This window comes from Mytilus galloprovincialis, chromosome 14, assembly GCF_965363235.1.
Source record: "Mytilus galloprovincialis chromosome 14, xbMytGall1.hap1.1, whole genome shotgun sequence".
Taxonomy (NCBI): Eukaryota; Metazoa; Mollusca; class Bivalvia; order Mytilida; family Mytilidae; genus Mytilus; species Mytilus galloprovincialis.
The window spans coordinates 20774141-21062498 of record NC_134851.1 but is presented as its reverse complement, the minus strand read 5'-3'; the positions used below and the strand labels follow the sequence as shown (position 1 = coordinate 21062498).

General features: G+C 31.8%; 4 protein-coding genes and 3 long non-coding RNA genes across 8 annotated transcripts; 2 read left to right on the top strand and 5 right to left on the bottom strand.

Moving 5' to 3' along the window:
- Positions 1-4232: 4232 nt before the first annotated feature.
- On the top strand, positions 4233-13478 carry LOC143058628 (uncharacterized). Its single transcript, XM_076232102.1, has 6 exons — positions 4233-4510; positions 5285-5759; positions 7586-7747; positions 9684-9899; positions 11687-11878; positions 12918-13478. Exons 1-6 carry the CDS (start codon positions 4296-4298, stop codon positions 13449-13451), a joined length of 1794 nt encoding a protein of 597 aa, XP_076088217.1. The 5' UTR covers positions 4233-4295; the 3' UTR covers positions 13452-13478.
- A 62043-nt stretch (positions 13479-75521) lies between these two features.
- LOC143058576 (uncharacterized) lies at positions 75522-79116 on the bottom strand. Its single transcript, XR_012973129.1, has 3 exons — positions 78835-79116; positions 77025-77668; positions 75522-75852 (listed from the first exon to the last, which is right to left on the bottom strand). It is a non-coding gene; the product is annotated as an uncharacterized LOC143058576 (long non-coding RNA).
- A 19647-nt stretch (positions 79117-98763) lies between these two features.
- LOC143058947 (uncharacterized) lies at positions 98764-108165 on the bottom strand. The gene is made up of 3 exons (XR_012973303.1): positions 107821-108165; positions 104608-105252; positions 98764-98948 (listed from the first exon to the last, which is right to left on the bottom strand). It is a non-coding gene; the product is annotated as an uncharacterized LOC143058947 (long non-coding RNA).
- A 20991-nt stretch (positions 108166-129156) lies between these two features.
- LOC143058416 (uncharacterized) lies at positions 129157-133320 on the bottom strand. Its single transcript, XR_012973051.1, has 2 exons — positions 132582-133320; positions 129157-129722 (listed from the first exon to the last, which is right to left on the bottom strand). It is a non-coding gene; the product is annotated as an uncharacterized LOC143058416 (long non-coding RNA).
- An 8514-nt stretch (positions 133321-141834) lies between these two features.
- On the bottom strand, positions 141835-202049 carry LOC143059392 (ADAM 17-like protease). Its single transcript, XM_076232883.1, has 22 exons — positions 201935-202049; positions 200475-200598; positions 199800-199933; positions 198419-198507; positions 196730-196845; positions 195668-195750; positions 193034-193167; positions 191685-191768; positions 187430-187519; positions 183390-183528; positions 181160-181270; positions 179185-179306; positions 167811-167880; positions 166072-166207; positions 165085-165186; positions 163632-163697; positions 162515-162591; positions 153487-153605; positions 152761-152839; positions 150724-150812; positions 148260-148313; positions 141835-146352 (listed from the first exon to the last, which is right to left on the bottom strand). Exons 1-22 carry the CDS (start codon positions 201993-201995, stop codon positions 146110-146112), a joined length of 2322 nt encoding a protein of 773 aa, XP_076088998.1. The 5' UTR covers positions 201996-202049; the 3' UTR covers positions 141835-146109.
- LOC143059634 (complement C1q-like protein 3) lies at positions 184735-186928 on the top strand. The gene is made up of 3 exons (XM_076233150.1): positions 184735-184857; positions 185632-185682; positions 186500-186928. Exons 1-3 carry the CDS (start codon positions 184770-184772, stop codon positions 186913-186915), a joined length of 555 nt encoding a protein of 184 aa, XP_076089265.1. The 5' UTR covers positions 184735-184769; the 3' UTR covers positions 186916-186928.
- A 13154-nt stretch (positions 202050-215203) lies between the features above and the next one.
- Positions 215204-265512, bottom strand: LOC143059537 (innexin unc-9-like). 2 transcript variants are annotated; one of them, XM_076233054.1, is made up of 3 exons: positions 234857-235077; positions 224438-224498; positions 215204-223108 (listed from the first exon to the last, which is right to left on the bottom strand). In XM_076233054.1, the coding sequence occupies exons 2-3, from the start codon at positions 224494-224496 to the stop codon at positions 221899-221901; spliced, it is 1269 nt and encodes a 422-aa protein (XP_076089169.1). In that variant the 5' UTR covers positions 224497-224498; positions 234857-235077; the 3' UTR covers positions 215204-221898. The 2 variants fall into 2 exon arrangements, with proteins under 2 accessions (XP_076089169.1, XP_076089170.1); XM_076233055.1 differs by lacking the exons at positions 224438-224498; positions 234857-235077 and adding an exon at positions 265301-265512.
- Positions 265513-288358: the final 22846 nt, after the last annotated feature.

Below are 288358 nucleotides of genomic sequence, written 5' to 3'. Positions count from 1 at the left end.
AAAAAATACGGTCATCTTTTGGGTTACACTAAAGACCTGAAAGTGGACCTGAAAAGACCTGAAAAGACCTGAAAATATACGATTAAAACTATTCAAATTGCAATAATTTTTTTATTGTTAGATGGAATTTCTTCAAATTGGAATTTTATTAATTGTTAATATCCATATTTAATTAAAATTTAAATGTTTTAAATTAAAAAGAAATTTTTGATGCTAAAAGTTGGACCTGAACGGAGAAATGAAAAGACCTGAAGGGACCTAAAAATCTATGGTCGGACTAATTCTAACTTCAATAACTTTTTTATTATTCAGTGGATTTCTTTCAACTTTTGATTTTGTGAAACAAAGGGTGCAATATAATGATAATATTAAAAAAAAATATTGAAAAAATATTGTTGGAGTGTCAAAACTCGGACCTGAACGGAAAATTAAAAATCTGAATGAGCCTTAAATTCCGCTAAAAAAAATTTAAACGAAAAACAATAACATAGACCAAGGATTTGTCTAACTATACAATTCATTGCAAAGACAAAAAATATGGTTGTAAACTTTTCATGTTCGATGTCATTTTGTCTCTTGTGGAGATCTGTCTCATAGCCGGGATCACACCCCATCTTCTTTTTAATTTTTAATTGACAGAAGAGAATAAAGAATAAAATTGTTTACTATAGTGTCACATATTGATTGAAACAAGACATTCACAAAATATTCATATACACACAAACAACAATCAATATCCAGCCAAAAAATTACTGAGACACTGATCCTTAAAACCAAAATATATACAAAATATACTATTTAAACTTGTATTGCGTCTCTAAATAACATATAGTTTACTGGGGAAGCAATACTATTATTTTCATTTTTATGTTTAAGACCTGCTTTAATACATATTAAAGCAGTTTAAGCAAGTTGAATTAGTTTGAACAGAGACATATAATACTATTTATTATATGTCTCTGGTTTGAATAATTTCAACGGGCAATCTTCTTTTTTTTTCATCATCAAAAAGGTATTTTGTATTCAAATATGTTTCTGTATAAATATAAAGTCATTCGTTCTCGTCAATAGACTTTTGTCTAAAACGAAATAAATAGAAAAAAACAATGTTGTACGAATTTAAATACATCTACCCCTGTGATCTATTCATGTCTTTTACTTCCCCGACAAGGTCCGAATTTTGTAACTCAACCATTATATTTATTAATTTCGATAAAATTCTTTATCATTTCAATGATATATTATACCTTTCCTATAACAAAGTTCATATTTCAAGGAGATTGATCGAAAACAGTTAAAAAAACTTGAATAAATCTGACCACAGGCTTTTCAAGCAAATTTATGTTATTTAATTTTCCGTTCAGGTCCGAGTTTTTACACCTCGACGATATTTTTTCAATATTTTGTTTTAATATTATCATTATACTGAATTTTTTGTTTAGTTGAAAGATAAACAATGAGCCTTAAAAAAGTTATTGAAGTTAACATTAGTCCGACCATAGATTTTCAGGTCCCTTCAGGTCTTTTCATTTCTCCGTTCAGGTCCAACTTTTAGCATCAAAAAAATGTTTTTGATTTAAAATATTTAAATTTTAATGAAATATGGATATTCAAAATTAATAAAATTTCAACTTGAAGAAATTCTATCCAATAATAAAAAAGTTATTGCAATCTGAATAATTTTAATCGTATATTTTCAGGTCTTTTCAGGTCTTTTCAGGTCCACTTTCAGGTCTTTAGTGTAACCCTCATCTTTTACATATATATCTATATGTACGAAGCTTATATTTTGAAAGATGTGTAAAGTAAGTAAGAACATAACACAAAGCAGTAGTTTTTGTGTATTTGATGTCCAAAAGGTAACTCGTGGAAGACGAGACATATGATCTATGGTCCACAAATAGTCAAAAAATAACATAAGGACCTAAGAGCTACGGTTCCGCAGCTAGAATGACTCTTCTTATTTTTAATTTCTTATGCTATATACAGTTTAATACAGCTTCATCTATATATAGTCAGAGATTACTCAAACATCCATTGGACGTCACAGTAATCTCTAGCTGCGGTATCGTAGCTCTTTAGGTCCTTTTGTTATTTTTTGACTATTTGCGGACCATATAGTCAAAAAATAACAAAAGGACCTAAGGAGCTACGATACCGCACCTAAGTAATCTCGGACTGCATCTATAAAAGACTAAATTGAAGATTACGAACTGTTGCATGCACGGAGTTAGACATATGATTAAAACTATATATAAACAAAAAAATATTTTTGATTGATAAATAAAACGCAGGAACTTTGTGGGTGTCAACATAGAACTGTCAGGTATACATGTATGTACAAGTGCACGTGCTTTTAGTTCAATGAAAACCCGCAATTTAACATTACACTGGAAATTAGGGATACACTGGAAAGACAGGCAAAATACCTTCGTTATCCAAAAAAAAACACCTTGAAAGCTGCGATTGTACAGTGGCATCCATGTACATTCTGTATCAGGATTAATGGAGATGTGTCACTAACAGAAATGTATATATACGACAAGTATTCTTAAATTTCAAGGACAATCAATGCCCACCCAAAACAAAGGGAGTGATAGGACACCGGGCAGTCTGTTATTATGTAGTCCGAGATTACTCTGACATCTAACGGCTGTTTTGCCAGACAAGCTGGGGCCGGGTCCCACGGCCCCAGCTTGTCTGGCAAAACAGCCTTCGGATGTCAGAGTAATCTCTGACTAGTTATTATGGTGCAGGAGCCGAATCACCTGGCCACTAGGCGGAAACAGACAAACCAGAGAGATATCAGAAGATTGATCTCCAGGTCAAAGTATGGGACAACTTTGACCATCCGGGCCCTCAAATTACCCATTTAAGTTTAAATTCCGGTCTTGGTACCAGAGATGTGTGTGAGAGGGTGAAAATTGCCCTTCTGATGTACCAATATTTTTAGTACCCCTCGTGAGAATCAAACTCTGGACCTTCAGCACTACAGCCATCGGTCTCAACCACTAGACCAAGCACTCACATAAACACAGGTTGGGAAAAAAAATTAAACTGGACCCCTGTTGTGTTCACTTTTTTTTCACTAACAACTGGTACATGTATGATATAATCTAGTGATCAGCTTATAGTTTACATGTCTTTTAATAATTTAGATGAAACTTACATGTCTTTTAATAATTTAGATGAGACTAGTGCATCATTGTGATGTAATGTGTTTATATACATTATAAGTGATATGGTTTGCTTCTGTGGAACCCCCTACAGATTTATAAAGGGTTAGTAAAATCCATAAAGGATGAGGCAGTTACGGCCAAATCTCCTATCAATTTTATTCACCCTTAATGGTCTTTAAGGGGTCAGTAGTAAACAGTATACCGAATTTATCACACAGAAGACTTTTTCTGCTGGGTCGTTATGTTATGTAGAAAAATAAACAATATATTATACATCAACATTATATTTTATAGATGACATCACTATTAACAAAAGACGTGAGATCACGAATCCCCTATGAAGTTTACTACACTCCTTCTGGACCAGAAGGGGTCCACATGTGACCTAGTCTGTTTCCTGGCCGTGATTGAAATTCATGGCAATGCTTGTCAAGAATTTCAGTAACGGCGGGACCACAGAATAAACTGATACTTATTTAATTTGCAGCATCACAGTATTAACATTTGAGGTCAAGTTGTCATAAGTTTCTGTCAATATAGGTAGTCAATTTCATAATATTTATATTAAATTTGTAAAACTCCAATTATGGCTCCAACCTGTTCCTTCAGTGCAGAAATTGAGATGGAATGGTTTCAGAGGACTAGTTTTTATAAAAAAGAAGATGTGGTATAATTGCCAGTGAGACAACTCTCCACAAGCTGTTACAGTCTCTTCAAAAACTCTTTGACTTATCATATTATCTTCAAAGACATACAATGACATGTTATATTCATCATGTTCATGATATTGTTGTACAGAAGATTATCAATGGAATTTTTTATTATTTTGAACCAGATTTATCAATAAAATCAAAAACCTGGCAATAATTTCTAAACATTTTAGATGATTGTAAAAAGTAGCACTCTGATTTTTGTCTTATTAAAATCAAACAAATTTACATAAATATACAAACATGATCATGATGATACATGTACATTATACAAGCATTATTTATATTGTTTATTTATTGTTTTAGAAAGTCCAAGTTCTGACAAGAAGATGCAAGATTGAAAGCTGTACATACGTGACATAGATGACACAGATGACAAGCACATTGTGTATCTACAATACTATCCATGTCATTTTACCTAGAACCTCCTAGTGGAACAATATCGCTGCAAAATTTGGAGAGGTTTGCCGAAAAGAGACTTGACTTCCTAATAAAGATTTACAAGGCCAGGAATGACAGAGTGAGACTGTTTGATGTGGTCCATGATGCTGGCAATGTTGTTGATTCTGAATGTTTGATTGATGGGACAAAGAAAGATGCAATATCTCATTTCATTTTGAGGTACATTGATCATAATTGGTCAATTTCTTCTACTAACATACATGACATAACTAACATGACTAATGGGGGTTACCCGGTTATTATATGTATACAGATACAAGTACTCCTTATACAATGTTATATATAACATATAAAAAAGAAGATGTGGTATGATTGCCAATGAGACAGCTGTTCACAAGAGACCAAATGACACAGAATCTAACAAGTATAGGTCACCCTACGGTGTACATGTAAACATGGTAAACATGTAGGTTTCAAATGTTTATTCAATGATGAACATGATGAAGATGCATGTGTTATGTGGAAAATTTTTAATTTTCAATGCTTAAGCAGAAATATTAGATTAACTTTTTATCAAAACAATAATGTTAAAGTAAAAAGATATATTATTGTGACAATGCGTTATCCATTATTATTCTATAATTATAAAAAATCTCACTTTATATGAATGATTTTTAAAACAAATAACGGATTAATTTTTACGTACGGTACAGTACTGTCATGTCTGTATTTTTTTTTAGTTTATATAGATATTTCAAGATGTGGTATGAGTGCAAATGAGACATCTGTCCATCCAAGTCACAATTTTTAGAAAGTAAACCATTTAACACAAATGTTTAAGGTCAAAGTACGGCCTTCAACATGGAGGAAAACCGATGCCAGGTCTAATCAACATAAAAAAGAGAAACAATAATCACTTATCAACCACATCATCAAATTACAACAGATGAACATCAATCACTAATATTAATGTTTTGCCTATTTATTTTTCAGGTTGGCTTTATGTAAAGACATTGACACAGCTGACTTTCTCGTTGCTGCTGAAACTTCACTGTTTGAATTTAGATTCTTATGTATGAACGAAGATGAATTGAGAGAGCTGTTCAGAAGAACTGAAAACATGATTAGTTGTGTTGCCTTGGAAACTAAGTCTAAAATTTCAAAACTGTTAAATCTTTTTCAATTGCTTCACAGACAGATAAAAAGCTGGAGAAAAGTTGTTAGATTATATTTAAAGGGAGATGACAGTCAATGTTTTTATGTTCCATTTTCAAATGTATTTAATTTGGTTGCTAAGAGACATGTTGTATTGACCAATGGAATTGCTGCAGTACCTTTCCCAAAGCTTCGAGAAGTTGTGACAGATATTTTTAGAGAAGTTTTAAAAGAAGGGCTTAAGATTGCACAAGAAAAGAGGTTATTAGACCAAGTGGATTTTCGATTTAGAAAATTAATGGCTAAATTAGTGGTAGGTTTAATTTCTTAGTATATTATATTAGTATTTTTTAGATCTATTAATAATGATAGCAATAAGCTTATTCATATTCTCTGTTTTATTTGAAGGAATGAAATTGTAAAAAAAAATATTATCATATTAAAAGTTATTGTACGTGAAGAATTTTCAAATGTGATGACACCAAAAGTTTGAAAAACCACAGTTAGTCAGGGGTATAACTTATACAAGTGTTTATTATTTACTGGTACAGGGAAATTATTTAAGAAGTAAAGTTTTATTCCAAAGATATTCAGATTGTGTTTACTTTTTCAAGTAGAAAAGTCTTATAGTTTCTCCTTCTCTCAAATATATTTCTTTACTTAGTTCTTGTGATAAAAGGTTTAGAATTAATAAGAAAACCAGAAAAAATCTGATTTGGCACGTTTTGGCCTCCCAAAACATGAGAAAAAAAAATTGAAATTAGTAACTTTTTGGGAAATGGTTAACATGGTTAAGGGGAGATAATTCAAAACTTGAAAATACAATAGAAATCTTACAAGTTTACTTATAAAAGTAATAGTGACTTGTACATCTTCTAGTAACTAAAAATGACTAGTATATATAAGCCCTGACTGACAGCTAAAAATACCAGACCGAAAACTTAAGCCATTTGATATTTTAGTATTTGGCCACAATAAAAATTTGTAAAGGTAATCATTTTGTTGTCAGCTTCTTAAATTTTTAGCACTTCTGTTTTGTGTTTCCTTTTACACATACAAAAATGTATATGTATATAATATCCGTCACTTGTATGGATTAGAGGGGTCTCACATTAACTACAGAGCTCATTGCTGTAACTCACTTCAGGTGATGAAATTTTTATGTTTTATTATGGGCATTATGTTTTTCAGTCTCTATGTCCGTCTGTCTCTTCATCTGTTTATCCTGCTTCAAATTAAAGTTTTCGGTCAAGGTAGTTTTTGATGAAGTTGAAGTCCAATCAACTTGAAAGTTAGTACACATGTTCCCTATTATAAAATTATGACCTTTCTAATTTAAATGCCATATATAAGAGTTTTGACCCCATTTTCACATTCTACTGAACAAAGTAAAGGATAGTGCAAGTGGGTGATAAGTGTGCTATGGACACATTCTTGTTTTATCATTTGTTAAATTATCATTTGTTAAATTATCATTTGTTAAATTATCATTTCTCAAATATATGCATGTACATGTATGAAGTTCATTATCACTGTACTAGTATTTTTAGGGGCCAGCTGAAGGACATCTACGGGTGCGGGAATTCTCGCTACATTGAAGACCCATTGGTGGCCTTCGGCTGTTGTCTGCTCTATGGTCGGGTTGTTGTCACTTTGACACATTCCCCATTTCCTTTCTCAATTTTACTTTATAAGAATATAGAACTCAGAAATAAGGAGATCTTGCCAATTAGTCTACTATTCACTTTGATCATAGTGTGATTATTGATACAAAGAGTTACATAATGTTGTTAAACAGGCTAAAGGATTTTCTCTAATCTTGTCTTTTTACCTTTTGTCAGATATTCTTATCATCTAGTTTTATCCACATATAGTGCTCACAATTTTTTCCCCTGCTAACCCTAGCGGAATAACAGAGCCAATGCTAAATGTTTGGGAAATCTAGTGGAAATCATATCCCGCCAAATTTTAAACGGCTCATAAATCTAAAAAAAAAAAGGACACAAACCTTAATTTTTTTTCTGGATTTTTGGTTCATGTACATGATGTAGATACCTAACTTATATATACTATCATTTTTTTTATACAGATCACCGCCTGTCTTTGAAATACTTATTTTATATAATGATTATTTTGTAGAAAAAACTACGAGATCAATATAGACCATTTGCTGAAAACAGTCATCTTCATACCAGTTTGTCACATGAAACGGTTCCTAGGGAAACAAAACTGTTCCCACCATGCATGTACAACTTACAAAGAGTATTACAAAACAGACATAGGTTAAAGCATCACTCAAGGGTAAGTACTCAGGTCCGTAGCCAGGAATTTCCAAGGGGGGGGTTCGTTGGACTCACAAACTCGACTTTAACAGTCACAATTCGAACAGAACATTGACTTTAACAGTGCTTAATTGTTTTCAAGGGGGGGTTCGTCCGAACCCCCCAAACCCCCCCTGGCTACGGGTATGGTACTTTCTACTTGTTACTGTAAATTCAAAAATTATTACGATGTTTTTATTATTGCGAAAAATGTGAAAGAGTTACGTATTGCAATAAATTAAACTCACTTTTTAATTTTTTTTATATGAATTAAGAGAGGATTCTAATATGACGTGCTTCTTTAGCTTTGTAAACAACACTGTGATAAAATTCTCGATAAAATATACTTAGTGCAGACTCAGAGATATGCATAATAATGGCTGTTACAATATACTTCCCACGTAAATTTACATGTACTGGAACCTATTTGCAGATCCTTTGCCGATTTTATTGTTTTAAAAAGTGCAATTAAAAAAGACAAAATAACTTTTATTCTTATTCGTATGCATAATAAAAAGAATGCACAAGAGCTCGGAAAAATCAGCAAAATAAAAATTAAATAAAATTCCGCGAAAGTCTATTAATCTTTTTGGCGCATTTAAGTCATTTCAAAACATGACGTCATACAAATGAAACCGCTAAACTTGAAAGTTTTCTGTTACGTGAACCATCTTAATTCGTATGATATTGTATTAAAACTGATTTTTTGAGGTAGGTTTTGTTTTATTTTCTATTCTATTGCATTATTCGCATATTTACCCATTTCGGCAAGTCAACATGGCGGCTCCTTAGTTACAAAATGTCAACTTTTGATTTGACGGAAGCTTACAAGAAAAACATGTAAATTAAAAATGACAAATGTTGGGTTTGAGAACTAGCAGTTATTCTCGAAATAACCTACGCAAGTTACATATTTATAAAGATATTTGAGCTTTATCTAACAGGGAGTAAGAAAGAACAGCCACATACACAGCATACCCACCCTCGCTTCAGTTTTTTAATGACCGTATTTGTCCTATTAGAATCGAAATAATTCATGGAAGCCATAGATTGTTGGAAATTTACACATGTTGCTAACGCTCAGGATAAAATTCGAATATCACGGCCCAGGCCATGTGTAAATTTCCAACAATCTATGGCTTCCATGAATTATTTCTTAATTTTTTTTTCAATATCGCAAAATTTTCAATTGTATTTTAGTCCAAAATTACAAAATTGCTAAAATTAATGCATGCAATAATTTCTGAATTTGATGTATTTTATGTGAAATTTTGAATTACAAAATGGGATCATGGGCAATCAGTCTTTCCTGTTTCTTGGAAATATAATACAATGTCATCATAAATATTATAACATTGAAGATAGAAATGTATGACAGAGGAATGGGAACGAATAGATATGGTGTACCAGTTTTTGATACAACATGTCACTAAATGCATATAAAAAAACCACACAAAAGCAAAAAAAACCAAAAAAAAACCACTTATATTGCTGTTATTCATCTTAATGTCACAGTGAGGCCTTCAACATGTATAAAAAAAACTAACTTCACTTTGTGATGTGTTTCTACATAAAGGCATAACACAACAGCCAAGTTTGTTTTAAGATAGAAAATTATAAATTGCATCACTTAGAAACATCTAGATCTATGCATGCTGTGGTTATATACAGTGCAAATATCCTGAATATATTTAAACAAAATAGATGTATGTTGAAATGACCATTTTACAAAGAAAAATCAGATTTAAAAATCCACACATATTAGACTTCTTTGATGTTTTTATCAATTACTTTAAAATCTATATATCATCAAGATTCATAGCCATGTATACATTAAAATCTAATAAATGTCACAGAAAGAAGCTAGTACAAGGAAAATTCTAACTTATTAAAACTGTAATTGTATTTTTTTTTAGATTCAGCTGACATTGTTTTTTAAAGAGATTGGAATGCCAATTCATGAAGCTCTTATGTACTGGAGAAAGGAATACTCTATTGATGTTGACAACAAAGGTGGCTGCCATCAAAATTGGAAAGACAATGAGAAACGTTATGTATATAATATCCGTCATTTGTATGGATTAGAGGGGTCTCACATTAACTACAGAGCTCATTGCTGTAGCTCACTTCAGGTGATGAACTTTTTATGCACCATTTATGGGCATTATGTTTTTCAGTCTCTGCATCCGTCCATCTCTACGTCGGTCTGTCCCACTTCAGGTTAAAGTTTTTGGTCAAGGTAGTTTTTGATGAAGTTGAAGTCCAATCAACTTAAAAATTAGTACACATGTTCCCTATCATATGACATTTCTAATTTAATTGCCAAACCATTAGAGTTTTTACCCCCTTTTTAAATTCCACTGAACAAAGAAAATGATAGTGCAAGTGTGTCATTTGTGTGCTATGGACACATTCTTGTTAAATTATCATTTCTCAAATATATGCATATATATGTATGAAGTTTCATGTTTACAAACACCCCACATTAAAAAAAAAATTTTTAAAAATCGCCTTTTCAGAATCTGAAGGACTATGGGTAATCTCATTGTTTGTACACCAAAATGAAAATAACTTTATGCCATTGATTGATTTTCTATTGATTAGTATGTTTAAACCAATCCTAACGTTTTGGTGTACGCTTTTGGAAATATTACCCAGAATGCATAAGATATAAGATTATGAAACGGCAAAATTGCATATATACATGTACATAGATATATAGGAAGATGTGGTATGAGTGCCAATTAGACAATTCTCCATCCAAGTCACAATTTATAAAAGTAAACCACTATAATTCAAGGTACAATCTTAAACACATAGCCTAGGCTCATGTATAAGACTTTGATTAATTTTTGAACATTCACATACGAAATAAAAGATGATTTTGTCACTGTTTTATAGGGTTCTTATATCAACCATGACAATTGTGAAAAATGACAATCTGAGGAAATAGTTAAGTTACAAGTTTTTTTCTTGAATCTTGGATTTTGAATAGTTGTTTCATTACATCTACATGCCGATGTCAGGTAAAGTTAAGGAAAATTGTCCACATATTTAAATAAAACTAAAAATATGGGGGCTGGAAAGGATGAAAATTGATGTTTAAGCTTCTCAAAATTTATTCCTGGTTTTTCGAACTCCTACTTTTGAAACACATATATCCAATGATTTAAATCTCATGCAGAAATTTCTGACTTGCAATAAAAGCAAATTACTTATTCTGTTCCATGATTAATGGTGTTGGGGTTGGGAGTCATATAATGTTGATGTATAGGGGTATTTCAAACAAGTTTCCACAAAAAAAACATAAATTTTTAATTCATGATTCAGAATAGACCATTATTATCAGAAAGTGCATCGTAAACCTATTTGGCTGGCTGATTATTTTGTATTTTGATACATATTTGTTTATTCAGGTTGCACTTTAATTCTTCTTTTTCCTCTTCTATATGGGAAAAAAGTGCATTGAGCCCCTACATTTAATTTTGGAATAAACTTTATGATCATGATGATTCAATGTATTTGCTATTTGTAAGATAACAGATTTTCATATTTGTATATAAGTGTTGAAATGGGGGTTCCTTCATCACGTTTATGACAAAAAATGGAAAAAAATCTAGCTAAATGACCTTGACTGTAATTTTTGGTGCATAAAAATAAAATGTACCTTGTTTTTTAAATACAGATTAAAATGCAGAATAAAATGTTTTTTACTCCATTTTGTACTCAGGTGTCAAAAAAATATGGAACAAATTGAAAACAAGTATGTAACAGATTGAAAAAACATGAATAATTGAGGTCATGCTTTTCACAATATATCTGTACAAAGCCTTTAGAAAATTGTTATTTGTTGAACATGTTCTCATTTTCACCATACAATCTAAGTCAATCTTGAAAATAAATCTATTTTTTATTTCAGAGTTTCACACCATTTACAGGAGAAGTAGGAGGCTGTCCTTTAAAACATTTCGACAGGGAACATTTGAACTGGTTACTTAGTGATATGGGGTTACCAGATATAGATATACAGATGGTAGAAACATTGGTGAAGTTCCAGAAATATACTCAAGCTTGTGGTACAGTTCTACACAGTAAGATGGCCTGTGTGAAGGTACTATCACTCATATTTTAAAAGTATTCATTTTTCTTTACCAGTTGCATATTTCAACACATGGTGTCTCTTCATTGGTGCTTTAGAACAAAATATTGGAAAATCTAATGTGATTATTATTATACCCTTTGAATTATACCTACGCTTTGATATTTTACCGGTGTCTGTCTATCCATCCATCCATCATTCCATTAGTATGTCCGTCCCATGAATATTTTTGTCACAATTTTTTTCAGGAACTACAATACAAGGATTTCTGAAATATGGTTTCAGGGTTTATATAAGTCTGCTATACCGTGTGATGCCTTTTCAGATTTATCACTGGACAACTTTCTGTTTACCTAACACTTGTATGATTTTACACGATAGCTAAGTTGAAAATTTTCGTCACATTTTTCCTAGGAACTACAATACAAGGATTTCTGAAATTTGGTTTCAGGGTTTATATAAGTCAGCTATACCGTGTGATGCGTTTTCAGATTCATCTCTGTACAATTTCCTGTTTACAGATTACTCTCATATTTTTACACTATTAAAATTAATTATCCACTTGCAGTGAGCAATAGCTCACAGTTTCACTTGTTATTTTTACTATACTGAGAAAAACCCACGCCATTTATCATGTTCTTATAAAAAAAATATCAAAATGCATATTTAAACTATTGCAAATACTACCCTGTCGCATTTTTCATAATAATGAATCATTTCAAATAGTTTCTTATTTAAATCAATAAAAGATATTCATGTATCTAAGACTATACTGAGGATTCATCAGTATTTATGAGAGTTATCAATTATTATAATCTAGTACATATAGTAGGGAGTCCCAATGAGGCCCCCTTAGTAGCTATAGGTAAGGGTAAACTACAGACTTAAATGCAGAACATAATTCTATAGGGTTGTGTGGAGGCTTAACCAAAAATTCAGAAATCAAATTTACACAAAAATATCTCAATCCACTAAAAAATTAGAACCCAAGTTTTATTGCAATTATTTTTTGTATTTTTACCATGACATTAATTCTAGTATTTTATTCCAGGGGGTGGCTGATCCTCAAACCAAGGAGATTTTAATAGACAGTTCTATAGATGGACAGGACACTTCATTTTCTCAGTCAAATTTGTGTAAAGGGTGCAGTCACAGCTGTGGTCAGAAACAACATGTTTTATCTGAACAAACAGAGTGCTCAAGTTTGTCTGAGTTACACAAGGAACATGAAAAATATTATTCAAAAGGAGATAAAACTTTAATTAGTGATAAAACCAAACCTAAAAAAAATCATAATTCATTGGTGTGTTCTGAGCATGACATACGAACAACCTGTAATAATGCAAAATCTGATATAGTGCCAAAAAATGAAATAACATTGGATTTACCTCAAAGCAGGAATACTACATGTACTGATAAGGATGATAAAAACTGTTCAATTAATGTTATGTGTTACAATGAAGAAAGAAAACAGTGTATATCGTCAGATTGTGTTGATGGCAGTAGTTTAAAAACTGAAAGTCCTTTTAATCTCCAAAAACCTTCAGATTTTTATTTTTGGTTTAGAAAATGCTCTGTTGATTGATGAATTATTATAAAGAATGTATATTTATTATTGTTATTGTACCCGTAAGCAAAACTTCTGGTTAATTGAACGGAAATGCTTGTTTTGCAAATGTCCTGATAATATTCATGTCTTAATATGTTAAAAATAACTTTATATTGCCTAAAAATAGGAAACACTAGACCGAGAAATAGGCAGCATAACTGAACAAGGTCATGCATTTTTCAGACGTAGACAGATAAAACTTAGGTTTGAGACAATATACTTTAATTCTGCTTATTTCATATAGCATCCTGGTTAACAAAGAAAATTTGAAATACCATCTTGTTTATAAAAATTAAAACGTCACATCCATATTAATCGATGAACAAATTAAAGTCAGATAGCACCACATTCAAGAAACGAATATATATAGTATATGTTACCATGATACAAAAAGCCCTTAGGAGATCACTGATGCTCATTCTCTTCCGTTAAAATTGACACTTATAAATGTATTCAATATATAAAAAAGGATGTGGTAAGACTGCTAATGAGACAACCCTCCACAAGAGACCAAATGACACAGAAGTTTTAAAGAACTATAGATCACCTTACCACCTTCAGTAATGAGTAAAACACATACCACATAGTAAGTTACAAAATGTCCAATATGATAAATGTAAAACAATTCAAATAAGAAAACTAACGTCCTGATTTATATTCTAAAAAAACACAATTATACTGGAACAAACATCAACCTCTTAATTACCGGCCCCTAACTTACAAAGACAGGCACATACAGAATGTGGCAGAGTTAAACTAGTTTGAACAAGACTTGAGAATCAAGAAGAAGAGGGAACATTTGGAGGATTTACACTTTCATGCATGTTTGAGACGGGGACAAATAGAATAGTTGCATTAGACAATGCATGGTTTTTCTCTTCACTTGAAATTAACACTTATACCAGGTTTACTTTTATTTTGACAGCCTGTTTTAATGTGGTACCTAACACTTCAGGGAGATAACTCTGTAAAATCAGCTAAACGTTTTAATTACGTTGTGTTGTTCAGGGAATATTAAGCTTCTCAATGATCAAAATTGGTGTTTGTCAAACTGCTATATAACCATGATAACCAGTGTATTTTTTCTGATAAATTGGTTGATTCAAATTTTTTTTAAATATTATATTTTTGTCAAAGGGCCAAAGTAAATACTTTGTCAAAATTTTATGAAAATTAAACAAGCCAAATTAATTTTAGTAAAAGTGTTGGGTACCACCTTAATCCATAAATAATCATTATCAATTATGAATGTTAGTAACTCTATCTTCTAATGAGTACATTACTGAATATGGTTAGAAAAGGGTTGTGAAAATAGACCATTGGTTCTTTTTCTACAAGGGCTTAGTTTATAAGTTATAGTTACAAAAGTGCTAGGTTTACTGTAGTTTTGACAACCTTTTTTGTCGAGCCTGCAACTTTTGTTGCAGAAAGCTCGACATAGGGATAGTGATCCGGCGGCGGCGGCTATGGCGGCGGTGGTGGCGGTGTTAGCTCACTTTTAAAAAGCTTTATATTTTAGAAGGTGGAAGACCTGGATGCTTCATACTTTGTATATAGATGCTTCATGTTACAAAGTGTCCGTCAGTCACATGTCCAATGTCCTTGACCTCATTTTCATAGTCCAGTGACCACTTGAAAAAAAAGTTCAAATTTTTTGTAATGTTGAATTCTCTCTTATTATAAGTAATAGGATAACTATATTTGATATGTGCGTACCTTGCAAGGTCCTCATGTCTGTCAGACAGTTTTCACTTGACCTCGACCTCATTTCATGGATCAGTGAACAAGGTTAAGTTTTGGTGGTCAAGTCCATATCTCAGATACTATAAGCAATAGGGCTAGTATATTCGGTGTATGGAAGGACTGTAAGGTGTACATGTCCAACTGGCAGGTGTCATCTGACCTTGACCTCATTTTCATGGTTCAGTGGTTATAGTTAAATTTTCGTGTTTTGGTCTGTTTTTCTCATACTATATGCAATAGGTCTACTATATTTGTTGTATGGAATGATTGTAAGGGGTACATGTCTAGCGGGCAGATGTCATGTGACCCTGACCTCATTTTCATGGTTCAGTGGTCAAAGTTAAGTTTTGAGTTTTGGGCTTTTTATCTAATACTATATGCCATAGGTCAACTATATTTTGTGTATGGAAATATTTTATGATCTTTATGTCAGTCGCGCAGGTTTTATTTGACCGTGACCTCATTTTCACGGTTCAGTGCACAGTGTTAAGTTTTTGTGTTTTGGTCTATTTTTCTTAAACTATAAGTAATGGGTCAACTATATATGTTGTATAGAAGCATTGTTAGCTGTACATGTCTGCCTGGCATATTTCATCTGACCTTGACCTCATTTTCTTTGTCTTTGTTTAGTTATCTTGGTTAATGTTAAGTTTATGTGACAGTTGTAATAAAGCTTAGCTTTATACCTAGGATTATCAACATAATATCAATGATTAGTATAGAAGGCGAGACATTTCAGCGTGTGCACTCTTGTTAATGCATGAATAATTTATCAGATGGAGGAGATGGTTTTTTGGGTGACAGATGACATGTAACACAGGGAGACACAAATGCATTGTATTCAACCATCTACTAGCATACATTGATTATATAGCCCTTTGCAAACCAATCTATAATGAAGTCACCATCACTTGTACAAACATTGTAAACTTGTCAATATAGTAATATTTTAAGGTTATATCTAAACTAAACCTTGACTTACATGGTGTTAGTAATTGTCACCTAGAAAGATATAGGATTACCTCAAAAACGTTAGCCCTTGATGTGGACATCGGCAAAATATGTTTATGCATACTTCTTTCAAAATTTATAGGTTGTAAGTGAGAAACGGATATTGACAAAGAGATATTAAATAATGATACAAATTAATTAAGTAACTTTTCGCCTGACCCATTATTTCTACCTTTACCTTTACCTATCCTGTATTTGCCACCTCTGTCAGATGAACCACTGTCATTGTTGTCTTTTGTCAGTGTGAATTAAATTATTTAAAATCCATGAATTGTCACTTCATATTGTATATACATACACGGTCACAATAACAACGGTGCACTGATAAAATCGGTTAGTTAAAAATATATTGAACCAATACTTTGTACACTGTACATATCCCACCAACAATTTATCTACACAGTTACAGTTCTCATTTCTAATTATCATTTATATTTCCATGTCACAGGCATTTTGTTCACTTTTCTAACATTGATGACCGCTTTTGATGTAGGCTAAAGCATAGTCCAGCACTGATTTTCTCAATGTGAACGTGTTGTTGATTTGTTAAGAAATGAAACTTCGAACAGTCAATAATTAATTGTAGCAAGTTGTTATTTCTCTGAAATAATTCCTCAAATAGAATTCCACTAGCAATGTCTTTAATATAACATCTGAGTTTGTCGATGAACGGAGACCTAACTTCCTCCAATACTTTGCACTTGATTATAAAGTGTTCACGATCTTCAGGTTCATGCTTACATAGTTGACAAATTGGACTCACGGATTGCCTGCTAAATTTAGCTCTGTCTTGTTGAAGTGTGTATGTTCCACAAGCGAGTTTGGATTTTATGTTACAACGTTTGACAGCAAATGGCTCAGCTCCCCGCTAAACCAAATGTTATGAGTTTTTCCAATAATTGTATCCTCAATATTAAGTAGTTTTAGAGTTGATTTTTCTTTTGCGTCAGTTTTTAGTTTGTCCAGCCAGGAAAAGTTAACAACTTTCGATACCAGTTTTTTCCATTTATATTTACACGGAGGATTGACTAATAACTCGTGAGGAGATGGTAGTTCATATTTGTCAGCAAGCTCAACAATTCTTATAAACCAACGCTTAGAGTCCTTGCTTTTGATAGCTAATTGTCTATTGGCAATATTATATTCAACAGAGTTTTTGTTCGCAACAATGTTTCTAAAAGTACATAACATTCGCTTATGAACAACAGCTTCAATTGGGATCTGACCTAGTAGCAATAGAGTACCAGTATTAGCAGTTCTTTCTGGCAGGTGCTGTATTTGCTTCATGAGTTTAATGAAATAAGTACTAAGGTTTTTAATATCTTTTGCTGACAGACAAATCACATCCAATCCATACAATAACCTTGGGATTACATAACAGTTAATGAGATGAAGAGACACTTTTGGATTTATACCGTTAAGGCCATGGAGGCCTGCACCCATTAGAGCATAGACAGTTTTGCGTGCAGTTTGAATTCTGTCGGGTACAACTTCTTTTGTGCCAGTTTTTGACCCATTATCTCGTTTAATTCCCAGATGAGTTGCTGTATCCGGAGTTTTTAGAGTTTGACCATTGATATTCCAGCTGTGAGTTTCATTGTTTTTTCTTTGAAGAACACATGATTTTTGACTACTGATAATGTATCTTTGTTTATTTGCATGAAACATTTGGATATCGAGCATAGATTGTAATTCAAACGGATCATTAGAGACAAGGGTCACATCATCTGCTACCGTTGGGACTCCACAGTAAACTGAGCCTATACGTGCACCTAGTTGTTCAGTTTCATAAATTTTTAATAAAGAGTTAATAAATATTTTGTATGCAGCAGGGGACCATACACCTCCCTGTCTCACCCCTTGCAATTCTGGAAAAGTATGTGAAAATTGTCCTTGCCACTTGATTTTTGTTTGAACGTTGTTGTACCATTCTTTAAAAAGTAGCCAGTTATCACCCACTATATTGCATTTAAACATTTCTCTAAACAGTCCGTCATGCCAAACTATATCGAATGCTTTCTGTGCGTCTGTTAAGGCAAAAAATATGTTTCTGTTGGTTTCAATAGCCTCAATAAATAGTTCTGTCAAAATTAATCCAGCTATCGCAGGGCACTCTCCTTCTGTAAATCCTTTTTGTAAAATACTTTGGATTTTACTAATAGTTTTGCTGTTTCTAGATAAATGTAGTTTTTCTATCATTTTTCCTATAGGATTGGTTACAGTGATCTTTCTGTAAGAGTTAGGATTGTCTATTGGTTTACCACCACTTTTAAATATTGGACAAGCTATGCCATTCTTGAGAACAGTTGGAATGTGTATATTTTGAAATATAAAGTTCACAAGGATTGTAAGTATGAATATAAGATTTTGACCTCCATGTTTAAGGTGTTCGCTAGTTACTCTTGTCTCATCGGAAGATTTTCCATTTTTAAATGAGAATATGCATTTCGATACTTCATCTTCATTTACCCTCTGAAGTGGGTCTCTATTTGTAGAATAAATCTCATGCAATAAACAATTGTCATTTTCAACACGGGTCTTATATTCATTATCAAAACATGGGTTATTAACTGGGGTGGAAAGATCTTCAAAATAATCAGCCCATGTTTCCAAAATATCTTCATCACAATCTGCAACATTGTCATTATATTTCAAAATTGAGGTAGACGAGGATCCTTGTCTTCTTTGATGTTTTACCAATGTGTAAAATTGTTTATCATTTGTTTCACTTAGTGTCATTATTTCTGACATTTTATTTTGACGCTTATTTGCTTCATGCCTCCTCTGGACAGAACGTAGATTTTTCTTTATTGATCTCATTTTTCTATAATTTTCACTGTTCCTGTTTTTATTATCCTCCATTTTCCATTTCCAATGATAGAAATTTGCATCTTTAGCAAGATTTGACATTTGAGGCGTCCATTCTCGTTTCCTTTTAACAGACTTGTTTTTTCTTGGCTGTAGTTTTTCTGCTGTTGAAACTATTGTGTTACATATAGATGACATAAATGAGTTTATATTATTCACTGTTAAAGTTTCAGATTCATTTATCTTCTTTTTCATCTCAATGTCAACCAATTTCTCATACTCAGAAGTATCCATTTTGTTCCATTTAATTCTATGAACATGTACTTTTTCATTTAGTGTCTTAACAGCCTGCATATCTCTATGTATTAGTATCATTACAGGGTCATGACAGGATGTATTAAGAGGTTCTCTCTGAAATGTTATGTAAAGTTCCACAATCTCGTTGTTTTTTATAAAATAATCAATTTGGGATTCATCCCTATTGTTAAAATGATAAAAAGTATTTTGTACAGGACACATAGCTGGTACTTTCAATTTATTTTCAAGTAGAAATTTTTTAAAGTCATTATCTCTAACATTTATAGAACTACGATGTAAGGACGCGTTTACATCTCCTCCAATCAATATATCACATGATTGTCTATATTTTAAAATAATTTCAACTAGCTCATCAAGTACAGCTACGTAGTCATCTCTCGTAATCTTGTTTCCACGAGTTGGTAAATATACACAAATTAAAATAACAGGCTTTGCTGAGTTTATTCGGATAGCTATTACTCTATTTCCACCATCGTTTAATTTTTCCACACAATTTGCAATTTCTTTTTTGTAGCAAATGGCTACCCCAGCGTGTCCACGTTTACGTTCAAGTGGGTCCATAATAATTTCATCATCATAGCATTTTATGTGACTTATAAAATTTAAATTGTCCATAAAGTCTTCAATTTTATTCTTTTCCCAACTATGTACCCAGTGCTCTTGCATAAAAATAATGTCGGCTCTTTTAGACAAGTTTTCTAAATATAGTTTGTTTGATGTAAATCCTTCAATGTTAAAAGATAAAATAGTAATTGGCTTTTTGTTGTGGCCTTTTAAATCATGGCTTTCACAAGTTAGTTTCTTCGAGTTTGGTTGATTTGACTGTACATTCGCATCATTGGAGGCAGATGTTGTTTTGGTTGGAATGGATATAGATGTTGAGGCACATGTTGAATTGGTGTTATCGTTGGAGGAATTATTGGTGGTATATTGAGTAGAGTGTGCTGGTTTGGGTAATGGCTCTGATGAGATGTTAAGCTTGGAGGCGGTTGATATATAGGTTGATTCGGATACGTTTGTTGTATTACAAGAGGTTTCTTGATTGGAGTATGTACATTTGGGTTCATTGGCCGTTTTCGTTTTATCGGTATTTGATTTTCTTTCATCCGTGCATGTTTCTTCTGGCCTTGTTTGTCTAAAAAATCAAGGCTAGCTCCAGATTGTGAGTCAGGTATTTCATCTGCTCTTAGGCAAAATTCTTCTTCCATTAAATGATCACTGTTATTTGTACATGAATTTATATTGTCATTACCAGGCTCATTTATTTCATTATTGTGTCTGTTGGATCGTTTTTGTCTATGTGGCCGACGAGAATGGTTGCCATGAGACATTAAATCGATTTTCAAATCCATTAGTTTATCACTTAAATTGCCAATTTTGTTGTCCTGCTTAATTGCATCAAATTCTAATGTTTTTATTCTTTGTTCTAAAACCCATGACTTTAAGTCCTCATTTTGATCTCTCGCATATTCAACTCCATTATAGCTTTCCTTTCTTGTATATACACCATTTTTTTGTTTTTGGATTCTGAGTGACGTTTCTAAATCAATAATGTCCTGTTCTAGTTTTACTGTGTATGCTCTATTTGTTGCAAGCTCCTTCTTTAAAGTGTTCATTTCTGAGTCAAGTTTACAAAATTGGCTATCTTTAGTTTTCAAAAGTTTTTCACTACGAGCTAGTTTTGTTTTCAAGTGACTGATTTCCTCATCTTGTATTGAGCTAGAGTTTTGGATGTTACACTTTGACGGACTAGACTGTTTTTGTGCTTGTACCTTCACTGGACTCTTATCTGTCGACTGAGTGGGTAGTTTAGTAACCTTCAGTGGAATATTTCTCTTTACATGTGTGTTGGGGGAGTGCATAGTTTTTTCATCACTTTTCTTGTTACTGTTATCAGCAATATTCATACATGTACTCGTATCATTGTGTAAAGTTTGTATTGACACTATTTGATTGCTTGCACTATTGTTAAGAGCAGAGTACGTTTTAGTAACAGTTTTTGGAGTCTGATTGATAATGGCATGATCATTTCTAAGTTTTACACACCCCTTACAAATATACTCAATTGTGCTATTTTCTTCTAGATGTTTAATTTCTTCTAACGTGATATTTTCACACTCATAATGTACCCAAAAGGAGCAGGAATCACATTCTACAGCCTTTGAGTCGGTTTCACACAATAATAGGCATGTTGGGCATATTGAATTTTCATCATTTTCATTATCGCTGCAATTAATATCATTTGTTATTGACAGACCAGAGTAACAAGCAGAGGGTGCTGGGTCACAGTCTTTCATTGATTCTATATTTGTATCTTGACATTTACTTTTATTGAGGAAGCATTTGCAATACTCTCTAATTTTGGCATTTAAGTTCATAAAGTCTTTATTACGATCTAATATCAGTAGAATGTCAGTTAGTTGTGAAGATACGAAGTCAATTATATGATTCTGATTTCCATTCAAAAGTACTCTAGAAGTTGAATTGTAGAAGTTTAGTACAAATATCTTTTTTCTACTCTTTGTAACATTTAGAGATTCCGAGACAATCGCTCCAGATTTATCAGTAGTATTAGTCTGATTTATATGCAAGTCTGAACTCAAGAGGACATTTTTTGTGACTATTCGGAATTCTTCATAAGCTGCCGCAGAGAATGTTAAAACCAAGTTACCACTTTTATACTCTGGAACAACCGTAAGGGTTCTCTCGGAAGCTTCTAGTTTATTTGACATGGCTTTGTTTTTATTCAGTTCATAGTCAACATATATCTTTGAAGTTTTTGTATTGCCTTTACACTGATTGTTTATAACTTTGACAGGTGTGTAGACCATTTTCTTTGATTTAACCCTATTACTACGCCTTCTCATTTCAACTAGACTCATATTGAATTGTTTATGTTGGTTGGATGGTATGATGCAGACTCGCTTGCAAGGGATAATGTACAGTGCACGGGTATATTTACCAGAATACAATTAAAATGTTCATAAAAATCTTTTAGTAAAATATAAAATGAGGTGCTGGAATACCCGGGAGGTAATAAAATATTACTTTGTTTTATATTTCCAAGATGGCGGCAAAATATAGCCGGCGACAAGGCGCACTTTGAACAGGCCTAGTCCTGATTTAAAACAATGTTTTTAACTAAAATAACAGTTTGTGGCGGTGAAGTGAATGTTTCTATACAGTTATATACACATGTGCATTAAAACAAACGGTTTAAAACGTGCTTGCAAATAAAAATATATCAGGAGCTAAAAAGCGTGTCAGCCATCTTTTCCTCAACCGGAAGGCGACATCCTATCTTTTTATCAAGAAAGAATCTTAGCTGGACTGTTTTTTTTTCTTCAATTTTTTTGGTTCTGCCGTGATGTAATGAATCAGCCCACCCAACTGATGGTAGAATCGATTATCAAAGAAATTCTTTATAAAAACGGCAACTACAATGAAATAATTGTTTTCAATTTAGCTGCTTATATTTATGATATTTGTCATCAAACATAGCAAACGCAGAATACGTACCACGTGTGACACCTTCCTTTGAAGTATATAATATATATATACAACTTAAAAAAAACTTATTTCAAGTGATCATTGGTAATCACGTTGATTCTTCTAAACTTACAGTTTTATACACACTTTGAATGTTAAAACAGAATAATTTCGACGACGTTAATTTTCCTCGTCTCTTCAGACACTTTATTGAGCTGTGGACAACACCTTTTTAGCACATTTTAGGGGTGGGGGAATACTCGCAAAGCCCCTGTCTGAATCTGCCCCTGTTTACATCTTCTTTGTAGCCAATTCCTGTTTGTCGGAGGCTTGACATTGATCAACACAACCAAAGGTTCGTCAAAATGTATCTGCATTAGAGATGATCAGATGACAAACTTAATCAATTTGAATATTTCTTTAGTAACTTTCGCCTCTCTTTGACGTGTAACAAAGCAGAACCGAACCCGATATTGGTCTTGTTTATATATGAAATGCACAACAACATCAACAAGTTCTAAGCAACAACCTCGGACATTGTGAATAAAACGAAACTTATGATAATACTATCTACGGCGACATATAAAAAATCGAGGAGCAAGTGATGAGAACTTATTTTAATAAGATTGGTTTTTACTAAGTTTTGTTTTTTCTGGTTCAAGAAATTCATTTATTTTGTGGTTACAGCTATCGGTATGAATATAATCGTTCTTAAAAATTCCTTGTAGAAAATGCCAAAGTATAAAGATATACACAATGGATATTGTTATACTTGGAATTATATCTTGTGACAAAAAACTGTACCGGAAGTTGATAATCCAACTTATTGGACTCAAGAACCAAATCACAAACATCATTAACACTAAGATGTACCGTTGTACCATCATATTATTGTCACACGTCATACACTGCTGGTGGTGCTGGTCTGAAAGAGACAATCATGATTAGCATAGACTATAATTTGTTTGTCCGTTTTAAGTTTTTAATTCATTTGTCTCTTATGATAAGTCCTTTGTATACTAAACGATTGTTAGGCGTACTAAAGTTATGATGGGTTACTGTATCAACATATACCATTCTGTGTATATATGAGTCTGCATATAACGAATAAACGAATAAAGAGTCACATGTCTCTATTATCAGCATGAAAACATAAGATGGATTTGCTGGTGGAGTTTTTATTCTAGGCTAACACCAGCCCAGTAGTCAGCATCTCTGTGACATGAATTATCATTGCTATAAATTAACTGTTAACAAAAACTTTGATTTTTTGAAATACTAACCTAAATGCTTTTCTATCTCAGGAAAAGATAACCTTAGCTGTATTTGGCAAAATATTTTGGATTTTTGGTCATGAATGTCTCTTTAACTGCGTACTTTTTTGGGATTTTTTAACTTTTTTATCCAAGCGTCATTGATAAATCTTTTTGTCGCATATACAAAATATCAATCCTGGTAACTGTGATGAGTTTATTTGATTATTGTCCTGACTTAAGAATAACGTGGAATCTGCTAGTGTCGATGGCATCAACAATATGTGTCAGTTTTAGGACATTTGTGTTACATTAGCAAAATTGCTCTAAGGCGAGACATAGGTCTGTGTCATCAGTTTATTAATTCATTAAACCTAGGATTCACGTGCACACAATATTTTCTGAATATAACATATTTTTTCAGTGACTATATGCATATTTCTAATCGATCCTAAACATATTAGATATAATTACAGGTTAATGACTGTTATTGATAATAAAATTGAGAATGGAAATGGGGAATGTGCCAAAGAGACAACAACCCGACCATAGAAAAAAAAACAACAGCAGAAGGTCACCAACAGGTCTTCAATGTAGCGGGAAATTCCCGCACCCGGAGGCGTCCTTCAGCTGGCCCCTAAACAAATATTATAAATATTATAAATATTAAATATATAATATGACGGTAACATGTTTTTTGTTTGACCTACATAAATCGAATTAAAACAAATGTATGTAAGTATCTTCTGTGTGTAATTTTGATATCATCATGGCAATGTTGAAATGCATTTAACATCAATGGCCATGACTGAGGGGAACATGATCAAATAAAATCCATGAAAAAGACTTAATATCGCAAGCTGGTCCTATTGAAACGTCATAGTCACATAGTTGTACAATCGTTGACTCCGCCGTCGCTTTGTTTCCCTGTTCCCGTGAGGGCAATTTTTCAAGCTGTTCAAATTATCACTGGAAAAAGCCTGAATTTTCAAATTGGTACTTTTCACATAAAAAACCACATTGGTAGCCTTGGTATGTTTACTGCTTTTTTATTGGGTTGATGTTTCTTTGATACAATATCCTTTTCCATTCTATAGAAAGAGTATAGACACAAAGAACTTTTCAACAAGAATCCCAATTTACTGAAATCCAACTTCATATATACGAATACAAACATAAATCCCGCCACATTCTGTATGTATGTGTCTGTCCCAAGTCAGGAGCCTGTAAATTAATGGTTGTTTGTTGTTGTGTTACATATTTGTTTCGTTAATTTTTTACATTAATTAGGCCGTTATTTTCTCGTTCTAAATGATTAACGATTGTCTTTCCGGGCCCTTTATAGATGACTATATGTGGTATAGGCTTTCCTTATTGTTGAAGGCCATACATCAACATATAGATTTTTTTGTCATTTGGTATCTTTTGAAGAGTTGTCATATTGGCAATCAATCACATCTTTTTTATATGATTTTCTTTTAGTCTGAAATATCAATCATTACATCTCTATCAGATTTAGCGTAAGGATGCAATAGCAGCATGGGAAAAGCATAAGCATGATAATGTCAAACTACATATGACCCTACGATTTAAACTGGATGACAATTCACACTTTTTAGTTAACTATTAAAAAACTAAAATCCATGTTATAACTGAAATGGAGAATATTCAAAGATCTTTCCATATTCATATTAGATTAATAGCATTTACAGATAAGTTTACTCAAACGATCTGTACATATGTATCGTTTTCTTAATACAGGAACTATTTAAACATGTTAAACAAACGAATCTTAAAGAAAGGGAAACGTCATGCCGTTTGAAATCAGAATTATAAATGAACTGCCGTACTTCTAAACAAAATGGTTGTATTTACAATTAAGAATTCAAAGAGAGTTCAGTTTCTGTTTCCTGTGTTCTGATTTGTCTGATATTTATACAAAAAACTTAAAAGTATTAACCAACTGCGAGTATATCATCACATACAGGGGCGTAGCTAGGCAATTTTGATGTGTACGCAATGCCGGAAAAGGTAGTCATACGGCCGGGGGTCTGGGGTAAATGGTGAAAAATCCTGCATTCTCGCAATTTCCGAGGACTTAAAATGACCTCACAGAAATTTTACTTTCAGGAGAAACAAGTCAACTTTGGAAATAAATAATCAGAGAAAAACAAAGAAACCCGTACTGTTGGGCTTAACAATTTGTTTTTTCTTTTCTTATGTGTAGTGGGTTAAAATGGCTTGATTAGGTATATTTTATTTGTTACCAAATCATGCTGAACCCACTTTACATTAGACAAGAGTGCACACACTGAAATGTCTCGCCTTCTTTACTAATCATTGATATTATGTTGATAGTCCTAAGTATAAAGCGTTATTACAACTGTCACATAAACTTAACATTAAACAAGATAGTTAAACAAAGACCAATGAACCATGAAAATGAGGTCAAGGTCAGATGAACCATGCCAGGCAGACATGTACAGCTAACAATCCTTCCATACAACTTATATAGTTGACCTGATTACTTATAGTTTAAGAAAAATAGACCAAAACACAAAAACTTAACACTGTCCAATGAACCGTGCAATTGAGGTCATGGTCAAATAAAACCTGCGGGACTGACATATAGATCATAATATATTTCAATACACCAAATATAGTTGACCTTTGGCATATGATATGAGAAAAACAGACCAAAACACTGAAACTTAACTATAACCACTGAACCATGAAAATGAGGTCAAGGTCAGATGACACCTGCCAGTTGGACATGTACACCTTCGAGTCCTTCCATACACCAAATAAACTAGCCCTATTGCTTATAGTATCTGAGATATGGACTTGACAACCAAAACTTAACCTTGTTAACTGATCCATGAAATGAGGTTGAGGTCAAGTGAAAACTTGCAAGATACGCACCTACCAAATATAGTTATCCTATTACTTATAGTAAGAGAGAATTCAACATTACAAAAAATCTGAACTTTTTTTTCAAGTGGTCACTGAACCATGAAAATGAGGTCAAGGACAATGGACATGTGACTGACGGAAACTTTGTAACATGAGGCATCTATATACAAAATATGAAGCATCCAGGTCTTCCACCTTCTAAAATATATAGCTTTTAAGAAGTGAGCTAACACCGCCGCCGCTGCCGCCGGATCACTATCCCTATGTCGATCTTTCTGCAACAAAAGTTGCAGGCTCGACAAAAACAAATTAATTTCTAACCCAACACTGTGCAACTTAAATGGTATTTTTCTTATTGAGATAATACATAAATAAAAATTCGAATCAGACACATATCTTTATGTTTTATTTTATGAGTGAACAAGCAGTGTTTTTCAGCTTTTTTTTTTTCTCTCAAAGTTAATTCTGAAAAATCAATGCTCATTTCCTTTCTTTTTTCTACTAAAGATGTCCAAAACCGTGTCTGTTTTAAATTTTTTTTTCTTAGTATATGTTCAAAAGACCGAGTCCAGATAAACGATTCGTTTTCATTGTATTTGATTTTCTCAACTAGGTCTTCACTCTTCTCATGGTACTATAGAACCGTTCTGCCCGCGTTTCCTTCGAGACCGGCATACATGCAAATACATTAAGTATCTGAAAAATTCCCGGGTATCTTTGGTTTATAACATTTAATGTTTCCTGCAGCTTGTTAGGAATGTTATCAAAATATCCAGTCCATTTTGTTAACCATCTCCGAATTTCGATCTTGAAATTCGTCTTTTGTAACATGGGCATCATCTGCATTTCATTAAAGATTATGTTTCCAACAGCTAAAGTAAGTTGGTCAATGTTTTTTTAGAATTAACTTTTGTGCGACATAACGTGGCTCTGCTGTCAAAGTCTTGTGTTCAACTCTGCTATCAAATGATCGACGAAAGGTAGATACATGTTCAGATTCATAAGAATGAATTGATGTCCATGGTCCTTTAAGAATGTCATATTTTATTTCATTAGTTATTTTGGAATCTTCAGAAAAGATGTCAGGGTAAGGAGGCATAGAAGACGTGACAATTGTGTTTTGACACCCGGAGGACTTAAGCTATTTTAAATTGTTTGTATCAGCAACAGAATCACGATGCTGATTTCGTAAATGAAAAGGGAAGACTAGTTATCGGAAAGGAATATAGCTACAAAGTGATCATTAACATATATTTTTTTTATTAACTTCATTACTTTAGTTTAATTCTTACTAGATTTACCATATTTTTATTTTTGTGAGATTTTCGATGTGTACGCAACTGCGTTTTTGCGTACGGGTTGCTACGCGCCTGACATATTTCTGATTTTATACCGTCTGAAAAAATAAAAATATCAATAAGACTGATTAGTATAATCGGAAATCTCTACAAATACGGTATAATTTACTAAGTTACCTTGTTGACGACTGGACACGCATTTCTTATCGTTCCAGAGCTTCATAAAAGAGACAGGAGCATAAACTAAAGCATATTCCAATACACAATATACAAACGAACTGTTATTGCATTTCCATACAGCTACTAGTCTTGTCAGCATATTCTCATATGACAAATCTGTTTGTTTAACTTCGTCATCAATAAACGAAAAGTCAGACTTGTAGAACTCAGCGTTGTCATGTTGGCTGCTAAAGCTGTTTACAACTCCCACTCCGATAGCTAGTAGCAAAATCATAGATATGTAAATTCCATAAACAAATATTCTTCTTCTTAATTCCTTCTTGGAAAGTTCTGTCATAAATACTACGCCAAGTGTAAGTATGAAACAGGCGACTGGTAATGTATAGCTATCCAACACGAATGAACTAATCACATAAAACTGATAAGTTGAGCCAGGAAATGGACGCAAAGCTCTCATGAAAAAATCCGATACACAAAACAAGAAATAAACTTTTTGAAAGTTTATGATCAAACTTCAAGAATTTCGTTGGAAGAACTATTAGGATCATTATTCCAAATAACAGGTTCATAGTAATGCCGATTAGTTGAACACATTGAAGGACGTTTCTGGAAGACATTATTGATGGAAAGACAAACCTTTCAAACCTTCTCTTTTCTTGTCTTCACTAGTACTTTTCTTTTCTTTTGTTATGAACTAATTATTGATATAATTTCACCTAATTGTACAAATATTTAGAACATGGGCATGCGAGTACAAATGTTTACACACTGACAAATTTAATATCCAGCTTACAGTAACATGCCGTCTTACAGTTTTGTGACATTTCATCAATAAACAACTTCCAATCATATTCTACATCAAGTGTTGTTCCATTTTTATAATGCAACAGGTTTTATTACATCGAAGGATCAAAAATATATTGATCATTAAAACATTTGAAATTAGAACGTTGATGAAAAATAATTTATAAATAATGGGTTAAAACAACCCTATTATTTCAAGATATCAAAAGGTGTAACTTTGATGTTTTTATTGCTTTGTCAACGATGGTGATGCAAATCCTTTTGTTCAATATCAAGGGTGAATACTACATAAATAAATTATCAGGACAAGAAAATGTTACTGTATTATAAACCAATGCTTAAACTGGGTTAAATATACTTGATTAATTAAAAAATGCTATCTAGAGTTGTTTCCATGCAAAATGTTTAGAATCATTCACATGGAACCCTTCAGCTAGAGTTGATATCACTTGTAATACATGTAATAGTGACAAACTTTTCACTGATATCATTACGATTATCAACTAGTGTTCATATCACGTGTAATGTTGACACTTTTTACTGATACCATTACGAATGACATATGGGTTCATACCACGTGTGATATTGGCACACTTTTCACTGACACCTTTACGAATGACAGCTAAAGTTGTTACCACGTGTGCTATTGACACACTTTTCACTGATACCATTACGAATGATAGCTAGAGTTCATATCACGTGTAATATTGACACGTTTCTCTGATACCATTACGAATGGCAACTAAAGTTGATATCACGTGTAATATTGACACATTTCACTGACACCATTCCGAATGACAGCTTGAGTTCATACCACGTGTGATATGGGCAGACTTTTCATTGATACCCTTACGAATGACAGCTAAAGTTGTTACCACGTGTGCTATTGACACACTTATCACTGATACCATTACGAACAATAGCTAGATTTGAAACCACGTGTGCTATTGGCACATTTTCACGGATACCATTTATAATGATAGCTAGAGTTCATATCACGTGTGATATTGACACACTTTTCACTGATATCGTTAAAAATGACAGTTAGAGTTGATACTACATGTTATATTGACACACTTTTCACTGAAACCATTACGAATGACAGATGTATCGAATACCACATGTTATATTGACACATATTTCGCTGATACCATTACGAATGACAGTTAGAGTTGATATCACTTGTGATATTGCTACTCTTTTCAGTGATATCATTACGAATGACAGCTATAGAGTTTACATCACGTTTGATATTGACACACTGATACCATATGTATTATGGATGACAACTGGAGTTGATTGATACTTCGTGTGATATTGACACACTATTCACTGATATCATTACGAATGACAGCTAGAGTTGATACCACGTGTTATTGACAGACTTTTCACGTCGTGGATTATGATCCTGAATATTCATAGCATATTTCCCTCCAGCTAATAGATATATATATCATGTATTTTAATGCATAATATTCAGAAAGTGCCTGTACCAAGTCAGTTATATGGCAGTTGTTATCCATTCGTTTCATGTGTTTGATTTTGCCATTTGATTAGGGGCTTTCAGTTTTTAATTTTCCTCGGAGTTCAGTATTTGTGTTATTTTTTTTTAAATGATGATTCACGTGATTTACGTTAAAAAAAAAGAATTATCGAATTTCTATTGTTGATTGTATTTGTACCACCTTACTGTTTTGAATAGAAAAGAGATAAAGAAAAAAAAAAGATCCTAAATTAAAAAACTATTTTAGCATTTAGTAAATTATAAAATCCAACCAGTCAACATTGAGAAATAACATCAGCTAGAGGAAGATGATGGTACATGGTTATTAAACTAGATTGATAAAGTAGTAACTAAAACGTGACATAAACACCATATGGTTATAGGTTGGTAAGCAGGTGATTATCGCATATCTCTTGCAAAGAAATCATAATCTCGGTCACACCGACAGAGTGAAAACCAGTATTAATTTGTATGAGGAGAGACCATTTAAGCAGACATACATAAGAATACCAGCATCCGTGTATAAAGAATTTATGTCACAATTGCATCAGATTCGTTTCAGTTAAATGTTGTCAAGTAGAAATTAGGAGCATTAAAAAGGTGCGTTGATTATTCTAAGTTACAAAACTAAATGGGACAATTATGCTATTCCACGTATAGAGGAATTACTGAAGATCAATATGCCATTTACAGATCTTATTCTAATACCACATAAGAAGACAACAAGCAAAATCAAGAGCGACAAGGACAGGATATCGAATGAAGCCAAAGATAAGGCATTTAAGATGTTAAAAGGAACATCTTAATTCCGTACCTGTACATAGATATGCAGGCATGTTTCTTCCTTAAGAGTTACACACAATGATGCGTGTAAGTGAGGAACTTTGAACTCTACTACGCCAGGATCAGGGAGTTCAGAATCAGCGATACCATTTGTGGTTCGTTGTTTTATTTTAGCTTTAATTTAGGTCCAATAAGATCTGATTTCCTTCTTAAAGTTTGTATTAAAGTTTTGGTTTCCTATATATCGGTCACGATCATCTACAGTTTTCACCGACAACAATCGGGTAACGTATGTTTTGACTACCGCCAATATGAATACAACATGACCCACTGATTGGAAGCACTAACAGCATTACTCTTTGATATCCATTCTTGACCAGACGGATAAATGGTGTTGCAGGTGACGAAAACAATTACAATTGAGACAGACAATACAAGCTATATGTAAATCTGCTGTACTTTTAAATGTGGAATCACAGACTTGTTCACCTGATGTGATACTTGATGACATATATAGATTCAAGGGGAACAAGCCAGTACTAACAAGATGGGTAAATGAAATAAAACTGAAAATATGAATACAAGTAATGTTATGGAATAGTTCAAGATCAAACAGAAACCACCAAGAAAGAATGTTGGAACAAAATCAACTACACTGTATTATGACAGTTTAACCATTTGAATTTGATAGATGGTGTACTTCATTGGAGTGACATCAAATGATTATTATCCAGTGCTTCGACCCTATAAGAGACCCTACACACTGACTTTGGTTATCATAGAAGGGATAGAACTGTGTATTTGATACGGAATTGTTTTTTTTTGACCGAAATGTATCAATACGCTACGATCTTGATTGCTGAATGTGGCAAATTTACTCGAGTATGATCACCAATCAACCAAAACATCAGCCAGCTGTAGGACGTCTCCGGGTGTGGGAGTTTCTCGTTCATTGAACACCTGTTGGTGACCTTCTGCTGTTGTCTGTTTTATGGTTGGGTTAATTGTTGTTGTCTCTTTGACACATTCCCCATTTCCATTCTCAATTTTATCCCAGGGGGCATTTGCTAGTCATCACAGACCCGTTCTTCAAGATATGTTATGACTTTACAAACACAGATCCAATAAACATGTGCAATTAATGTGGAGTCGGATGAACCTGCACGAGCGGAATCGAACTCAAAATTTCAGTGTCGACTTGCTAATGATTATAGTAGTAGATCTATAAAGACCACTTGGCCACAAAGGCACCTTGGAATGAAATGACGGACCAGTTTAACTGCACATTTTTAAATATGCCAGACTCATTTCAACCATATCCATGATATATGAAGACTAACTGGAAGGTATTTTTCACTTCACACGCCCATGCCTATACCTGCAATTGGCAGGTTTTGCACTAACCAGTCATCGTTTATATACTTGTATTTGGAAGGAATACCAAGCTTCCGATTGATAGTTTTTGGCTTGTGGGGGAATGAAAATTGGGCTCAGTACCACTTACTAAGAATATGGATATGCTGATGATTCTACTAATACCGACTATCATTGACCAGTCAATGGCGGGTCCAAAAAACTAATTCATCTAAAATAAGAAGAAGTATTAAAGGCAACAGACCACTGATGGGTTCCAATTAATTACATATGAATGCATTGTTGTCAACGATGCTGTTCACGATATCGTCGGAAACAGTATACCTTAGATAGCTTTTTGACATCGTCAAGGCGAGACTATTAAATGCTTTAAGATCAGTCTAGCTAAATGAATAATTTAAATTTAGATATTCTAAAGCAATAGAGGAAGTGATATAATACAAAAAACATGAATGTGTCCAAAGTACACGAATGCTATCATAAGGAACATGTGTATTAAGTTTCAAGTTGATTGGATGGACTTTAACTTCATCAAAAACTATCTTGACCAAAAACTTTAACTTGAAACTTGCCCTATCATTTTTTTTGTTAAGTGTACCGTGAAATGGGGCCAACAATCTAAATTGGCATTAAAATAAGAAAATCCATATCATAATGTACTAAGTTCCAAGTTGATCTGACTTCAACATCATCAACAAATACCTTGACCAAAAACTTCAACCTGAAACGGTACAGACGAACGAACGAACGATCCGGACACACGGACCAGAACACATAATGTTCCTTTTCTATCGTAGTTGGGACATATATTACCGGAGTAATTAAATAGTTACATATTCCTTTAAAACATCTGAAGTAAAAGATTTTTGTATATTTATTATTTGTACATAGCATACGGTTTTATTGTACACATTAAACACGCTAGTTATAAACTCTTATTGATCATCAGTATTCTATGTATTTTATTTTGCTGCAGTTTAGAGTTTATGTTTGTACACTGTTTTGCTCTTATAGTAGATTTGTTTCCCTGGGATTTAGTTTGTAACCCGAATTGGTTATCGTGTAATCGATGGGTGCGTTTTAACGGCGATATGTATACTACTGTTGCATTTGATATAATTTAGGTGATTTAACCATGACGTGATTGGTGTTGGTATAAGCATGTAATCTTTTAATCTTGAAATTAGCATTTGAGGTAGCACTGTTGTATAGTTTATGTATATAATTGAGGCTGTAATTTGATTATTTTCCCCAATACAAATTGCGACAAGTATACACTGCAGGTAGACACTGTAAAGATGTACTATTTATCTTCATTAAAAAATATTTATCAATTCATTAGGAATGTTTTGTTGGTGTTATTATCATAGTTTCTATTACAATTATGCTAATGAGATGTATTTTTAGTTACATAGTGTGCTAGTGACCTAATACGGTAAATATCGGGTCAGCAAATTCTATATGGGATGAGTCAATAGTGCACTATGTAACGAATTTATCTTACCGACTATCTTAACATGTTGCATTAGTCTAGTGACCTATCATAGTGAGCAAGTCTTCAATACCGTAAGCATTAACTAACTATACTTCCAATGATCATTCAAAAACGAATGCCAACAATAACCGTGTGTTGAAAAACCCCGCCTACCTACTAACCTAATATGGAATATACACGGTCTCCTAGAAATGTATAGGAGGTAAGATAATTGTGTATACATCTCATTAGCATAATTGTAACAATTATCTTACCTCCTATACATTTTTAGGAATATGATTGGTTAAAAACAACCTCGTGGAGACCGTGTATATTCCATACTAGGTTAGTAGGTAGGCGAGGTTTTGCAATACACGGTTAGTAGAGGTGTTACGTCCTTTTATAAAAGCACAACGGTACTGAGAAAAAAATTGTGCCTTTAATGTATTTCGCTTCTCTCTTTTTAACATATACCCACCTGAAAAATGTATAAAACAACATTTACATCCCTACATACTTGATCAACTTCCTTAAAAGCCAAAGATACGAACAAAAATCAACCAAACAGTTTACACACTATTCAACCTCTTGTTCATGGACCTCTTTTAAAAAGTGCTTATGAATGTAATGTTATTGTAACGTGCAGGGGGTCCTACACGCCAGATGGTACTTTATGTACCCGTAGATCCGTACCAGATTTACTTACCTGGATTTGATGTGTATCGTTGGCTAACCCTTACAAATGGTAACGTGTTTCCTGAACTAATTCGACCATAGATATAAAAGCCTAACAACAATTAACAAAAGATTACCGGTAAGTACACAAAATGGAAGAACCCTTACATAACAATGGAGTACAACACACGGGACGCTTAATTAGAACTGTGACTTAACCTTAATTCAAAATTAGATGTATGACTATTAACCTATTTGCCTTACAGTACTTTAGTTCTTTGTTTCAAAGGTAATATGGAAATATAGTTTCCAGTGCGCCCAACGTCCTTATTCAGGGCCAAGGTGTCACTGGTCCAAAGGAACAGTATCACGTTGTCACCTTAATTAAATACCACAGGACAATATGTAACCACCTTATTCAGATAGTGCAATTGGCTCTTGCTTATAAAAATTTAACCAAAGGTCCTTGGTAAGCTACGTCTTAATCAGAAATAGTTATAATTACATTTTCTTTAGTCTTCACTCTAGGAGCTCTGTCGACCAAACTGATTAACGTTGCGAGAAACTCTACTTATATACTAGAATAATCTAACCAAAATGCATATGTATATAATCTCTAAACAGAAATAAATATATTCCGTATTACTGTTACGTTTTGATATAACGCCTATAGTAATTTAATATCAAGTACTTAATTTTCAACTAGAAAGGATCGGAACCAGTACCAAAACTTCGGAAATTGGAAATCGTTTTCCGTATTACAACCGTAATTGGCGTACTTCATTGAGAAACGAAAGTGAAAGAATTTAAACATTTGCCGACTTTATAACAGATACGCTTAGAACTTCCTAATATCATTAAGGTAACTGAATGATTTTCGTCACATTATCAAGAAAACTTTCCAGGACATCGGACTCGGACTTCTCTTAAAACGAGTTTTACTGTGCGTTCTGTTGTGCGTACTTGGCTAGAGGTATAGGGGGGGGGGGGTTGAAATCTCAAAAAACATGTTTAACCCCGCCGAATGTTTTGCGCCTGTCCCAAATTCAGGAAACTCTGGCCTTGTATCATTTTTAATTTTAGTTTCTTGTGTATAATGCAGAGGTTATTGTGACATCTATTATCACTCAACTAGTATACATATTAGTTAAGTGGCCAGCTCAAGGACGCCTCCGGTTGGGGGAGTTTCTCGCTGCATTGAAGACCCATTGGTGGCCTTCGGTTGTTGCCTGCTTTATGGTCGGGTTGTTGGCTCTTTGACAAATTCTCCATTTCCATTTTTAATTTTATTATTCTCTTTGGTAAAATTCAAGACAATACATTGTTCCTATATTCTGCATCCCAACTGTATGTACTATTAGTTAAAAAATGTGCTACCAAAATTTTAAGGAGTCACTGACGTTCAAAAAGACAAAGAATGAATCAAAACGTTCACACGAGAGAGAAGAATTTCTATGTCTAGCTTTGGCGACTTTGGTAGCAGACTAGAAATGTTTTTTTTTTTTATTTTATGTAATGACTTTTAAATTACTTTATAACTTTTTTAAAATCATTTCGGATTTAAGACATCATTGTATGCAATTGATACGAGAGCATTGCATTCGATCCCTTCTTAAGTTTCATTTCATTACACAATCATTCAAATATTTTTGAAAAGATGTTGATTCTTAAAAACATTAGTCATTGCTTATGCATGTATACATTCATTTATCTTACATAAATGTATCTTAAACATTTATTTTTATATCAAACATGAAATACTTCATAATAATATATGATTTTTTACATTTCACATTGTCTTGTTATAATTTAAAAAAGGGGGCATCTTATCGTCCATAACTATCATCCAGTATTTTGTGATTAGAACAAAAATCACGTTTTGTTTTTACTTGCTATTATAGTAGAGAGCAAAAGATCATAGTTTGAACTTTAATACATTTGATAAATAATTGTTAAGAGTTGTCACCGTGTCTTTATAAAAAAGAAGATGTGGTATGATGGCCAATAAAACAACTCTCCACAAGAGACCAAATGACACCATATCGGTTCAACGTACGGCCTTCAACAATGAGCAAAGCCCACACCCCTTAGTTAGGTATACAAGGCCCCAACATAACAATGTAAAACAAATTCAAACGAGAAATCTAACGGCCTGGTTTATGTTTGTTTGCTTCATTATTTTTTCAGTAAGTTTTCTGACATTTTCTTTTTCATATTTTGCTGTTTGTTACAGGCTATGTTACATTTGATACGCGAATAGTTTGTCCTATTAATGTGTACAAGTCTTTTTGAAAGGTGTAACTTTTTTTCTATTTTGTTTATCAGATAATTCGGATTATTTGTCAATATTCAATTCCAATCATTAAAACAGTATTTTATTTATTTCATGTTTTAGTTTATATGTGCTGCCTGGATTACATTAAAAAAACGACAAACAAACAAAAAAATGGAAACAGAATGCGGAGTTGCATGCTATTTTCACACAGCCCAACAAGCTACAATGACTAGAGAGAAAAAAGAATAGAGAATAACGCCAATAACGGGGTTTTTAAATTATAAAAGATAGGAAATAATGGGCAAAATTTGAATAGATTACATGTATAGAGCAAATGGCGGAAAATAAAGAATGTAGAAATGTAGAATCCCGATTCACATTATGATATATCTCAAATAATGATTCATTTTAAATTATATTCCATGATAAAAACAACGGTGAATTTTTATAGCTATTTTTCCAAATTGTCCAGTGACATGTAGTTCATGCATATTGAGGGTGAGATAAGCTTGCAGGGTTTGAATACCAATAAGAAAGTCTTAGATTGCTTGTTTTACCACCCCTGAAGAAGTACATGTATGATAGATACATGCCGATCATGTGACTATTTAACCATGGAAACTATAAAATTATTACAACAATACATTAGTTACTTGCAGAGAGCGTGATATTCATCGTACACAGAGATGGATTTTATAATTTATTGATCATACTATGTGGTAGTTTTCAAGTTGTAAATATTACATACACATTCTAGACTAGAAAATTTTTAATACAAGGATAATTGGGCCCCCAAACCAGTAAAAGATTGAAGTAGGGCACGTGAGAACTATTTGAAATAACGATATAACTATGTAGTTCAATCAGTGGAGTCCTTGGCACTCTACCCCTAAACCTCCTCTGATTTTATGAAGAACAAGGACTATGGTCTACCGTTGTCGGAAGTAAATCCAAACATTTCCACTTCCAACTTGACATTCTATGGTCTGCTGATGTCGGCAGTTTGTCTTTTGAGCAGGACCAAACACTTTTACTTGACATTTATGGACTCCTGAAGTAGTTTTCGTCAGGAAATGATTATTAATAAGTTATACATATATTAAATTCCGGGAGCCGTTTTAAAAAAAAGATATTTCGCAGGTAAGTTCGTATTTGAAAGTTCCATTGGAACAGTATATACATGTACCAATCATCTTCTGACATCAGACTCGTACTTCTCTTGAACTGAATTTTAATGTGCGTATTGTTATGCGTTTACTTTTCTACATTGGCTAGAGGTATAGGGGGAGGGTTGATATCTCATAAACATGTTTTACCTCGCCGCATTTTTGCGCCTGTCCCAAGTCAGGAGCCTCTGGTCTTTGTTAGTCTTGTATTATTTTTAATTTTAGTTTCTTGTGTACAATTTGGAGTTTAGTATGGCGTTCTTTATCACTGAACTAATATATATAGTTGTTTAGGGGGCAGCTGAAGGACGCCTCCGGATGCGGGAATTTCTCGCTGCATTTAAGAGATGTGGTGACCTTCTGCTTTTGTCTGTAGTCTTGTCGGGTTGTTGTCTCTTTGGCACATTCCCAATTTCCATTCTCAATTTTAGGTTGTTAAACATATATCTAGTAAAGAAATGATTTAAGTCCTTCTTATTTAGAATGTTTGTTCTTTACTATGTATTGTGTCCGTAGGCTACCTTTTCTCGAATTGATCAAAAAGTTAATTGATCAAAACGGCTGTGGTCAAATGAATGTTGTGAGTAGTTTTAGTGTCGAGGGTGTGTCTTGTTCTGTGTGTTTTCATTGGTTTGATGTTTTTCGATCCTCAATGTTTTTAAATAGCCATGCAAGCCAGCCATGTTTTTAAGAAGAAACAGATTGATGTTAAATTTGAAACATTTCGAACAACCACATATACAATGTACAAGGTAGATATTTATTTCGTTCATTTTTTCCAAGATTATTTCATTTTATGTTATATATGAAAAAACGCGGCTTTTTAAATCTTTTCTCATTTTCACTTGAATATTGGATATGTCACAGAAAATTATCTGATATTGAATTTTTCGACGAAGTTATGACTTGGATTATAATAGATATGATATAATGCACTCTATTAATGTGGATTTAAGACATGCGTACAAGGCTCAAATTATTTAATTTTGTGATTTTGAAAGTTTGAAAGACACAATATTTTAGATTCCACGATCCTTGAAAAAATATTTCAAATACTAAATTCAAAGTTTCTCGTGTTAATCATTGATTTATTTATTCATCTAAATCTGTATTTAAGTTTTTAAAAGTAGCGACTGATGAAATTTGTGAGGCAGGTTCGTGTTAGACATTTGAATGGATAAACGGAAGATCTTCAATAGGTTATTATATAGAAAAGGCCAATAGCTTATACTAATGAAACACTAGAATACTTATATCATTATAGGTCAATGAGAGTCAAAATAACTTGGCAGTCACAAGTATTAGTTGATACTTTTAAAGTGGCAACAGCCTTAAAAATATATAATTTAAAACGCATAGCTTAAATTTTACCCAATCAGGGAGGGAGGGTGGCGAAGAGCAAATGTCCTATTCATTGTCGGAGGTGCTTTATAGTACATTTTAATTGTTGATTTGTAGGCGAGTTCCTTTCTGAAAAATAATTTCTCCGACGGAGGTTTTATGTCTCTATTGCATTGACCGTCCTGATTGTGCACGAAGTCTTTACCACAGAGAGTAAAGCAAAACATCAATCAATCTATTAATGAGAAATGTTATTTATTATTAATCATTTAAATCGTTTGTCCTATTTTCCGAAACCAATGGCAAATTAACTGAGAGATGCTATAATTTTTAAAGGTTTACCCCCCCCCCCCCCCCGTTGAACATATATAAGGAATACCTGTGGAGCTACAGTCTTGTCCGTCGACCCCCCCCCCCCCCCCGCTATTGACCATTGACAAGGACTAGTTATCAAAGGTACCAGGCTTATACTTTCGTCAAATGGGCGTTTCGTCTACGTAAGACTCATCAGTGACGCTCAGATCAAAATAGGTAGAAAGCAAAAACAAGTACAAAGTTGAAGAACATTGTGGCTCCAAAGTTCATAAAAGTTGTGCCAAATACGGAACTATTGTTAAAACAGCATTTTAGAAATTTGAAACCGATATTTGGAATACAGTTGTGTAATATAAAAAAGAAGATGTGGTATGATTGCCAATGAGACAACTGTCCACAAGAGATTAGGTCAGTTTAAGGGACCAGTTATGATTTGTAAACTATATGTGGTACGCAGTTGTATAAGCATTGGTATTTCGTGTAAAGGCCCTGTACACTCAGCCATGAGTCGCTGATTTCGAATATTTCATATTATACATTTGTATATTAGAAGAATTGCTATTTTTATTTCAACATTTGCGTGTAACTTTCAAAATTACCATTAGACGAAAAGAGGAGCGAATCATACCAGAGGAACAGTCAAATGCATACATCGAAAATAACTGACAACGCCATGGTTAGAAATGAAAAAGACAAACAAACAAATAATTTTACTAGGAACAACACAGCTTTCTAGAATTTTTATTTGTTGGTTAATTTTTTTTGTTTTTTTTTTTGTTTTAGTTTTAAAAGGATTATATATTTACTTTTTTCTTTTTGTTTGTTTGCTGCAATGAATACAATATAACACTAAGAGTAGTTTAAAACGATGCCCCTATATATTATTATTTTTCATGGTACACAGCTACTTTTGCATACTATTATGTACCACAAATCTGTAGTACTGGAATAAAATTGAGAATGGAAATGGGGAATGTGTCAAAGATACAACAACCCGACCAAATAAAAAACAACAGCAGAGGGTCACCAACAGGTCTTCAATGTAGCGTGAAATTCCCGCACCCGGAGGCGTCCTTCAGCTGGCCCCTAAACAAATATATACTAGTCCAGTGATAATGAACGCCATACTAATTTCCAAATTGTACACAAGAAACTAAAATTAAAATAATACAAGACTAACAAAGGCCAGAGGCTCCTGACTTGGGACAGGCGCAAAAATGCGGCGGGGTTAAACATGTTTGTGAGATCTCAACCCTCCCCCTATACCTCTAACCAATGTAGTAAAGTAAACGCATAACAATACGCACATTAAAATTCAGTTCAAGAGAAATCCGAGTCTGATGTCAGAAGATGTAACCAAAGAAAATAAACAAAATGACAATAATACATAAATAACAACAGACTACTAGCAGTTAACTGACATGCCAGCTCCAGACTTCAATTAAACTGACTGAAAGATTATGATTTCATCATATGAACATCAGGCACAATCCTTCCCGTTAGGGGTTTAGTATCATACCATCATAACATATATGAGAAGAACATAACCCGTGTCATGCCAACAACTGTTTTTAAAAAAATAATGTGTTTAGTTCCGATGCAAAGACCTTATCAGTGACTCAATATTAACGCCAAAATATGCAATCTTTAATGACTTGACAACAGTATCGTAATTATATCCCTTCTTAATAAGTCTATTCAAAGGTTTTGTAAGTTTCTGAGGTGAATACTGACACCTTTGTGCTTTATAAAGAATATTACCATAAAAAATTGGATGTGAAATACCTGAACGTATTAGAAGTCTTCATGTTGAGCTATATTTACGAATGATGTCTTTATACCGATGATAAAATTTAGTAAATGTTTTGACTAGTTTGTGATCTTAAAATCTACTTTTAATATTCAGTACTATTGTGTTACTTACGAATTATTGTAATATTTAAGTACCTGTATTTTACAGTACTTGATTTGTACTTGAAATTTAAGTACTACATATTTTTGGTTGCACGGTTACATTTTCAGCATTTTGAACGTTTGTCTTTTTTCAAATCTCATGAAATTATAATGTTCAAACATTGAATACTGTGATCATTGTTGGTATCATTTTTGTACTAATATTTTGATAAAGTACTGGAAAATACAAGTACCTAAATGTTACAATAATTTTAAAGTAAAGAAATAGTACTAAATATTACATGTAAATTTCCAGTACTACAGATTTTAAGTACAGAAATAGTACCTATGCAAAAGTAGCTGTGTATGAGTAGGGGTTGGAGCTACATGTAGAACATATTGAATAAGATGAAATTCATAGTTTAGACTTGGAGGATCAATTAAAGTCGGATGGTAATTCTAATTGTAATTTCAGATCACAACATTTTATTTACTTAGGAAATAGGTCTTCTTTTATCATATTTTGAATCGCAAGGTTTAATATTGTGTTAGTGAAAAATGTTTGAAATATCTGAATGAGGCCAAAAATATAATTAAGATTGTTTGATGTTACCTACCTACCCACCTGAAAAGGGTTCCTTGCAAGGGCAACGTGTCTGTCAGACAAGGTTAACATAACATCGTCCTCATATGTTTTCGTAGTCAAATTTATAGCTCAGATACTATAAGTGATAAGTGAAATATTTTAATGTATGGAATGATTGTAAGGTGAACATGTCAGACTGACAGGGTTCTTTAACCTTGACCCCATTTTTATGGAATATTGAAAAAATATTAGTTTTCGTGTTTTTGTCTAGTTTTAAGTTACTATTAGCAAAAAGGCCACTATATTTAGTGTGTAGAATGATTGTAAGTTATACATTGTACATATCTGTCTGACAGATTCATATGAATTTGACCTTCAGCTCTCAATTCATTGGACAGTGAAAAGTTTTCATGATTTTGTCTCACACTAATGCATTGTTGAAGCCGCCGCCGTCGCCGGAAACAGCATACCTATGTCTTGCTTGACGGAGTCAAAAAGTGAGACATGGGCGTTTTTCAATAAAAGCGTTCCTTTCAGACCTAAAAAAAAAATGGAAAATCAACTAGTCTAAAATTTATTTTCAAGAGTTATTTTGAATAACTCTATTATAGACCTGTTTGTAAACAAAAAGTGCAATCTTAAATACTCTTTAAAATGATATTATTTTCATAATTTGTGTACTGTTTCAAAGTCCCCTACGAAACTGCTTCTAAACACACATATTTTTGCAGTTTTAAATGTTTCCTATAGACATTCCAGTTTGTTTACGTTATATACTAGAAAAATCTAAATTTTTTTTTCTGAATTGGAGCACCATTTTTTATTGATAAAGATTAGACAGTACTTCACATATGAAGGTACAACTCATGTTACGTAGTGGACATTTTGATGCGTTTCGTAGTTGACAAAACCGTTTCGTAGTGGACAAAAAGTTTCGTAGTTGACATCAACCCTAATCTATGTTAATAAAAACATAATAAAATTACATGAAACTAACCTTTGTTATTTGCTTTGCACGATATAATTGAAAAAAGAGTAAAAAAAGACTGCATGGTAGTTGTAGTGTCCACTACGAAACGTTTTTCTCCCAAACTTGTTTCGTAGGGGACCGTTTCGTAGGGGACGTATTCACATGTGTTATTTTTTTCTCACAACCCCAATATTGCAATAGTAACAAGACTGACTTCATTCATCAAAGCGTTATTAAGCTGTACACTGATATTTTTTTCATAATTTTAAAACCAGTTACTGAAGGAGATTTGACCCGTTTCGTAGTGGACATTTACAAAAATACGGTATCATTCTGGTCCATTTGATGTGCTCAATTTTTCTTACCAACAGTTTAATTGCCGTTATTAAAGCATCACTTCTTTTGTAAGACCCTAATGTCTATATCTCTTGCAAACAAAAAATTACATTGATTTTATAAAACTATTTATGAGCAAGTTTTAATGACTTCGTTTCGTACTGGACATTGTGTTAGGGACACACCTTCTAAAATAAAAAATCCTATGTTAAAAGCTGTTTATTAAAATATGTTGGCTCTAAACATACTTTTGAATTATTAAAGACTTTATTTTAAGTAAAATTAATATTCAATTTATTCATTTTTTTACGATATTTGAGAGTATGAATGTTGAACAGGCGGTCTAGGGACATGCCATTTTGGTTGTTTTGGACCATTCAGGAATCAATATCTTATCAATCTCTCTAAAAAATAAACTGTTTCTTTGCTTAAAAATGTTATATCTAATTCAATGTACTGACTGCACAAAAAATTACTTTTAAACATCAAACACATTTTTTTTTAAAGTGGCTAGGACAAGAAAGTACGTTTTTATTGAAAAACGCCCACATAGGTATGCTGTTTCCGGCGACGGCGGCGGCTTCAACAATGCATTAGTTTGTGATAAGGTCTAGTTTATGGTGAACAACTAGTGGTGAGTCAAAGATATTTGGTATGCAGTTGTATTAGTATTGGCACATCTCATTACCACAGAGATTATTTGTCCCCGCCCCCTTAGTTACAATCTATTGACTTTGAAACTTTTGCTTAGTTTTCATGTATTATTTTGTGATGAGGTCACTTTATATAAGGAAGTGGTGAGTTAATAATAATTGGTATGCAGTTGTATAAGCATTGACATATCTCATTTCCATGGAGATTATTTGGCCCCGCCCCCTCAGTCATGGTTGATTGACTTTGAAACATTTGCTTAGTGTTTATGTATTAGTTTGTGATTAGGTCGGTTTATGGGGGGAACCACTAGTGGTGTGTCAATGGTATTTGGTACGCATTTGCTTTAGCATGGGTACATCTCATTTCACCGGAGATTGTTCAGCCATGTGCCTTCAGTTATGGTTTAATGACTTTGAACATTTGCAAAAATTATATGTTCAAGTGTTGCTATTTTAATTTCAAAATTTGCATTTTCAAAATTACAAAAAAGCGAGACATATCTTTGGATAACAGTTTATGTCAGTTAACTCAGCTTTAAGCAATACTTAAACTATAGTTGGTCAATGTATGGAATAATTGTTAGGTATATACATGCATATGTCTGTTTGGTAGGGCTCATATGACTTTGACATAAATTTTTTGTCCGTAAATTTTAATGGTTCATTGGTCAATGTTTAATATTTTCATATTGATCTCTTTCTCGTGTACTTATGATGAGCAATCGAACCAGGATATTTGGTGTACGGATTGATTGAAAGGTATTCGCAAGACTCAACCTCTTTTTCAAAATCCTAAATCGGCATCTGTCACCTCTACGTCTAGCAAGGTTAATCTGACTGCGACCTCATTTTCATGATCTTTTTGTGGATAATGATAATGTTAATGATGGAATGACTAATATTATTGAAATCTGACTTCGCTACTTCGTAAAAGTAAAAGTAAATTAACTTAAAATGTTTAAGGGGGATGCATTTTTGTGATTTATCAAGATGATATTAGTTCTTGCTTTCAGTATTGGTTAAGTTCCAGAGATGATTGATAATCATTAATCACATAAAAAAGTTCTATTCCAGAAAATGTCTGAAGGATTCCAGCAGGATTTAAAATATTGCCATTACTAAATTGAGTTTAAGAATCATGTAAAAACATTAACTGATAAAGAAAATTGCTTTGCATTTGTATATATGATTTGTTATTTGTAGCACATGGACTTACAGTACTGCTTAGAGAGGAGCTGACATAAACAGAATAACTCATGATGACAAAAGAACACAAGACTAAGAATAAGACATTTGGTTGCTTGGTTACTGAATGGTATGTAATTTTATTCTTTCAGTGTATGTTCACTTGTTTGTGTTAATATGTCTTTCGATTAAGTTAAGCCATTTAAATTGATATTTTAAAGTGCGTTACTCTACTTTGTGATGTTACATAATTGTTTGAGGCTAGGGAGAAGGTTGGTACCTATTAAAACGTTTGAATGCTGATCATTTGTTTACATCTGTCCTAGGTCAGAAACCTGTTATTCAGTGGTTGATGTGGTTTATAAGTGATATTTTTTATATAGATTAGACCGTTTTGTTTTCTGTATGAATGGTTTGACTCTAGTCCGCTTTGTGGCTCTTTATAGATTGCTGTTCGTTAAAACACCCCATAGAAATTAAATCAGAAAATGTGTTCTAACAAAACATTGACGTCTTCGTCGACTTGTAAAGTTTATGTTGACTAGTTAAGCTTCAAACCATCGCACCTTAGCATGTACTTCGTGGTTCGTGAACCGCATGGCGGGTTATATTCGCGGTTGTAAAATTTCTCGATTTTCATTGAAAAGGTTATACGATATGTTTTGGCGGTTATTATTTTGGAGTATTCAAAAATATTTATCAATTCCTTTGCTTGTATACTTTCAAATGGACGGAATTTATTTTGGCGATTTTGTTCCATTCACGATAATGTATACCCCGTGAAAATAACCCCTTATACGGTACTATCACGGTTCCGAGTCTCATATATAACGTGACCTACCCCAAAACCTATTAAAAAAAATATGAAAATACTGATCAAATCAAGAAATGTTCTGGAGATTTACCCGAATTTAATTAATTGTTACTACTCGGCCACTCATGCTACGCTGATAATAGCACGCCTAAACTATAATACACCTCCATTATAGCACGCCTATAATAGCGCACCTACACTATAGTACGTATATATTAGCACGCCTACACTATAGCACGCCTATATGAGCACGCCTACACTATAGCACGCATATATTAGCACGCCTACACTATAGCACGCATATAATAGAACGCCTAAACTATTGTAGGCGTAGCGTGAATGGCCAAGTAATTAGATTGCCACTTATTAGAATTATTCACAATGAAAGCATAGAAAGAGGAGTTCAAGGAGACGACGAGAAATGTAATATTAAACAGATATATCATGTTAAGGAGGGGTATTTGCGAAAATACCAGTCGAGAGAATGTTAAATTTCGCGAGCTGTAAGGCGAGGGAAATTCATTCTCAAGACTGGTATTTTTGCAAATACCCCTCAAGAACATGCTATATCTGTTTAATTACACCTAATGTTAATGTTCAAAAACGCGTTGATGATCGTGACGTTACAAGCGTCCAGTCGGATAGAGTATTTTTTGGCAAATACCACGACAGGGAGGGTAAAAAAGGCATATCCTTTTGTAAAATACAACGGCGGCGTTAAAAAATAAACGATATTCATTTGATAACAATAAATTGGTGAAAAATACACTAGCTGTCAACCAATCAAAATCCAGGATTTTTACATAAGGCGTAATTAGATGAAAAATTGTCTGATTTCTTTTTAAGAGGAGGAAGGTATTTCAATTTCTGAATTTTAAACAAGAACCAATATTGTTTAAATGATTTGGCACTAGTACCAATGATTTCAGTCTCAAACGGTCATTTAGCACTTGTAACAAGATTTCAGTCTGAAACGCTCATGTAGCACTAGTAACAAGATTTTAGTCTGAAACGGTCATTAAACACTAGTAACAAGATTTCAATCAGAAACGATCATGTAGCACTAGTAACAAGATTTTAGTCTGAAACGGTCATTAAGCATTAGTAAAAAGATTTCAATCTAAAGCGATCATTTAGCACTAGTAACAAGATCTTAGTTTGAAACGATCATTAAGCACTATTCAAAAGATTTCAGTCTGAAACGGTCATTAACATTATTAAGCACCAGTGAAAAGATTTCAGTCTGAACCGATCATTTAGCATTTGTAACAAGATATCAGTCTACAATAGTCATTTAACACTAGAAGAAAAAAGATTTCAGTCTGAAACGGTCGTTAGGCACTAGTAAAAAGATTCAGTCTGAAACGATTATTTAACACTAGTAACAAGATTTCAATCAGAAACGGTCATTTAGCACCAGTAACAAGATATCAGTCTACAATGGTCATTTTGCACTAGTTACAAGATTTCAATCTGAAACGGTTATTAAGCACTAGTAAAAAGATTTCAATCTAAAGCGATCATTTAGCACTAGTAACAAGATTTTAGGCTGAAACAGTCATTAAGCACTAGTAACAAGATTTCAATCAGAAACGATCATGTAGCACTGGTAACAAGATTTCAGTCTGATAAGGTCATTAAACACTAGTAACAAGATTTCAATCAGAAAGGATCATGTAGCACTAGTAACAAGATTTCAGTCTGAAACCGTCATTAAGCACTAGTAAAAAGATTTCAATCTAAAACGATAATTTAGCACTAGTAAAAAGATTTCAGTCTGAAACGATTATTTAGCACTAGTAACAAGATTTTAATCTGAAACGGTCATTTAGCACTAGTAACAAGATTTCAATCAGAAACGATCATGAAGCACTAGTAACAAGATTTTAGGCTGAAACAGTCATTAAGCACAAGTAAAAAGATTTCAATCTGAAAGGATCATTTAGCACTAGTATCAAGATTTCAGTCTGATAGGTCATTAAGCACTAGTAAAATGATTTCAGTCTGAAACGGTTATGTAGCACTAGTAAAAAGATTTCAGTCTGAAACGGTTATTAAGCACTAGTATCAAGATTTCAATCAGAAACGATCATGAAGCACTAGTAAAATGATTTCAGTCTGAAACGGTTATGTAGCACTAGTCAAAAGATTTCAGTCTGGAACGTTTATTTAGCACTAGTATCAAGATTTCAACCAGAAACGATCATGAAGCATTAGTAACAAAATTACATTCTGATACGGTCATTAAGCACTAGTAACAAGATTTCAGGTCTATAATTACCTACTCAGAAGTAAGTTTATCATAAATTCACAACAACAATTCGTTCATGCAACACGTCATATGAACAATAAAGTGACAAATTATCTTTTTATCTATAAGATTTGTCTTGGTTATTTGAAAAAAACACAACAGCAAGGATAACAATGGATAATATATTATTCAGACCTTAATCAGATGAATTAAAAGCTATAAATTAACACTAGAAATGGAACCATATTCTGATATTAAAAGCTTTACCCTTACATAGTCAGATGTAGATGAGACTTCTGGGGGTCTCAAGCTGATCTATAAGAAGATATACCATATCTAAAGCACATTGATTTGTACATCGCACAACACTAAGTTTTAACTTAAAAATACATCTAAGTACATTATAATATATCACTAAAGACATTCGTATTAAATAACACTTGATAAATTCTAAAAATATAATATTCAAACATTAATCAGATAGATAAGATGACGTGCCCTTGCTTAAGAAAATGTAAATAGTACTGGAACCATATTTTGATATGCAAAGCCGTTCCCTTACTTGGTCAGATGCCTCTGGGACAACTCCACCGTAAACCATACAGCCACTTATGATGTATTTATTCTCAATCACATTTATGAGAAGGTGTATTCTACATGCTGTACCCATATTTTGACTATTTCATTTATTATGTCTGTTAAGTTCACGCATCATCGTAAATAATGCACTATGCATACGTACTTTCTTATTAGATACAATTATGTGCATTATATTAACATAAGAATAAGTACATTCTTATAAGATACCGCAGGAGCGGATCACGGAATTTGAAAAGGTGGGGCGAAGTTCTTAAGTTTTGCCGAGGGGAGCGAGGCGAATCATTTTTGGGATTTTTTGTGGGCTAAAAAAACATGAAATAAGCGTGAAACGCACTTTTTAAACGGAACCTAGCGTGGCCCATGTATATTCTATAGTTGCTGTAAAGTGTAAGGGTTGGATATGTTTTATGCTGTATTTTCCCTATTAATTGTCTATCATAAAGTGATAGTATGGATCCAAAGCTATGTATTTATATATTTGACGTGGGACTTGTCAATAAAAGGTATGCATGAAACATTCTCGTCTGTTGTATATTAAGTTAACATAATCTCACAAACAAAAAATACGTCGGGCTATTCGATGAAATTAACAATACGACCGACACAAGTTAAAAAAGTAAAACAAACAATCTTTATCCAAATGTTTGGTTGATATGTTTCACCCAACAAAATTAAGTAACGTGAGGGTTACCAAAATCAACCTATGTCTACGAAAGAGTCTGAAATGACAACGAATTTATGATTGACGGTCGACAAATTGAGACAACAAGGCCTCAGTCAGAAGCCAGGTTGCAGTCTGGTCTTGAAAAAAGTATTCAATATATCAGTTCGGCGAAACAGACGTTCCAGTCAGACAAGCAAACCCCAGACTAAAATAAATGCGCCAATATTTTATTCATCATGTTCAGTTAAAGCTAATTAACTCAGCTGGACATTTCCGTTTCTATTAGCACAAAAGTGGACAAGATTATTGTTTTCAATCCAGATACGGCCAGAATTCTTTTTTAAAGCAAAAATCAGTGTCAGATTTTTTCTCTCTCTCAAATACCTTTGACTACCTCCTCAAATCAAATATAGACTTAAAATCTATCTAGAGCTTATATTGACTGGGGGTCATTATTCAGGTCTAGATAGATTTTAAGTCTATATTTGATTCTCTCTCTCAAATACCTTTGACTACCTCCTCAAATCAAATATAAACTTAAAATCTATCTAGAGCTTATATTGACTGGGGGTCATTATTCAGCTATCATGTCCTTTTAAAATAGGCTAGGGCGTTTGGTGTTAAGCACGTTTTCGTAGGTAATTAATACTGCTGTGGAATTTTTTCATGAGAGTGTTATTTTTTTGGGGTTGAATTGTGAAATAGAAGTCACTACGTTTTTGCTCAATTCTGCGTCGCTTTGTACATGTAGGTATCATGGTTGTCATCCGTAGCCTAATCACTGTGTAACTATAATTTGAATTTCAAAATGAATGAGTGACGTTTTTTTGACGTTCTGGTCAACTCCTGACCAAAGCGTATCACATGACTTTCACCTAATCAGTAAATACCAGCGACAACATCTTTTTAAGTAAAGAATTGTCGCATAAAAATTAGCTACACGGGAAATGGCAAAGTTCAGGAAGTCTAGTCTGGTTAATCATTTAACCCCCCAAAAAAGGTCCAAGAAAAAGGGGGGGACGTACACCCTCTTCGCCCCCCTCTGGATCCGCCACTGATTTAAATAGTATTCATTCATACTTTATTCAGATGAATTAGAAGCTGTACTCTATAAACTGTAGATTAGACTGGAACTATGATCTGATATGCAAAGCTGTTCCCTTACTCATTCAGATGCATTTAAGACAAGCTTGGGATCTCAAGCAGCTGTTTGAGAAAGCTTCACCCTTTGCCATATAGACAAATATGATGAATCTTTTCTCAATATTATGTATGAGAAGGTTAACTTTAACTTATTTCGTTAAAGATACATTGTTAAAGCATAGCACTAAGTACATTCTTATAACATAACACAAGACAAATTCTGAACTTTATAGCTGTAGTACTCAATCAGATGAATACAAACCTGTACACTTACTCAATAACATGTACATTTGTATAGCAAAGCACTTTGTTCTTTCTCAAAACATTTATAACACTGGGTACATTATATAAACATAAGATTAAGTACAAATGTATATTCTTGTTAGATACTACTAGGACAATATAATAACATTATATTCAGACCTTAATCAGATGTACAATTACTCAATAAACTGTAGATTAAACTGGAACCATATTCTGATATGAAAAGCTCTGCCCTTACTCATTTAGATACATTTAAGACAAGCTTGGGATCTCAAGCAGATGCTTGTTAAAGCTTTACCCTAAGCCATACATACTTATATGATGTATCTTTACATATGAATCCTCACATATATATGAGAAGATGCATTCATTCTTTCTTATTTCGTAAAGCATTCCACAAGATACATTCTTACAGCAAAGCACTAAGTACATTATTATAGCATAGCACTTAGTTCATTATTTTATCATAACACTAAGTACATTCTTAAAACAAAACACAAGACACATTTTGAACCTTATAGGTTTAGTACTCAATCAAATAAATTACAAAACTCTACACGTAATCAATAAAACGTACATTCTTAAGGCATAGCACTAAGTTCCTTCTTCAAAACATAACACAAAGTATCTTATACTATCAGAAGTTTCAGAAAATTCTTGTTAGATACCGCTAGTTACAATAAAATAACATAGCATTTAACATTAATCAGATGAAGGAGAACTTGTACACTTACTCAATAAACTGATTAGACTGGAACCATATTCTGATATGTTTGCAAAGCTGTACCATTACTCAATCAGATGCATTTGAGACAAGCTTGGGATCTCAGGCAGATGTTTGGGAAAGCTCCACCCTAAGCCATACAGACACATATGATGTATCCTTTCTCAATCTTATGTATGAGAAGTTGTATTCTTACTTATTTGGTTGAAGATTTTGCAAGATGCATTCGTATAGCATAGCACTAAGCACATTCTTATAACATAACTCAAGACAAGACACACTCTGAACTTTATAGCTTTAGTACTCAATCAGATGAATAAAAAAGTATATACTTACTCAATAAAACGTACATTCTAATAGTATAGCACTTTGTTCTTACTTTAAAACATAACACTATGTAAACATACGATTAAGTACATTCTTGTTAGATACCACTAAATATAATATAATAACATAGTATTTAAACCTTAATCAGATGAATGAGGAACTGTATAATTATTCAATAAACTGTATATTAGACTGGAACCATATTCTGGTATTTGCAAAGCTGTCCCCTTACTCATTCAGATGCATTTGAGACAAGCTTGGGATCTCAGACAGATGTTTGAGAAAGCTTCACCCTAAGCCATACAGACACATATGATGTATCCTTTCTAAAACATACGTATGAGAAGATGCATTCATACTTACTTATTTCGTAAAGCATTGCACAAGATACCTACTTATAGCATAGCACTAAGTACATTATTATAGCATATCACTAAGTTCATTATTTTATCATAACACTAAGTACATCATTATAACAAAACACAAGACAAATTCTGAACTTTATAGGTTTAGTACTCAATCAGATAAATTACAAAACTGTACACGTACTCAATAAAACGTACATTTTAAAGCATGCACTAAGTTCTTACTTCGAAACATAACACAAAGTACCTTACATTATCTGAAGATTAAGTGAAATTATTGTTAGATACCACTAGTTACAATAAAATAACATAGCATTTAAACATTAATCAGATGAATGAGAACTTGTACAATTACTCAATAAACTGTAGATTAGACTGGAACCATATTCTGATATGTTTGCAAAGCTGTGCCCTCTCTCATTCAGATGCATTTGAGACAAGCTTGGGATCTCAGGCAGATGTTTGGGAAAGCTCCACCCTAAGCCATACAGACACATATGATGTATCCTTTCTCAATCTTATGTATGAGAAGTTGTATTCTTACTTATTTGGTTGAAGATTTTGCAAGATGCATTCGTATAGCATAGCACTAAATACATTCTTATAACATAACTCAAGACAACACACATTCTGAACTTTATAGCTTTAGTACTCAATCAGATGAATAAAAAAGTATACACTTACTCAATAAAACGTACATTCTAATAGTATAGCAATTTGTTCTTACTTTAAAACATAACACTATGTAAACATACGATTAAGTACATTCTTGTTAGATACCACTAAATATAATATAATAACATAGTATTTAAACCTTAATCAGATGAATGAGGAACTGTATAATTATTCAATAAACTGTATATTAGACTGGAACCATATTCTGGTATTTGCAAAGCTGTCCCCTTACTCATTCAGATGCATTTGAGACAAGCTTGGGATCTCAGGCAGATGTTTGAGAAAGCTTCACCCTAAGCCATACAGACACATATGATGTATCCTTTCTCAAACATACGTATGAGAAGATGCATTCATTCTTACTTATTTCGTAAAGCATTGCACAAGATACCTTTTTATAGCATAGCACTAAGTACATTATTATAGCATATCACTAAGTTCATTATTTTATCATAACACTAAGTACATTATTATAACAAAACACAAGACACATTCTGAACTTTATCGGTTTAGTACTCAATCAGATAAATTACAAACCTGTACACGTACTCAATAAAACGTTCATTCTTAAAGCATGCACTAAGTTCTTACTTCGAAACATAACACAAAGTACCTTACATTATCTGAAGATTAAGTGAAATTATTGTTAGATACCACTAGTTACAATAAAATAACATAGCATTTAAACATTAATCAGATGAATGAGAACTTGTACAATTACTTAATAAACTGTAGATTAGACTGGAACCATATTCTGATATGTTTGCAAAGCTGTGCCCTCTCTCATTCAGATACATTTGAGACAAGCTTGGGATCTCAGGCAGATGTTTGGAAAAGCTCCACCCTAAGCCATACAGACACATATGATGTATCCTTTCTCAATCTTATGTATGAGCACTTATTTCGTTGAAGATTTTGCAAGATGCATTCGTATAGCATAGCACTAAACACATTCTTATAACATAACTCAAGACAAGACACATTCTGAACTTTATAGCTTTAGTACTCAATCAGATGAATAAAAAAGTATACACTTACTCAATAAAACGTACATTCTAATAGTATAGCACTTTGTTCTTACTTTAAAACATGACACTATATTAACATACGATTAAGTTCATTCTTGTTAGATACCACTAAATACAATATAACAACATAGGATTTAAACCTTAATCAGATGAATGAGGAACTGTATAATTACTCCATTAACTGTATATTAGACTGGAATCATATTCTGGTATTTTTGCAAAGCTGTCCCCTTACTCATTCAGATGCATTTGAGACAAGCTTGGGATCTCAGGCAGATGTTAATTTGAGAAAGCTTCACCCTAAGCCATACAGACACATATGATGTATCCTTTCTCAAACATACGTATGAGAAGATGCATTCATTCTTACTTATTTCGTAAAGCATTGCACAAGATACCTTCTTATAGCATAGCACTAAGTACATTATTATAGCATATCACTAAGTTCATTATTTTATCATAACACTAAGTACATTATTATAACAAAACACAAGACACATTCTGAACTTTATAGGTTTAGTACTCAATCAGATAAATTACAAACCTGTACACGTACTCAATAAAACGTACATTCTTAAAGCATGCACTAAGTTCTTACTTCGAAACATAACACAAAGTACCTTACATTATCTGAAGATTAAGTGAAATTATTGTTAGATACCACTAGTTACAATAAAATAACATAGCATTTAAACATTAATCAGATGAATGAGAACTTGTACAATTACTCAATAAACTGTAGATTAGACTGGAACCATATTCTGATATGTTTGCAAAGCTGTGCCCTCTCTCATTCAGATGCATTTGAGACAAGCTTGGGATCTCAGGCAGATGTTTGGGAAAGCTCCACCCTAAGCCATACAGATACATATGTTGTATCCTTTCTCAATCTTATGTATGAGAAGTTGTATTCTTACTTATTTCGTTGAAGATTTTGCAAGATGCATTCGTATAGCATAGCACTAAACACATTCTTATAACATAACTCAAGACAAGACACATTCTGAACTTTATAGCTTTAGTACTCAATCAGATGAATAAAAACGTATACACTTACTCAATAAAACGTACATTCTAATAGTATAGCAATTTTTTCTTACTTTAAAACATAACACTATATTAACATACGATTAAGTTCATTCTTGTTAGATACCACTAAATACAATATAACAACATAGGATTTAAACCTTAATCAGATGAATGAGGAACTGTATAATTACTCCATTAACTGTATATTAGACTGGAACCATATTCTGGTATTTTTGCAAAGCTGTCCCCTTACTCATTCAGATGCATTTGAGACAAGCTTGGGATCTCAGGCAGATGTTAATTTGAGAAAGCTTCACCCTAAGCCATACAGACACATATGATGTATCCTTTCTCAAACATACGTATGAGAAGATGCATTCATTCTTACTTATTTCGTAAAGCATTGCACAAGATACCTTCTTATAGCATAGCACTAAGTACATTATTATAGCATATCACTAAGTTCATTATTTTATCATAACACTAAGTACATTATTATAACAAAACACAAGACACATTCTGAACTTTATAGGTTTAGTACTCAATCAGATAAATTACAAACCTGTACACGTACTCAATAAAACGTACATTCTTAAAGCATGCATTAAGTTCTTACTTCGAAACATAACACAAAGTACCTTACATTATCTGAAGATTAAGTGAAATTATTGTTAGATACCACTAGTTACAATAAAATAACATAGCATTTAAACATAAATCAGATGAATGAGAACTTGTACAATTACTCAATAAACTGTAGATTAGACTGGAACCATATTCTGATATGTTTGCAAAGCTGTGCCCTCTCTCATTCAGATGCATTTGAGACAAGCTTGGGATCTCAGGCAGATGTTTGGGAAAGCTCCACCCTAAGCCATACAGACACATATGTTGTATCCTTTCTCAATCTTATGTATGAGAAGTTGTATTTTTACTTATTTCGTTGAAGATTTTGCAAGATGCATTCGTATAGCATAGTACTGAACACATTCTTATAACGTAACTCAAGACAAGACACATTCTGAACTTTATAGCTTTAGTACTCAATCAGATGAATAAAAAAGTATACACTGACTCAAAAAAACGTACATTCTTATAGTATAGCACTTTGTTCTTACTTTAAAACATAACACTATATTAACATACGATTAAGTTCATTCTTGCTAGATACCACTAAATACAATATAACAACAAAGGATTTAGACCTTAATCAGAGGAATGAGGAACTGTATAATTACTCCATTAACTGTATATTAGACTGGAACCATATTCTGGTATTTTTGCAAAGCTGTCCCCTTACTCATTCAGATGCATTTGAGACAAGCTTGGGATCTCAGGCAGATGTTTGAGAAAGCTTCACCCTAAGCCATACAGACACATATGATGTATCCTTTCTCAAACATACGTATGAAAAGATGCATTCATTCTAACTTATTTCGTAAAGCATTGCACAAGATACCTTCTTATAGCATAGCACTAAGTACATTATTATAGCATATCACTAAGTTCATTATTTTATCATAACACTAAGTACATTATTATAACAAAACACAAGACACATTCTGAACTTTATAGGTTTAGTACTCAATCAGATAAATTACAAACCTGTACACGTACTCAATAAAACGTACATTCTTAAAGCATGCACTAAGTTCTCACTTCGAAACATAACACAAAGTACCTTACATTATCTGAAGATTAAGTGAAATTATTGTTAGTTACCACTAGTAACAATAAAATAACATAGCATTTAAACATTAATCAGATGAATGAGAACTTGTACAATTACTCAATAAACTGTAGATTAGACTGGAACCATATTCTGATATGTTTGCAAAGCTGTGCCCTCTCTCATTCAGATGCATTTGAGACAAGCTTGGGATCTCAGGCAGATGTTTGGGAAAAAAGCTCCACCCTAAGCCATACAGATACATATGTTGTATCCTTTCTCAATCTTATGTATGAGAAGTTGTATTCTTACTTATTTCGTTGAAGATTTTGCAAGATGCATTCGTATAGCATAGCACTAAACACATTCTTATAACATAACTCAAGACAAGACACATTCTGAACTTTATAGCTTTAGTACTCAATCAGATTAATAAAAAAGTATACACTTACTCTATAAAACGTACATTCTAATAGTATAGCAATTTTTTCTTACTTTAAAACATAACACTATATTAACATACGATTAAGTTCATTCTTGTTAGATACCACTAAATACAATATAACAACATAGGATTTAAACCTTAATCAGATGAATGAGGAACTGTATAATTACTCCATTAACTGTATATTAGACTGGAACCATATTCTGGTATTTTTGCAAAGCTGTCCCCTTACTCATTCAGATGCATTTGAGACAAGCTTGGGATCTCAGGCAGATGTTAATTTGAGAAAGCTTCACCCTAAGCCATACAGACACATATGATGTATCCTTTCTCAAACATACGTATGAGAAGATGCATTCATTCTTACTTATTTCGTAAAGCATTGCACTAGATACCTTCTTATAGCATAGCACTAAGTACATTATTATAGCATATCACTTAGTTCATTATTTTATCATAACACTAAGTACATTATTATAACAAAACACAAGACACATTCTGAACTTTATCGGTTTAGTACTCAATCAGATAAATTACAAACCTGTACACGTACTCAATAAAACGTACATTCTTAAAGCATGCACTAAGTTCTCACTTCGAAACATAACACAAAGTACCTTACATTATCTGAAGATTAAGTGAAATTATTGTTAGATACCACTAGTAACAATAAAATAACATAGCATTTAAACATTAATCAGATGAATGAGAACTTGTACAATTACTCAATAAACTGTAGATTAGACTGGAACCATATTCTGGTATGTTTGCAAAGCTGTCCCCTTACTCAATCAGATGCATTTGAGACAAGCTTGGGATCTCAGGCAGATGTTTGGGAAAGCTCCACCCTAAGCCATACAGACACATATGTTGTATCCTTTCTCAATCTTATGTATAAGAAGTTGTATTCTTACTTATTTCGTTGAAGATTTTGCAAGATGCATTCGTATAGCATAGCACTAAACACATTCTTATAACATAACTCAAGACAAGACACATTCTGAACTTTATAGCTTTAGTACTCAATCAGATGAATAAAAAAGTATACACTTACTCAATAAAACGTACATTCTTATAGTATAGCACTTTGTTCTTACTTTAAAACATAACACTATATTAACATACGATTAAGTTCATTCTTCTTAGATACCACTAAATACAATATAACAACATAGGATTTAGACCTTAATCAGATGAATGAGGAACTGTATAATTACTCCATTAACTGTATATTAGACGGCAACCATATTCTGGTATTTTTGCAAAGCTGTCCCCTTACTCATTCAGATGCATTTGAGACAAGCTTGGGATCTCAGGCAGATGTTTGAGAAAGCTTCACCCTAAGCCATACAGACACATATGATGTATCCTTTCTCAAACATATGTATGAGAAGATGCATTCATTCTTACTTATTTCGTAAAGCATTGCACACGATACCTTCTTATAGCATAGCACTAAGTACATTATTATAGCATATCACTAAGTTCATTATTTTATCATAACACTAAGCACTAAGTACATTATTATAGCATAGCACTAAGTTCATTATTTTATCATAACATTAAGTACATTCTGATAACAAAACACAAGACACATTCTGAACTTTATAGGTTTAGTACTCAATCAGATAAATTACAAAACTGTACACGTACTCAATAAAACGTACATTCTTAAAGGATAGCACTAAGTTCTTACTTCAAAACATAACACAAAATACCTTATATTATCAGAAGATTAAGTAAATTCTTGTTAGATACCACTATTTACAATAAAATAACATAGCATTTAAACATTAATCAGACGAATGAGAACTTGCACAATTACTCAATAAACTTTAGATTAGACTGGAACCGTATTCTGATATGTTTGCAAAGCTGTGCCCTTACTCATTCAGATGCATTTGAGACAAGCTTGGGATCTCAGGCAGATGGTTGAGAAAGCTTCACCCTAAGCCATACAGACACATATGATGTATCCTTTCTCAAACATACGTATGAGGAGATGCATTCATTGTTACTTATTTCGTAAAGCATTGCACAAGATACCTTCTTATAGCATAGCACTAAGTACATTATTATAGCATATCACTAAGTTCATTATTTTATAACACTAAGTACATTATTATAACATAACACAAGACACATTCTGAACTTTATAGGTTTAGTACTCAATCAGATAAATTACAAACCTCTACACGTACTCAATAAAACGTACATTCTTAAAGCATGCACTAAGTTCTTCCTTCTTCAAAACATAACACAAAGTACCTTACATTATCTGAAGATTAAGTGAAATTATTGTTAGATACCACTAGTTACAATAAAATAACATAGCATTTAAACATTAATCAGATGAATGAGAACTTGTACAATTACTCAATAAACTGTAGATTAGACTGGAACCATATTCTGATATGTTTGCAAAGCTGTGCCCTCTCTCATTCAGATGCATTTGAGACAAGCTTGGGATCTCAGGCAGATGTTTGGGAAAGCTCCACCCTAAGCCATACAGACACATATGATGTATCCTTTCTCAATCTTATGTATGAGAAGTTGTATTCTTACTTATTTCGTTGAAGATTTTGCAAGATGCATTCGTATAGCATAGCACTAAACACATTCTTATAACATAACTCAAGACAAGACACATTCTGAACTTTATAGCTTTAGTACTCAATCAGATGAATAAAAAAGTATACACTTACTCAATAAAACTTACATTCTAATAGTATAGCACTTTGTTCTTACTTTAAAACATAACACTATATAAACATACGATCTAGTACATTCTTGTTAGATACCACTAAATATAATATAATAACATAGTATTTAAACCTTAATCAGATGAATGAGGAACTGTATAATTATTCAATAAACTGTATATTAGACTGGAACCATATTCTGGTATGTTTACAAAGCTGTCCCCTTACTCATTCAGATGCATTTGAGACAAGCTTGGGATCTCAGGCAGATGTTTGAGAAAGCTTCACCCTAAGCCATACAGACACATATGATGTACCCTTTCTCAAACATATGTATGAGAAGATGCATTCATTCTTACTTATTTCGTAAAGCATTGCACAGGATACCTTCTTATAGCATAGCACTAAGTACATTATTATAGCATATCACTAAGTTCATTATTTTATCATAACACTAAGTACATTATTATAACAAAACACAAGACACATTCTGAACTTTATAGGTTGAGTACTCAATCAGATAAATTACAAAACTGTACACGTACTCAATAAAACGTACATTCTTAAAGCATGCACTAAGTTCTTACTTCGAAACATAACACAAAGTACCTTACATTATCTGAGGATTAAGTGAAATTATTGTTAGATACCACTAGTTACAATAAAATAACATAGCATTTAAACATTAATCAGATGAATGAGAACTTGTACAATTACTCAATAAACTGTAGATTAGACTGGAACCATATTCTGATATGTTTGCAAAGCTGTGCCCTCTCTCATTCAGATGCATATGAGACAAGCTTGGGATCTCAGGCAGATGTTTGGGAAAGCTCCACCCTAAGCCATACAGACACATGTGATGTATCCTTTCTCAATCTTATGTATGAGAAGTTGTATTCTTACTTATTCCGTTGAAGATTTTGCAAGATGCATTCGTATAGCATAGCACTAAACACATTCTTATAAGATAAATCAAGACAAGACACATTCTGAACTTTATAGCTTTAGTACTCAATCAGATGAATAAAAAAGTATACACTTACTCAATAAAACGTACATTCTAATAGTATAGCACTTTGTTCTTACTTTAAAACATAACACTATATTAACATACGATTAAGTTCATTCTTGTTAGATACCACTAAATACAATATAACAACATAGGATTTAGACCTTAATCAGATGAATGAGGAACTGTATAATTACTCCATTAACTGTATATTAGACTGGAACCATATTCTGGTATTTTTGCAAAGCTGTCCCCTTACTCATTCAGATGCATTTGAGACAAGCTTGGGATCTCTGGCAGATGTTTGAGAAAGCTTCACCCTAAGCCATACAGACACATATGATGTATCCTTTCTCAAACATACGTATGAGAAGATGCATTCATTCTTACCTATTTCGTAAAGCATTGCACAAGATACCTTCTTATAGCATAGCACTAAGTACATTATTATAGCATATCACTAAGTTCATTATTTTATCATAACACTCAGTACATTATTATAACAAAACACAAGACACATTCTGAACTTTATAGGTTTAGTACTCTATCAGATAAATTACAAAACTGTACACGTACTCAATAAAACGTACATTCTTAAAACATGCACTAAGTTCTTACTTCGAAACATAACACAAAGTACCTTATATTATCTGAAGATTTAGTGAAATTATTGTTAGATACCACTAGTTACAATAAAATAACATAGCATTTAAACATTAATCAGATGAATGAGAACTTGTACAATTACTCAATAAACTGTAGATTAGACTGGAACCATATTCTGATATGTTTGCAAAGCTGTGCCCTCTCTCATTCAGATGCATTTGAGACAAGCTTGGGATCTCAGGCAGATGTTTGGGAAAGCTCCACCCTAAGCCATACAGACACATATGATGTATCCTTTCTCAATCTTATGTATGAGAAGTTGTATTCTTACTTATTTCGTTGAAGACTTGGCAAGATGCATTCGTATAGCATAGCACTAAACACATTCTTATAACATAACTCAAGACAAGACACATTCTGAACTTTATAGCTTTAGTACTCAATCAGATGAATAAAAAAGTATACACTTACTCAATAAAACGTACATTCTAATAGTATAGCACTTTGTTCTTACTTTAAAACATAACACTATATAAACATACGGTTAAGTACATTCTTGTTAGATACCACTAAATATAATATAATAACATAGTATTTAAACCTTAATCAGATGAATGAAGAACTGTATAATTACTCCATTAAATGTATATTAGACTGGAACCATATTCTGGTATTTTTGCAAAGCTGTCCCCTTACTCATTCAGATGCATTTGAGACAAGCTTGGGATCTCAGGCAGATGTTTGAGAAAGCTTCACCCTAAGCCATACAGACACATATGATGTATACTTTCTCAAACATACGTATGAGAAGATGCATTCATTCTTACTTATTTCGTAAAGCATTGCACAAGAAACCTTCTTATAGCATAGCACTAAGTACATTATTATAGCATATCACTAAGTTCATTATTTTATCATAACACTAAGTACATTATTATAACAAAACACAAGACACATTCTGAACTTTATAGGTTTAGTACTCAATCAGATAAATTACAAAACTGTACTCGTACTCAATAAAACGTACATTCTTAAAGCATGCACTAAGTTCTTACTTCGAAACATAACACAAAGTACCTTACATTATCTGAAGATTAAGTGAAATCATTGTTAGATACCACTAGTTACAATAAAATAACATAGCATTTAAACATTAATCAGATGAATGAGAACTTGTACAATTACTCAATAAACTGTAGATTAGACTGGAACCATATTCTGATATGTTTGCAAAGCTGTGCCCTCTCTCATTCAGATGCATTTGAGACAAGCTTGGGATCTCAGGCAGATGTTTGGGAAAGCTCCACCCTAAGCCATACAGACACATATGATGTATCCTTTCTCAATCTTATGTATGAGAAAATGTATTCTTACTTATTTCGTTGAAGAGTTTGCAAGATGCATTCGTATAGCATAGCACTAAACACATTCTTATAACATAACTCAAGACAAGACACATTCTGAACTTTATACCTTTAGTACTCAATCAGATGAATAAAAAAGTATACACTTACTCAATAAAACGTACATTCTAATAGTATAGCACTTTGTTCTTACTTTAAAACATAACACTATATAAACATACGATTAAGTTCATTCTTGTTAGATACCACTAAATATAATATAATAACATAGGATTTAGACCTTAATCAGATGAATGAGGAACTGTATAATTATTCAATAAACTGTATATTAGACTGGAACCATATTCTGGTATTTTTGCAAAGCTGTCCCTTACTCATTCAGATGCATTTGAGACTAGCTTGGGATCTCAGGCAGATGTTTGAGAAAGCTTCACCCTAAGCCATACGGACACATATGATGTATCCTTTCTCAAACATACGTATGAGAAGATGCATTCATTCTTACTTATTTCGTAAAGCATTGCACAAGATACCTTCTTATAGCATAGCACTAAGTACATTATTATAGCATATCACTAAGTTCATTATTTTATCATAACACTAAGTACATTATTATAACAAAACACAAGACACATTCTGAACTTTATAGGTTTAGTACTCAATCAGATAAATTACAAAACTGTACACGTACTCAATAAAACGTACATTCTTAAAGCATGCACTAAGTTCTTACTTCGAAACATAACACAAAGTACCTTACATTATCTGAAGATTAAGTGAAATCATTGTTAGATACCACTAGTTACAATAAAATATTATAGCATTTAAACATTAATCAGATGAATGAGAACTTGTACAATTACTCAATAAACTGTAGATTAGACTGGAACCATATTCTGATATGTTTGCAAAGCTGTGCCCTCTCTCATTCAGATGCATTTGAGACAAGCTTGGGATCTCAGGCAGATGTTTGGGAAAGCTCCACCCTAAGCCATACAGAAACATATGATGTATCCTTTCTCAATCTTATGTATGAGAAGTTGTATTCTTACTTATTTCGTTGAAGATTTTGCAAGATGCATTCGTATAGCATAGCACTAAGCACATTCTTATAACATAACTCAAGAAAAGACACATTCTGAACTTTATAGCTTTAGTACTCAATCAGATGAATAAAAAAGTATACACTTACTCAATAAAACGTACATTCTAATAGTATAGCACTTTGTTCTTACTTTAAAACATAACGCTATATAAACATACGATTTAGTACATTCTTGTTAGATACCAATAAATATAATATAATAACATAGTATTCAAACCCTAATCAGATGAATGAGGAACTGTATAATTATTCAATAAACTGTATATTAGACTGGAACCATATTCTGGTATTTTTGCAAAGCTGTCCCTTACTCATTCAGATGCATTTGAGACTAGCTTGGGATCTCAGGCAGATGTTTGAGAAAGCTTCACCCTAAGCCATACGGACACATATGATGTATCCTTTCTCAAACATACGTATGAGAAGATGCATTCATTCTTACTTATTTCGTAAAGCATTGCACAAGATACCTTCTTATAGCATAGCACTAAGTACATTATTATAGCATATCACTAAGTTCATTATTTTATCATAACACAAAGTACATCATTATAACAAAACACAAGACACATTCTGAACTTTATAGGTTTAGTACTCAATCAGATAAATTACAAAACTGTACACGTACTCAATAAAACGTACATTCTTAAAGCATGCACTAAGTTCTTACTTCGAAACATAACACAAAGTACCTTACATTATCTGAAGATTAAGTGAAATTATTGTTAGATACCACTAGTTACAATAAAATAACATAGCATTTAAACATTAATCAGATGAATGAGAACTTGTACAATTACTCAATAAACTGTAGATTAGACTGGAACCATATTCTGATATGTTTGCAAAGCTGTGCCCTCTCTCATTCAGATGCATTTGAGACAAGCTTGGGATCTCAGGCAGATGTTTGGGAAAGCTCCACCCTAAGCCATACAGACACATATGATGTATCCTTTCTCAATCGTATGTATGAGAAGTTGTATTCTTACTTATTTCGTTGAAGATTTTGCAAGATGCATTCGTATAGCATAGCACTAAACACATTCTTATAACATAACTCAAGACAAGACACATTCTGAACTTTATAGCTTTAGTACTCAATCAGATGAATAAAAAAGTATACACTTACTCAATAAAACGTACATTCTAATAGTATAGCACTTTGTTCTTACTTTAAAACATAACACTATATTAACATACGATTAAGTTCATTCTTGTTAGATACCACTAAATACAATATAACAACATAGGATTTAGACCTTAATCAGATGAATGAGGAACTGTATAATTACTCCATTAACTGTATATTAGACTGGAACCATATTCTGGTATTTTTGCAAAGCTGTCCCCTTACTCATTCAGATGCATTTGAGACAAGCTTGGGATCTCAGGCAGATGCTTGAGAAAGCTTCACCCTAAGCCATACAGACACATATGATGTATCCTTTCTCAAACATACGTATGAGAAGATGCATTCATTCTTACTTATTTCGTAAAGCATTGCACAAGATACCTACTTATAGCATAGCACTAAGTACATTATTATAGCATATCAATAAGTTCATTATTTTATCATAACACTAAGTACATTATTATAACAAAACACAAGACACATTCTGAACTTTATAGGTTTAGTACTCAATCAGATAAATTACAAACCTGTACACGTACTCAATAAAACGTACATTCTTAAAGCATGCACTAAGTTCTTACTTCGAAACATAACACAAAGTACCTTACATTATCTGAAGATTAAGTGAAATTATTGTTAGATACCACTAGTTACAATAAAATAACATAGCATTTAAACATTAATCAGATGAATGAGAACTTGTACAATTACTCAATAAACTGTAGATTAGACTGGAACCATATTCTGATATGTTTCCAAAGCTGTGCCCTTACTCATTCGGATGCATTTGAGACAAGCTTGGGATCTCAGGCAGATGTTTGAGAAAGCTTCACCCTAAGCCATACAGACACATATGATGTATCCTTTCTCAATCTTATGTATGAGAAGTTGTATTCTTACTTATTTCGTTGAAGATTTTGCAAGATGCATTCGTATAGCATAGCACTAAACACATTCTTATAACATAACTCAAGACAAGACACATTCTGAACTTTATAGCTTTAGTACTCAATCAGATGAATAAAAAAATAAACACTTACTCAATAAAACGTACATTCTAATAGTATAGCACTTTGTTCTTACTTTAAAACATAACACTATATTAACATACGATTAAGTTCATTCTTGTTAGATACCACTAAATACAATATAACAACATAAGATTTAGACCTTAATCAGATGAATGAGGAACTGTATAATTACTCCATTAACTGTATATTAGACTGGAACCATATTCTGGTATTTTTGCAAAGCTGTCCCTTACTCATTCAGATGCATTTGAGACTAGCTTGGGATCTCAGGCAGATGTTTGAGAAAGCTTCACCCTAAGCCATACGGACACATATGATGTATCCTTTCTCAAACATACGTATGAGAAGATGCATTCATTCTTACTTATTTCGTAAAGCATTGCACAAGATACCTTCTTATAGCATAGCACTAAGTACATTATTATAGCATATCACTAAGTTCATTATTTTATCATAACACTAAGTACATTATTATAACAAAACACAAGACACATTCTGAACTTTATAGGTTTAGTACTCAATCAGATAAATTACAAAACTGTACACGTACTCAATAAAACGTACATTCTTAAAGCATGCACTAAGTTCTTACTTCAAAACATAACACAAAGTACCTTACATTATCTGAAGATTAAGTGAAATTATTGTTAGATACCACTAGTTACAATAAAATAACATAGCATTTAAACATTAATCAGATGAATGAGAACTTGTACAATTACTCAATAAACTGTAGATTAGACTGGAACCATATTCTGATATGTTTGCAAAGCTGTGCCCTCCCTCATTCAGATGCATTTGAGACAAGCTTGGGATCTCAGGCAGATGTTTGGGAAAGCTCCACCCTAAGCCATACAGACACATATGATGTATCCTTTCTCAATCTTATGTATGAGCAGTTGTATTCTTGCTTATTTCGTTGAAAATTTTGCAAGATGCATTCGTATAGCATAGCACTAAACACATTCTTATAACATAACTCAAGACAACACACATTCTAAACTTTATAGCTTTAGTACTCAATCAGATGAATAAAAAAGTATACACTTACTCAATAAAACGTACATTCTAATAGTATAGCACTTTGTTCTTACTTTAAAACATAACACTATATAAACATACGATTAAGTACATTCTTGTTAGATACCACTAAATATAATATAATAACATAGGATTTATACCTTAATCAGATGTATGAGGAACTGTATAATTACTCCATTAAATGTATATTAGACTGGAACCATATTCTGGTATGTTTTCAAAGCTGTCCCCTTACTCATTCAGATGCATTTGAGACAAGCTTGGGATCTCAGGCGGATGTTTGAGAAAGCTTCATCCTAAGCCATACAGACACATATGATGTATCCTTTCTCAAACATATGTATGAGAAGATGCATTCATTCTTACTTATTTCGTAAAGCATTGCACACGATACCTTCTTATAGCATAGCACTAAGTACATTATTATAGCATATCACTAAGTTCATTATTTTATCATAACACTAAGCACTAAGTACATTATTATAGCATAGCACTAAGTTCATTATTTTATCATAACATTAAGTACATTCTTATAACAAAACACAAGACACATTCTGAACTTGATAGGTTTAGTACTCAATCAGATAAATTACAAAACTGTACACGTACTCAATAAAACGTACATTCTTAAAGGATAGCACTAAGTTCTTACTTCAAAACATAACACAAAATACCTTATATTATCAGAAGACTATGTAAATTCTTGTTAGATACCACTATTTACAATAAAATAACATAGCATTTAAACATTAATCAGACGAATGAGAACTTGCACAATTACTCAATAAACTTTAGATTAGACTGGAACCGTATTCTGATATGTTTGCAAAGCTGTGCCCTTACTCATTCAAATGCATTTGAGACAAGCTTGGGATCTCAAGCAGATACTTGAGATAGCTTCACCCTAAGCCATACAGACACATATGATGTATCCTTTCTCAATCTTATGTATGAGAAGTTGTTTCGTTAAAGATTTTGCAAAATACATTCTTTTAGCAATGCACTAAGTACATTATTAAGTACATTCTGATAACATAACACAAGACACATGCCTTTATATATTATGATGTATTTTTTTTCAATCTTATGTATGAGAAGTTGTATTCCTATTTATTTCGTTAAAGATTTTGCAAGATACATTCTTATAGGCTAGTACTTAGTACATTATTATATTATAACTAATATATTTTATAACATAACACACCATATGGAATTTGCTGACCCCATATATACCGTATTAGGTCACTAGCACACTATGTTACTAATAATACGTCAGATTTATCTTTCTCTGTACTAGTGTTTCTAGTAAATTATGGTGTGTATTTTAATAGTCTTTTGCTGTAGATTGTCCTCTGAGACCTTTAATTAATGAACTTTAATGCAACTGAATGTTAGTTATGCATATTGACCTTTTATCACATAGATTGAAAAAAAAAATGCATATGTGATTTCAGTAGTTCTTGTAAATATTTGTCTTAGATGTTCTCTTATTCATTTGTATTGTAGTCCTCTAATATTATGTTGTCATTTTAATGTTATATTAAACATTGCCATTAAAGTACGAGGTTTGGCATGCCACAAAACCAGGTTCAACCCACCATATATTTCTTTAAAAATGTCCTGTACCAAGTAAGGAATATGGCTATTGTTATATTATAGTCCGTTTCTATGTGTGTTACATTTTAACGTTGTGTTTCCGTTGTGTCGTTTGTTTTCTCTTGTGTTTGAGTGTGTGAATTCACATTACCATAAGATGTGTCACGGTACTTTTCTATCTCAAATTCGTGTATTTGGTTTTGATGTTACATGCCAGCTTTAGCTGGATCGTATGGTAGAAGCATCGTTTTGGAATAAAGAATTATTTTTTTGTTAAAATCAAACTAAGTTTAATTTTGGACCCTTTGGACCTTGATGTAGACCAATTTGAAACCAGGACCAAAAATTGAGAATTAAGAATCTAAATACACGGTTAGATTTGGCATATCAAAGAACCCCAATAATTAATTTTTTGATGAAATCAAACAAAGTTTAATTTTGGACCCTTTTGGCCCCTAATTCCTGAACTGTTGGAACCAAAACTCACAAAATCAATCCCGACCTTCCTTTTGTGGTAATAAACCTTGTGTTAAAATTTCTACTTATACTAAAGTTATAGTGCGAAAATCAAATGTCTTCGGACAACGACAACGACGCCAACGTTATACCAATATACGACCATTTAAAAAATTTCAATTTTTGCGGTCTTTTAAAAAACTTCTGCAAGCAATACATTTCGGGATTTATTTTTTATAATGGCCATGCGATAATGCGGCATGCAAGGTAAACTCTGTTGCACTGGTTGACCATGACTGCTTATGTTCATCTGCCACATAATTCACCATAATACGGAACAGTGATAATGACGTTGGTTATACTGTTGAATGAGATCACGGTTATTCATGTAGAGTCCACAGACTAATTCGAAACTTAACAAAAGTTTAAAACAAAAACCAAAATATTCAAGAAATTCACAATCTTCTAATTCTGTACTTCCTTTGGCAAACTCCCAACAAATGTTTTCACTAAATATGTCACATATCAGATATCTACCGTATACAGTCTCAGGAGATGGAAACTGTTTTGTTTTCTCTCTCTAAGTTTAATCATAAAAGGAGACTTGAGTCTGAGTAGTACATTTAAGTATAGACTGTATATATTGTATACCCCCATATTGTCCAAATTTGGATTTTATGGGAAGATGGAGTTATGATAACCCATGATAATACCATGACTTTGATAGGTATATACAGAGCATGTTACTTGGAAGTATGTGGGCTACATCCTTAAAAAATCAAGCTGCAGCAGTTCCTGTATATTGTATGCGTCAGTTTAAACCTGATGAAAACATTTCCACTCTACCTAGTACTTATTTCAAACTATTTAGCAATACACACTTATGGTTATATAACATCACAGTACCACAATTGCACTCAGTAACCAAATTGCATCTATTCAACAGAAAAAGCGGCCGAAATCTTACAAGTTTTTTTCACCATGTGAAGTTTTCTAATTATCGTATTCTTAAAATGGCCAAATTAAATTTGTTACCAGCATCCGTTTTTTTCAAAAAATAGTAGTTGAAGCATGGAAATGTCAAATTGATCGAAATATTTGAAGAAATAAAACAAAACATCTGTTTATATTCCAGTTTTAAGGATTTGAAAATAAACATGTAATGATGTATGAAATTTAGGTACTGACCTCATTACATAATCAGTTAAAGTTCAAACCTATTTTTCTATGACTCTAAATGTACTCAAAATTAAATTGGTGTAACTATATTGTAAACAAGGATAGTCTACAAAATAAGCACAGAATGGACTTTTGTCTGGTTCATAAAAAAAAAATTGGTGAAAAAACTGACAATATAGACCTGTGTTATTTGGGCACTCTTATGTTTGCAACTTCACAACTACAAATTTATTTGCATAACGAAAAAAAAAAGTACAAACCTAAGGGCAATAAAAATGCTTGATTTACCACGCACAGCCTGATACAACCACAGATGTATATTTAGCATATAAAAACACCAAATTGTTTATGTCAATTGAAATTAAACATATTTTAATTTAGGAACCTTCAAACTTCAATATGGACTAATTTGAAAACAGGTATCAGGTGAACCCAAACATTTCAATTTTGAAAATGTGTACTTTTGATTTTTTTTCTAGCTTCTCTCATCATGCTCATGTAAAAGCGGTACCTTTTTGGTCACTATTTATGTGTTGCGTCTAAATAAGAATTGTAACACTTTATAGTGACTGAACAGGTTGAACAAATACTTCTCAATGAACAGAAAAAGAAGACAACTTGGAACAGCACAAGCCATGCCAGTATATGTATGAATAAAAACTCAGATCAGAATAGCATTGACGATATGTCCTTGTGAATATATAGTGAGGAAAGTTATCAATAACTCTGCAGATAATGCAAATTTATCAAGTGTTTTGTACATTTTCTGTTAAAATTTTCACACAATCAGTGAAACATTCAAAAAGGCTAAACTAAATTTTTATTACTGAAAGTTTCAAATAATTACAAGTATTTATGCCCGCGTCACACTGTCCCGATTTTTACTCCGATGGCAACACGATTATGGAAATTTTCAAAATCGGGACTGATCGTATCCAGATCGGGCTATTCGTAGTGCCATCTTTAACCATCGTAGAACCATCGGCCACTCTTTTTATAGCCTTCGGGGACAACTTCGGGAAGGGTTCTAAATTTTTTAATCTTCCCCGAAGGTGCGTCCGATGTTGAGGGTTCTTCTTGAGTTCGTATCACCATCCTCACCATCGTAATGTCACCGGGAATGCATGTTTGAACATCGTATTGCATTCGTGTTATCATCGTTTCCATCGGGCAGTTTTGACATTACGATGTCTACACGAATGAATCACGAAGCTACCCGAAGGTCTTACGATGGCAACACGACTTCGTGAAGACCTCGTAATCCCGTCGTGTTGCCATCGAATAAAAGTACGAAGGCGACAAGATGGAACTACGACGGCAATAAATCCAGCTAAATGTAAGTTAATTTTCGCTCTAAAATACATTTAAAGTGCCATGCGCGATATGCGCTGGTCAGTCTAATACGACAGTTAAGAAAGACGTTCACAAAACATGGAGCTCATATCATATGATTCTATGAAAACAAGAAAGGCGACAGCGTTGTTTCTATTAATTCAAATGGAACAAGAAGAGCAGCTATTTCTGGCTCAGGATTTACTTTTACAAGTAAAATATTATTTTTTTGTCAATTTGTCATATCAAGTAACCTAATGAAAATCATAAACGCGCCTCGTACACCAACACTGCAGGTACACGTATATAGGGAAACCAACTTTTTCTTCACTATTCTGATTTTTTATGTATCGTATGAGTTGTTGTCACACGAATGTTTACTCCATAGCCATTTTTTTTATATGTCATATTTTGCCGCATTTGTTACTTTTCCCACACCCTTCCTTTTGTCTATATTATTATGCTATACTCCTGGAAAGAGCTCTTTTTGAATAAAAGGGATCAACGAACCCATTACCTTACCTTTAAGGTAGATCAGTAAACATGGGCATAAATATGGGTGATTATTCAGACTAGGGCACACATTTTACAGTTCAAACAAGGCAATGCCGAGCGTGGAACCCCCTCGTATGTAACATATCGGGGACTAATATGGACACTATGTTTGTATATGACACATGCAGAAAATGGTTAATTTAATATGCATATTTGATACATAAACTATTTTTTTTTAGAAATCAACCAAAACAAACAGTAACTGGAAATACCTTTAATATTGTCTTTAGAACCAGCAGGTAAAAAAATGAGCAACCAATTTCCTGTGTATTATGCTATTTCAAGGAGAAAAAACAAGTCCATCTGCATGACCTTGACCTTTGGCCTTGAACGTAAAAAATGTCGAATCATTACAAGGAAGAACAATATACCAAATGTGGTTAAAATCTTTTGAATCATATTGGTTTTAGAGTGTCCACAAGGGTGATATTGCCTTGTATTACAACTTCTACTGTGACCTTGACCTTTGAACTTTAAAGTCAATAGCGCTTAAGATATTAACGAGTAACACCATACCAAGTTTTGAGCATTTTGGTTCTAGAGTGTCCATAACAATTTATCTACACGCAACTTACATGTAGTAGGCGAGGGGATAATAAACTAAGTTTTATAAGAATTAGACAAAAAGATCGATTTCCTGTCTATAATTCAAATGCATCGTAAGCTGTACACGACGTCTTTTAGAAATCGTGTAGCCTTCGTAATCCATCGTGTAGCCTTCGTGATCCATCGTGTAGGCTTCGGCTGAGATATGAAGCTTAAATACCCGTCTTCGGTTAACCTTCGTATGTCCATCTTTTGCTATCGTATATAATTTCGGCACCATTGTAAAGACTTCGTTATTCATCATACTTGCTTAGGTCATTTTTTGGTATTTTAACGAGATCGGGACCAACTTCGTACGAACTTACAATTTTCGCATTCGGGTGTCCATCGTATATAAAAATCGAAACAGTGTGACGCGGACATTACCAAAATGAAATAACTCTTGTGTTTCTATGAGGGGAAAAAATCATGTGCAATTTTGGGAATTAAAGGGAAAAAAATCCTTAAGCGGCGGACTGGCGCATGTCAATTGTGAAATTACTTACCAAATATATTTTCTTTATCATGATACTGACGTCGACATTATCAAGGAGTACACATCGTAGGAAAAATACACAAATTACAGACAAAATAATTAAACCACCATATTTTATGTGCATATCCTGCCAAATCAGTATTTGTTACATCTATATATACTTGATGAGTAATAATCAATGTAAATATGGTAAATATTTGAAGAAAAACCCAATATTTTGTAAAAAAAAAAAACACCCCCAAAAATGTTTTACCATAACCCCAAAATCAATTCTAATCTACCTTTTGTGTATTGAACCTTCTAGTACAATTTCATAGAGATCCATTCACTTATGATAGAGTTATTGTCTGGAAGCAAAATGTGTCTTCCTGAAAACAACTACGACATGATTAAGCATTACTCGAAAGCAAATATTTTCCATTTCCATTCTCAATTTTATTTTGCTGTCATATAAAAACTTGAAAAGTAAGCTAAACAAAAAAAAAATATATATAAGAGAAATGACTTAAAACCGACTCTGAGTTAGTACATGAAATTGATCTAGAACCCACAAACTGAAGGTGATCAGGAATACAAATGCTTTTTTGTTCGAGTCAGATTTTTTTCACCGAGGCCCTTCAGCGCTATCAATTAAAATTATTTACTCAAAATTTAACACTAGTATTAAGGTTCATCATAACAAATTGGCAAAAACGGCCGTATTTTCACCTAAAAAACTGTTGTGTACAGACTTACCTGTGCGGTTCGGGAAGTTTTAAAGGTTTTAAGATATATATAGGACTTTTAAAAGTTAAATTTATTTTGCAGGTCTGAAAGATAAAATCGTTTTTGGTGGAGATTTGGATTCAAAATATTTTTTTGTCCTCTAGATCTGCTTGAACAGATTTTTGTCATCAATTTGGGAATTGAGAATATATTTTTTTCATGAAAAACAAAATACCATACCCCCCCCCTCCTGCCTTTTGAAGTTCAATTATCGTTCCCTAAACATTTTCCATCTGAACTTATTTAAGACAAAAACTTTATGTTAATGTAGCCTAGGACATTCGTCCTGAACATGAAGTATTTGCCACTGGACGTTAAGCAACCAACAACCAATCAATATACTGGACATCGTCTTAGTATAAAGCTGGCATTTAAGGTAGCGCCTTCCTCATATTATTTGTTATTCTCATCGGATTTTGTCTAATGCTTAATCCGTTTCTGTGTGTGTTACATTTTGATATTGTGTCGTTGTTCTCCTCTTACATGTCTTATATTTAATGCGTTTTGAACAGCGGTATACTACTGTTGCCTTTATATGTCATATTACATTAATCTAAACTTAACACTCCAGAGTGAAGATGAAGAATTTAGCATGTTTAGAATAAAATATGTTTCTCAATATTTAAACATTTGTATCAGTTAACGGTTTCTGTGTGATGTTCCACATGCACTTATATTACAATTGTAATCTTTATCTGGCTTGTTTTAAAACCATAAGCAAGAATATATAATGACAAAAACAAATCAGCTGATAAGAATTCTTTACTTTTGTTTCTTGTATGTAAAAATGTATAAATAAAAAAAAACAATGTTGTTTTTATGGCTGTAACAAAATTCTATGACATCCTACATAAAAAGTCCCTTAATTGGTATATTCCAAAATCCCAAAGTAAATAAATATAAACCATACAAACAGTCATGCTAGGAATAAAATCTTGTGTAATTACACTGAAATGAAAGTCTATAATCCAAAAACATGGTCTAACGATCCAAATCACAAACATCATAAAAATTAATACATATCGTTGTACCATAATATTATTATCACACGTCATACACTGCTCGTGATGTAATCCTGAAAAAAGTAAATATTGATTACTATAAGGAATAAAATGCGAAGACGAAAAAACACAAAGTAGATGTAGATTAATACGACAAAATATTCGTTTTAAATACAGATTTCTTTTATCCTTCGGACATGTTCAAATAGGCAGAATCGAGTTATTTACTTCGTTTTTATATAGAAACACATGAATGTTTCAGTATTTTTTATTTTTTTATATATATATTTTTTATTGAATCTGAAAAAAGTCCAAGCATGTGTATACAGATGTACATAAATGCAAACTTAATTCATAATATAAGTATCAATATTAAGTTTTTCAATAGAATTCATAAGCTTAAATGTTGGGTAAATTTGTTATGCATATATATCGGTTTGTAGAGAGAAAGTGTAGGTGCAAGTATCACAGAATTGGTGCATATAGAATATTGGGAACACAATTTTGCTTGATATGATATTCGCGCCAGTTTTTAATACAGATTTCTTTAATCCCTCGGACATATTCAAATTAGCAGAATCGAGTTATTTATTTATATATCTGTTGTTTCGTTGTTTTCCTCCCACTTATTGTGTTAACTTCAGTTTGAGCTTGTAATCCAGATTTGTTTTTTCTCAATCGATTTATGACCTTCGAACAGCGGTATACCACTGTTGCCTTTATTTACCTTGTTTTCATGTATAAGGAAACACAAGAACGTTTCCGTTACTTTTCTCTTTTTTTTTTATTGTATTTGAAAAATATTAAGATGGTTCATAGCTACTTTAGAACAAGTAATCTTGATGAACAGTTCTAGAGATGCATATTAAATGTACATCTGTAAAGCTGCAAATAAACTTTATTGCTGTAAAGCTGTATAAGAACTGTACATCTGTAAAACTGTATATAAACTGTACATTTTTAAAGCTGTATATAAACTGCAACTCTGTAAAATTGTACATTAACTGCACATTGTTAAATCTGTGTATAAGCTACACATATAGATACTACCACTGCACCTTGTGTAATACGATATCTATCCACAGTTTATATAAAGCTTTACATGTGTACAGTTTATATACAGTTTTACAGATGTATATTTGATATGCATCTTTAGAATTGTTCATCAAGATTACTTGTACAAAAGTAGCTATGTACCATCTAGACCTTCATATATATACGTATAAAGAAATCGACATATATTTACCTTTTTGATCTTTAATGAGAACACATCCCTTCATGTTCCAGAGCAGAATCACAGTAAGTGGAGCAAAAACTAACACATATTCTAAAGCATAACTCACGATTGTTATCATATTGCCTAATTCAGGTTTGTTAAACTTTACTTGGCTATAATTTGCATCTTGGTTATTGAAACCGTAAACACCAATTCCAAAAACTAGCAACAAAACCGTTGAAATGAAAACTCCATTTTGGAATATTTTTGTTCTAAACTCCTCTTTTGAAATTTCAGTCATACACACCACTCCAAAAGTCAATATAAAACAGGCAACAGGAAAAGTGTACCAATCGAACACGAACTCAGTAATTCCATCTAGATGATATGTTGATTTTAGCCAGTTCATTGACACAAAACTTTGCTGAATGAATCCGATAAACAAAGCGAGGAATAAACTGTGTGAATTTGTGTGGTCATACTTTAAGAATGTCGATAGAAATAATATAAGAATGAGCATTCCCAAAACCAGAAAAAGTAATATGCAGGACAGATGTACATTTTCAACGAAACTTTCAGAAAAGTTGAATGAAAAAATGTCGAACATCATTCACTCGTGCTGGCTTTCTTGTCTTTCACTTCTGTTCTGACTCGATGATTCATCGGTTCATCAGCTATAGTAAATAACAAAAATGATACAGTTTAAGTTCAATTTGTAACAAACTGCAATACTTGTAATACAATTTAAGATTCCAGTTCGATTTTGTATTGGTTGATACAATCAGCGCAAAAATTTGGTTTGTGAGACGCCATAATATTTTCGGTAATATATATATATGTCTGCAAGTGACTGTTACCCACACAGGTATATGTGTTCCATTTTGATGAGAAAAGTACTCCATGATGGTTTGTTCAGTTTCACACAAAGATAAGTGGTTTTAAATGTGTGTAGTGGATCGATCTAGTAAAACACAAGGTATAATAATATTATGTAGTCTTGAATATGCATGACATTTAACCTCTGGACGACAGGAAGTGTCCGGGTAGGTTAAATGTCTTGCAGTGACCGTTTGCCGTTCAAGACAATCACCGACACATAGATCATATCCGTTCCAATCTAAATTTCGTTACATTTTCTTGGTTTTAGGTTGGCCTTATGTGTTCCCAAGGCGCGTGTGGAAAATCAACTATGAAGCGCTGTGATTAGATGTAAGAGTATAATTATTATTTTTATTTATTGATGAATGTATGCAGTGTGTATTTTTGCTGTATTAATTTTAAAACTCATTGAAAAAGTTTCTTGGGAAATTATTTGAAAAGGTTTCACAATTGTTATAAATTTGATGTATACGACAGTGGCCATGGATACTTTAAACAATCAATCATTCGACTTCAATGCAATTTCTAAAATAGAATAATTATGTATTTAGATCACACATATCTGTTTTGTGATGTATAATTATAAAAAGGGGCAAATGAAGAAAATATTCGATTATTAAGTGAAGTCTTGCGAAGCATTTACGAAAGAAGATAACTCTGTGACGGAGATTGATTGTGCGATAGCACGTTGACAAGCCTCCGGGGGCGCCATAACTATTCCGAACGTACCTTTCATGTTTATATGTTGTCGTCTAGGATATGTATGAAATATTAACTGTTGAACGTAAACGTATCGAAACAGGTTGAAATTTCTTACAGTGAGCTATTACCTTGTTAAATTGCATGTTTTAAATCAGATTCATGTTGCGTGTCGGTTTATTACAACAAGTTGTTTATTTAAATGATTTCTTATATACACATCATGTGATGTCTCTTTTTTATGCATTATTAATATACTTACCCCTAGACGTCACGAAAGGTTGAAATGTGTTCCAGTGCAAAATCCCCTTGTGCGAGAGAACATAAATATTTGACTTGTGTAGTGTCTCGCTCTAGTGAAGTACATTCCGCAGAAACTATTAACCCATTATATCGTCCTCAATTAGTATAAAACATAATCCACTGGACATTAACCAATGATCCCACAGTCAATCAAATCATTTTCACATGTTTTCTTAAAGTACAAATCTGTATAAATGGTGATATTTACATTAGTCGATTGCAAGATTTACATGAATAAATAACCTACCGTTTTAAACATCTAGGTGTTATAAATAACTTAAAATCAATTCTTTATTCACTAGTTTTTTCCCCCATTGTGCTAAATATGCATCAGACTGTGACGTTTAGATCGATGTAGCATGGGATTTATTCACATTAAAAATTATAACTTTAAACATAAATATGGAATGAAGTAAAAATGTTTTCGGAAGGATGATTTTATAATAACGAAAAAATGTTTATAAATAAACTGAAAACACAGTCGAAGCGGTCGGTTTACACGGATATCTATTTACCGTCTATTGACATATATGAGGGTATGGGTGGGGGTACTTTATATCATTATTCTATATATTTAGACAATTTTTCTCTATCCTTTATTTATTTCGCCTATTACGCTCTATTTTTTATATTTTATAACCACACTTCTCTATTCTTTGCCTCTTTTTTCTAGTCTTTATTCTAAATGCTGTGAGCTTATGGTAGAAGTAGCATATGTCAATGTTAAGGTCTTTTATTTAATCTGGCAACGACAAGTCATTGCTTTTACCTCTATAATGACGCATGAATAGCGGCGAAGCAGGACATACCAAATTTAAAATCTTTGGTTTGACCCGCTACGTCTTGTCGCACTGGAGGAAATCATATTACTATGAGACCTCAGGAGCGAGTGATTTAATTGGAAATTGTTCTCTATATTATTTCCTTGCAATACTAACTCAAGCTTGGTATTAATTGTGTCAGTCGAGTTTAGTAAATAACGCAGTGAACACTTTTTTGTTGAAAATTTTCCAGTAACTATGAAATATATCTTAAACATTTAAAACATTTTGAATACCATTTAAGATATTTAAATATAAATGGTCGAAAGTTCTAGTATTTTTTTATGTACATAATGCAATGTGAACATGATTATGTAATAAAAAAAATCATTTAACCAAAATTTTTAATCTATTTTGGGAATATTATACTAATCCCAGATTTATTACATCATATTTGTTTAATCCGACCAGAAATCACGTTCTTTGATCACCTTTTTTTAATTTCTATTTTAAAGGTGATATACCTTGTATATATATTGTGATGATGATAATATTATGCTTTTAGTTTCAATGCTATATTAAATACATTTTGGATTTCAAACTGTTGTTAAAATATCTAGCCAAAGGAAATAACTGTTGTTGAAATTAGTTCATAAATTGATGAGATACAGACATAGGTCAAGGTTGGTTAAGACTTGGTCAAATATGGTTCGGACTAGGTCAAGTATGGTTCAAACTAGGTCGAGTATGGTTCAGACTTGATCGAGTATGGTTCAAACACATGGTTAAGTACTGGTCGAGTAAAGGTTGAGTACAAGTTCAGACTGTTAAGTATGGTTAAGACTACAGTCGAGTAATATCGAGTAAATTTCAGACCAATTCAGACTGGTCGAATAAAAATCAGTACAGTCGAGTACAGATATAGGCCATTCCACCGTACGGTGACCTATAGTTGTTAATGTCTGTGTCCTGTTGGTCTCTTGTGGACAGTTGTCTCATTGGCAATCATACCACATCTTCTTTTTTACATTTCAGACTTTTACTGGTTTGTAGTGAATAGATTATAATGAAGTGAAAAAAATTAAAACAGAAAGAAAGCGTTTTCGTGTGTAGAAATAAGTAGTTTTAAATGCTAATTCTTATAACCTTTTTTTTAGCATCTAAGGGAAAATATTTTGTATGTTTATTATGTGTTTATATTATGAGGTCATATGTTAAACACTAAACACAGTAGTGATAAATTCTTATTTATTTTCAGGGTAGTATTTGATGATGTTACCATGAAATGATTGATCTAGATATTTGCATATAATCGTTTGCCTTTCAAATTAGCAGTGTACTTGAGTTAAGCGAATAGTTGTGTTTTGTAGTTTATTATTTAGTTAGTAATTTGCTTATTTTGCTTTCTAGACTATTCATAGTTGCTGCATGTAGATATTTTAATACTATATTTTTTTGCTTCATTTACTAATATTTATGAATTCATGTAGAATTATGAATATGGATCGGAACAGAATATGTATTGCAATTAAGTTGATGAGATGCATAAACAAATACAGGTAAGACAGAAAATATAGATGTGCATGACAATGACAATATCATTATACTTAGAATGTTATATTGTACAAAAGTACTTGTTCATAGACATGTCAGAGTTATCGTTCTTTGTACTTGCATTTATAGTAGTTTATGATTGTGTATAATATTGTAAGCTATTTATGTTATGACTACGTCGTTATGTTGATTGTTATCTGAGACCTTAAATTAAAGAACCTATATTCAACCGAGTGTTCGTTATCCTCATTGGCATATTTTCACCTAGATTCAAACACTTTTTCGTATATGAATTGATTAATTGCAAAAAGTACTTGTATATCTGTGTCTTATATGTCAAATGGCATTGACCTCATCTTAACACTCCAGTGTAGCGGTTAGATATTTAGCATGTATAGAATAGGGCCTGTTTTTGAATATCTATGCATTATATGTAAACAATAGTTGGCATTTGGTGAAAAGGTAATCCATCCGACATATTATTTCAACTTGATCTAAATATCACACTTCAACGATCAGTTACAGGTTTCTGGATGGAGTTCCACATACAGTAATATTGCAGCTGTAAATTTTAATGAGACAAATCTTGTTTTGTTACTTAAAAAAAACATATGAAGGAATGTATAAACATTGATAAAGAAAAAGAAAAAAACAACTGAAAAAAATAGTTTTTTCTTTCTGTTTCTAAAATGTAAAGCCGTATCGATTAAGATAAAGATTTGTTTTTCGTGTTTTTTTTCGTTTAAAAAACTCTTTGAACCTATGTTTATGCTAGGAATAAAATCTTGACACACAAAATTTTAATGAAAGTTAATAATCCTCCAAAAAAAAATGATCTCACGATCCAAATCACAGAAAACATAAACATTTAACATTGCCTGAGTTCTTCAAAGGCCATCAGTAAAATCTCGGACGAAATGATGGAAACTATAAAAACAAAAACTGTTTTTTCTTTCTTATTAATATATAATTGATAGGTTTACATACATATTGGGGTTTCTTGCTTTTCTGATCAAAGAAAGTCATTGAATCTGTGTTTATAGCTATGATGAATGGAATCTTTCTTAAAAGAAACCTTGCTGTAGAAAATACCAAAGCATAGGAATATACAAAATGTACATTGTAACGCTTGGAACTATATCTTGTGACCAAAAAAAATCCAACAAATTGGTCTCACAATCCAAATCACAAACATCATAAACATTAAGATGTATCGCTGCACCATACTATTATTGTCACACGTCATACACTGCTCGTGATGCTCGTCTGAAAATAAAGTATCTCAAGATTATCATTAAGAAGAAAATTGTACAAAGAAGAAACATATAGTAGATATATATTGAAGATTTTTGCTACTTTAACATTTTCAAGAATAAGGTCTTCTGTCGAGTTTGCAACATTTTGTCGATAAACCGAACATAACAATCTTAAAATACGTTGTAAGTGCTTTATTGTTAATCTTCATAACATGTTATGAAACTTTAGCAGAAGCTTCTCCAATAGCATCTGAAAGACAAATTCGATCTAAATAAAAAAATGTGTATTTTACTCATAACTGGACTTAGTTTTAGTTGTCAACATTACACATTACACTTTTGCACTTACAACAGCAATTTTAGGCAAGACACTGGCTCCAAGAAACGCTTTACAAAGGGCGAAATGCACTTTCGCGCGGATGCAAAATTTGCAGAAGGATCTGTTTACCCTTCCAAAGCACCTGAGATCATTCCCGTTTCTAGGCGAGGTTTTTGTTGCTCAATCTATAATTCTCTATGTTATGTTTTGTATACTGTTGTTTGTTTGTTTGTTTGTTTGTCGTTTTCCATTCTTTACCATGGTATTGTCAGTTTGCGTTCGACTTATGAGTTTGAATATCCCATTGGTATCTTTCGCCTCTCGCTTAGCAATTGAAACATTGTAACTGAACCTTGATGAAAAATACATTTTTGTTTTGTATTCTCCGAAACTATAGAGCTAAATTAAACATAATGCATGATAGTTCCTTTGACAAAAACACCATCATTTTGATGGGATTGTACAATGTGTGAAAAACAAGGCACTTCAAGGAAATTTCTGCAAAAGCAAAATCTAGATGATTAAGGTACCATTTGCTAAGATTATTCAGTTTTTTGTTTTTCTGGTATAATGCATAATGCATGATACAATTGATGGGAAACTTTCGAGGAGGTTTATTTCATTGGTTTTTGAATGTGGCAATGCCGCACTATAGCCCAAATAAGACCTAAATTTATTGATACACAATATATTGATTTCATGAAGCCCGTTTCTGGATTTACCTGCACCAGGAACGTTAACAGCCGAATAGCTGAATGCTAAGGATGTATAAGAACCGAAACAGGTGAAGAGCTATATTACTAAACAGGACATAAAAAATAGCCCAATCCATTTAAGGTCAACTTTGCCTGAGGGAGTTGAAACCTTGGTAAGTAAATGTCTTTTATCTGTCTAATCATAGTTGTTTTTGTGCAAAATTTCCAATTCATTGATTGCTGAATTTTGCTACATTCATTTAATTTCAAAATACCCTCATAATTTCTCTAAATAAAGTCTGCTAATAATATAAAAACATATCACATCCACAATGCGTAAAATTTTTATTATTATCGGATTTTCCGTTTTGCCCCTTTTACAGTAGTAGGATGGGATTATGCTTCTGATAAGTCCATTCTCAGGATAGTCGTTTCCATTTCAGGTTAATGTTTTCTGTTTTAAAAGAATCTTACTCTGAAGTTGTGGTCAATTTGTTTTTTTCATTATTATGTGAACTTTTAAGGTCAACTATAGCTGGTGTCTTAAACATTTGTAATATGTACATGTCTGTCCAGCACGTTTCATCTAGCCTTGACCTCAATTTAGGGTTCATTTATAAATGTATAGATTTCATGATAAGGTTTGTTTCACACAATCTATTAGTAGTAGGTCAACTTTATGGTGTGCATAAAATTATCGTTAGGTGTGTATGTCCATCTGACAGGGTTCATCTGTCTTTATTTTTGTGGTTCGTTGGTCAATTTTAAGTTTTCATGATTTTGTCAGTATCTAGGTTACCATAGCTGCTCTTCAACTTCGTCCTTTATTTTGCCCTTTGGACATTTTTATTTATTTTATTCTCAGATACTTTTATCAATAGGTCTACTATATTTGATGTATGGGATAAGTTTAATATGTCATGTCTAGTCCACAGTGTTCGTCTTACCATTACTTCATTTTCATATTTTCATTGTTCCAATGGTCAACATCAAGTTTTCTTGTTTATGTCAGTTTCTATGATACTATAAACAGTACGTCAACAACATTCGGAGTATAGAATGAGTTTTAGGTGTACATGTCAAATTTGCAGTATTCATCTGACATTGACCTCATTTTTATAGTTCACTGATGGATATGTAGTTTCCGATTAGGTCCGTTTATCAGATACAATAAGCAGTAGGTCAATGATATTGAATAGTTGCTAGATGTATATGTCCAGTTGGCAGGGTTATATGACCTTGATATCGTTTTCCTGGTCCTTTGTCAATTTCATTTTTCGTAATAAGTGTCTCAGATACTATAAGAGGTAGGTAAACTATATTTGGCGTATACATATTTGTGAGATGTACAAGATTTATGTGTCAACAGATAACCTTCTCTTAATATATGTTTGCATTAAATAAATTAAGAGTAACATGTATATATGACTAGTATGACAAATACAATTGACTTCAAAGTTGATCCCTGTCTCGCCTCATCGAATCTATCAAGGTATGTTCCGGCAGTGGCGGTGGCGTCAACGATTTATTTCAGGTTGTTAAAGGTCAGTTTTAGAAAAACCACCATGGTAAAGTCATGAGATTTGGTGTTCCGTTGTTGTATATTCTATCTCCCGAAGATTATATAACCAAGACCTCTCGCTAATGGTTCGTTGACTTTGACATTTTCGCATAATTTCTTTGTTTGGTCAGTTTTAGGGTAATTTTTTACAACAAAAAATAATACATGGTATGCAGTTATATTCATACCATCGACATATCTCAATTTGATTGAGATTATTTGGTCATGCACCCTCAGTCATGGTTTACTGACATTGTAGGTTTTGCTTAGTTTACATTGGTTACTATAATATCTAATAGTGTTGCCTTTTAATTTCAACAGTTATATTACACTATCAAATATACATCAAGGCGGAACATAGTTCTGTGTCAACACTTCATTATTTTAGTATACCTAGGATTAACCGCATGATTTTTAAACTCATAATATTTCCATTTTTCCACGTTTCGAAGTATAGAGGAAAATTATAATTGTACTAACGGTTCTTTCAATATATGTATGGACACGTGATATTAATTGTAGTATCACGTGAATGGTCATTTTTCGCGGAATAATTTCCCTATCAGACCATTCTCTCGCCAACTTCGAACTGGTCAAGTTCAGATTTAATGTTGGTGCATTTTTGTTTGATTTTTTCTTGTTTTTGTACTATATATTGGTATTTTTGTTTGCTATTACACATTTTGATGATATTTTGTTTATGTAAACATAAGCTAACTTTAAGTATTGTCCAAGTACACCTCTCGAGACGAGCTTTCGAGCATTAGGGTTTGGACACAGGTTTCCATATCGACTAAGGTAACTTGGTTGTTGGTTTTTCCTGGTCGGCGGGTTCGTTTATGACGGAGTCAATGTTTTCATTTTGTATTGAAAGCATTGCTTATATGTCTATATATATTATTGCAAAATATAACAAAACAAAATATAGACTGTGTGAAAGTTTGTGATTATGCTTCAAAAATTTCAGCGGAAGTGCTATCAATATCAGCATTCCAAAAACAAGAGTCAAAGCAATGCCGGACAGTTGAAAACATTGAAAGACGCTTCTGGACGATAGGATTGATGAAAAGATGAACATTTTAAATCTGTTGTTCTTTCAATCCCCCTCTTGATCTAATTTCAACTTATTTATACTATAAGTCAGAGCACAGTTATATCAGTACAAATTGTAACACACTGACACGTTTTATATCCAGCTTACGGAAACTCTTGCTGGTTGATTAATTTAGAACGTCGGTAACAGTTAAGTTAAATTTGGTTAGTTTGGAGCAAACACGTTAAAAATCCACAGTTAGCTTTCAGTCTAGTACAAAGTACGGTATATTGATATGATATTGTTCTGAATATACACCATATGAGATATGTTCTGCTAGACGTTAGGAAGTGTTCGGTGAAAACTATTCCATTGAACTTTTACCGTGAAAAAGCAAGTTTTAAAAATCAAATTTAGGCATCGTCTTTCTCTAGTTAAATGTATTCTTATAGTATTAACACGTTATCTTCCTACATATGCATGACATCCTCACAACAGGATGTCAGGCAATTCACAATCAGTCATTTACATTATTTTATGATAAAAAAAAATGGATTGATCGTATGCCAGATCAACAAAGTTATGTAACTTGCGTTTTAAACAGTTCTGCGATCTTTCATCCATGAATAAATTCAAATTATATTTTACGTTAATTTACTGATTTTTATAATCCAACAGCTTTGTTACATCGATGGAGCGAGGAATTTATTGATCATATATGGTAGCTTAAGACCTACATATAAGTGTGTTATAAAAATAATTGTGAAGGATAATTTTTATATACATTTTGTAATTGGTAAAATATTTATAGAAATAAGAAGATGTGGTATGAGGGCCAATAAAACAACTCTCCATGTACATGATGTAAGTCACAATGTGTAAAAAGTAAACAGTTATAGGTCAAGGTACGGCCTTCAACGTGGAGCCTTAGCTCACACCGAATAACAAGCTATAAAGGGCCCCAAAACGACTAGTGTAAAACAATTCAAACAGGGAATATGTATATAAAAAAGAGAAACGAGAAACACTTAAGAACCACATCAACAAATGACAACCACTGAAACAGGTTCCTGACTTGGGACAGGTGCAAACAAATGCGGCGGTGTTAAACGTTTTAACAGGCGCCAACCTTTACCCTAACCTGAAATAGTTGTGTAACATTACAACATAGAAAGACACACTATAAAATATAAATTGAAATGTCTTGACTCAATCAAAATGAATATACATGAATTTGAACACAACAAAAGCGATACGTTTTACGTTGATATCTTTATTGCTTGGTCAACGAAAACGATGACGATATTATTGTTTAATATCAAATGGCAAATATATATAATGCATATATTATCTTGACGAGAAAATGTAAGTGTAATGTGAACCTATGCTTTTGCGATGGTCCTTGATTGATTTAGAAATGGCATTTAAAATTGATTCCGTGCAATAAGTTGAAAACTATTCATCCATAATTTTTCATTGATATCATTACTAGAGATGACGACAGAGTTGAGATTTAGTGTGATATTGGCATACTTTTCAGATCGGGGTTAAGATCCGTCATTGCGTTAACTAATAACTGTAATAAACAGCTTGTTTGTTATAATTGTGACGAACCTCTTGGCTCTGGATTATACATATAACATACTTTATTTCAAACTTACATAAATCATGTATTTAAAATGACATGTGAACTTAAAACATGTTAGATTATTCAATTTTCTACTTCATTATTATTTCTGAATCTGCTAATTGTGTGGAATAGAAATCAGACAAAATGAAACAGAAAAAAAATCTCAAATTTTTGTATTGAATAAAAAGTGGCTTCTAGTATCATTTGCATATAAAACTGGATATTTAAGCATAAAAGAATCATGACAAGACGTGTTAATGTCGATTTCAGCTGACAAAGGAGGTGATATTTCAATTTACTATGAGTTTAAGGTTTATTGAACGTTTAAGTCTTGGAAAGTTTTTTGTTTGGTTTTATGATTTGATTTGGTCACGACAAGTCTTTCCCTTTTCCTCTATAATGACGCATTTGTAGCGAAGAAGGAGCACATACCAATTTTAAAGTCTTTGGTTTGACCCACTACGCCCTCTAGCACTCTTGATACTCTTGGGAACACTTAAACCTGTGCTTATAATTTTAATATGTTGTTACTACATGTATTGAAGAAATTAAGGTCAAGTTTGATTTTGACGATTTTTACCTTTTTCTTTTTCAAACGTTATGGTCCTTGTGTGATTGAAAAGGGAAACTTCAACTCGTTTCTCTGCAATACAATGAGAATGTTCCTTCATGAATTTTTAAACTTTGATCTATATTTACTGGTGACAAACCTTACTATTGCGGTTCGAGAGTTATTTTTCTTGTTTGCTTCAAATTGACTTAAATAATGTATTAAGAACCCGGTTATCTGTTCTTTTGACAGCCTCTGTTTTTGAAGGATAAAACGAGTTACTGTTCCAATGAATAGGTTGATAAAAATTAAGTTTTCCGTTTGTGCTTCTTTGGTCAGTATGTAAATAAAAGTTACATATTTGTAGAGTAGAATATAACTAAAGGAGTAAAAGGATGTATGATTTATTCACTTCATAAAGGTTCTTTTCTGCCTTTGAAGTGAAATATGAACCTATCTTTGATGTCTGACGTCACAAACAAGTTCTTAAAATGCCATTCTACATAAGAGCAATGTCGGACTAAATGTTGGAAAGTATAAAAACAAAAAACTGCCTTTTCTTTACCTTTAATATATTCCTGCTTTTTTATCCAAGAAAGTCATGTGATCTGTGCTTACCGCTATGATGAATGAAATCAGTGTACACTGTAAGGCTTGGAATTAAATCATGTGACAAAAAAGTGAAACGAAAGTTGATGATCCAACAAATTGGTCTCACAATCCAAAGAACAAACATCATAATTATTAAGATGTACCGTTGTGCATCGGATATGTTCATTACGTCGTAACTACAATCCCCTTCCCTTTCATGAATGTGACCTACCGAATTGGACTATTTACCGGATTTGTTATCACATAAGCAACACGACGGGTGCCACATGTGAAGTAGGATCTGCTTACCCTTCCAGAGCACCTGAGATCACCCCTAGTTTGTGGTTGGGTTCGTGTTGTTTATTCTTTAGTTATCTATGTTGTGTCATGTGTACTATTGTTTGTCTGTTTGTCTTTTTCATTTTTAGCCATGGCGTTGTCAGTTTATTTTAGATTATTGAGTTTGACTGTCCCTTTGGTATCTTTCGTCCCTCTTTTATACCATAACATTATTGTCACACGTCAGCCATAGATTGTATCTGGAACATGTCTGTCTAGCACGATTCATCCTGCCTTGACCTCAATTCAGGGCTCATTTATAAATTATATAGATTTCATGATAAGGTTGGTTACTCACAATCTATTAGCAGTAGATTTACTTTATTCTGTGCATTAAAATTTTTTAGGGTGTGCATGTCCATTTGACAGCGTTCATCTGGCTGCATTATCATGGTTCATTTGTCAAGTTTTCATGATTAGGCAAGTATCTAGATTACCTTAGCTGTATTTGGCAAAACCTTTCGGAACTTTTGGTCCTTTCTGCTCTCCAACTTCGTACTTTATTTTGGCCTTTTAAACCTGTTTAACTTTTTTGATTTTATTGTCAGATACTTTTATCAATAGGTCTACTATTTTGTGGTGTTTGGGATAAGTTTAATGTGTCATGTATAGTCCACAGTGTTAATCTTACCATTACTTCAATTTCATTATTGCAATAATCAACATCAATTTTTCTTGATTAGATCAGTTTCCCTAATTCTTTAAGAAGTACGTCAACTACATATGGTATATGCAATCAGTGTGAGTTGTACATTTCAAGCATGTAGTGTTCATCTGACCTTGACCTCATTGTTATGGTTCACTGGTAAATATTTAGTTTCCCGATTAGTCCCGTTTATCGGATACAGTAACCAGTAGGTCAGCTATATGGAATGATTTCTAGTTGTACATGACCAGTTGACAGGGTTATTTGACGTCATGTTCATGGTTCTTTGTCAGTGTGATATTTTCGTGAATAGTTGTTTGTCTTAGATACTATAAGCAATAGGTAATATGTATTTGGCGTATGCAAAAATTGTGAGGTGTATAAGATTGATGTATCAACATATCACATTATGCTAATATTTTTTTGCATTAAATAAATTAAAAGTAATATGTTTATTTCACAAGTGTGAACAAATACAAAGGTTTTGATCCTTGTCTTTCCTCAACAAAAAACATGGAAGCCGGTTTCCGGTGGGAGCGATGGCGTCAACAGTATTTAACAGTTTGTGATAGTCAGTTTTGGGAAATCATTAATGGAAAATTAATGATATTTGGTTTTATGTTGTATTGGTGTTGCACATATCATTTCCATGAAGATTTAATAACCCAGTCCCTCGCTCATGGTTCCTTGAATTTGAAACTATTGCATAATTAACATGAAGGGTCAGTTCTGGGGTAGTCTCTTACAATAATATATAATATGCATTTATATTCATATCATCGAAATATCCACGTTTTATGAAGATTAGTTTATCATATTCATCTACTTTGTAGGTTTTGCATAATTTATATCTAACAGGGTTGGTCTTTTGATTTTAATATTTTATTACACTTTCAAAATTACCTGAAGGCGAAACATAATTCTGTGTCAACGGCTCCTTAATTCAGTGTACAAAGGATTTACAATATATTTTCTGTATATGAAATATACTTTTATTTCTAATCGATTCTAAACATAGAATACATTACATTAAAATTATTGGTATTGATCAGTACTTCGGCAACATCGGTTGTGTATGACGTACAGAAAATAAACTCTAATTCTATTAATAACACAGTGTTCATATTTTTTATCAAATGTTACATAATATAACGTATATAAGTTCCTCCTGTGTGTAATTTCAATATAATCATAGAAAAGTTAAATTTAACTCAACGTCAAATGACCTTGACTGAGGGTAAAGAACGACTATGTGAAAGGACCAACTAATCTCCATGAAAATAAGCGGGTCAATGCTACTTATTAATGACTTAATTGGTTCCCATTTAGCAGACACAATCTCATATTCCTACAATCGTTGAATCCACAAAACTCCTTAGTCTTTTATCACATGTCAGTGAACTATCCCCCTTCCCAGCTCCCCATATTAACTGTGAACAGTGGTTTATTAACCCAATAAAAGAAAAAAATGTTAAAATCATAGCTGAAAAAACATGACTCTTTAGAGGTAATGAAAACCATAAAAGGCTGAAGATATTAAAATTCAATAAGTAAACATCGAATAGCGAAAAAAATAAATAAATACAAAGACGTTTGCCTTTTCCAATTGAAAGAAACCCCACTATCAATATTTGAAGGCTTTTATGAATTCTGATAAGTCCAATAATTATACACATTAAGTGTTTAACAAATTGCGAGCAAGTCATGAACATATTTCTGACATCACAGAACTCGGAATAATACACTAATTTACCTTGTTGACCACTGGTCACCCATTTCTTTACGTTCCAGAGCAGGATTACAGTGACAAGAGCATAAACTAAAACATATTCCAATGTATAACACACAAAGGAGCTGTTATATTTCAACACATATAATAGTTCTGTCAGCATCTTGTCAAATGACCAACCTTTTCGTTTTACTTCGTAATCAGTAAAGAAAAGGTTAGATTTGTGGAACTTCACGCTGTGGTGTGCATGTTGGTTAACAATTCCTATTTCAAAATCTAGTAGCAAAACCATAGATATGTAAACTCCATATACAAACGTACTTGTTCGTAATTCCTCTTTTGAACATTCTGTCATGGACATTACACCAAGTGTTAATATAAAACAGGCGACAGGGGTGTAGCTATCGAACATGAAAGGACTAATGTCATATAAATGATATGTTGATTTTAGCCAGGTCATGGACGCAAAGCTTTCATGAAAAAATCTGATTAACAAAACAAGAAATGAACTGTTTGAAAGTTTGTGCTTATGCGTAAAAAAATTCAACGGAAGAACTATCAATATCAGCAATCCAAAAACCAGAGTCAAAGCAATGACAAACAGTTGAAAATATTGAAAGATGCTTCTGAACAAGATGACAGATGAAAATATGAACATTTTTAAATCTGTTGTACTTTTAAACCTAACTATTGCGGTCTAAGAGTTACTTCCCTTCTTGGCGTTCAATTGATTTTACGAGGAATAAGAACACGGTGTGTTGCCATCTTAACAGCCTCTGTTTCAGAATATTAATACGAGTAGTATCTTTAATGAGTAGGTTGATGCAAATACAGTTTTTGTGCTTCAGGGATCAGTATACAAATAAAAGATACATATTCGCAGATTAATTTCAGTATTGCAATGCTGTATGATGCTTCTACTTCACGAAGGATAATTTTCCACATTTTTAGTTTAATTTGAACTTATCTCTGGCGTCACTAAGTGACAAACAAGTTCGTATAAGTCCATTAGACGTCAAAGCAACCTCTGACTATATTTTGGAAAGTGTAAAAATAAAAACTATTCTTTTTTTTAATTTTTAATATACAATTGATAGGTTTATATAAGGATCGGATGTTTTTGCTTTTCTGATCCAAACAAGTCATTTAATCTGTGATTGCAGCTATGATCGATGCGATTGTTTTTATCAAACCCTTCTTGTAGATAATGCCATAGTAAAGTCATATACACAATGTACATTGTAATGCTTGGAATTATATCTTGTGACAAAAACGTGTACCGGAAGTTGATAATCCAAACAATTGGTCTCACGATCCAAATAACACACATCATGAATAACAAGACGTATCTGTGTACCATAACATTATTGTCACACGTCATACACTGATGGTGATGCGGGCCTGAAAGAGGTCAATCAAGATAAGCATAAAGTAATGAAGTGTACAATGGGGACATACATTGTAGTTGTATATATATTTGCTGGTGGAAAATTAGTAAACATAAGTCTTTTGCCGATCTTGCAACATATTTGGTCGCGGATGTGATGTGTATAAGATTCACGTATCAACATTTTGTTAATACATGTTTCATGTAATAAATTTAGAAGAACATGTATATATTACTTGTATGAAAAAAGAAATATAAAAGACTTGCCCATAGTCTCGCCTCAACGAGAATGTGAACTTCAATGCATTTGTATTACACTATCAAAATCATAAAAAAACGCGAGGTGTAGTTTTTGGTATAAAGTATATTAAAAAGAAAAATCACTAACAAAAACTCGGTGGAAACTTCAAAAAGGAAAGTCCGTAATCAAATGGCAAAATCAAAAGCTAAAACTCATTAAACAAATAGATATTAACTGTCATATTCTCGACTTGGTACAGGCATTTTCTATGTAGGAAATGGTAGATATAAGCAGTATATCTCGAATTCACAATATATTTTTTGAATATAACATACATACATAGATATCTAATCGATTCTAAACAGTAAGAAACACATTACTGTTATTGATCAGCCCAAACGGAAACAGCAGTTGTGTTTGACCTACATAACGTAAACATTTATTCTATGAACACAGTGTGTTCATTTCTTTTATTAAAGTTGACAGTTAATCATTTGAGTTCTCTCAATATTATCATAAAAAAAAATATATCAAACGTCACAAGTCCTTGACAAAGGACCAAATAATATCTATGAAAATAAGTGCGTCAGTGCTACTATCAGTGACTACTTTTTAACTTAAGCAGTTCCATTTACCCGACACAATCACACATTCAACAACCGTTGTCGCCAGCGGCACGTTTGCCGGAAACCAAAATCCTTAGTTTTTTCTCACATGCTAGTGGACTATCCCCTTTTCAGCTTGCCATATTAACTGTGAACAGTGATCAATTAACCAAATACAAAAACAAAACTTTTTTAAATGATCACTGGAAGAGGCATAACTTACTTGTCAGATCAGTGTTAAGTTCGGTATATTTGTGGCTAATATGGATTGTCAAGATAATGGAATTTCAAACGACCGTCACACAAATGAATGGTTTAGTTAGCTATCAAACCCGGTCTTATCCGCCATTTTCTACATAAGACATGCATGTACCAAGTAAGGAATGTATTACAGTTGTTATTCATTCGTTTGACATGTTTGAGCCTTTGCTTTTGCCATTTGAAAAGGGACTTTCCCTTTTAAATTTTCATCGGAGTTCGTTTTTTGTGTGTGCTTTTTTTTTTAAAATTTTAACGTTATTTACGAACTTTAAAAACAATATGTAACACTTAGATAGGCTAAACTGTTTGTAATCAGACTAAGTGTCTTATTTAAAACAAAATTTAGTTTCTGCATGAATAAAAACAAAAGTGTATGCATTTTTTGTAATTTTTTGTAATTGGTTTAAAGGCTGAAAGTTTTGAAGTTCAACATGTAAACATCGCATTGTTTAAAGGAAATGCAAAGACGTATGCCTTTTCCCGTTGAAGTAAGTCCTTTTATCAGTATGTTAAGGCCTTTGTGGATTATCAGAACAATTTACTCATTAGGTTTTATCAAATAATGAGCGAGTAATCAACCTCACAAAACTTGGAGAATGCTTTTAAAGGCTACGCATGTTGCTCAATCCCTTTCATATCTTCAGGGCATAAGATACATTTACAAGGGAGGTAATGACGTTGCTAACGTAAAATGTTATTTTGGCGACGTCAAACTGTGACGTCGGGAAAAGATGCATTTTTCCACTGAATTTCATCATTCAAACTGATTTAATTTGAAAACGAGTGCATGGACCCCCATTTTTTAAAACAATATTTTGTTTCATTTTGCAGGGAGATTATGTGGACTCAATTTTATAAAACTGTAAATAGCGCAATTTTTTTTATTTTGATAAATATACAGCAAAAAATGACGTTTTTTTCCTAAATTCACGACCGTTTGAAAATATGAGTTATTTCTGAATAAAAAATGCCTAAATTTCTAGGATACTTATAAAATAAAAAATTACAAATTATTTAACAAAAATACAATTTGTATTTATCTTTTAAAACAAAAAAAGTTTTGGCTTTCTTTCGAAAATGAAAATACGGCCACAAATTCAAATTTTGAGCAAATATACAAAATTTCGACCTCATTTAACTCAAAAAGTAGCACATGAAAGTATATATTTTTATTACATATTTAATTTAATCATGCAAAAAATAGCCTATATGGAAATTTTCATCAAACTGTAAATACGGGATCAAAACTGTATCGTATGCCCTTAATGAATAAAATATGTTTTAAATCAAAATCACAAAACTCGGAATTATACACTAAGTTACCTTGTTGTCCACTAGGCACGCATGTCGTTACGTTCCAGAGCAGGATAAAGGTGACAGGAGCATAAACTAAACCATATTCCAAAACACAGCATACAAAACAACTGTTGTATTTAACCATAAATAAAAGTCCTCTCAGTATATTCTCATCTGTTTGTTTTACAGCGTATTCAGAATAGAATAAGTCAGACTTGTGGAACTCAATGTTGTGATGATGGCTGCTAAAGCTGTGACAAACTCCCATTATGATAACTAGAAGCAATACTAAAGATATGTAAACTCCATATATAAATGTTCTGAGTCTGGTTCTTACTTCCTCTTTTGACCATTCTGTCATAGATATTACGCTAAGTGTAAGAACAAAACAGGCGACGGGAAATGAGTAGCTATCTAATACGAATGGACTGATTCCATATAATTGATATGTTGATTTAAGCCAGGTCATGAACGCAAAGCTTTCATGAAAAAATCCAAATAACAAAACAAGAAATAAACTGTTTGAAAATTTGTGATTTTGCTTCAAAAATTTGATCGGAAGTGCTATCAATATGATTATTCCAAATACCATAGTCAAAGCAATACTCGACAGTTGGAAATATTGAAAGACACTACTGGACGAGATGATTGATGAAAAATCGGACATTTTTTTCTTTTCCCTCTTGTTATGGCTTGAATACTGATATAATTTCACTTTAATAAGACAATAAGTCAGAACTCAGTTATATCAGTAGAGATTTCAAGACCCTGAAAATTTTAATATCCAGATCACGGAACCTCTTGCCGTTTGATTACCTTAGAACGTTCATAACTCGTCACAACTCGGCTGATTCCGTACCTTGATACAGACGGAGAGTACCGGATTCACCCGAGGATTGCTGATTGGTTCATTACAGTCAAAGTAACATTTTGAAAAGTTTGGAGTAAGACTAATGTGTCAGCTAATAAGTCGATTCCAATATTTCCCGGAGAATTATTATCTAGTAAGCAAACACATTGAAAATCCACAGTAATTTTTCGATCAAGTACAAAGTACGAAATTATAATATGTTGTTGTCTTGAATATACACGATTTGAGATTGATCGTACTGGACATTAAGATGTATAGATTCCAGTCTCCCTGGTACCGTGAAAAAGGAAGTGTTCAAAATCCAATTCAAGCATAGAGTTTTCTAGTTAAATTTATTTGTATTGTTACTACACGTTAGATTAATAAATGTCATAAATTTTTTATGCACAATATTTTACCCATTGTGCATGTTGTATGTCAAGCAATTATCAACCGGGATCTCACATAAATTTTACTATTTTATATAAAAAAGAATATTTGTGATGTGTCAGGTTTACAACATTGTATAACCTGCCGTCTTAAATCAGTTTTATAATCATATTCTACAAAAAGTTTTTTTTTTTTTTCATTTTCATTATGTAACAGGTTTCGGTACATCGACGAATTTATTGATCATGCAGTTGACGCTTAAGACTTACATGCATATAAATTATATGTAATAAAAATGTTTATAATGAATATTTTTTGAATAAAATGTATACATAAATTTGAACACAACAAAAGCAATTGTCTAATAACTTTGATGTGTTTATTGCTTGGTCAATGATGATGATGATGATATTATGGTTTATGGTCAAGTGGCAAATATTACATGCATAGATTATCAGAACAGGAAATTATAAATATACAAATGTAATATATCTATGCTTTTGTAAAGGTAAAGGTCCTTGTACGACTTTGCCCCCCGCAGAGCTGAAGAAAAACAGTACATTAACGGGTGTTACACGGACTCTTTTAAGATGACACACGGACTCTTTTTAGTTGTTACACGGACACTTTTTATGAATAGAATCACTCGTGCATGATCAGTGAGTTCATGGGCACTTTAACTTTCAATTAGATTTGAACTTTTTGGTTAACCGACATATTTCCTGTATTTTTATTGAACAAAATATTTACGTTAGCATTAATATCTTTTTTCAAACATTTCCAGTAAAATACTATTCATATCAGTACACTAAGGGATTAGACATTTAACTTCAAAAAAGGGGGGGTATGGCTATCTCCTAAAAAAGATATTTTGATCCCAAATTGTATGAGAAAAAAATTAGTATGGTCAGGCAGATGACAAATTAATGTTTTGCACGATTCCTAATTTTCCGAATACCGTAAATAGTGATAATTTAAACAAAAAAAAATTGGGGGATGGCTTTGAAAAGTAAATAGTTAATATTCTCAAAATAGAACATACCGCCCCCTTTATGAAAAAAATATTCGGTCAATAAATGTTTTCTTCAATATATGGATATGAATAGTATTTTGGACAATGTTGAAAGTAAAGAAATTATGATACTGACGTGTTTTTAATATTCTACTCGTAGGTAAAAGTAAAGAAAATTATTCATCCAGTTCATTTATAAGATTTTAGTTTGGGACAACTAAACGTGTACGATTTTTTTTTTTTTTGATAGTTTGGTTAAGAAGAAATATCGACATAGCTAGATAATACAATTAATTATCTAATTTCTAACACAATTCTCTATTAAGTAAATTATCATTGTTGTATTATAAATCAAATACCATAATAACAACTCTGATATCAACAGTTTAAAAATTACCTGTGAAAAAAAGTAAATCACAAAAATACTGAACTCAGAGGAAAATAATTTCGGAAAGTCCATAATCACATGGCAAGATCAAAAAACAAAACGCATCCAAAACGAATGGACACGAACTGTCATATTCATGACTTGGTACAGACATTTTTAAATGTAGAAAATGGTTGATTAAACCTGGTTTGATAGCGCTAAACCTCTCACTTTGATGACAGTCTCATCGAATTTCGTTATATTTACAAAGATGCGTTAACTAAAAAGACACAATAAATAAAATAGTCAAAATATGGGTACAGCAGTCATCATCTGATAACAATTTTAAAAGGAACAATTTAACAGAAAACAAAAACATCTATCTACAAACACATTCATTGATTTGCGTGTCTGACGCCAGAAAATGTTATACGTCACATATATTTGTCGTTCAATGTTCATACAAAAAAAATTAAAATTTCACATAGGCAATGTTAGCATACAGGGTTAAAAAATCAAAAGTATGTAAGTATAAATTTCAGAAATAGACCGAGATTTAAAATAGTCCAAAAGTTATATAGAATTAAGTGACGTCACTTTTGTACCGTATCTAGTCAATGACAATGCATGCTTATTTTGTGCTGTTTAATGTGCTGTTTAATGTGCTGTCCTATTTTGTTTAATGTGGTTTTGGTTTTTTATTCTGTATGAAAGGTTACTAAAGGTTAGACAAATCTGTATTAATAGTTATCAAAGGTACCAGGATTATAATTTAATACGCCTTACGCTCGTTTCATCTACATAAGACTCAAGAGTAAAAAAATATACACCATATACAGTGTCATGCTTGGAATATAATCTTGAGTAAAATAATTGTAATAAAAGTTTATAGTCCAAAGAATTGGTCTCGCGATCCAAATCACAAACAAAATAAATATTAAGATATATCGTTGCACCATATTATTATTATCACACGTCATACACTGCTCGTCATGATTACCTGAAAAATATTAAAAAAGTACAAATCTAATTGAAAGTTAAAGTGCCCATGAACTCACTGATCATGCACGAGTGATTCTATTCATAAAAAGTGTCCGTGTAACAACTAAAAAGAGTCTGTGTGTCATCTTAAAAGAGTCCGTGTAACACCCGTTAATGTACTGTTTTTCTTCAGCTCTGCGGGGGGCAAAGTCGTACAAGGACCTTTACCTTTACAAAAGCATAGATATATTACATTTGTATATTTATAATTTCCTGTTCTGTTAATCTATGCATGTAATATTTGCCACTTGACCATAAACCATAATATCATCATCATCATCATTGACCAAGCAATAAACACATCAAAGTTATTAGACGAATTGCTTTTGTTGTGTTCAAATTTATGTATACATTTTATTCAAAAAATATTCATTATAAACATTTTTATTACATATAATTTATATGCATGTAAGTCTTAAGCGTCAACTGCATGATCAATAAATTCGTCGATGTACCGAAACCTGTTACATTATGAAAATGAAAAAAAAAAAAACTTTTTGTAGAATATGATTATAAAACTGATTTAAGACGGCAGGTTATACAATGTTGTAAACCTGACACATCACAAATATTCTTTTTTATATAAAATAGTAAAATTTATGTGAGATCCCGGTTGATAATTGCTTGACATACAACATGCACAATGGGTAAAATATTGTGCATAAAAAATTTATGACATTTATTAATCTAACGTGTAGTAACAATACAAATAAATTTAACTAGAAAACTCTATGCTTGAATTGGATTTTGAACACTTCCTTTTTCACGGTACCAGGGAGACTGGAATCTATACATCTTAATGTCCAGTACGATCAATCTCAAATCGTGTATATTCAAGACAACAACATATTATAATTTCGTACTTTGTACTTGATCGAAAAATTACTGTGGATTTTCAATGTGTTTGCTTACTAGATAATAATTCTCCGGGAAATATTGGAATCGACTTATTAGCTGACACATTAGTCTTACTCCAAACTTTTCAAAATGTTACTTTGACTGTAATGAACCAATCAGCAATCCTCGGGTGAATCCGGTACTCTCCGTCTGTATCAAGGTACGGAATCAGCCGAGTTGTGACGAATGTGTATGAACGTTCTAAGGTAATCAAACGGCAAGAGGTTCCGTGATCTGGATATTAAAATTTTCAGGGTCTTGAAATCTCTACTGATATAACTGAGTTCTGACTTATTGTCTTATTAAAGTGAAATTATATCAGTATTCAAGCCATAACAAGAGGGAAAAGAAAAAAAATGTCCGATTTTTCATCAATCATCTCGTCCAGTAGTGTCTTTCAATATTTCCAACTGTCGAGTATTGCTTTGACTATGGTATTTGGAATAATCATATTGATAGCACTTCCGATCAAATTTTTGAAGCAAAATCACAAATTTTCAAACAGTTTATTTCTTGTTTTGTTATTTGGATTTTTTCATGAAAGCTTTGCGTTCATGACCTGGCTTAAATCAACATATCAATTATATGGAATCAGTCCATTCGTATTAGATAGCTACTCATTTCCCGTCGCCTGTTTTGTTCTTACACTTAGCGTAATATCTATGACAGAATGGTCAAAAGAGGAAGTAAGAACCAGACTCAGAACATTTATATATGGAGTTTACATATCTTTAGTATTGCTTCTAGTTATCATAATGGGAGTTTGTCACAGCTTTAGCAGCCATCATCACAACATTGAGTTCCACAAGTCTGACTTATTCTATTCTGAATACGCTGTAAAACAAACAGATGAGAATATACTGAGAGGACTTTTATTTATGGTTAAATACAACAGTTGTTTTGTATGCGGTGTTTTGGAATATGGTTTAGTTTATGCTCCTGTCACCTTTATCCTGCTCTGGAACGTAACGACATGCGTGCCTAGTGGACAACAAGGTAACTTAGTGTATAATTCCGAGTTTTGTGATTTTGATTTAAAACATATTTTATTCATTAAGGGCATACGATACAGTTTTGATCCCGTATTTACAGTTTGATGAAAATTTCCATATAGGCTATTTTTTGCATGATTAAATTAAATATGTAATAAAAATATATACTTTCATGTGCTACTTTTTGAGTTAAATGAGGTCGAAATTTTGTATATTTGCTCAAAATTTGAATTTGTGGCCGTATTTTTATTTTCGAAAGAAAGCCAAAACTTTTTTTGTTTTAAAAGATAAATACAAATTGTATTTTTGTTAAATAATTTGTAATTTTTTATTTTATAAGTATCCTAGAAATTTATGCATTTTTTATTCAGAAATAACTCATATTTTCAAACGGTCGTGAATTTAGGAAACTTTTTGGTTAACCGACATATTTCCTGTATTTTTATTGAACAAAATATTTACGTTAGCATTAATATCTTTTTTCAAACATTTCCAGTAAAATACTATTCATATCAGTACACTAAGGGATTAGACATTTAACTTCAAAAAAGGGGGGGGGGGTATGGCTATCTCCTAAAAAAAGATATTTTGATCCCAAATTGTATGAGAAAAAAATTAGTATGGTCAAGCAGATGACAAATTAATGTTTTGCACGATTCCTAATTTTCCGAATACCGTAAATAGTGATAATTTAAACAAAAAAAAATTGGGGGATGGCTTTGAAAAGTAAATAGTTAATATTCTCAAAATAGAACATACCGCCCCCTTTATGAAAAAAATATTCGGTCAATAAATGTTTTCTTCAATATATGGATATGAATAGTATTTTGGACAATGTTGAAAGTAAAGAAATTATGATACTGACGTGTATATTTCAATAAAAATAAGACAAGAAATAAGTAAATAAAAATCAAATCTTTTCAAAAGATAAAATCCCTATCAACTCACCAAAACACGATTGATCCTATAAACAAAAAGTGTTCATGTAATACACGTCAAAATAAGCTGCAAATCTAGAAGAAAATCATTCAACTAAGTCATGAATTTTGGGCGGTAAGCTGCGATTTGATCATAATGTAACACGTGTTTATTCCCGATCAACACTTGCAGATCTAGAGACGAGCATGAATTAAAAAAAAAATTAAAGTATATGCCCAAATATAATATTAAGATAAAATCCAAACACAAAATCCATTTTTTCATAAACATTTCATTCACTAATGAAGAAGGAAATTCATTCTTTTGATACATTAAAAAAGTGAAATAAAATCTAAAGGAGAAGACATATACAGTAGATGGATATTAATACGACAGATATTTTGCGTTATTTTTAATACTTTTTGGAATTTTGGGTCCTCATTGCTCTTCATTTTGTACCTGTTTGGATTTATAACTATTTTGATCTGAGCGTCACTGATGCGTCTTATGTAGACGAAACGCGCTTCTTGTGTATTAAACTATAATCCTGGAACCTTTGATAACTATTTACACCACTGGGTCAATGCCACTGCTGTTGGACGTTTTGTCCCCAAGGGTATCACCAGTACAGTAGTCAGCACTTCGGTGTTGACATGAATATCAATTATATGGTCATTTTTTTTATTAATAATTTCCTGCTACAAAACTTTGAATTTTTCGAAAAACTATGGAATTTCTTATCCCAGTAATAGATTACCTGGGCCGTATTTGGCACAACTTTTTGGAATTTTGGATCCTCAATGCTCTTTAACTTTGTATTTGTTTTGCTTCATAACTCTGTTGATCTGAGCGTCACTAATGAGTCTTATAATTACAACTATGAAATGTTTATTTCAAACTGAAATTGAATAATTATCGTGTTAGTTTACGTAATCTGGATTGTACTGCAACAAGTTTTTATTTATTTCCTAAATATAGTAACACAGATATATTTGGTGCAATGTCGATTTCATCATGGAACACTTTCTCCACAATCAGAGGTTCCTTAAAGGATAAAAATAAGTTTAAAATTAATTTTACAATTTAAAAAGCTATTAACGTAAGATTTAAGATGCAGTTTAAAGACAATATTAGGTCAATGTCAAAAAAATATAAACCTTTATGTATTGTGCGCAAAAATGAATCTCGCCCTTTTACATTTTCGAATCCTCATACAAAAAAGTTTATACTTTTCTGACATTTACCTTATATTGTATATGTATATGAAATAATGTGTAAAATATTCTGTTCGCATTAATCAAATTAAAACAAGTTATAAGCAAAAGAAAACCAAGTAGAAACCCTCCCGTTAGGGGTTTATTAACATACCATCAAAAAATATATCAGAAGAACATATCATGCCAAGAATCGATGTGTTTATTTCCGATGCAAAGACCCTATGAGTGAATCATCATTAATACTAAAAAATTCAATCTTTAATAACGGTATCGTAACTTTATCCTTTTCAAATAAGTCTGTTCAAAGGTTTAGTTAGCTTTGGGGTGAAAACCGATATTTTTCGGCTTTATAAAGAATATTTACATAAAATATTGGATGTGAAATACCTGATTGTATAAGATAGTCTGCATGTTGATTTATATTTACGAATGAAGTCCGTGTAATGATGATAAATGCAAACCTAATTTATAATATAAGTATCAATATTAAGTTTTTCAATAGAATTCTTAAGCTTATATGCTGGGTAAATAGTTATCAAAGGTACCAGGATTATAATTTAATACGCCAGACGCGCGTTTCGTCTACATAAGACTCATCAGTAACGCTCAGATCAAAACAGTTAAAAAGCCAAACAAATACAAAGTTGAAGAGCATTGAGGACCCAAAATTCAAAAAAGTTGTGCCAAATACGGCTAAGGTAATCTACTAAATCTGGGGGTAAGAAAATCCTTAAATTTGTTATGCATATATATCGGTTTGTAGGGGAAAAGTGTTAGTGTAAGTTTCACAGAATTTGGTGCATATAGAATATTGGGAACAAAATTTGCTTGATATTATATTTGCGCTAGTTTTTAATACAGATTTCTTTAATCCGTCGGACATATTCAAATAAGCAAAATCGAGTTATTTACTTATATATATGTTGTTTCGTTGTTTCCCTTGCTTTTATTGTTGATGTGTTTACTTCAGTTTTAGATTGTAACCCAGGTTTGTTTTCTCTCAATCGATTTGCGACCTTCGAACAGCGGCATACTACTGTTGCTTTATTTACCTTGTTTTCATGTATAAAGAAACACAAGAACCTTTCTGTTACTTTTCTCTTCTTTTTTTATTGTATTTGAAAAACATTAAGATGGTTCACAGATACTTTAGAACAAGTAATCTTGATGAACAGTTCTAGAGATGCATATCAAATGTACATCTGTAAAGCTATATATAAACTGTATAGCTGTAAAGCTGTATAAGAACTGTACATATGTAAAGAGGTATATAAACTGTACATATGTTAAGCTGTAGATAAACTATACATCTGGAAAACTGTATATAAACTGTACATTTTTAAAGCTGTATATAAACTCTGGAAAAATGTACATTTACTGCAAAATTTTAAATCTGTGTATAAGCTAAACATATAGATACTACCACTCCACCTTGTGTAATACGATATCTATCCACAGTTTATATACAGCTTTACAGGTGAATATTTGATATGCATCTTTAGAATTGTTCATCAAGATTACTTGTACAAAAGTAGCTGTGTACCATCTAGACCTTTATATATATATGCGTCTAAAGAAATTGACATATAATTACCTTTTTGATCTTTGATGAGAACACATCCCTTCATGTTCCAAAGCAGGATCACAGTAAGTGGAGCATAAACTAGCACATATTCTAAAGCATAACTCACAATTGTTATCATATTGCTTAATTCCGGTTTGTTAAACTTTACTTGGCTATAAATTGCATCTTGGTGTTTGAAACCGTAAAGACCAATTCCAAAAACTAGCAATAAAACAGTTGAAATGAAACTTCCATTTTGAAATATTTTTGTTCTAAACTCCTCTTTTGTAAATTCAGTCATACACACCACTCCAAAAGTCAATATAAAACAGGCAACAGGAAAAGTGTACCGATCGAACACGAACTCAGTTATTCCATCTAGATGATATGTTGATTTTAGCCAGTTCATTGACACAAAACTTTGATGAATGAATCCGATAAACAAAGCGAGGAATAAACCGTGAGAGTTGGTGTGGTCATACTTCAAGAATATCGATAGAAATAATAGAAATATGAGTATTCCCAAAACCAGAAAAAGTAATATGCAGGACAGATGAGCATTTTGAACGAAACTTTCAGAAAAGTTGAATGAAAAAATATCGAACATCATTCACTCGTGCTGGCTTTCTTGTATTTCCACTTCTGTTCTGACTTCCTGATTCATCGGCTTTTCACCTACATTAAATAAAGATATGAGAAAATGATTTTATGAATACAAACTTAAGACAAACGGAAACACTTGTCATTCGGTTCTATTCTACTTTGTTGATTTTTTACTTAGTATGATGTATAAACCAGCACCGACTCTCTTTTGAAGAAGCCAGATTAATATATCAGTAAGATTTAAATGTCTTCATGCGACTGTTAAAGATATTTCAATTTTGTGTTTGAATGAATCCGATTAATAAAGCGAGGAATAAACTGTGTGAATTTGTGTGGTTCCTACTTTTAGAATGTTGATAGAAATAATAGAATTATGAGTATTCCCAAAACCAGAAACTATAATATGCAGGACAAATGAACATATTCAACAAAACTTTCAGAAAAGTTGAATGAAAAAATGTCAAACATCATTCAATCGTGATTGCTTTCTTTTATTTTCAATTCTGTTCTGACTTCCTGATTCATCGGTTCATCAGCTACATTAAAACAATGAGACGGTTTTAGTTCAATTTGTAACAAACTGCAACACTTGTCATACAATTTAACATTCCAGTTCGATTTTGTATTGGTTATTACGATCAGCGCAAATAGTTGGTTTGTGAGAATCCATAATATTGTTGGTAAAATGTATATGTGTGTTCCATTTTGATGAGAAAAGAACTCCATGTTTTTTTTTTTTTTCAGTTACACAAAAAAAATACAAAAAAAGTGGTTTTTAACGTGTGTAGTGTATTGATCTTGTAAAACACAAGGTATATATTAATTTTTTTTTAATATAAACTAGAACACACCCGTCATATCGCGGGTCCGTGACTGAATTAAAGTACATAACTATGCGTAATCCTTATTTTAGTATTAGTATTGTCATCTGATAAAGTCATGCCGATTATAAGATACACAGTTTTCTCTGCTTTCAAACTCTTCCTGTCTGAACCAGTCGACCTTGAACTTATCAATATTAATTATTTGGAAAACAAAAGGTCCTGGAATGGAGTATCTTTTAATCAACAGCAGTGTCCTATATAAGTATGAATAAGTTGAATTCTTTGAATCGCTGTTTTACGTTATGCCCGCTAACAAATTGAAAACTGTACCTATACGCCTTATTTAAGTCCAGATTTTACTTGAAGTATTAATTCGTATTGTTATCTTAGAAAGTCTTACTGATTAAAATACTACAATAGGGAACAATTTGACAATGATTGAATGTAGTAGTGTCAACCCTGTGATTATGACCCGTGTATATAGCAAAATCCTAAATACACCGTTAAACTTTGACGGTGCACATGTCAGATGCGGAACGTACAGATAAGATAATAGGTAACAGGTGAATATACTATTGGTATCGGTATCGGATTCGACCCGGAACTTGTTAATTATTGGCAATATTAATTATGTGGAAAAGAACAGGGTCTGAAGTGGTGTAATTTTTAATCTACACCATTATCCTATATTAGCTATATATAAAGTTCAATTCTTTGATTTGTCGTTTTTACCCGATGACGGCTGATAGATTGGACCTCGTTATTTTACTATTATAGATAAAGCCTTTAGTTTTCTCGTTTGAATTGTTTTACATTGTCAATTCGGGACCTTTTTTACTTTTTTAGCTGACTATGCGGTATGATCTTCGCTCATTTTTGAAGGCCGTATGGCGACCTATAGTTGTTAATTTCTGTGTTATTTTGGCCTCTTGTGGAAGGATGTCTCATTGGCAATCATACTACATCTTCCTTTTCATATAATAATATTATGCAGTCTTGAATATGTATGACATTGTACCACTGGACGACAAGAAGTGTCTTGCAGTGACCGTTTGCATTTCAAGACAAACTTCGACACATAATTCATATCCGTTCCGATCCATACTTCGTTTTACTGCAAGTATTAAAGTAGTATTACAAATTCTTGGCTTGGGGTTGGCCTTATATGTTCCTAAGGCGTGTGTGGGAAATCAACTATGAAGCGATGGGATTAAATGTAAGAGTATATATTTCTTTTATTATTGATGATGAATGCAGTGTGTATTTTTACAGTATTAATTTTAAAACACATTGAAATAGTTTCTTTGGAAATTATTCGAAAAAGTTTCACAATTGTCACAAATTTGATGTTTACGACAGTGGCCATGGATACTTTAAACAATCAATAATTTGACTTCAATTTCTTAAACAGAATAATGAACACATTTCTGTTTTTTGATGTTTTATTATATAAAGTGGCAAATGTAGAAAATGTTCGATTATTAAAGTGAAGTCTTGCGAAGCATTTACGAAAGAATATAACTCTGTGACGGAGATTGTTTGTGCGATATCACGTTGAAAAGCCTCTAGGGGCGCCGTAACCGTTCCGAATATTCCTTCATGTGCTGTCGTCTAGGATATGTATGATATGTTAACTTTTGAACGTCAAGACGTAACAGGTTGAAATTTCTTACAATGAACTATTACCTTGTTAAATTGCATGTCAAAATCAGAATCATGCTGCGTGTCGGTCTAGTGCAACATGTTGTCTATTTAATTGATTTCTTAAATACGCATCATGTGATGTCTCTTTTTTATGCATTATTAATATACTTACCCCTAGGCGTCACCAAAAATTGAAATGTGTTCCAGTGCAATATTCCAGTGTGAGAGAGAATATAAATATTTGATTTGTGTAGTGTCTCGTTCTATTGGAGTACATTCCGCAAAAACTATTAACCCATTATATCGTCCTCAATTGGTATAAAACATAATCCTATGAACGTTAAGCAGTAATCCCTCAGTCAATGAAATCATTTTCACATTTTTTCTTAAAGTACAAATCTGTATAAATGGTGATATTTACATTAATCAGTTTCAAGTTTTAGATAAATAAATAACCTGTTAAAAATAACTTTAAATCAATTCTTTGTTCACTAGTTTTTTCCCCATTATGTTTAGTCTGTACTAGACCGTGACGTTTAAATCGATGTAGCATGGAATTTATTCACCTACAGATTTTTAAGCAAAAATATATTTATAAAAATATAATAATAATTTTTTCGGGTGAATGATCTTATAGAATGTTTAGAAATGACTTAAATTACACGAAAAATGTTATTTTTGTTTTACATTGATATACATTTTACCATCTATTGGCATGTATGAGGGCCTCCGTGGGGTACTTATTAATAATGTTTTTAATTTTTAAGACAATTTTTCACTATTCTCAATTTTGCTTTTCCCATTACCTCTATTCTTTTTTGAGAACCCAACATCTCTATTGTTTGCCTACTTTTTTCTTTTGATATTTTGTTGCAACTTTACTCTGCTCATGTAGTGTGCACGCCCATTATTCTAGGTTATTTAAATCCAATTAAAACCCGACTAAAATTTATGCATATTAGGTACAATAACTTATATATATATATATACTAATGTTATATAAATATGAACCCTGTTTCATACCTGGATAGTTTAAAGCAATTGTGCATAAAGTAAAATAATGTTCTGCAATGAGCCATTTCACTCTTATATGTCCTATAATGCTTTTCTTGATAGAGGGCTGCTGCTCAAAAAGAAGCTATTAAACCAAGAGTTTCAAATGGTGAAGTTGAAATCGTCCCTTTGTTATTTTTACGGACGCCATCACGAGTTCGTTGACCGTTATGGAATAAATCTTTCACAAATGATATAGGATACATTCCTTATGTCGTAACTACAATCCTGTTCCCTTTTCACGAATGTGACCTACCGAATTAGACTATTTACCGGATTTGTAATAACATAAACAACACGATAAGTGCCTCATGTGGAGCAGGATCTACTTACCATTCCGGAGGACATGAGATCACCCCAAGTTTTTGGTGGGGTTCGTGTTGTTTAGTCTTCAGTTTTCTATGTTGTGTCTTGTGTACTTTTACTTGTCTGGTTGTCTTTTTCTTTTTAAGCCATGTCGCTGTCAGTTTATTTTCAATCTATGAGTTTGACTGTCCCTTTGGTATCTTTCACCCCTCTTCTACACGGGTTTATTCCCCATTGTCCCACTTTTTAAAATTCTAGAGTTCTGATTGTCCCACATACAAAACTCTGATTGTCCCACATTATTTTATGTAGTAAAATGTTCTTAGATAAACAAGTTAACTGTTGTTTGTTTTGCTAAATAAACAAGAATTAATTATTGCACATTCAATATTAAATCATTAGATTGATATATTTATACACTTTTGATTAAAAAAATATAATATTCCTGATTTATGAAATATATCTTTTAAGGTCTTGAAATTTTTTTTTAACCTGATTTTTGGGTTTTTTTATGACTCTAGAAAAAAAATTGGTGTCGATAGAATCATATGGTGGTGCACTTTATTTTGCTACGGCCATTTGAAAGTACCTAATTCTGATGATTTTCCTAGTTTTCATCACATTTTACCATTTGTTTGCCTATTATCATGAAAAAAACACAGTTTTACAATTAGACTTTTTTTCATACTTTCAATAAAGATAGAATGGGACCAATCTCAATAGATCTAACTTGAAATACTAGAAGTAGGTGTTAATATAAGAAAGTTTTATAGAATTTTACTGCTTTTTGTGACAAATTGACTATGCTGTCATTTTTTGTCTATTTTAGATTTTTCTCTTTTTTAGAACAAAAATCTTTTTTATTCAACTTCTTTGTTACAAATGATTGAATAAATACATATAAGAGAACTTTGAAAAGAAAAAAATTGAATGCTTTTGGTAACATCATTTCTGGTATCCGCACCCATTTTCTGTAAATTTGCTGCTGTCTGGAATTTTGCCAGATCCTTTCCAAGAAGCACTATTTAAGGCTGTTTTTCCAATTTTACCATTGTTTTTGCAGTCCACAGGACTCTTCCCCAACTATAAAGAAGAGCAAACTTCCATAAAAAAATAAGATGTGGTATGATTGCCAATGAGACAACTCTCCGAAAGAGACCAAAATGACACATAAACTAACAATTATAGGTCACCATATGGCCTTCAACAATGAGGAAATACCATACCACATAGGTAAAAAAAGCCACAAAATGACGAATTTAAAACAATTCAAATGAGAAAACTTATAGCATTATTAATGTACAAAATATTGAACGAAAAACAAATATGTTACACAGCAACAAACTACCACCACTGAAATAAAGATTCCTGACTTGTGACATCACCACAACAAAGACACTAAGTACAGATCTGAGAGTACTTGCAGTTACTGACCGCTTATTCAACGCCAATACAAACTACATAGAAAACAAAACATGCATCTAAGACTATTTTTTTTAAAAACTTCATATACTATTATATAATATTATATAATATTATATGATACTTCAATTGATCCTACTACGAGTAAAATAAAATATGTAAATATTATTTGTTCTTATTTTTATTATATTTTATAATTTACATTGATCATGTTGATTAATAACTTTTGATTAGTTTCAAAACCCTATAAAACCAATTTAATCACTTTAGAAACAGCTCCAATTGTCCCACATTTAAACTTCCTAATTATCCCACAAACATATTTCTGATTGTCCCACATAATGTCATTACTTTTTCACCTGTAATTTTAAAATGTGGGACAATGGGAAGGACACCTCTATACAAAGGAATATTCAGATTCCGATCCGAACATTCCTAAACGCTGCATTGCGATGGTAGAAGAAGCCGATACCATGTGTTTGATGAGTTCTATCATTGGATTTTGCCATTTTATGAGGGACTCTCCGTTTTGAATTTTCCTCGGAGTTCAGTACTTTTATTATTTACATTTATAAAAACATTATTGATTTGATTTGTGCACGATACACCCCTCCTTTTACATCACTAATGACACACAGCACATTCCGATTTTCGGGTATTTGGTTTGTCCAAATACGCCCTTTCACACTTGAAGATCATACTAGCATGAGATCACAAAGGCGATTGATTTAATTGGAATAGGTTCTTCTTTTTCTCCAGCAGTATCTCATGAATCGTCGAACTTGTGACAATTAATCTATTATGTTGTTACTATTGACATAATTGAGGTCAAGTTTGATATTGACGATTTTCACTTTTTTTCTCGTAGTAGGTTTTTTTTTGAAAAGGAAAAATTTTCAAATTCGGATTAGTTTTTACTGATGATAAACCTAACTATTGCGGTCCAAGAGTTATTTCCCTTCTTGGCGTTCAATTGATTTTAAGAGGAATGAGAACACGGTGTGTTGCCATCTGTACAGCCTCTGTTTCATAATATTAATACGAGTATAGTATCTTTAATGAGTAGATTGATGCAAATACAGTGTTTGTGCTTCAGGGATCAGGATACAAATAAAAGTTACATATTCCCAGATTAATTTCAGTATTCAAATAATGTATGATGCTTCTACTTCTCGAAGGATAGTTTTCCACATTTTTAGTTTGATTTGAACTGATCTCTAGCGTCATTAAGAGACAAACAAGTTCGTAAAAGTCCATAAGACGTCAAAGCAACCTCTGACTAAATTTTGGAAAGTGTAAAAATAAAAACTACAATTTTTTTTTTATATTTTTAATATACAATTGATAGGTTTATATAAGGATCGGATGTTTTTGCTTTTCTAATCCAAACAAGTCATTTAATCTGTGATTGCAGCTATGATCGATGCCATTGATTTTATCAAACCCTTCTTGTAGAAAATGCCATAGTATAGTCATATACACAATGTACATTGTAATGCTTGGAATTATATCTTGTGACAAAAAAGTGTATCGGAAGTTAATAATCCAAACAGTTGGTCTCACGATCCAAATAACACACATCATGAATAACAAGGTGTATCTGTGTACCATATTATTATTGTCACACGTCATACACTGATGGTGATGCGGGCCTGAAAGAGGTCAATCAAGATAAACATAAAGTACAGAAGTGTACAATGGGGACATACATTGTAGTTGTATATATATTTGCTGGTGGAAAATTAGTAAACATAAGTCTTTTGACGATCTTGCAACATATTTTGTCGCGGATGTGATGTGTACAAGATTCACGTATCAACATTATGTTAATACATGTTTCATGTAATAAATTTAGAAGAACATGTATATTTATATTATGTTGCTGAAACTTTTAATGATAATTTTGATACTTTAGATGATAATCAAAAGTTAGTGTTTTTATTCTCAGATGTAAATATGATACGTGAGTGTGCCAAAACCTGTCATTTGATTTTAAAAAGACGTAGAAATTTTATATATAATTGTAAATAGGATTTTATTTCATATTGTGTATTATATCTATGCATTTTAATAGTCTCTTATAATTCTGTATAGAATGGCTCTCATTTTATTTAGTGTTATTTTACAATGTATAAAGATTGATTGTACTTGTTGAGAGATGAGACTTTAATAAATCATTGAATTGAATTGTATATATTACTTGAATGAAAAAGAAATATAAAAGACTTGACCATAGTTTCGCCTCAACGAGAACGTAAACTTCCATGCATTTGTATTACACTATCAAAATCACAAAAAAAAAAAGCGAAGTGTAGTTTTTGGTACATTTGTATCAAGTTCATTGAAAAGTAAAAAACAAAAACTCGGTGGAAACTTCAAAAAGAAAGGTCCTTAATAAAATGGCAAAATCAAAAGCTAAAACTCATTAAGCGAATAGATATTAACTGTCATATTCTTGACTTGGTACAGGTATTTTCCTATGTATAAAATTGTAGATACAAGCAGTATATCTCGGATTCACAATATATTTTCTAAATATAAAATATACATTTATTCCTTATCGATTCTAAACAGGAGGAAACAAATTACTGTTATTGATCAGTACAACGGAAACAGCGGTTATGTTTGACCAACATAACGTAAACAGCGGTTGTGTTTGATCTACATAACGTAAACTCTTCTTCTATTAACACAGTGTGTTCATTTCTTTTATTAAAGTTTACAGTTAATCATATGAGTTCTCTCAATATTATCATAAAAAATAAATATATTAAACGTCACAAGACCTTGACAAAGGACCAAATAACCTCCATGAAAATAAGTGCATCAGTGCTACTATCAGTGACTATTTTTAACTTAAGCAGTTCCATTTATGCGACACAAACACACATTCAACAACCGTTGTCGCCAGCGGCACGTTTGCCGGAAACCAAAATCCTTAGTTTTTTCTCACATGCTAGTGGACTATCCCTTTTCTAGCTTGCCGTATAAGCTGTGAACAGTGATCAAATAACCAAATACAAAAACAAAACTTTTTTAAATGATCACTGGAATAGGCATGACTTATTTGTTAGATCAGTGTTAAGTTCGTTTTTTTCTTTTTTGTGGTTTTACTTTTTAGTCAATGGATCTATATGTTTATATGGATTGTCAAGATAATGGAATTTCATACGACCGTCACACAAATGAATGGTTTAGTTAGCTATACAACCCGGTCTTATCCCCCATTTTCTACATAAGACATGCCTGTACCAAGTAAGGAATATATTACAGTTGTTATCCTTCATTTGACATGTTTGAGCCTTTGCTTTTGCCATTTGATAAGGGACTTTCCCTTTTAAGTTTTCCTCGGAGTTCGTTTTGTGTGTGTGTGTGTTTTTTTATGATTTTAACGTTATTTACGAACTTTAAAAACAACATGTAACAATTAAATAGGCTAAACTGTTTGTAATCAGATTACTTCACGAAGTGTCTTATTTAAAACAAAATTTAGTTTCTGCATGAATAAAAAAAAGTGTATGTTTTTTTTGTATTTTTTTTGTAATTGGTTTTGAGGCTAAAAGTTTTAAAGTTCAACATGTAACCATCACATAGTTTAAAGGAAATGCAAAGATGTATGCCTTTTCCAATTGAAGGAAGCCCCTTTATTAGTATGTAAAGTCCTTTGTGGATTATCAGAAAAATTTATCAAATTATGAGCGAGTCATCAACCTAACAAAACTTGGGGAGTGCTTTTATAGGCTGCGCATGCTGCTCAATCCCTTTCATATTTTAATGAATAAAATATGTTTTAAATCAAAATCACAAAACTCGTAATTATACACTAAGTTACCTTGTTGACCACTAGGCACGCATATCGTTACGTTCCAGAGCAGGATAAAGGTGACAGGAGCATAAACTAAAACATATTCCAAAACACAGCATACAAAACAACTGTTGTATTTAACCATAGATACAAGTCCTCTCAGAATATTCTCATTTGTTTGTCTTACAGCGTATTCAGAATAGAATAAGTCAGACTTGAGAAACTCAATGTTGTGATGCTGGCTGCTAAAGCTGTGACAAACTCCCATTACGATAACTAGAAGCAATACTAAAGATATGCAAACTCCATATATAAATGTACTGAGTCTGGTTCTTAATTCCTCTTTTGACCATTCTGTCATAGATATTACGCCAAGTGTAAGAATAAAACAGGCGACGGGAAATGAGTAGCTATCTAATACGAATGGACTGATTCCATATAATTGATATGTTGATTTAAGCCAATTCATGAACGCAAAGCTTTCATGAAAAAATCCAATTAACAAAACAAGAAATAAACTGTTTGAAAATTTGTGATTTTGCTTCAAAAATTTAATCGGAAGTGCTATCAATATGATTATTCCAAATACCATAGTCAAAACAATACTCGATAGTTGGAAATATTGAAAGACACTACTGGACGAGATGATTGATGAAAAGTCGGACATTTTTTTTCTTTTCCCTCTTGTTATGGCTTGAATACCGATCTAATTTCACTTTAATAAGACAATAAGTCAGAACTTACAGTGGAGATTTCAAGACTCTGAAAATTTTAATATCCAGCTCACGGAAACTCTTGCCGTTTGATTACTTTAGAACGTTCATACACATTCGTCACAACTCGGCTGATTCCGTACCTTGATACAGACGGAGAGTACCGGATTCATCCGAGGATTGCCGATTGGTTCATTACAGTCAAAGTAACATTTTGAAAAGTTTGGAGTAAGACTAATGTGTCAGCTAGTAAGTAGATTCCAATATTTCCCGGAGAATTATTATCTTGTAAGCAAACACATTGAAAATCCACAGTAATCTTTCGATCTAGTACAAATTACGAAATAATAATATAGTGTTGTCTTGAATATGCACGATTTGAGATTGATCGTACTGGACATTAAGATGTATAGATTCCAGTATCCCTGGTACCGTGAAAAAGGAAGTGTTCAAAATCAAATTCAAGCATAGAGTTTTCTAGTTAAATTTATTTGTATGGTTACTACACGTTAGATTAATAAATGTTATATATGTATGCACAACATTGTATCCATTGTGCATGTTGTGTGTTGAAGATACGATGTGTAGATTCCAGTATCCCTGTTATCGTGAAAAAGGAAGTGTAAAAAATCCCAATCAAGCATAACCTTTTTTTTTTTGTTACTACACGTTATCTTAATAAATGTCATAAATATGTATGCACAATATTTTATCCATTGTGCATGTTGTATGTCAAACAATTATCAACCGGGATCTCACATAAATTTTACTATTTTATATAAAAAAGAGTATTTGTGATGTGTCAGGTTTACAACATTGTCTAACTTGCCGTCTTAAATCAGTTTTATGATCATATTCTACAAAAAGTTGTTTTCCTCATTTTCATAATGTAACAGGTTTCGGTACATCGAGGAATTTATTGATCACGCAGTTGAACGCTTAAGACCTTCATATATATAAATTGTATGTTATAAAAATGTTTATGATGAATATTTTTTGAATAAAATGTATACATAAATTTGAACACAACAAAATAATAACTTTGATGTGTTTATTGCTTGGTCAATGATGATGATGACGATATTATGGTTTATGGTCAAGTGGCAAATATTACATGCATAGATTATCAGAACAGGAAATTATAAATATACAAAATAAATGTAGTATATATCTATGCTGTTGTAAAGGTAAAGGTCCTTAATTGATTTCAAAATTACATTCAAAGTTGTTAACGTGCAATAATTTAACAACTGTTCACCCATAACGTTTCAATGATCTCAATTCTACAGGTGAAGACAGGGCTGTCAAAGGTAGTATTGAGTGTGTTATTGACCCAGTTTTCATTTCACTGGTTAAGCTACTTTATCGCTTTAACAATAAAACCAATAACTGTACCACGTTTTCATATACACAATATAAAATAAACTAGCTATTAGAACGTTGGTTTTCCTGTTTGAATGGTTTTACATTAGTAATTTTGGGGCCTTTTATAGCTTGTTGTTCGGTGTGAGCCAAGGCTCCGTGTTGAAGGCCATACATTGAACTATAATGGTTTACTTTTATAAATTGTTTTTTGGATGGAGAGTTTTCTCATTGCCACTCACACCAAATCTTCCTATATCTAGCTAGCATGATTATGTATTAAATTTCAGTTTGAAATATATATTTTCTGCAAAAGTTTAAAAACACAAATTCAAAAATTCAAAAAATCTTATTTCTTGTGATATTTTTAATTGGAAAAAAGATAAATAACTCGATTTTGTCTTATTTTTAATATGTTATGAAAGATTACTAAAGATAATACAGTCTACACGAAAAATTGCACGTATTACATCTTTCTTCTTCTTTACATCTAAATTTACTCATTATAATAATCAATATCTACTTTTTTGTTGTAATTGTTACAGATTGTTGGCTCAGAATTATGCATAACATATTTCATTTCAATTTACATAATATGTCATATATGTAAAAAGAAACTTGTACTTAACAAGCAGTTAAATTACTCAGTTTAATATTTCTGAAACGTTTCCAAATCAGCTGAAAAAAGTACAATCACAAAAATACTGAACTAAGAGAAAAATTCAAAACGGAAAGTCCCTATTCAAACGGCAAAATCAAATGATAAAACACTTTAAACAAATGGACAACAACTGTCAAATAATATTTATCTTGAAATGAATAAATCATGTAAATAGTGCTTTTATTTGTCTTATAATTTTATTTATTATATATTTTACTAAACTTTATTTAATGCATATTTAACTACATGTAATAATTTTATTTATTAATAATATATATTTTAATTATAATTTTATTGATTATTAATATATATTTAACTAATAATTTTATTTATTAATAATATATATTTAACTAATAATTTTATTTATTTACAATATATATTTAACTAATAATTTTATTTATCAATAATATATATTTAACTAATAATATTATGTAACATGTTTGATATATATTTGACAAATAATATTATTCAATAAATGTTTAAATAATATGATTAATCATATATATTTAACTAAGCAAACAACCACATAACACGGGAGTGGGTATGTTAACTTTTATATCATGCATGTCGAATGCATTTCGAATGTTTTGGCAACAAAAAATATATTAGTTTCAATGTATGAATGTGCGAGTATACGCAGATCACAAATAGTGTTTCATATCAGAACATTGTTCATATCATATAGCGGTTAATAACATAACGCACCTCGGATTAAACAAACAATTGAATAGAGGCAAATGCCATGACATCATATTTACACTTGTTTGTGTGAACATTTAAGTACAATTGTATTAGATCAGTTCCTCAACAATGAATTATTGTAGTCAACACTTATCTGGTATTTGAATTTGTTGATTGCTAGAAGAACACGTAAGTGAATATGAATAGTTTCTCAAGTAGAAGATACTAAAATCCAAGAGTAAAAAAATATGCACCATACACAGTGTCATGCTTGGAATATAATCTTGAGTAAAATAATTGTAATAAAAGTTTATAGTCCAAAGAATTGGTCTCGCGATCCAAATCACAAACAACATAAATATTAAGATATATCGTTGCACCATATTATTATTATCACACGTCATACACTGCTCGTCATGATCATCTGGAAAAGAGTAAAAAAGTAAAATAAAAACTAAAGGAGAAGACATATACAGTAGGTGGATACTAATACGACAGATATTTTGCGTTATTTTCAATACTTTTTGGAATTTTTGGGTCCTCATTGTACCTGTTTGGTTTTATAACTATTTTGATCTGAGCGTCACTGATGCGTCTTATGTAGACGAAAAGCGCGTCTTGCGTATTAAACTAATATGAGGCAGGCATTACCTGTGAATGGGGACGAAGTTTGTTTAAATTAATTTTTTTGTAACTTAAATATTTGTTAAAAAAAAGAAACGGAAATATCGTAACGTTTCCGACTTTGGTTCTGTTGTTAGGGATTTTACTTGTGACGTTATTTAAGTTATGACGTCATGTTCAATGTAAACAAAGAAACGCAATGCATCAGGTAACGTTTATTCATACCAAAGACAAAGAATGATTAAAAATGAAATATTGGAATTGTGTTCCTTGAGTTCCTATATTTTACTAGACTAATCAAAGACTCACGACAACAAGACCGGAAGAAGGAAGTAGAGTTATGTGTTCTGCGCAGATCCGGAAATTAAAAAACGCGACAAAAAAAAATTGAACGATTTTGAGTTCATTAGTACAATGAAAAATTCGGGATATTTTCCCGATTTTTTTTTTATTATTGAATTTTCTACTGTAATAGGGGACTTCGTCCCCATATAATCCTGGTACCTTTGATAACTATTTACACCACTGGGTCGATGCCACTGCTGTTGGACGTTTCGTCCCGGAGGGTATCACCAGTACAGTAGTCAGCACTTCGGTGTTGACATGAATATCAATTATATGGTCATTTTTTATAAATTTCCTGCTACAAAACTTTGAATATTTCGAAAAACTAAGGAATTTCTTATCCCAGGAATAGATTACCTTAGCCGTATTTGGCACAACTTTTTGGAATTTTGGGTCCTCAATGCTCTTCAACTTTGTACTTGTTTGGCTTAATAACTATTTTGATCTGAGCGTCACTGATAAGTCTTATGTAGACGAAACGCACGTCTGACGTATTAAATTATAATCCTGGTACCTTTGATAACTATTAGTACGGATTTTTTTTAACCTTTAGTAACCTTTCATACAGAATAAAAAAAGAACACCATATAAACAAAATAGGACAGCACACAAAATAAGAATGCATTGTCACCGACTAGATACGCTACAAAAGTGACAACACTTTATTTATCTATATAACTTTTGGACTATTTTAAATCTCGGTCTATTTCTGAAATTTATACTTACATACTTTTGATTTTGTAACCCTGTATGTTAACATTGCCTATGTGCAATTTTAAAATTGTTTGTATGTACATTGAACGACAAATATATGTGACGTATAAAATTTTCTGACGTCAGACACGCAAATCAATGAATATGTTTGTAGATAGATGTTTTTGTGTTCTGTTAAATTGTTCCTTTTAAAATTGTTACACGATGATGACTGCTGTACCCATATTTTGACTATTTTACTTATTGTGTCTGTTAACGCATCATTGTAAATATAACAGACTTTGATGAGACTGTCATCAAAGTGAGAGGGTAAGCGCTGTAAAACCAGATTTAATCCACCATTTTCTACATTTGAAAATGCCTTTACCAAGTAAGGAATATGACAGTTCTTGTCCATTCGTTTTTGATGCGTTTTGTTATTTGATTTTGCCATGTGATTATGGACTTTCCGAATTGAGTTTCCCCTGAGTTCAGTATTTTTGTGATTTTACTTTTTTTTCACATGTAAATTTTTAAAATGTTGATATCAGCTTTGTAACTATGGTATTTAATACAACAATAATAATTTACTTAATATAGAATTGTGTCAGTAATTAGATAATTAATTGTAGTATCTAGCTATGTCGATATTTCTTCTAAACCAAACTATAAAAAACAACCGTATACGTTAAGTTGACCCAAACTAAAATCTTATAAATGAACTGGATGAATAATTATCTTTACTTTAACCTACGAGTAGAATATTAAAAAAAAATAGAATAACAACTATGAAATGTTTATTATTAACTGAAATTGAATAAATAATCGTGCTAGTTTTACATAATCTGATTTATACTGCAACTAGCTTTGTTTATTTCCTAAATATAGTAACACAGCTATATTTTGTGCAATGTCAATTTCATCATGGGTAACTTTTCCCACAATCAGGGGTTCCTTAAAGGATGAAAATAAGTTTAAAATTATTTTTACATTTTAATTAGCTATCAATGTAAAATTTAAGATGCAGTTTAAAGACAATATTAGGTCAATGTCAGAAAAATATAAACCTTTATGTATTGTGCGCAAAAATGAACCCCGCCCTTTTACATTTTCGAAGCCTCATACAAAAATGTATATGAAATAATGTGTAAAATATTCTGTTCGCATAATCAAATTTAAACAAGTTATATGCAAAAGAAAACCAAGTACAAGCCATCCCGTTAGGGGTTCATTTACATACCATAAAAAAATATATGAGAAGAACATATCATGCCAACAACTGGTTTAAGAATAGATGTGTTTATTTCCGATGCAAAGACCCTATGAGTGAATCATTATCAATATCAAAATATTCAATCTTTAATAACAGTATCGTAACTATATCCTTTTCAAATAAGTCTGTTTAAAGGTTTAGTTAGCTTTGGGGTGAAAACCGATATTTTTCGGCTTTATACAGAATATTAACATAAGATATTATAGTTTTGACTTGTTTGTGATATTGAAATCCTGGTGTAATAAGTTTTCAGAAATACAGAGAATTCTTTGGTTGAAATCAAATAAGTTGTTACATACACGAGCTAATCGAACAAGTTGAGACATTTAAACAGCATAAAATGTGACAAGGGAACTTCACCATCTTAAAATGGATGATTAACAATAGGAAATGAAAAATCGTCTCTTTTATCATAAATTTTGGTATTAAGCTTACTATATTAGATATTAAGATCCAGGAAAGGACAGTGTTCATTATTATTAGTATTAGCTTTAAGTCAGTTCGGAAGGACAAATCTCTTAAGTGTACATACTGAAGTCGTCATTATTAAGAGCCAATATATAATCTAAATATCTAAAAGTGTTTTTTTAATCAGATGTTGTTACGATTGGTCTTTGCAAAAAATGAGAAAGAAAATAAAAGAAATTAACATATAAAGGACAGACAGTATTGGGGTACTCATATATCAAGAATAGAGATGGGATATAAATAACAGAATAGAGAATTATGGCATATAAATAACAGAATAGAGAATTATGGCATATAAATAACAGAATACAGATATGAGTACCTCACATCGAGACCCTTATACTTGTATAACGAAGAATATATACATTACCTTGTTGACCGTTAATAAGCACACATTCCTTCCTATTCCAGAGCAGGGTCACAGAAACTGGAGCATAGACCAAAAGATATTCAAAGGCAAAACTCACGAGTGTAGTCTTATTGTCTACAAATACAGCTTTGTGAAACTTCAAGTTATAATAATTCATGTAATTGGCATGTTGGTTACTGATTCCATGAATTCCCATTCCAAAACCTAATAGTAAAACCAAGGAAATGAAGGCACCATACGTATATATTTTTGTTTTAGACTCATCTTTTGAACATTCTTCGAGGAACAACACACCAATAGTCAATATCAAACAGGCGACAGGAACAGTGTACCAATCGGTCACGAACACAGTTATTCCATTTAGATTACATGTTGATTTTAGCCAGTTCGCCGACAAAAAACATTGATGAACAAATCCGATTATTAAAGCAAAAAATAAACCAACTGAATTTTTGTGATCATACTTCAAGAATACCGATACAAATACATGTAATATTATTATGAGTATTCCAAAAGCCAGTAAAATTAAAATACAAGACAGGTGAACCTTTTCAAATACGCTTCCAGACAAAATGATTAAAACAAAGTCGAACATCTTTACACTTGCTGGTTTTCTTGATTTCTGCCTCTGTTTTGACTTACGGATTCGTAGTTTTTTACCTACAGTAAATAAAAATATGAGAAAATGATTTTATGAATACAATTTTAAACACACTGAAACACTTGTCATTCGGTCCGATTCTAGTTAGTAAATTTTTCAGTTGGTATGATATATAAACCAGCGCAAACACTGTTTTTTGAAAGCCAGATTAATATGTCAGTAAGATTTAAATGTCTTCATGGGACAGTTACAGGTATTTCAAAAAGGATTAAAATCTCTCCAGTGAAACGACATCTTGTGAGGTTGAAAGATAAATATCGGACACGTGTCTATCTCTTGTAAGGTATATACATAAAACTATATTGACACAAATGTTTTGTCATATCTACCGTTGAACATAAAAACAATGATCATTGTATTAAATCCTTTCTTGTTTTCTTCAAATATCGATCTTTTTATACTGCAACTAGTTGTGTTTATTTCCTAATTATAGTAACATAGCTATATTTTGTATAATGTCAATTTCATCATGGAACACTTTCTCCACAATCAGATGTCTATAAAGGTATCAAAATAAGTTTGACATTTGTGTTACGATATTAAAAGCTATCAATGTATTAATTTAAATTACAGTATAAAAACAATATTAGGTCAATGTCATAAAAGTATAAACTTTTTTGTACTCGGCGCAAAACTGTGGAAGAACCTCGCCCCCCCCCCCCCTCCCAAGTTTCTCAGCCTCATACAAAAAGGTCTATATTTTTTTGACATTGACGTAATATTATATACTAGTACATGCATGACAGGAATTCAATAAATCAGTTGCATGTTGTTAGGTTTGTTCATCGTAGTTCAAAAAATTAACAAAATTTGTCGGTCAAAGCTTAATAATACCGAACGTTGTGTCGATGGAGGTGCTTTTCTCCAAAGAATAAAATAAAACTGGTTCCGTCACACTTAATGCATTTATAGAATAGAATATAATAGAATATTTTAAAATTAAAGTGCAACCTCAATTATAACAAACAATTACATTCATACATACAAGTAATTTTCAGCCAGCCAAATAGGCTTATGATGCACTGTACATTGTGTATCAGTATTGCAAATAAAATAAATAAATAAATATAGTTCAAATTTACACGCAAATTATAGCAAGGCACGTTATCAGTTGGTCACAGATTGTCTGATGGTATAACAGTTCAAAATAAAGTTAGAAACATGCTTGCTGTAATTACAAAATGAATGTTTTAATTTGATGTTCGCTGGTAGCGTAGTTACGTTTATGTTGTACTTATCTCGGATATCATAAAATAATGTTGTTCGTAATTGTTCATAGCGTTCACAAAACAAAGAGATGGGATTCGTCCTCTATTGATTGAGACTTGCACATTTTACAAAGTCGTTGGTCAAGTGGCACATTAAGAAATCTAAGTGTTTTCATCAAACATAAAATCGAACCAAGATATGGAATACACATACACATAGGATATGATTAGGTTACAATCTGTAATGGGAAATAAACTTAAAACAGTTTAGAACCATCGATGAGATGTCAATTATAACTTAATGTCAAGCACAACTTTAACAATTAGAGATGAACATATATTGGTGTGTATATATCACAGACGGACGGACGTGAAAAGAGATGATACTGTGGATTCATTTAATTTCGTGGGTATCTATTTTCAAGGGTTCATAAACTATTGCATTTTCGTGGATACTTAATTTCGTTATTTAGCTTAAGTATGCATATAAGTGTATATTCTATTGAACATTTAAATCTGTGATTCAACTTTACCCACGAAATCTACAAAAAATTGATATCCCACGAATATTAATGATTACAGCTTTTGACAAGTAATTGCATTTTTAATATATGTATTTTAAAGTCTTTTGTTTAAAATAAAATGTAAAATAACGAATACTAAGGAAAATTGAAAAGGTAAAGCTCCTAATCAAATGATTTATTCGTTGAACGTTGAATTCGTGGTTTTCCTGTAACCTCGAAATCCACGAATATTAGTATCCATTGAATATTTATGAACGTACAGTGTGTGTTGATGTTGTACCTCTACCCAAATGGGAAACAGTAAAATAAATTGCTTTGATACGCTAAGTGCTATTTTGATCATAATAGCTTTTTACACCATCTTCCTCGGAACCCGATATCACCTTTTTTTTTCAGACGGGAACGCCATCCTCCTAAATTTCTTCAAGACAATTACGTTCAATTTAATTGAGAGAAAAAAAAATTGTATACTGATATAACTAGTATGGACAATAAGCTCAAAAATATGTTGCGTTGGAATAGCAAATTTTAACTAGTATTTGTTGGATAGATTGGGCAGAATAATCCCCGATATCACTTGTGGGCAGTCTACCCTATAAAACTCAAAAACATTCGATGTTTTTGTCAGACGTGTCTTATTTTTTGTTATTCTATTCTTTACAGAGAGTAAATCAAAATGGTCGAAAAAAATACGGGTCCCGGACCATTTAAGCTAAAAATTTTACTTTTTTAAACAGGTATGCAAAAGGGATCATTTTTCAATGAAATGATAGGGAAAAAAGAGGTGTTGGCATATTTTTATCGGAATACCAAAAGAACTGTCTGTAACACTTGGTCCAAAACTGTAATATTAAAGCTAAAATTTGGCGTCAAAAATTAAGCAATAAAAAAATATAGGTCACCGATAGAAAAAAAAAGATTTTGCCTAAAAACACACTATTTTGGCGGGAAAAGGGTGAAATTATGTAAAATATCATTATGAGCCTTTCACAGATACACATAATAACGATAGTAATTTTTTAATGACAAAAATACAATAATTCAACATATTTTTAATCAATCAAAATATTAAAACAAGAGTGCACACTCTAAAATATCTTGCCTTCTTTACTTATCATTGATATTATGTTGATAGTTCTATATAAAGCTTTATTACAACTGTCACATAAACTTAACATTAACCAAGAAAACTGCATATTAACCAATGAACCATGAAAAGAGGGTCAAGGTCAGATGAACCATACCAGGCAGACATGTACAGTTACCAATTCTTCCATACAAAAAATGAAGTTGACCTATTGATTATAGTAAAAGAAAAACAGACCAAAACACAAACACTTAACTCTGAGCAATGAACCATGAAAATGAGGTCAAGGTCAAATAAAACCTGCACGAATGACATATAGATCTTAAAATATTTCAATACACCAAATATAGTTGACCTATTGAATATGATATTAGACAAACTCAAAAACTTAACTTTGACCACTGAACCATGAAAATGAGGTCAAGGATAGTTGACACCTGCCAGCTAGACAGGTACACCTTACAATAATTTCATACACTAAATATAGCAGACATCTTGCATACAGCATGAGAAAAACAGACCAAAACAACATAAAAAACTAAAGTATAAACACTAAACCATGAAAATAAGGTCACGGTCAGATGACACCTGCAAGTTGGCCATGTACACTTTTCAGTCCATCAATACACCAAATATACTAGACCTATTGCTTATAGTAAAACGTGACCACCAAAACTCAATCTTGCTCTGAAGAAAAAGAAATGGAACGATCATATGCCAGATTAACAAACTTATATAACTTGCCGTTTTAAACAGTTCTGCGATCTTTCATCCACATGATCCATGAACAAATTCAAATCATATTTTACGTTAATTTCCTAATTTTTATAATCCAACAGCTTTGTTACATCGATGGAGCGAGGAATTTATTGATCATAAATTTTGTAGCTTAAGACCTACATATAAACATGATAAAGTGTTATAAAAATAATTGTGAAGGATAATTTTTATATAATTGGTAAAATATTTATAGAAGTAAGAAGATGTGGTATGAGTGCCAATAAAACAACTCTCCATGTACATGATGTAAGTCACAATGTGTAAAAAATAAACAATTATAGGTCAAAGTACGGTCTTCAACATGGAGCCGTAGCTCACACAGAACAGCAAGTTATAAAGGGCCCCAAAATGACTAGGTGCAAACAAATCCAGCGGTTTTTAATGTTTAACAGGCGCCAACCTTTACCCTTACCTGAAATAGTAGTGTAACATTACAACATAGAAAGCCACACTATAAGATATAAATTGAAATGTCTTGACTCAATCAGAATGAATATACAGGAGTTTGAACACAACAAAAGCGATACGTTTAACTTTGATATCTTTATTGCTTGGTCAACGATGACGATATTATTGTTTAATGTCAAGTGACAAATATGTTATGCATATATCATCCGGACGAGAAAATTTAAATGTAAAGTGAACTTATGCTTTTGTGATGGTCCTTGATTGATTTAGCAATGGCATTTAAATATGATTCCGTGCAATAAGTTGAAAATTATTCATCCATATTTTTTCATTGATATCATTACTAGAGATGACGACAGAGTTGAAATTAAGTGTGATATTGGCACACTTTTCTGATCGGGGTTGAGATCCTTCATTGCTTTAACAATGACATTAATAACTGTAATAAACAGCTTGTTTGTTATAATTGTGACAACCTCTTGGCTCTGGATTATACATATAACATATTTCGTTTCAAACTTAAATCATGTATTTAAAATGACATGTGTACTTAAAACATGTTATATGATTTAATTTTCTATTTTATAATTGTTTCTGAATCTGCTAATTGTGTGGAATAGAAACAAGACAAAATGAAACAGAAAAAAAATCTCAAATTGTAGAACATTTTTGTATTGAATAAAAAGTGGCTTCTAGTATCATTTGCATATAAAACTGGATATTTCAGCTTAAAAGAATCATGACAAGACGTGTTAATGTCGATTTCAGCTGACAAAGGAGGTGCTATTTCAATTTACTATGAGTTTAATGTTTATTGAACGTTTAAGTCTTGTAAAGTTTTTTGTTTGGTTTTAGATATGTCATGATTTGGATGTTAAGAAATATGTTGTTGCCGGTTTGATTTACTGCTATAAGTGGCTGCCAGCTTCTAGCTGGTGAAATATACAGCTAGTACATGAATAAGTAAAATAACAAAAAATAGCGAACTCCAAGGAAAATTCAAAACGGAAAGTTAATTATCAAATGGCAAAATCAAAAGCTCAAACACATCAAATGACTGGAAAACAACTGTCTTGAACTTGAACTGCGTCAATAATAATTGAGGAATGTATCCGTCACCAGACAAACTTTTGCAGTTTTGATCTCATTTGTCCAGTTGTAATTACAACCCTAAAAGTTAAAGAATTTCACCTTGTTTATATAAATATAATACAGAAGTTGACCTGATTATTTGTATGAATAAAACGAAATGAGGTCTATATGGTGTGTACTTGCATTATAATGATAACTTTTGGATTGGAGTTTTAATTTGTAAATTTTTAGCTTGAATATTTTAGTCAATTATTGCCTCCATCCAAATCTTCTTGTAACACATGGAGTAAAATAAGTGCAAAATATGCCAAAAGGATATACAAACTCATACGTCGAACACGGACTGACAATGCAATAGCCAAAAACAAAAAAACTATTAAAAGACAAATCCTACACAAGATAAAAAACTGAAGACATAGCAACACGAACCCTACAAAAATTCGGGGGTGATCTCAGGTGCACCGGAAGGGTATGCAGATCATGCTGCACATATTATGGTTTATGGTCAAATGGCAAATATTACATGCATAGATTATCAGAACAGGAAATTATAAATATACAAAATAAATGTAATACATATCTATGCTTTTGTAAAGGTAAAGGTCCTTAATTGATTTCAAAATTACATTCAAAGTTGTTAACGTGCAATAATTTAACAACTGTTCACCTATAAAGTTTCAATGATCTCAATTCTACAGGTGAAGACAGGGCTGTCAAAGGTAGTATTGAGTGTGTTATTGACCCAGTTTTCATTTCACTGGTTAAGCTACTTTATCGCTTTAACAAAAAAGCCAATAACTGTACCACGTTTTCATATACACAATATAAAATAAACTAGCTATTAGACCGTTGGTTTTCCCGTTTGATTGGTTTAACATTAGTAATTTTGGGGCCTTTTATAGCTTGTTGTTCGGTGTGAGCCAAGGCTCCGTGTTGAAGGCCATACATTGAACTATAATGGTTTACTTTTATAAATTGTTATTTGGATGGAGAGTTTTCTCATTGCCACTCACACCAAATCTTTCTATATCTAGCTAGCATGATTATGTATTAAATTTCAGTTTGAAATATATATTTTCTGCAAAAGTTTAAAAACACGAATTCAAAAATTCAAAAAATCTTATTTCTTGTGATATTTTTAATTGGAAAAAAGATAAATAACTCGATTTTGTTTTATTTTTTAATATGTTATGAAAGATTACTAAAGATGATACAGTCTACACGAAAAATTGCACGTATTACATCTTTCTTCTTCTTTACATCTCAATTTACTCATTATAATAATCAATATCTACTTTTTTGTTGTAATTGTTACAGATTGTTGGCTCAGAATTATGCATAACATATTTCATTTCAATTTACATAATATGTCATATATGTAAAAAGAAACTTGTACTTAACAAGCAGTTAAATTACTCAGTTTAATATTTCTGAAACGTTTCCAAATCAGCTGAAAAAAGTACAATCACAAAAATACTGAACTAAGAGAAAAATTCAAAACGGAAAGTCCCTATTCAAATGGCAAAATCAAATGATAAAACACTTTAAACAAATGGACAACAACTGTCAAATAATATTTATTTTGAAATGAATAAATCATGTAAATAGTGCTTTTATTTGTCTTATAATTTTATTTATTATATATTTTACTAAACTTTATTTAATGCATATTTAACTACATGTAATAATTTTGTTTATTAATAATATATATTTTAATTATAATTTTATTGATTATTAATATATATTTAACTAATAATTTCAATTATTAATAATATATATTTAACTAATAATTTTATTTATTTACAATATATATTTAACTAATAATTTTATTTATCAATAATATATATTTAACTAATAATATTATGTAACATGTTTGATATATATTTGACAAATAATATTATTCAATAAATGTTTAAATAATATGATTAATCATATATATTTAACTAAGCAAGCAACCACATAACACGGGAGTGGGTATGTTAACTTTTATATCATGCATGTCGAATGCATTTCGAATGTTTTGGCAACAAAAACTATATTAGTTTCAATGTATGAATGTGCGAGTATACGCAGCTCACAAATAGTGTTTCAAATCAGAACATTGTTCATATCATATAGCAGTAAATAAAATAACGCACCTCGGATTAAACACACAATTGAATAGAGGCAAATCACATTACATCATATTTACACTTGCTCGTGTGAAGATTTAAGTACATTTGTATTAGATCAGTTCCTCAACAATGAATTATTGTAGTCAACACTTCTCTGGTATTTGAATTTGTCGATTCCTAGAGTTACATGTAAATGAATATGAAAAGTTCTTCAAGTAGAAGATACCAAAATCCAAGAGTAAAAAAATATACACCATACACAGTGTCATGCTTGGAATATAATCTTGAGTAAAATAATTGTAATAAAAGTTTATAGTGCAAAGAATTGGTCTCGCGATCCAAATCACAAACAACATAAATATTAAGATATATCGTTGCACCATATTATTATTATCACACGTGATACACTGCTCGTCATGATTACCTGAAAAAATTAAAAAAGTAAAATGAAATCTAAAGGAGAAGACATATACAGTAGATGGATATTAATACGACAGATATTTTGCGTTATTTTTAATACTTTTTGGAATTTTGGGTCCTCATTGCTCTTCATTTTGTACCTGTTTGGATTTATAACTATTTTGATCTGAGCGTCACTGATGCGTCTTATGTAGACGAAACGCGCTTCTTGCGTATTAAACTATAATACTGGTACCTTTGATAACTATTTACACCACTGGGTCAATGTCACTGCTGATGGACGTTTTGTCCCCAAGGGTATCACCAGTACGGTATTCAGCACTTCGGTGTTGACATGAATATCAATTATATGGTCATTTTTATAAATTTCCTGCTACAAAACTTTGAATTTTATGAAAAATTAAGGAATTTCTTATCCCAGGAATAGATTACCTTAGCCGTATTTGGCACAACTTTTTGGAATTTTGGGTCCTCAATGCTCTTCAACTTTGTACTTGTTTGGCTTTATAACTATTTTGATCTGAGCGTCACTGATGTGTCTTATGTAGAAGAAACGCGTGTCAGGCGTATTAAATTATAATCCTGTTACATTTGATAACTATTAATACAGAGTTTTTTTAACCTTGAGTAGCCTTTCATACAGAATAAAAAACGAACACCACGTTAAACAGCACAAAATAATCATGATAGATAGATACGCTACAAAAGTGAAGTCACTTTATTCTATATAACTTTTGGACTATTTTAAATCTCGGTCTATTTCTGAAATTTATTTTTACATACTTTTGATTTTTTAACCCTGTATGCTAACATTGCCTATGTGAAATGTTAAAATTGTTTGTATGTATATTGAACGACAAATATATGTGACGTATAAAATGTTCAGCCGACAGACACGCAAATCAATGAATGTGTTTGTGGATAAATGTTTTTGTGTTCTGATAAATTGTTCCTTTTGAAATTGTTACACGATGATGACTGATGTACCAATATTTTGACTATTTTATATATTGTGTCTGTTTAGTTGACGCATCATTGTAAATATAACGGAATTTGATGAGACTGTCATCAAATGAGAGGGTTAGCGCTATAATTCAGGTTTAATCCACCATTTTCTACATTTGAAAATGCCTGTACCAAGTCAGGAATATGACAGCTATTGTCCATTCGTTTTTTATGCGTTTTCTTATTTGATTTTGCCATGTGATTATGGACTTTCCGAATTGATTTTCCTCTGAGTTTAGTATTTTTGTGATTTTACTTTTTTTTCACAGGTAAATTTTTAAAGTGTTGATATCAGGTTTGAAATTATGGTATTTAATGTATAATACAACAATAATAATTTACTTAATTTAGAACTGTGTTAGTAATTAGATAATTAATGGTATTATCTAGCTATGTCGATATTTCTTCTAAACCAAACTATAAAAAAAATCGTACACGTTAAGTTGTCCCAAACTAAAATCTTATAAATGAACTGGAGAAATAATTATCTTTACTTTTACCTACGAGTAGAATATTAAAAAATAGAATTACAACTATGAAATGTTTATTCAAACTGAAATTGAATATATAGTCGTGCTATTTTTACATAATCTGGTTTATACTGCAACTAGTTTTGTTTATTTCCTAAATATAGTAACACAGCTATATGTTGTGCAATGGATCAGTTTTCCCACAAACAGGGGATCCTTAAAGGATAAAAATAAGTTTAAACTGAATTTTACAATTTAAATATCTATCAACGTATTTATTCAAGATGCAGTTTAAAGACAATATTAGCTCAATGTCAGAAAAATATAAACCTTTGTGTACTGTGTGCAAAAATGAACCACGCCCTTGTACATTTTCGAAGTCTCATACAAAAAAGTATACTTTTCTGACATTCACCTTATATTGTATATGTATATGACATAATGTGTAAAATATTCTGTTCGCATTAATCAAATTTAAACAAGTTACATGCAAAAGAAAACCAAGTACAAACCCTCCCGTTAGGGGTTTATTAACATACCATAAAAAATATATGAGAAGAACATATCATGCCAACAACATGAACAACTGGTTTAAGAATAGATGTGTTTATTTCCGATGCAAAGACCCTATGAGTGAATCATTATTAATACCAAAATATTTAATCTTTGATAACAGTATCGTAACTATATAAATAAGTCTGTTCAAAGGTTTAGTTAGCTTTGGGGTGAAAACCGATATTTTCGGCTTGATACAGAATATTAACATAAGATATTATAGTTTTGACTTGTTTGTGATATTGAAATCCTGGTGTAATAAGTTTTCAGAAATACAGAGAATTCTTTGGTTGAAATCAAATAAGTTGTTACATACACGAGCTAATCGAACAAGTTGAGACATTTAAACAGCATAAAATGTGACAAGGGAACTTAACCATCTTAAAATGGATGATTAACAATAGGAAATGAAAAATCGTCTCTTTTATCATAAATTTTGGTATTAAGCTTACTATATTAGATATTAAGATCCAGGAAAGGACAGTGTTCATTATTATTAGTATTAGCTTTAAGTCAGTTCGGAAGGACAAATCTCTTAAGTGTACATACTGAAGTCGTCATTATTAAGAGCCAATATATAATCTAAATATCTAAAAGTGTTATTTAATGTTTGAATCAGATGTTGTTACGATTGGTCTTTGCAAAAAATGAGAAAGAAAATAAAAGAAATTAACATATAAAGGACAGACAGTATTGGGGTACTCATATATCAAGAATAGAGATGGGATATAAATAACAGAATAGAGAATTATGGCATATAAATAACAGAATACAGATATGAGTACCTCACATCGAGACCCTTATACTTGTATAACAAAGAATATATACATTACCTTGTTGACCGTTAATAAGCACGCATTCCTTCCTATTCCAGAGCAGGGTCACAGAAACTGGAGCATAGACCAAAAGATATTCCAAAGCAAAACTCACGAGTGAAGTCTTATTGTCTACAAATACAGCTTTGTGAAACTTCAAGTTATAATAATTCATGTAATTGGCATGTTGGTTACTGATGCCATGAATTCCCATTCCAAAACCTAATAGTAAAACCAAGGAAATGAAGGCACCATACGTATATATTTTTGTTTTAGACTCATCTTTTGAACATTCTTCGAGGAACAACACACCAATAGTCAATATCAAACAGACGACAGGAACAGTGTACCAATCGGTCACGAACACAGTTATTCCATTTAGATTACATGTTGATTTTAGCCAGTTCGCCGACAAAAAACATTGATGAACAAATCCGATTATTAAAGCAAAAAATAAACCAACTGAATTTTTGTGATCATACTTCAAGAATACCGATACAAATACATGTAATATTATTATGAGTATTCCAAAAGCCAGTAAAAATAAAATACAAGACAGGTGAACCTTTTCAAATACGCTTCCAGACAAAATGATTAAAACAAAGTCGAACATCTTTACACTTGCTGGTTTTCTTGATTTCTACCTCTGTTTTGACTTACGGATTCGTAGTTTTTTACCTACAGTAAATAAAAATATGAGAAAATGATTTTATGAATACAATTTTAAACACACGGAAACACTTGTCATTCGGTCCGATTCTAGTTAGTAAATTTTTCAGTTGGTATGATATATAAACCAGCGCAAACACTGTTTTTTGAAAGTCAGATTAATATGTCAGTAAGATTTAAATGTCTTCATGGGACAGTTACAGGTATTTCAATTTTGTGTTTCAAGATTCTGATTCATTAGGTTGAAATATCTTGAATTGAAATGTTCCCCTGTAAAATGCATATGGCTCGTTACAAATCGAAAATCGTGGAGCATGTCGGTCTAATACAATTAAATCATGGTATATTAATATATAATGTCCTGAATATGCATTATTTAATACGATTAGCGCTAGACATCAAGAAGGATTAAAATCTCTCCAGTGAAACGACATCTTGTGAGGTTGAAAGATAAATATCTGACACGTGTCTATCTCTGGTAAGGTATATACATAAAACTATATTGACACAAATGTTTTGTCATATCTACCGTTGAACATAAAAACAATGATCATTGTATTAAATCCTTTCTTGTTTTCTTCAAATATCGATCTTTTTATACTGCAACTAGTTGTGTTTATTTCCTAATTATAGTAACATAGCTATATTTTGTATAATGTCAATTTCATCATGGAACACTTTCTCCACAATCAGAGGTCCATTAAGGTATCAAACTAAGTTTGACATTTGTGTTACGATATTAAAAGCTATCAATGTATTAATTTAAGTTGCAGTATAAAAAAACAATATCAGGTCAATGTCATTCAAATATAAACTTGTTTTGTACTCGGCGCAAAACTGTGGAAGAACCTCGCCCTCCCCAAGTTTCTCAGTCTCATACAAAAAGGTTTATATTTCCTGACGTTGCCGTAATATTATATATGAGATGCCGAAGAAGGCCATTTGTTGAGCCGAAATATTTGTCAGCACGATTTAATAACAACATTTTCGTATTATAACATCTTATATCAGTACCGTTGTGCAAATCTTTAGACTGATATAATTTTTTCCTTATCTGCATAGTATCGCCTATTCTAGACGATCCGGTACATAGTAAATTTGCTGGTTGGTCGTTTTTATAGACTTTTATATATATATATATACATGTATAACAGGAATTCAATAAATCAGTTGCATGATGAACACCAATACTTAGTATATAACTTACCGTTTTAAACTTCTAGTCGTTATTACATTTTACAATATATTTGTTCAATAGGTATGCATCACACTGACTGACTAAATCAGTCTAGCATGGAACTTATTCGTTTTTATTTTTAGAAGTTAATAACTTTCAACATTAATATAGAAAATAATAAAATTTTAATAAGATATCTGACGAATTCAGATGTGAGAAGTTAAGTCTATGTTGTACTTATCTCGGATAAAATCATGTTGTTCGTAATTGTTCATAGCGTTCACAAAACAGCAAGAGATGGGATTCGTCCTCTATTGATTGAGACTTGCACATTTTAAAAGATGTTGGTCAAGTGGCACATTACGAAATCTAAGTATTTTTAAACAAACATAAAATCGAACCAAGATATGGAATACACATACACATAAGATATGATTAGGTTACAATCTGTAATCGGAAAACAACTTAAAACAGTTTAGAACCATCGATGAGATGTCAATTATAACTATATGTCAAGCACAACTTCTTAGGAAGAAAGATAAGAAGTTAGCAATATCCTTTAACTCTACTTTCCGCTATATAAATGATGTTCTTTCACTAAATAATTCAAAATTTGGTGACTATGTAGAACGCATCTATCCCATCGAGCTAGAAATAAAGAATACTACAGATACAGTTAAGTCGGCCTCATATCTTGACTTACATCTATAAATTGACACTGAGGGTCGGTTGAAAATAAAACTTTACGACAAAAGAGATGATTTCAGCTTTCCAATTGTGAACTTTCCATTTCTAAGTAGCAACATTCCAGCAGCACGGGGTATACATCTTCCAATTGATACGATATTCCCGTGCTTGCATTTCCTATCATGATTTTCTTTATAGAGGGTTGCTGCTCACCAGGAAGCTATTAAACCAAGAGTTCCGAATGGTGAAGTTGAAATCATCCCTTCGTAAATTTTACGGACGCCATCACGAGTTGGTTGACCGTTATGCAATAACCGTTTCACAAATGATATCGGATATGTTCCTTACGTCGTAACTACAATCCCCTTCCCGTTCATGGATGTGACCTACCGAATTAGACTATCTACCGGATTTGTTATCACATAAGCAACACGACGGGTGCCACATGTGGAGCAGGATCTGCGTACCCTTCCGGAGCACCTGAGATCACCCCTAGTTTTTTAGGTGGGGTTCGTGTTGTTTATTTTTTAGTTTTCTATGTTGTGTCATGTGTGCTGTTGTTTGTTTGTCTTTTTATTTTTAGCCATGGCGTTGTCAGTTTGTTTTAGATTGATGAGTTTGACTGCCCCTTTGGTATCTTTCGTCCCTCTTTTTAAACAATTAGCGATAAACATATGTTAGTGTGTATATATCACAGACGGACGGACGTAAAAAGAGATGATACTGTGGATTCATTTAATTTCGTGGGTCTCTATTTTCGTGGATTCATTAACTATTGCATTTTCGTGGATATTTAATTTCGTTGTTTAGGTTAAGTATGCATATAAGTCTATATTTTATTGAACATTTAAATCCGTGATTCAACTTTACCCACGAAATCCACAAAACTTGATATCCCACGAATATTAATGAATAAAGCTTTTGACAAGTAATTGCATTTTTGATATGTGTATTTTAAAGTGTTTTGTTTAAAACAAAATGTAAAATAAAGAATACTAAGGAAAATTGAAAAGGTAAAGCTCCTAATCAAATGACAAAATAAAAAAATCCAAATAAATGGAAAACAATTGTGATATTTTGACTTGATAAAGGTATTTTTTATGTAGAAAAAGATGGGTAAAACCTGTTTTTATAGCTAGCTAAAAACCTCACATGTATAACAGTCGAATAAAATTTCATTATACCGACGTCAATGTGTGAAACACTGTATCCTTAATTACATTTATCTAAAAATCAAAGACAGCCAGGCTGAAATAAATATCAGATACAATCGTTGGTAATTTCATGTATACTGTGGATTCATTCATTTTCCTGGATACCAATTTTCGTGGATTGAGAAAAACTAGCGTTTTCCTGGGTATTTACATTCGTGGTTTTAACATACATTCCTTCATATAAATTGTTATTCGTTGAACGTTAATTTCGTGGTTTCCCTGTACCCTCGAAATCCACGAAAATTAGTATCCATTGAATATTTATAGTTTATTGATGTTTATTGAATATTAATGCACATTTTTACCCATATGGGTTGAAGTCATACATACATGTAAATCAACATAATAATTTTACAATACATCATACAGAAAAAAAACCAACAAAAGAACAAAACATTATATACATATATGTATCTATCATGCAGCTGTGAGTCCACCCTCCTCAGTGATCATGACTTTTTAACAAATTATACAGCATACTGCATAATTGACGGACAAGAAAGACATAAAACCAATTTATCTAAATTATCCATATTATCTATATTGGAATAGATATTTCTAACTTTCTGTAAAAATTCAAATCTCAAATCTTTATTTTTTGTACATGTAAATAAAAAATGCTCCTCATCATCTATTTTATTTAGACAACAATGTTGACATAAACGTTCTTCCCTTTTTATATTTTTGTATCTACCCCTTTCAATTTCCAAAATATGGTCACTCACCCTTAATTTAGTGAATTTTTTCCTTATTTCAAAGTAATTCTCTTTAAGTAAATAAGGCTCAGTTTCATATTTCTTTTTGAATTAACTATAGATAAATAATTTATTATTTTCTGTTAAAGAATTTATTTTTTTAAAGAACAGCTTTTTATAGTTTTCTTGCATAATCTCTTTCATGTGTTTATTTATTTTATATTTTTCTTTTATAAAGTCCATATTTTGTATATCAGATATATTTAAATTATTTTCATGGGTGATATTTTTTACATAGGTATACCAAGAATAGGTTCCTGTTTCATCCAACAGTTTAGATGTGCAATATGCATCATATAACAACGGATTAATTTCGGTGTTAGATACTCTTGCCATATATTTTAGTGCTTGAACCTTTACATATACCTCTATTGGATATTGTCCTAACTCTGCCCTTGATGCAATGTTTACTGGTTTTTTTACTTAAACATAGAATTAATTTGCAAAATTTTAAATTCACCTTTTCAATAAAGCTATTATCAATTGATGTTAGTAAATCAAAATCTTTATGATTATTTAATGCTCTACTCTGAGATCTTAATTTTTTTTTATAGTAGTCCATTTACCAAATTTCTGAGTTATACATTAACATTGGTTTTATTAAAGATTCAAACAGTTTTTTTATGTATATTTATAGGTATATTTTCTATATTATTCAAATATTTAAACAAACTGAATAGAACTTTTGTGCCTTTTTTTTATAGTTCCATATGTGCTGTATGGAATTTATCAGAAGCCTCTATAATATTACCTAAATACTTATATTTTAATACTTTTTCTAATTTATAACCATCCAAAGTAAACTCTTAATGAACGTACAGTGTGTGTTGATGTTGTACCTCTACCCAAATAGAAAACATTAAAAGAAATTGCTTTAATACGCTAAGTCTTAAAGTGTTATTTTGATCATAACAGCTTTTTACACCATCTTCCTCGGAACCCCGATATCACACTTGCTGTGTAAATTCGACTGATATTTCTAAATACGTAATATAATATAGATTTGATTATTGGTTTCCTCGATAATTTATGTAATTGTTTCTATGTAGTTTATTTTGTGCAACATTAATATGGCATGAAGAAGACATATTGTTTTGCGCTATGAAATTGGTTTAGTTTGTTATACTGTGTATTCATTTATTTTCGTGGGTACCTATTTCTGTGGAGTTTTTTCACACGGAAACGTCATCCTCCTAACTTTCTTCAAGACAATTACGTTCAATTTAAGTGAGAGAAAAACATTGTGTACTAATATAACTAGTATGGACCATAAGCACAAAAAGATTTTGCGTTGGAATAGCAAATTCTAAATAGTATTTGTTAGATTATTATGTATAGATGGGGCAGAATAATCCCCGATATCACTTGTGGGCAGTCTACCCTATAAAACTGTTTTTTTTTTTCAAAATATTCGAAATTTCTGTCAGAAGTGCCTTATGTTTTGTTATTCTAATCTTTACAGAGAGTAAATCAAACTGGTCGAAAAACATAGGGGTCCCGGACCATTTAAGCTCAAAATTTTACTTTTAAACAGGTATGCAAAAGGGATCATTTTTCAATGAAATGATAGGGAAATAGAGGTGTTGGCATATTTTTATCGGAATATCAAAAGAACTGTCTGTAACACTTGGTCCAAAACTGTAATATAAAAAGCTAAAATATAGCTTGTTCTGATCCATGAAATGAGGTCAAGTGTAAATTGTCTGACGGTCATGAGACCTTGCAAGATACGCACATACGAAGTATAGTTATCCTATTACTCACAATAAGAGATAATCTAACATTACAAAAACCTAATTTTTTTTCAAATACTCACTGAACCATAACAACGTCAAGGACATTGGACATGTGACTGACGGAAACTTTGTCACATGAGGCATCTTTAACAATGTATGAAGCATCCAGCTCTTCCACCTTCTAAAAAATATAGCTTTTGAGTAGTTAGCAAACGCCGCCGCCGCCGTAGCCGCAGGATCGCCATCCCTATGTCGAGCTTTCTGCGACAAGGGTCACAGCCTCGACAAAAAACAGTGAACTTACGACACAAGCTTTTCGTGTGCTTGGTAATTCATGTGTGAAATTATGACCAGTCGAATAGTCCCGATTCACCTTAATGCCCTAGTGTAGTTTCATCCTAACTGGCGTATTGCATTCTCGTGGATACATAATTTCGTTGTTTCGCAACTTAAAGTCTGTAATTGGGTTTCAAAAAAAAACCATGCCATAAATTACAACGCAGTGGCAAAGGGATGTGATGATTTTATACCCCTACTCTCGTTAAATTATAGATAAAATTGTCTAGATACGCTCAATGCCTTTTTTATTACTGCTATTAAACTCTTCATTTTTGTACTTGTTTGACTTTCTTACTATTCTGATATGACTGTCACTAATAAGTGTTAAGTAGACGAAACGCGTATCTGGCTTATTTAATCATAAGTCGTTGATAACTATTTCATGCCATCTTTCTCATAACACGATGACACCCCTACTGTGTGCATTCAGCTAATCTGTTTAAATACTATATGAATTATAATACAATTTGTAGGTATCCTAGAAAATGTTATAAAAGATTCTTGGTCGTTCATTTTATGTCTCAATCACATGGCGTGAAGGATAAGAAAATTTGGTTTTGATATTTGTTCAGTTTGATATAATCTGTTTGAAGCTTTAAGTAAAAATCGATATCACGATCTGTTGTTTCGTCAAGTCCACTTATAAAAATAGTAATAATCGATGCAAGAACTTGTATTACACCCTGATTTTTTGTAGTCATTTGTATTTACATCTTGATAACACTTCTTATGTAATCCAAGATTTAATATATATATAAAATTTGTAAGGGTTCCGCGGAACCAAGTGTCTCGCCTACTTTTGCTGTTAATCACAGGCTCAACAAAAATGAGGAAAACAAATCAATAAAAATATTTCTCTAGCTTTTGATCATAAACAAGCTTCTGTCCAAGTTTGTTACAAATCCAAAATAGTATAAGGAAGTTATTAAAATTTTAAAAACCTTAACTACAGAGTGAAAGTGTTGTTTCCTGGCGGAAAATCTAAGTCCATTTAAAAGTAAAATAGGGAAAAAATGGATTTATATTTTTACAAAATTTACTTCTGGATACAATCTTATGATCAAAATTATACAAGTTCCTGTCCAAGTTTGGTATAAACCCAGGGTAGTTTAAAAATTTTGCTCTAGATACTAGCTTTTGATCATCAACACGCTTTTGATCATAAACACGCTTTTGATCATAAACAAGCTTTTGATCATAAACAAGCTTTTGATCAAAAACAAGCTTCTGTCCAAGTGTGTTACAAATCCAAAATAGTATAACAAAGTTATTAAAATTTTAAAAACCTTAACCACAGAGTGAATGTAATGTTTCCCAGCAGAAAAACTAAGTCCATTTATAAGTAAAATACAGAAAAAATGGAATTTTATTTTTACAAAATTTACCTCTCTATACTATATTATGTTCATATACAAGCTTCTTTCCAAGTTTGGTAGAAATCAAGTATATTTTAAGAAAGTTATTAAAATTTCAAAAACTTTAACTACAGAGTGAATATTTGTGAACGCGGCCGCCGAAACTGACGAAATGTAGGATCGCTTAGTCTCACTTTTTCGACTAAAGTCCAAGGCTCGACAACTAGTTGTCTCATTGGCAATCATACCAAATCTGCTTTTTGATAATCTCAGGTTTAACAAGATTATTATATAGAAAATTGAGGGACAATGTCTATTTAGATGTTAGTAGTTGTTATTAAATAGCATATTTCTATGTACTGTAAATTCAGAAAGTTTAGCAATGTTTTGATTGTTGTGAAAATGCAACAGGATTATAATCACGACAATTTAAACTCACAAATCGCAATAATTCAATTTTGGATGTAACACGTCTTCTGATTCGCGGACGTTATTTTGTTATCTGACCATAGACATAATTTAGTCATGTGACCATGACGTCATCAACGTTTTTTAAGGTTTTCTACGGTTTAAAATGGAATTTTGAATTAAATTATAAGAAATGACTGTAATATTTTTTCTGTCTATTCGATATAACATAAAAAATGTGGTGCACACTGTTAAATAACCGGCTACACGCGTTATTCACTGTCCACCAATTTTTTTATGTTATTTCTTCATAGACAGAAAAAATATTACAGTAATTCCTTAAATAATGAATGCAAACAAAAATTTCTGAATTTACAGTATGCTAGAGTTGGTATTTTGTGCACTTCAGTGTTTGTGTTATTTCCTTGTTTTGCTCTTAATGTAACCAAGGTTGATGTCACAACGGCGACACCACCTTATCTTTTTCTTGGTAACTAGTTAAGAAATAATTCATGGAAGCCATAGACTGTTTGAAATTTACACATGGCTGGGGCCGTGATATTCAAATTTTATCCTGAGCGTTAGCAAGGGATAAAATTAACTGGCAACAAGAATATGTTCTAAGTACCTTGAAATTGGGGTAAAAAATCTACCTTAATTGAAATTGGGATTCAAAAACTACCTTAATTGAAAACTTTAACATGAAGAGGGACAGATGGTCTGACGAACAGACGGATGAACTAACGCAAAGACCAGAAAACATAGTGCCCCACTACTATGGTAGGTGGGGCAAAAAAATAAGAAAAATCATCATTTATCCATCTTTGGATGAACCTCATGTTTTCTGAGACAAATCTATGTTCTGCATTATAAGAAAAGTTCTGATTTTCTTATAGAAATTATACACTAACGTCAGTCAGAAAATATTGTGATGTTTTTATAACTTGGAAAAAATGTGACTAGTTGAGTCTTGCAATAATGCGAACTTGCATTCAGGTATCTGATACATATATCTTTATGTAGTTTTTCTGAAAATCTCAGTAAATAAACTCCCATTTTTGTTCATTCATCATACATTGAGTTTATAGTAGCAAAGAGTCCTATAACCTTGTTAAATTTACATAAAAGACATTGTACTATAAATTAATTTTAATACTACAAATTATTACAAAAAGTTTACATGTATATAAAATTCATCTGTTTAACAAAGTAATTTTCCATGTTTTAAAGGACTGCTCCCTACTCCAAACAGAGCACTACAGTAGACATTCTCAAGAGTTTGGACAAAACTTAAACATGCATATATCATCAAAGAGTCTGCTGAAAATATGTAATTCATGAAAAAGTAAAACAATGGTGAAAGATGGTGTAAATGGAAGAATTTTACATTCTATGGTTATCAACTAGTCATGAGTGGAGAGACAACACAAAAAACAAACATAATTATTCACCACTCTCCATCATATTATATGTTAAGAATGTCCACTTGTCATTCATTATTTTTTAATAGTTTTAGAGAACACAAACTTGTCAAATCTATGAAAAATCAAGAGAGAGACCATTTTCGGCCCCAATTTCAATGGCTAATATCTCAAAAACAAGCACACTGACCTATATGTATTTGTTGCTTTTTTGGTTCCTTTATCAATCCTATATCAATATATACTAGTGTTACAAAAAGCTAGTTATTTTGAAACTGAGTAGCAAACTTCCTTAATTTGATTATGTCACAACAAAGCCTAGATTGAAGGCAAAGGTGAATTATTTGAACCTAAGAGTAAAAATTCTAAAAATTCATGAAAGGCCAAATAAAACATGTTGACTTTAAACAAGCAACAATGTTTAAATGATTTCTTTAATTTGTATTGCAATTAATCCTTTGGAAAAGAGCTTTGATGAATCAGTCTACAGATGTCTTTAAGGATGTTTGCTACTGTGTTTAAAAATAACAAGCTTTTTGAAAGACTGTTATGAATTGAAAGTATATAAATTAAGAAACTAAAAAAGTAGAAAAAAATGGAGGGTCCGTGTGCTTGTTTTCAAGATATAAGCCATTGGAAATTTGGCGGGAAATAATTATCTCTAGATTTTTCATACATTTAACATTGGCACCTTTTTTGTTTCAAAAACTATGAAAAAATAACAAGGATTTTATAAGATTTTGAAATATGGCTTTTTAAACTTTATGTTTTAAAATTATGAACAGAAAAATAGGGGTTAGTGGGCAATTCTTTTTAATGACAATACATGGATAAAACCAGAGGATTCCGAAAATCTGTCAAAAATTAAAAAAATAGAGGAGCAAACGTCTTTAAGCTCTGCCTATTCACATAAACATTAATTTTTCTTCAACTGTTTAAGCTCCTTGAATATTCATGATATTTTATAAATCTTACAATCTAAATTTTGCATAAAATTTGCACTTATCTTAATGCAAAAAAATTACCTGATTTTATTTTATATCAACTCTTAGTTCAAATTAGTTTGCTGCATTCTTTAACAATAAATAAAAAGACAATATAATGGTTGTGATATGTATGTAGATAACAAAATACTAGACAGACAACATCTAACAATATATACTTTCAAAAAACTATGCAAATATACATATTATGCATTAAAAAAAATGTATCAAAATACAAAAGAACAAATTGAAGATATCACATTTTATCTGGACGGAACGATACATAACAATAAAAAATGTTTATTATGACTTATTTTGTACCACATAAAAGTTGTGTCTAGAAAGAAAGTGTCAGTAAAAATCACGTCTCTTTTGGTAGTTTTCTTTTATTTTTATATGATAAGAAATACAAACATGGTAATAGCTTGAATAACATGCAACAAAACAAGGTTTCTCTCTTACAACTCCAAATTAAAAAATGTGTGCGAAAAGACAAAACTTGAAGCTGTTTATTGAAACTTAATTATAAATATAGGAGATATATCTTTTTTAAAGAAACTTTTTAAGCCAAGAAAACGATTCAATAAATCAAGAAAATAATTATTCAAATATCATGTAAAAAAAATGTTACCCTAAAAATGTTAGGCTATGAGTATTTCTATTGCAAATATGTTTAAGTTACAACACTAACTATAAAAATAATTAAAGTTTTGTGAATAAATTGTTTAATTTAAATCACATTTTTGATTTGATCATTGAGCTCTCTATCAAAATAAGGAAATATTTACAGACTTATTCATTTAACTAAATCCTAATATTTCAATATCTATTATGCACTTGTAAAATATCAAAAAAATATAAATAAATATCAATAAAACAAAACAAACAAAACAAAACAAGCAATATACAATAAGGGGGTGATGTGGGAGGAGATTTCATCCTGTTTTCCATAAAAAAAAGTATTTAGCATTTTCCCTCAGATCCGAAAAAAAATCATCAATTTCTAAGCTCGATAGGCTTAAATCCTGATTACCTCAAAATTATAGGCCCATTCCAAAATTCCTGCAAAAATATAGGTCTGAACCCAATGTCATGAAAAAAAGTGTTTTGGTCCCTCTACATTGTATCAGAAAAATAACAAGTTAAAGGCATGGATGAGTAATAGTTATCAAATACAAAAAAATACACACATTACTATATAAATAGCCTCAGACAAATGTACAGTAAAACAAAAGAGAAAAAAATACTTCTGCCTTAAATGTTTGCTATTCTATTGGCTGTCATAAACTTTTACTACAAGTGGACCATGCGCTTTTATTCCATTTAATATATTAATTAGATAAAATAGAAAAAGAAACACAAATTAAAAAATTAAACAACGATATATGGTTCAAGTACAAAAAAAAGAACAATAATGACAACATGACCAAAGAATATCCATTGCAATTTGAAGTGGTAGTCCGAACAAAAAGGATATTACTAGTACACAAGTATTCAAATAAGTGGGCATATAAATGTATAGCACTATTAAGCAATAAAGATTAGGCCAGGCAAAAAAATAAAATTTTGTCTGACAGCTAATTTAAAGTTAGCTAAATTAATTTGGACAATTGAATGACTTGACAACAAACTGTTAATTAATGTCTGTTACAACAGTCCTACATAAATTTGCATACAGTTTTGAAATACAAAATCAAATGTAAATAGTTATGTCCCTTGGCTCTGAGAAATTTGAAAATATACCTTTTTACATCACATTTTGATAAAATATAAATGAATTATAATAGTTTGTCAAGCACTACAAAACTTGCACATACAAATGTCATCATATTAAAATAATAGTTATATCCATAATAACTTTATTAAAGATTTTATTCCCAATGCCAAAAAAGAGAAATGCCATGAGAAATATTACTTTTTCCTGTTCTGATGTATCCATGGCTGCACAAATTTATTGAATAATTTTCAAAAGAATCAACATAAGTCTTGGACGTAAGAAATATGAAGAAAAATGCAAAATATTACAATAAGGCAATATCTAAAAATCCAAATACACAATATGAACTGCTAATTCAATTATTTCTACTATATCAATTAAATCTTTTTCCTTTGTCTATGTTTAAAGTGGGATGTTCTTGATTCCAGAGAACTCAATTTCACCATATCATTTTAATCAAGGGACCTCAAATAATACAATTAGAAAATCAAGGGCAGTAACTCTGGAGTTAATGGAAACATTATTTTTATTAATTCCAACTTAATCAAAGTTACCTTACCAAATTTTCCAAACAGCATCAACATGAATTTTTACCTTTGGTGAAAAAAAATATAAATCATTAAATAAAACTTTGAATTTAATCCATCTGACACATTAATTCTAAGCCAAGCAAACAGGTCTTAAGAAATAAAATAAATAATGGACATTAAATAGTATGCTTTCAGTTGCCGGTTTAATATATTTGATTTAAGCACCTTCTTGCAGTTAAACAGACACTATAATAAGAAGTTTTCCTATCTACAGATTGAAACAAAACTACAATAAAGTTCTACCTACATATAAGGACAACCTCTCAGTACCAGAGAAAAGTGAACTTAGAAGAGAGGTGGCTATATTGAGTTGAGGTTAAAAATGTACAAGAAAAAGAAGAGAGTGACCTGACAAAAACAGGTTTTGACTTCATAGAGGTGACCTTGATAGTGACTTTGATAGCAGGTTTTACTGTACCACAATTTTATACATTGCTCCAAATGGCAAAGGTATTTATATGATCAATTGCTCCTCATCTGAAATCAACTCCCTGTTTACGCTACACTATCACCATCTAAATCTCTTGACATGTTTAAATGGTTCTCATCTTTTCTTCTTCTGTTGGGTTTGACCTTGTTTTTCTGAGATTTCCCTGGTTTAGTGCTCGGAGAACGACTGCTGTAAGGTCTTCCAGAGAGTGACCGCGGCTCCATCGACAGGTAAGGATTATCAGAACGAGGCTTCTTTGCAGGTCTTTTGATAGGACGGCCATCTTGGTCAACCATTAAATTTCTGTTCTGTAATAAAAACAAGAGTGCACACGCTGAAATGTCTCGCCTTCTATACTAATCATTGATATTATGTTGATAGTCTTAAGTATAAAGCTTTATTACAACTGTCTCATAAACTTAACATTAACCAAGATAACTACACAAAGACCAATGAACCATGAAAATGAGGTCAAGGTCAGATAAACCATGCCAGGCAGACATGTACAGCTAACAATGCTTCTATACAACATATATAGTTGACCTATTACTTATAGTTTAAGAAAAATAGACCAAAACACAAAAAATTAACACTGTGTAATGAACCGTGAAAATGAGGTCATGGTCAAAAGAAACCTGCGCTACTGACATAAAGATCATAAAATATTTCCATACACCAAATATAGTTGACCTATGGCATATAGTATTAGATAAATAGACCAAAACTTAAAAACTTAACTTTGACCACTGAACCATGAAAATAAGGTCAAGGTCACATGACATCTGCCCGCTAGACATGTACACCTTACAATCATTCCATACAACAAATATAGTAGACCTATTGCATATAGTATGAAAAAAACAGACCAAAACACAAAAATTTAACTATAACCACTGAACCATGAAAATGAGGTCAAGGTCACATGACATCTGCCCGCTAGACATGTACACCTTACAATCATTCCATACAACAAATACAGTAGACCTATTGCATATAGTATGAAAAAAACAGACCAAAACACAAAAATTTAACTATAACCACTGAACCATGAAAATGAGGTCAAGGTCAGATGACACCTGCTAGTTGGACATGTACACCTTACAGTCCTTCCATACACCGAATATACAAGCCCTATTGCTTATAGTATCTGAGATATGGACTTGACCACCAAAACTTAACCTTGTTCACTGATCCATGAAATGAGGTCGAGGTCAAGTGAAAACTGTCTGACAGACATGAGGACCTTGCAAGGTACGCACATATCAAATATAGTTATCCTATTACTTATAATAAGAGAGAATTCATCATTACAAAAAATCTGAACTTTTTTTTCAAGTGGTCACTGAACCATGAAAATGAGGTCAAGGACATTGGACATGTGACTGACGGAAACTTCGTAACATGAAGCATCTATATACAAAGTATGAAGCATCCAGGTCTTCCACCTTCTAAAATATAAAGCTTTTAAGAAGTTAGCTAACACCGCCACCGTAGCCGCCGCCGCCGGATCACTATCCCTATGTCGAGCTTTCTGCAACAAAAGTTGCAGGCTCGACAAAAAACATTGAAAATTATTACCGAATTGACATAGATTTTATTTGTTGTCATTACAATTTAATCTTTTCTCATGGTATTGAAGAGATGCTGTCTCAACGTCTCCATTTATTTTGGTAAGCTTCATAGATTGAAACTAATTGGCTTTGAAAAACAGCCTGTATAACTCTAGATCTGGCCTACTTTCAAAAAAGTTATTCAACAAATAGACACCAAAATGAAATGTGTCATGTTTTGGGTCAAATTTTCTTTCTCGCTTTTTGATCTGTTTTAGTTGTCACAGCCTTTATTGATATTGCTTATACAAATTGGACATAAATTTGAACGGATTAATAAAAACGTTTACCCAGTTAAAAGAAATTTGAACTGTGAATAACTATACCCCATTTAAAAATATTTGGTAAACAAGAAATGGATGAGCTATGAATGTGTAAGCAAAACACACTGTGAAGTATTGTCAATGTAGCTTGATACAAATGAAATTATGATGCTAAAGTATTTAAGAAAATGACATAAAAATCTCATTGCGTGTAAGAATATAAGAGTATTTGTCAACAGTAACTTGATGAGAGATGAATGCATTGTTAAATTGATATTTCTTTGTAAAAAGATATCCACCATTTGTTTTAGTGAGTTTTATATGTAGTCTGTCAATACTTACTTCTCTTTTCTTAATGTTTAATTCATTTCTAGACCATTTTTGACTTCTCTTATCCTGAAAGGAAAACCAAAGATAATTCAAACTCTGATAAAACTAAACATATAATTAGACATTTTAAGGTGGTACCCAACACTTTCAGGAAAATTAATTTGGCTCGTTTAATTTTTATTCAATTTTGTCAAATTATTTACTTTGACCCTTTTACAAAAATATAAAAATTTAAAAATTTTTGAACCAACCGTTTTGTCAGAAAAATTGTCAAAACACTGGTTATATAGCAGTTTGACAAACACCAATTTTTATCATTGAGAAGCTTAATATTCCTTTTACAACACAATGTAATTAAAACGTTTAGCTGACTTTACAGAGTTATCTCCCTGTAGTGTTAGGAACCACCTTAATATCATGTCAACATATCAATATTCAATTCTTATATGACGTCCTTATTTTGGGTTGTAAACATATCATGTCAACATATCAATATTCAATTCTTATATGATGTCCTTATTTTGGTTTGTAAACATATCATGTCAACATATCAATATTCAATTCTTATATGATGTCCTTATTTTGGTTTGTAAACATATCATGTCAACATATCAATATTCAATTCTTATATGATGTCCTTATTTTGGTTTGTAAACATATCTTGTCAACATATCAATATTCAATTCTTATATGATGTCCTTATTTTGGTTTGTAAACATATCTTGTCAACATATCAATATTCAATTCTTATATGATGTCCTTATTTTGGTTTGTAAACATATCATGTCAACATATCAATATTCAATTCTTATATGACGTCCTTATTTTGGTTTGTAAACATATCTTGTCAACATATCAATATTCAATTCTTATATGACATCCTTATTTTGGTTTCTAAACATATCATGTCAACATATCAATATTCAATTCTCAAATGACGTCCTTATTTTGGTTTATAAACAAAGCAGTGTTATAATTAGCACAAAATATGATTAAAGTCAATAGGTAAACAAATATTTGTATAAAAATAAAAGACTACAATAATGGAGAAAACTAAATTAACACTGTAATGTTATTGCACCAAACTTTTATGTCCTAAACTGAGGTAGATGGAGACAGATTTTGATTAGGTCTTCAAGGAATAGGAAAAATGATAATTGAGTTATCTTTCTTAGAACAAATTAATCATAATTCAAGGTGTTTTTTCTTTCAGAGACTTATTCATGTCAGTATTTGAACAGTAGAATGGTTAGAGTAATCATATCTGATTTAATAAATGCTAATGGATTTTATTTATCAAGATTTTACAAATTTCGTCTTTCTGTTAAATTATTTTTTTTATCCTGAAACTTATGTTAACATTGCAAATTGTGGTCACATAAACATTTAATAAATCAAAATGTTGACTGGCCTTTTCTATTTAAAATTAAATGACCTAATTTTGAGGATAATTAAAGACCCTATCAGAGAAGCGGATCACTTGTAACAACAAATAATGATACCAGTTTCAACTGTTTATAACCTTGGGGTCCTAAACTTGTAGACAGGTATAAAATGTAAGTTTCATTATCAATTTTATTTTAAAAGGAGTTGGTTCACTAATGAATAATTTTCGGCAATTATATGCTGTGCAAATTTAATGGACACATAACGCTTAAATGTCAAATTTTTCAAGTTTAGGAAGGTTTTTGCCAATTGCATCAAATGTCATCATAAACATAGGTGAGGGGCCTGATGGGGGGCGGGTCTCATCACGACTCACAAGTTGATATTTTGTCAATCACGATTCACAGAAAAAATATTTCCATGATCACGGATCACGAAAAGATATAAAAAAAAATCTGTAGAAAAACGGATCATCAAAAAAAATCTGTAGAAAAACAGATCATGATAGCGAAAATTCGTCAATCACGAAGAATGAAAATAACCCATCAGGCCCCTCAGGTTATAATCCTTTAAACCTTTCAGGAATGAAGAATAAAGTGAAGTAACCAGATGTAATTCCACTTGAAAGAGGTTACCAATACAACAGGTTGAATTGTACAGTGAAACCTAACCTCTTTTGGACTTAAGATTTTTGTTTGGTTTTCACTGTTTTTTGGTTTACTCAAGTTCACAATGTATACCATTTGTTAAGACTAGACTTAAGAACATGATTAAAACATATTTGTTTTGTGTTTATTATTTTGTCCATAAATTAATTTATGCCCTCAGTTTTTCTTGTTTTCTCGTTTTACATTTGTCATTTCTGGACCTTTTATTGCTGACTATGTGGTATGTGCTTTTGTCATTGTTGAAAGCCTTATGGTGACAAATAGTTGTTAATTTCTGTGTCATTTTGTGTCATTGGCAATCAAACCACATCTTCTTTTTTTGACTGGTTTAGATAAGTTTTCAATTTATGAAAGATATGGTTTAGACAGGTTTCAATGTAACTAGTTTTCTTTGCATTAACATTGTAAGTAATTTTACTTACCCTACACCAAACTACACAACTGAGTGGTACCCAGATAAGTAAAGAGAACACCTGTATAAATGCTACCATGTTGGTTTTAAACGCTTCAGCTGTTGGAAAAATATAAAAATGTTCAAAGTGTTAAAACATTAAAGCTTTAAAACATTAATTATGCTGTAATTCTTATGCTTTTATAAGTTTAAAAAAAAAGGTTTTACAGTTAGCAAGTTTAGAAATAATAATAAAGGACAAGGTACGATACGGCCTGTTTTTTGCCCCCCCCCCCTGTTTTCTCATTTTTCAAATTCTGTTTTTGAAAGCTACTTATTATGTTAAAATATTTCCTAATGCTTGAAATTTGTTAGGATGAACTTCAAACCATTAATTTTAGCACCTGGGTGAGGTGAGGGGGTAAACTTTCTGTTATTATTCAAATATTGTAATTATTTTTTACTTTTCATGTGTTTTGTACAACATTTTTTTAGTTTTTAAATGCCTGCGCCAACGTGACCAAATTTTTTTTTATTTGATTGTCAGCAGCACTGTTTTTGCTGTCTAAATTGACATAATTTTCTCTGGGTCATGTAGGCACACCCTATTAAATTTTAAGAAACAATGAACAAAATTCATAATTTTTCCTTCCGCTTTGATGCTCTTCAGCCCCCCTTACCTCACCCATTTTCTGAAAAATAATGGTTTTGAAGTTCAGCCAAACAAACTTCAACCATAAGGGAATATTTTAACGTGATAGTTAGCTTTTACAAACAGAGTTTGAAAATGAGAAAATAGGGGCCAAAAACAGGCCTTATCATACCTTGTCCTTTAAAGACAAGAGTGCACATGCTGAAATGTCTCGCCTTCTATACTAATCATTCATATTATGTTCATAGTCCTAAGTATAAAGCTAAGCTTTATTACAACTGTCACTTAAACTTAACATTAACCAAGATAACTAAACAAAGACCAATGAACCTTGAAAATGAGGTCAAGGTCAAATAAACTATGCCAGGCAGATATGTACAGCTAACAATGCTTCTATACAACATGTATAGTTGACGTATTACTTATAGTTTAAGAAAAATAGACCAAAACACAAAAACTTAACACTGTGCAATGAACCGTGAAAATGAGGTCACAGTCAAATAAAACCTGTGCGACTGACATAAAGATCATAAAATATTTCCACACACCAAATATAGTTGACCTATGGCATATAGTATTAGATAAAAAGACCAAAACTCAAAAACTTAACTTTGACCACTGAACCATGAAAATGTGGTCAAGGTCACATGACATCTGCCCACTAGACATGTACACCTTACAATCATTCCATACAACAAATATAGTAGACCTATTGCATAAAGTATGAGAAAAACAGACCAAAACACAAAAATTTAACTATAACCACTGAACCATGAAAATGAGGTCAAGGTCAGATGACACCTGCCAGTTGGACATGTACACCTTACAGTCCTTCCATACACCGAATATACAAGCCCTATTGCTTATAGTATCTGAGATATGGACTTGACCACCAAAACTTAACCTTGTTCACTGATCCATGAAATGAGGTCGAGGTCAAGTAAAAACTGTCTGACAGACATGAGGACCTTGCAAGGTACGCACATATCAAATATAGTTATCCTACTACTTATAATAAGAGAGAATTCAACTTTACAAAAAATCTGAACTTTTTTTTCAAGTGGTCACTGAACCATAAAAATGAGGTCAAGGACATTGGACATGTGACTGACCAAAACTTCGTAACATGAGGCATTTATATACAAAGTATGAAGCATCCAGGTCTTCTACCTTCTAAAATATAAAGCTTTTAAGAAATTAGCTAATGCCGCCGCCACCGCCGGATCACTATCCCTAACAAAAGTTGCAGGCTCGACAAAAAAGTGATAAAAAAACAGCTGTTTCCATGTTATGGTTGCAATTGTGTAAGATAAGGGGGAAAGGACATAGAAAATGATTTTTTTTAACTCATCATCGATTTATTTTTGTGATTTAATCTTAAATGTGTCTTATGATTATTTCTGTACTTATACTTACCAATAAAATCAAAGCTTATTTGATCAATCAAATCAAAGAATCTGGATATGTAGCTAGGGTCAGAGTTTATACAGGTTCCCTGAAATAAAACAATGTTTTGATTGATTTACCAAATTATGAAAGCATGCACCTTAGTTGAATGATACATATTCCCAATTATATATATTTTTTTTATTGCTTAATACAAAGTTCAACAAATTGATGACACAGAAATATGTCTCACCTGAAATTCAGAAAAAAAGACAATCGAGGAATAGCAACATTGCTTATTAATTCAAAATTGCTCAAGACCAAGACATAGAGAGCAGTGCATCAAATTGATCTTCAAAATGGGACATTTTTAAAACTGGGGAGGGGGAGGAACATTTTCAAATTTAAAAAAAAATAAAAATCATAAAATATTCCATGCTCTTTCTACTGTCCACTCTATATACATTGTAACTAGTAGAGTTCTAGACTTCTCTTGAACTGAATTTAAATGTGCGTATTGTTATGAGTTTACTTTTCTACATCAGCTAGAGGTAAAGGGTTATGGTTGAGATCTCATATACATGTTAAACCCTGCCGCATTTTTGCACCTGTCCCAAGTCAGGTGCCGGAATTTCTCGGCTGTGTTGAAGACCTGTTGGTGACCTTCTGCTGTTGTCTGTTCTATGGTCAGGTTGTTGTCTCTTTGACCCATACCCCATTTCCATTCTCAATGTAATGATATATATAAAGTAATACCTGTCTGCAATATCCCACAGTACATGGTCGTCCATCTTGATGGAATGCTGTCTGGTTTACTGCTGTACAGGTATTTGTTGTTGAAGCACTTCTACAGCATCTTTTACAGGAATCACCAGCTGTAGGATAAAATATTTCAGGATCAATTAAAAACACTAAATATAAATTGTTTAAGTTGAATGCTTTAAATCATAAGGAAAATGTGTTTTATTTTACACTAACATTCTTAATTATGTGCCTGTCCAAAGTAATGAGCCTGTAGTTCAGTGGTTGTCATTGGTTAATGTCTGTCATATTTTTTTTCGCAAACTGTTTTGTTATACATTCTGGGCTGTTAAGTTTCCTCAAATGAATCGTTTCATATTTTTTATGTCAGCCTTTTATAGCCAACCATAGGGTACATGTTTTTCTCATTGTTGAAGGCCCTACAATTGCCTACAGTTGCATACATCCACTTCATTTAAACTTTCATGGATATTTATAATATATAGTTGTCTCAAAGCAGTCATACCACATTTCCTATTTTTTTCTTTCTTATCGTTTTAATCTTTCAAAACATGGAAGTGTAAGGATACGTTGGCTTATAATTCGACATTGATGAACAATTCAGGTAGAATTAGAAAATAAGTTGTAAAAAAAGTATCATGAGACAGGAATTGACTGGGAGACAAATTAGAAAAAAATAGATTGCTTGCATGCATATGAGACAACAACAAAATGTTATAAAATTCATTATCAAATATCACATCATTCCATATATGCAAATAAGTACAATAACCATTGGAAGAATCCTCAAATTAGTACACTGATACATATGGATACCTCAAGAAACGCAAAAAAAGTTGATACTACAGAAAACTCTAATTTATATGTATTAGTTACCCTATGAAAAACTGTTGGTTAGTATGTAGATACACTATGGGTGGGACTAAATGCACGAGAAAGCTCTGCTTTCGAGGGTGTTTTAGTCCTACCCATCGTGTATCTTCATACTGACCAATCGTTTTTCATTAGGGTAAATAATATGTGCCATGGTTGGTTTTAGAAAACAATAGATCCCGTGCATTCGCTGCCCAGTATTTTTTTTTGTCCTGTCCATGGTGTATCTACATACTGGCCAATCGTTTTTCATATAGGGTAAATAAAATGAGTAAAGGTTATTAGGCCCGTGCATTCGTGGCACATAACCTACACTATGATGGACGTGACGGAGATAGATTTTTTAGAGGCACACTTGGACAACACTGTCGATGATGTTACTTTGTCTCAAATTTGCAATGATATAGAAAATGAAAACACCGCAGTTGAGAAGCTAGAAGATTTAAGTTTGAGTCAAGTTATGGACATGTATGAGGTCAACGCGGAGATGGATAAAATGATAGACACGCCGGGTAGTTTCGATTAAATGGAGGTTGAAATAACTCCTGAAAATGTTATTGAACAGCTTGAGAAGGCGCTTGATAGTTTACATACTTCGCGGTATTCGTTTGTCGCATGTACATGTATGTTTTTGAAAAATAAGACAAACAAAAAACCTGCCAATTATTGGGAAATAAACTTGAGTAACAAAAAGGTTAAATTTTAAAAAGAAAAAAAAATGAAAAACACCTAATTATCCCCCCTTTCCCCCCAAATCACACACATTGTATAGGTTAGATCAGTGGTCGGTCCCTTAAATTTTTTTTTAATTTAAATTATAGAGTATGTGGTAAATAAATTATAAACAGTATTGGTAACTACAAAAATATTCCTAGTGATGATAAAATAACCTCGTACTGTAATTTTAATCGGGTGAATGAGCCAGGGGTGGGGATGGGGGGTCACTTCGGTTAAAAGTAGGTACAGGTGTGCCGGTGGGATTCATATATTTATCTGTTTATGCTAACAATTAGTATCTATAGTGCGTTACAAGTTCGGTGTTTGCTATATTATGGTTCACTTAGAGGCTGTTTATCACAATGCCAATTATATAAATGCAGTATTTAAACTAGAATGTTGTTTTTTTGCTTTATTTTTAGAAATTATTTTGCTATGAATAGATGTAATATTTTTCAAAAAGACACCCTTCATGCCCTTTTAAAAAGACAAAACTTCTGTAAAAAGTCAATAGTTTTGTTGACTTTGCAGCCCAAACCTTATATTGGATTATACTTAGTACACTAATGAATGATCTGAAAACTATGTTAAAAAGTTAAATTTTGTCAATTATTTTTCGGTTGTTATTACAAAAAAATCATAAAATAAAATACGTCATTATCTCCAAGCCCAATTTACCCCCTAGTACTTATTTTGATTTGGACTGGTCATTGTTATTCAATTTCCCACAGTTCAATTGGACATGGATATAAATTTTCAACTTTACCTATTACATTTCTATTTATTTACACACGTTTATACAGTATAATTTAATTGACATCCAGTGAGCACGCGGACGAGTTCATCTTTTTTATGAATGAACACAAGGTTTTGGAAGGATCTTACTTTTTCACATATTTTTCGTATTAATGCAAAGAATCTTTAAAGTATCAAAATAGCACATTTGTGGTTTTAGATATGTATTTTAGTAGTGCTTTGCATGTTTTTTAATGTGCCTTAAAGTTTGCTGTTATATATCTTGTCTGCATGTTTGTGTGTTTAATGTTGTGTTTATGTTATTTTATATTATGTTTGTATTGTTATATGTAAATCAAGCAAAATAAAACTTTCTCATTCGTATTCGTTTTCGTCAGAAATGGAAGAAACTTTATAGATTATCCCTTTGTATCCATTTAACGAGTTGTTATTTAGAAGATAAATACTGAAATACATTTTACACAAGTTTATGCAAGGTAAACAGTAAGCTATCAGGAAATGCATTTTTCACTACGATTTTGCTGTTACAATTCCGAATAAAACAATGTTATAAAGGTGATTTTATCATATTAAGACCGAATTCGTCTACCCCCCACCCCCCCCCCCCCACCTGGCAGAATGAGATTGTCATAAAACAAATAAAAATCCTTATGCATTTTCAAGCAAATTCAATTATAAAACATACGGTTGTATGCAGGAGGGGCACCAATAATCCATATCCCTTTAACTTATAAAGAAATATCCCATATCTCTAAAAAAAAATCGTCAAGTTAGTATACATCAAATTTCAGAAGCAAATTGATCAATATCCTTTTAAATAAAATATAAAATAATCTGTATTCCTAAAATAAAAATGGCAAATCATCAATATCCCTTAAACCCCTATACAACCCACAGACACTTGTCTCAGAATTTTGTTTCCCTATATACAATTTACCTAAATCTTATATTAAGGTAGAAAAGGAAACAAATTCTGAGACAAGTGCCTATGATACAATTTTCACAAATAGCTCGACAACAATATTCATTGTTTTTTTTATTTAGGCCGCATTTCTTTCTAACCCAAATTTGTAAACGTTGTGTCGCGTTTGTTGTTGTTTTCTAAACGCTACAAAAGTAGAAACAAATACATCGTTTAATAATTCTTTACTGACCCCGTTTGAACTTTCAATAAGGCATGCACATGTTGTTGGTAAACAGACTTTTAAAAACGTAGAAACATCGTTTAATCAGGTTGTAGTACGAAGAAACAAATGTAGCGTTTGTACTGACAAACGACAAACTACAGACGCATTTTTATCGTTTTCATAGTTTGTCAAAGGTTATGCAAACTTTGCAAACGTATGTTTGAAAGAAATGATCAAAACATGTGCGCGCTTAGCCGTTTGCATCGTTTGTGTTAGAAAGAAATGCACTCTTAATTTGTTGGATTTTTTTGTGAATTTAATCGATGACTGCGGTCAGGCGCGGATCCAGAGGGGGGGGGGGGGGGGGGGTTCCGGGGGTTGGAACCCCCCCCTTTTTTTTGGACGATCAATGCATTTGAATGGGGACATGTAATTGGAACACCCCCCCCACCCCCTTTGTCCTGGGTTAGGAACCTCCCTTTTTTAAAATGGCTTGATCCGCCCCTGGCGGTTATAGACTACTGACTTGGAAAGTAGATATATATATCTTAATGAACTATATCAATGTTTACTTTTCTAATTTTTTTTATTGAAGGTGGACTAAACCAACGCCATTTATCCGCCAAGAACATCAAACACACTTCCAGAATGATGAACTTTATGAGATTTACGAATACTACTTCCAGTTGGTCGGCAGTTTAAAAGGAAATTGTTTTTACAGAAGACCGTTAGATTCGAAAAATGGTGTAAAATTTGGTGAGCAACCTATTGGTGTAAACAAGCTTTCCTCCATCATGAAAACCATGTGTGCTGACGCAGGCGTTGAGGGATATTTCACGAATCACTCAGGAAAACGTACTTGTGCCACAACCGTGACAACGTTGTACCAAGCTGGAATACCAGAGCAAGAAATCATGTACAGAACTGGGCACAGGTCGGTCGAAAGTGTAAGGAAGTACAAAAGGGCTGCTGAGTATATGCTCAAAGATATTTCAAATGTTTTGGAACCGGAGGCGATACCCGTTAAAAAAATGAGATGTGAAACCGTGACCTCTCCTTCCGTGACTTCTGAGAATGAAACCGACGTAATATCAAATATTAATATGCCATGTCACGGTGCGCACAGTAATTTTAGTGGATGCGTGTTTCACTTTGGAACTCAAAAGTAAATGAAATGCTTATTGTGGGATTAAAATATGTTTGGGATTATATATTGAGGTGATACTTATGTTTACTATAAATTTATGCTGGTGCCGATTACAAGGAAGTAATTTATTTTGTGTGGTTATTATAAAGTGCGATTTCGTTATATTTTCGAACATGCGTGTGATGATTAAAAACGTATTAATAAAATTGAATAAAAGTCCCATTTTAGTTTCTATTTCATTGTTATTTTCCAATCAATCAAAGTTGACGGGGGTATATAAAAATCACCGGGTCAGTCTTTATGTCTGTCCGTTAGTCCTTCCTTCCCCCTTTCGTTAGTGAGTCTGTCTGTCTGTCTGTACGTGAAACTTGTAAGCACCCATAAACAGATGCATGGATCTTAATGAATCTTTAGAAAACAATTCATATATTATACTATGTGAAGATTTGCACGAAGAAATATTAATTCGGAGAAAGAAGCGATCCGGAGTTTGTAAACATTTCGTTTGAAAAAGAATGAGGTATACGTATACACCACTGTTAACAAAACTTTTAATTGGTTAATCAATTGAAGGCTTTGTATAAAACAGTGGGTTTGTATGTAGATACCTCACTGTTTTTTCAAGGGAAATTTGCTGCAACTATGGTACATGGTGTGATACAGCTTAATTTTCTTGACTATATTTTGAAATAAATCTCATTTTTACTTACAATTCAACTTCAAGATTATAATTTTTTGTCTTGCTTGCCGTTTACTTGAATATCAATTTGGCAGATGTAATAATATTTAAATAGAGTTGTCTACCATTTGAATAAATATGTCTGCCATGTTCTTTCAAATTTAGAAATGACAGTAGTGTGTATAAAGAGTTGACTTTGTTAATGCAGTTTACTGTTTGCATTACTGTAAAATGGTCTAAATAAATATTGTGCAATTTTGCTGACTTTAACTTAATTGTTGAATTGACAATATAAAAAAGAAGATGTGGTATGATTGCCAATGAGACAACTATCCACAAAAAACCAAAATGACACAGACATTAACAACTATAGGTCACCGTACGGCCTTCAACAATGAGCAAAGCCCATACTGCATAGTCAGCAGACCTCATACAATCAAAAAAGCTTTGCATGTCAAATAAGCATTAGAATTATGTTATTCTTGTTGCTAATAAATCCATGAAAATACACTACAAACTTTAAATTTACAAACAAATAATAAACACCATTAACAACGTTATTTTAGTTCAGACATGTATATCATTTTGAAAACAGCTAATTCAAACTTTACAATTTAAATAGTATGCAAGACAAGAAAATTTGCACAAATGCTGATTTATTAATTTGTAGGTTGTACAATTGTTACCTGCTACCTCTTATTTTACTAAAACATTCTAAAATTCCTTAACATGCTTAAGTTGCAATTCTGCTTAAAAGTTGTAAAAGGTATAATACCACCAAATCATAGTACATCACATCTGGATGCATACAAAAAAGGGTGGACAAAAATATTCCATTGAATTTGACAGTTGAAGAAAAACACTCATACATTTCATTGCAGTAAAAAAAAAATCTTGAGTGATTATCATATATCTTGGGTGTTTCAAAGCACCATTCTTTTTTATTTGGTGTTTCTTTAAAATATTTTGAAACTTTAGGATACAAGGAAACTAAAGCTCGTTTTAAAACAGGAAAGAAAGTGGTCGAAATTTGATTGGTTAACTTCAAGGGTTGGTTATTATCTTATATGCAATGAAATGTGCTGTGAAATTTTGTCTGTGGTACTGGACAGGATAAAACTTTCAAGTTATCGGTCCTTTCTCTCAATCTCTGCTAACTTCATAAAAGTAGTCCCAAAACATGTGAGAGAGAGAAAGGGCCGATAACTCTGCATGGAAGATTGAAGGAGTAGGCCAAGTAAAACCCCTTTTTGGCCCAAAAATATAGCAGTTCAGCAAAATTGTTAAAATGAAAACTTTACACAAGTTGACCTATAGTTGTTAATGTCTGTGTCATTTTGGTCTCTTGTGGACAGTTGTCTAATTGGCAATCATACCACATCTTCTCATTTATAATTTGTGCCAATTATTGGAAAGAATACTTGTGTTACATAAATATGGTCTGTTTTTGACAATACAATGCACATGTTTGGGGTACTAGCATCATTAAGTCATGCTAAATTACTGAAATCTTCGAAATTTTACCATTTTGGTTAATTTTGTGGATGGTTTCCATCTGAAATGGAAGAAGCCGCCTTTATGTTCATTCTTAAAATTTAATTTTAAGTTGTATTTGATGATAAAAAAAAGCATATATAAGGGTTGAGAATGAACAGGGATACAGGCACTTTCATTTTTGATTAAAACCATCTGAAAAGTGATATACCGTATAGCAGGTTATTTCGCAATTTTCATAGAATAAGGTTTACAAATTATTTTGGGGGTTATTATTTTGGCGGATTCAAAACTTTTAACAATACCTTCGCATGTGCACTTTTAAATTAGCAGAATTTATTTTGGCAAGTTTGTTCTATATTTAAGGAATGACTGTAATATTTTTTCTGTTTATGAAGTAACATAAAAAATTTGGTGCACACTGAATAACGCGCGTAGCGGGTTATTTAACAGTGTGCACCACATTTTTTATGTTATTTCGAATAGACAGAAAAAATATTACAGTCATTTCTTATAATTTAATTCTAAATTCCATTTTAAACCGTAGATAACCATGAAAAAACGTTGATGACGTCACGGTCACATGACTAAATTATGTCTATGGGCTCATAATGTCAGCCAATCAGAAGACACGTTACATCAAAATTAAATTATGTGAAAATAAGCGAAAATTTACACCCTGCAACTATAACCTGCTATACTGTATAATGGTATATTTCATAGAGTTTTCATATTTAATCTTGAATTTGAGAGTATTTAATGACAAATCAGTTCAAATCTTTCACTTAAACCAATTGAATCAACTGGAGTAGACACTTTAGTGTTTAAAAAGTGTCCAAAATCTTTCATCAGATGAATCTGAACTTTGAGGCCAAAATTGGCCCTAAATATCAGACCTACTCCTTTAAAAAAGACTAATAGGGGAAAACAATGTTGGTATTACACCTATTAAAATAGAGATGTGGTATAATTGCCAAAAAGACAACTATCCTCCAAGGACCACCAATGACATAGATGTTAGCAACTGTAGGTCACATTCAATTGCCTTCAACAATAAGCAAAAAGCAAGATCTTTTCAATGTCAAACAATATACCACCATTAAAATCTGAAAATAATATCAGAATAAATCTTATCATTTGAAAATTCATCAATCTACAGTAATATAATAGAGTTCTTAATTATTACTTATTTTCAGTACTGTGGATTTGATTATTTTCTCAATAACCAATTTTGGAGAATGAAGAAAAAACATTTCAGTTGTTACTTGAATAAAATTTGCCTCACAGTTGGTCATCAGGTTCCAAAAGTGTCAATTTTGACGATTTTTCATCTTTTTTCTTGACCAGAAAGACCAAAGGATGCTGACAGATGTATAGTACTGTAGTATGCGTGTAGAGTGCACCCCAGGGACCACAAAACAACAAAGCTCAAAATGCATCTTTAACATGAGAAACATGACAATAAATAGCTACTAATTAAGGGTACATTCATCAACTTCAAAATAGATATCTAACATTTGATCTCTAAAGTATGGAGAACCATTATAGCCAAATAATGGTAATTTGACAGTAAGCCTTTCATATGACGGTCACCGTTCGGTAAGGGTTAACATATTAATATTGGTAGAATTTTTTATGGTTATTATTATTATTAACATTAACTATTATTTTTATGATTATTTTTATTACTACTATTCTGATAAATTGTTACGATTATTTCATAACCATAATAACTATTATTATTGCATAACAATATAATATCTCCCACATTAAATAACCAAAAGTTAGGTGCAATAAATTCCAATCTTGCACTAGTGCAATAAATCTTAAAAATTCATGACGTCATTAACGACAAAATCTTAGTTTAAATTAATTTTTACGTTAAAATATTATATTGCTATACAATAAAAGGGTTATTGCATGAATATTGGTGAATATTGTCCCTTGTAGAACATATATCGCACCCGCAAGTTCGTGCAATATAAAATTCTACTCGGGACAATATTCCCCAATATTCATGCAATAACCCTATAATATTACTGGTAGAAAATCTGTGATAAGTATCATTATTATAAGTATTACACTTTTTATAAATATTATTACTTTTTCTGTTTAAATCGGAAGATTTATATGAGTGAGTAAAAAAGACAAATGCCAATCAAAGCTTGTTTTGAATATTCTATCCCACGCTCTTTTTCAAGAAAATCAATAAAAGTGTACTAAACTTACCGTCACCACAGACACATGACTGTAAACCACGAGCTTCACAATAGGCTTTACAAGTTCCCAATCCATCACACTGTCCACTTAAATACAAAATTGAAAATAGTTCAAGATTACAATTATCTGAAACCATCACACTGTCCACTTAAATACAAAATTGAATATAGTTCCAGATTACAATTATCTGAAACCATCACACTGTCTTCTAGAATACAAAATGTGATATAGTTCAAGATTGCAAGTTCCCTGACCTATCACACTGACCCCTAAAATACAAAATTGGATCTAGTTCAAGATAACAATTCCCTGACCCATTACACTGTGCACTGAAATACAAAATTGGATAAAGTACAATTAAGATTACAATTCCCAACCCATCACACTGTCCTCTCAAATAAAAAATTGGATATAGTTCAAGATGACAATACCCTCCCCCAACACTGTCTAACGCAAAATTGCCTATGCAGTGACATTATGGAGATTGATAGAAGAAGTTTGTGCATGAAAAATCATAATGAACATTTAACCATGAACAAAATATTTTTTAAAATGATTTTAAAATGTTGTCTTGATTTGATTATTTCCAAATGTGTATGAAACATGACGAATAATGAGCTCTACACATGAACACATTGTACAAAATTAATATTTTCAAAGAAACATTTAAGATTTAATATAAAATCAAGAATTCATTCTGTGTTTCGGTGTTATGGGTTATTAGTAATGTAAACTCACATACCCTTTCATGCTTGAATACCGTACAAACAGTGCAATTTGGTATTATTCAGAAAACATTTCTTAGTGCACAAAAAGATTATCAATGGACACTAACCATTTAAAATTGATTTTTTAATATAATACTTTGATACTACATGTATTTATGTCGAAAAAAACAGAAAAAATAGTACTTTCTTAAATTGATACTTTGTAGAAAAGTTGTGAATTAAATTTTCAATATGTTTAATTTCAAGCATTTTTTTAAGGTTCTTATTTTGTGCTGTTATTCCACTGTTTCAGGTTTTAGTTTGTCATGTTTGCCCCACTGCCTGACTGACACATAAAATCAAAACCGTTTAAAAAAAAAAAACATTTAGAAAATTGAAAATAGATTGATCCAACTTACCCATCTAGACAAGAGGCTCCTAGTGGTTTGTTGGCCCCTTGTGGACAAATCAAACTACTGCCAGTGAATAAGTTAAGGAACATTTCATATTGATTGATATTGCTGATGAAAAGAAACTTACAAAGCCATGGTATAAACCAAGACTGAGGGATTTTGATATTTTTGTTATTTTCCTTTTTTTTTAAAAGACTGACATAACAAGCTGAATTTTTAATGTACTAGTTAAAACAAGTAGCAGACTATTAAAGACTGCTTACTATTACTGTGCCTAACCGATCACCTTTGGGGTATTATAATACCTACAGTGTTACCTGGATAAAAAATTGTCAACACAACTTGTCCATTTAAATTGTATGATAGGTATTGTGAGAGCTCATCAACAGGTGGTCATTTAACATCCCAGTGAAAAAAAATCACTAAAAGGTAAAATTTAAATGACTGATAGCTAGCTTGCTTTCCTCATGTATCATGACCAATGTCCTGAATAGACTATTCTATTTAGAGATGGGACATTTTAAGCCATTTCTTTTTGTGTCTCTTTACAGTGAAGATGGAAGTTCAAGCAGTGAATTTAGTTTATAAAAAATGGAGAAATATGTTTGCTTCATGGTGTTTTAATGTGGGATATATTTTAAGTTTCTGATTCCTGATATGGAATTAAAGTGTTTGTGAAATGGATTTTTTTGGATAGCCCATCTAATTGTGAATTATTCTACAAGATGAATTATGTGTGGCTTGGTGTTTTCTAATGGGATATATTTTCATGTTATATTTAATATGATTCCTGAAATGGAATAGTAGTGATGCTAAGTTTCATTTAATATTCAGGATCTTCTTCAATTGGAATTACTGTGAAAAAATTATTTTCAATATATCAAAAAAAGTACAAATGGCTTAGTGAATAGAAGTTTCAGTGCTTTATTCTTCATTATGAAAGTGGGATTTACCAGCAACGATTTATTTGTGATTGTTAGCAAAACAAAAATTTTACAATAATTATCTTTATAAGAAAGAACAAATTGTGTATTAAATGTAAAATGTCCCAGACCTAAATAGAATAGTCCATTCAGGACATTGGACATGAGGAAAGCAAGCTAGCTATCAGTCATTTAAATTAACTCTGTCAATTTAAACAACCAGGTAAATCTACAGCTAGTTAAATGACCACCTGTTGATTATAGCTCTCACAATACCTATTGTATAATTTAAATGGACAAATTGTGTTGACAATTTTTTATCCAGGTAACACTGTAGGTATTATAATACCCCAAAGGTGATCGGTTAGGCACAGTAATACATACTTTTCCATTAAATAAACTCCATTTCCTATAGAAGTTTACTAATTAATCTTGAAGAAGATTTTAAGTTGAAACTCTGACAGCTAATAATTCATAATAAAAATATGCATTTAAAACACACAATTTCTTTTTTTCTGGCATAAAAAGGATATGTGCACACAGACTCTGCAGTGCATGTTTCCTGTACGTCACTGGAACAAACCACTCCTGCTGATGCCCTTTGACAAGACGTTGTACAACAAGCATGGTTACTGGGGCTGAAATACAAAATAATAAAAATTACCAACTCAAAAATAGAATATGTTATAATAATGACTTTTTTTCCCAAAAGGAAACAAATCTTATCTAAGGAGGCTCCAGTGTATCAAAATTTAAGAAAAAAATAAACATTTGTTTTTCATTACAAATTTTATTGATTTCCTTTATTAGTTGTTACTTTATCGTGTGGTACAAAAATCAATCATAAAAATCAATTTGTGTTGGCCCCAGATGACTTTTAAAATGTATATATCATTGAAAAAGCTCCAAATTATCTTCCTTTAAATTTGGTGCAAAAATGCTATTTTTTATGGCATTAAAACTGAAATATCTTTTTTAACTCATCGGTGACCTATATTTTTTATTATGATTTACAAATAAACTGTACTTTAACTAAACTATTGTAAAATTTGAGCGATTTCTGTAATTCAGTTCTTTTTTTTATTTCAATATTACCTCTATTTCTCCTATTATTTTAACAGAAAAAAAGGACCTGTACAAAAAAGTATGCTTCTTTCGAAGGCAGACTGTGAGCGTAAATAAACAGTGACCCCTTTTTTTAATTTTATTTTTGTATTAAGTATAAGATAAAGTTCTTTTATAGAAAAATATAGCAAAATCCTATATTAATTTTTTTTTATTTAGACCCACTGAGCCCCCTTAATATGCATAAAAAGTCTGTACATTCCAAGTTTGCTTCACTTGTTTTTACTTAAAAGTTAAAAATGGGAGACAGATGATGGCCGGCTTGCATATTAATCATGATCAATTGATTTTCACAGTCAAATTCAGGTAAAAATAGCTAATCTTAGTAATTGTCTCCCTTTTAACTGGTGAATATAAACAACATACATCTAAACAACGTCAATAAAAAGATAATTTACCTGCAAATTGAACCTGTTTTGAACTGACAACTGGTAGTACAACAGGGATCCAGATCAAATTTACCCAGGTATCCACCATCACACTGCTCTCCTGAATCTACTCTACCATTCCCACAAAGTGCATCTGATGTGTCCTCTGAAATCAAATCAAAAAGTTTTGATGTACTCTTTGAAAGTAGCATTTTGCTCTGCAATTATTCACACAAAAGATCTAGACTAGTTCATTAAACATCATATATTTATAATTATATTAGCAATTCCTTACATGAGGGAAAGGGTGGGTGAAGGAGAAGGTCTCATCCAAAATATCAGAGAAAATAAATACCAAATCCAGAATTCCAGAGAAAATAATTTGTCTATTCCTGTATCACAATAAAATTTAATCTTAAATTTTGATGACTGAACTGGTTAATCCTTAATTCTGATGATATAACTGGCTTATCATTACTAATCTTGAACTCCTGTGAATTTTACGGCCCTATCCAGAATTCATGAAAAGGGCCCTTCCACCATTCTTACATGAAATTAAACTGTGTGACAATTATGCTTTTTCCTTTAAATTGTAAGGGCTAGATATATCTTGAGAAATATAATTCATGATAACAAGTTCTCTTTGATGTCGTCATATGAAAATCTAGATGGGGTATTCATGCACTCTTTGTTCTTTAATTTTGTATGTAATTTTTTCTATTCTTTATTTATTTTGGTCATTACTTTCTATTTGTTAAATTTTACCAACCCATTATTTGATATTTTTAATAAGTTGACCCCTTTTTTCCCTATTCTTCAGTTTTTCTGTAAACTCCATCCATACCCCTCATTATATTTGTACCCTACATAAAGATTTTTAGATTAAATCAGAGAAAAGTAACTTAAAATTTAAGTTTTATTGAGATAAAGTAACCAAGAGTGCACATGCTGAAATGTCACGCCTTCTTTACTAATCATTGATGTTATGTTGATAGACCTAAATATAAAGCTTTATTACAACTGTCACATAAACTTAACATTAACCAAGAAAATAAAACATAGACCAATGAACCATGAAAATGAGGGCAAGGTCAGATGACACCTGCCAGCTAGACATGTACACCTAACAATCATTCCATACACCAAATAAAGTAGACCTATTGCATACAGTATAAGAAAAACAGACCAAAACACAAAAACTTAACTATAACCACTGAACCATGAAAATTAGGTCAAGGTCAGATGACACTTGCCAGTTGGACATGTACACCTAACAGTCCTTCCATACACCGAATATAGTAGACCTATTGCTTATAGTATCTGAGATATGGACTTGACCACCAAAACTTAACCTTGTTCACTGATCCATGAAATAAGGTCCAGGTCAAGTGAAAACTATCTGACAGGCATGAGGACCTTGCAAGGTACGCACATATCAAATATTGTTATCCTATAACTGATAATAAATGAATAAGAGAGAATTTAACATTTCAAAAAATCTGAACTTTTTTTACAAGTAGTCACTGAACCATGAAAATGAGGTCAAGGACATTGGACATGTGACTGACGGAAACTTTGCAACATGAGGCATCTATATACAAAGTATGAAGCATCCAGGTCTTCTACCTTCTAAAATATAAAGCTTTTTAAAAGAAGTTTGCTAACGCCGCAGCCACCTCTGTAGCTGCCGGATCACTATCCTATGTCGAGCTTTCTGCAACAATAGTTGCAGGCTCGACAAAAATCGATACTTAATAAACTACACTTACCATTAAAACAAGTTGAAGCTTTATTTTTCAGAACAGCATTGATATATGTTTTACTACATGATGAAAATTCCTGCAAAACAAAAAGAAAATTATAAGACCAACAATTACTTAAATATACATTTTAAAATCATATCAGGATAATAACTGTTCGATCGTTAACAAAGTTATGATCAGTAATTCTATTAAAGACATTTATACTGCACTTGTTCTATTTGAGCAGTCAAAATGCGTTGACTGAATATTTCTATATCATACACAGTCACTGACCTGATATCACTTTTCCTCATGAATATTTAAATAGAAATTGCCGAAATTGTAATTAATTATTCATACGACCTATTTAACCTGTTCTTGTTTCCAATGTATACAACGACTCAAACTTATTTCTTTTACAATTTTTGGAAAAAAAATATTTCACTTAAATCATTATGTTTTATGCTTATTGTTGATATTTTAGTTCATCTCAAACAATTCCTTCACCATCGATTAAGGGTTTCATCAGGAAATGTACATTTCATTGTGTTGAATATTTCTCCGCCTGCATGATATGAGGCCTTTTTATAAAAGGGGGAGTTTCCCAATATCTAAATCAAATAATAAAATTAACACATTAAACAACAATTGAAAATGTTTTTTTTAGATTGCAGTATAAAGACAATAATAGTGCATTGACTTGACATATCAACGATATAAGGATTCGGCACGAAACGGGGAAAATGCTCAGCATAGCCTCGCTTTCCCCGTTTCTAAGCCTCATCCATATATCGTTGATATGCCAAGTCAATGCACTATTATTGTCTATGTATCATGTTTTAATAATTAAACAATGTCAATCAATTTTTTTCTTCAAATACAAAAAAAATGCCATAAAAAAAAAATAAGAAGATGTGGTATGATTGCCAATGAGACAAGTCTCCATAAGAGACAAAGTAAGACATAAATTAACAACTATAAGGTCATCAAATGTCCTTCAACAATGAGTAAAACCTGTACAGCATAGTCAGCTATAAAAGGCCCATAAAATGACAAAATCTCATGTAAACAATCCAAGCAAGAAAACTATCCGCTTTATTCATGTACAGATAAGTAATGGATACAAACAAATATGATAAACAGCAACAAACAACAACCACTGCATGACAACCAATGTATATGTCTAACCAGATGTTAGTTTACAAAATTACAGTCCTGTTATCATTAATAGTAGGTATTGTTAAAGTAAATGACATTTACATTTTTTTAATGAAAAAGTTGAAGAAAGATGGATGTGACGTTACTGCAACAGGATCATTTATAAGAAGAGAATGAAGCAGACAACTACCTGACCAAAGAGCAGAAAATAGCCAATGGCAACCAATTAATCTTCAACACAGAGTGCAAATCCTGCAGTCAGAGACCTAGTGAGGCTTCAGCTGGCACCTTAAAAAGGATGTATACTAATAGTAGTTCAGCAAAATGGACTCCAAAAACATACAAAAGAAGCAAAACTATAAATGATATATATATACACATAAGACTAACAAAAACAAATTTCAGACATAACTGATATGTTATTCTGGTTATTATAGAATGCACAAAACATTTTTTTTAAACACTTTGTGCATTGTAAATTACATAGCCATCTGTGTGAAAATATACACTGTTAGAGGTCTTTTATTCGTGGGTATCAATCATTGTTTGAGAAAAAGTTACTAATAATCTTCATTGTTTCTTGAATTTGTGGATTTTGGTCTACTGAAGAAAAAAAAACTTTTGTAGGTAAAGACTTTGAAGCCATCAGAATCGAAGATTCTTAAGAATGATTCATATTTTATTTTATAATGATTTCTGGGACATAACAAAATAAAGGTTTTATTTCCTTATTTATTCCTGACAAGATTCATCAAATTGTTACTAAAATAATAGCTTTCAGAAATAAGCTGATTAATCTATGCATGGTTTTTTTTTTTATTTGAGGAAACTGCATATTAAAATTCCTAATTGTTGCACATGTGTAATCAGATGTGTGGACACTTTAAATAAATCAACTTAATGACCTAATATTTAATTAGTTAGAAAATGATTCTTGTGTGATGTCTATTTACTTTGTTAATATATATTCCACATTATTCAAAATTCTCTGTGAGGCCCTCTGTCAGGACAGATTAGATAAAAACTTTAAGCTGATGTAACTATGTAAAACTGAAGCTGGAAATTTATTTAAAAATTCCATTTAAGTATATATTGTATACTAAATGACTATAATCATCTGAAAATTTGATGATGAATATTTCAAGGAATATTAATGTGCAAATTTTGGAATAAAATACTTATATATCATGCATATGCCAATTAGTCATTTCAAGGAAACAAACATAGAACGTAAAATGATAAAATTAGCAAATTATTATTTCCTTATCAAATGTTGGAACATGTATTACTCTTTACTGTTTCTTAACAATACTATTTAATAAATAAAATCAGAAAATCCTATACTTTTGGGATCAGTTTCAATGTTCTCATCAACTTAAAATTTCCATTATTTTAATATTTCCCTGTTTCAAAGACACTATATATAATCTGTAATTTACTTTGAAATTAACAATCTGTGTAAGATATAGATTGACAATAATTGAAACCAGAAAACAAAGATAAATTTATAAGACAGTAATACATACAGAAAATTGAAAAGAAAGACTAAAAGGTAAGAAATTTAGAAATCTAAACTTATCCCATGTAAAATTATGTTGATTTTAAAGTAACCTTATGAACTGGGTCAGATAGAAATGGACCTTATGCAATTGTATATCTTGATCAATTCTTGGGATTAGTTACTTAGGGTTGAAAAATGCTAAAAACAAAATCTCTATGCAAAGTCTGTAAATGTTTGAAGTTTGGAGTTGATATATACAAAACTTTCACAACAGACAAAACTCTATCCTTTTTGAAATTGATTGCTCCATAATCAATCAAAATCATACGCAGGTAAGTGAATATATAAACTTGCATAACTAAAGGTTAATTTCTATCCAAGGCAGCTCATATGTTCTTCGTGTTGATTTTCAAGTAACCTTTAAACATATGTTCAACAAGATGTATATTTTACGTCAATTATTTTTTTTTAAACTTGCTCTGCATTCCTATTTTATGATTGAAACTACAGAATAAGACTGTGTCTTTAGAACTTGGCCTGTGCTCTACTCCCCATATCACAATTCTAAGCTGGTACCCCATGTTAACATTTGTCAAGTAAGTTAAGCAACTGGTTTTCACTCAAAGATGATGGCCAATCTCTAACTAAGATTATCTCAACAAGAATGTGTCCTAAAATGCAAGTACACAGATGCCCCAGCCGCATTATTATTTTCTATGTTCAGTGGACCGTGAAAATAGGGTAAAAACTCTACTTTGGCAATAAAATTATAAAGATCATATCATAAGGAACATACAAAGTTTCAAGTTGATTGGACTTCAATTTCATCAAAAACTACCTTTACCAAAAATTTAACCTGAAACAGGACAAATGAACGGACAAACAATTGAATGGAGGAACAGACGCACAGACCAGAAAACATAATGCCCGTAAATAGGACATAATAAAAAACTATGTGTGAAGATACTCCTGATGTAAGGGCTTTCTTTTTTTCATAGATTACAAGTAAAAGTGTTCCCAGCAGGACAACTAATTTTGAAACTCTTTTGGCAGTTCCTCAACTAGTAAATTTACCAAGTAAAAGAAACTAGCTTATTGACTTTTTTCTAGAATTGAACTGTTAAGAAGATGTTAATTCAGTTACTTATTCCTATCAATAATGATTATATTGTAGACTGACATGCAGAAAACAGTGAAAATATCCAAAGAGAAGAGTGAATCATTGTATTTTTACAAATATCTATGCCAAAAGGTTGGAACTGAGGAAGTTGTAAAAGTTAGGAGATTAACTGCAACTATTATAGGCTTGAGCCAAATGTGCTTAGTTAGTGGTAGCAAAGGAGAAGGTCTTTATTTCAAAAGCAGTGATTTAGATATTATGTACATTGATCCTTCATTTATGGTGTATGAATCACAAAAAGAAGTTGTTTTTGATGGTCAGACAATTCCCTTAATCATGAATACTGAGGAAACCCAACCATGTTTTACACAATTATGTCTAAATGGTTCTCATTATATTTACGAGCATGAATTGTTGAGCATGTTTCAAAGCATGTTTGAAAAAACTCATCTTGGATGTATGTTTTCAAGTACAGAGTATAAAGTGCAAAACTTGTTTATTTGTGATAAACGTTTTAGAGTGAAAATTCATGGTCCATGTATAACTGATGTAAATGATTTTGTGGATATGGCAGATTGTCTTAGATGTAAACAATGGATATTGCAAGCACATCCATGGATTATAAGAGCATGTACAACATGGCCACCACCTGAAATCATATTTAAAATAATAACTTGTGGTATGTTATTTGTTCCGATTGGCCTCAAGGGATCTGTTAGTGAAAATCTGGAATGGCGAATTTCATTTTCTGTAGCAGAAAAGTTTCTTATATATTCCTTCTGTCATACACAATTATTATGTTATGCTCTGTTAAAGATCTTGCTGAAGGAAATAATAGAGAAACAGGAAGATTTGAAAGGTTTATTGTGTTCATATTTTTTAAAAACATTGATGTTTTGGATTTCAGAAGAAACAGAACCAAATGTATGGCGACCAGATAATATTATTCCTTGTTTTATGGCATGTCTACAAAGATTAATGTACTGTGTAAGATATTCAAACTTGTCACATTATTTTATTCCAGAAAATAACCTTTTCTACTCACGATTCAATGTTAGGAACAAAGAAAAATTAACCACCGTACTTGAGAATTTATATGAGCAGGGAATGAACTGTTTTGCGTTATCTGAGACATTGCAGGATTATCAAACGCAGTCCTACAATATCGATGAAACAAGTGGAAAATATATATTATTAGAAGGATCATTCTCTGATGCTCCATGTGATAAGAATATGTGTCTACTATATCATTTTCTACATCATTCCAGTTCTAGTTTGTCTAGAGGTTTATTAGCCCTACATTTTTCAAAGGCATGTATGTATGTTCAAGATGCTCCATTTTGTTGTTATAGCTCAGAAAACAAACTGCATTACTTGAAGTACAAATATGATCTCAGTCTTTTATTGATAGGTGTAAATTCTGATGCAGTATCAGGATGGTTGAGGCTAGCATCTTTCTACTATGTTAATAAACATTATGTTGTCTCCTTAGCAATAACAAAACATACCTTGCAGAAATACACAAATGAGAAAATTTATGTTGAACAAACATTTTACCTATCTAAGTACAAACTTAATCATTTCCAAAAACATGTGCTGAATCTGATGAAAAAAGAAAAACTGTATACAGCATATAAAACATTACTAATATACCCTCTTGTGTTTATTAACCAGAAGTCATCAATAATTCCACAAGAATTACAACTATATGTTACAAACAACCATTTTGTTTTAAATCCTCTAGGATTTACACATTTCCTCAGCTTTTTATGTTACTACCATCTACATGACATTACATCATGTAGATATTGTTTACATCAACTTCATTCAACAGCATCATCCACCAATATGAAAATACAGTTTCCTAAAAGAAGTTTAGGAATATTTTTGGGTATAGCTCACGAGTTGTTGGGTGAGACATACTTAGCTAGAAGAATGTTTCAAGCAATTGCTGACGATGACTTAGCTAACAAGAAGTAATTGTAACAGGATGCTGTTATGAAGTCTCCCAAACAAAGCTCCCATAACTCGCCATTCATATGTTCATTTGATTGATTTTTTGTCCCATACAAGAATATATATGGCTTACGAGTAGGGATCTCCACCATTTACAAGTATTCAAACAGGAGGGGGTGGTGGTGACCCCCCAGGGAAGTTACCTACATTTCATTTGATTTGTTTTATTGTCCCCTACAAGAATATATATGGTTTTAGGGTGGGGATCTGGACCGTTTACAAGATAATAGCACATTCTCAAATTGAACAGGGTGGGGCGACCCCCAGGAACTTCCCTTTAATTTCATTTCATTTGTTTTATTGTCCCCTACAAGAATATATATGGTTTAGGGGTGGGGATGTTGACCGTTCACAAGTTTTCAAACAAGAGGGGGTGGGTTGACCCCCTCCAGACTTCCCTTTTATTTCATTTCATTTGTTTTATTGTCCCCTACAAGAATATATATGGTTTAGGGGTGGGGATCTGGACCGCTTAAAAGATAATAGTACATTCTCAAATTGAATGGGCTGGGGTGACCCCCAGGAACTTCCATTTAATTTCATGTGATTTGTTTTATTGTCCCATACAAGAATATGTATGGTTTAGGGGTGGGGATGTTGACCGTTTACAAGTTTTCAAACAAGAGGGGGTGGGGTGACCCCTAGGGACTTCCCTCTTATTTCATTTCATTTGTTTTATTGTCCCCTACAAGAATATATATGGTTTAGGGGTGGGGATGTTGACCGTTTACAAGTTTTCAAACAAGAGGGGGTGGGGTGACCCCCCAGGGACTTCCCTTTAACTTCATTTCATTTGTTTTATTGTCCCCTACAAGAATATATATAGTTTAGGGGTGGGGATCTGGACCATTTACAAGATAATAGCACATTATGAAATTGAACGGGGTGGGGATGACCCCCAGGGACCTCCCTTTAATTGCATTTGATTTGTTTTATTGTCCCAATCAGGAATATATATGGTTTAGGGGTGGGGATCTGGATCGGTTACAAGATATAAGCATATTTTCAAATTGAAGGGGTGGGGATGAACTCCCAGGGACTCCACCTATATTTCATGTGATTTGTTTTATTGTCCTATAATCATTTCTGAAGACTGCATGTATCTACCACTTACAGTTTTCAAGTTATATTCATTTGAAATTTTTAGAAAATAAAATCCCATAGGGTTCTATAGTAAAACCCTCCCTTCTTTCTACCCCCCAAAATAGCCCTTAATAGACCCCAATGCACAAACGAAAGATCGATGGCTCACCTAGACATATTAGTCTACCCTTTTACGAAATCCTAAGTCAATCTGACAAGCGGTTTTGGAGAAACGCTGCGGACAAGTTCATTTTTTAAAGTGGCGGAAGAGGAAGAGGAAGAGGAAGAGGAAGAGGAAGAAGAATAATAAAAATAATAAGAACTGACCAAAAACAATAAGTCTCCAAACTTTGTTTGGGAGACTTAATTACACCAAGTTAAGGTTACTTATCGACTTATGACACCATCAAGATTACTTTTTGTCATCATCTGTCACTAACAAGGTTACTTTTTGTCATCATCTGTCACTAACAAGGTTACTTTTTGTCATCATCTGTCACTAACAAGGTTACTTTTTGTCATCATCTGTCACTAACAAGGTTACTTTTTGTCATTTAAAACCAACAAGGGAACTTAATATATATTATCTGACACTAACAAGATTACTTTTTGCCATCATCTAACATTGTCAAGGTTACTAAATGTCAGATGACATTATCAACATTAACTAAGTGTAATCTAAGACTAATAAGGTAACTGTATGTCATCTCACATTATCAAGATTGCTTGTCATCTGACACAATAAAAGTGACATCTGACATTATCACTTTCATACATGTCAATTAACATGTATCTTTTTACAGTCTTATTTCTAATAGAAATAAAGGTATCACAGATCATTTGTCATGTTTGTTTGTGTGTCCTAAAATATCCAGATCTAACCATCATGTAGAAAAATATGGCAAAGAACATTAAATTGTTAACTTTTTGTGGTAGTTATAATAAAACCTCTAATTATTTTGTTGAATAAAAAGCTATTTATAACACTGGTTGTATTATAATCAAAATGCTACTGATGAATTCAGACAATTTGAACGCTTATTACACAAAATGTTGATTTTAACAGGTTTTTTAATGTGTCTACAAAAATGTGAATATAATAAAAAGGAAGGTCAATGAGACATCAGGCAAACAGAACCCTGCTTCACATATGACAATGAATAAATGAAAGTTAAATGAGACAATAGCACAAAAAAATCCGACAACAAATATGACCATGAATAAAGGGAGGGTCAATAAGTCAGAGCCACAACAAAACTGTGCTACAAACATGAATATGAAAAAAAATAAAGGTCAATGAGACATAATCACAACAAACCCCTTCACACATATGTGACAATGAATAAATGGAAGTTCAATGAGACAGCAGCCCAACAAAACCCTCCAACACATATGACTATAAATAAATGGAAGGTCAATGAGACAGCAGCCCAACAAAACCCTCCAACAATCATGACTATGAATAAATGAAGGTCAATGAGACAGCAGCCCAACAAAACCCTCCAACACATATCACTATGAATAAATGGAAGGTCAATGAGACAGCAGCCCAACAAAACCCTCCAACACATATGACTATGAATAAATGGAAGGCCAATGAGACATGCGGCCCAAGAAAACCCTCCAACATATATGACTATAAATATATGGAAGGTCAATGAGACAGCAGCCCAACAAACCCCTCCAACACATATCACTATGAATAAATGGAAGGTCAATGAGACAGCAGCCCAACAAAACCCTCCAACACATATGACTATGAATAAATGGAAGGTCAATGAGACAGCAGCCCAACAAAACCCTTCAACACATATGACTATGAATAAATGGAAGGTCAATGAGACAGCAGCCCAACAAAACCCTCCAACACATATGACTATGAATAAATGGAAGGCCAATGAGACATGCGGCCCAAGAAAACCCTCCAACATATATGACTATAAATATATGGAAGGTCAATGAGACAGCAGCCCAACAAACCCCTCCAACACATATCACTATGAATAAATGGAAGGTCAATGAGACAGCAGCCCAACAAAACCCTCCAACACATATGACTATGAATAAATGGAAGGTCAATGAGACAGCAGCCCAACAAAACCCTCCAACACATATCACTATGAGTATATGGAAGGCCAATGAGACAGCAGCCCAACAAAACCCTCAACACATATGACTATGAATAAATGGAAGGTCAATGAGACAGCAACCCAACAAAACCCTCCAACACATATGACTATGAATAAATGGAAGGCCAATGAGACAGCAGCCCAACAAAACCCTCCAACACATATCACTATGAATATATGGAAGGTCAATGAGACAGCAGCCCAACAAAACCCTCCAACATATATGACCATGAATAAATGGAAGGTCAATGAGACAGCAGCCCAACAAAACCCTCCAACACATATGACTATGAATAAATGGAAGGTCAATGAGACATGCGGCCCAACGAAACCCTCCAACACAAATGACTATGAATAAATGGAAGGTCAATGAGACAACAGCCCAACAAAACCCTCCAACACATATGACTATAAATATATGGAAGGTCAATGAGACAGCAGCCCAACGAAACCCTCCAACACATATGACTATGAATAAATGGAAGGTCAATGAGACAACAGCCCAACAAAACCCTCCAACAATCATGACTATGAATAAATGGAGGTCAATGAGACAGCAGCCCAACAAAACCCTCCAACACATATCACTATGAATAAATGGAAGGTCAATGAGACAGCAGCCCAACAAAACCCTCCAACACATATCACTATGAATAAATGGAAGGTCAATGAGACAGCAGCCCAACAAAACCCTCCAACATATATGACTATAAATATATGGAAGGTCAATGAGACAGCAGCCCAACAAAACCCTCCAACACATATGACTATGAATAAATGGAAGGCCAATGAGACAGCAGCCCAACAAAACCCTCCAACACATATGACTATGAATAAATGGAAGGCCAATGAGACAGCAGCCCAACAAAACCCTCCAACACATATGACTATGAATAAATGGAAGGTCAATGAGACAGCAGCCCAACAAAACCCTCCAACACATATCACTATGAATAAATGGAAGGTCAATGAGACAGCAGCCCAACAAAACCCTCCAACAAATATCACTATGAATAAATGGAAGGTCAATGAGACAGCAGCCCAACAAAACCCTCCAACAAATATCACTATGAATAAATGGAAGGTCAATGAGACAGCAAACCAACAAAACCCTTCAACAGATATGACAATAAATAAATGGAAGGTCAATGAAACAGCAGCCCAACAAAACACTTCAACACATATGACTATGAATAAATGGTAGGTCAATGAGACAGCAGACCAACAAAACCCTACAACAGATATGACTATGAATAAATGGAAGGTCAATGAGACAGCAAGCCATCAAAACCCTTCAACAAATATGACTATGAATAAACGGTAGGTCAATGAGACAGCAGACCAACAAAACCCTTCAACAGATATGACAATAAATAAATGGAAGGTCAATGAAACAGCAGCCCAACAAAACACTTCAACACATATGACTATGAATAAATGGTAGGTCAATGAGACAGCAGACCAACAAAACCCTACAACAGATATGACTATGAATAAATGGAAGGTCAATGAGACAGCAAGCCATCAAAACCCTTCAACAAATATGTCTATAAATAAATGGAAGTCAATGAGACAGCAGACCAACAAAACCCTTCAACAAATATGACTATGAATAAATGGAAGGTCAATGAGAAAACAGCCCAACAAAACCCTTCAAAAGATATGACTATGAATAAATAGAAGGTCAATGAGACAGCAACCCAACAAAACCCTCCAACAAATATAACTATGAATAAATGGTAGGTCAATGAGACAGCAGCCCAACAAAACCCTACAACAGATATGACTATGAATAAATGGAAGGTCAATGAGACAGCAAGCCATCAAAACCCTTCAACAAATATGTCTATAAATAAATGGAAGTCAATGAGACAGCAGACCAACAAAACCCTTCAACAAATATGACTATGAATAAATGGTAGGTCAATGAGACAGCAGCCCAACAAAACCCTCCAACACATATGACTATGAATAAATGGTAGGTCAATGAGACAGCAGCCCAACAAAACCCTTCAACAAATATGACTATGAATAAATGGAAGGTCAATGAGACAGCAGCCACTACACATATGACTTTATGAATAAATGAAAGATCAATGAGACAAAAATCCAACAAATCCCTTCCATCAATTAGACTTTAAACAAATATTGAAGGTCAATAAGAAGGCAGGACAAAAAACGCAAAGAAAAACCATGGGGATACATACATTCATGACAGATATCTTCTGTTACCATGGAGATACTTACATTAGATATCTACTGTTACCATGGAGATACTTTAGTTACATCATTGTTAGAGTCTTCTCCTGTCACTGAGAAAGGATATATCAGATATTTACTGTTACCATGGAGATACTTACATTAGATATCTACTGTTACCATGGAGATACTTACATCATTGTTAGAGTCTTCTCCTGTCACCGAGAAAGGATACATCAGATATTTCCCATCAGCAAAGTATGATGATGGAGCACAGTCCCCAGATGTTGGATCATGTTCACTTCCCCAGTTATGTCCTTCAAAGAAATTGAGGATAATGATAAAGCCAAGATTCTTCAAATATCATTTGAAACTTCATTTGAATATTAAATAGACTTCATGTTAGATTATTGGTTAGTTAAAACATATTTATTTACAGTGGATTGGGAAACAAGTTTTGCAACTTATATTAATCCCTTTCCACTTTGCGGGTGCGAGTGCTGTGCTGCCTTGTAGCAGCATTAGCCTGCTCTTTTTTTAAATCTACAAGGGTGTCTTTAGCGTGCAAGAGATATTGCTCTCTCTTAACAAGGGTCAGCCATTTATCTTCCCCTTCTGATGAACTATCATCATTTCCTTAGGACCATACTTGCAAATGGTGTCAAGAGAATAGGAATCGAACCATTAACCTTTGTGTTAAGAGTCCCATGCACTAACCACTACACCATGGCTCTCAATTAGATTATTGTGCATGCATTCCAACATTTTAGTTCCATGTAAGAGAATGCATTTTAACATTTTCTGTCTTAAAAAAATTACTGTTTTTCATAACAGATTTTTACTTCTTTTGAAATTCAAATGTCTGCTTCACTTCTTTGTATATTTATTTTATTGCCTGTTTTTTTTTCAAATAGTTGACACAACTGTTTGCAAGTAATTCTTTAATATGTAAAAATCTGAACAACAGATATGGAAAAAAAAATAAATCTATATTTATATATTACTTCTTACAATTAAACATCTTTACTTACCAATTTCTGTATCCATTAAAAGTTCAGCACAGACATGAAAAAGATATTTAAAACATGGTTGTAAGAATGAATCTCCTATAACATACAGCTTTGGCTTTCTCAAATTATTTAAAGAAATTAGAGGTCAATTACAGAGATTATTGACCATTGTTTTACAGGATGTTGTTTTAGTGTGTTTTATTTCCTCGAGGGTATCACAAGCCCAGTAGTCAGCACTTTTTGTGCTGACATGAATTGTCATTGATATGGTTATATTTATAAATTTCCTGTTTACAAATTTTGGAATTTTTTGAAAAACTAAGGCTTTTCTACTTCAGGCATAGATTACCTTAGCTGTATTTGGCAAAAATTTTAGGAATTTTGGTCCTCAATGCTCTTCAACTTCGTACTTTATTTGGCCTTTTTTACTTTTTTAGATTCGAGCGTCACTGATGAGTCTTTTGTAGACGAAACGCGCATCTGGCGTATATATCAAATTTAGTCCTGGTATCTATGATGAGTTTATTTGTCAATGTTATATCAACAACAAGAGTGTACATCTGCCTGCTTCATGATTGAATTTATGTTGAATGCCTTTAATATGAAGGTTTTTTTTAAAGTAAATATAGGGGGCCTCGGTGGCCGAGTGGTCTAAGTAGTCACTACTGTAATCACTAGTCAGTCAAATATGAGGTTGTGAGTTCGAACCACGCTTGTGCAGGTGCACTCGACTCCAATCTTTATTGACTAGGAGTGTCAGTTTTCATATCAAAGGTGGGTGATTTTCTCCAGACACTACAGCTTCCTCCACCAATAAAAACTGGCCGCCACGATATAGCCTAAATTCGGTGCTTAAAAGTGGCGAGTATCATGTCCTATATATAATCTTAACAAAGATGAGGCAGTAAGATCAAAGGTAAAATGTTCAACTTGCGAATAAAAGCATCTAAAAGAGTTAGTACATTGGTGCTGTATGAATGTGCTTATTATATAAGTTACACAACGATCAAAGTGATCTAATCAAAATTTAAAATTTAAAAATGTGAATTCACATCAATTTGAATCTGTTGTCAAGTTACCTGCTGGAAAGTTCTCATTGGTAATTGTCACTGTATTTTTATAAATGTTTTTCAATGTATAAACCTGTTTTTTAAACTTACCGTGAGCTGTAACTAGCTGTGACTGTTTAGCCAATACTGTGCCCCCACCAGTGTACTTTGTGGTTGTTAGACCTGTATTGTAATAGATAGGCCTTCCATTCTTTGTTGAAGCTGAAATAAAAATTGATTTTATGCAAAGGTTAAGCTCTGAATTGTAAACAAGAAATTGCTGTCTACTAGTACTGTTACCACATTCAATGTTAGATACGTGTATGAAAGATCAAAAACTTGTGTTAAATAAAATTGAGAACAGAAATGGGGAATGTGTCAAAGTGACAACTACTCGACCAAAGAACGGAAAACATCCTAAGGCCACCAATGGGTCTTCAACACAGCGAGAAAATCCTGCACCTGAAAGATTTCTTCAGCTGACCCCTAAACATAAATGTGTACTAGTTCAGTGATAATGGATGTCATACTCAACTACAAAATATATAAAAGAAGTTAAAATTAAAATTCAAGTCTATAACAATCTAACTGTCAGCTATCGCTCAACTAAATATGTCTTATGAAGCTCTCCTTTTCCTTTATAAACAAAGTCAAGAGAACAATGCAAAATCAATTGTATTTTAGTAAAAAAATAAAAAAACATTTTTAAGATGTATCTACCACTGGCCTTCTTTAAATTCTGTATTATCTGTCTTTAACTTCATAATAGAGATTGTACTATAACAATTATAAAGATATTATATATTTAGTTCCTTGGTAATTATATATAATCATATGATGTCATAATAATTCAAATATCATAATTTATGACCTCATAACATTTGGTAGAGGCAAATTAAAGGTAGAGATCAGAAATTTGTATTGCGACGTATGGTTTGAGGGATAAGTGTTCCACTTTAAAATGCCCCCTCAGCCATGGCAGGGGCATAAAAAGTCTCTTTTGGCTTTAGATCAAGCAGATTGATAGAAGTAAAACAACATAATCAACTGTACTTTACATATAGATGCATATGAATAGACATATATAACACATGCAAGTACCAAATAAATAATTTACCACATTTTTTCACTATATGAATAATACTTAAGTAAATATTTATTTGGTAATTATTGATTGTGCTAAATATTTCTGCATTGGAAATATGTGCCAAAATATGCAATTTTAGCAATTTCCAGTACAAGCTCTAAATTCATGCTACATTCCAACTGCAAAATCAATAAATATTCATAATCATGATACTATTTGAAATTCCTTTCAGTTTTAACTTTGCATATAAATTGATATATGTATATATATAATTATCTCTGTGCCAAAAGTCTGTTAATTTTTACTAAGTTTGAATTATGGTCCATGGTCTGTCAGACAAATTCTTTTTTCTTTAATTGCTTTATTTGTTTGTAAAATTAAAGGAACATACCCAAAAAAATGTACAGAAATTTGACAGAAATTAATAAAGCCAGCATATAAAAAACACCTAGTGAAATTCAATATCTTATGCCGGCGTCACACATTGACGTATAGACCGGTGTGCACCAAATGTATAGAGAAAATTGACAAAGTCGGTATACGTTAGTTGCACGCCAGAGGAACGCTAAAACAATCGTTAACTAGCTACAGATCAGTGTGAGTCACGTTGTATACACTTCAAGATCGTTCGACTTTAACTAAAACGTATGCAGGAGTGTTTGTAACAAACACCCCATAATAGAATGTCGAAGATACAACAGGGACGCGCCTCAAATACATTGAAGAAACTTTTTTCCTTCGTAGCATGCATTCCATCTATGTCACACAAACGCCAGGCATACACAACCATAAGTTTCTTGAACCCCCGATAGTTGCTTAGGTACGCTTCTCGTACACCAAATACACGCTTAAAGCTCGTTGTGCACACGTTACAGATATGATTGACAGATTGAAAGTATTCAAAATTACCAGCGTATTGGCAGCGTACACATGCGTTGGAGCTATACGCTGATGTGTGATGCCGGTATTAGTTAACAAAGGTACATGTCAATTCTTATATCAATTCATAATCTGAGAAGAAATAAGAATTTTATGTGACTGTCATACATGTGAAAGGTTTAGCCAGCTATAAAACAAGATTAAAGCCACTATTTTCTACAGAAGAAAACGCCTGTAACAAGATAGGAATATGACCATTGTTATCCATTCGTTTGATGTGTTTGAGCTTTTGATTTTGCCATTTGATTAGGGACTTGTCGTTTTTAATTTTTTTTTGGAGTTCAGTATTTTATTGATTTTACTTGTTATACACACCTGTAGAACAGATTCCACCCAGTTTTGATGTACTGGAGCTAGCTATGTAGGCTAGACCTAAGACATTGTTAGAAAAACTCTGATGGGTGAAGAGATGAGCTAAACAATAATCATTCCACTTGTCACCTTGGCTAAATTCCTGAAAAATAAAATGCGCAATTCTTGTTGATGAATCAATCCCTAATTCATTTTTTATCAATCATGGCTAAGTATGATTGCACTTAAATTTACCAACTTATTACAACTGTATTTATTTTATATGTTTGTTTTTGTTGTTTCAATGTCGTTTTTATAATGGATGACTGTGAGGGCATTCCTGTGTATTGCTGTCGCCTAGATTTCCATTACGTAACTTTCATGTTGGGATTGTAACCTATCTATAAACATGATAAATACGTGGAAATTATTGAGTGCAAAATAATATTCCTTATCCCTTGTTATAAATTCATTTTTTCAATGGATACTTTTTTAGAACATAAATTAATAATATTATTATGTTTTGTCATTAGAAATCTATATATAAGTGAAAAAATCTTTAATATCTATTCACACGTAAAGAAAAAGTGTGTTAACATCTATGTAGAAAAATATCCCAAGAGCGTTTACAATCATCCATGCAGAGTTATCGGTCCTGTCTCTCTCACCCAAGGACCGATAACTCTGCATCTCTGCATTGGAGATTGAACATTTTGCAGAAAAATATGAATGCCTACTCAAATTCAATCTATTAGAAAAATAGAATTATTATGAAGAGTGTCCAGCATGCACTTGCACTGAACTTTTACTGATATAGTAGAATAGAATGATCAATATATATACAAAAGGATGAAAATTATATATACATGTAACTGTTATATCCAATTATTAATATAATATATAACAACAAAGTATACTGATTTGTATCACTACAATATAATAGTCATTACGATTAGGTTGAATTCGATTCCCTGTCATTTATTTATCATCCACAAATGAACTGGTCTCAGAAAAAAAAAATATATCTGTACAGTAACCTCACTTTCAGGTATATATATATAGAGATGTGATTTTTTTCTGAGACAAGTGCTTGTGACTATTCACAAGAACTTGCAGTCATCTGTTGTTCAGAACATCAGTACTTTGATTATTGTTGTCCAGTGCCATTTACAATTGCATGCGTGTAACAGTGATGTTAACATTCAGGAAGTATTCCTAGAATTGAACGATTTATTGATTCACAGTATTGCATGACAAAAACTCATTATGTGTATCAAATTTCATTTTGTTTTACTATTATCTCATGTCAGGCTATATATATATATCAACCACTAGACTAAGTATATATATATGTATACTATTATTGAAACATTGTATCCAGAATTACTTCCCTTTGAATACATCATGAATCTTCCAATAATGGTCAGCATCTTTGTTCTTACATTGTTTTCATTCGGAGGGATGATAATGGGATCATGCGACATAAAGCTAGGTAATTATTTTATGTATTTTCGTAAGAATCTTTATATTAAAAGTAGCATTAATAGTCCCCTCAAATTTCTAAAACCTTTAAATCATTCAATAGATAAAAGAAGATGGGGTATGAGGACCAAAGAGACAACTCATCAAGTCACAATTTGTAAAAGTAAATAATTATAGGTCAAAGTATGGTCTTCATCAAGGAGCCTTATTGGCTCACACAATCCTCAAGCCCTTTAAAATTATGTTTAATCCTGTTTTTAATAAATGAAGAGGTTGATACAATCTGTACACTTAACTTTATTGCAGATAAGTCACTTTTGATGTCCCTTATGACAAAAAACACATGTTGAAATTAACACACCTTAATATAACCTAATATGGTTATTTTACTCAGTTTTTTTGTTAAAATAGATTGTGAGCCAAGGTTTTATCAACAAAAAAAAAATGTTTTCACATGACAGTCTTTTTTTCTTATACATGTATCATTATTTCATTTTTCAATGTTAATATTTGTTAACAAAAGTTACTAAACAGGACATGATAACTCTTCTGGAGCACCTGACATCATCCCTAGTTTTTAATCCGGTTTATGTTGCTCAGTTTTTAGTCTTTTCTATAGTGTTTTGTACAATGTTGGTTTGTTTTGGGTTTTTTTTGCCAATGATTTTGCTAGCCTCTTTATAAGATTTAGATTCTCCCTTAAAAATGTTTCACCTCTTATTTTCAATATATTATACATTTATTCAATTCAACATATGTCTCAATTTAGTTTATATAATTTCAGAAAGTTCGCTTATAAAGAATTTATTAGAAATGGTATTAAAAAAAGATTCAGGTAAGATTCTATCTAATATTTAATATATTTCAATTCAAATAATTTAAAATGTTTCAATAATTACTTCAACTAGAATGTGTCCATAGTACATGGATTATCATTTTGTATGTTCAGTTGACCGTGAAATAGGGGGTAAAAACTCTAATTTAGCATTAAATTAAAAAGATCATATAAAAGGGGACATGTGTACTAAGTTCTAAGTTGATTGGACTTCAACTTCATCAAAAACTACCTTGACAAAAAACTTTGATCTGAAGCGGGCCAGACGGAAGAACAGACGGACAAATAGAGAAAGGGACTCACAGACTGAAAAACATAATGCACCAAGTGGAAGTGGGGTATAAAAAATATTGTCTTTTAAAATTGTTTTCCATGGCAAAGGAGCAATGAATTTTTGGTTTTGGAATGTGTACCAGTCTCTCAAAAAGTTGCTAAAATACAGGTTCTTTAACATGCATAGAACTTGGCAAAAGTAAAACACAATGTATCTATTTCATCCACAGATGGCAGTGCATGCACATTAACAGACACCCCTCAGACTAAAAAGTTGAGACCTAGCTATAGGTTTTTTGAAATGATAATAAGGTAAAGTGGTGGCATAAAATATATACTGCTAGCCATTTTGCTATAAATAAATATTTGACAATTATTGTTTTACTTTTATATTATACATTTGGTAAACTGTTTATTTAAAAAAAAAAAGATTTTTATTTGTTTTGTGTTGTCATAACTACTTTGCATAATAAATATACTACCAAATTATTTATTTGAAATATATATATATAAATGTATTACAATCAATATTATTGTTTGTTAGATAAAGGCTGTATGTTAGCCAGTGGAAAGAAAACTCCTGCTTTTTCAGCTGTATTGACACATAAACAATCGGCATCAGCAAATGACGTTATAAAGTTTAATAAAGTATTCACCAATAAAGGAAAAGGCTACAACCCAAGCACTGGTATCTTCACCGCTCCTGTAGCTGGAGTATACCAATTTTCGTCAGTTCTTATGAGTGACAAAGGGCAATACTTGATTGCAAGCTTGTGGCACAATGCCACCAGAGTATCAAGTGTGCATATTAAAACTCAAGCTTATCAAACAGGGGCACTGAGTACAGTTTTGGATTTACAGAAAGGTGATCAAATTGCAGTAAAGTCCTATGGCAGTTACAAAGTCTACAGTGACAATTTGAATTACTGCTCATTTTCAGGGTTTGTTATTTCTCATTAAATAAAAAAAAAAAATTAAATTGATTTTTTACTATATTTATTGAACAAGCATACATGTACTTATTATTTTTGGTTGAAGTATAATGTAATGTGTACAATAATCTAAGATATTCTACATTTTACTAACAATTTATTCATGATTGTTTTATATTTAGTCCATCATCGCTCTGCTCTCTCATGTTGTAGCACTCAGGAGATAACACAGTTCTGATGGCAGTAGTTGGTGATTTGATGGTCACAAAATACATTTACTTGTGATTGTTTAGTGGAGCCACGAACCGGATATTTGCGACCATCAAATTACCACTTGATGATGTTAGAATTCTTATGACACTGACAGAAAACAACGTCAAATCATACATTAACATCTGTAATATGTCGTCTGAGCTTGAACATGCTTTTTATAGCATCAATTGTGAATTGTGAATTGATGCCATGAAAATTGGTGACATTATCCAATCAAAATAAGTGTTACATTAATTAAACAATGTTGCACTATAAAACAAAATACTTACAGTCAATAAATCATAAGGGTTAGTCCAGGTCTGTGCCATGTTGTAATGTTTATTGGTTGATGTAGGTGTAGGCGCTACATGTAATTTCAACTGTTATAAAATATAAAAATCATTATATAAGGTGCTACTATTCTAGCATACAAAGATATAATTCCTTCAAAAACCAAATAAAAAATTATGTACATATATCAAAAAGAGATGATATCTAAGGGCTATAACTCTTCAAATCATAACATTCTTTGATATTGGTAACTATATATTTATTTATGCATTGATTTGTCAATAATTAATTATCTAGATAATTTGCATATTGAAAAAATATGATTTAAAAAAGATGGATTAGTAAACAACCAGACTTTTTTAATTGTTTACATCTTATGAAAAGCAAGTGCAGTTGTATTTTTTTCCCTGGGGTGCTACATAAACTGCAGATTAAGCATGCTGCAACCTTGGTTTGTCATTACTTCATATTCAGATGGTCTGGATGTTTTCCACAACTCTTTAGGCCAACCTTAAAAATATGTTTGTTTGCAGTTTTCCGACTGTACCTTCAGACTGAAGGGTCGGTAGGTAGGAAAAATATTTTATTTTATCAGCCAAAATACAGTTTAAACAAGCAGTTACACTAAACCAAGTTTCTTGTGAAGAAAAAAAAAACATTTTAAAACAACAAACACTGGACATGCTGAACACCAACATCAAATGAACAGGCATTTTCAGATAAAAAACTTTTTAACCAAAACTGAAACTTTAACATAGTGTCATTATCCAATTTATGACATAAAATATGGTATAATTATTAAATACTGGAACACTTATAAACAAGGAATGTCATTATGACTAGAACTATTTTAAAGAAATACAAATGTATATTCAGACATGTATGCTTCTTGACTAGAATGTTTTCATGAGTAGAGTATTTTCATCAGAAAAATGTGGATATTAAAGATTTATAAGACAATGTATTAAAGAGTGTATTTCTAATAAAAAAAAATAACCATTGAATCTTCCTCAATTGAAAAAAAGGCAACTTGAAAAAAAAGTATTAAGACATTCGACTGTTTTCATATTTCTAACAATATTTAATTATATGTGATAAGGTTATATTTTTGCCAGGCTTTAATGAAAACCAAAGAAATCTAAAGTTTGGGGTGAAATCCACAGCACCCCATTAAAAGTAAATGGTCTGTACTGAAACGTTTTTAATGCATAAAAAACCAGATGCTCCGCAGGGCGTAGCTTTATACGACCACAGAGGTTGAACCCTGAACGGTTGGGGCAAGTATGGACACAACATTCAAGCTGGATTCAGCTCTAAATTTGGATTGTGATTAAATAGTTGACACAGCATAGGTTTCTGACACAGAATGAATGTGTTCTAATGAACTTAAAATTTTTGTTTTCTCTTAGAGCAATTCACTATGCTGTTGAATATTAATCCTCTCAAAAAAATGTTTGAAGAAATTTTCTTTTTTATTTATGAAATTTCAAATGAGAAAAATTGAACCCAATTTTTTTAATCACATCCCCCTTTCCCTTATTCCAAAACTAATCTCAATTAAAATTTCTAATGGAGTTTGCAACAATAACTACTCATTTAAATACATCATAAAATATTAAAATGTAAAAAAACTGCTTGTTATCACTGAATGGTAAAGATTATTTTAATTTATCAGTTGGTAGTAAAAAGTGAATATACATTGTATATTGTATATAACAAAGATTTAAGTTGATTCTGGACAAAGAAAGATAACTCCAATTAAAAAAAAATCTTGCTATTGCACAATATTTTGCAATTAGATATTTCTTGCTTACTATTCTGGACAAAGAAAGATAACTCTAATTAAAAAAAAATTTTCTATTTCACAATATTGTGCAATTAGATATTTCTTGCCATTGCGCAATACTGTGCAATTGAAAAGACTTGCTATTGCACAATACTTAATATAATAATTTTAGATCCTGATTTGGACCAACTTGAAAACTGGGCCCATAATAAAAAATCTAAGTACATTTTTGGATTCAGCATATCAAAGAACCCCAAGATTTCAATTTTTGTTAAAATCAGACTAAGTTTAATTTTGGACCCTTTGGACTTTAGTGTAGACCAATTTGAAAACAGGACCAAAAATGAAGAATCTACATACACAGTTAGATTTGGTATATCAAAGAACCCCATTTATTCAATTTTTGATGAAATCAAACAAAGTTTAATTTTGGACCCCGATTTGGACCAACTTGAAAACTGGGCCAATAATCAAGAATCTAAGTACATTTTTAGATTCAGCATATCAAAGAACCTAACTGATTCATTTTTGTCAAAATCAAACTAAGTTTAATTTTGGACCCTTTGGACCTTAATGTAGACCAATTTGAAAACGGGACCAAAAGTTAAGAATCTACATACACAGTCATGACAGTTAGATTCGGCATATCAAAGAACCCCAAATATTCAATTTTGATGAAATCAAACAAAGTTTAATTTTGGACCCTTTGGGCCCCTTATTCTGTTGGGACCAAAACTCCCAAAATCAATACCAACCTTCCTTTTATGGTCATAAACCTTGCGTTTAAATTTCATAGATTTCTATTTACTTATACTAACGTTATGGTGCGAAAACCAAGAAAAATGCTTATTTGGGTCCCTTTTTGGCCCCTAATTCCTAAACTGTTGGGACCTAAACTCCCAAAATCAATACCAACCTTCCTTTTGTAGTCATTAACATTGTGTTAAAATTTCATTGATTTCTATTTACTTAAACTAACGTTATTGTGCGAAAACCAAGAATAATGCTTATTTGGGCCCTTTCTTGGCCCCTAATTCCTAAACTGTTGAAACCAAAACTCCCAAAATCAATACCAACCTTCCTTTTGTGGTCATAAACCTTGTGTTAAAATTTCATAGATTTCCATTCACTTTTACTAAAGTTAGAGTGCGAAAACTAAAAGTATTCGGACGACGACGCAGACGACGACGCCAACGTGATAGCAATATACGACGAAAAATTTTTCAAATTTTGCGGTCGTATAAAAATGGCAGCATAGCTCCTAAGGACATGTTTTAATTGAATTCACACAGGCCACACAGTTTGGGTATATTTAATATTGTAAGAAAGAGAATAATTGCAATGAGTGGGGCAGCCCCCTTATCCTAAAGGAGCATACTCATTGCAATCGAAGATAGATTTAATATAGAGTGAGTATATTTATTTTTCAAGCTAACCATTCATTTTCTCTACATCTTTGTGTAGTTAGGGTTGCTTCTTATTGATTTGGCATGATCTATATCCATTAACATTTCAAATGAGCCCTTCCTACGTACAAGCGTGTTTACAGATATCCATGAAGATTTAAGTCACGGAGGAGTGGTTTCATCTTTGTCGTCTTCACAACGATTTGTAGAAAATATGCCATACTTCAAGCTGCTGTCGAATTATTTAACCACTGAAATTGGTTCCATAAAGTCAGGCTCCACAGATTCTGTACCCGATTTGTTTGAGACAGAATGGTTATCGTGTCAGTTATGAATATCCACTGCATCATCGTCAATGATATCATCACACATCATTACATGTGCCTGAATCTGTATAAACAGTTTACTAATAAACTTTTTTGTTTGTTATTTGTCTTAAAATTGACACAAGACGACAGCGTAAAGTCCTCCTCCGTGACTTCATGGATACCTGTAAACAATTTCCATGTGCTTTATCATTAAATGGTCACATAAACACTTGACGGGAAGCTAAGAAAAACCGAACTTGAAATGCCTAATTGACCCAGACTTTAAATCATTTCCGGAAAGGACCCAAAGTTCCGGATCGCGTCAATAGAAGTATTAAAAAAAATTTCTTCAAATTTAAAGCAATAAAATTTTCACAGTCGGGAGGATTTTCAAGGGTCCGTCGGTAAACTGCAAACAAACAATATTTTAATTTAAGCCTTACTTAAGCCTAAGCTTTTAGGTTCAAATATGTGGCTGCTGTTTTCTGATTGTTCTTTTCTGCTGTTACATGTATGGTTTTTTTTAGTTTCTGTCTTTTCCCTTATATTTAGAATATGTTATACACTTGCCCACACAAGAAGATTATTTTAAGTTGTTATAACTTGTATCCAATCCTATTGTTTATTTATACAATAAAATATGTTTACACTTAACACTTGACCACTTTTTATTTCTGTTAATCTATTTTATAACCACAATGCAACATTTTGCTGTTTGTTATAAAATTCTACACATGTTCAAGTTAATGCTAACCATAGCTAGTTCCACTCCGTATCCTATTCCTTGTCCAAAGTTAGTTGGTTTGTAGATAAGATTAATTTTCTGTATAATGCCAACCTAAAAAAAATGGTCAATACACAATGTGAAGAAATGATCAAAAAACAATGTGAGGACCTGTCATTTTTTTCAAAAAAAGACGACTTGACCATAGATGTGTTTGTCTTTTTATTCATGTCTTCTTTTTTTTTTGGTTATATAGTTCTTCCACTGTTTAGGATGTCAAATATTCAGCTTTGAATATTCTTGATGAAGGTAAATCCAGCATGAAATATATATCTTGTTGTTTTTAATTTAAATCATTTTAGTTTCTAGAAATGATTTTTATTGCAATTTATGAAATTTTCTTTAATTGTTTGCCAATTTGTTTTTCTTGATTTGCTTCTTCTATGAGTTAATAATCAGTTGAAATGGTTTTAAGTTTTCTTGTCTTCATCTGATTTTGAATTTGTGATGACACCAAAATAGGTTGACTTTGCCTAATGTTGACTTTCCCAAAGTAATCAATTATTTGTAGATCAAACATAAAAAAAATTGGTACTAGTACCCCTTTCCAAAAGAGGAAACGTATCAATTCAAAAGCAGATATTTAGTCGACTACATAAATTATGTCTTCATGATTAACATAGAGTTTCTAAAAATACACAAAATAAAATTATGAAATCTTAAATCAGTTTTAAATTATAATCTGTAAGCATTTTGTAAGACAATTTTGTGTTTGTGTTAAAAAAAAAATTTATGTTATTAATTCTTTGATTGTTTAATCATAAAATAAATATGACTTTATAGTTTCATGAGCTCAAATCTTTTTTTTTAGTTTTTGTTGGGATTCATGTTGCTCAGTCTTAGTATTCAATGTTTGTGTTTTGTGTACTCTTGTTTGTCTTTCTGTTTTTTTTTGCATTGGAATTGTCAGTTTTTTTCCATATTATGAGTTTGAATATTTCTTTGGAGTCTTTCACTTTATGAATTATAAAAGACTATGGATAATTTCATTTCTTATGCCCAAATAAGAAATAAACGACTCGTCATTGGTTGATTTTACAATATGTAAGATTTTTTTAACCAACCACAATGAATGTTATACATGTAGTATACACATTTGAAAATATTACCTAGATTGCGTTAGATTTTGAAAAGGTGAATTATAACACCTACTTGTTAATGCAATGTAATTGTTGTAATTTTTATTCTTTTTAATAGTTTAAATTGTAAAAATATTTGAATAAGCTCTCGCCATGATGTAGCTTTTTTGCACTGAGACGGCGGTAAGCAAACATCAATTAATCAATCAATTTTTTTAATAGTGCTACAAAAAAACTTACTATATAATTAGCTGCATCGTAAATATCATTGCCAGCAATAGTTTGATAGAATTTGTAATCAGCTACAGCTATCAATCTACACATCTTCTTTCCTGTTGCTCTTTTTCTTCTGCTGTGTGGTATATCATGCTCATCTAAAAGTATAGTTATTAATTTAGAGAGAATCATTCAATATACACCAGAAATATCTAAAAGTATAATTAATAATTTAATAAGACATTTAAAATTATAGCTATTAACTTCCAAAGACATTTAAAAGTATAGGTATTAATTTACCAAGAATCATTCAATACGTGCAACAGAAACATCTCAAACTTGAAATTTAAATATTTAACTGTCAAAAAATTAATTGGTATTAGGTGTATTTTAATGTTCATAAGAAATCATTTAAGAAACTGTTATCACAGAGATATCTCTCACTTTTTTGTAATTTTTATGATACAAATGTTGAAATTAAAATAGCAAAACTTAAACATGTAAGTTTTGCAAATAATCAAAATCAATGAACCATGACTGAAAGTACATGGTTAATCAACCTCCATGGAAATGAGAATTTCCAATGCTAATACAACTGCATGACAAATACCATTGACTTATCTTAAGTAGTTCCCTGTAAATAAACCTAAACATACACTAATTCATGTGAACTAAGCAAAATTTCAAAAACTGAGGGGCGGGGTCAAATAATCTCCATGGTACAATGCAAATGCTTATACAACTGCATATCAAATATCATTGATCTACCACTAGTGGTTCTTCATAAACTGACACAATCACAAACTAATGCAAAAATTTCAAAGTCAATTGACCATGACTGAGGAGGCATGGCCAAATAATATCCATGTAAATGAGATATGCCAATGTATATACAACTGCATACTTAATATCATTAACTTACCACTAGTGGTTCCCCATAAACTGACCTAATCACGAACTAAAACATGAAAACTAGACAAAAGTTTCAAAGTCAATAGACCATAACTGAGGGGGCCAAATAATCTCCATAATAATGAGATGTGCCAATACTCATACAACTGCAAATATCTTTGACTTATCACTTGTGGTTCATCATAAACTAGACCTTTTCACAAACTAATCATTGTTGAAGCCGCTGCCGCCAGAAAAGGCATACTTACGTCTCGCTTTTTTTACTCCGTCAAGCGAGACAAAAATCAAGGGCAGATATTTCTAATTAATTTGAAAGGACAATTTGGGTAATGTGGGATTTTTCAAGAAAACAAGGCCTGTGACCAGGGCTTCCAAAACGGTCATATATTCCGGACATTTGATTAATGTCCAGTAAAAGTCCGGCTGGGCAAAGCATGAAACGGTCATATACATTCTAGTTTTCAAGGCTTTTTCGGTCATTTTAACATAAGTCACGATCTTTTTGACCCAACCTTTTGCCTTAAACATCTACACATTTCCGGTCATAAAAGTGACATGATGATTAATTACTATCAAAATAACCCCTACTTCAATACTTTCTAATTTTAATCAAGGCTAATTAGTTGTTGGACAGGTGATATCTACCTGTTCAGTTGATAGGTTAACTATGTTCAGTACCGGACATCGTATAAATTGATCGGTCTATTCACAATTATTTTCTTACATTTCAGTGGTTTGTAGCTCATTGATTTAGTCCAAAAGATTAAAATTATAAGAAATTAGTATATCTACATGATTTGATAAAAAAATTTAAAAGGTTTAAATGAAAAATCATCAGAACTACGTCGAATGAACTAGAACACGTGTGCGCATGTGCAAAGGTGGGAAATTTAATTATGCATCCTTTATTTCTTCAAAATGCTAAAATTATCATTGATACCTGTATCTAAACGTTCATTTCAAGCATTTTGTTGAAGAAATAACGTGGAAAGAGCTTCTTCACTCAGTCATGCTTTGCAAACGTACACGGATTTTACGTATCCGTTTACGGTCCATGTTTTACCATTGTCAAGTCAACATCCGGTTTTAGAAAAACGTGATTTTAAAAACGAAAATGAAGTTTTTGACATGTCATTTTGCACAAGTAAAGAGTCTATGGCAGATATGAGCACGCTGATGTGCACACTTTGAATGATGCACTGCCAATTTAACAGTTTACATCCAAACATCCAAAACAAAGTAAAGTTTAAAATCGTTTTTTAATCTAATGTCATTATCATTGGAATGGCCATCTGATTACCATAATTGCCTTTTGTGACTTAGTCTTAAGGGATTAAAATCGGGATCAGATATAAAATGTCTGGCTGGCTCAAATGTTTTTTGGAAGCCCTGCCTGTGACCCTTTATTTCTATTTGATATTTCAGACGTATTAATGTAATCAATTCTCTTATTAAATTTTAACTAATTCTATTGTTTAATTTCCTTCAATAAGTAAAAATTAAGCTTCCAAAATATAACCCATCTAAAATAATCGTGATTTTTGTTAATATCAATGTACTGGTACATGTATTTCAAAATAAAATTTAAATCTATATAACATATTGGACATAAAGATACCTTAAATTATAAAAAAAAGAAATGTTAATATACTATATACAAATGCAAATAATTGTTTTAAATAATACGAAAAAACTACAATTTGGTAGAAAGTTTTCGTAATGATCAACCTTGAAACAGAAATGTACCTTCATCATGAACGTGGGCATGTGTGACTCCTGCTGTCTCTCCATCATCACCATCTATATGGCCTGCACCACAAAAATTTGGACTGAAATTTAATGAAAATTAAGATCATCCTAGAACATACAATTCTAGACATAAATACACTTTATTTATATATAATTAAATCACTGTTTCCTGTAATTGAGAACATAATCAGTGACTTTTAGCATCATGGTAATGTGATGTTATATTTCTGAATGTGATGGTAATGTGATGTTATATTTCTGAATGTGATGCTATCTGAATTGATTTACCCCTAAACTTGTGTAAAAGATGTGATGCTATAATTTTTATAAACAAGATGGTATTTCAAATTTCCTTTTTTACCAGATATATGTTATATGTAATATCTGGGGAGAACACTGAACACTATAATTATTTTTAATATATCTGTATATTCTGAGATCTGGCATGCATTTGTTTGCGCCTGTCCTAGGTCAGGCACATGTTATTCATTGGTTGTTGTTTGTTGATGCAGTTCATTCTTGATTTTTATATAGATTAGACTGTTGGTTTTCTTGTTTGAATGGTTTTACACTAGTCATTTTTTATGCCTATTATAGCTTGCTGTTCAGTGTGAGCCAAGGCTCTGTGTTGATGGCAGTACTTTGACCTATAATGGTTTACTTTTTACTAATAATGATTTGGATGGAGAGTTGTCTCATTGGCTATTGTCCGCACTCATACCACATCTTCTTGTATCTTTTTACCCAAGGCATTTTAACGCTGGTACATGTGTTTCACTATAAACTAAACATAAAGAGTGAGTTGTCTGTGTACTATATAATTCTGAAAAGGCTTGTTGATTTTTATTACAACACTGATACTGAATGTAAGTAGTGCTGTTTACCATAAAATGCACCAGGTGCGGTTATTTACAATTAATAAAGGTTGATATTTCCATACACAAGATAACGTAGCATCTATTGAATACAAGCATTGTGATTTGTTGCTATCATAAATGTATCTATATTCATCAAAGGCATTTCCTAAAAGGCAAAAACGTTTTTGGCTTCTACTCTTACCCATTTCCCCCTTTCTGAGCCTCTTCCATTTCTTTTGGCCATTTTGCATCACTTCCTTTGTAGACCATCATAGTTCTACTGGCTCTGACAAGGCTGTCTATGTGCCTCCATGCTGGCTGTAACAAACAGAGGTTTTCTTTAATGTAGATTCTTATCATTCATGCAGGACTAATTTCCTACTTTATTGGCCTTTTAAACTTTTTTTATTTCGAGCTTCACTGATGGGTCTTTTTATTTGTAGATAAAACTTGTGTGTTGCATAATTTTTTTTTATCCTGGTATCTATGATGAGTTTATTTTCATGGATTTTGTACTTATAGCTATTTTTTGTGGATGTGGCTAACTAATTGAAGAAATCTTTAATCAACACAAGTCCATTGGACTGAAATAAAGTAAAAATTTACTCTACAGAATGTTGCCTAATGAGTAAGAAATCTTAAGAAAGGACATTATCTCCTCTCTGGTGGCATCTGACAATTTAAGAAAAGTGATGGTTTTACTCATTGTTGAAGGCCCTTAAGCTATATATATATAGTTGTCTCATTCAGGGCTTCCAAAACGGTGATATATTCCGGACATTTGTGTAATGTCCGGTAAAAGTCCGGCTGGGCAAAGCATGAAACGGTCATATACATTTTAGTTTTCAAGGCTTTTTCGTTCATTTTAACATAATTCACGATCTTTTTGACCCAACCTTTTGCCTTTAACATCCACACATTTCCGGTCATAAAAGTGACATGATGATTAATTACTATCAAAACAACCCCTACTTCAATACTTTCTAATTTTAATCAAGGCTAATTAGTTGTTGGACAGGTGATATCTACCTGTTCAGGTGACAGGTAAACTATGTTCAGTACCGGACAGCGTATAAATTGATCGGTCTATTCACAATTATTTTCTTACATTTCAGCGGTCTGTAGCTCATTGATTTAGTCCAAAAGATTAAAATTATAAGAAATTAGTTTATCTACATGATTTGATGAAAAGTTTTAAAAGGTTTAAATGAAAAATCGTCAGAACTACGTTGAATCCACTAGAACACGTATGCGCATGTGCAAAGGTGGGAAATTTAATTATGCATCCTTTATTTCTTCAAAATGCTAAAATTATCATTGATACCTGTATCTAAACGTTCATTTCAAGTATTTTGTTGAAGAAATAACTTGAAAAGAGCTTCTTCACTCAGTCATGCTTTGCAAACGTACACGGATTTTAAGTATCCGTTTATGGTCCATGTTTTACCATTGTCAAGTCAACATCCGGTTTTAGAAAAACGTGATTTTAAACGAAAATAAAAGTTTTTGACATATCATTTTGCACAAATAAAGAGTCTATTGCAGATATGAGCACGCTGATGTGCACACTTTGAATGATGCACTGCCAATTTAACAGTTTACATCCAAACATCAAATTCATATCAAAGTAAAGTTTAAAACCGTTTTTTAATCTAATGTCATTATCATTGGAATGGCCATCTGATTCCCATAATTGCCTTTTGTGACTAAGTCTTCAGGGATTAAAATCGGGATCAGATATAAAATGTCCGGCTGGCTCAAAATTTTTTTGGAAGCCCTGGTCTCATTAGTAATTGTATTATATCTTCTTATTTTTATCATATACCCATCATTTTGCACATAGTGGTTTTCAAGATAAGGAAGGAGATAGAAGACTACAATTATAACTTACCTCAATAATAAAACTTTCGCCAGGGATAGATATTGTGGCAGATATAACCCCATCATGGAGAAAGGCATTCACCTCAGATTTTTCCTCTCCTAAAAATACAAAAGGCATGGTTTAGTAGTTTCTTCTCTTTATAATAACAGTAAACTTTAAGTTATAAAAATAAATAAGGCCTGATTCATTAAGTTTATATTAAGACCCTTAGAAAAGGCACTGTGAAATCTGAAATATGGGTGGGTGGCAAGTACAGTGATAATATTTAAGGTAAGTAAAATTCAAAATTTGACTTGTTCCCTGGTTACATGATTTGATGACACCTTTCCTAGGTACCATGTATGTTTAAATTGAATAACCCTATGTATAAAAAAAAATGATTGACTGATGCTTCAGAAATTCCCTCCTACAGAACTTATGCTTTAAAGCTAAATTCACAGCATAGGGTTAGAAAAAAGAAACTTGCTCAGTTGACCATGACAGCAAAAATTGTAACGTGGTGATTAATTAATATTTTTTTAAGTTGTCATGTTGATGGCAGTCTTTGCTACAATCTCTAGTTTGGAGATTAGACAGTTATCTTTTTATGAGGACTTGATACAAAGAAATCCATCAACATTTCAGTTGTTGTACATTGTAGGTACTAAAAGTAAAATAATAAAAACACCAAACTACAAGGAATTTCAAACTAGAGGGTCCACAATCAAAAGATTAGATTATCTGATGTGGTTTCTTTTTCAGATAATTCCGGGCCTTGAGAGTAACTAGAAGTTTTTGGTTGCAATTTTAATTTCAATATACCGTATTTATTCTAATAAACGCCCCGGGGGCGAATACAATTTCCGAAAGGGGGGCGTCAATTAGAGAAACGAATTTCGTACCTTACTTCATTAACCTTTACCTGAACTTTGTTGAAACAGACTATAGTAACATACACGTGTTTCTTATTGTCTCCATAATCTATAAATAGCGTTTATCGGTAATGTGACCTCATCTAATAATTTGTTAAAATTTTCGAATGAACAAGCGTCAACATCAATGGAACATAATTTCAACAGCTGAATTAGGGGTTATCATGTATACAAAAGTATCTGAAGTTATGCAATCGGCGACAAACCAAGATGTGAACAAGAGGAAGCTAATCCAAACGATAAATTTGCCGTCAAACTCGTCTTTGTCATTGGAAATGAAGAAAAATGGCGGCGTTTATTAGAAGTCAAAAGTTTTGAACACACTATTTTCGGTAGGGGGGCGTTAATTAGAAGGGGGGCTTAAAATAGAATAAATATGGTACATAATGTTAACTTTTTGAAAGCAATCGATATTTTTAACAGAAATAAATACATTGAGTTTAAAAATTCGTTTGTTGTTTGTAAAATGCCATTCTTACCATCTAAAGTTCCATAATAAAAGCTGTTAGTATCTAGATGTTCATCTGAAAAGGTTCCATCGCTGTTGACTAAATGCACTTTAAAATCTTGCGTAAATAATCCCTTTGCTACTTCCAAATTCAAAGAAAAATTTCTGAAAAATATTTAACAAACATTATTTATATAAATTATATTGTTATAATAAAATAAATGAACCACTGTAATACAATGAATATCTTACTTTTTTCAGTTTCCTAAATGTAAATGTAATTTTAATGAAAAAAATATTTCTTTCAAGTTCATGAAGTTGTTTATAAAATAAGCCACCCATGCTACTTCATGTAATAGTCAAAGTTGTAATTAAATGCAAAAGTACAGAGATAGATAGAATGCATGAACTATTTGTCATATTTGAAATTGTTTTGTAAATAAACATTGGTGTTTATAGTTTCTCTTTCTTATGAATTGCGTAACATTTTGTCACTGTTTTTTTTTTTAATTTTAATTATTTTCTGTATGGTGAGGATACTTATGCCATAGTGATTTTTAAAGAAAACTGGTTTCAATAATGAAATGTCATTATGATGCATAAATTGAAAACTGGTTTACAATAATCAATCATGATTTAAAAGAAAATCGGACCATATAAAAATTAAAACTTAAAGTAATCACTATATATCATGATATATACTTACCTTCCTAAAGCTGAAAATTTGACATGCTTATTATGAGGAGAATCACCAATGCTTCTCTTCACAACACTTTCAATATCAACTGATTCAAGTGTCTCATAATAGCCTAACTTTTCATCAATAGATCCTGCAATATAAAATTTATTAAGTACAGTTTTTAGTGTGCATCTAATTTCCAATGTTTATCACATATTTTTAATTATAAATACAAATTTAAAAATATTTTTTGCAGAATTCCACAAAATCCACATATTTTTGTGTATATTTCATGTCTCATAATAGCCTAACTTTTCATCAATAGATCCTGCAATATAAAATTTATTAAGTACAGTTTTTAGTGTGCATCTAATTTCCAATGTTTATCACATATTTTTAATTAATAAATACAAATTTAAAAATATTTTTTGCAGAATTATACAAAATCCACATATTTTTGTGTATATTTAATGTTTCATTCACAATCAGATGACATTTTACTATAAAATGGTAAGCAGGTCACATATGGAGGCAAATTTGACTACCTGTCCCTGCGTGTGACGTCACAACAACAAAAGTCAATAGGAACAGGAGATCCAAAAATCAAAACCGTATATTCAGCGATAAACAGTCTGACATGCAAAATGTAAAACATTTCAAATGACAAAACAATTTGTTTTTATCTAGTCCAAATAATTATGACGTCTTGGAAGGCTATTTTAAATTTTTCTTTTACGCCGTAATTTGTATGTTAAAGTCGAAAATCAATATAAAGAAAAACTTCTCCAGATTCATAATTGTTTTTCCGGATTCACAGTGTGTATACAGTATTTATAATAAAATTCAAATACATTTATAATTTAATAGTAATCAGTTCAAGTATCCTTGGTCTATTTAATCGGTTAGATTTTGTTATTTTGTCTCTTTTAAATATTTTATAGAAGACATAGTTATCATGGTCATAGAAGGAAAAAAAATGGAAAAAAGTATATATTTGTGGTCTGCGGAGTTCAATAAGTGTGGTGTTATACACTCTCCTTTTCTGTTCTATGTAGATAGTTGATCTCTTAACCTTATGATTTGTTTAATAAATGACTAAAAAAAAAATTTGGGGTCACCTTTATGATAAAATAAATGTTCTGTGGTGTTCAACGATGTTTCGGTGGTGAAAAGACCTACCGCTAGTTTTTATCCTGTTTTAAATTATGTGAACTTGCCAGAATATTCATCATGTTGAATAAATAAGCTTTGTTTAGGGTCGACAAGGTATGCAAACAGAGACAACATAAACTCTAATGAGCTTTTAACCGACATGTTAATCAAATGTGGGAAGTATTTGGAGGAAGAAGAAGACTAACCAGCTGCTAACGAGTAACGTAAAACAAAATTATATGACGATTGTGTTTGTTTGTTTAGAACTGAACGGATATTCTGTTTTTTTTTCAGTACAGATCATGTAAAAAAAATAATCTCAACATTTCATTTACCATGATTTGCATATACAACGTGGACAAATAGACAAATATGCACTAGTTTACAGATGAACATCTTTTCAATCTAAAAATGTTTTCATTGGTAACCCCGCTCACATCAAAACTTCCGGTTCCTTCAAGGGAGATAATTAATGCTCCAAATTTGGCGGGAAAATTCAGAAATGATTGATTGCTAAAATATGGGCCGCAGCGACGCAAGAATACTATTTTGCGACAAGAGCTTTTTCGAGCGTTTACGTTGATCTGATTTTTTAATTAAATCTTATAAAAAAAAAAAAAAAGTAAAATCACAAAAATACTGAACTTAGAGGAAGATCAATTGGGAAAGTCCATAATCATATGGCAAAATCAAATAACAAAACGCATCAAAAACGAATGGACAAGAACTGTCATATTCCTGACTTGGTACAGGCATTTTCAAATGTACAAAATGGTGGATTAAACCTGGTTCTATAGCGCTAATTAACCCTCTCACTTTAATGACAGTCTCATCTATTTCCGATATTTTTACATTGATGCGTTAAATAAACAGACACAATAAATAAAATAGTCAAAATATGGGTACATCAGTCATCATCGTTTAACAATTTTAAAAGGAACAATTAAACAGAACACAAAAACATCTACTATCTACGAACACATTTATTGATTTGAGTGTCTGACGTCAGACAATTGTATACGTCACATAAATTTGTCGTTCAATGTGCGTACAAACAATTTAAAAAAATTTCATGGGAATGGTAGCATACAGGGTTAAAAAATCAAAAGTATGTAAGAATACATTTAAGAAATAGACCGAGATTTAAACTAGTCCAAAAGTTATATCTAATAGAATTTATATGAATCCAAAAATAGTTAATTCCACTACGCGATTGAATGATTTTGACGTGTCGTGTCGATCTGATCAGTAATACGATATGAACGTTCGAAGTCTTACAACATATGACTACGACAGATAATACGATATGAACGTTCGAAGTCTTACAACATATGACTATGACAGATAATACGATATGAACGTTCGAAGTCTTACAACATATGACTATGACAGATAATACGATATGAACGTTCGAAGTCTTACAACATATGACTATATGACAGATAATACGATATGAACGTTCGAAGTCTTACAACATATGACTATGACAGATAATACGATATGAACGTTCGAAGTCTTACAACATATGACTATGACAGATAATACGATATGAACGTTCGAAGTCTTACAACATATGACTATGACAGATAATACGATATGAACGTTCGAAGTCTTATAACATATGACTATGACAGATAAGGCCGATACAGTGTCTTACAGCTTTATACCTATTCTAATGATTAAACATGTTTATACTCGTCAAATTGTTAACTTTCTGTGAACAGTGTTTCTGGTAATTTCACATTGACTCATATGTAAAAATTATAGTGTGGAACGTCAAAAGGGACATAACTCGAATTCGAATGTTTAGCCGGTTAGCATACATGTATGATCATGTATAGTTATAAATTATTTTGGACATTTTTTAAACTCGAACTGGGACTATTCTGTATTTTCTTCATGATACTGTACCGCAGGTTTAACTGAACATAATTTGAACTGAGTTGGCAACTATTCTGAAGACGCTCAACTGTGAATTCTGTATATACATATATATTCATTTCTTAATTTGGCGTATAAATATTCGCATACGCTTAAATCAGTAATTCTGTTTTCACACATATCCAGATTTCGCGCCTTTTCTCTTGTCGAGAAAAAATTACTGATCAGATCGACACGTATATTTTGCATTCATGATATGTAATTGCAGTTATCTCTTTTTCTGATTTCACATTTTTATATTTGTAGATTTCCTACCATTTTTCGGAGATACAGAGACCATGATTTACATGACCAGAGTTGTCACAATTTATTTCTATTAAACTGATCAGTACAATTTCTCATCCCAAATTGCTTTTTGTTTTATTTATGTATCATTAAGACAATTTTTATGTTCGTATGAGTATAGCGAAGAAGAACATAAATATATATATATATGATAATACTCTGTGATGATTCCAAAAGCACAACGAATCTTCTTAACACTGTACTCTATAGTACTCGGCATGTTTTGGCATAACTAGTAGCATGTTTCTAAACTTGAAATATAATCAGTTGATGTTTATTCCAAGAGTGAAAAAAAGAAGGCAGGTAAAAATAAAGTCATCCTAGCACCCCCCCCCCCTCCTCTCTAATTAAAAATCACATGGTTACTCCGTACCTTAAAGACAAAAAATGTGTGAAAAGGTTGACTATACTGACGGTCAGTTTGCTGTAATTTTAAGTTCTTTAAATATATAGCCCATATTAATTAAATATTTTTCTCGAACAGCTTTGTCACGGATTGCGAAAAAGCACATGTAAAAGAAAAGATAAGAACATAAACTGACTGATCAGGACCACTATTAAATTTTGGAAATTAATATTCTTATTTATTTAGATAAAACTCACTATTGGATAATTTTATGAAGATTGATTTATATAAAATTATCATAGTAGTCTTTTACTCTTTTTTTTTAATATCGAAGCACATTGCTATTGTCCGTTAAATGATATAGATTTTTATAATTAGATCATCGAATTCTGATTACCCAAATGGCAATAACTATACGGGCGTTTTTCAATAAAAGCGTTCCTTTCAGACTTAAAAAAAATTGAAAATCAACTAGTCTAAAATTTATTTTCAAGAGTTATTTTACCTCTATTATAGACCTGTTTGTAAACAAAAAGTGCAATCTTGAATACTCTTTAAAATTATATTATTTTCATAATTTGTGTACTGTTTCGTAGGGGACTTTTGTCCCCTACGAAACTGTTTCTAAACACACATATTTTTGCAATTTTAAATGTTTCCTATAGACATTCCAGTTTGTTTACTTTATATACTAGAAAAATCTCATTTTTTTTCTGAATTGGAGAACCGTTTTTATCGATAAAGATTAGACAGTACTTCACATATGAAGGTACAACTCATTGTACGTAGTGTACATTTTGATGCGTTTCGTAGTTGACAAAACCGTTTCGTAGTTGACAAAACCGTTTCGTAGTGGACAAAAAGTTTCGTAGTTGACATCAACCCTATTCTATGTTAATAAAAACATAATAAAAATTACATGAAACTAACCTTTGTTATTTGCTTTGCACGAATATAATTGAAAAAAGAGTAAAAAAAGACTGCATGGTAGTGGTAGTGTCCACTACGAAACGTTTTTCTCCCAAACTTGTTTCGTAGGGGACCGTTTCGTAGGGGACGTATTCACATGTTTTATTTTTTTCTCACAACCCCAATATTGCAATAGTAACAAGACTGACTGTATTCATCAAAGCGTTATTAAGCTGTACACTGATATTTTTTTCATAATTTTAAAACCAGTTACTGAAGGAGATTTGACCCGTTTCGTAGTGGACATTTACAAAAATACGGTATCACTCTGGTCCATTTGATGTGCTCAATTTTTCTTACCAACAGTTTAATTGCCGTTATAAAAGCATCACTTCTTTTGTAAGACCCTAATGTTTTTATCTCTTGCAAACAAAAAATTGCATTGATTTTATAAAACTGTTTATAAGCAAGTTTTAATGACTTCGTTTCGTAGTGGACATTGTGTTAGGGACACACCTTCTAAAATAAAAAATCCTATGTTAAAAGCTGTTTATTAAAATATGTTGGCTCTAAACATACTTTTGAATTATTAAAGAACTTATATTAAGTAAAATTAATATTTATTTCTTCTTTTTTTTACGATATTTGAGAGTATGAATGTTTAACAGGCGGTCTAGGGACATGCCATTTTGGTTGTTTTGGACGATTCAGGAATCAATATCTTATCAATCCCTCTAAAAAATAAACTGTTTCTTTGCTTAAAAATGTTATATCTAATTCAATGTACTGACTGCACAAAAAATTACTTGCAAAGATCAAACACATTTTTTTAAAAGTGGCTGGGACAAGAAAGTACGTTTTTATTGAAAAACGCCCATACATGATCATACATGTATGCTAACCGGCTAAACATTTGAATTCGAGTTATGTCCCTTTTGACGTTCGACACTATAATTTTTACATTTGAGTCAATGTGAAATTACCAGAAACACTGTTCACAGAAAGTTAACTATTTGACGAGTATAAACATGTTTAATCATTAGAATAGGTATAAAGCTGTAAGACACTGTATCGGCCTTATCTGTCATAGTCATATGTTGTAAGACTTCGAACGTTCATATCGTATTATCTGTCATAGTCATATGTTGTAAGACTTCGAACGTTCATATCGTATTATCTGTCATAGTCATATGTTGTAAGACTTCGAACGTTCATATCGTTTGCGTTCAAAGTTTTCATCGGATATTTTTTGTACTACCCTAGCGCCTGTATCAATGCTGAACCACGAAAGATATGTACCAATAAAGTCTTATATTATAGGACTATGTCTGTCAGTGCGATATGGTGGCAATATAACACAAGAAATTATAATACATCTGTATAAAAATTACCTTTGAAATGAGGTGGTATGATTCCCAATGAGACAATTGTCTTGAACATGCATGAAATATTTGCCAATGGATGTAAGGCAATTATATACAATCAAGCAATCCAATGAACAATACGCATACTGCATGGTAGGTTTTAAAAGGACCAGAACAGAACAAATATGATACAATTCAATTGAGAAAACCAACGGCTTAATTAATAACGGAACAATTTACGAAAACACATTTGGCAGACATGAACCAACGACACCACAAAACTGCAGGCTCCTGATTTGGACCAGAACATATACGATATGACAGAGTTAAACATGTTTCTGAGCGGTCAACCATCCCTGTACTTGGGACAGTGGCGTTGCATCACAACATATGAGAATAAACTATAAAAAATCAGCTGAAAAGGCTTAATTAACTCGTCATCAGATCGATACAAATAAAAGCATCACCCAAACAAATACACAGAGAACGTGACAGGGTATATATATGTATATCGTTCACTCATTAATGAAAACAAAATAGACAAAAAACAAATCAGAGAGTACTTGCAATTACTGACAGCTAGCTGAAAGCCAATAACAAATACTTAAAGAATAATTTGAATAAGACTGAAATATCAATCAGTACACATCCAACATCTCATGAATTTAGAGTAAATATCCCATTTATGGCAATGGTCAGAGAAAAAATGATCTCGTGCAATGCCAAACTATAATAGGTACAATGTATAGAAAGATTGTGGCATCGTGAAAGTACGCATGTGTTATATCTGGTATGTTTTCAATTTGCTGATAACAAAATCAATAGGTATACATAGAAAAATAATATTCAAAATTTTAATTAGATCTTAATATATATATGTATAACCTTTACACACATTCGATAAAACTGTTGATTAGTCTTGCTTGTCTCTGAAAACATTAGCACTGGTTTAATACGAAACTGTTGTGTGGGTTTATATTATTTAGTGGAACTTCAATTTCACTTTCACGAAATTGTCCGACTGATTTGCCTTTATAGAAAACGATAACAGACTCCAACATACCTAAAATCGCACTAGGCACAAAATAACCCAAATTGTACGCTTAAACGATGGGAAAATAAAATGTCATCTTTAATTAAGCCCAATAACTAATAAGATTTACTGAACTGGTGTGTGTGTGTGTGTGTGCGTGTGTTATTCCTCACTGGCTACATATTTTAGGGGAGGGTTGATATCGCGCCAAACATGTTTATCTACGCCGAATGTTTGCGCTCGTGAGGAACCTCTAACCTTTGGTATTCTTGTCTTTTTTCTTAATTTTGGTTTATTTGCATGTTTAAGAGTTAAGTTCATTTCGATGAACTAGTATATATTATTGTTTAGGGTTCCAACTGAAGCTTGACTCAGGCTACGGGATTTTTTCGCTGCGCAGATGAACCATTGGTGACTGTGGTGTTTTATGTTCTTTAGTCTGATTGTTGTCTCTTTGAAAAATCCACGTTTCGTTTCTCTATTCTACAAAGACTGCATATTTTATGAGTGTATTTGTCAGCGCAATGTATAATTATGGATTTATTTAGTTTATTCATAATTACTCAATAAATCATTTAGATTGGTGGAGAAAGTCTTAGCAGCAGGAAAGATCACTATAGTTCAAATATCTGAACCACTTAGCCATCGATGTACCAGTTACATCGTAAATTTTACGGACGCCATCACGAGTTGGTTGACCGTTATGGAATAACCGTTTCACAAATGATATCGGATATGTTCCTTACGTCGTAACTACAATCCCCTTCCCTTTCATGAATGTGACCTATCGAATTAGACTATTTACTGGATTTGTAATCACATAAGCAACACGACGGGTGCCACATGTGGAGCAGGATCTGCTTACCCTTCCGGAGCACCTGAGATCATCCCTAGTTTTTGGTGGGGTTCGTGTTGTTTATTCTTTAGTTTTCTATGTTGTGTCATGTGTACTATTGTTTTTCTGTTTGTCTTTTTCACTTTTAGCCATGGCGTTGTCAGTTTGTTTTAGATTTATGAGTTTGACTGTCCCTTTGGTATCTTTCGTCCCCATTCTTTTACACACAATATATGCTAATGGTAACATACATGGGTTTTTCGTTGTTGAAAGCTGTACAGTGGCTTATAATTGCTTACAACCACCTCATTTAAATTTTGGTGGATAATTTTTGTTATTGGCAATTATACCACATCTTCTTTTTTATATGTCGTAAACTGCTGAAGAAATTCCAATACTTATAAACAGTAGAGTTGTAGCAAATTCATCTATCATTTAGTTTAGTAATACATTTGTAACGTATCATGTTTTATGGGTAAGGGGTTTGTGGGTAGCAACTTCTCATGATTTTGTGGTTTGCTTGTCATTGTGTCGCGGATGTGGGTATTTCTACATGTAAAAAAATTTGAATATTTACGTATTTGTTCATAAAAGTTTAATTTTGTAAATACTCAAATCTAAAATGCAGAACTTTGATAGGAATCTTATTTATCAACTGTTTTCTTAAACATGAGAATATTGAGAACAAAGTTTAAACACTTTTTTGGCTATTGGTCAACTATTCCAAAAGACCAACTGAAAAGATGTGAACAGTTTCTAGTCGCTGTATGCTCTGAAAAAGCCAAACTCCCGTATAGTAAGCAAATAAATAACCCATGCAGATTGACAAACTGTGAAACAACTTAAATGAGAAAAAAACCAGCACATTTATTTACATTGCAACAATACCATGAGACTTTAAAACATGCATGATAACCATTTGGTATTTTAAGAAAACTTAAGTTTCTTGATACTATAGCTACAGGACAGTGGCTTTGGACATGGACATATAGACTTACGTGTTTGTTAGTTCTCAATCTTCTCATCTTCATGTCAAAGGATCATTTCAAAGATGTGCCTGTCGGTTATAAGTTTTCTCTTTAATAGTACAATAATAGTATATCATAGAGTCTCGATGGGTTTTACATAGTATATCATAGAGTCTGGATGGGGTTTACATAGTATATCATAGAGTCTGGATGGGGTTTACATAGTATATCATAGAGTCTGGATGGGGTTTACAGAATAGTATATCATAGAGTCTGGATGGGGTTTACAGAATAGTATATCATAGAGTCTGGATGGGGTTTACAGATAGTATATCATAGAGTCTGGATGGGGTTTACATAGTATATCATAGAGTCTGGATGGGGTTTACAGAATAGTATATCATAGAGTCTGGATGGGGTTTTCAGAATAGTATATCATAGAGTCTGGATGGGGTTTACAGATAGTATATCATAGAGTCTGGATGAGGTTTACAGAATAAATAATGATAAAAAATGTGCAGAAAAAAGGGCAATCGAAATAAACAATAGAGAATAATGATAAAAAAAAGTGGCGGATTTGCTTTGCAGAAGATGCATGCATAACAGGAGATGCCTAACGTCCGACAAATCGGTCTAACTTGCTGATATCCGAGTTCAAGTGTTTGCCACAGTTTTAGTACTTAACCTTAATCTGTAAAAATACAGTTGTCGCAGATGAAATACGTACACCCGTAAACAATATGTTTGCCTGTTTGACCTAAATATCATCTCAATGCTCAGTTAACCTTGTCTTAATTACCACAAAACAATCAGTAATTATCATGGCATATGCCTGATTGAATCTGATAAACTTAAATTGGTTACGCTATATCTTGATTTAAATCTCTTTGAAGTGGCATTGCTGTAAGTAAAATGTGTAAATAAAACATAATTATTACATCAGGCAGACATATTACAGGTCAGGGTGCAAATAGTGACGTCAGTGAAGGGAGTCATGTATGATATTGCAAAATTATTGGTCACCGGCAAAGATTGAAGCATCTCAAATGCAAGCTTCACATAATTAAGTCTTTTGTAACGTTTAAGAGCCATCATCGATTAAAATAAAAATGAGAATGGAAATGTGGAATGTGTCAAAGCGACAACAACCCGACCATAGAGCAGACAACAGCCGAAGGACACCAATGGGTGTTCAATGTAGCAAGAAACTCCCGCACCCGGAGGCGTCCTTCAGCTGGCCCCTTAACAAATATACATGCTAGTTCAGTGTTAATGGACGTCATACTAAACTCCGAATTATACAAACGAAACTAAAGTTAAAAATTATACCAGACTAACAAAAGCCAGAGGCTCCTGACATGGGACAGGCGCAAAATTGCGACGGGGTTAAACATGTTTTTTTTTTTAGATCTCAACCCTCCCCCTATACCTCGAGCCAATGTAGAAAAACAAACGCACAACAATACGAACAGAGAAACTCCATATATAAAAGTATATTTAATGTATACAGTGCGTGTCAAAGATAAGTACGTTTTGGTTATGATATTTCTGAGTGTCCTTTTATTGCAAGCAAACATATTCTGCCAATGTACACGTCATGCGCGAGAATAGTAAAACATACATATAGTAACGGTTTCGGTTGCGTTTAGGTGTCAGACCACCAATTCAAAATCCCTATCTATTCAACCAAATTATGCAATTTTCACATATTTCTAAATATGTTACCTTACGTTTAACTTAAAATAAACCAGGAATATCCTGAATTGTACATGCATCAGCTTTCTACATGCCAAGTTTCAACCTACCTTTAAAGTCTTATAAGAAAAGTCTGACATTAGGAACACAGGTAATACCAAAATAACTCCTGGTTTCTGGCAAATCTGAACTTAGTATACAATGCAGCTCATTCATCCTGATATTTTAATGCATACTCATAGACAAGGTAATTTTGGCTCAAAATGGTTTAAATGTTTCTCTTTCATAAAATGTTTCATTTCTGTATATTTGTTGATTACTTTAAGTAAACATGGACACCAAATGCACTATTTTGTAACAGAGTAGGGCTAATTTTACATAGAACGTTCTAAATTGGAGGGCGTAACTGGTGGTCTAACACCTTTATATTTTGTAAATGTATAACACTGTGTTTTAGTTTGTTACTCTGGCTTATTTTAATTTATGAAGTTTTTTTACTGCTAATTCTGTTACTGATGGCCTGATTTATTTGCTTCCTTTCTAATTTTTGTCTACGATTTATATTTGCTTTGGATTTTGTTGATAATTTTGGTGAATTGTTTTATGTTTTTGTTTGTATGGTGTATGCTTATATGTACTGATTGTATGTAAATACAATTCACTTACTTTTATTTCAACCAGATCGAACCTCTCATGCACCACTACGTATATAGAGACACACTATGAAAGAAAATGAAAATGGTATTTCTAATGTCTTGTAATCTTATTTTAATTGCTACACAAATGTCTCAAGAAAATTTATTGAACATGTGTAAACTATTGAAGGAAAAAGGGTTCTACTTTTGATGAACTAGATTATGTATATAAACTCATCAAAATCCTTTCATCTTATATCCGTCGATATTCTTTTTAATATTGCATGTTATCCATTTAATTGAATTTGTAAACATGAATGTACCCAATGGAATGATATTCAAATTGATTATGATATTAAACCAGTTAATCGGGCAATTTGATAGTCTTCTTTGACAGAGTATGATAGCCTACATTCCCTGCAGTGAACAAAAAGCGAATTTCAGACTTATAATTAATATTGAAATTCGGACACTCTAATATGTTTTAATTGATATTACAGGGGATATGGGCTCATATTCTCTGTGTGAAAATAAGGGCAACAGTAGTATACCGCTGTTCGAACGTAATAAATCGAATGAGAGAAAACAAATCCGGGTTACAAACTAAAACTGAGGGAAACACATCAATAATTAATGGGAACTACGAAACAGAAATACTAGTTATGGGCAACAAAAAAGCAAACGAAAATGCAACACAACTACCATTTTTCTGACATGGTACAGGACATTTTAAGAAAACATTGTGGGTTGAACCAGATTTTGTGGCTACCCAAACCACCCGCTTTCATGGCAATGTTAAATATAACACTAAAATGATAACATCACATGAAAGTACTACAATATAAATAAATGAAAAAATATTCAGGGTAGAGAAATACACAAATTAACAATACAATAGATTATTACGACATGCTAATAGTTATTTAAGGTACCAGGCTTATAATTTAATACGCCAGACGCGTGTTTCGTCTACATAAGACTCACCAATGACGCTCATATCAAAATATTTATAAACCCAAAAAGTTAAAAGTTGAAGTGCATTGAGGATCCAAAATTCCAAAAAGTTGTGCCAAATACGGCTAAGGTAATCTATGCCTTGGATAAGAAAATCCTTAATTTTTCGTAAAATTCAAAGTTTTGTAAACCGGAAATTTATAAAAATGACCACATTATTGATATTCATGTCAACACCGAAATGTTGACTACTGAGCTGGTGATACCCTCGGGGAAGAAACGTCCACCAGCAGTGGCATCGACCCAGTGTTTTAAATAGTTATCAAAGGTACCAGGATTATAATTTAGTACGCCAGACGCGCGTTTCGTCTACATAAGACTCATCATTGACGCTCATATCAAAATATTTATAAAGCCAAACAAGTACCAAGTTGAAGAGCATTGAGGATCCAAAATTCCAAAAAGTTGTGCCAAATACGGCTAAGGTAATCTATGCCTTGGATAAGAAAATCAAATACAGCTAATGTTATCTGCCTGGGATAAGAAATTCCTTAGTATTTAGAATAATTCATACTTTTGCAAACAGTAAATTCATAAAAAAAAAATGACCATATAATTGATAGACATGTCAAAACAGAATAAAAACGAACACGTAAAACAACCTCAGCACACAAAATCAGCACAGCAGAACCACGCATTGTATGATGTATATATAATTCAAATTCGCCTAACAGATCAGTGGAAAGAAAACGCTAAAAAGTTTTTTTTCATTCTTTGATTTTTTGTGAACTCCAAGATTATAAGATGCCCTATATCTACTGCTTCCGAATTAAACACTTGTTTAGGCTTACATTTTCATATAAATTTTGCAAAAACTATGCTGCTGCTTATGACAAAGTCACATTGCAAGCTCTTTTGTAAATGTTTAATTTTTTAAGGCTACGTTTAGTAATTTTTTTCTTTATTACTGCTCTATGTCGGCCCTATGTCGGCTCTTAGCACTGCTGAGGAAGGAAAATTATTGAGAAATGACTATGATACATGAAAAATCCCCTAAAAAAACCACACACACAACATGTTAATAAAAGACGTTCTTGCAGTTTGATTATAGTTATTTTTCGCTGGGTGTCCATATTTGGTATTTAATAATATTTAATCCCAAACTCAATATCAAGTTACAGACCAACACAATGCTTAATTTAATTACTAATATCTTTATCTGTATACACACTGTTTCATTAAAAAAGATAGTACGATTCTGACTCTAGATTATTTTTAAAATACATGATTTTAATCCCTTTTGTCAGTAAAGACATAGCACAATTATTAAATAACTGGTTAACCAAATCTTGTTTGGTTAAGGTATTAATCCAGATCAGTTTAAATTAAGAATGGTTCTTTAAAGGCGTACCCGTGTGAATATGTGTATTACTGATTTTGAAACGGTTTTATTATTATGAAAAATCTGCAAATTGAGAAAGACTTTTAAACAAATATAAATTTTGAATTTTGAATTCGACATTGCTACATATACATCCTCCCTATCACATGTTTTAAAATATATTTTCCTCTGTTTCATTTTCTAACCCGGATTTGTCTTCTCTTATTCGATTCATCACTTTTATACAGAGGTATGCTACTGTTGCTTTTTTTAGACATTCACATGTCTGGTAGTTTTTTTTTATTTTTACTTATACTGAGTGCAATTTGAACCAATTTCTTATGGCATAATGTCACCTATGTCTGCGTTGTTCAACTACATTTCATTATTCCGTTTGAATTGTTTAGGTTAATCTGTAATTCATCACATGATGTATATTGTAAAGATGAAGGAACACCTTGCAGATCAGCTGGTCATTTTGTTAGATTACATCAGGTAAACTTATATCAAACTACTATAACTACGGAAAATGAGAACCAATTTTGTTGCTGAAGGCAACCTTCTGTAAAGTGTGTACCATTGATTTAACTTCAGAACAAGAGTTGCAATCCAGCCACATAGCTGCACAATCGATCTGGAAACTAGCAAAATTGGTATCAAAGGTAGTAAAACATGTGAGAAGAGCTTGCAAAACAACTCCAAACCTTTTTGCAAACCAGTATTGTGCCAGAACTTCTATGTTTACATAACTTATCAATGATATGGTCATATTTTATAGATTACCTGCAAATAAGTTAACAAAACTTTGAATTCAAAATACTAAGGGTTTTCTCCTCCAAAACAGATTATGTTTGTTTGTATTTGGCAAAACCTTTCAGACATTTGAGTCATAAATGCTCTTGAACGTCGTATACTTTATTTAGTCTTTTAGATTTTTGATTCGATTGTCACTGATAATTGTTTGTTGTTGTCTTATTAAGTAAACTTCAAATGTTGTTTTATTCATAACAGAAAAAAAACGTCTGAGCTTCTTTGTTATTGTTGTTTTGTAATTTGTCTTTTTTTATGTTTAATTGTGTATCTTGTGTTGTTCTATTTTGTCTCTTAGGTTGTTGTTGTTATTGCATAGTAATGTTTTGTAGTTGTTGAATTTCTCTTTAATTTGTTGTTGTTTCAGTCTCTTTTGTTGTTATTGTTATATTATGTCTCTTTTGTTGTCTAAAAAATATAAGGCAATTAAAACAATAACAAGACACCATTACAAAATTAATGAATTTTATTTACATTATGATTGAAAAAATAATGAATAAATATTGATAATTATTATTTACACCATATTGCATAGTCTACATGTGAATGTATATTAAGTCTAAAAATATTTCAACACGATCATAAACTTTTGGCATTGTATCTACAGCTTTGAAACACACTCATATAGTCATTCCGCAGTAAGTAAATCACAAATGAAATTATTTTAGTATATTTTCTAATCTACAAATGATGACAAAAACAAGCAATTTCGAATTTAAAAACAGAAAAGAAAAAGAAAAAAAAGCGTATTTTCCGAATTTTTGAAATTCAAATAAAAGAACTGACTTTTTAGTTTAACATATACAGAGTAACAGAGGTAATGTGGGTAATATTTCCTTCAAGTATTACACAAGATCATTGAAACCGTGAATGGAGGACGCCTGGCACAGACCACATGTATAGTCAATAGAGCATTTTTTCCTTTGAAGTATACAAGAATTTTATTACAACATATCTTTTTTTAATAAAATTGAGAAAGGAAATAGAGAATGTGTCAAAGCGACAACAACCCGACCATAGAGTAGACAACAGCCGAAGACTTCTTCTGCAACAAACAGGAGATTTATAAAAGTCTAAACACGGTTTACTTTCTTTTCTTAAACTTATAAGTATATTATAAAAAGAGTATCTCCGACGCATAGCTAGACCGAAATCATCATACTCTTTCCATCAATCTTTTTCAACAATCTTACTTGTAGCAGGTTCTTTGGAATCATTTCACTCCTTTAAAATGTAAAATTCTTGAATTAACCACAATCCAAACCCTCCTTATATGAACTTTTTATCATTTCTCCTTGTAGTTGATACAAATTGATGACGGATATTATATATATTATGATTTTTGTTTTGTAAAACAGACTTTTCTGACACCTCTGAAAGTATTTTAGAGTAATTGAAAAAAAACCTGTTTTTTTTAAGAAAAGTCATTACTTTTAGAAGATATTAATATACATTTAAATGATATATTTACAATTATGAATCATTTACTGTTTTCTTTGAGATCAGAATTAGTTTATGCAAGGAAAAAAAAAAACACACGTGAAGCTGTTCAAACAAATGTGTTACTAATTACAATATGTTCTTCAGGAAGATTGAGGATCAAAATGGGGATTGAATTATAGTATTTTCAAATCTATATTTTTTGTTACCTATAATTATTTTGCCGAAGTTTATGAACACTTGTATTTTTCTCTGCGTTGCTTGTACAAATATAATTAAAAATCTATATGCAGTGTGAAACCTTTAGATAATGATAAAATGTTTCCCTTCTAGATGAAACAAAATGTGTTTTAAGATGAAATACATTATCATATCTTATCACTCAAAAGCTTCAAATGATATCTGTAGTATTTAGTTAACAACTCCCACATCAAAACAAAACCTACATTACGTATGATAATAAACACAATATTATTTTTTATAGAGCATATTACTTTAAGACATGTACATGCATGATGTAAATAAAATACCAAGTTGCACACATAAATAAACGATAGAGGCTAATGTTTCTTGAAAAAGATATTGCATTGACAAGATATAATATTGGTAAAAACATTGTGAAAATTTTTTATAGTGGGATATTGGCAATAATGTATTTATCAATTTTAGATTTGATACTGTAATTACACACTTGAACACAAACTCGTTCCCTTGTGGTGTGTACATTTTTTTTATAGTTAATTATTGGCTCTAATGTGTTTGTCAATTACCAAATTAACACTGTTATTACACACTTTAATTCAAATTGTTTCCATTTGCCAAAAGACTACCAACTTTTAACTCCGGATTTTCTAATTTTCCAAGATGGTGGTTGGACTGCATAGTAATTAGTCATGTAAGATAACCCCCGAATAAGGAAATTCAAACATATAATCGGTGAGTTTTTTGGGGAAAGTTAACTGTTTTCCAAAAGTTATGTCGTGTATAGAAAACATAAAATAGTTAATTGACCATCTGAATTGTACCAATCAAAAGCTTGATTGAACTTCTTTGAGTTGCTATTACTTGACCATGTATAAAGGTGTCCTTCCACAGAGAGGGTAACCGGTCTAAAAAATATAAACTCCGGATTCAAAAGTCGGTTACATGAAAAATTAATTTTGTAGACTTGACAAAATTAGCTACTGTCCATACAAAACACAATAAGTTGAAAGTTTTTTAAATTTTGATTTTCCTTTTTTTGCGCATATTTTACAATAAAAACAAAAGTCTATATACAATGTTCAGAAAATACAATGAATCATATAACTATCACAGATTCGGATCAGGTCTTGCTATAATTCGCCATTGCAGAATCTAATGCACTCTTGGTTATATTTTCAAAAGTGTACACCAAAACGTCGTGATTGGTTGAAAACATTAAAACAATTTTAATTCAACCAATGTCTCGACGTTATTTTCATTTTGGGGTAAAAGAAATTACCCATAGCCCTTTATATTCTGAAACGACAATGTTAATATTCAACAATACATATACAGATGGGTGCAGTCATAACCTGTATAGAGAGTTAACTTGATGACCAGACATTTTTTTCTAATCTGACTAATCCAAAAGCTACACAAGTTCAACTTCAAAGCTAACTGGTCCTTGGGCTTGAGCAGATTAAGGTCTGGTCTGCAATTAAACTTTTTTTCTCGTTGTTTGGTCCAAATATATAGAGTTAACTTCTAAGCTGTCAGGTTATGACCCCACCATTATTATCTGAAACATTTACTTAATACTATGGACTCATTTACTTTCGTGTGTACCAAATTTCGTAGATAAAAGCAAACTTGTATGTCGTGGATTTCTAATTTCATGGTTTCGCAAACTATATTATTATCGGAATTTCTTACGGTGTGTGCATTGGTAAATGTTTATATTATGATTTTTTTTTGTAAGATATATATTGCATGCTCACATGGCAAAGAAAACATATCTTTTATTTTGTGTCGCCACAAAAACATATGCCAATCATGATTCGACCATTACATTTTCTGGTACATATAAACCAGTAGCCTCTATTAGATGTATCAACAAAATGAACTAATCACAGAGCGATACTTCAACTGTTATAAATAAAAAAAATATAACAATAAAATACTGACAAAAAACTAAACATCTGTATAAATAATATTTGTTAATAAAATAATTAAACAACTATAAACAATACATATAACGCAAAGATCTATAAATAAAGCGGACATAAATATAAAATCTTGGGGAATGATATATAAAAGTTAAACAAAAAAAAAACAACAATCAAAACGGAAAAACATAAACGACACCAGAAAGGAGACAATTGAGTTAAATGCCAATTGCACTAACCAGAATGGTTTGTTATGCCCTTCAGTTAAAATGCTGTTGAAATGAAAACTGTCAATCTCTTAAAGAATATACATATTATATATTCTCAAACAGCCAATGCATTACATCTGTGCCGAAAAACAACCAATCTGTACATTCATTTTACCCTTTTTAAAATTTACAAAAAGTTGAAAAATCGTATTGGTTTATCACCATAGTAAAAAGATAAGAAAAAAATTCATCTTCATTGTGGGTATTTTTCAGATACACCACCTAGTATGTGATTTTTACTTAATATTCCCGACTAATGAGGATGAAGTCTTAACCATATATAAAACTTATTATTGTAACAAAGGACACCGTACCGATAACAAATAACACTGGCAAAAAAAAAGACAATAACTATTTCCTCTTATATTTTTTTTTTTGTAATAATGTTTTACTACAAATATGCATGAAGTAGTTTGTAAGAGGACAACCTATTGCTTTTATGAGGGACCTACAGGATTTCGTGTGGACGGAATATTCATATTGATAGGTTGCCGCTCTGACTTTATTATTTCTTGCGATAACGGATTTCACTTTTGTACACAATTTAATCCAGGATATTGTTGGGCAAATTTTACAATGACATAATATCTATTTTCAAAATTCACCTGTCTCCCATCAACATAGCGAATGACAGTCCATAATAAAGTGTTTGATGTAACTAGTTAGGATTCTGGAATGTCTAAGACTAAAAATAGTGTTGGGATATAAAAAGAAAAAAAAAGAAAAAGCGTACCAAAAGATTGAATACGTCTTTAAACAAACGAAAATTATGGTTTATGTTTTTAAAATCCAATTGAATATTAGACATAATTAACGCTTTAATTAATCATTCTCCAGAAAAATTGAGAACAAAAAAGTATATCCTATTCTGCATTTCTCTCCATGTTTGTCGATCAAACCCAAATGAAAATATTGTTGTAAAGAATCAGGCTAAAAGCATTTTAATGTTATTATAGCGTTTTATAAGACATTAACCGATATCTATAGCCAAACAAAATTCATTGTTACTTATTGACGACTTAAACAGCGTGAAGTACAATTTATTTTGAAAATTACGCTTTTTTCTAGTTCACTTGTTCGATACCTTTATGCATTTATAATTTCGTTCGCTTTACGTCAGAATAGAAATGCACTGCATACGTTTGATATTGTGTTACATGTTTGATGTTTTAAAAAAGTTCAATACATCCCCTGAAGTAACATGCATTGTCTAACAATTTTTAAAGCTTAAAAATCAAGATGACATCTACCATGGAAATATCTACAATAAAAAACGGTGCAAACTTAAACTATAGATATGTGTAGACTTTACGCAAATTTCAACATATGAAGACTTAGAAATTAAAAAATAAAACCCACCCAATTTCTAAACATTCTTTACACATGAGACAAGGAATAAAACTAATTACATATACTATTGTATATCTCTAGCCAGTTAGAGTTGCGTTCTTTTTTCTCTCGCCAAGAGTGTTTTCTTGATTAAATTTCAAAGCACTCAAACGAGTCTTTCTAGATGGTAGATACTATTTAAAGACAATGTGGGGTCGAGTATAACGCCAAAGAGGCAGCACCCTAATTGCACAAAGCCAAAAATTAGTGGTGAAAACATATTTTTCTACAACTTTATGTAATTTAGAAAAACTGATCGCTATCTTATAGTTATTATCAGAATACACTCGTAGTTTCTATGACAGATCTGCATTCGGAATTTGATAGATATAAGAAGATATGGTATGAGTGCCAATGAGATAACTCTCCATCCAAGTCACACAAGTAAACCATTATAGGTCAAAGTACGGTCTTTAACACGGAGCCTTAGCTCATAACGAACATTAAGCTTTAAATGGCCCCAACAATAAGTAGTATAAAACTATTCAAAAGGGGAAAACCAAATGTCTGTTCTAACCTGTATACATATTAAAAAGGAAAACTATTGATAACTGCATAATTGTTCTAAGGCATCAATATTTATGAAGTAGTCACTTAAACAGAACTTCGATTACACTAAAAGGTTTTGTAGTAAATGATTGATTTCGATGTCTTAGCTATAATGGCATATAATACTCATTTGATATTGAACTGTTTAAAAATAGCAAACACGATATTGAATGTTATATGTATAATGAAATCATCACATGATGAAACAATGAAAAATATTTTTGGCAATACAGTATAGCACATATATCTGGGGACACACATAAACACTGATCCATTCAATCAAAATCTAGTTCACAACCTTATTTTCTAACTACATGTATTAAAAACAAAACCAATATATTTATATATAGAACAAAAATGGAATAGCAATGTACGTAAGCATGTATACAGTACATACATTAATCGTTGTACTTATATCATTACTTCAATGGTTGGTTTTTGGATAAACTTGCATGTTTCTATTCCATATTAAGACGGATGTCATAATATTCAATGAGCAATTTCTTAACAATTTCATGCCATTGTCTAAATATACTGAGCATGATATTCCGACTCAAGGGACACTCAATTACTACTGAAATTTTGGAGTGGAGCCTTGGTTTCTAAAATTATGTTCACCAACTTAACGTTTACTACATGTATATTCAAGTGCCATATACGTGATCAAGCCTTGTTTCACAATAGTATTATATTTTACTCGCTTCGGCTGTACTTGAGCTAAGGAAATTTTCATGTTGATATATAAATTTTATGCTAATTACTAATCTCTGATTTGAGATGCAATATCAGTATGAATTTGTTTTGGCACAATAGTTAAATCAACTACTCTGTATCATTTTAAATGAAATGGGTGAATGTTTATCATAGAATATAAGTCATGCTGCTATCTTTCTACTCATGAACATTTTTCAATGATGCATAATTTAATTGCTGCAACAATGTTTTGGCATTGATCATGTCTGTGATTAAATACCTGGAACTAAGATAGTTCAACCAATAATGAATTCCCCCTAATTGCCCATAATTAAAAATAAAAACTAAACTGTTATGAACATAAAATAATTAAAAAGGAAGAGATAAACAAATATATGAGCAAACAAAACGCAGACTAATCTTTTTCCTCCAAATATTATTTTGCTTCAAAGCGGTTGGAATCTGGTCCCATTCATTGGAGTGCACCATATCATACCAATTCAACACTCTTATTTTTATGAATGTTATTGTACATGCATCTTATAAGGCACAATCGTATGAGTCAAGTCACCGGACATACTCTTAAACGGGACGGCATTCTGTTAGTGAGATATTTCTCACTTAGTTATATCACGTGAAATCAATTTCGTTTTTATCTAGTAAATTTGATTAAATCACACTGAATCTGCATTTTCAATGTTACTGTTATCGTCTGCGCTTTGTTTATATTTTTCTAAGAAATCTCGGTATAAATATCTGATGACCTCTGAAGCTATTACGTCATTGGCATTGTTACTTATTTGACGTAATACGAAAATACCATCCTGTTTCAAGAAGTCCTTTACAAAGTCTGCTCTGATTCGTCTATCAGAATCAGTCTTTTTGTGAAGATCGTTGATTTTAAGATACTTTCGTATGTATGAACGCCGATGATGAGGCAAAAGGTATCCATAGAGATTAGTCAAACAACCGAAACCATTTGCAATGGCAATAAAAACCATCCAAAACCACAGAAATATAAATATTTTTTCGTTGAAAAGATTAACAGGAAGCACACATTGTACAGTCCATCGTTGTAAATTTGTCATCTGACGAATTTCGAAATCACAGAGAGTAACACGTGGGAATCTAGGAGAATAGGTCCAATCTTCTCCTTCATAGAGCGAATTTAGAACTTCAAATCCGTATACACTGTATTTTGATCCCATAAATGAATTCATCAAATACATCATTACAATCGAGTTTACCAAAAATAATATCTTGTATACCATAGCCACTGTTGTTAGATAATTTCCAAAATGACGTCCGCAAAGAAAGAAACAGACGTTTCCTATCTGCGTACGCAGGTTCGGACAAAGACCGGCCCTATGTGGTGAGGCAGATTTCAACCACTGTCCCATGTATTTGGATATATGCTTCAATTTCTTTTCCCGATCCTCCGGTGCAAGGTATTGTGTATCACGTGCCATCCCGTTAATTTTATCTATGCTGATCCCGGAATATGAATTAAGAACTTTGTATATTAATCTCGGAACCTTATAAAACATTGAGCATACAAGAAGAATAAGTGGAACCCATTGATAATATGTAAGTTCCTGTTCTCTACGTTGGTCGTACTGAGCAGGGATTTGATTCTGCATGGGAATATAATAAGTATTCGAAACCCAGCATACGAAATTTGTATAATCGACTCGATTTTCCGTAAAGTCTGTCGGACACCAACATTCTATTGGATCGCCGACATATTGACTTGTACTCACTATTACCGTAAATATCACTAATAGCATCACAGTATATTTGTGATTTAATCTATCGATGAAGTCATCGTCGTATGTACCTCGGATTCCGACAGCTTGACCGGCAGTACCTAAGACATGGTCTAACCTAAATAAAGAGAAAATGATAAAAGTTAGGAATATAGATAGAAAACAAGAGTCTAATTAAGTTTCATTCGTGCTTATTCTATCGATCAAATAAGAAAAATATAAAATGTATCGAAGAAGCTTGATATTAACCAAAGACAATTCATGCCAAGACAATTACAAATTTTCTATTACCATTTACCAGTTGTATGAAATTCGCAATTTTTAGAACAATTAGTTTGATCACCGATTCTTTATAACTTTACATTTATATTCTGGGTACTTTTAAGAATCAGTTCTCATCCTGCGTAATAAAATCCGTTAGATTCTGAAACGAACAATATAATTTGTATTTGATGTATTTTGTGCACACTTTCTTTTCAAGAGTATCATAATGAACCTTTTTTATGAATGCAATGCTAAATCAACACCCATAGAGTTAAATAAATATCTACATTAGCGAAGGTTTTGGCGTACTTTTAATAAAATCAATCACGGTGATTATTAATACAGAATTGTCATTAAAACTCCTAACTTATAAATCTTGTAGAAATAGAAGTCTTCAAAATACGATGACGGTTTAAAACTAAGGATGTAATTCTGTCTTTATATCATTTAAATAACAAAAGATTAACTTACCTAGCTCTGAAAAAAAAAAATTAATGGACAAAATGTTATACTCTGTAACATACAAATACGGTAAAACGTTGATAGTCACAATCAAAATTGACAAAAGTGTTAGGTTTTCGAAAAAGGAAAAAAAATAATAATTATAATATAAAAACCAATAATTTTAAAGAATTTTTGGCATCTTGCTTTCTTTTTGATCTATCGCAGTTTCACAGATACTCGTATACATTAAAAATTAACAAAGAGCACACACTAGGCACACACCATTTATAAGACAAGCTTGTTAGTTCAGCAGAAATATTTAGTTTTGACAACAGTCAGTCAAATGGTTAGATTGGTGCAAGAAAATGATTAACAATAAAGTACACAATTTCTAGATAACCTTAATTGTATGGCTAGCACATGAATTTTTAAGAAGATTGATAAAAAATCTATTGGAAACACAATACTTAATACTGTGGATTCATTTATTTTCGTGGGTATCAATTTTGGTAAATTGAAAATTGTTTGCTTTTTTCTGGATTTTTGATTTCGTGGTGTTGCCAATTTCTGCTTACAAAGCCTAAAGAAAATTTTAATAATGAATCCACAGAATAGTGTTTTTTTTTCAAACCCAAATCTACACCAATAAGGTAACATGTAGGTTAATTTACAATTTTACAGTACAGTATTTGAATTGGATATGACTTTATTTTTAATTTTTATTTTGATCATCACTTGCTTTGGGTACTGATTCGTGTCATCCAGATAAGCGGCAACAGTTGGTCCTCCAAGTGTCATTCCTGTAAACAAACAAGACCAGGGTATACACAAATGTTACTAAATAGAGATCTGCCTTACCACTTAGTATTTTAGTGTATGTGTTGATATTGGATTGGGAATCCAGTTATTGCATTTAATATTAATCCCTTTGCACCTTGAATGCGAGGACTCATACACATTGGTAAAATACACATGTTCAGAAATCGTTATCGATAAAGATAAGAAAGGAAGCTTCAATTGAATAACTCTACAATAATTATGCTCACCAAAAAGAAAGTTTACATATGTTTTATTGTTCAAAAAGGACAAACGGATTAGATGGAGACGATACCCAAAGAGATGCGAAAGATACCAAAGGGATATTCAAACTCATTAGTGAATTCAAATAAACTGACAAACTCAGGGGTAAAATAGAAAAGACCAACAGATAAACAATTGTGCATAGAAAACATGGTAAAGTAAAGATTGATCAACATACACCCAATCAAAAACTGGTTTGATCTCAGGTGTTTCGGATGGGTAAGCAGATCCTGCTCTACATGAGGAATTCTTCGTGTTGCTCATGTTAATTCAAACTCCTAAACGGACATCAGAGTCCATTCATTGAAGAACAACTCAATTCAATTTGATAACTAAAATTTGAAAAGTGTACGGTAATAAGATTAATTTCAATTCTAAAGATTTCGTAGAAGAAAACAACAAACATATCAACTTCAAGTAAAAGAAGGCAAAAAAAGCACAACGTAAGGTAAATTAGGGACAAAATGAACCCTATCAACATATGTAGGAAGATGAAGCACATATTTAAGGATATTACATTGTTTACATTTACGAGTTATTTCAAAAACCTGTTGCGTTAAAATAAATGGGGTCATCGGCTCTCCATTTTCCTTTTTTTAAATGTGAACCCACACCGTATGGCAAGTCATGAAAAATTCTGCGAGCCTTCCACAGAGATGTCTTATGTCTCATGTCAAAATTGCAAGAAAAAGATACTGAAAGGAAATTATGGCATCTTTTGCAAAGTACTATTTTTCAGGATTAAACACAGACTAGGAATTTGTTCCCGCGTGTTGTATTGTTTAAGACAAAATTTTACGGTAAATATATTTGCACATATTTGAAATATCAACCTACACCATATGGCAAGTCAAGACAAATTATGCAAGCCTTCCACAGAGAGGCCTTATTTCTAATGTCAAAATGAGAAGAAAAAAGATATTGAAAGAACATTATGGCATCTTTTACGAAGTACTATTTCACAGGATTAAACACAGAGTAGGAATGTCTTCCTGCGTGTTGTATTGTTAAAGACAATATTTTAGGGTAAATCTATTTCTATATATCTGGAATATCAACCCACACCATCAGGCATGTCAAGACAAATTGTGCAAGCCTTCCACAGAGAGGCCTTATTTCTCATGTCAAAATGAGAAGAAAAAGATATTGAAAGAACATTATGGCATCTTTTATAAAGTATGACTTCTCAGGATTCAAAACAGGCTATCAAAGGAATGTGTTCCTGCATGTTAAATTGTTAAAGACACAATTGTAGGGTAAATGTATTTGTATATATCTGGAATATCAATTATTATAGCGTTTAATCGCAGTGTTCTATAATCAATGAACCACTGTATGCGGTGCAAATCTTAACAAAAGAGAAAAAAGCAGATATATAATAAATATCTACATGCATGCTAATGACTATTTGTTCGATCCAAATTTATTTATTTTACAAAAGCTGTCAAACTGATTTATTGACGCAATAATTATATAATTGAGTAATTTGAGTAAATATTCTTGAACTTTGAATATCTTGGTATAGAAATGATTGTCAAAATGCATTTCAGTACATAAACTCTTGGGAATTCTAAAGAAACATATTCTGCTTCAAATGAAATTTATGGCTATAGAAAATTAATAAGTCATGCAATTTAGGTGTAAAATCGAATGAAAAGAACTTTTCAAATATGTCCAGAGCTAGAATAAAGTAACTTTCGTGAGGTATTCGTTTTTGCTAAATTCGCGATTAAGGCTAAATCTCAAAAGTTACTGTCCCGCTTATTTGATATTTCAGGAAGTTCGCTTTATTCGAAAGGTTAAACTCACGAACGCGAATTCAATATTTCATAAATTTCATACAATTAAAAATAAAAATACATAATTTTAAGTCAGTGATAGTTTAACCTTTTACTGTATTGTTGCACCTTGTTTAACTCACATTCTTATCTATTTATAAAAACAAAACATAATACTTAAAAGCTAGCGATTTACTGTAAAGTTGAATGGCACTATCGAAACAACCCTTTACAAAGCAATAGCTGCACATTCATTAACACCCGTACATTCTTTTTATAATTTGGAACTTTATATACAATTCATGAATGTCGATATGTTGCTTAAAATTCTACATTTTTTATGCAGACACGGAAGTATGACAAGATATAACTACCCGGATAAAAGTAGGATTTTTCTTCTAAATAGTATTTTGTGATTTTGGTTTTTTTTTTATGTCATCTTTTTCGGTTTTTTGGTCGTTGCGTTGTCTTTTTTCAGTTTGTTTACTCAGTTTTTTGATATACTAGTATTCCGCCGCTTTATATAGACAATCTTTAGCTCCATATCTAACACAGTCAGGAGCCACTGACGGACAATCGTTAATGAAATCATTCTCAAACTCATCTAAACGCTGGGTTAGGTGATCTCGTGAATGAAAGTAAGTAGCGGGGATTCGGATTGAAGACCAGACTTTGCCGTTATGAAGAACAGGAATACAAGCGATGTCCATTTGCTTTGGGTTTTGTTATGTGCGTCTGCTAGAATCTCCATATGTCTTCTTTTTCATTTCGTCGATCGCACTGTAAATGCACCTCTAATGTAAAGCGAAAACCCAGGTTAACTAATTAACGATAGTTGTCATGTAATTAATACAGACGTTTTTGAAAAAAAGAAGATACTTGAATGTGAAGCAGACTTTATTTATTGATATCCTGTGCTTTTAGAAAATCATAATAAAAAGAAACATATGTAATTAAGAAACGAAACACAAACTTAATTATATATTCATCTACATTTATTTTACCCGTGTTACATTTCTTTTAACAATTTTTCTTTATCTGAATTTTAGCGAAGTAATTCTGATTTATTAATTACGGCCTTTATACTCAAAGTGAAAACATTTGTTCATACTTCTAACTGAGAATTTTTATGTCTTTATAAAGGAGTTGTCAATTACCTTTTCAATTTTTAGTATGTATTTATCAGGTACAAAAGAAAAGAATGAAAAGCAACGCTTTAGAATTGAATATCTACCATGCAATGAATAAGACATCTGTAGTATATTTGTTTAGTACTAGACGTTTTCAGAAAATAGAATATACTTATTCACATCGGTCTCATACAGACATCTGTATGTGAGATAATATTTATATAAAAAAATATATATTTTCTATTCATAATATCATTTCATATGTATAAATATTGCAGAACGTCTTATTAGATATTAATAGTACATTTTAATTTATGCACTCAACATCCAGGTTAAACAACAGTTGAAAATTTCTCCAGAATCTATTGAAATACAACTAACTTACGATTATCAAGTGAGCTAATTTGTTCGTGAATTTTGCGAGGTATGTAAAGAGTTTTTTTAAGTGATTGAATTACTGTTTTCTATAAGTGTGCACTTTTTTGCATATTTTCCCAAGGTCCTTTGAAAGCCAGACAGTGCATCCCAATGTCCTTTACGACTGAGCAATAAAACTTTAAAAAGATGTATACTTCACAAGGATTTAGTCTCAAACTTACGACACTTTAAACACTATATAAAACTTGTTTAGTTCTTCTTTTCTATATACAGTTAAGCTTTAACAAGATTGTAGTAAAAGAGTTGCCGACGTCAATTCGGGAGTAGACGGCTGTAATCTTCAACCAAATTAATGTTCCTGATCTAATGCATTATAAACAGAAATAAAAAATAAAACCTGACCCAAAATACAGAACTCCGAGGAAAATTCAAAACGGAATGTCCCTTAACAAATGTCAAAATCAAAAGCTCAAACACATCAAACGAATGGATAACAACTGTTGGTACAGGCATTTTCTTAAGTAGAAAATGATGGATTAAACCTGGTTGAATAGCTATCTTAACCTCTCACTTGTTTGACAGTCATATAAAGTACATTATATTGACAACACTGGAGCTTTAAAAAAGATTAAAAACACGTAATGAATTGCATGCGTCCGAAGCGCGTCATCAGGAACGCTCAAAGCTCAACATTTACCAGCAAAAGATGTATAAGAACCGAAATAGGTGAAGAGCTATATTACCAAAACTGACTAATCAATAATTTAACAAATGAGAAATTTAACATTTAATAATTATATTTGATGTATGTTTCATTATAATACGTTATTCTGATTGGCTAACTGCACAGCACGTGTTATTCCTTAAGCAATTGCATTACACAATAAAATGTATCATTCGTGATGACACGAGGTCCAACAATAAAGTGTACAGGTGAATTAAATAAAAACGTAATAAAAATCGTATTTTCCTGATCCTAGGTTAAAAAAATGTAATTATAAGTATTGAATGCTTCTTTTTGTAACTTTATGGGGTTGTAAAAGCGTTGACCGTGCGCACATTTTTAGAATGAAGCGCTTCCGCGCTTCATACAAAATGTACTTCGGTCAACGCTTTTACACCTCAATAAATTTACAAAAAGAAACATTTAATTCTGAAATAAAATTCTACGAAACTGAGTGGATGATTTTTGCATACAAAGGTTATGGCTAACATTACTTCATACAAATGAAAATGTTTAGATTGAAGCCTGTTCTGTTATATGTACCATTCGAGTTTTTTTTAAATCTTTTTTAAAATAGTATTTTCAGGAATGTGCTGTTTTTGTTTCATTTTATAATGATTTAGTAATCCGACACAGTGGATTCTTTTGTTTCAATATATAGCGCCTAGAGACATCTTCTTACTAGTCTGAACATAGGCTTAAAAACCTGAAATTGTCTTAACCATTCAGAGTTTACCGAAATGACAAGTGACAGCAGGACTGATCATGACTTCATTCATTAGATGTTTAGTATCTCTAAAGCTTTTAAGATCAATTTGATCGTTTCAATTCAAAACTGGTTTATAAGTGAAAAAAAAAACTTGAACAAAAGTTCATGTTGATTTCGCCTGGCAGTAATTTATGAAATAGTTCATTAAATTGTTTTGTGAAATACCAACACAAAAAATGAATCAATTCAATATACCTCGTGGAATTTACTCTTACTTTTACCTGAAATCTGCGTGTCGTCAAAATCATTTATAATTCATTACGAATCATAGTTAAGTAGAATAAGCAAGAAAAATCTAATTGATAGTTTATATTTATTCCGTCAATGTAAGATGAATAGTATTAGTGTGAGGAAGAAGAATTGTGTGCAATTTCGTTAAATATATATCTTTCGTTACACAAGTGTCGAAAAATACTGTGAACATAGTGGGCAGAATTATTTGCATGTCAACATAATTTATTTGTCAACTAAACATTACTGCATGAAAACAAAACCACATAACAACACATGAAAAAAGTTTCTCTTCTTTACGAGAAAACGGAACAAACACATTCTGCCCACTTTGTTTCACTACTAAAATGTATTTAAATGCTCGTGTGAAGGAAGAACAAATTAGTTTTAGCATAGAAATTCACATAATAACGGTTTGAATTCTAACCTAATTACTTTTATTTCGTCTTAGGCATACTACTGATGCCTTTATTAGGCAAGTGTTTTTCTTTAGATTTATACGTATTATTATATTTGCCAATTCAGTCCATTAAGCAAGATGTAACCAAATTAAAATATTATCTTAATCACTTACATATAAGTAAAACTCCCCATGAGTTACATGTCCACAACTAATATTTCATGCAGATATCATAAGGACAACTGTATTAACTACTCAAATAGTTTGATATCTTTTGACAACGGTAATGTGACATAATCACAAGTTAAACGTATAAATGCATATATTAAATGAATTGGTCTTTTTGTATGATAATTCTGATCATGTAATTTATGGTCTACTTATCTATGACACATACATATAGATGAGTGTTAATATATCAACCAAGGCGATTACACAAAAGGCGAGGAATTGAATTAATTACTTGCAAATGGTTCAAAATAGCCACCTACCACCTACATTAAAACAATGAGGAATTTCTTTTCCCAAGAATAGATTACCTTAGCCGTATTTGACACACCGTTTTTGGAATTTTGGGTCCTCAATGCTCTTAAACTTTTTTCTTGTTTGGCTTTATAACTGTTTTGATCTGAGTGTCACTGTCTGATGAGTCTTATATAGACGAATGGCGCGTCTGGCGTATTAAATCATAATCATGATACCTTTGACAACTATTTATATGTCATCATGTTTGTCAAATAATGGGTTTAAGCATATTTTTTTTGTATCTTCCACCTCGTTCCCAAAAAAAAACTGTATTTTACAAAGATGTTGATGAAATACAAAAAAAAATATTATTTATTCTATCTTTAACGGTTGTTTTTATCAGGTATATTTTGATACATCCTCAGAAGAATCATACATTTTAGTAAAGGCTCCACTGGTACAAAGTTATGGAATTTTGTGTTTATAACTTCGTTAATATTGCTGTACTATCATATGCAAGCTATTATACAAATGGGATATTCATCTAGCTAAACCAAGTAAACCAACGTGTATTCGGTACATGCCAATACTAAATAAGGAATAAATTTTTTTCCCAGTCGTCCCTTTTTATTTTTTTTTTAGTCGTCCCATTGGTTGATATAGCCTAGTGTCTTGTTTTGTAAGTATTCATATAGAGTTCCCCTTTTTGAATTTCATCTTTAATATTGGTGTTTTGGTTATTGCAGTTTTAAAGGGCATGAAAATACCTGAAACAAAGTGATTAACTACAACTTAGTCTATTTATCAAAAATTCTGGCTTGGTGGTTTTCTTGTTTCCTGGAAATAATTGAGAAACAAGAACAGGTTTTATTATGGATTACCTTCTTCCCAAGCTATTTAAGATTGTCTGTTATGGAAACACGATTTTACAAAATTGAAAAAAAAACACAACAAATGAATATTTGTTTCCTTTATTTTGTTAAACAAACAATCTTTTCTAAAAGGTAAAAAAAATACTCTCGTTTGGATTACATTCCGTTCTGTAGGTAATTTTATTTGGTTTTCACATACCAAAAACCTACAAAAATATCAATGATTAACACTAACTTTAACTGTAAATCAGCGGTGACAAATTTTCAAAAGGGATAGCACATAAGGTGTTAAGAAATCTGGCCTACTTGTCGTCCTTACAGACAAATGAATGTATTCACTTAAGAATACAAAAGTTAATTACACTATGATAAACATTACCATAGTTTAACCATATTATCCAGGAACTCAATGTCAATATTCATATTTAAGACAGGTAATATAAAAAAGAAGATGTGGCATGATTGACAATGAGACAACTATCCACAAAAGACCAAAATGACACAGACATTAACAACTATAGGTCACCGTACGGCCTAGTTAAAAAGCAATTCATTAAAAAATATATTCTCAATATAGTTGTGAAAATCATGTCCAATTGAATTTTTATTACACACCATTAAAAAATGTCATCATAAGGAATTTTAACTAGAAAACTAAGAAAACAAAATAACAGCTGTACTTTTTTACAGAGAGGCGGCATAAATCAAAGGGATATTCTAACTCAATGTCGAAGTGTAACTACCACCGCCACGGTCAACAGCAACAACGAAAAACAACAACAATAATACAAAATACAGTCTACATACACAACATGAAACTAAAAACAGAGTAACACGAACCACACCTATACACAGGGATGATCGCAGATACTATGAAAGGGTAAGACGATCCTGATCCACAAAGTATATGTAAGGTTTGATCAGTAACTAGATAAATCAATGTCTGAACAGTACTTAATCAACCAGGAGCACTTCATGCACATTGCGAAATTTTTTGTAAGCAATGCTTTACCAATACTCTACTGGTTGAAAAAATGTCTCAATAGTATTAAATTTTAAATTCATTAATACTTTTTTCTTATTTAATTATCAGTAATAAACCTGGAAATACCTTTCAAACTATTTTAGATATGTAAAGTTCAAAATAAACAGTTCAAGGTTAAAGTTCATTAACTAGAATTGACTTCTCAGAGCCAGTGATATTTTTTGTCAGCCTTGTAATGTTCAAAAGTGTTTTCTTCTCTGCTTAGACATTTCTGTTTTGATCAAATTTGCTGCAAGTGCCTGTACCATGTCAGGATTATGACAGTTGATGTGTTTGGGCCTTAGTTTTGCCACTTGATTAATGACTTTCTGTTTTGATATTTCATCGGAGTTCAGTATTTTCGTGATTTTACTTTTTAAAGGTTATATTGTGCAAGAATATAATATAGTTTAATATATGATTTATTCATTTTATCTGCGAATTGGAAATCATTCAAATGTTCTTTTTGAAAATTTAAACACAAAAGCCATAAACATTATACATTCCATTAATTTGACACAGTAAGCAATAAAATGTCAATACATATTATCAACTATTACTCCCAGAAAGTTACCATATTGTGTCTTATTATAATGATGTTTCTAAGATAATGAAGTAGAAGTAAGTCATGTACAATGTAAGTGTTTTGTGTCTGTTAAGATTCTAAGTGCAAAACGACGATAAAACAGCACATATATTGAGTGCAATGTATAAATCTATGTTCTAGTATGAACGTATTTCGGGTGTCATGTAATGCTTATATTTAGACATAATATGTGACCACATTTATCAAGATGTTGCTAGGGTAAAACAAATGGCAGGACAATACAAATTCATTATTCGAAATAAAACTGACAAAACTATGACAAAAAAATGAAAACGACCAAACGTCACGAGTTGTAGACACTGTTCATGTGTCGAATATTTATATGTACCCACTACATTTGTTTATACATTTCCTAAGTCATGAACCTGATGTTCAGTGGTTGTCGTTTGTTGATGTGGTTCAATAAAATTAACGGTACCAATTTTCTTGCACCAGATGCGCATTTCGACAATACATGTCTCTTCAGTGATGCTCGTGGCCAAAATATTTGAAATCCAAAGCTTATATAAAAGATGAAGAGCTATAATCCAAAAGGTCCAAAAAGTATAGCCAAATCTGTGAAAGGAATCAGAGCTTTGCATGAGGGAGATACATTCCTTTATTTATAATCATTTCTAATATTTTGTAACAGCAAATTTTAATAACACAAAAAATCCGTATGTTCATGCCAGTACCGAAGTACTGGCTACTGGGCTGGTGATACCCTCGGGGACTAATAGTCCACCAGCAGAGGCATCGACCCAGTGGTAGTAATAAAACGTGTTTCTCGTTTTTCATATAGCTTAGACTGTTGTTTTTCCTGTTTGAATGGTTGTACACTATTCTTTTTTGGGGCCTTTTATAGCTTGCTGTTCTGTGTGAGCCGAGACTACGTGGTGAAGACCGTCCTTTGACCTATGATAGTTTGCTTTTACAAATTTTTACTTGGATAGAGAGTTATTCATAGGCACTCATATTGCATCTTTTTACATTTATAAATTATATATGTTTAAAGTTCTTTAATGACTTTTTCTTAAGTTGCATTTTTTTTATATATACAAATACATTGAATAAATGCTTCTAAAAGACATTTGTTTCTCAAATAGCCAAATATAAGATGACAGAAAAGGTAAAGGAAATAGAACCCATTTTCAACCTTCCGTAAAAAGTAACTAAATAACTAAGTATAAAGTAGGTCCCAACATTATTTCACCAGACGTCTATTAAATGAGGGTCAAGACCAAGATAAAAATCGTATAATTTTTTAACACTTGTAAGATTCATTGCTCAACGTGTGTATAACTATAACTGACTAAACACATGTTGGTTCAAAAATGTATGGCGTTTATCTTGAAGAATGACTTGTTCATGAATACATCTGTTACACATTTATTCTTATCCTAGATATACAAGAGGCAACATTTGTTTACTGATGTTCAAATCTTGTAAATTTGTTTTGAATATACAAAACTAGTGGCAAAAACTGAGGGAATAGGCCGAAATAACTGATATCGGTGGCATCAACCGGGTATAACGTGTTTATCTACATGGAAAGTTGTAGAAACTAGTTTATTAATGTAAAGAATGTCATTGAAAGACATTATATAAATTATGTCCCGAATTTTGAAAAAGACAGCCAATATGATTATTTCAATAAGTGAAACGGTTCATATATTTTTTCGTTCAAAATAAAAGTATATCAAATAAACTTAATGGCTTACCTGCTCTTGGTCTCTATATAAACCAATTGTTGTGTTTTGCCAAAACATATGGAGAGTATCACCCTTTCTCACAACAATGACATTCAACCCATCATGTGTACACACATTCACTTTTATGTAAATACATAATGGAATAATATCTATGTATTATTGGACATGTCAAACATATCGCCATTTGTATATGAAAGATGGATGATATTGTTGGCAAGAAGTCCACGTCGATCGTAACATTTAAGATTTTGGGGGTACACGTCAGAGGTGTTTTTGTCATCCAATGGAGCTAAACTGACAAGATAAACTGTTATATACGTATAGAATTGTTTAAAGTTAATGATTGGAAACTGTATGTACTAGTGGTGTGACACTGTGCAAAGTCGGACAATAGTTTTGACAACGATTAGGATAAGATGAACTGATTGTTTTTAAATTCACAGGCCATTAGACACCTAATATCCAATGTAACAGAATTAATTTTATTTGTATGTGTAAATCAGACATTGAAATCATAAAATGTGTTTAATATAAAAATTTATAAACATGTGATTAACACTTTGACAGTTTGTATAAAATTTATTGAATGCATGTAAAATCCAACAAACTTTGGTATTCGGTTAGTGATGCTTAGCTACTTTATACACAATAAACAGGTAATATGTTGATCATTCGTCCTTTGGCGGGTACATTAAAAGGCGTTGGTTAATATGCAGAGGAATACACAATGAAAGAATAATTTAACTTAATAGTGTCTTATTGAACTTTTTTTTATACATGTTTAATTATTTCAAGGCATGGACTTTGCATTTACTGTTGTCATATCTTTTGTAAAAAGTTAGAAACATAACTGCATTTTGGGGTGTAAAACTATGTTAACAAGACATATGACCAAACACAAAGCAAAGCATTACCATCATCATTTTGTTCTATGCTTATCTGGTAAAGCGTTATCTTTCCTGGATGATTATTGAAAATGTCATATTGCAGGTATCATAAGACATATAATTTTCCAATCTAATTAATTAAAGTTTTCAGTACTTGTTCTCATTTTCTTTCGCTGATCCACGTGCGACATATAAACAACCAAACGAAAATGAAGAGCAAGTGCCAAAACTTATTTTAACTAGAGTGCTAAATTTCCACTTTGAGTATTTTCTTTTCTAAATGAATTCTGATTATAATGAAGAAGGGAACTCAAACATGCATAATGTTTTCAAACACTTTTAACTAGATTAAATTCATTGGAGAGAATAAACAACTCTGATGTTATGTTTTACTTTTCTGATAAACAAGGATACATACATATACAAATGCATTCCTACTCGATTGAAAATATTGAAAATACAAAAAGGGTCTTAAAAACGTAAACGGAACACAAGATGCACAACTTGGTATGCTTCAAGAATAACTTGACCTTTCAAAACACTAAACCACAACATCTCGAGTAGCAATGACGCTTTCTTGAATCAAAACTACGACAGCCATGAGTATTCAGCAACAATGTATGAAGGATTCGGATTGACACAAAGGCTAAGTAATTAAAGTACATATGCATTCATTTTATAAGTACAATTAATTTAAAATTCTGTTCTCATTTAGAAATTTAATATATTTAATATATTAAATAAGCAATCAGATATAAAATTTTACATATAAATCATCGGGGAGATTTGAAAGTTTTATTTAAACGTAGGGTGTCCAAACGTATACAAATATAAGAAGTTTTTTAAAGGTATTTCGATATTGAAATATCATTTGATTAGTAATAATTTGAAGTATTGAAATTGCTATTTAAAAGGACAAAGCAAATATGACATAAACTGAAAATAATTCAGTAGGTTTTAATTTATTGTAACCTGTAGATATGTAAATATAAGAAACACCTTAAAGTTTATAATCACAAAGACACCCACATTGTCTTTTGTGAGAAATGTAGGTAATAGCCTTGACGATTCTATAATAAACACATGCTCAAAACCATTTTCACAAATTATTCCTATCAATACAATTAGTTCTTTGTCATGATCAGATTAAAATTGAATATTTTGTTTTGAAACTCACAAAACGCTTTTAAATCTGTCTTTCATTTGATCACATGTAGTACTGAAGGTTATACTAATCATGCGATAATCTTTCTACAGAAAAGTCATAATTGTCCAGACAGTGAATAATTTTTATATTTGATCTATTTTATCGTTCTTGATGATTATGTACTTGGTTTACTCTTAGTTTATTTTATTTCTTTTCGAAGAGACTCATTCAATATGAAAATAAGGCGATGAGATGTGATTTTCAACTATTCACCAGCGATTTTAGGACGATGATATAAACAACTAGTGATTATGCCAACGTAAGACACCCAACAATTCACAGATCCGACAAACATAAAGTCAGCTATAAAAGGTCGTCGTATGCATATGAAAAAGTGTAAAACAATTCAAAATAAAACAAACAACTAAAGCCATATGATGCTACAATTGTTTAACACAGGTGAGAAACTCCAAAAAAAAAAATCAATTGCTCTTGTCATTCCTGTTGCAGTTATTTAAGAACTTGCTTTGACTACAGACGGCAGCATAATAATCTTTAGCAATAGAAAAAGCAAGTTTAGTACTTCCAACGTCTAGGTAGTTTTAATTGTCTGAATTAAGAATACCACATATCTTAATGAACAGGTTTTCAGTATACCTAACTATGACTCCAATCAATATGCTAAGAAAACATAACTGATTAAAACAAAGATCCCCGTCTACATGGGAAGACGACTCTATTTCACTTTTCCTATGTATCAGATTTCGGTATGAAACTAGTGTTCCTTAAATGTCCATTAGCCGTGTCCTTATGTTTCTGTTTTGAGCATTACTAAGAGTCGGTCACATTTCCTGTAACCGTCTATCACTACGACAAATACAATATGGTATATATCCCCGATTGAACATTAAAAAAAATTGCTTTGCTATTGTCAAAAGCAGATTACGTCTGCGTTTTTTTTTTTTAAATCCATTTAGATATACAATGGATTTTGAAATATGCTTGAAATATGTAAACAAATCCATTTCAATACAAGGTGTTGTGAAATCTGCATTTACGATTCCATCTAATAGAAAGGGTTTTAATCTTCGTTTACGATTCCATTTCAATACAATGATTTTTTTAAATCTGCGTTTACGATTCTATTTCAATACAATGGATTTTGCATCTCACTCTGCGTTTACGATTCCATTTAAAATCAATGGAGTTTGCAATCTGCGTTTATGATTTGCAATGGCGTACAGCAGATTTTGATCATTGTTACCTGTTTCATCTGCTTTACCGATAGTCGGTAATAGAATGTGGGTTATAAAACTCGTAAAGTACGAAAATGTTTGGTAAATATGAAAAAGGGTAGCAATTTTCGATATCCAGAGATAATTATGAATATACCTCATGCATTCTTCTTTTAATTAAATAGCTAAGAGAATAAATGATCAGCAAAAGCTTTTGTTCTTAATATCCAATTTGTGTTTATATTATTACCTACTTTAATTATGTCTCGTTTAAACAATGTAGCTTTTTATATAACTTTGTTATGCAACTTCAGATGAAAGATGTGTACGACTAATTTCTTAAACATAAGATGCACTTCAGTATATAATGATTCTTAAGCAAAGGCAATATGTCATAAAACACTGACTAAGATAACAAAAATTCTCCAAAGCAAACAATAGATCTTTGTAGCCTTTTTTCATTGCATGTAACATAAAAAGCTGTCTCTACCACACAAGTCGAGTACACAAATCGCATTGAAGTTGAGGTATGGAAGTATTATGGTCCAACTTGTCTGCATTTAATTATTAGTTATATAAAGTATCAATTACATCAATATGGTATCGGTAATTTTATTATTTTTAAAGAGATTAAACCAAAGCATTCAAACTAATATCATTGGTACTTTTAGATGGTATAACCAGGGGCAGATTCAGGGTCCCGGGATTAACTGCTTGATTGATTGGTGTTCGATGCCACTTTGGATATATTGTGGCGGTCAATGATACTGCTGTTGCCTTTATTTGTTGTCAGAGGAAGCAGAAGTGCCCGGAGAAAACCGCAAAACATAGGCAGGCAAGCTCATAATCTTTTTGAATTAGGATTGAAGTTGAATGCATCTGCCATATACAGGGTTCGAACTCACAACATAAGACTTAGTGTTAATAGTCTAATGATACAATAGTTAGACACCTCAGCCCTAGGGTCGAAGAGTACAAACGTAATTTCTTCGCTTTTAAACCTTTCCCAAATCATCCACTGACTTATAACTGTATTTTGTGTCAAATAAACAAGAATGTGATAGAAAATGAGACACAAAGACGATATATTAAGATTTACGAACAAAAATATTATCTTTTCTAATAGTAGTTATCTGTGGGATGTTTTTCTTTTGTGTTTTGAGCTTAAACTTTACTCTCAAGTTGTATTATCGACCAATTTCAAAAATATTTTAGCAATACTAATAGTTTAGGAGACGAAAGTACCAACACCCTATTACCTGTATTGTAGATGCTTTAGATAACATTGATCATAATATGTTATAAACGATGAGAAAAATCTACTGTATTGTAATGACAATTGGGACAGCAGATAAAAATCTACTGTACATTATTGCAAACACAATTGATGTGAATGCGATCAGGAACATATGTCCTAATTGCACTAGAAGATGTATTGTGAAAATTATCTAATCTTGACACCAATACTTTTCTCACATACATCTGTACTGATGATGCATGTAAAAGAAAATAATCAGATCATCAGTTTAAATGTCAAAAATAAATCAGTGAATTTAACTCGAATAAAGTACAATTTATGTTCAAAATAGTATAATAATAGTTCATCCTATGCCCAGTATAGGTTTAGGTATTATATGTCTGTACAACGTTACAAACTTTAATTATATTTGCAAAGCAAATAAATAGTTCTCATTACTATGTTCTTCAAACTTCTCAATCATTTTAATTGAAACTTGTCGTTTATCAATTTTGAAACTAAAACCTATTTTTTTATAATATAAAATCTCCACGAATACTAATTTTTTTTTTCATTCTACAGCCTGATTTAATACAGGTACGACTCAAATAAATTTAAAAGGTTTTTTGAGGTGTACGCCTAGAACAAGATAATACCGGGAAAAAACTGTTAAAGTCTATTACGTAACGCCGCAACTTCCCAAAACTAACGTTTCAAAAAGTGTCAACGCCTGTTTGTTTAAATCCAGGATTTTCAAACAAATCACCTCTTCACCCTCTACTACCGAAACAGCTATCAAATATAGATATTAACAAATTGTCAGAACACAATTTCACTGAATCTGCAATTTATACACTTAAGAGAATTAAGGATATAAATTGAAATGTACTGTCTTTATTTTAAAGAGGAATAGCTACAGGTACATGCATATGAATGAGCACGAGAGAGTTTGGAGTTATTTTATGCATAATCAATCATGAAGGGCAAACAGGCATTATTTTCGAAGTAACTGAAAGTTGAAAGAGAGCATCATATCAAAAGGCAAAGTAAGGAACGACCAGTTAAATCTACCATCAGTATTTTTTTTCCATCTTTCTGATCAAATATCTATTTCTTTAAAGTTTAATATTCAGTTGCAAAAATCCTCATTGATATTCATCCGGAAAAGGGGTAGGAGTTCGTCCATTTGTATTTGATTTTAAAGAAAAATTAGATGAAATGAATGGTATTATATATTTAAACAGTATTAAATCCAGTTCGTCTTTGATTGTGGCCTTTATCTTGGACAGGTAACTATCATCAGCACTAGTACATAAAATTTTACCAGAAAAAAAACTTTCAAAAGATGGGCGAAAGATACCAGTGGGACACTCAAACACATAAATCTAAAATAAACTGACAACGCCATGGCTAAAAAAGATAAAAGACAAACAGAAAAACAGAAAAAATACACAAAAACACAACATAGAAAAATAAAACTAAAGACTGAACAACACGAACTCCGCCAAAAACTGCAGACAATTTTAAGAATGCAATACAAAATGAAAAAAATAAGGATAAACAAAATATAAATTACTGAAACAACTTTTAAAAAAAGAATAAACCGGATTGTTATGCAAAGACTGTTCCCGTTTATTATAAAATTACGTAGCAATTATTTTGTTTTACGATTCCCTGTACAGGGTTGAGCTCAATATCGTAGGTGCTACGTAGTCCTACGTAGTCCTACGTAGATTTTGACTAATGAATGTGTTGCTATAGACTAGTTGTTACATAGATATTGATATCAGCTACGTAGCCGCTACGATATTGAACTCAACCCTGATAACGACAACCCTGATAACGACCATGGACGTGTGCCACATGTAATGCAGAACAAACTTACCTTTCCGGATCACCTGTATTTGTTTTCTGTAGTGTTTATGGACTATTGTTTATGATGTCATCATTTTCGGGTGGGTTTTTTTAACGAATTTGAAAGCTTTTTCTTTACTTTAAATATGACTTGATTCTTCCTTCGTTATTTCCTGCCTCTTAATGATATAAGTGACGTATGATAAGACTAAGATACGGTTAGGATTGTATAAGAATATGACTTGGACGCAACGAATTAATGATACTGCAATAGAACTGTCTTGAAAGCTATGCCATTTTGTCAGGAGAATACACATTTCAAAAACTGTTTTATATGTTGTGTATTGTGTCATATCGGATGTAACAGTTGTTTTTTACTTTTGTATTTATAGGTCAAAAAAATTGTATGACATTCGAGAAAAAAAACCACCTCAATAACAAGAAATTTATTAAACTAATATATGATTGTGCTGTTTCCGTCGCTTACATTATTTTCAATTTTGAATTGAACATTATTCAAGCGCTATCAACAGAGCTGATTTCATGCCACTTTTCCCTTACTAAATAATGTATCATAGTTGTTTATCCTATTTAAACAGTCTTTTATGTATTTTTTTTTCTTTTTTAATTTTACAACAATGTTAACAATATAACACGAACCTTGTTTTCGGTTTTAATGTTCCTTCGCCGTGGCCATACACTTCCCGAGCTCGCATTTTACAGAAATTCGAAAAAATAAAAACCTTTTCCGTCGTCCATTTTTACTCTTACGGAATTAGATAATTATAGGGTATTCGATTTTTCGATTACAAAGAACTATTCTGTATCTTTATGCACAGAACAATAGCTAGAAGGTACTTTTAGAAACAATTCTTCTAAACAAAAAGACACTATTAGTTCTATGTCAATATTTGTTTATCTAAGCGAAGTTTTAAAGTAATGTATTTGTAAATGAAAAGGTAAAAAAAAACTTTAAATATTGATACATTTTACAGTGGTCGATCTTTCCATTTGCTTTCTAATTTGAACCTTCAAGAAATATAAATGAAGTAGCTACAAGGACAATAGTATGAATAGCATGAGTTATTCAGTCAAATTTTAATATTGAATTCTTATAAACAAATGAGATTTGATATTAAATTTAGACAAATGATTCATTTAAATCTTTCCTAATCTGTAAAAAAAATGGCTGAACGTAAAATTAGTACAGTAGGTTTGGCGCTTTATCCGGACACTCACCAAAAAAAATGGGTTCAGTTTTAGATGAATAAAAAATAACTAGGGTTACCCAAATACACGTAAATACTGGTGTCCTATGCCATGGATTTTTTTTGTTGTTGATTCTTATGATATCTTTATATTTTTGTCATCTTGAAAATTTGTGGTAAACAGCACTGTCTTCGATATTCTCTGTTTCACTTATTCACATTTAATTTACTAGAGGTGATCTAGAGCTTGACATATGGAATGAACACTCTGCTTGTAATATAAGTTATGTGTACTTATCACTGAAATTTACTTCCTCGAATGACACGACGGATTCTACGTTTGGAGAAGGTACTGCTTACCGGAATTCTGTTTTCGTTGGATAGTTGCCCAATCTTTGCTTTTCTGATTAATTTTTTGTCGTTGTTGAATTTTTTTTCGTAATTTTTGTATTGTTCATGGTGTTATTATTGAAATTGTCAATTTGGCTCTTCCTTCTTCTTTTTACTATTATATTGGGATACACTCAAGATGCATATTAGTATGTCGTTCATTATCACTGAACTAGTATATATTTGTTTAGGGGCCAGTTGAAGGACGCCTCCGGGTGCGGGAATTTCTCGCTACATTGAAGACCTGTTGGTGACCTTCTGCTGTTGTTTTTTTTCTATGGTCGGGTTGTTGTCTCTTTGGCACATTCCCCATTTCCATTCTCAATTTTATATTTTACCTCTAAAAGTTGTGTTTTTGTTTATTATTTCACTATCTTATTGATGTATTATATCCTGTATTTCATTCGATCCATGCATAGATACTATGCAGTTTGCCAAACAGATCTTCGCTAACTGTTTGAAAATATATACTAGTATCTGTACTCATGTTGTTCTTTCATTTATTTTAACATGTTATCTAATTTCCACATGTCCTAAGCATCTGTGTCTATATGTATGTAAGTAGCATTGATAATTTTTTTTTTTTTTTTTTTTTTGCTTAACCAAGTTTTAAAAATTATCTTATACATCGCGATAACACATGTATACATTCGTCAAAACAAAGTTTACGCAAATTGGTTAAATTTAGCATCTAAAGCAATTGATACCTTCAATCAAACTATTTTAAAATTTATTTGTAGTAATTAGTTTGCTGAGGTATATACTTCATAGCGTGGTATCAGTCTAAGGAGTATGATAAGATAAAAACAAAAGTACTTCTTCTTGGCAACAAAATGTTGTGTGATTATCTTGAAATATTGATATTTAACAGAAATTTAATGTTTTGATGTAATTTTCTTAATATAAAAAAAAATAAGATCATGTGATATAACTGATTAATAACTGACAATGAGATAACTTTGACATGGATATAAGCAAGTATAGTTCATTGTACGGCCTTTAACAATGAAAAAAAAACACAATACCGTTTAGTCAGTTCTTACATTATTTGTAACAATTTTCCACAAATTTAATATACGTTTTGATTACCTTTAAAGAACAACGACACGTGTTTTTAGAATAACCATCATCAGATATGCTAAGATAATCGAAGTATTTCAAATATTGCTTTATTTAAATATATATAATAAAAAAAATCTTAGATGAGGATCGGAATAGGGGCCGGGGGGGGGGGGGATAGGAGGTCTTCGTTTTTTAAGGATATTTTACTCTATTTGGCCAATTTTAACTAATTCTTATTTTTTGTCCGTTATTGCTTATTCTTCCTATTCGATTATCCCATAATTCTCTATTCTTTTTAACTTTCTTGCCTATTATTCTGATTTCTGTAAACATCGTTAAGACCCCCTTTCAAGCTATTGAATCTAGTTATTTGCAATATTACGATTTTTCTTAAAATTAACAAATACACAAATTTGAATGTTATTGTTTCAGGTCGTTTAATTGTCGTCTTTGAGAATAAGTAAACATTTAATCAACCATGCTTTTAAATTTTCCAATGGCTGACCTTATTTTAAGTCCATAACCATAATGGGTCTATTATGGTATCATTTTAGCGGTTCAATGGACTTGTGCAAAGAGCAATGATTTATAACTATTATCTATTTCGATCCAAAACACATATTATTGATTTTTTTTCACACAGGTCTTAAGCCTGAATATTTGCCTTTAGAACTAAGGACAAAAGCAACATTTACAAGTAATTTTGTAAAGCTTTCAAACATTTCAAACAAATATTGGCCCTTAATGTACAGAAATAAATATGCATTGATATTTCTCAAATCTGAGTTATTTTGTTGGTTAAGTATACATTCTTTATGATTATTATGTAAACATCAAAATTGGTTTTAGCATAAATAGATGTACATGTGTACACATGCAGCTTTTGTAAGGTTTGAAAAACATGATATATATTCTACGCACTTAAGACAAATTAAACTAACAACAATTTTTAGAGTAAAACATTCATAAACCACGTTCCCAAATTTGCATTTATTTAAATTTATGTTTTGTTATGGGACACCCTCCATCTCCCCGCAACGATTTGGATAAAACCATAGAAGAGTTTCAGTTTCATAATTACATTATTATATTAAAATGTTTGGACCTACTGTTTCTCTTTTAGAGCAGTTAGTTTTACGAAAAAAAAGAGGAAATAATCGGACAACCCCACTGTGCCCCAAACTAAGAAAGTGGGAATATATATATACATAAATCTGTGACGATGAACTGATCCCTGCTAACGTTGATGATTAAGGAAAGCACACGGATCATTATTAACACTTGGTATGCTCTACATGTGTGTTCATGTTGATGTGTCCTTATATATTTATTTAATTCTTTTCTCAAGAAATTTGATAAGTCGCTTTTTAAATTTTCCGTAATATCTTAAATTTGCCTTGATCTATATTATTATCATTACATACAATAGTTTCTTCTTAATTGAACCTGAAAACCATTAGAATTAAAACCTTTAAATGTATTTTCCAATACCGATTAACTTTTTGTCATAAATAATTCTTTAATAACTGGATTGCAAAAATATATGATATGTAAATATTTAGTTTATCGAGATGGGATCATACTAAACAAGTGGTATTTATAATCCTTTTATATCCTACTTGACTACATGTGTTTTCTAAGTGTGATTCACATAAATATTTATCCTCTACATTGTGAGAATTCTTAACTTCTTTCTAAATACATGTTCAAGTCCAAGTAGAATAAAGAATGTTTTCAAATAGCCATACCATTTTGCCTTGACTTCAGTTTATATAACCTCTTTACAACACTGCAAATTAAAATAGAATAAGATGTGGTATGATTGCTACGGGAGCTACCATTTACTCTTGTTTTGTTTTAACCTATTATGTGCCAATTGGATTAATGTCTTCGTCAGTTCGTATAAGTATAGCCCCCCCCCCCCCCCCCCGAAAAAACAAACAAACAACAAAAAACATAATTGTTTGAATTTGTTTCCCTTATTACACCAAAATCTTAAAAAAAAAAAATTATTTTGTCTGTTTCCTTTTTTCACACATTGTGGTCAATAAAATGGAATTCTATACAAGTGAGAGGTTTAGCTAACTAAAAAAGGCATTTTCTAGATCCGGAAAGGCTCGCACCTAGTCAGGAATGTTACAGTTGTTCCATTCGTTTGATGTTTTTGAGTTTTTGATTTAATAAAGGTCTTTCTGTAAAGAATTATCCTTAGAGTTCGGTATTTTTGTTATTTTACTTTTATCCAACAAAATTTCTTGCATTATATACAACACAGCTGGAATCAACAGATAACCAAACATATATTCAATACTCTATGTGTGTTCAGGGCACCGTTAATGTTTCGTTTCTTTCATCTTATAGAAAAAAAAATGTGCAATCATTAGGTCATGATAATTACGAGAATGCTTGCTGACAGACTGCAGGTTGAACGATCAGATTGAATTCTTTCATGTAAATATAAAGTCAATACAGTGGCGGTGAAAACTTTTTATAGCGTTGGGATGGATAGGACATATTGCACAATTAAAGCCTCTATATGAGGAATAAAGCCTCTTTATGAAGTTGACACAAGAGAATCATATTGACTGGGGACAAAGTCCAATGCTTCTCTAGGTCGACATATTTTCGTATTGACCTCAACCAAAGGCTACAATTGGTATATTATCAATCAATCATGACTATTGCATGAACAGTGTAAAATTGGCGATGTATTTTAGTAACAAGCTGCATCCCCATTGCAATATGCTGTTTTTGACTACGAAAAGCGTAACACAAGATCAATTGGCGTGTAAACTGAATAAGTACAAACGCACATATGATGAAGTCTTAACGTATCACTAATCCTTCAAAATATTAGATTAATAATATGCAACATAGCATATGAAAGAAAGTCTCTAGGACCATTAAAGTTTTCTCTACTTTACATGTACAAGCAGTTAGCAATCACCCCTAATTGTTCGATTTCCACGGCTATGGGGTAATATAAATTCTAAACGCTCTGATCTATATTTTATTTTAATTAGATGATCTTTCTCATTTATACATAATTATGTTTACCTCTTTAAACTAATGTGCGTGACTAAGTTTTGATATTTCAATCTCATCTTCGGTCCTACAATACAAGACTCTATCAATCCTATGACATACTATTTAAATGAGATCACTCAAGGTTAATGGTAATGTAACATGAACCTATGTCAACCTACGGTATAAAGATGCTATCAGTAGATTTAATTAGGTAAGGTATACAGTTTTTGTGCAATACGGTATTAATAATTACCAAAGGTTCTTGTTGGTATTTGAATTTCAGACATAGTCTCTTAAAGATTTAACCCCCACAAATAAATGACTGAGGACTTCATTAACAGATGTCTGTTTAACGTAACAAATATATAAACTCATTGCTCTTTTTTTTGTTTTGATTTTTTAGATACAGACAGACATTTATGTTTTTACATAGAATATTACCATTGATATTATCTACGCATGGAACATAAAAGAGGGGGAAAAGATGGGCCGGGTCGTTCATTTCTTTATTTTGTATAACATCTTTCTCTCTTTTTTTTTTACAATATTGCCCATTATTCTCGTACATGTAGCACTTATTTTTCCCTACTATTCTCTATTCTTTATTGTTATTGCCTCTATTCTTAACCTTTCGTCGATTATTCATTATTTTATAAACCTCACCCAGACCCTCATGAAAGTACCATAAACAGGAACGAAAAGCTATTGTTCTAAAAAAGAACGTTGTCCTCCTAAATTATTCCGTGTTCGTCATCGATTAGATTGCATTGAGAATACATATATCAGGGACAGAAATCATATAAAGCCTCTCCTCTTGTCCATGGTTCTAAAACAGTTTCGTTTGACATATGACTTACGGTTAAAAATGAAAATACATACATGTATTTGATGAACTTAAGAGGAAAAAAGCCTCTTTAAAAGGATGAATACATCATGGTTTATGGATATCAACCCAAACCGTACGAAGAGCTCAGAAATCTAACAATTAACACGAGGTATAAAACAACAATAACACGAACACGAAGAAATACGTGAGCCAACAGCGAGAAAAGGGCATAGGTTGAAAACATTTGTCACAACTCGGCCGATTCCAGATTGAGAGAAGAAAAGTCGGTCTGCGTTTTCCGATTGAGTTTGAACAAAGATGCATAGCAACGAAAAATCACGTGTGATCTGAATGTAAAGTGCAACATACCATTGCATTATTAACAAATATTTTTTTCATCCTAAAGAATCTAACAATAAAAATAAAAGATTGAAAAAATATTGATTTAGAGTTATGTGAATAATCATCGCCAACTAACATTACGTAACTGCCTTTAGTTAAGACATCAAACCAATTGAAAACAAATTAATATATTTATTTATTTGTTTATGAAATATGAAATACCTGTAAATCAAATCCGGCACAAGCATTCCTCTGCCCATTCTTTTTTCATTTTATTAGCCATCAAGGCAATAAAACTTAAGATAATGTTGTGATTAATCAAATTTCTGAACGGTTTTCTAGTTCATTAAAGATTAGTACTTCTGTAAAATATATCTAATAGTGTTTATGTCTAATATCTGTGATTGTTCTCCACATTTTGATATTTGTATAATGTTTATCAACATATTATACTTGAATAAAATATTAGGACAACCAATTTTGTCAAATAATAGTCATTTGAAAACATTAATATAAGTATATAGATGTTCAAGGACAGGGCATCTTCTATTGAATGCAATCTTAAATGTTTATGAATAAGTGATATCTTAATTAGCCATCAACTTCAATATAAATTTCAAACTGACTGGTCCGTCAATAGAAATATATATGTAACCGGTTAATATACACGCAGTGAAGTGCTTTCTCTGAACTTTTTTTTATTCATATTTGACCTTCAGTTAATTGAAATTTTCGACGGTTACTACATGTAGCTGCTTAACGTCCAGTGGCAAATATTGCATGCATGTTCAGGACGAGAACAAATTAACAATAAATACAATAGGTATAGGTAATCCATTATAGAATTCGAAGCCCTCCGTGCTGAAGGTTGGTATAATTTGCACTTTGACTGGAAAATAAGGAAAATTGTGATAGAGACAGATATTTTCCCTTACAACAGGCCATCAACAGATCACTCGTGAGTTGAAGTATTCTTAACATGCACAAAGCTTGGCATTCTCCTTAAACGATGCATCGGATGTAACGTTCCCGTTCTGACCGAACGTGGCTACGTACTTGTACATCCCGCACAGTCAAACCGGCGTCCCACTTTGCAAGGGTTTAGTATCAGGTATAGAGACAATATTTCTACTCCCTAGTCACACTTTGGGGATGAACTTGGAAGAAATATTTTTGATTCTTACAAGTCGTTAAAAGATGCCATGAAAATGATAATTAGAGAACTACTCCAAAAAAACAGTTGAAGCCTCTTTAATGACGCACTTGCTAATTTATGTACCTGTCTGAATATTTTGAGAATTTGCAGTTAATGAGAGTTCAGATACTTAATTGACAGACTCTGTACAAGAAGACTTTTATGTTTTAGAAGTAACTAATGAGCTGAAGACAAAACATTATGTAATATTACTTAAAGCATTCTAACAATTGTTTCTTGGAACAAACACGTGATTATCTTTTCAAAATAGAATGTAAAACAATGAAAATAGTGTTTTGTTAATTTTGTACTTTTCTGAATTGACCCTGAGTTCAAACCGAAACTGTTGAAAGCCAAGGGTGTATAAATATTTGATACGGGTATATGCTAGAAGGCACAACTTGCCTAAGCGAGATGAGACCTTAAATTTGTCCTTAAATATGTCTAAATATTAACGAAAAATTCAATAAAGGTATGCTATAAATGATGTCAGTTCCGAATTACTAATAGTAATTATTTCCGAGGTTTTATACACTAGAAAACTACCATTCCACCCGCAGCGGTATCAACCCAGAAAAAAAACTTGAAAAAATCATTGGTAAATCTTATTTATATTTGAACGATAACTAGGACAGACAACTCCAAACCATTGGTCTTTGGATAGGCACATGCAGGTTGAAATGAGCACCATACCATGCACAGTGAATGACTGATTGTCTGTTGCTTATTGCATGTTCAGTGGCAAATATTTGATGTATAATATCAAAAATATATTAGCAAGTATTACAAAAGGTACAGTTTGAGTCGGTTTTAAGCTCTTTACAAAACAGGTAAAATGTCTGTAATAGAATTGTTTTAATAAAACATATCGCATCTCATTATCTTCTTAGATAGAGAGTTATCCAAGCAGTTTATAAGTATTTGGAAGAAATTGATACAGTTTCGTTGTAAGCTTACGGAAATAAACACACGTGCACATATTTTCATTGATGAAACTTATGAGAAGCATGCATATATATATGAAGTTCACTGACCCTTGTCCATTAAAAACAGACATCTATTTAGGAGAACATCTGATATGAACGTTATCTTCATTTCCTCCATACTGGTCCCATCAAACAATTATATATCATTAACAATATCATATATTTCCACTGACCTTGACATCATATTATTAAAACATCAAAAGTGAATGAAGCGATTAAAAACAGTAGGAACAGCTCGATTAGTTATCAATATTGTAGACAGCAGACGACAGAGGAAGCACTTCATACATTCTTTTCTTTATCGTTGATCTCGTCTGATCATGATATATTGAGTCGTTATCAGATCCTTAAATATTTATCGAGACGATGTCAGATCATCTAATAACTAACAATTCGATTGACGATCACTGTAAAAATATCGAGTCGATATCAGATTATTCAATACTACCAGTTTGATGTCAGATCAATCAATAACTATCGGGTCGTTAGTTCATGTCAGATCATTCAATCAATATTGAGTTTGATGTTAAATCCTTTATTATAACGAGGCGATATCAGACCATTCAATAAAGCCATTCAAAACCTATTTGATCAATATTTGACCATTCAATAACTAATCGAGTCGATGTCAGATCATATAATGCCTATAGCATCGATGTCACAATATTCAGTAAGTATTGAATTGATGTCGGACCATTCTATAACTATCGAGTCAATGTCAGACCATTCAATGAATATCTAATCGATATCAGATCATTCATTATCTATTGAGACGATGTCACATCATTAAATAACTAGTCTACCAAATCGATGTGATAGCACTGTATAAGTATCGAATTGATGTCAAATCATTCAAAAACTATCGAGTCGAAATCAAATCTTTAATGAATATCAAGTCAATGTCAGGTCAGATTATTTATTAACTATCGAATCATAGTAAAATCTTCAATAACTATCGAGTCAATGTCAGATTATTAAATAACTATCGAATCGATGTCAGATTATTAATAAATATCGAATTCTTGTCAGATCATTCAATAAATATAGAGTTCATGTCAGAGCATTCAATAACTATCAAATCGATATAAGATCATTCAATAACTATTGATTCGATATCAGACCATTCTATAACTATCGAATTGATATCAGATCATTTTCAAAAATGACTATTGAGTTGATGTCCTTCATTCAATAAGTATGAAGTCGGTGTAAGGTTATTCAATGACAATCTAGTGGGTGTCAGAACATTCAATAAATATCGAGTCGTGTCAAATCATTTAATAACTATTGAATCGATATGAGATCATTCAATATCTATCGATTGTTAATGACCTGCAAAACATTTCTATCGATTATATCAATTTGCGTCATTTCAAATGTACCTTTAGAACGTGCGTTTTACGAATGATACACTGTATGATAGAATTCAATTACGTAGTGATTTAATGGTATTTTGAAACACAATTTGAAAAAAAGAATATTTCTTTCTTTATGGTTCTTTCTTTTCATTTGCTCTTATTTCACCCTCAACATATAGCTAACATATGACGTCTTTTGTTGAACTTGTGTACTTCATATTGCAAAAGAACAGTTTTTCTCGTTTGAATTGTTTTACATTGTCTTATCGGGGCCTATTATAGCTGACTATGCGGTATGGGCTTTGTTCATTGTTGAAGGCCGTACGGTGACCTATAGTTGTTAATGTCTGTGTCATTTTGATCTTTTGTGGATAGTTGTCTCATTGGCAATCATACCACATCTTCTTTTTTTTTATATTTAACGTTTTTACATATGAAATTGCAATAAAAACTCAAGAACATTAATTGAATGAGAAAAAAACCCATATACTTCCGTTTTATTGGAATAATCTACTTGAGTGAAAATTACTTTAATGATTGCAATACGAAACGTGTCAAGGCTCTTTCATTGTGTGTATGCATTGATCACTTAAATATTTCATTCGTCACTGGTTCAAATGCAAGAGATAAAAGCCTCAGAGAGGAAACAAACGAATCAAACAGCTATAGCCTCATCAATATGTAATTACAGAGGAATACAAAACAGACGTCTTCTATCATATCTTATGAATTGTGAAAAAAGGTCAAGCTGATTTCAACATCTTGTTTTAATGTACTCCTTACGTCAATGGTGTAATGAAACGATATAATGGTTTGCATCGCATAAATAAAGGATTTTGCATGATAAAGACAGACTGAAATTTTCACGTGTAAATATCTAGTTGTTCTAAACGTTCAAGGAAAAACCCTGTTTGGGACATGAATTACACTTGCTCAAATAGGGAATTTTCCTAAAAGCAAAGGTACAGAACATTGATACCATTCAAACGAAAGAAAAGGGAAAAAAAATATTTGGCTTAAATATATTCGATCCAATATACTAGGACTATAACAATTACAATATAAAATCAAGAACAATTTAAAACCAAAAAATACTCATTATTAGTACAATATTTTTTCAATGTCTCAAACATTTGAAGAATATAGAAATACCAATATAAATGCAAGAGAAACTTGAAACAAGAAATCCTATACACCTTATTTTATACCAAAGTATAGTAGATAAAACGTTCATTATAGATGCTATAAGTATAAATATTAAACTAAGAAATCCAAAACAAAAAATATTCATGATATGCGTCAACATACTCAATGAACCAATTTAAAGACTATATATATATATACATATATATAGAAATACCAATATAAAACCAAGATAAATCGGAAATAAAAATAAACATAATTATCTTAAAAATATAACATCTCATTTGATGCGTGTCAATATATTCCATGAACCAATTCAAAGACAATAGAAATGCCAATATAAACAAAGAGAAATTCGAAATAAAAATAAACATATCTTCAAAATATAACATCTCATTTGATGCGTCAATGCATTCGATTTACCAATTCAAAGACATGAAATACCAAGAGAAAACCATGAGAAATCCGAAATAAAAACATGAATATTGTTAAAGTATAACATTTTTTGTTTATTTGTTGCGCATCAATACGAATTCCATGAACCAATTCAAAGACAATAAAAATAACAATAAGAAATCCAATATAAAAAATAAAACATAACGTAAAAATATAACAACTTATATATGATGCGCGTCAATATGTTCGATGAACCAGACATATAGATATACAAATATAAAACCAAAAAAAATTCGAAATAGAAATAAACATATCGTAAAAGTATTACATCCCATTTGATGCACGTCAAAATACTCCATGAACCAATTCAAAGACAACGATTAAACCAATATAAACCAAGAGAAATCCGAAACTAAAATAAACATAATTATATCGTAAAAGTATACATTGTGTAACATCTCATTTGATGCGCGTCAATATATTCGATGAACAAATTTTAAGACTATAGAAATATAGTATAAAACCAAGCGAAATCCGAAATAAAAATAAACTTATTATTTGATACGTGTGACTGTCAATTTATTTTATGAACTAATTCAAAGCCAATAAAAATATCAAAATAAAACAAAGAAACCTGAAACAAAAACAAAAACAACACAATACATCAACACCTTCGTCCAGAAGACAATTGATTTGACGGTTTTTTGTGTTGGTGCATACTGCAATGAACCTGATGTTAAAAATAAACACAAAATAGCGTGAAACTATTAAGAGATAGCATATCATAGAGCCAGAGGTGAGAACGCTGCTTTTTAATGACCCGTAGTTAACAGGTACTGGGGATAGTAATGGATTCAACAGGTATACAGTCTGACCAATTTGAGATTCAAAAATTGTCAGTCGGCAACGACTGTTTTAGAACACTTTGTTCCAAAAGCGTGTATTTATTGATTGCAGCGACTCTTAAACATTTTAAATGTTACAGTTTCATGCATTTTGACGCTTATACAACAAATATCAAATACAAAATTCAATGTTCAAATAAGATAACAATTGCAAGCTCACAACGTTCAGGTTGTAATGGCGTTTAGTGGAAGATATCCCAAAATGTGTAGAAAAAATGGCATAATGTATTTTATGGAGTGGAGTGTTGGAGTGGAGTATTGGAGTGGAGTGTTGGAGTGAGATTTTGGAGTGAGATTTTGGAGTGAAATTTTTGGAGTGAGATTTTGAAGTGATTTTTTTTTGGTGAAATTTTAGAGTATATAGTATATTATTAGTAGAATGCCAGGGGGTTAAATGTTTTGTTTAATTTTGAACAAGTATTCATTAAAAATAAATAAACAAAAATTACAGTGCTAAATATTGATTAAAATTTTGATCACTGATAATCATGAATAATTATTTGGTCATGTTCATTTAAAAATATGAAATATGCTCCTCTCATTAACTCACCTTGTGGGAGTGTCATTTGACTTGTGGTGACAAAGTGCACATTGAATTGCACAGAATTTCGAAGTCCTAATGGGCAAAAATCTGGGAAAACTCATTGAACCAGAATATCATAATAATGCTCATATCTTTGTGCAAAGAATAAAATTCGTAATAACTAGTATCTCAATTGTTTGTAAAACAATTGAAAGGTCTTTCCTGTAAAAGTGATGTTTTCGTAATGTTCTTTGTACGACCTTTCGTTTGATATACGACCTCGTGTGACTCTATTTTATTAATGAAGTCTTTTGTATCTTGAATGTAAAAGTTATGCCTCTTCAATAATGGTTTTAAGATTAGACCCAGTAATCTTTCAATGCGTCTCGTGGGAGAGTTACACTTATTGATGATTGGTCGGTGAGGAATGTTTATGTTTCCAACTATTTGACCAGTTCGGAATGCCTCATTAATTATTTCTAGATTAATTTTATGAACTTTTGGAAGAAGGTACATGTGTCCGTGTTTTGATTCATTATTATTCCTCAAGAAATTATAAGTTTGTGAATCTATTTCTTTTTTCCTATGTAGATTTTCAACAATATCTTTTATAGATTTGACAACAAGGTTCATTTATTTTCAACTTTTATTAAATGCGGTTCCTTCAACCAACATACGTAATGAATCTCAAGACTTATATATTTTATTGAGACCATAATTATTATATGCCTTATAACTACAACTAAATAGTTTTGTAAATATTGAAATTTTACCAATCTCTCTTGTTAATATGTATCCACATATTGGAGATTTATCATATATATATATATATATATATATATATATATATATATATATATATATATATATATATATATATATATATATATATATATATATATATATATATATATATATATATATATATATGATATGATATTACTATTGATGTATCTATACCAGTGCCTGTATTAAAAATTACCATATTACCTATGTTTTATATTTATATTTATATCTCGGCCTGCTACGAAGGTTTAACCACACACCCCAGGTGTAAAAATATTTTCTCAATGTAAATCCAGGAAATAACACTGTAATTGCAGTTCATCTTTTATTATTGTGTTCTATCGATACCGAAATGATAGCTAGGTAATACCAATTAATAACTTATTTTTTCATAAATCCAAATTTCATCTAAATTAAATTCAGAAAATGAAAATACTTTCATCATTGTTGAAAACATTTAAACATTCTTTTTTATTTAAACAGAAGCTCAAGTCAATTAATTTGTAAATCATTTAAAAAACTAAAAACAACAGTGCAAAAACAATAAATATGATACTTTTAAACATGATAATGTGAAGATTTTTTGTTCATTTTACGAAATAATATAATATAATAAAGAATGGAAATGGGGACTAAACCTAATACACGGGCATGTAAAATTCTCCTAATGAGGATGCTGCCAGATTCTTAAGAGATTGGGAAATCACAATGCTAAATAATTATATAAGTCTAAGTTATGCATCAATAGATCAGGAGAATTTGAAATTGTTTATAAAGGACTGTTGATATGAGGTCGTTCACATTATTATTCGAAACATTATTATTCGAATACTTCACTGCATGCATTTTTTTATTTCTATTTCAGCATAGTTTGTTTTTAAATTATTCACTACAAAATTTTTCATCAAATTTCACTCCAAAATCTCACTCCAAAAATTTCACTCCAAAATCTCACTCCAAAAGTTCACTCCAACACTCCACTCCAATACTCCACTCCATACAATACATTATGCCAGAAAAAATAGACGAAGATGAATACCAAACATTTTTTATGTCTAGATAGAATGAAGCTTGACACATAGTTCTTTAATTAATTGGATGATTTAAAGAAAGGTTTCAAATATTATTATTTTTATCTGACTCGCCATTGTTTATATACATTGTACGTCATAAAGTTGGGTCATTTTATTGCAATTACATGTAAAAGCATTTGATAGTATATAAACGGGTCAGCAAATTAATACTCATATTGTCAATAAACTTTTAAATGACCGTTGCCTATAGAAGAGTTAAGAAACATAATCCATTTAAGCAATAGGTCAACCATTACTTAAAATATATATTATATAAACAGACTGACTTAATAATAATTCTTAAGGTGGTACCTAACACTACAGGGAGATAACTCTGTAAAGTCAGCTAAACGTTTTAATTACGTTGACAACTTGGCGGGTCCAGAAATTTTCATAAGTGGGGGCCCACTGACTGATCTAAGAGGGGGCCCGCTCCAGTCACGCTTCAGTGATTCCCTATATAAGCAACCAATTTTTTCCCAAAAAGGGGGGCCCGGGCCCCCTTGCCCCCCCCTAAATCCTCCTATGGTTGTGTTGTAAAGGGAATAATAAGCTTCTCAAATATCAAAATTGGTGTTTGTCAAACTGCTATATAACCAGTGTAATTTTTCTGACAAAACGGTTGGTTCAAAATTTTTGAAATTTTTATATTTTTGTTAAAGGGTCAAAGTGAATACTTTGTCAAAATTTAATCAAAATTAAACGAGCCAAATTAATTTTAGTGAAAGTATTAGGTACCACCTTAATCGATTTTCTCATACAAAAAAAAAACAAGTTCTTTCTTTAGACAAACACATCAGAACCATATACATGTAGATGGCTGGAAATATATTAATTCTAAATTCACCGAGTCTATGAGTACCAAATTGTTTACGCGAAATTAATAAGCAAATACTAATGCATAAGGAAATAGTTCAATAATGTAGAAAAAGGGGATCTCTCAGCAAGTTGATATTCTTATGGTCAAGCATATAATAAATGTAGGGTATCAAAAATAAATGAATTGAATTTTGGTGAAATTTTGCATTGTAACTGATTTTGTTCATTGTTGAAGATTGTAAAATGGCCTTTTTGGCTTTTAACCATTTCATTTTAACTCTGTAATATTTGCCACTGAACACTTAGCAGAAATTTACTTAATCTCATTTATCTCAGTCCTGTTCACCCAATCCTGTCCACTTTAAACCATGCAGCATAAATGTTATAACAATCTTTCTGTTTTAAGGGTTGCAGAAAAAAAAAATGAAAATGAAAATAACACTAAACATTTTAATTTTATTCAAGCGAAATTCTTTTTCTTGATTTGCCTTCATTGGGAACGCTCGAGGCCGAATATATAAAAACCAAAATGTATAAGAACCAAACCAGTGGGAGAGCCAATTACAAAAACTGAACTTATAAAATAGTCAAATGCATCTAATGTCAACCCAACCAAAGAGCAGAAAACAGCCGAATGCCAAAAACAGGGTCTTTAACACAGCGAGAGTATCCTGCACCCGATGGCGACCTTCAGCTGGCCCCTAAGCTAAATATATACTAGTTCAATAAAAATGGACGTCAGACACAAACTCCAGAACATAAAAATGAACTGAAATTAAAATAAAAACCACAAAAGACTAACAAAGGCAAGAGATTCCTGATAAAAAATCAACAAAAATCTTGGTCAATAAACATGCATGTAAATGACAATAGAAAGTCAATAACATATTGATTAGTATAAAGTATATTATGTCTGCATTGATCATTCTCTGTATATAGTAATGCAGTTTTACGTCACACCGTGATGGATGTATGACGATGTATTCAAATTACACCATAGAATAGATAAGTCTAAGACACAAAACAGGTGAAAAGTGTTGTGTTCGGTGTTAGTTCAAATTTGATATATAAAAAGCTGTTTCAATAGAAGGCATACACTTTAATCATAAAATAAACATACTTCATTTTTTATTGAAGTAATATTTGAACATTACATACACGATTGGTTCTATTGTCAAAAATAACTTAAAAGGGGGCGGGGTATTTTTTTTTTCTAAATCATCTTTTTTCTTTTTTAGTTTATCGAATCTTTCAATCAAATCTTAACACTATAAGGGGCATCTGCTTGACCACAATATTTAGTTCTTTCATAAAATTGGGGATCATGATATGTTTTTCGAAGAAGAAAAATCCCCCTTCCTTTGAGGTTTAATGGTCGTTTCTTTATTATTTTCAATATAATATCTCATAACTAGTATGTCTGTTTCAAAGATAGCAGCACATAACGAAAGAAATATTTAAACAAATATATTGCTACCCTTGCTTCAACCAATTACTTTAAATTTAAAGAAAAAAAATATTTAATGTTTGAATTATCGGAAATAAAATTATGATTGAAAACAACGCACCGAAAGACGCAAGTCATCATGTACACTTTAATTACAGTTAATAACATTAAGATAAGTTTTGATAAACAAAAATCCTTCACGTGCATTTTGTAAATTCCACTGTCGTCTGCAACTGGAAGTCGTTATATGTTTTCTACGCGTGCCGCCACGCGCTCAGACGATAAACGATGTAATAAAACAGTTCTCGTGAAGAGCTTATGTGCAACTGAAAAAATATGAATCAATCAACTCTTATAATGATCCACACATGTCGAAAGTTGTAAAAATCAAATGTGGAGATGACAGGGATACGAAGGTTTGAATTTGTTTGATGAAACTTCGACAAGAAGCACGTGGTTTGATAAAAGACTTGTTGAAATAAGATACAGTATGGTGCATTGGCTTTTAGAATTAATTTAATAATGAACGTAAAGATTGTTTTTGTAACAAATTGAAGCTAGATGCGAGGTAATTCTTGTGTTCTTTGATGTTTTAAAAAGTTGCAGTACCTTGCAATTGTAAGGAAATGCATCCTTCCAATATAATTGACATATTACGTCATAAAATCACTTCTTGTGTCTCGTGTTACAGGACGACTAATTGATTTCGACAGGATACCTTTTCGGGGAAGGACTATTCATTTTCTTCTGTTGCTAGGAAGCCTTAGGCAAGTTTTTTTTTACCCCCCACCCCCCTTTGTATTTATTTTATGCATCGATCTTCTCCACTCAAAAACATATTTTTGTTGACTGTATTTTGCCATTCCCTTTATCCAACCCCTGTTGCCGGCCCCGTGAATGAAATTCTTTGCATTACGTCCAGTGGCAAATATTTTAACCACACTCAGACCAAACAAGAATATATTATATACCTTGAGTTGAACAAGGTTGAGGCGAAATATTATCACTTCGAATGGTATGTGTAAAAATTGAACTGCATTTAGTATTAAAAAATGACATTCTTTATCTGTCGAGTTAAAGGGAAATAAAAACACCCAACGTTGTTTACCTTTGTTTGATAATATCCAAATATATGTAATGTAACAGCAATAACTATTCACTGATATAACCTTTATATTTGAAGTAATTATAAATTAGAAAAACTCCTTCAATTTCGTTACTTGTGACAGGCGAAGTTTATGCAGTAAATGGGAGAAAATTTGAATGAGCTGAACCAGTGCTCCCCCTTTTTTTAAAAGCAAAACATTTCGGCAACAACCCCTATCACAATCTCTCTTTGATGATACTAGATCTAAAACAAGATACTGCATATCACTCAGTTTTGAATATCGAATAATGTTGAATGGACATGTATACTGGACTCGTATTCCCAGTCTGAAGTAACAATTGTATCCTGTAAACTGCAAATTTATCATATGGTGCAAGATTCCACGATTTCGTTCCATGTTGAGAAGGCTGTATGGAAATCTTTTCATTCTTTGAAAACTGGTCCGCAAGTTCTATGCAAATAACTGTGTATTTAAAAAATAGAACAGAGGAAAACAGCTATTTTGAAACCTGATACCTATTTTCTCCTTCAATGAAAGGATACATACATTTACTTTATTGATGTGTTGATTTATGTAAACAGGTGTATACAAATATAAGCTAATTAGTGAGGAAAGTAGCCATTCCATTCAAGAGTATACAAATAAAAACTATAGGCATCGATAATAAATATATCGTCTATGGTTTCAGCAAATTTATTTAGGAAAAAATTGTACAAATTTTGAATTTATTCAGAAGTTATTTTAGTAGAACGTTTCAATATATCCAGGGTAAATAAATATGAAAATCAAAATGTACCTAAAATATTTTCTTTTGACGGAATATCCGTTCATTTGTTATTAAATGTGCTTTCCATAGTTCGAAAATAGGATACAAAGAACTTCAAACTATTATAAATTTAAGATTACCAACACAATTTAAACACTTCTTTTTGTTTGTTTTTCATGTAACAATTTTCAGTTTTTTTAATTTAAATCCGGGTAAAGAAGGTCAGATAGATTAACGCTCAGATTTCATTTTAAAATATTTCAGGTAATCATAGGTGTACAATTCAAACAATGACTTGTAGCCTTTTACTAAGAAAAACATTTGAATACGATTTATGGAAAAGCGACAAATTATTTTTTCAACGAATTACATGTACATGTATCTTTGATAAGGACATATGAACGACTGAAAAGATAACATACCGACTGAATAAGACAACCTGAGCGAAAAAAAATGACAAGCTTATAAAAAATATTAGAAGCGATGTTTTATAGGTTCGGGTGGGAATGCCAAGTAGATGTACATCTTTTTAGTATTTTAGAATCATAAAGCAGTCAAACAAAGAAAATCAACAAAAAGACAAACAAAAAACTACGACATAATATGTGTTAAACATGAATATCAAACTTGACAGTATCAATGAGTACTGGCGTTTTGAAAATAAAACTGATCCTTTCCCATTTTCAAACAGAAATCCAGTCGCTGACGTTATAATATTATGTGTATGCCACTTAAGATCTGCACATGAATATTCAAGCCCATATGCATAAACAAACTTAAAAAGAAACATTCCTCCCTCAAACACTTCATATGCACACTTATTATTGTCTTGGAGTGTTTTCATGTTTTTGCAATCGATTATATAAATAAATGCACATATGCATGCAAAATCGAATTGCACAACTTAATTCAAGACGATGATATTATTTTAGATAGGACACGTTTGCCAAAACTTAAGAACCCATGTAAACATAAGAAGTACTTCAATTGATCTGATTTCAGACATGTTATGATTTTAATCTTCCATACTACTGTATATACATTCTAAATACTCCGATCTTAATGAATAAGAATATAAGGTATGAGTACCAGGGCAATGAGACAACTCGCCATCCAAATCACAATTTATATAAAAAGTCAACAATTAGACTAGGTCAAAGTACGGGCTACAACACAGAGCATTGACTCACACCGTACAGCAAGCCAAAAAAAAAAAAAAAAAAAAAGGCCCAAAATGACCAGCGTAAAACAATTCAAATCTAAATACAAAACGAGAGACACCTATGAACCACACCAATAAACGACAGCAGCTGAACAGCGGACGCCTTGGTCTGGCTTTTTGCTCTTGTTGCTTTAAGCCTTACATAATAATTGAGGTTAATTTTGTATACCCACAGTACACAGGAACCTATTTTACCTTTGTAACCTTTTCTAGATTTACATTCCAAGGAATAGAGGATCATCTAAAGGAACAAATTAAATCTCAATCAAACGGCTTAATCACGACACGTGCATGTAATTAAGCGGCATACTATAGTGTCATCCTATCACTTTGAACTTGTCTTACACGTGCACTGACAAGACGTTTTAACCAATGTACATGTGTTATTGTCAAGCATGATTTCGTTATTTTAACGATCACCAGATGCTTAAGCCATTGCAGGTAAGAAAATGTGTAGTTTATTAATTAAACATTCAATGCTTCGTTCAAAACTATTGAACACAAGCATGGATGTCTGCCGGGAACCAGCTTATAGAAATAAGAAGATGTGGTATCGTTGTCAATGAGACAGCTCTCCTTAAGAGACCAAAATGACACAGAATTTAACAACTAAAGGTCACACTACGGCCTTCAACAATGAGTAAAACCCGCTCAATTCTATAAGTTAGTTTGTTGAACATAAATATAATGCTGTAATTAAACAACAATGAGGTGGGTAAATTTAGTTGAGAGAACTATAGAAACATTGATTTGCAGATAAAATGGTCTAGTTAGAGGAAACTGGTACATAATGTGAAAGAAGATAAAATGGTCTAGTAAGAGGAAACTGGTACATAATGTGAAAGAAGATAAAATGGTCTAGTAAGAGGAAACTGGTACCGAATGTGAAAGAATATAAAATGGTCTAGTTAGAGGAAACTGGTACATAATGTGAAAGAAGATAAAATGGTCTAGTAAGAGGAAACTGGTACAGAATGTGAAAGAAGATAAAATGGTCTAGTTAGAGGAAACTGGTACCGAATGTGAAAGAATATAAAATGGTCTAGTTAGAGGAAACTGGTACATAATGTGAAAGAAGATAAAATGGTCTAGTAAGAGGAAACTGGTACAGAATGTGAAAGAAGATAAAATGGTCTAGTTAGAGGAAACTGGTACCGAATGTGAAAGAAGATAAAATGGTCTAGTTAGAGGAAACTGGTACATAATGTGAAAGAAGATAAAATGGTCTAGTAAGAGGAAACTGGTACAGAATGTGAAAGAAGATAAAATGATCTAGTAAGAGGAAACTGGTACAGAATGTGAAAGAAGATAAAATGGTCTAGTTAGAGGAAACTGGTACAGAATGTGAAAGAAGATAAAATGGTCTAGTTAGAGGAAACTGGTACAGAATGTGAAAGAAGATAAAATGGTCTAGTTAGAGGAAACTGGTACAGAATGTGAAAGAAGATAAAATGGTCTAGTAAGAGGAAACTGGTACAGAATGTGAAAGAAGAAAGGAATACTATGCCATGATCGAGGAAGCTGTTTTATTGTACTGACTCAAAAGAAGTTATTTTTTCTTTCTCAAAACGGGAACAAAAGATACAATGTACACCTATAAAGTACAAATTTATCACGGATCTAAGTATGAGATATAGATTTCTATTATGTATACAGTCGAAATGTTTATTTTGCTTCCCTGTATTATATCTTGTCATAATTTCACAACTTTTGCACGTATCAGCACAGCAATAACAGTATGATGTTTATCCAATCTGAACATTTGAATTCTTTATTACACAATCTTATGTAGATATATACACCAGATGTTCTATCATAGATCAGGAAACAATGAATGAATGTATTTCTATAAATATGTAACATGTCGGAGGTTAGATGAGGTTATAATGTGACATGTGAGTCGTGTATTGGCTGCACTAAGATAATTGTGTCCTGGAAATGGAGGAATGTACTGTAGGAACAAGATACACAATCTGTCATTTTGCATTTTTTCCTTTATTTTCGAAACACCTAAACAATAATTGTATAAGATGAAATATGTAAAAATAAGAAGATGTGGTATATATTGCAAAAAAAAAAAAAAAAGACAACTCTCCGCAAAAGACCAAATGACACACAAATAACAACTATCACCGTGTCGGAGGTTAGAGGAGGTTAGAGGAGGTTATTCTGGAACATGAAATTGAATTAGTCGTGTATCGGTTGCACTAAGAGAGTTTTGTTCTTTCGGATTGAGAAATGTAGAAGCAAATAATCTCTTAAGTTGCAGATTTCTTCAAAATTTTCAGTACAAACGTACATAGATATAGGAAGATGTGGTGTGAGTGCCAATGAGACAACTCTCCCTCCAAATAACAATTTAAAAGTAAACCATTATAGGTCTATATATGGAAACATGCTTAAATAACAACACACATATTTCAAGTTTTCAAGAATCATTCAAATCTCGTCTAATTTCTTCCCTCTTCCATTGAATGGTATAGAAAAAAACAAAACAAAAAAAAACAAAAAAAAAAAAAAAACAAAAGAAACGAAAGATACCAAAAAGAATAATCAAAACTCATAAGAGAAACAAAAAAAAAAAAAAAAAAAACATGAAAAAACTAGAAAAGACAAAAAGACAAACAAGAGTCAAACTACACACACACACATCAAAGACTGATCAAAAGAAAAGAAAGGAAGTGTGATATAAGCCACTTAATGTTACACGAACAGGATAATTTGTAACCACATACACAAATTCTCGTGTGAACTATCTCTCTTATCCATTTTTATAAAAAAAATGGTAAAGCTTCAACGTATACATTCTTTTTAATAAATAAACTGAGAAGGACTTGTACTATTTTAAGTTTTATAGATATTTTTAACGATTTCGTTTATTTTATATCTCAAAATATATCTCCGTCAATTTGTCTTTTCTCTTGTAGTAAAATTGTTTAGGTGTTCAATAAGGGGTTAAACAAACAGAACTAAAATCAATTCCGTAATACTGTTTATAGAAGTCACTTAATAAATATGTGTTTCTTTTAAATATGAACAAAACATTTTCAATAAATAACAGAAGCAAAATTCGACTAGACTATGGCGTGATCAATGCTGAATATTATGAATTTATTTTAGATATTTGTAATTTATTTTCAATAGGGTTTTTCATGTGCAGTACATTTTACATTTTTATATCAAATTAATGCGTTTTTAAGTATGTTTTTACAATAGATATTCAATATCGTTTCCAAGGCCAGTTTATCAAAATTACTGTATATACTACCTGCATTTTTGTAAACTTGAAAAATTGAATATGAGTGCTATATATTTGTACTTAACGAGTTAGTAATAAAAATCAACATTTAAACTACACATTAAAATTTGCAATGTAATTGTATATGTGTTGTTATATAGCTATAAAACTTTGCGTTAAAGAGACCATTGTTAGTAAGATTTTTAAAAAGAAAATTAAATACAACACACATAAGTTAGTTACACTTCTATATACACTCAGAAAGTACTTGCCAGTCAAAAATGGTCATATTACTGCCCGTCTCAACACACAAACCGTTCCCCATTTTGGCAGTTTAGTTTATTATCACTAACTAGTCCTTAAAACGAAAAAAAAATATAAAAAACTCAATCCATTTCAAACTTTTACTTCACTGTTTGTTTTATGTATATAATAATTCGCTAAACATGATTCTCCCGCCAGATGGCACTACCGCTTCATGGATGATTGAGCTATGTGTATTGCAATAGTTTTTTGTCTTGAGGGAATCCCACTTGTTCGGGATCATTGATCACAAAAGCAGGAATTGGCACGTATCAAAAAAGAACTAATCATTATGGTTAATATATTTAAGATATTAAATTATTGTACTTGAATAGTTTTCTTTATGAAGGTTTATATGCCGAATCTAATATATTCTTTGTTCTGATTTAAATGGCGTTTATCTTATTTAATATCTATATGTATACATACATCAAAATCAGATATGCAGGAAAAATTGTAAGGTCAAATTAAGATTATAAATTCTGTTATCTGAGGAAGACGATTGAGGTGAATTTTTAATATTTGATTATCTGTATTGATAATCAATTTAAATATTACTCAATATATTTGTTTCTGTGTCTATTCTTCCTAACTTGATATTGCCCCACATTAATGTAAACAAAACAATACTTCAAGTTTGTCAATTAAGATAAAGGAGAAATATCATGTACGAAAAAACCACGCCTTGGAAAAAGATAAAAACAAAACGAAACACACAATTAGAAATAGGGGGATTTTTTGGTAGGGGAAGAGGTTTCAGAGAAAATAAGCTGACTTGGAAACAAATCTTGCTCAAGATAAATAAAACTAAAAGTCTACAATGCAAACACATAAATGATTGTGTACCAAAGAAAAATAAATATTCTTGCATCGAAGCTACTGAAAAAATAAGAATGAAAATAAAAGTTCCGTCCACTGAAAATTCCCCTATAATCCTTCCCCATTAAATATCAAATAGTCGTCCCCCTAACACAAGAAAATAAATGTAGACTCTTTGAGTAGAGAATCAAATTCATGATGTCTTCCTATTATCATAAAAGCAATTTTAAAAGTCCTTGGAAACCATAACTATTAGGTCCTCGTCACTTATTGCGAAATTCTTGTTTGTTTTGGGTAGCTCGCTGATCTTTGACATCTTTACTTTGTTAAATGAAAGAAAGAAATATACTTCTTTACAAATCGTCTTTTGATACCTACTTTTTTTTACCATCAAAATTGAACGCGACTGTTGGTGTGAAACGCCATTATTAGCACGTTTGGCTATAGGTTGCAGTCTTGTAATTGACTGCTCCACAGGCTTACATGCTAAACAGTTGATCTTTGAACATAAAAAAATAAAAAAATGCTACATAGATTTTATGTTCATATCATGTATGTACAAATGTGAAATAGTGATTTAAACGAAAAAAAGTGGGTCTTGCCACGAAGAATAAAAAGTTACGTAACCCTAAGGTCAAAACATTTTTTTCTACTTTCTGTTTGCTTTTTTTACTAGGCCGAACCACTTCCAGTAAACATGATATCCTTCCACTTTCCTGGATTGATATCCCCAAAAAGATGCAAGATTTTTTTTCATTCTATATATATGTTTCAATTCAGCATAAACCTATAATCAAACAGAAAAAATTGAGTCCAGAGAAAAATTCAGAAAACAATGGACTATTTTGTTTCCCTCCATGTTTTGAAACTGGAGCTGTAATACAAGATCTAGACTGGTACCTATACCATGCTACTTTTTGTTAATGATCGATAGCGGCATACCTTTTTGTCTTCACGCAGGATTGAATAATTTTTGGTGTTATAACACGTCACAGACTGATCCTTAGGTTCACAAGCATTAGCCTTTCAAAAAGGGCTATAGTCGACTCTTAGCTGAGGAAAATGGAAAGTGCTCTCGCTTTGTAGATTAATTCATTTACTAGAATAGCCACGTGTTGAAGTAGTACATATCGGTTAACGTTGTTGTTTACGAAACTCCAGAAGATTCGGCTATTTATAAATAAAAGTTACCTGTGTATCAATATGCATGATTATGACCAGGAAAAATCTAATTGCTAAAATAGAGAGGACAAATCCGATACTCTACGGGATTGAAGGACATTTACTAGGTTTGGATTGTCCTAACCAATCAATAAACTTTGATTATTCACGTTTCGTAATATCTTCCAATCAGGTAGCAAGAAAAATTCACGCACTAAGTGTCCATCGTTCAATTCTTAATCTCGACTCTTAGGAGTCGATAATCAGGGCGGCTCGTTTTTGTTAAAGAAGGAAGGCGGAGCACCTACTGTTTACAAGATTGAAGAATTGCTGGTATTAAATGCTAACCTCAGTTTTTTGGGGGCTTTAATTTTTTAATGTTAACTGAGGGAGATGGAATGACTACTTGCCTACTTCAAACCAGCCTACGGCTGCCTGATTTTTTAAAAGGTATTCAAATAAGGTCATTTGAAAACTGGTCTAATATATAGTCTTTCCATATGGACTACATTTGTACATGCTGATTTATTTAGAGCCGTATTTCACATCTTCAGCTAAACTAGATGCAGTAAAAACATGTGATCGTCATTACCGGAATAGAAAACCGAATGAAATGCATAAGGGACAATATTTCCGTTTTACAACATACATTTACTATCAGCTGATGTTAAAGAATTACACGTAGTTATATATTAACATTGAATACAAGCAGTACTTAGTCTATAGTCTATAATATCAATTACGGCGAAGACATTAGTATAATTTACACAAAATAATTTTGTTTTCTAAACATTTGTGCTATTTGCAAATCTGATTTTTATTTGTTTTAAGTTATTTTTTTTATTTTTTTCTCTTTTTTTGAGGTTTTTGTTTAGGGGGTTCGTGCTGATTGTCATATTCTTTGTTTTATTCGTTGCGCCTGTCTTTTTGTCAAATAGCCCCAGAAAACATTTTGTTAAGTATATGAAGTGGAAAGTCGTGGAAAGTAACAATTGGTTTTCTATTCCTCTCCTTAGCGTGGTTGTAAATATTGATTGATCTATTACAGTTTGCTTAATTTTAAGTGATAATATTTAATACATATAGGAGAAAAAATTAACAGCGTATTTCGAAGGTTTATGTTATACCAAGTTGTCGATCGGCACGAAGGTCGGGGAAGTTGGACTATTATTGAAGCAGTTTTATATGTTGAATACGGCATAAATATTGCTCAGCGTCAGGCCATGAAGAAGTCTTTAGCGAACATAAAGCACTGACCACAATTGTGAAAACGATACATATGATTCATTTAACGTTCGGTTTCGATTTGACGTGACATGCAGGCAGAGTCAAACGGGCGCACTATAATTGTGGTAGACACTGAAAAAAAATATTAACATTTGTACTCCAATCAGATCTGGATATAATATCTAGAAATAACCCATGCTTGCTACCAGTACAAGAACTTTTAAAATGTATTTCTTAAAATATTAAACCACTTCAAGTTCCAATTTATGTTCAAATGAACTTTTTTTTATGCCAGAATTGCTTACAGATTTCTTTTAGTCGACTTAAGGCATAACAAGTGGAAAGAAACATTATTCAGACATAAAAGAGTTGTTTTATAGTTTTTGAAGAACTATTATTATATCTTATCAATCTTGTATAACAAGACTTAAGCGTTCAATAACTGCATATTTTTAAATTACTAGGAAAGTATTGCGAGCTGTATACACAATCTTAATTGTATTGTTAAAAACGTTTCTATGAATAAAAGAAATAGTGGGATATATATCAATTAGACAGTAACACAACAGTTACCACACACCCCGTAAAAAAGAGGAAAACACAAAAGATAGATAAATAAATTAATGAATACAGATATGTGATCGCAAAAATGTTACATATATATTGCAACGCATGCTTGTACTTATAGGTTACTATTAAAGTTAAAAATTAGTTGCTTACATGTTTTTCGTAGAATTAATGAGAATAAAACTAAAGTTTTCGATATACAGTTGTAGCTATGTCCTCCGTGGTTGTTTCAAGTTATAGCAAGATTAATTAGTTCTTTAATTTAGTATTTATCTTTATAAACTCTTATCAACTTTTATACATGTAACATTATTGGAAATTCACTTGACCCATTGTATCTTATATTTCGTTGCACAAGTAACTGTAAATTGATGGGGGTCTGTGTGGGGTCTTTATTTCTGTATTTTGGATTTTTTAAAGACAATTTTCTCTTTTCTTTATTTTTGTTGCCAACTGTTCCTATTTTTGATATTCTAGCACCTTAGTATTTTCTTCTTTTCTTTTATAACTTACCCCATTCTGCCCTATTCATTAGTAAGTTGGTCTGTTAATCTATTATAGTCTGTAAACCTCATTCAGACCCTCTTGCATGCTACATTACCCCCTTGACTTTGATTTACGATGCTAGTATTATACATTTGAGTTTATTTATATCTTTTTCTGTAAGACATAAAAGTTTTGTAAATTTACGATTAAAAATTATGTAATTCTTTTAAGCATTTGATTTTATTATATGATAATCTATTCAATGCAAAACAAATATCTTTAGACAATTTTAGTCTATAAATATTTATATTATCTAAGAAGAATTACCTCTGGCGATTCCCTTTCTAAACAATTGTATGTACCGCTAACAATATTTTGTAGGAGCTTCATGTTTCGGTGGGGCCGTGCGTCCGTCCTTTCCAAATAGGGTCAAAGTTTGGTTTTAAGGTAGTTTACTATGAAGTAGTACATGTAGTAACATTAAATGCATTTTAAAAAAAAATGTGTTTATGATGGTGCAAATTTTTATGTATGCCAAATTAGAGTTTGGAGCCAGATTTCACGATTGAACTCCGCTGATCTTGGAGAGTAAAAGTAAGAACTGTAGACGCATTGTGTTATATATTCTTGTATTCTATCGTTGAACCCACAGAATTGCTTCTAATTTTATAGGGATAGGGATAATGAATTCATGTACTTCTGTTTAATCTCCATATATTAGCAAATAGCGAAATATTTTTACTTGGGTTGTTTTAAAAACTAGTAAATGATCAAGTTGTTTGATTAACATTCGCTCTTTGGGGTGCGTGTGTGAGGCGTGAGGAAATATATACATACAAAGACACGTATGGTCGGAGAAAGGACTTGTTATCCGATGTCTCGTATATAAGTATAACGCTATTTGCAAGCAAATGCATTGTTTGAGCTGATTGCGAGAGGAAACTTGCTGCAAGAAAAACCTAAAACTCATTGACACATCTTTCATTTTGAATGGTTGAACTGTCTAAGCATTAGTCATGGTCCACCAACCTTATAGAAGCTACTATTGCATTTAAGAATTGAATGCTCTTTTTTGTAAATTTATTGGGGTGTAAAAGCCTTGACCGAAGTACATTTTGTATGAAGCGCTTCATACTAAAAATGTGCGCACGGTCAACGCTTTTACAACCCTATAAAGTTACAAAAAAAAAGAGCATTCAATACTTATAATTACATTTTTACCTATAGGATCATGAAAACACGCCTTTTATCAAGTTTTTATTTCATTTACCTGTGCACTTTATTGTGGGACCTCGTGTCATCATGAATAAAAAGTTGCATTGTGTAATGCAATTGATTAACGAATATCACGAGATTGCTAGTTAGCCAATCAGAATTACGTATTATAATGAAACATACATCTAATGTAATTATTTACAAATGGTATATTATAATCCTTAATATGCATGCGATATTTGCCACTGGGCGGTAAGTAAACAGAAAATCAATCAACCAATCGATACTTTGGTAATTGTCTGTCTTGCAGCCGTAATTACCTTGACCATTCGTTTTTACCAATTTGTGTTTCGACAGTGTTAAATAAATGTCAAGTGTAAGGGAGGCAATCCAATATTTTTGTTGTATGTAATTTTAAATGTATTTCTCATTTAAATTGATCTAGGATCTTATTATATGTAGCATATTTTTAAAGCTAACATTAGAGTATTTCTATAATGTGCATGCTTGATCTTAATTTCTATTAATTGCTCATGTACAGCGCGTGATTTAATACGAAAGACTCCAAAACGGGGAGCAAAATAAAAGGGTATATTGGTCCTTCTCTTGCAGGTAGCTGAGGGCAAAACAATGTTCCACCAAAATGTTATAGGCCATAATTGTTTAATACATTTTAGGAAACAAATACTACATTTTTAGTCACGTGAGAAAAAGTTTAAAAATATTGGATGAAATGTAGGAAGAAGCCTTATTTTCTGCATGTCTATAAATATCTTTGAAAGATAAGATGTCATTTTATAAAAGATTTTCCCGAAAAAAGGTCCATCTTCACTATGTTTTGTCCCGTCGCACATACCAAACAGTATCCTGTTGCCATTGTTCTCAGTTGTTTAGCTAGACTAAGATATAAAACCAGGTTTAATACTCCGTTTCCAACATAAGAAAACGCCTGTACAAAGTCAGGAATATGATTACCCATTCGATTGCTTAGTTTGAGTTTTTGATATTGCCATTTGCTTAGAAACTTTCCGTTTTGAATTTTCCTTGGAATTTCGGTATTTTTGTAATTTACTTCTTACCTCAATCAGATGAGGTCAACTTCTTGGCAATACAAATAAAAAAAAACAACCTTTCAAGTTCAGTCCTTTAAACATTAGTTATAAAAGAACAAAATAAAGAGTACGTTTTGTTATATTCACAACTTGATTTTAATACTTTAAAATATCTTATATTTAATACCGATTGAACGAGAAAAAAGAAGCTAAGTTTTATTTCAATATAAAAACATTCTACAGTGAAAATCAAAAATATCGAACTCCACGGCAAATTAAAAAAGGCGCCCAAATAACAAACTGACAAAACCAAGTGCTATCATTCAACTGAGTATGTGACACACAATTACTATATCACAGACACGCATTCCTCGAAGAAAATGGTGGAGTAAACCTGGTTTTATAGCTACATGTAGTTAAACATCCCTCTTGTATGATAATTGTTTTTAGCTGCGTTGTATTGACAAAATTGAATAACCAAATCAGTCAGACATAATACGGTAATGCGAAAATGATTAGGATCTAGCAGCCAAAATTGAGTAAATCTACACCACTCACATAAATATACAAAAAAACTAACTAAACAAATTCGAACAGACATACAGATTAATCAAACAATGACGCGAATATGCCAGATTAAAAGTTTGTAAGCCAGACGTGTTTCCGTCTACAAATTAGCTCTGTAATCTATAAAAAAAAAGTAAAAGCTGCAAGTCCGATGTTCAAAAGCCAGTGAAGACACCGATTCCTTACACAGAAAGTAATCATAAAAATAGCGCGCTATATATATATATATAGGTATGAATATCTTCTCAGTCTTACGCTGTTCTATGATAGTGGAAGATTTCAATAACACCTCACGTAGAATGTTTTAGCTTTTTCGTCCTATACTGTTAAGATAGCGAAACCTTGAGTAATAATTCAATAACATCTCACGTAGACTGTTTTAGCTTTTTCGTTTTTCGTTTTAAGATTGAGAAACCTTGAGGAATATTTTAACACCTTACGTAGAATATTCGTATCTTCCCTTGCTGACACTGTTCTATGATAAAGGGACGTTAAAGAAGAAAGAAAAAAAACACCTTACGTAGAATGTTAGTATCTTTTCCGTATCAGCCTAATCTAAGATGGCGGCCGAAACGTATGGAAGATTTGAATAACTTCTCATGTAGAAATTTTATATATTTTCCGTCTTACACTGATCTAAGATGTCGGAAACGTATGGAATATTTGAATAAATCCTCATGTAGAATTTTTATATTCATCCCATTTTCGTCTATTCTAAGAACCTTATGGAAAAACACCTCACATAGAATGCTTGTATCATGTTCGTCTTATACTGTTCTAAGAGAAGCCTCAAGGAACATTTCAATACCAGCTCACGTAGAATTGTTGTATCTTCTCCGTCATACACTGAATATAAGATAGCAGAACTGTATAAATTGTTTTCAATACGTACTCGCGTAGAATATTTGTATCTTCTCCTATTTACACTGTTCTAAGAATTAGGAACCTTATGGGAGATTTGGATAATCCTCCGTCTTATACTGTAAAACATGTTTAGAAGATTTGAATCATTCCTCACGCTAAATGTTTGTATCTTCTCCGTCCTACACTGTTCTAAGAGTGGCACATAATAGAACATTTCAATAATTCTTCACGTAGATTATTTTAAGGTAAAGTTTTTACGCTCATCTGCGAACTATTTGCAGTTTCTGCAATAATCCCTTCATTTTATACTGTTCAAGATACTGCAATCTTTGCAATCTTATTTTTGATTTCAACAACTCCTCAAGTAAACTATATTCCTGTGCAATGTCCACGCTTATATGAGCTCTCTTTATAGCTTCTGTAATGTTACCATGTCTAAAAACGAAATCAGTCTTAACCATGTAATAAACAAGCTTTTGTACGGTTGGTAAATTGTCAAAATTATTTTCCAACATTTCGATGTACAGACTGGCTTTTGGTAAGTCAATCGGTTTCTGATGTATCCTTTCAAAATACTCACCACAGTTCAGACTAAGACGTGTAATTAGGGACCACGCCAAGGCTTTGTCTTCAAGAGATTGTCCGCCACCTCTCTCAAAACTTTCAAAATATTCCAGAGATCTGTGAGCCATTTGCAACGCTTTTTGAGGTCTGCCTAATGCAATATAATACCTGGAAAGGTCAAAATATAAATATCCGATAGAATCATGTATACAAACGTCATGGTCACTGAATCTGAACATAAAACTGAATCCATGCTGTAAAATATTTTTCATTTCAATTAACCGTTTTTGCTTGAGCAGAAGCCATGTGCTATATGTTATAATTTTACATAGAAGTCGATATGGAGATGATGTGGCAACTATCATTGTTATTGCTTCTTTCAGTTGGTACTCTGCCAGAGCGAACTTTTCGGAGAACAAAAAATCACATCCTAATAATGCATGCAAATAACATTTGTGGTCTACAGTATTACATCCACTAGGTTCCAAATCAGTTCTTGAGTTGACAAACTGATTTAATCTTAGCATATAAGTGTTCTCTGTCCAAAACATTCCTGGTCTTTGAGAAACTGTTTCTTTAATACAAAATATCAGATTTATCAAGCGATCATGCAAATTAAAGTCTTCTCTTGATATACATTGTATTGTTCTAGTCTTTACCCATAATTTCATTCCATTTTCTATGAATACACCATTATTTCGAAAAGCTGGAAAAACTACTTTGAACTCACGATGGGTAATATCTTTTAGAATTCCGAGTGCATACTGTAAATTCAGGCATAATACATATTCTTTTGATTTTTCATCGTCACTATTAGGTGTTATTTTTGTTTCGAATTTTCCTATTATCAATCCAATATAGCTGTAAGACAAATCTGCATTCTGACTGGAGATAACATTCCCGCTGTCTCCTGGCTGAATAAATGGACAATTCTTGACTGGTTTCACTAGAAAATGAATATCTGTATGTATATCGTTTTCTATGTGCTCTTGTTCCGTTGCAACCTGTGCAACTCCAAAATGAACTATTCCTGTCTCATTCAGACCTTTTATTCGGACAGTTGAACAATACAACTTTTCCGAATTGCACATGAATAGTTCACTATTTGTGTTCCATTCCACGAACACAGTGGTTGAGCATAGGTTATGGCAAACGTCAACGTCAACTTCAACAATGCTTACATCGTGGTTTATATTCATTGAACCAGTTTCTATTACTTTTCCAAATTTTACCAAATCACCATTTCCGTCTCTCAAATAAACCAACATATCACTAGATTGTGATGTGACGTGTTTACTGGTGACACCATATAAAGTATGGTCCCCTGCAGCCAGAAATATGCCAACTCTACCATATGCCGCCATACTCGACTAGTGTTGTTTTCTACATGTATCTGAAAGTGATGAGGTTAAAACGTTTTTATTTTTAACTATCATTTTCTTTTTCCTATTTAATGTTTTGTACTTGCTTTTTTTACAATTTTATTGACGTTTTGTAAAGAAACGTATCTTTTTTTCAAAATACCACTGGTACACTGTCACCTTAGGTTTTTTCAACATACTATTTGTTTTCTAACAGTATAAGACATCCGACATGCCTATCTAGTATTATCACTAGTATCAGGTACGTCTAGCTATAAAAGTATACGTTATATTTACAGCACCATTAAAGACTAGTAACTCGCGCTGGAGATCCGAATATATTCCACGCCCTTGCCATGTAAATGAGTCGCAATTAGGAAATTTACCGATAGCTATGTGAATATAAATCTGTCAAACTTTATTTATTATCGACCAAAGTTTTCGACTTCAAAATTGAAGAACAAACCCAATTGACAACCAGAAGACAAACAAGTCAAACAAAGACAAACCACACAATGACCCAAAACAAAATCGAATCTGAAAACCAGTACAAAGGCATAAAATAAGCTAAACATAGATCATCACGAACTTCAATACAAAAAACCTTAATTGGAATCAGATTCTCCAAAGGATATTTATAAGCGGTACCTTTTATTTCGTACACATGTTGCTTTATGTTACAATTCACGTCAAGAAACATTTTGTATCGTTTATTAAACTATCAAATACATAATGTCTGTTTCCAAACTATTATCAGGTTTATAAGTTGGTATGCCAAATTGTGCGTTTCATCAACGTTAGACTAACATGTGGAACTCGTATGAAAAATTAAATTAACAAAATTACCAAACTTAAAAAAAAAATTCAAATAGAAAAGTCCTTTGTTGAATGACAAAATCAAAATCAAATGGAAAACAATGTCATAATCTTGAATTTGTAAGGTTGCAATTGAAAGAGTTACTCAAATCATGGAAGTACTATTTTAATATTACTTCCATGCTCAAGTATAACACTAAAATTAAAAGTTGAGAAACGATGTGCCTAAAACTGATAAGGCAAACAAATGCCTGAAGAAAATGATTGATTGTTTGTTGCTTAACATCCATTTGCAATAAGTCGGTGCATGTTCAAGACGGGATCAAATTAACAAAAAATACAATATGTACATGTACATGTATGTTCTGCAATAGAGGTTGTTCAAGATAACGGTCGGGGACATTGAGACAACCACTAGAAAAATGAGGGTTTAATATAATGGGACAAACATTTTGCGTGCAACAGTCCATCTTCGGAACCCTACTAGTGTTTCTAAACGCGCATTCTCTTGACACGATCCATCTGATTTCATGTCCAGATTCCTACCAGACGTGGGTGCGTACTTGAACAGACTGCACAGCAAAACGAGTACACCACTTTGCAACGGTTTATTTAACTGACTGTCGGGAGAAGAACAGTAGTGAGCATGATTGATGTTCCTCACTCAGTCACATATCCGGGTAGAAAATACATAAGTATTTTAAATACTTCAACAAATTATGATACAACTGTATATAATGTTGTATAAAGACAAAATAAAGTGAAAACTGCACTTGTATATATATATATCATAATCATATTATTCTGCAGTATGTAATCAATGCTATAAATTGTCTAAAAACTTACTGATATTTCTGTAACTGTATGTCGGTCATATTATGGTGTTTATAATTACATAATATTTGCATGAGACATGACTTGTTCCTATTTATATAATTGTTTATAAAAGTTATTGTTATGTTAATATTTTAGAAGAAAAATTTCCACATGTAAATCTACATGATCTAGTTACAATGACTCAAGACCAGAATAATGACATGTTACCCTTGGTTTTTAATGAGGAAGTTTTTAAATTTAAATTATATAATAAGTACGATTAAAAATATATCGAACGACAATTCGTCTCTTTAATAAAAATCTTATTTGGTTTACACTTTTAAATTAAATGATGTATGCAAGGTGTAGTAGTGTTGCGTAGATCTATCTTTTAAGTTATTTTATGAAAATACATGACTGTAAATCATATGTTATACACTTAATTTATAACCGATTTCAGCTAAATGTGAAACTTTTGTAGCATGTATCAATCTCAACATACACATGAATTGCGGTGGTATTTCAAATAAATTTGGTGTTAATAAGTTTTTAGTATTAAATAAAGTGGGCCATAGTTCAGATACAATACTGTCAAATGTGTTAGCTATAGTTTGTATAATTGTATGTTATATACATACAGTGAAACCTCTTTTGAGGACGTAGTCAGGGGAAATTGAAAAAAACAAACAAACTGGAACTTAAAATTGACATCAATAAATCTAAAAAATTAGAACGAATAAAATTAGCCAAAAAAATATTGATAGTTTATGAAACTCCTTTGCCAGAGAAAGGGCTGACTTTAACCCTCATCGTATATTTAGCATTATTTGGGTCTCAAATCTTAAGAAAAAAATATAAAATCAGCTTAAATTCTGGTAATTGCATTTATCTGTCTACTGAAGTCTTCTACAAAAAAAAGTGGGTGATATGGGGGCAGAATGTTTTACCCTGTAGCACCGGAAAAACACCTAAGTAATGTGAACGCATCATAAAATTTGTAAGCCTGAATGACTACATCCTGGGGTCAACACTTATCTTGTCAGGTCACGTTTTTCGTTTCCCGCTGTTCTTATATATGTCGTGTAGAAGTTGCAATTTTGTACTAGTTATAACTTGTATTTTAACATTTTACTAATTATAACATGTACAAAAGTACCTCGTACATGTTATAACCTGTACAACATATTGCTTACAAATGGTTTAAACCTGTACAAAATTTGAAAAAAAAAATAATAAAGCAGAATATATATGCATGTTTGAAATTTATTAAATAACAAAGAACAATAATCAAAAGCATAAAGGGGTAGATCACTTACTGCATGCATAAAATACTATATTTTCATACATTTTATAAACAAGTTGGTTTTACTTGTTGCTACAAAACAGAGACATGTGCAATCTGGAGTAGCACACAGTTTTCTCTCTTCTACATTTACATCTGCAAGACTTACAACTGCCTCTCTTACATTAACAATTCACAAAACCTTGCCCTTCTCTCAATGATAACTTACGCACTACTCTCTCACATGCAAATAACTCATTTGGGACTTCAGACACATTTAAAGTTGAATTTGTAAATAATTGAACCTGGTTTCTACTCAAGATTTATTTGTCTAACTTTAGTTACAATTATATAGCCGCCATGTTAATTCACATTCTTCACCACACCTTTTATGTTTCTTTCATCGGCAGGGCCCTTTTCAATGGACGGAATAGGAATGATAACTTATTACCTTGGGAGAGAACATTTAATCTAGTATTTGAATTTTTTGTCAGGGCATCAGCTTGTGTATGATGCCTAGAAAGGAACATCTTTAGTTCATGCTTGGTGTCAGTATTTGAAATTTCAGACAAACCCTCACTAGTATTGACAGCAGAAATATCACCACCAGAAAAAGCGCCCTCTTTCGAGAAAGTATACATGTAGATGTCATGTTGAAACTTGCTTCTTCAGCCATGTTAGCATCACCTAATTCAATTACCATTGTTTCTGTTTCTAACTCAATGGTCTGTTCATTGTTGTCTGCTAAATCATGATCACTCAATTCAACACCAGTTTCATTGTTTGTGTCAGTAACAATGTCCATCTTTGACATTGTTTTGTCAGTTTCAATGTCTCTATCGGTATTATGTTCTGTCTCGGTAAAAAGATCTTCACTATCTGTAGTATTGGATACAAAACTTGTTTCAAATATTGCATGAATGAACAATACCAAACAAATGATGAAAATATCATTGAGGTTAATGGCATGCTTTGTAATAATAGAAACATCTTTTTATTTTAAAATTTTGTACAAGTTTAAACCATTTTTTAGCAATATTTTGTGCATGTTATAACATGTATGAGGTATTTTTGTACATGTTATAACTTGTATTTTTGAATTGTACAAATTATAACATGTGCAACATTTTTGTAGTGTTGTAAACTACAAAATTGCAATATGTACATGCATTTGGACTTCAATTCGAAAGTCACATTTTATATAAGGTCAGTATGTTTTATTCTTAAGGGTTATCTTTAGTGTATCTATTTATATACATGTTCCGGACCATATGCGTATTTGGACCATACGCTTATGGTCATGACCATATGCGCATACTCATATGGTCCGACCGTACGCATATGGTCCGACCGTACGCGTATGGTCGAACCATATGACTATATAGTCGTTAGGTAATTATCGGGCCGGACCTTATTAGTATTTGGACCATATACTTAGGTATTTTTTTCAAATATGCAATAGAACCGTTTCAATGATACATTAAACTTAATAGTTCAAAGGCTACAAAAACATTAAATATTGATGCCAAACTTAGTTTTCATCGCTACTTGTATTCTTGTATTTATGCGTAGGGTGACATTTATTTCTACACGGTACTAGCCGCCGTACCATGCATAACTTTTCTGCAATAACTCGTCTTAGTTGTGCACGATCATTCGCAGTTACACGTTTTGCTTTCAAGTGAAAAGTTAACTTTCTTAGCAGCTTCGTGCAGCGATGACGAGGTCTTGATAATTTTATAACGGTTCCTTTTAAAAAAATTTGGAAAATAACTTCAAAGGTCGACATGTTGCCATTTAGGCGTAATACATTTTTATTTAGTTAATCTTTATATCATTATAATATATTTTTAATGACGTGACAACTAGAAGGATAATACCTTATGAAGAGTAAAGTATTAATTGTAAACTTAGGTATTTCCCCGACCATATGAGTATATATTACCCATACAGTCACGACCGTACGCGTATGGTCAAAATACTCATATGGGTCGGAACATACACATGTGTCTTTGGTGTTCAATAAGTTGCAAAGCATCACTGAAATAAAAGTTCTTCAAAGACAAGGATGTATAGATCATCCAACGAAATTGAATACAAAAATGAAAATAAATATGAGTTACAGCAAATTAAGTAATCAAACCGAGGGAGTTTTCATATGTTCTAACTACTGTTAGCATATCATTTTATTCATATGTATTTTTGTTTTTTATCGTAAAAAGTAAGAAGGGTCGATTACAAATAATGTCGAAGATACATTGTCAACATTATGGTATGGGGAAAAGAAGTATAACAACTGCACAGATAACTAATTTTAACCAATATGAACGTAATAAAAAAAAATGATGAATACATGTATTTCAGACTAAAAAAAATAGTTGCTGTTCTTCTACCCGGACCCGTTGTTGGTTTGTATATGAAAAGAAAACCTTACACCGGCGAACTGTCATGATCTCAGAAAGCAGGGAGTGCATACGACAAAGTATTTTATAGTTATGACACATATATCATATAACGAGCAATCACGTCATAATGTTACCAATCAATCTTTTCATGTCAGAGTACGTGTAGTTCCTTAATCAATTACACAGTCAGGTAAATTGTGATCATAGTATAGTATATGCAGTGGTAATGAATAATGTTATTTAATATTTACCTACCGTTATTAAGGTGGTACCCAACACTTTCACTTAAATTAATTTTGCTCGTTTAAATTGCATAAAATTTTGACAAAGTATTTACTTTGTCCCTTTGACAAAAATATAAAAATTTCAAATAATTTGAACCAACTGTTTTGTCAGAAAAACTACACTGGTTATATAGCAATTTGACAAACACCAATTTTGATCATTGAGAAGCTTAATATTCCCTTTACAACACAACGTAATTAAAACGTTTAGCTGATTTTACAGAGCTAACTCCCTGTAGTGTTAGGTACCACCTTAACTTACTTCTATATCAACTGTGTTGCTCCTGTTGTAGTATTAGTCTGCATTATTTATATCATATTACTGAGAAAAAAGTATTTAATTTTGTTTTCGGCAAGCCGATAGGAAATAGAAACTATAAAATATGCACATGTTTGATATCTATTTCCTGCTTTTTATAATAACAATAATATCAAAATTAATGAACAGGTAGCACCATGAATGACGTTCTCATATATTCATGGTGGAACCTCAGATTTATTATTAGAAAAAAAAACGAATATCCCTAATCGGCCATAAAAATATCCACAAAATCAAATAATCTTTAAAACACCAGATTTGAGTAAGAAGGCAAAATGTAACATGTGTAACTATAGACATACTAAAATGCAACACACACAGAAACGAAGACAGATAAATATCAAGGAAAGTTTATACTTTTAATAGGAGCAGAAATGGTGCTTCGATAGGGTAAAAGATAGGAGGAAAATAATAAGACAATATCCAAACTAACAAGTCAACTATAAATTGACAGCCTATCGCAAAAACATATCCCCCCTCTTCCCCGAAAAAAAACTATTATACTCAAACAACAGTGTACAAAACGAAACATAAAAAACTTAAGACCGATCAAAACGAATGTCACAAAATGATTTTATATATTTCAAATGAGTAAAGAAGCCTGTTCATTATGTGACATCCTAAACCAAACAATGTTCCTTTATATTATTATCAGGTACAGGTACCACACAATAGTGGATGTGTAATTTACTCTTACATAATCGTTAGTCATTATCAAATTTGTAAACCATCAGGTATGTAAATTAACTAACAAAAATTCTGACCAATTGTGCAATTTTTAAGTGAAACACGTTGTTTATAGCAAAACAAGATCATAACCGGATGTATACACTCATATGCGGCTTAGCTTAGCGAAAGGTAGTGCGACGTAATCAGTCAAACAAACTTTATTAGATTAACTCTCTAAGGAACGATCATTTCCATTGGTCAATTCAAACTTTCGACCTCACACCTTCGAAAATAGAACACACATACTATAACGTTGAATGGACTGATTAATATTCACGTATCTGGTCAAGGTCGTTTAAAGCTTCCATCGACATATTCTCATACATGATTCCAATCACAATTCTAGCTTTTATAAATGTGCATGTGAAATTCATTGGTTTTATAGTTTTCTGCAATTGGTAGTAAAGTTTAAACTTTAAAATCTTAACAGTTTTCACATCTAAATATTCAATTTAAATGTCTCCTCTAGATTAAGGGACGACATCAAAAGTTTAATGTAGGATATAAAAAAAACTCAATTCACATATTTTTTCATTTATCCCCCCCCCCTTGCTTATCCTGCATTTTCTTTTACTCAATGGACTCGATGAATTAACGTTGTACTTGAAAAATGAAACCGTACTTTTCTACAAACACTTCATATTCTTTTCCAAGTTTTATGTATTCGACATAGGATAGCGATTTTTTTCTAATTCCGTTTACTTGAAGAAAAAAAAAATCCCGAAATTGTAAGTAAATTCATAACATGTAACCAACCATGCTTTGTTAAGAAAAAACGGAGATGGCCAATCATGGCACAGGGGATGATTAAATGTAGTTTATAAACTCCAACGATATAATTCATTAGGTTTTGCTATTCTCGGTTGAAAAACAAACGTAAATTATATATTGTAAATATTTATAGACCGTTGTTTTTCCCGTTTAGATGGTTTTACATTAGTAATTTTGGGGACCTTTATAGCTTGTTGTTCAGTGGCTCCGTGTTGAAGGCCGTACATTGACCTATCATGGTTTACTTTTATAAATTATTATTTGGATGGGGAGTTGTCTCATTGGCATTCACACCACATCCTCCTATATCTATGTAAATAGACACAAACAGTTTTTAAAAAAGTGTTTATTTATTAAATCATTCAAATGTATCGATAGAAAGGTGAGTTTCTTCTTGTGCATGCATTTAGTCATCCTTAATTTCTTGATATTTTGTTTATCAGTTTATCATACACCTTTCGTTTTGTATTTCATTTTAAATACGAATACATACTACATATACTTTAGCGGAAAGTTCAACAATGTTATGCAGCTCTATTCTTACAGTATAAAATTGAAAGATAAATGTTCATCCATTTAAAATCGAAAACAGTACATTTATATTTAAAAAAAGAAGATGTGGTATGATTGCCAATGAGACAACTATCCACAAGAGACCAAAATGACACAGAAATTAACAACTATAGGTCTTACGGCTTTCAATAATGAGCAAAGCCCATACCGCATAGTCAGCTATAAAAGGCCCCGAATTCAAACAAGAGAATTGTTCCTTATAAACTACGATTTCTCACAGGTATTAATTTATTATTTAGTTCCACACATGCATAAGAAATAATCTTCGCCGATGTAACATTTCAATTTATTACAACAACATGCCTTCACTGAATTCATTCAGGTGCACCAATGATACGATTAAAGTTATTTTGTTTCTATCTTTGGGGGACAATTTCCTCCGTTTATGGTACGCTTATAGCTACATTTTTGTACTGTGTGTATGTTTTATAGCATGAAAATAATAAAAGAGGAATGTCAGTGCAACCACTGATTAATGATTGTAATGGATCAGTATTATGAGATACTTATTATAAGTGACTACGACATTGTTAGGATTATAACCTATCGTCAGTATGAAAGAAATTAAAAGTGGTTCATATATTCATCCGTATAAAAGCGGCACATGTATTTTATTTTATCCTTATATTTCTCATCATGCCGGGTACAAGATAATTGAGTTGCTGCATGCAAAGAACTTAGAATATTACTTAAAACAAACTATCAGTATAATATTTCGACCCCACTATTTGAAGTTAATAACTATCAGTATAATATTTCGACCCCACTTTTTGAAGTTAATAAAACATTTATTTATTTCTTTTGACCAAAGGTTTGTAAACTCTACAAATCATTGTTTTTACGTTCGTCGTAACATAGTAAATTCCATTGTCGGTCACCTGTGTCAATTCACGTGCACACTTATTACATTGTTGTTGTATTTAAATCTTTCGGCCAATGAAATGAGACGTAACAAGTTGTTTGTTTGTGATACGCCAGAATGTTATCAATGAACTATCAAACGTTAAAGTCGACTGCATTTCAGTATAAACGACCGGACATTTATATATATATAAAAAGCACAGAACAATTAATTAGACTAGAAATTAAAGCAAGAGCGACATGAATTGAACATTAAAATAGAGATGATCGCATGTGCTCTAGACAGGTAAGAATATCCTCTTTCAATTGAGGGGTCTGTCTTGTTGCTCGTGAAAGAGCAAACTCTTTGTTAAATCTAATTTGGTAATGTAACATTCGAAGAACGAGACGTGGCTACAACAATTGTAACATAAACACTGCAATTAAATAAGAACTAGCAACATAATTAAAAGTACATTTTAAAAACATAGAAAAACTCTTTTAACTCCAAATTTGAAAATAAGCTGGGATATATGAAATGCTAGCGCTCACTAAAAAGAAATCTGAGATAACGAGTGACATGAGATCGTCAACATATGAGAAAGTGAAATTAAAGAACGTGGAAATTTGGAACATTTATGAATTCTACTTCATTAGATTATAATAAACGTCGATCAGTAGTGATGTACAACTAGTATCCATTGAAATATTGGGTATTTGTTGAAATAACACAAAATCAACAAATTGTTGGCGATCAACTTGAAATAATTGTTTGTGGGTTCGTGGCTTAGTGACTGAGACCGATGGCTAAAGTGCTGAAGGTCCCGGCTTCGAATCCGATATGAGGCTCTGGAAATTTCAGTACATCACAAGGGTTATTTCAACCATCTCTGACACTTCCATGATAACAAGACTGTTAAATGAATTGCAGGAAGAAATTGCAATGCTCTTCAAATTCGTACTTTGTTTGGCCTTTTTAACTTTGTTTGATTCGAGCGTCACTGATGAGTCTATGTTTAGAAGAAACGCGCGTCGTCTGGCGGAAATGCGAAATGCGAAATTTCTACCCGTGAAGATAAGATATTCAGTCTAAAGACTGATTGAATAGGTAACGGAAATGTAAGCAAATTTAGAAAAAGCTTAATTTTTGGCCTAGTTTTCTTTACGATCAGGTCTTGTAATTGGTATTGCATGTATTTATGCTGTGATGTGACAAATTGAATCGACTTAACAAATACTAACTCCAAGTTGAAAAAAAGTCGTTATGTTTGTCTAAATATTATTTTCTGTTAAGAGATATTGAGCCATTTCGCAAAACTTCAAAAGCAGTAATATACATTTGTAGATGTTAAAAGTTATTAAACCGCAAGTTAGAACTGCTTAATAATATAATTTTACCTCTACAAGGGAACAATGAAAAATGAGCTTTAATGATCACTATCATCTTTTTTTAATTTAAAATAGTTTATTCAATAAAAATTATATCACCAACGGTATAAAACGCAACAATTGCAGCATGTCATTTAAGACAAAAATACATGAAAGAAAATAGATTTTAATAAATGTAAAAATAAAAGAAATCAAAGATTGTAAACTGCGTTGGAAAAATAAATGTACTTTGAAAATTATCTATAACAAGTAAGCGCGCTGCACTTGTGATTAACATCTTAATGTAAGATAAAACATTGTCTGTGCAAATGTCATTGATTATACCCAATATTTGTTTTATTTCGGACAAAATAAAATGTCTCGATATATAGAGGACCTATTCAACAATGAATTACAAATGCAGAAACAAAGTTTTTAATCTTTATGTGAAATCGATAGCCTGGTGATAAATATGATATATAAAAACTCTAGTTAGAATAGGAAACAATGGTATCCTGTTGTATAGAAGTTGTCTCTTTTTTACTTTAAAATATCCGTAGGTAAATAGATATGTAAGGTTTGGTTTTAAATTTTACTTAGTTAACTTGCGTATGTTATTTGGGACCAATACAAACGCAGAAAAAACGTTATGTAATAATGAGTAAATGATAGCCTGGAGATCAATCAATAAGATATATAGAAAGTCTAATTACAATAGAAAACAATGTTATCCTGTTGTCGAAAAATGGTCTCTTTCTTCTTATAAATTTCAGCAATGTAAATAAATCAACCAGAGTTGGTTTTGACATTTCTAAGAGAACTTCTAGATGTTCCGGATGTTCTGAATAGTCTGAATTTGATCATTGGTATTGTAGTCCTTCAGGAACTATAATATCTCATTTGTTCTTTTCTCAGCAAATAAAATTTAAATAGGTGAAAAATAATTTTGTTAACCAACCTGTCTATTTATATATAGCATTCCAGAGAATAGAAAAAAATACAAATGTTGATATTACTGCAAAACATTATTGTTCAAAATAAATTAGTAAAATATAAAATTGATGAAAAGTTAAATCACAAATATACTGAACTCAGAGAAAAAAATCAAAAAAGGAAATCAAATGGCATTATCAAATGCTTAAACACATCAAACGAATGGATAAAAACTTTCATCTTCCTGACTTGGTACAAGCATTGTCTTGTGTGGAAAATGGTGATTTAAACGTGGTTTGATAGCTACATTAATAGCTTACTTGTACGACAGTCACATCAAATTCTATTATATAAACAACGATGTGTTAACAAAAAACCTCGACATAATAGGTAAATGTGTCAAATAAGGTGTACATCAGTCAACATTGTATTACTTACTAAGTATAAAAACAAACAAATATATAACAAAGAAGCAAAGAAAGGCATATAAGCAAAGGACATTATCAAACATCAAATACAAACATATGTCATAGCACAATAAAACAATGACGGGATGTCTAAGAATAGAGCTACGTCATATTTGTAAAAGACCACAAAGAGGCATATATACAAAGAACGTTTGATTATAGAACAATAACACAATGACGGGATGTATAAATACAAAACGATGGAGTAGAGTTGTTAATTCTAAGTCCACCGTTAACAGCAAGATAATTGTTGGTTATATTTAGACGCATATTTTTGTCAATATCTATACATTTGTTTTGTTTTATATAGATTTGACCGTTTATTTTCCAGTTTGAATGGTTTTACACGAGTACCTTTGTAGCCGTTTATAGCTTGCTGTTCGGTGTGAGCCTAGGCTCCGTGTTAAAGGCCGTACCTTGACCTATAATGGTTTACTTTTATAAATATTGACTTGAATGGAGAGTTGTCTCATTGGGACTCATACCACATCTTTCTATATCTTTATATGTCATTCTGTGCAAAGATGTGTGCCAAGTTTAGGTAACCGGTCTTCAGACGGAATAAGTGTCAGAAAATGTTTGCAAACTTTAGAATTTGTAATATTGTGTGGGTCATATGCCATAAACAAGTATTGCATTATCCATTGCATATGACTGGGATTATTTGATTCGAGTTCCTAAATACTAATCCAATTCGAAAAAGGTATAATTGTTTTATTATTTTATTTATTTCTTCTTTTAAAATGATATTGCACAATTATGCTTAATTTCAGAAGTATTAACATACCCATTTTCATTAAAAATAATATTCTTATTGTATACTTGTATATATCAAAGGTTCTTTAATCACAAGGTAGTACTGCACAATAATATACTATTGATACTGCTTGTGAACAATAAAACAGGGGCTTGGATGTTTATTATCATCACTATGACATTATTCTTTAATTAAAAATCTTTATTCAATAAAACTTAAAACACCGACGGTATAAAACTTATCAATTACAACATTCATAGATGTAATGATATGTTTTTTTTAATAAATTTATTTATAAAAGTGATTGTAAACTGCGTTGGAAATAATTAAAATTAAAATATACTTTTTATTAAAGGTAAGCGGTGTTGTACTTTTAGGTACCATTGTCAATAATGTAAGATAAAACATAAGAGTCTTTGTTATTGTAATTGATCGATAAGCAGTAGTATTGAGACCGACATTTCATGTCGCGATGCAAAGAGTACGTACCAATCGTTTGTTTTTTTTTAAAATAAGGTGCATTAATAAAGTTATTTAATCTTTAATAAAAATAATGGATGGTATTTAATTAACACGATATAAACTCATGCTCATTTATATGTAAAGTAGAAACTCTTGTTGCAATAAGAAATAGTAATATCCTGTTGTTAAAAAGTGTTCAAACTTCTTTCACATTTTCTTATGTGAACGAAAACCACGTCATTTCCCATAGACAAGTACTCTTTTGCATGGTTCTTTGTCGTGATTCTTTTAGAATGAGACGACTTCCTTGAAACTTACTAAT

Bases quoted from the DNA above. Each gene is read 5' to 3' on its own strand.
- LOC143059537 (XM_076233054.1), bottom strand. From the start codon at position 224,496: ATGACACTTGGAGGACCAACTGTTGCCGCTTATCTGGATGACACGAAT. The intron at 223,109-224,437 runs GCAAGTGATGAT...CTCTTTATTTAG, and splicing joins GACACGAATCAGTACCCAAA to GTTAGACCATGTCTTAGGTA.
- LOC143059634 (XM_076233150.1), top strand. From the start codon at position 184,770: ATGAATCTTCCAATAATGGTCAGCATCTTTGTTCTTACATTGTTTTCA. The intron at 184,858-185,631 runs GTAATTATTTTA...ATATAATTTCAG, and splicing joins ATCATGCGACATAAAGCTAG to AAAGTTCGCTTATAAAGAAT. The intron at 185,683-186,499 runs GTAAGATTCTAT...ATTGTTTGTTAG, and splicing joins GGTATTAAAAAAAGATTCAG to ATAAAGGCTGTATGTTAGCC.
- LOC143058628 (XM_076232102.1), top strand. From the start codon at position 4,296: ATGTCATTTTACCTAGAACCTCCTAGTGGAACAATATCGCTGCAAAAT. The intron at 5,760-7,585 runs GTAGGTTTAATT...ATTATTTTGTAG, and splicing joins AATTAATGGCTAAATTAGTG to AAAAAACTACGAGATCAATA. The intron at 7,748-9,683 runs GTAAGTACTCAG...ATTTTTTTTTAG, and splicing joins GGTTAAAGCATCACTCAAGG to ATTCAGCTGACATTGTTTTT.
- LOC143059392 (XM_076232883.1), bottom strand. From the start codon at position 201,995: ATGTTCATCTGTAAACTAGTGCATATTTGTCTATTTGTCCACGTTGTA. The intron at 187,520-191,684 runs GTTAGCATTAAC...ATTTTATAACAG, and splicing joins ACGGAGTGGAACTAGCTATG to TTGAAATTACATGTAGCGCC. The intron at 179,307-181,159 runs GTAAGTTTAAAA...ATTTCTTTGAAG, and splicing joins ACAGCTAGTTACAGCTCACG to GACATAACTGGGGAAGTGAA.